The 242,232-nt window shown below is 46.5% G+C and overlaps 4 protein-coding genes and 3 long non-coding RNA genes across 37 annotated transcripts; 3 read left to right on the top strand and 4 right to left on the bottom strand.

Moving 5' to 3' along the window:
* The first annotated feature begins 1,284 nt into the window (after positions 1-1,284).
* On the top strand, positions 1,285-164,130 carry LOC144322134 (uncharacterized). Of its 21 annotated transcripts, none has more exons than XR_013387704.1 (17): positions 63,509-63,671; positions 79,387-79,554; positions 95,326-95,478; positions 120,714-120,914; positions 127,951-129,018; positions 138,942-139,259; positions 140,225-140,380; positions 140,870-141,239; positions 143,661-143,751; positions 144,018-144,119; positions 148,970-149,012; positions 149,726-151,103; positions 151,225-151,780; positions 152,471-152,571; positions 152,704-159,204; positions 162,053-162,493; positions 163,260-164,130. XR_013387704.1 is itself a non-coding variant. In XM_077911749.1 (3 exons), exons 1-3 carry the CDS (start codon positions 159,869-159,871, stop codon positions 163,560-163,562), a joined length of 756 nt encoding a protein of 251 aa, XP_077767875.1. In that variant the 5' UTR covers positions 159,491-159,868; the 3' UTR covers positions 163,563-164,114. The 21 variants fall into 21 exon arrangements, 2 of the variants coding, with proteins under 2 accessions (XP_077767875.1, XP_077767873.1); XR_013387707.1 differs by having other exon boundaries at positions 151,225-151,386; positions 163,260-164,129; XR_013387706.1 differs by having other exon boundaries at positions 63,511-63,671; positions 149,726-149,892; positions 151,003-151,103; positions 151,225-152,571; positions 163,260-164,129.
* Positions 5,523-18,705, bottom strand: CXCL14 (C-X-C motif chemokine ligand 14). Of its 2 annotated transcripts, none has more exons than XM_077911746.1 (4): positions 18,451-18,705; positions 18,179-18,284; positions 14,338-14,451; positions 5,523-6,375 (listed from the first exon to the last, which is right to left on the bottom strand). In XM_077911746.1, exons 1-4 carry the CDS (start codon positions 18,512-18,514, stop codon positions 6,255-6,257), a joined length of 405 nt encoding a protein of 134 aa, XP_077767872.1. In that variant the 5' UTR covers positions 18,515-18,705; the 3' UTR covers positions 5,523-6,254. The 2 variants fall into 2 exon arrangements, with proteins under 2 accessions (XP_077767872.1, XP_077767871.1); XM_077911745.1 differs by lacking the exon at positions 5,523-6,375 and adding an exon at positions 10,578-11,774 and having other exon boundaries at positions 18,451-18,644.
* LOC144321618 (uncharacterized) lies at positions 61,758-62,650 on the top strand. The gene is made up of 2 exons (XR_013387218.1): positions 61,758-61,882; positions 62,396-62,650. It is a non-coding gene; the product is annotated as an uncharacterized LOC144321618 (long non-coding RNA).
* LOC144322135 (uncharacterized) lies at positions 158,691-160,366 on the bottom strand. Its single transcript, XR_013387716.1, has 2 exons — positions 159,264-160,366; positions 158,691-159,067 (listed from the first exon to the last, which is right to left on the bottom strand). It is a non-coding gene; the product is annotated as an uncharacterized LOC144322135 (long non-coding RNA).
* A 3,322-nt stretch (positions 164,131-167,452) lies between the features above and the next one.
* Positions 167,453-214,712, top strand: SLC25A48 (solute carrier family 25 member 48). Of its 10 annotated transcripts, XM_077911755.1 has the most exons (9): positions 173,351-173,577; positions 176,016-176,188; positions 177,969-178,012; positions 183,086-183,157; positions 185,304-185,562; positions 201,186-201,443; positions 203,849-203,982; positions 211,256-211,385; positions 212,330-214,712. In XM_077911755.1, the coding sequence occupies exons 2-8, from the start codon at positions 176,155-176,157 to the stop codon at positions 211,376-211,378; spliced, it is 924 nt and encodes a 307-aa protein (XP_077767881.1). In that variant the 5' UTR covers positions 173,351-173,577; positions 176,016-176,154; the 3' UTR covers positions 211,379-211,385; positions 212,330-214,712. The 10 variants fall into 10 exon arrangements, with proteins under 10 accessions (XP_077767883.1, XP_077767877.1, XP_077767878.1 ...); XM_077911757.1 differs by lacking the exons at positions 173,351-173,577; positions 176,016-176,188; positions 212,330-214,712 and adding exons at positions 167,453-167,554; positions 206,989-207,049 and having other exon boundaries at positions 211,256-211,369; XM_077911751.1 differs by lacking the exons at positions 173,351-173,577; positions 176,016-176,188 and adding an exon at positions 167,455-167,554.
* LOC144322138 (uncharacterized) lies at positions 193,566-197,071 on the bottom strand. Its single transcript, XR_013387717.1, has 3 exons — positions 196,872-197,071; positions 195,195-195,367; positions 193,566-194,089 (listed from the first exon to the last, which is right to left on the bottom strand). It is a non-coding gene; the product is annotated as an uncharacterized LOC144322138 (long non-coding RNA).
* On the bottom strand, positions 214,455-226,408 carry IL9 (interleukin 9). Its single transcript, XM_077913158.1, has 6 exons — positions 226,220-226,408; positions 226,067-226,102; positions 225,949-225,981; positions 224,669-224,797; positions 223,362-223,463; positions 214,455-214,670 (listed from the first exon to the last, which is right to left on the bottom strand). The coding sequence occupies exons 1-6, from the start codon at positions 226,331-226,333 to the stop codon at positions 214,455-214,457; spliced, it is 630 nt and encodes a 209-aa protein (XP_077769284.1). The 5' UTR covers positions 226,334-226,408.
* Between the last annotated feature and the right edge of the window lie 15,824 nt (positions 226,409-242,232).

Consider the following 242,232-nt stretch of genomic DNA (forward strand, 5'->3'; position numbering starts at 1 on the left):
CCTTTTCTTTCTCTCTTTCTTTCTTTCTTTCTTTCTTTCTTTCTTTCTTTCTTTCTATTTTTAGAGAGTGAGAGAGCAGGTGAGTGGGGGAGGGTCAGGGGGTAGAGAGAGAGAATCTTTTTTTTGTTGTTGTTGTTGTTGTTGTTGAGAGAGAGAATCCTAAGTAGGCTCCATGCTCAGACGTGGGGCTCAATCTCAAGATCATGATATCATGACCTGAGCCAAAATCAAGAGTCTGATGCCTAACTGACTGGGCCACCCAGGTGCACCTGAATAGATATTTCTGCAGTTGGTGTATGAATAGGTTGCCTGGTTATGCATGTGTAATAACATTCAATTGTATCCTAACCTTTTGAGTTTGTTTATTGATTTATTTATGCCTGTTGTAAATAATGCTGCAGTGAACATCTCCATGTGAGCATTATTTTCCTTGATTGGAATTCTTTTCTTGGGATGGACTCCTAGAAATGGTTTTGCTGGCCGAAAGGGTTTATCCAGCAGTTCCTGAGGATATTTCTGTATTGCCACGCAGGCTGCAAAGAGAGCTTTGACAGTAAAAAATACTCAGTAAAAGTTCTATTATACTCAGCAACCACTTCTTTTTGACACTTTGGTGGAGATCTTCCCCGCTCACCTTGCATTTTAATCTATTAGCGATCCATGGCTTTAAGATTTATTATGTCATGTAATTATTTCATTCGAATTTAATGAGCTGGCATTAGTAGTTTTGCTTTCAAAAGCCTTATTATGAAGTTAACGTAAGCATCATTTGTTTTGTGCAACTGGGCTTAATTCTTTTTTTTCTCTTTTACTTTTATTGATGTGTAATGTCTCTTGATGACAAGTGACAGAGACCTGACTCTTGCTTCAGGAAAACAGAACGAGTTGGCTCCCGTGTGGGAGGAGAGAGTGGTTGCAAGTTCAGGCAGAGTTTGATCCAGGGGCTAACCATGTAGCTTGTAGTCCCGGCACTGCATTTCTCTGCTCTGGTTCCTTCTGTGTCTGTCTGCTTTGTGCTCGGGCAGGTTTTCTTTGAACGACGCCAAACATGACCCGCGGCGCCCTGAGGCCGCATCCTCATAGCTCCTGACGCGAGAAGTGAGAAGCCTCTTTCTCCGGCTTCTCCTGGTACATCTCGTCAAGTCCCTGATTGGCTTTCTTGGGTCAGGTGTCCGCGTCTTGGCCAATCAGCGTGCTGCGGGTGGGCGACGCTGGGCTCTGATTGGTCACCCTGGATCGGGGGGCCGACGCTGCTGCGGTGGGTCACGTGCTCGCGGACGTCGTGGTCCACAGCGCCCCCAGGCTTCACCCGCTGAGGAAGGGGCCTCCAGAGGGAAAAGAGAGAGACAGGCCGGGAGGTGTTACCGCGGACGCGGTGGGTTAGGCCTGCAAGCTGCGAAGTCACCACCAGATGGCGCGCCCGCCCTTTCTCCTTCACGTGAGCGCCGGGTCTTCCCTGGGTCTTTTCTTCCCGCCTGTTAACCCACGACGGGGACTTTAGGGGCGCTCCTGCCTGATGGTTCCCAGAAGCATTAAGACCTCGCAGCCCGGAGTCAGAGGAGCAGGTCACGGTGGGGCGTGGGTGCCACGAGGGGGGCGTGCATGGAAACGCGGCGCTGCGTGGACGGAACTGGTTCCGCGCACGGACGGTGCTGTTCCCTCACGGTCTTAAGCGTCTTCCCCTCGGCCGGATTCCTCGGTCTGAAAGCTCTGTGAGTTCGGTCCGGACCCCGTTTCTTGAAAAAGGAGTGTCTGAGTGTGGTCAGGAATGTTTGAGGAAAATCCAAGCCAGAGGCTTCTCGAACCTTCTCTGTGCCACCCCTGAGGGGGCCCGTGCTGAGGAGGGCGCTGAGGGGCGGGAGGGGGGCACCTGGGAGAGTCCCCCTCCCCCACACACACACCGCAGTGGGCTCAGGTGGACGGTGGTGTGGGAGGGATACAAACGCCACCCTTCGGGGTCAGTTTCCAACGACGTGGGTGAATGGGTGTCACGGTGTTCGCGCCCGCACGATCCTGACGGCTGGGGACACGGCACCTTCTGGTCATGAGTGGACGAAGGGGGCGGTCCTCATGTTCCATAGGGTAGAATAAGTGCTCCAAAAAACTTGAACTTCAGGGCTCGGCTACGTGACCCCTTTCCTTGCTGTCCTTTTAGTCATAAAACATGTGCTCTGCGCCAGGCACTCGCCCAGTGGGGGCTGGGAATTCAGAGATGAAACCTGTTCACGATGATCAGAGATCCCACAGCTCAGGTGGAGGGACAGACATGTCTAGGAAAAGATGCCACTCAGTGTGGAAAATAGTGGGGCTCTGACAAGGCCTGGGTCAAAACCCTGACTGGGCTCTTCGGTACCTGGATGACCTTCTACAAGTGACTGACTCTTTCTTCATCAGGCTCAGTTGTGTTTTGTTTTTAAAGATTTTATTTATTCATGAGAGACACACACAGAGAAGCAGAGACACAGGCAGAGGGAGAACCAGGCTCCATGCAGGGAGCTCCACGTGGGACTCAATCCCGGATCCCAGGATCACACCCTGAGACAAAGGCAGATAGATGCTCAACCGCTGAGCCACCCAGGCATCCCTCAGTTTTGTTTTATAGAACAGGGATGATAGTAGAGATGTCAGTGCCTAGTTCATAGAGTGGATGTGAACATTTAATGAGAACACGTGTGAGGCACTTTGCCCCGAGCTTCACACAGGGAGATGTGTAAGTCTTATTGATCGCCTTACCTTGGATGGGATTTGCAAGTGTCTCAAGGCTGAGAGACAGAATTAATACAACTAGGTGACAGGATGTGAACTCCAAAGATTCCCGAAAGGTTTAGAGTTTTAGGGAAGAAATCAGCGAGACTAAATATAATTGGGATAGATGTACGGTGGCGAGCTTAGGTTTAAAAGATCAGTTGGTCAAACACTAGATTGGAGTGGGAGTGTGTGGGGCACAAAACTCTGCTCTTGCATGATGACACCTTGGGGAGTGGTTAAATGCCTGCCTAATGGATGTGATGAGGTGGCTAAGAACTGTAGCTTGGACTTAGGAGGCATTATTAAAAGCACAATGTACCAGATAAAGGAAAGGAGCTGCAGCCGTGCCAGGAGGTGGTTTGGGCAGGGCGACCTGGATGGCAAATGGCCTGGAAGCCATCACCTGGAATAGCTTAGAGGATGCACAGGTTTAGCCCGGAGAGGGTCAGGCACGTCACAGCATGGGTCTGCCTTCTGCAAATGTTAAGGTTTGGCACCTGAAAAAGGTATCATGCTACCACTGTTTTGCTCCAAAGATAAAACTCAGGAAGCATCCTTTAGTATCCTGGTTCAAGAAAGGATTGTACAACCTTTTAGCACTGTTCCAACCACAGAGTGAGCTGCTTTATCAGTTGTGGGGTCCTGGTAGCAGAAGCACTCAGGCAGCTGCTGGATGCATCATCTGGGATGGTCTAAGGCAGGGATTACCCACATAGAATATAAGGAATCATAAGGATGCCTTTCGGGAATCCCAGAATCTCCTGAAATCATTTGTAAAATTGTGCATTTTTTTCAGGGAGAAGGAGGCATAGCATTAATTAATGTTTCTGGGGCAGGAGGTGGGGGGCAGCATTGAAAAGCAGTTTAAAAATACATAACATAATAATAAAATAATAAAAATAAAATAATAAAAGAAATTTAGCTACTGCGTGCAAGGTGGGACTAGATTTTAAGGTGTTTTCCCCCCCAGATGTAAGTCTTTGCTGAATTGTTAAATATATTCTTGTATCATGAAATTATTGTTATTTATTATTAGCTGTCAACTTACTGTATGCCTATTATTACCAAAGAGAGTTCTACATATTTACTTGAATTATTTCATCTGTTTTAAGAAAATTCTTTGAGATTAAGCATTATTATTATTCCTATTTTATAAGTGATGAACTGAGGTGTGGAAATTCACACCAAGTTCCAACTTCTTTTCTTTTTTTTTTTTTTTTCCAACTTCTTTTCTTGGTAGATATGTGCCCCCACATCTGACCTTTTTATGCCAAGTAAATGTCATGTTATGTTGGAAATTTTAAAGGTAGGATGGTAGTAACCGTGTATTGGCTTTTTACTTTCTGTGTTGAGACATCTCATTTAATGCTCACTATAGCCCTATAAAGTTGGGCTTGGGGAGGAATTAAGTCACTTGCTCATGGTCACTCAGCTTTTAAGGAGAGGAGCCAGGATTTGAATGGGCCCATCTGGCTCACAGCCTGCATTCTCAGCTCTGCAGACACTTTGGGCTGGGACACAGAGTGGGGGTTCAGGCCCCTTCTGTGTATTTATCCCGCAAGGGACTGTTTGAATAGATGGGGGAGAGGTACAGAAAACCCCCTAAGGATCTGTGGCGGGCATGGGAGGCAGAGCAGCAGCTGGACATACCCTGAAGCCTCAGGAGCGGGATGCCACCCCAAGGGCTAAATGTGGAGAGGACAGCTGAGTCAGTGAGCCTGAAGGACTCACGTGCCCCTCCCCCTCAGCTGCCATAGCTCCAGGTGGCTCAGCAAAGTGAGGTTCAGCATACCCTGTGTCTTGGGGCTGTGCCCTCTCTCTCACCGCAGCTCCTTCCAGGCTCAGAGAAGGAAGCAGGTCAGCAGCCTCATGGCAGGAAAGCACTCCAGAGGGCAGTTGGAGGGGAGATGTGTTCTGAACTGATGTGGTGGGAGGGACTGCACCTTCAGGTCTGCAGGGTTTCCTCAATCTTCCTGATGGGCTTCAGCCCTCCCCAGGATCCCTGAATCAGAAGGATCGGAATAAGATGTCCAAGGCCTATATCCCATTACCTACTCCTCTGGAGTAGCTAATCCCCCACTTAGTGTATGCCAACCAAATTGTCAAGGAGTGATTTTCCTCAGTCCTCTGGGAAGTACAGCTGCTTGGCTGATTTGCCTCTCTGAAACCAGAATCTGATCCTCCCAATTGTCTGGGAGTCTCATGTGAATAGACACAGAGAGGAGGATAGGGGTTTTGATTTGTGTCTTCATTGAACAGATGGGTCTCCAGAGTACTGTGTGCCTGCTTCCCACTGAACAGTCTGTGGACACAGGCTCCAATTTTTATTTAGCACAGAAAGCAGGCCAGGGTGGAACAGGAGGAAATGGGAGATTGTCCAGGAAGATCCTATAGGGTGCTCTTTAGGGTTAAAGAGGCACCATTACTTCCAAAGGGCCCACACTTGCTTAGGAGTAGGTTTCTCAAGGGGTAAACTGACTAAACATTTCTCAGATAACCACATAATTCCCTACCCTACGTGCTCTCCTGCCAAGCCCTGTAAGTAGAGCAATCACAATTTATCAGTCACACCAGTCTCTCTTTTAAGAGAGAGAAAGGAAACACTCTTCATAATTACACTGGGACAGCCATTATACACTGGGCTTGTCCCAGGAAAACTGGGATATATGGTCACCCTACCTGGAAGTGTCCAAAGATTTAACACTGCCCAAGACCATCTATAAAATGGGACTATTAACAGAATTTGTTGAGAAAGCAGTCAATAAATATTATGATGGTGTTTACAGTTTTTAAATTTATTTATGATAGTCATACAGAGAGAGAGAGGCAGAGACATAGGCAGAGGGAGAAGCAGGCTCCATGCACCGGGAGCCTGACGTGGGATTCGATCCCAGGTCTCCAGGATCGCGCCCTGGGCCAAAGGCAGGCGCCAAACCGCTGTGCCACCCAGGGATCCCTACAGTTTTTATTAAACTTTGTTGCCCCTCAAAGTGTGGGGAATCAGAAGGGTTGATATCTTAGCAGCTATCAAGGAATTGATTGTTATTCTTTCTCTCATCAGTCTCTCGGTTTATAATTTTTTTTGACTGTACTAATGGAAGTACTTAACTCCAATCTGTCTTTGCAGACCATTATTTCAAGAGGACAAAAGCCTTTGTAATTTAGAAATGATTCTTGTTTGAGGGCTGCCTTTAACAAAACAATGGGCTGAAAGAAAGAGCCTGTTGCTTCACCTTCCCTTTTGCTCTGGGGAATAACTTTGAATATGAGATGAGAGTCTCATTTGCATCCAATTAGACATGCCTACTACTCATCCCACAATGTCAGCTCTCATTATGAAGTGGGGCTGATTTTTTCAAATCCAGCTTTGAATTAATTTTTTAAAACCCAAAATGGTTTCACCTTGTTTCTAGCTTAAGACGTTGTGTTGAATTGGATGCTGCCACAGTCCTCTTGCTTCTTCAAGATGTTTGGTGGTTGTGGGAGAAGTCTCTGGCTGCTGCTTCTCAAGCAGAATTTGTGTGTACCACACGTGGGTGCGAGTAGCGATTGCACAGTTGTTGGGCTCGCTTCGGTGGGTCAGCGGGGGAAGCCCCGAAGGAACACTTGGGGGTTGCAGTCTTCTGCCTCCAAAAGACAAATGAGGTACACTCAAGACAACCCTGGCCAAGGCTGGCTCTCTGTGTGGCCCGTGTTAACTGGATGATTAATCTCTATTCAGTGAACAGGAGTTAAGCCCCTGGTGAGGGCACAGCAGAGTCTCCTGTGGGCCAGGGTCAACAGCAACTGTGAAACAGCATCTCTGCCACACACAGCTGAGTTTGAATCCTGTGTCTGCCGCCTAGTAGCTTCGTGAATGTGGGCAGTGTATTCACCTCACTGAGCCCCGGTTTTCTTATCCATAAAGTGCAGCTGACGACAGAACCCCCTGCTATGGTTGTTAGCAGGATTCAGTGGGATAAGGTGCGTTAGGTCGTCAGCATGGGGTCTGGCTCACAGGCCACTCTGACTGGACCAGTTCACTGCTGTCACTGTTCTCACGCAGCCTCAGGCAACTTGGGGAGAGCCCTGGGCTGGGCGCACTCACTCTTTGCTGCCCTCTGGTGGCACATGTCAGAGTGGTCTGGCTGGGAGGAGGCTGGGAGAGGTTACCTTAAAAGTAAGAAAATTTGGGTTTTATTGCTTTCTCGATGACCCCTGAGAATATCTATTCAACTTTTCAAAAAGAGGAGGAGAGGAAAGTACCCTGAGATTCCTAAAAACAGGATGATGTCTTCCTTTATAGAAAGTTGCTCAGGAAAGCTGTGGTCAGCTTCCTTGCCCATGAGGTTGGGGAGGCTAGCCCCAGCCAGATGGCAGGCAAAGATAAAGGAGAGGAAGAGACATGCATGAAACGGGGGGTAGAGGTTGGAGCTATGGCTGGTTTCCCTGGACGTTTGTTCATCTAGGGCATGGCTGGTCTTCCGGATGCCCCTCTGAATTCCCTGAGCCTTCCCCACTTTTCCAGCAGTGGTGCTCCCTGTCTTTGCAGGTCTGTCTCATTGCCAGTGGACGCAGGAACCACAGGCCACATGAGAGCAAGGATGGTATCAGCACTTCCTATTGTTGCCTGACAACAACTTGCTATTTGCCATGAGTCCTCTCCAAGCTGAGAAAGGTCTTGGTCAGGGGTTGCTTCCTCCGAGCCTAGGTGAGGTACCTCTTTGGAGTGGCCCTGGAGCCTGCAGCACAGCTCCCTAGCATCGTGTGCTTAGACCGGTGGCCAATTACTGCTGAGTCTGTATCTCCCTCGTAGACTGGGAGTTTCTGGAGACATCATTCCTAGCAATTGGCACAGTATGCTACACATAGCGAAAGCTTCCTGATAAGACAGTGGCTGGGCAGATGAACAGTGGACTCTGCCCTTGAGGACAAGACAGTACTACACCAAGCCTTTGTTCCCCATGGTGCTCCATGCTTGGCACAGGCCTCTGTACGTAGTGATGGCTCAGTAAGTGGGTGCAGAGAGTGTGTTCTCAGGTGCTTCTTGGCACTAAGGTTAATTCACAGTGTTTGAGTACCTCACAAATACTGTCATAGGTTTTGGCAGATTTTTACAAACAAGTGTAAGAGATTGTCCCTGGCTTCTAAGAGCATAATCTTGTTAGATGTCTTAGTCAAAATAAAACTATTACATTGTAGTACCAGTTAAATAACTCAAGGCTGAGATGTGAGGTCCGGGTGGGTGTTAGAGTTGCTACCCGAGGTAGAGGGCTGGCTTCATAGTCTTGAGGCATGTGAGTTGCACAGACCCCTGTACTGAGGTTTGATGCTTTGCTCTTGCCATTTTGACATGGTTAGTTTTTGAATGAGGGCCCTGCATCTTTATTTTGCCCCAGGCCTTGTAGTTATGTAGCTGGTCCTGGGCCAAGATCCAAGCTGACCGGGCTCAGTGATAGAGGGTTTGGCTGGGCAGAGAAGATGAGCAGCAGAGCTAGGCCAGAGCTCTTCTAGGACATGGCCATCCGGGCATCAAGCCTGCATCAAGCCTGGTGCAGTGCTGTGGTCCTCTCAGGACGTGCCTTTTGGAATAGTGGGGCAGGGAAGGGTCAGAGGTGTGGCATTTGCATCCTAAAGCATACCCATCTGTGAGGAAGTGGTGACTCTGAAGATGAAGCCTACATGGGGGCTTGGGCTGCCTGTGTGCCCCTGCATGCCTCCCCAGACAGGCCTGGGACAGCCACTTGGAAAGATGGCCTGGCCTTGCTTTGCTGCAGTAGAATTACTGTCCCTTCTGGATTGTGGCGGATATACCCCTCATCCGGCTGCTGGGAAGCCCCGAGGAGAAAAATGACGAGCAGCAGCTCTGTAAGTGGGAAAGAGGGTATCTTCCCTGTAGCTGAGCATGGTTTCTGGCGCCAGAGGGTCCTCGTTTGGTGTTTAGTGAATTGTTGGGGCTAAGAGCCTATCCTTAGTGGTCCACCTAATACTTGCCTATTGGAGGACAGGGCCTAAGTCATACAGGAAGCATAGCCCAGTCTTCGTTCTCCAGGGATACACAGTCTCTGTAGGAGATGAAACATTTACACACACTCTCTCCTCCTTCTGCTCCCTGACAGACGGGGTCGAGAAGTCCACTTCTCCCCCTACTGACTGTGTCTCCTAAATGAATTTCTTAACTTGTCTGGGCACCTGCAGTACAGCATGGTTGGTAGGGTGGAGGTTGAGCATGCAGGGCAAGTGCCCAGGTCAGTGCCTGGCACACTGTAAGGGGGCGTTGTTACTGTTCCTAAGAATCCCTTCTGTGCCTTGGGAGGTCAGAGAACCCTGGGGGGACACATGGGCAAGCAGGGCTGGAGAGGAGGTGCTGGTCCTGGAACCACAGATGAGAATGAGAGAGCAAGGGGAGGACATGTGTGTGGTGAGCTTAGAATGAGCAGAAGGTGAAGGCTGAAACTCAGGGAGCAACACAGAGAACCCAGTGCCCCATGGCCCCATGCTCTCATGCCTTAGAGTTGTCAGGCTGGAGGTGTGTGTATGGGGGTCCTTCAGCCGACCTCCTTATAGTGACCCTCCCTTGTGAGGTCCCATGGTGTGCTGATCTGGGGCCAGGTAGGGTTCAGGGCTCCCAGGGAGAGAGGCCTGGCCTCTGGTCTCCCCCGCCTTGGTATGTGCCCTCCTACTGGGGCCCTCCTGCTCTGTTCTGTCGTTTAGTGTCTAGGCTTCCGTATCCAGTCTTCCTTCTTTCTCCATAATGAAGGGAAAGGTGGGACCAAGCCCCGGCATTCACAGTGGCCCTGGCCCACTCTGTCCTGCTCCTCTCAGCAGAAAGGCTGGCAGGCTCTGCTACTGGAGCAGTGTGATGAGTGACCTTGGGCAACTTTCTTAACCTCTCTGGTCCTCAGTTTCCTCAGGAATAAATTTGGTATAACTTGGCATTGCTAGGAGAGGAGGCCATGATGTAAAGGGTCTATTGCAGCATTCTGCTGAGGACATCCTAGGGCAGGGTACTTGCTATGTGTCCCTGTAAGTGTTGGCAGAGGCAACAGAGGTAAGTGCACATCAGGAAACCATCCTCAGAAGTGAAGTGCATGTGGGCACCTGACTTCTGGTCCCTGGTGTAGTGCATAAGAAGTGTGGACAGGTAGAGGCTGTCCCTTTAGTCAGTCCTGTGGAGTGTGGGGGACACAGGTGGGCACATAGAGGCCTATTTTAAGGCCTGGCTGACTTGAATACAGTGGGCTGTGGGGCTGTGGGTGGTTTGCGCAAAGTACGGAGTGGCCTGGTCTTGTGAATACTAAGGGTACTGACATTTACCAAGTGTTCATCATGCCCTATTATCCTGAGTGCCTTATGTGTATTGCCTCCTGCAGTCCCCAGAAGTGCATGAGGTATGTGTTCATCACCCTCATCTTGCAGAAGCTGAAAGAGAGCCTCAGTATTTCTGTGACTGTAACTCCCTGACAGCCTGGCTCCAGAGCCCCTCAGCCCCACAGCGGGTACTTTCCACCTCTCCCTGAACCCCACTGGTATCATGGCTGCCCTGGACTGTATAGATCTTGCCTGGTCCCCCATCTACTATCTTCCCTAAATGGGGACCCTAGTGTAACCCTTTAGTTCCATATGTATGGACCTGGTTATTCTGATGAACCAGCCCTGGGACTTTAAGACCTCGCGTTCTGGCTGTAGGACTGTAATGGCATTCCACAAAGGTGACGATATTAACAGGTATTTGGGAAACACCAGTTTTCCTTCCTTTCCACTGCATTGGTCCCTGTTTATTTACAATGCGGTAAACATTTGATTGTTATTCTGGCCTCACTGAATAGAAAAAAGTCAGTAGTCTAGAATTTGGTACATTTCAAATATATTTTATTACTTTTCTTTTTGTCTTAGAAAGAATATGAAACCTGCATGCAACGCTAATGGTTTCTGACATGTGCGTAGCATATGACACAGCAGTACAACGAGGCATATACTGAAGGGGCAGTGTGTGGAGGGGGCTTTCTTCAGAGTATATTTACAAAGGAAAGGGCATGTGGTCATCTCAGCTTTCAAAGAGGACTGCGCTATTTAACATTGAATTACACGGGGGAATCGCAGATAGAATGCTTCTTCTGTACTGCCTATTCTGTTGCAAGGAGAGAAAGAGACATGCTTTGAAGGTTCTCCATCATCAATAGAAGGTGTGTCTGTAGCTGTGGGATTGTGCATGTATCGGTTTTCTTGTATTTCTTGTATTAGGTTTTCTTGTAAGGTTTTGCTAACAGTGTTGGGAACTTCACGTGCTTCCAGAGCATTAAATACTGAAGCAGTGAACCTTTCACAAGAAGAAGACCCAACCCCTTCCTTAAGGACCTTATGCTTTGCCATCCCAGAATCTTGGAAATGTTTCCTAGAGTATGCAAAAATAAACCAGGAGATGGGGGTGGGAATGAAGCACATTTCTCTGGCAGCCAACCTCAGGTTCCTCAAAGAACAGATGCCGAGAGATTGGCTTCTGCTTGCCCCATGACAGGGGCCACTGTGGAGTCCCCCTGAGGCTGTGACCAACCATGAGCCCAGGAGAGCCCGTGGCAGCTGTGCTGAGGCGCCAGGACCTCTGAGCGGAAGCTTCCTGCATTAGCAACGGAGCAATGCTGCTATGAAATGTTTCAACCAAGCTCTGTGTTCCTCCCAGGCGCTTATAAAGCTCAGATGTAGTGATGTCTGGACAAATACAAAAAAAGCCTTTTTTTTTTTTTTTTTTTTTTTTTTTTTTACAAAGGAAAGGCATGAGTTTCCCCCTTTTCGGTAAAAAGCAGTGTGTGATAAAGTCTGGAGCACAAGAGAGAAGGGTCTCACATCTGGAAGCCTTCCTTCCACACACAGCTATAAAATGTAAAAACTGACCCTTGGTAAAAAGTGCTTTGTAACAATATATAATTTGTGTCTTATGCCTGTGAGAAAGAAAAGGTTTGTTTTTTTATCTGCAGAGTCCTTTGCTTGTCTCCCAGCTGGTGTGAAGTTTTCCCATGTGGGATATTTCACCCTACTCTTCGTAGACCCTAGGAAGAGAAAATACCCGTGTAAGTGGCTCAGGATATGATGCAGGTGATCCACAGGACAGTGGCTAAACTGCTTCATCCTTGTCTTTAGGAGTGCCCCTTCCAGGAACGCCAGAGCTTGGGAGAAGCAGGGGTGGGAGTGGGGAACGTCTCAGAGGAGGTCATCGCATGGACCACAAAGCTTACCCAAATCTGGCTTTGTACATTCTCAACAGCTTCCACCTCTGCAACCCTCAAAGCCCTATGGAGCAGACCCTCTCTATATGTGAGAAAACTGAGGCACAAGGGACTTCAGATTTGCCCAATGAACACTGAATGTCAGTGGTGGTAATGAGGTCTGTCTCTAGCACAAGCAGGGATGCAACAGGGGAGGATAGGCACTCCCTCCTTCAATTTAGGATGGTATCTTTCTGTCTATTTTGCCCAGAGAATGCATGTCCTCCAGAAAAATGCTAGTTCTAGAAGCTCCTGACCAAAGATGAAGGATGGTAGTAGTTAGGCTGGCCTGGGGCTATCTCGTAGGCCTGTGGCTCAAGGTCACCTCCTCTAGTGGTTGTGGGGCCTGTGTGCATGCCCAAGCTGACCTTTCCCCCTCATCTTCCAGGCTGTCTCTCTTTAGTTAACTTAAATCCCTTCTCTTCTGCCCCATGGCTGTTCCAAAGCCATGCTTCATGCTCAGACAGCCAACTGATTCCTCTGCCTCATTCCTGATTTGAGTAAGACCACCTAATTGTGCTCTGATGCTGCTGCTGCTTCCCATGGCAGCTGGAAGCTCACAGCTCTGAGATATGGAGCTGCTAGTCTGGCTTCAAGGCCTGGGCTGCCTGGCTGGCTTCTCCTCCCTCTACGCTATGTTTATGATTCTCTTGCTGTCTCTACAAAGAGGATTTCCAGATAGTTCATTTCTTTCCATTGTACATTCATGGAGACATTTTCAACCTCTTATAGGGGGCATGGAGGGGGAGGGCAAGGGATTGCCCCCTTCCTCTCCCAGGATGGCTCAGCTTCCCTGGAAAGAAGGCAAGCTCATTTTAAAATGAAGTGATGGGAGGCCTGGTAACAGAGATGCTCTCATCATTGGAATTTGCAGAAATAAAAAGAGGAGAGTTCATTGTCCCAGGCCTGCCTCCACTTTATCAGAGCTATGGCCCAGGTGGAGAGCTGGGGGACAAAGTATGCAAAATGCCTGAGTGCCAGCAGTCTGGTGGAGATGTTCTCAACCGCTTCCATGGACTGGCCCTGAAGTTAGCCTCATTCCACTTTGATGACGCAGGGCCTGGAGACTGACAGTGGATAGGGCAGGTCCTGCTTTTGTCACATGAGCCACCTGTGCTGACCAGAAAGAGGGCTTCATTCCCATCAGATTTATAGAAAATAATCTCTCGCTCTCAACAGTTTCTATTTCAAGCAGCTGCAGACGAGGCAGTTTTGGAGGCAGGACAAAAGGCGCAGGTACTGGGGTTGGACCCAAGTGTCAGCTGTGGGAGAGCTGGTCATGGGCTGAGCTTAGAGTGGAAGAACTGCATGGGACCATGGGAGGGTGGTTCAGGCACCTGCTCTGTACAGGGTGAAGGTGACCCTGGGAGGCCTGGCTTCCTGCCCTGTGCTCCCTGGGAAGTCACTTCCCACCTCCACTTAGCCTTGGTTCCCCCCTCTGCAGGATGAGGTGCTGGCACCAGCACCTGAGGAAGTCCCCTCTGCGTGTGTACATGCACGCAGTTCCCCAGACATGCTATGTAGGTACAGGTGTAGACAGGCCCTGAGTGTATGAGGAGTAGCTGTGTTCTGGGACAGGTTCACCTGCATGCCATATGAGGAAACCAGAAACTCACCAGACACAGGACCCCAGGAGATTAGAAATGGAAAGTCACCTTCTTATTATGGGGACACAGAACCCAGAGAAGACAGGGATCTGGTTCACAGCTCTGGTCATCTCATCACTACTGCCCTCCCAGATTAAGCATGGCTCTGATTTTATTTATTTATTTATTTAGTATGTATGTATGTATGTATTTTTATGGCTCTGATTTTAAAGGGTCAAGCCCAAGGTCCCTCCCTGCATCTGCATAGGAAGGAGTCTATCAGCTTTGTCATGAGCACCTGGAGGGGAGGGAGTATTGTTGGCAGGGCACTGTTCTCACCATCTTGTGTTGTACCCAGTGTTACAGTTAACTAATACCATTACTTGCCATGTTTTACTTACACAGGAATCACAGAGAGCCATACCAGGTGCTTGCTCATTCATTTGACAGAGGGAAACTGGGGATCTGAGAATTTAAGTTACTTTAAAAAGAAGAGGAATTAAGACTACAACTTAAAAAGTTAACATGGTGCAAACTTTAGTTCACAAAGGGATACATTTTTGATGCTTAGAATTGTCCAAGAGAGCAATAGCCTTTGTGAAATTGTGAATGGGGTTCTGCAAGCCGGGTTAGGTATCTGCTTGCTATGGCTACTGTGGGGGTGTTCACCTATCAGATAGGGGTTCAATGAGCTAGATGGGAGTCTAGGATCTGGAGCTGGTGGGAAGGTGGGAAGGAAGGTGTGAGGAGGTGGGGCATACCTGCGCTTCTCGTTCCAGGCGTTGTACCACTTGATGAACCGCTTGGTGCTCTGCAGCTTGGGGTGTAGGCAGTGCTCCTGACCCCGGTACCTGGACACGCTCTTGGTGGTGATGCTGAAATGAAGCAGCATGAGGTGGAGGATTGAGAAACTTGAATGACAGGCTTGGTGTGGCCTGTGGGTGGTCCTGGTCTGTTCCAATCAGGACATGGAAAGACTGTGGCCTCCTCCTTCCTTTCAAGGGAGTGTGTCCATGTCCTCACTGCCTGGCTGGCTCTTTGGAATTTTCTGGGTGTCCCCTTAATCTCTGATTTCACATTAGGGGCTAACCCTGTATGGAGTTATTGGCTTTCACTTTTCCCCTGGTACCTTAGAGTCTGGGATACTCTCCCTACCCTTGTCCCTACCCCCATGAGGCTACTGTTAACAGGGAGAACAAAGCTCAGGGGATTCTTCCAGCTGCTCTGAGAGGTGGAGAGGGCTAATGACAGCAAGGTGCACATGCTGAGACCTCTTTCCTTGGATGCAAGGAGCTCAAGACAGGACAGACATGCTTTGCGCATGTGGTGGTCTCTGACCTTTCAAACCCCAGTTCCACTTTATCTTCTGAAGACTGTCCCATGGTTAGGCATTGTGGATCTTGAAGTTAAGTCTTGCTGGCCTTGAAACCCATTTTTATTCCTGAGCATGAAGTCCCAGTTTGTCTCAGCCTCCAGCAAGAAAATAAGGCCTCCCTTCAGGCCTCTTGTCAGCCAGTGTCCCAATCCAGTGGAGGCCTTAGCCATGTGGCAGAGAAGCAGGTGGCATTCACTGTATAGAGTATAAGGCCTGGGTGTGAATCCCAGACCTGTCTGTGGACCTTGGTTAATCTCTCTTAATGATTTTGCCCATTTGTAAAATGGGTCTAATAATAGGACCTACCTCTTAGGGTTATTGGGTGATTAGAGGATTTAATCTATGCAGAATGCTTAGCACCTGGTAGATGCACAGTGAAGAGTGTCACTGTAATGACAATACTGTCATTAGTATTTGTCATGGAAGATGGGGTGGCTGAGGAGAAAGAGAAGCCTTAGTGTAAGAGCTACAACCTGGCCGGGGGTGCAGGACTGCTGCTCAAAACTGCTAGGCCCCTCTCAGCCAGGGCTGGGTCAAGGCAGCAGGATTTAGGAGGAAGCTTCTGGATGGGGGAGGAAGGGTGGTGTTTTAGAATGAGAGACCACCTAGGGGACCTGAAAAACTGGAAGGTGAGAGGGGGCCCCTCCATGAGAGGTCATAGCACAAGCAAGGGATGATGGTGGACTAGGCGCTGGGGAATGAGCTGAGGGCCAAAGAGGGGTAGCTGGAGGCTAGGATGGGAAGAGCAAGAAGGGAAGGAGAGAGGTTAGCTAGGGCCCTGTAGGTTCCTAAAGATAAAGTGTCACAGGGCACATGAGCCATATTCTAGATGGGAGTAGGGCCTCTATGAACTGAGTCTACCAGTTGACAGGGAAGAAAAAAATCAAATCTTGCCACCAGTATGGAGATAGGAAATTTGGGGGCAACTTGTTCTCTTCCTTCTCTGTGCTCTAAATTTCAAGGCCCCCACCACAGCCTCAGCTTCCTAGAGCAGGAGTAGTTCTGCTAATGCCTATGGACTGGGCTCTGCCTTCAGTGGTCCTCCCTGAGACCAGTTGCTCCCGTGGTCCTGTCCCTTCTTCTCAGTCTCAAGCATGGGCCAGGCTTCAGGGGGGAGTGTGCTCAAACTCCTTCCTGTGGTACCTGGTTGCTCTGTGGGAATTTACCCCTCTGCTCTCTCTGCCTACACTGCCGGTTTTGCACATGGAATGGAAGGATTTGGTGAAGCCTGATGAAAATCCATTCCTCAGTTAGATCACTGTATAGGCTGAGGATCCACAGTCCTGAAGGGAGGGACAACACGGGAGGACACTCAACCGGCCCACCACAGTCCTCACATGCTTGTCACAAAACTAGGACTGTGAAAATTGGTTATAGGGTGAAGACATTAGGGTTTCTGTTCCCAGCAATTACTCAGAAATTCTGGGTCCTGCGTCCCCTCTCCTCAGCGGTTCTGGGTGCCGAGGGTTTTGGCAAGAGCTCAGTGGACACAGGATACAAATTGCCCTTTATAAAATTTGGAGTCTTCTGGTGCAAGAACTCCCACTTGCAAAGCAGACTGCCCTCCCCACCCCACCCCACCCCCAGCCTCATCAGAGATTTCTGGGTGACTCAGGGTGAGCTGGAAAACTTGCTTTTGTTCAGCTTTTGTGGCTGAAAACCTGCTTTGGCAAAAAGTGCTGGCCCCTTGTCTAGAGACTCTTAGCTTGAGACAGGAGAGGACGTTTAGACTTTCAGGGATGGGGGACCTGGGTGTGGATGAACGTTTAGGAGATGCTTACTGTGTTTGGACCTCCAGAGGCCCCTGCAAGTTTTCACAGGGCTGCGTAACTCTTGCACCTGCCCACTGCTGTCAGTTTCTTCTCAATTCTGACAAGTTTAGCCAGGAAAAAGTAAGCTTGTTTATTGAGGGTTCTGTCTTTTGAGATGGCTCTGCATCCCATACCCTGCTTCTCTTTCCCTGCAAGGTCTTGGCACCTCGTCTTGGGGTGGTTTTCAGCACTTAGAGGAGTGCAGACTTAATTTGCGGTGCCCCTGCCATCTTCAGCCCCCACGCTGGGAACCAAGGGGTCTTGTAGCTCCTCCCTCAGCTTGTGGGAACTCTGGCCCTCACCAAAAAGGAGTTTCCAGCAGGTCTTCTGGGCTTGAGTTTGCAAGGCAGGGGGGCAAGGACAGGAGGTTAATTTAGGTGCCTGGGCAGGAAGACAGTGGGGTTCAGCTCAAGCCTCATGGCTTTGCAAATTCCCTTAACTTCATCCTGACTCTGTAGCCCCCAGGTGGCAGTGGGGGGTGGGAACTGCCTTTGCATGCACTCTTGTGGAGGCCTTTGGGCCAGCCGGTCCAGCAGACAGAAAGTACTTGCCCAGACTGAGAATAAAGTGTGTCCTGTTGCTGGGGGAGGGGAAGAGGGGCCAATGGTCCATGGCAGATATTTGGTAGCTGCTTTGCCAAGGGCTTCTTTCCTGGCCAAGTGCGTATTGATGGGGAAACAGTGGTGCTGGACTCAAGTGGTTAATTGGGAAGGCAGAGGAGCAAGGAAACTCAGTGTTCTCTCACTCTGCCCCAGTTTTTAAAATATTCCTCGCATCCCCACCAAGCAGGGCTCCAGCTGCATGGCACGTTAACCCCAGCAGAACACTTTGCACAGCACTGCTCGGCTCAAGGACCCACAAACCAGTGGTGGAAGATGGAGGATCAGTCTCAAAATGAAATCTCTAGGAGCCAAAAATGGGCCCTCTGTGGTCCCCTGATCCAAAAAAGGCTCTGAAAGGAGGGTCTGAGGACTTAGACATTTGTTCTAATTCTCTCTCCAATAACAGGAAGGCAGCACGTGTGCCTCCCGGTTTGGGTACAGATTCTAGTTCTGGGTGTGTTTTGAGTGCCTTCGGTTTGGAAGTTCTAAAGTTGGCACAACGGAAGCCATTTACCCCTTGACCACCCCAGAAAGGTGGGCAGTGCAAGCAGCTAGGCTGCCCATTTGAATCTTAGCAAGGGTGAACCCCAAGAGGCTGTTTCCAGAGCACGGGACAGTGACCCTCCTTCCAAACTCTTTCAGACTGTCGCGCCAGCGTCCCAAGGACTCGCTGGGCAATTACAAAGGCTGGTCCAAGGCCTTGCCAGAGGCACAGAGGAATGTTTGTTAGCCCGCCCGATCCAGCCCCATGCTGCGCCCCAGCACCGGGTTAAGAGCAGCGCGCACACGCTCACGGTGAGGAGCCAGAACTCACATAACCATCTTCTCCTCGCAGTGCGGGTACTTTGGCTTCATTTCCAGCTTCTTCACGTCGCTGTAGCGAATCTTGGGCCCCTTTCGGGAGCACTTGCACTTGGATCCTGCGAGAGAGAGCGCAGGGTGCCGTTCAACTGCGGGCGGGGTCTCCTGTCCCCGACCTCACCCAGACCCTCCAGGGTCCCAGGAAGCCCAGCCGTTGGCGCCTGGGTGCCCCGGGACCGGACGGCACGGCACGGCACGGCAACGAGGGACCTCCCGGGCACTCACCGTCCACGCGTGCGGCGCAGAGCGCCAGGAGCAGCAGGAGCAGCGCGGCTGGCAGGAGCCTCATGCTGGCCGGAGGGGCGCGGCGCGGAGCAGGGACTGGGGAGGGCGCCGGCCGCTCGGCTCGGCTCGGCTCGGCTCTGTGTGCCCGGAGCGCGCCTCCCGGCTCCGCTCGCTCCCGCTGCGCCGTCGGTGGTGCCGGGGCTGCCGCGCCGCGCTCTGCGCTCCGCTCCGCGCTCTCCGCAGCCTCCCTCCGCCCGCCGGGCCTCTTTTAAATCCGCGCCTGCCCTCGCCGCGGCGAGCTCATTAATATGCAGAACCACTCGGTGACTCACTGAGATTTCTCAACGAGGTGGGGGGAGGAGACCTTCCCCGCCCCGGGACCGTGGTCGCAGCGGCGCTCGGCCGGAGCCACGCGCGCACACGCAAGCTCACACCCGCTGCCCTCTCACTTCCACACACACTTGCACACCCAGACTCCAGCCCGCGCACACCGCTGGTGCCCGGGCTGAACCCGAACACTTGGGAGGCTGCTTAAGGGCACTGCTTTTCGTCTTCGCGTGGTTCCTTCTGGCCAGACGGGCTTGCTGTCCCGAGCCGCGGAGGGACCCAGGCCCGTGGCCCAGATCTCCTGAGAACAGAAAGGGTTTTGGAGCAGGTGCCAGGTGTGGTTGCCAGCAGGCCTGACTCGGAGGGCGTGAGTTGCCCTTGCTGGGCCAGCGGCCTTGGTGGCCGCAGCACAAGGCCAGGTCTGCAGGGAGGTTGCCTCTGCTGTATGGCAGCAAAGCTATTGCCTGTGGTCCCCGGGGCTGCCTCAAAAGGTGTGTGAGGGAGATTTGGTCACTCTGAGAGGAAGGCTTCTTAAAGTGGTTTGTGGCTGTGGGAGCTGTCTGCTGAATGGGGAGAACAGCCAGGGGTTCCTCGCTGTCATACCGTTCTCTAAAGCCTCTGCCCAGTAGGGAAAGGTGGCAATGGTAACCATCTGGACAAAGTCCGTATTCCACACATATGCCAAGCTCTGTGGTATAGTGGTGTGGGCCAAGGCATGGCAATAGAAATTCCTGCTCCATTACTACTCTGAGCCTTCATTTTGTTTTCTGTAAGGCAGGAGTGTCACAGTGCCCGCCCGTCATAGGGCGGCTGTGAGAACTATATGTAAGATCAGACATGTAAAGTGTTCAGCAGGCTGCCTGACCCATAATTGGTGCCCAGGAAATATTACTCATTGGTATCGTTATAGTATGTATTTTGATATATATTATTTTGATTTTTATAAATCGTCTTTCAAGTTGGTGTTTATTTATTTATTTATTTATTTATTATTTATGATAGTCACACAGAGAAAGAGAGAGAGAGAGAGAGGCGGAGACACAGGCAGAGGGAGAATCAGGCTCCATGCACCGGGAGCCCGACGTGGGATTCGATCCCGGGTCTCCAGGATCGCGCCCTGGGCCAAAGGCAGGCGCTAAACCACTGCACCACCCAGGGATCCCCCAAGTTGGTGTTTTAATTCTTTATTTGATGATCGTGGAAACAGACTCAGAAGAAATAACTTGCTTGAGATCATGTGGCCAGGAAGCCGGTGGTTAGGCCAGGAGGGGCCCTGGTGTCTATGGGTGCAGAACTGGGGCTCCAGTCTCTGGGCTGTCCTGCCTCCCTCAGGCACTTGGTGAGGTGCTTCCTTCTTAGACCCAGCGACAGGGGATGGTGTGTCTCGGGCTCCAAGGGTCCCTGGGCTTGGCTCCCAGGCCAGAGCTGAAGCCAGGGCAGAAGCTGCCAGGTTATTCTAGCTAGCAAAGCTCTGTGCTGTCAGCCTGATAACTCTCTGGGGGTACAGATACCCAGAGAGGGTCCTGGGTGGATGGGGAGGGCAGGCTGCTAGGGGCAGAGTAGGAAAATGTGTATTGTCTCTTCCTAGTTTGAGACCTTGGCTGCCTTGAGAGGGTGCTTGGCCACGAAGAGCCTGTAGAACTTGATCTGGCTTCAGGCCATTTCCTGAGTCCTATGCATGTAGTCGTATCAATATGTAAACTAATGTCAACAGCTGGACATTTGGGTTTATGCAGATGAGTGCAATGAAGTGATTTTTGACATTAACATTAATTACAAAACTTTTTAATCTTTTGAAGTTTTTTTCTTAGTACAAAACCAAAACATTTGTTACAGAACTATCAGAAAACATAAGCAGAAGAAAACATAAAAAAACACACCTCCATCCACTCAGAGGTCTACACCAAGATGCTAACAGTGTTATCTTTTTAAACCCTTTTGTCTTTGCTTGCATGCATTTGCACAAATGTGACCAGTGTGTGTGTGTCCTGTTTAATAACCCACTTGTTTTACCTATCATTGTATCATCAGCATTCTCCCATGTGACTGGTTTTGCTTCTCCAGTCTCTCTTTTAATAGTGTTATATGAGGGGTGCCTGGGTGGCTCAGTTGGTTAAGCGTCTGCCTTCAGCTTAGGTCATGATCCTGGGATCCTGGGATCGAGCCCCGTGTTGAGCTCTCTGCTTTGTGGGAGCCTGCTTCTCCTTCTGCCCCTCTTCTCCTGCTTGTGTGCTCTCTCTCTCTGTCAAATAAACAAATAAAATATTTTTTTAAAAATAGCATCATATGAGGTCATAGAGCATTGTGCCTGAGAGCTTGGTGTCTCTATGTCAGACTGCCTGGATGTGAATCCTACTACTAGCTGTGTGATCTGGGGCAAATGACTTAACTGTTTTTGATACTGATTTTCTAATCTGTGAGATGGCAATAATAATGATAGCTACAGCTTAGGGTGAATTAAATGAGGTGGTACCTTTAAAGCTTTTAATATGGTCCTGTCACAGAGTAAGTGCTCAATAAGTTCTGTGTATTGTTCATATTTTGGATGCAGCATATTTCATTGTACAGATGTGACATAATTACTTTTAAGTAATTACTCTCTGCTAGACATGTCAATTGTTTTCCACCATATTATCTCAGAAGCAATGCTGCGAGGCAGATATTCTTGTAACTTAATTTTGGGGTAGCCCTTTAAAAATTGATCATGTCTCAGAATCACTGGGCCATGGGTCATGCCTATTTTAAGGCTTTTAATACAAGTTGCTCTTCAAAAACTAAAATGCATTTTATTCTGCAAAAAATTTCTTACCTTACAAAGCTTTCTCAGAGCATATGGAATAGATTTTTTTTTTTTAATTAACAGTGCTGATTAGTTAAGTGGGATCTAAGAGCATCAGGGATCACAGGCACTGAGCTTTTGTAGGAAAAAGTGGTTGGCCCTAAAAATATGGGCCAATTTCCCAACTTCCAGGGCCAGACCAGAAGTCATACAGTCCAAAGTATCATCCCTAGTTGTATTCTTTAGTCTATGTATGCTCATCTTTGAAACCGAAATATAGCAATGTGTGTTTTTTTTTTAAAGATTTATTTATTTGAGAGAACAAGAGAGCATACACACGATGCATGCTGTGGGGAAGGGGAGAGGGAGAGTCTTAAGCAGACTCTGCACTGAGTATGGGGCCCAATGCAGGGCTGGATCTCAAGACCCTGAGATCATGTTGTGAGCTAAAACCAAGAGTCAGATGCTTAGCCAAATGTGCCAGTGGGACGCTTGGGTGGTTTAGTGGTTGAGCGTCTGCCTTCAACTCAGGGCGTGATCCCAGAGACCGGAGATGGAGTCCCACATCAGGCTCCCTGCATGAAGCCTGCTTCTCTCTCTGCTTGTGTCTCTGCTTCTCTCTCTCTGTGTCTCTCATGAATAAATAAATAAAATCTTAAAAACAAAAAAACAAAAAAACAAATGTGTCACCCAGGTGCCCCCAAATACAACCGTGTGTTTTTGTAAGCAGAGCTCACTCCTATTTGTGTGAGCTCTTCCAGGGTCACTGGTATAGAAGAGGATGAGGGCTTCCTGCTGCCAGCCTGTCTGTGGATGATGCTGCTCAACTGGGAGAGAGAGGATGTCTTGACCTTTGACTTGCCTTTAGGGTGTAGATTCTCTACTGAGCTCATGTTGGGGGGGAGGGGTCTTTGGGCAGGTGGATGAGGCAGGGTGAGGTGGATATAAGTAAGGGAGTTTTGTGCACAGCAGCACTGCCTAATTGAAGGGGATCCCTGGGGTGCAGTGAAAGACCAAACACATGATCCTGCTCTCTGGAGCACAGTCTCTCTGTCTCTCTCTCTCTCTCTCACTCTGTATGTGTGTGTGTGTGTGTGTGTGTAGGTACCTAAAGGTATTTATGGTCATGCTGGCTTCTGTGGAAGGGGTACAAGCAAGTTGTGGGGGGTACAAAGATGGAAGGAAATAGAAGCAGAAAATCGCTCCTTGAGGGAGTGGAAAAATTGGCAGAGATGCTACAAATTTGCATATTCATTCTGTTTACAGTGATTGAGCACCCATTGTGTGCCAGACTCTGTGCAAGGTGCTGGGGATATAAGGTGAACAGAGGAGGGGTGTACCTGTTCCCAAGGAGTCTAGTGGGGGAAGACAGACATTACTCAGACAACCAGAGATGCACATCAAATTACTACAGAGCTAGATGTATTGAAGGGAAGCTGATGCTGTGGGGCTCACCAGGGGATCCGACCAGGTAGGGAGGTGGGGGTGGCTTCCCACAAGGAAATACCCACTGGATTGCAGTGTGAAGGATGAGAAGGAGTTAACCAGGTGACAGTGAGAGGAGAGCACTCCTACCCCCTTATAGTCTTTGCTCTTCACATGGTGATCTCCTGGGGGTAAACCCCTGCTCAGTGCCTACTGGCTTCTGATCTCACCCAGAGGCAAAGCCGGTCCCCTGGTGACCAGCATCCACCTCTCTCCCCATGGGCATGCTCCATCAGAGTGCCTTGTCTTCTTCCTCAGATATGCAGAGCCTGACCCTATCTTGGGATCTTTGTCCTTGCTGGCCCCTCTGCCCAAACTGCTGCTGCCCACGTGTTGGCAGGTGGCCCTCTTCTTCCGTGTAGTCAGTCCCATTGTCACCCTCCTCCTCCCTGTGCCTGCAGTCACTCTCTGTGCCCTTAACCTATCCTATTTTACTTTTTACATTGTATGTGCAATGACCTCACACTGTACAATGTGCATGTTTCTTTGGGAGTATATTGTGGGTCATCTTCTGATCTGCTGGTTCTGTGAAGGTAGGGTCTGTGTCTTTCTTGCTCATCCTCAGTGCCAATTGCAGTGATTTACCACATTTTTGATAAATAAAAGTGTGTTTCAGGCAAAAGACCAGGTGTCTTTGATAGAGCAGTGCTGAAACCAGTCTATGTAGACTACAAGATTAGGTGAGAGAGGGAAAGGGCATGTGAGAAAGAGAAGGGAATAGGGGAGGGGAGAGAGGGGGAGAGAGAGAGAGAGAGACAGAGAGAGTGTGTTGGGGGTGGGTGAATGTGGCCACTGGCAAGACCATGTTCCCAGGAAAGCCAGTTCTTCCCAGTGCATTTGTTTCAGAAAAGTGTTTGCTAGGAGGAGGAGGAGAAGGTGAATGAGTAGGAGTGTGGTTTTCAAGGAAACCCTGCAGGTATCTGGCTACCACCTCATAGGTCTGCTGAGCCGGTGGATCTTGACTGGTCAAGGCTGGTTTCCTGCCCAGGGAGCCAAGAAACAGCACTTCCCCATGGTGGAGGTCTGTGTGCCTTTCTCTGTCACCCACAATCTGTGGGACCCTGGGCAGCCAATGGCCTCCTCTTTGCTGGCTTTCCTTCAGCACAGTTCTGCATACTGACCCTCTCCCCAGGACCTTACTCTGGAGGAGAGAAGGATGTAGGCTGAGGTTTCCTCAGGACAATGTTGGGTTTCATTCTTTATTCTTAGAATGTTTAGGGAGCCTGAGCAATTAAGCCTAGAAGAAGTAGTGCAAGGGGGTAGCCAAACAGTGTCTAATTAGGCTTCAGGCAGCCTTGAGGAGTAGAGTGGCTCTGCCACTCAGGAGGGTAACTGAGGATGCTTGTGTGTTCCCCCAAACATGCAACAGGATGCTTGCAGTAAAGATAACAGACTCACTGTTAGTATTTATCTTGCCACTTATTTATTCAACACCACCTCACTGCAGACAAGCATCTTTACTATATCAAGAACCCAAGCAAAGATATTTTCAAAGGAGGCCCTAACAAACAAATGAGCAAAGGACATCGAAGGGCAATTCAGGGGGAAAACAGAAAGAAAAGCAATTATTAACCAACTCATGAAAGAATGTGCGTCTTCATTAGCAATCAAGGAAACCCACATTAATGCTGTAGTATCATGGCATCTTGGTTTGGATCTTACCTGATGATGAATATTTATTTTAAAGAGTAATATCTGAAGCGGACAATGGGAAAGGGCAGAAACATCACTTAGGTATCACTGGTGGACTTATAAATTGGTACAAGATTTGGGGAAGTTATATTTATAGTATCTATCCAGACTGTTTGAAATAAGCTGCTTCACCCTATTAATACACTTCAGATCTATTTAAACAGTTGATAAGGGAGAAATCCCATGTGCAAATAAGGAGTTAACTAAATGTCCAACAATGGGATGTTGGTTAAGTAAACAGTGAAGGCCCTGAATGAAATATTATACTGGTATGAAGACTCCTGATTACAGAATCTGTGGAATTTCATGGAGGAAATACTTATGCAGTGAGGAGAGACAACACAAGGTCGTGTAAACACCATGATTGCAAGTATGTAAGACAGCAACCGCTATATAAAGCATGGCAAAGTAAGAGATACAAACATCATTCTCTTTGAGTAGCAGGGCTTTGGGCATTTGTAAAAGGTTTTCTCCTTGCTTTCTGGTTTATTAGGATGTTCTTATTATAAAAGGAACTCAAGACCATTCAGTTGAAACAGTGAGGCCTGGGTCACCTTAATCCCACTTTCTTTGTAGGGTGGTAGACACTCCTATCCTGCAGTTGGCACCACAGAAGCAGCACAGAGAGTTCTTGGTGCTGAAGGTGAGCCCTCTGATGAGGACCTGGACCTTGTCATCATAGCTGTCTATACTTTCCGCAGCACAGCTCATGTAGGCCCTACCTGCCTAGCGTTGCTCTGCCTCCTTCTGCTGCCAGTCCTGGTTCACACTCACAGCAGGGTCCTGGCCTCTGTCCCTCACTGGCCTGTACTGCAGGGGTGTCCCCACCTTCTCCAGCCACACTCTCTATTTTTCAGTTCCTTGAAAACTGCCAGCTCAAGTTCCTTTGATGGCTACCTGTTCATCTGAAGGCTTCTCCCCTGCCCCTTGGCCAGGCTGGTTGCTACTTTACCTTCTTACTCTGCAAAGATATCATTTAACAGGGAGGCCTTCTGTGATCATGCACATCTGCCCCTTTCCCTTCCTCTTCCTCTTTCTGTCTCAGTCTGTGTGGTCTATAGACCCATTTTCTCTTTAGTACCACTCATACCTGCAAAGACTCCTTCAAGATCTTCCCCATCAGTCCAGGAGCTTCAGAGGATGTTCTTGTTGACTCCAGTGTCCTGGCAGGAACCCAGGGCCTAGCATACAGCAAGTGCTTAATGAGTGAATGAATGAATGAATGAGTGATGAATGAATTAATATGGATCACAGTTTACCTACCATACAGTCTAGTGAGTTAGAGTCAGACTTCTTGGTTTAGAATCGTTGTCTATCATAGGCTGCCTCTCTGTGCCTCTGCTTCCTCATCTGTAAAAAGAAGATAGTAAAAATAACAGTAGGGCTATGGTGGGGATTAAATAAGCTAATACAGGACAAGCATGCCCACAACGCAATGTCTTATCACATAGCAAGTGCTCCACAGATGTCTGTTCTTGTTTTATTTTACTATTATTTTTAAAATCTCCTCAGCTACCCACCCCCTTATCTCTGGGTTTGCTTGACTAATTCCTTTTGCTTTGTATTTGTGAAAGACTTATATAACACTTACTTTGTGTCAAGGATTGTTCTGAGTGCTATACAAATATTTATTTATTCAGTCATCATAAACACCTAGGATGGGTGACCCCCATCTGTAAAATGGCACAAGGACAAAGATAAGGTAAGTAACTCGCCCAACATAACTAGCTGGTGGCAGAGCTGATCTTTACCTCCAAGCAGTGTGGCTACAGAACTGTGCTCAGAACAGCCATATGCCAGCCCCCCAGGAGGAAAGAGCAGGGCAACATAGCCTATCTTTTTGCCCAGGTCTCCCCACTGCTTCCCTTGCCCGGTGCTGCTGGCATGTGATCTTCAGCTCCTGCCCCTGGAGGGTGTCCCAGAGCTCCCATTCAGTTAGGGTTGCCAGATTTGGCACACACAAATACACGATGCCCAGGCAATGTGTGGGGACACACACTAAAATTTTATTCTTTGTTTGTGTGGAATTTATATGTGGAGTGTAAGAAACAAGACAGAGGAGCCTTAGGGAAAGGGAGGGAAAAATAAAATAAGACAAAATCAGACAGGGGGACAAACCATAAGAGCCTCTTAGCCATAGGAAACAAATGGAGAGTTGCTGGAGGGGAGGGTAGTGGGAGGATGGGTGACAGGCATTAAGGAGGGCAAGGGATGTAACCAGCCACTGAGTGTTCTATGCAAGTGATGAATCACTGACCTCTACCTCTGAAACTAATAATACACTATATGTTAATTAATTGAATTTAAATAAAAAACAAAGTTAAAAAAATAATAAAAGTTAACTGAAGTTCCTGTATTTTAAATGGCCACCCTACATTTAGCATCAGAGGCTGTAATGTGGTTTCTGCCAGCCTCCTTCAAATGGTGGTCTCAGACACAGACATGGGAGCCCCCTCAGATCTGCCTTGTGCAGGGCTGGGGAGGAGAAGGATAGGCACACTTGTGAGCTCTGGGCATTAGGCTCCTGCGGGGGAGGAGGAGGCAGTCTGAAAAGGCAGGCATCAAGCAGGACATTCCTGGTGGAGGCAACAGCTTAAGTAAGTGCTCAGGAAAGGGGGAGGTCTGGGGGGAACTAGTCAGTAGACCACTGTGAAGGTAGGGCAGGGATCTGGTGGGGGTAGGGGGGTGGGGTTGGCCGGGAAGGCTGGATCTGTGAATGAGGGCCATACTGCCCATGGCCTTGGGCTTCACCACCTAAGTGATAAGGACCCCTTGAGGCCCAAAAGTGTTAGGATCCAGTGATCAGGTTTTACTTGTTGGGAAGACCCTTCTGGGTGTTGGTGAAGGAGGAGTGACAAAGAGGGAGTTGGGAGGCAAGAGAAGCATTGGCCAAGGGCAGGGAATAAACACTTTGTCTTCTTATTCCCCAAATTCTTTGTCTTCTCCTGAAAAAATGTAATGGAGAGATGGAAAATGAAAGATGGTTCAGTCCCCTTTGTTAAGGAGAGGTAGGCATTTGCAGTGCTGGTATTTCTTTCTACCAAGCTTTCTATCAAAGAGTCTCTAGCACCCAGAGAAAGGAGCACAGCAGAAGGAGGAAATGATTGGGTTTGGAGTGGGGATGTTTCTAATTTGCTTCTAAATCAGTGTCTCAGCCATGTGTAAGACGACCAGGTCAAAGGCATTGCTCAGAGGATTTACCTGCCAGGTGAACATTAGCCTTAATTAATCTTGTATGAAGAAAACTTTTCAACCAACTGTTTGAGATACATTGTACGTTTCTGTCTTAGCAACTAGTCATTGCTTCTGAACACGACCAGGTTCCTAACGGTGAATGATTTAGGGCTGTAAAAGAATTGTCATAAACAGCTCCCTGGAGCCAAGAGCACAGCCTAGATTTTAAGCACATAATGGAATCATATCAAAAGCAAGGAGGGGCAGCAGGACCCATAAATCCTTGAAGTGCAGAATCTGTCCATTGTGAAACTTGTGAGGAAGGGAAACCAGATGTGGATGCTGGAGAGGAGCAGGCGGGAGGGGGCAGGCAGGAGAGGGGGTATGCAGGGGGGGCAGACAGGAGCGGAGGGAGGGGTGAGGGGCCGGTGGGAGGGAGGGTGTGCAGGTAGGAGGGCCAGGTGGAGGGAAGGTGGGGGGTAGGTGGGAGGAAGGATGTGCAGATGGGGGCAGGCAGGAGGGAGGGTGAGCTGTTGTGGGGGCAGACAGGAGGGAAGGGGTTAAAAGGAAGCAGGTGAGGGACAGGCAGTAGTGGGGGGCAGGCAGGGAGAGGGGATGGAGGGAGGAGGTGGGCTAGAGGGCGAGGTGGTTCAGGCCACGGAAAGAGGGCAGGCTTGCCCCTGTTGGTGGCTGGGAGGTTCAGCTTCAGAGGGGAGAGGCCTAGACTGAAGAGTTACCTTTCTTGTTGCTGCTTCTTCAGCTGTACTAACAAAAGTATTTATAAGCTTTCCCTGAATTTTTGTCTTTGAAGACAACATTTGAAGTAGTTCTTTAATAGTATATTTGAAATACCACGAAAAGACTAACTTTGTTTATCCTGTGGAGGAAAAGAGTAACACATGTGGAAATCCCCTTGGATTGGGGTGAAAAGTATGTTTGCCTAAGTGGCCCTCCTTGGCTTAAGATGGAAGATTCATTTTATTCTGATGTGCGTAGTCCTTTGAAAACATCAAGGTGAACCCTTGCTGAGCACCGCATCTTTGCCAGGGAGCACAGGCTGCAAAGATGCGGGCAGCTTTGTGATGTGTCTGTGGTAGAGGGGACCAAAGGCCAGCAGTCTGGGAAGATTTCTTTAAATGGGTTCCAGACATGAATTCCGGGATTTCAGAGAGTGGCTACTGGCAGCCCCTCCAACGAGGGGGCCAGGGGAGGTCTTGTGGAGCAGGTAGGCTTGAAGCGAACCTTGAAGGATGAGAAGTATTCCCTCAGGTAGAAAAGGGGGAGGGAAGGGAGAGCTATAGGTACTGAAGAGCAGAAAGCCTGTGGTGAGTCAGGGAGTCGCTGGTTCCATGAAGAGGTAGATGGGGGCTGTGTGGAAGTCTGCATGGGACAGCAGGACTGGCTCTTGGCAGGGTGGATGGTTCCATGGTAAATTTTCTTCTTTTCAGTTGCTCCTGTACTATTTTAGGATAAGAAAGCTGTATTATATTGTTGTGGGGGGAGGTGGTTGCATATATATATTTTTTTTAAAAAGAAATGAGTGTTGCAATGGCATCAAACAGACCTAAGCAAATTGAATTTTCCAGTAAGTTGATTACAACTTCTCGACTTTCGCAAAATTACAGTTATACTGTATGATCCGTGTATACTTGTCTTTCTTTGGTACACATTATTTTATGACTCCTCTCGTTGCTCCATTTAATCCCTATGTTAAATGGTCTAGGGAGGCTTAAAAGGACCCTGGGGTAAAATACAGACTTTCTGATATATGAACAAATTTCCAGCTTATGGTTTGATTTTGGGTTCTCCAGAAGTTTCTCTAGTTCATACCTGTTGGAGGTTGGAGAGCCCTTTGGGCTGGCTCCCCCATTTCACTCAGCCACATGCTCCTATAGTACCAGAAAAAGTGAGCTCGTGTTACTGTGCCCACGTTCCTGGCAGGCCACTGGGGTGACAAATGCCATACAGCAGGACAGGAATTTATGGTAGAGCTTTGGGATGACCTCTTCCATCTGCCAGGCAATGGGTTTGGTCTGTTAGGGGCCCCAGGTCAATCCTCTAAAAGTCAATATGCTGAAGGACCAAGGTACTGAAATGTTAGTTTATCAAAATTTGGTTTCTGTTCACTACTAGTGACATTTGTTTGTTTTTTTAATTAAGATTTTATTCATTTGAGAGAGAGAGAGTAGAGAAGGAGAGGGAGAGGCAGAGTCCCTGTTGAGCAGAGAGCTTGACGCAAGGCTGGATCCTAGAATCCTGAGATCATGGGCTGAGCTGAAGGCAGACACTTAACCAACTGAACCACCCAGGTCCCCATGGGCATTTGGTTCTTGCCCAAATATGTTTAGTGAGACCTGAGAGGGACTGCATTTTTTTTGGGAGTGCCTGGAGAGGAGGGATTTAAGGGTGTTCTCACCCAGGGCTTGTATGTACCCATTCCATATCCACAAGCAAGATAAAGTGCGTTTAAGGAAAGGCTATCCCTGAGATTCAAGGCCCCTAACACAGAAGAGCTGCATGAACCTGACTTTCATTGAGCTGGACCTCTCACCCTCCTTTCTTCCCTCACATCTGCAGTAGGGCCAGCCTGGAAGTCTGCCATTGGAGACCAGTGAAGAGCTGGAGGAGGGGCCTTTCCTGCTCTGTTCCATCCCTGCCTATGGCCTGGGCCCCTGCCAGCCTAGTGGGTGTAGGAACTGTTCTCTGTCCCTGAATGCCTTTGCTCTGTGTCTGGGTCTGTAAAACTGCTGGGAGCCCCCAAGAATGTACCACACTCCCCTTACAAAGTCACCCTTTATTTGTAGAATTTTTTTTTTTTTTTTTTTTTTTTAATGAAGGCACCTGGTTCCCTTAAGCTCAGGGCTTCTCGGAGGGCCCAGGGTCTGAGCTAGTGGAGGGGAACACAGCCCCTGCCGTGGGACTGTAAAGCTTGAGCACTTCCAGGGCTGCTGCTGGCCCACCCCACCCCCACCCCAGCACCTGCGCTGGGGCCCCCACACTCTTCCATCCTGTGAAGGAGGGTGGGAAGCTTTGCAGGAAAGACATTAGCCTGGTTTGGGGGGGAACTCTGCAGATTCAGACATTCTCTGGCCCTCAGGTTGGGGCAGCCAGCAGAGGGCATTTGTTGCAGGCCTGCTATGTGCTAGTTCTTGTGTACTGGTTCTTCACAGATACTGTCTCTTCACATTATCACCCAAGCCCAATATGCTGCCCACTCCCCATTGTCAAAATGAATGAAGTCACCCAGCTTTTGGGCAGACCTGGGCAATGAGCTTACATCTCAATTCCAAGGCCCTGGCCCCCTCCACAGGTTTTATCCTGCACCCCTCCCCCAACTCGAGGAGGGGAGCCTCCACAATGTCTGGGAGACAAGGACTGCCTTGTCTTCAGAGTTGTTCCCTGCCTATAAGGTACCTGTAATTTTGCTGTTAGACTGTACTTTTCTGGACAAAGGCATGGCCTCACCTGGCAATGATATAAGTGCAGAGCATTGGAGACTCATACACTGCCCTGCATCCATTTTTGTGCCTACTGTAAGGCAAGTATTCTGATCCCCCTTTGGGGGATAGAGAAACTGAGGCCCAGAGCAGAGACAGGACTGCTTCTGCTCAGGAGTGGGGTTGTTCTCAGATGTTTGCCTGATGCCTAGCATACTACCTGGCATGTCAGTATTCTTGAGGTGGTCCTTCTGTGGAATGGCAGGTGACTAAGGCCCACATGCCTGTCGTAGCTGCCTCCCTCGGCCTGCCTCTTATTTCAGTGGCAGCTGTGTTGGGCAGTTCCAACTCACCTGTCCCTGCCCTGTCTCAAGTGTTCCACACATCCTATTGCTTTCTTCCCCAGAGCCTTCTCCAAGCCTATATAGGAGCTCTTGTTGCCTTTATACCACGACATCCTAGAAACATGGAGGAGTAAGTGGCCACTTAATGCCTCTGAGGGCAAATCCCAGCCAATGGGAAGTGGGAGCTGGTGGACCAATACTTGGTTCTGCCTTTCAAGGGGATAGTTCTGCGGGGCATTGCCTACATTTTCAGAGACCCTGGCAGAATGGAGCCCCTATTACCTGTATTTGTGACCTTGATAGCACACCTTACAGTGACTTTTCTCCTCCTGTCTCACTCCTGCTCCCTTTTTCTTGCTTCCTGGGACTATTTCTAAAGAAGCCACTCACACTCATATCCCCATGTCAGGCTCTGTGATGGTTAAACCTAAACCAAGATGCTTCCCCACCCCTGGTCAACCCTGCCCTACTTTTTAGGGCCAGGGGAATCTTCTGGGATGAGGGACTTACAAAATGTAGAGTGCCTGGAAACCACCCAGGCCTGCTTGTGTTACAGCAGAAACTAAGGCCCAGCCCTTTAGACCTGTGGTGGGGTCTCATTAAGGGTTATGTAGCTAAGCCTAGGCGACCAGGAACAGACATTGTCTGTGGCTCTAGGAATACTCTTTCACTCCTAAATACCTTTGACTTTGTCCTGTCCTGGTATGTAGTAAGTAAGTCTCATCAAATCCATGCTGAGGCATGGTGACTCCAGAATGGATCTGTCATGGATGTCCACACCACATCCTAGACAGGGGTGTGTTAGGGGCTCAGCCAGAAAGGCCAGAGGAATGAGACATGGGAAGAAACGGACATGGAAGTGGAACTTGAGAAACAGTAATGGGAAAGGGATGGGCCGTGGAGAGGGAAGCTGCAGGGTGTGATATGCTGTGAGAGGAAGAGAAAGGCAAGCAGGGAATGATGGAGTGAGTGAGCGTGTATGAGGGTGAGCATATGTGAGTGAGCGTATGCAAGTGTTTATGGGTGTGCCTTGAGTGTGTGAGCATATATGAGTGTGAGAGAGTGTGTGGATTGTAAGTGTGTACAAGTGAGAGGATCTTTGTGTATGAGAGTGAGTGCATGAGTGTATGTGGGTTGTGAGTGTGTATGAGTGTGAGTATCTGGGTTGTTGTGACTGTATGTGAGTGAGTGTGTGAGGATTTGAGTGTATGTGTGTGAGAGAGACAACACATAATGTGCCCTGAAATGGTCTAGCCATGGGCCTGGGAAGCAGGAAGGTAGAATGAGGGCACTGGGAGTTTGGGGAGGAGTTGGTTCCCACACAGGTACTGGAGAGTTAAGGGTAGATGTTTTGGGTTTCTAGAAATTCTGAAAGTACCAAAACCGCCAGTACCTGTAGCAGAATACTCCGAGAGAGCACAGTGGGGTTAGGGTGGGAGGGAGAGACCTGGTGTAAACATTCTCCTCCTGAAAGAGATAGAGGCAATGGACCATCACTTGGTCCATTGCCCAAGGTCCTGAAACTCCAGGACCAGCCAGGGACCATCCCCCCACAGAACTTAGTAGGTCTCCAGGTGAGTGCTCAGCTCCAAGGGCTCAGAGTGCTGCCAACTAGGCTCTCAACTCTGCTCTACAGGAAGAGACACTTCACCCAGTTCTGATGGTCTCTTTTTCTTCCTCCTCTTATCCTCTAGTTCCCTCTTTTTCTGGTCACAGCTGATGTAGTTCTCACTGTCCTCCATTCCTGGGGCAGAAGCCAGGATGTCTCCATCTTGGAATACACAGGGTCAAGCACACAGTGGGCCCTTAGTGAGAGCCTTGTCAACCAGTGAGCCTGATTGCTTTGTTCCTGTGGTGGAACATCAGCTGGCTTCCTGTGCTGTGACTAAGTATCAACCTCCATCACAACCTATGTGTGCTAACCTCAAGTCAACACACAACAGGTATGTATGTTATTTCTAATCCCATCCAGAACAGAAAATGAAAAGGGGCTTTGATGGGTCTAGGGAAGCATTTGTACTTAATTAAGCAGCATCTGCAATTTCTGGCACAATAGACAAAGTTCCAAGGGTTTCTTCCAAGAAACAGATGGAGGATAGCATCTTGAGGGACTTACTGATGAGCTAAAGTCATCACAATGGCCCATTTCTGTGGGAATATGGCACCCAGGGCTTTGATAGGTAGTCCTCACTCCAAATATTCTGTCCCTGTTTTATATATTGGTCTGATCTTGTACCCAGATTTTGGGGCTGAGAGATGTTATACACATGACTTTGAAGTCTGATCATAGCTGCAGTGACTCAGGCCCCACTTTCAAACAGTCTCTGGTGAGACAAATGGAGTCCTCCATCTTTAGGCAGTGCCATTCTGGTGGATCCTCTCATTCCCTCACTCAGGTCCACCCTGTATAGTCCCTGTCACCTCTTTCATTTGGAGATGATTGGATGGGCAGGGCTGGGTATTGCCTATATCTTCTGGGCTCTATTTCCATTCTATGCCATCTGGAGTTGTGTGACATGGAAACCCTGCTCAACCACATGGATCCTGGAGATCAGAATCACTAGCAGTTCTACACTGAATGGGAAGGCTACCACTGGATGGACAGTGCTGACCAGAAACATGGAGCTACCAGTGGATGGACACTATTGACCAGGGACACAGATACCACTGATTAGGGACCTAGAGATACCAATAGATAGACATGGTTGACCATGGATTCCAATGGTTGAATGCTTCTGGTGGTCAGGAGCATCTTCCCATCAGGGTCACCCATCTAGGGAGCTCCCTCCTAGAAAATTAGGAAAGCTGTTGTGCTCTTCACCTTGAAAATTTCAGTTTTGTTGGGTAGTCATGACATTTGTGGGCCTGTTATATGTTGGCAGCAGAGGAGAGGGTAGAAAGGACAGGGTCTTTAGACTGAGACAGACTGGGGCATATATCCTGCTTCTACCTCTTTTTAGCTACATGACCTCTCTTAGCCTCTGTTTCCTCATCTATAAATTTGGCATAATGACAATTATATCTAGCTCCTAGTGCTGTGGTGAGGACTACATGAAATACTGGTAAAGTACATAACAATGATTGGCACAGAGTACACTCTGCATAAATGTTAGCTTTCATCATTCATTTATTCTTTCATTCAACACAGTCGCATCTATTTACATGGGCTGTTCAACATAAGGCCCAGACAGGCAAAATCACTAAGCACAAGGACTGAATGATCACTTACATGAATGATCCTCTGAACATCAGTCACCTCCAACCTTGATCCCCCAAGAGTGAACATTGTCAGGCGCTGGACACTGTTTCCTGGGCAACCCCCACCTGTCACTCAGCCAAGCCCTTACCCTCACCAGACCTGCCTCCCTTAGGAGATCTGATGTGCTCATTGCAGGTTAGGGCTGAAAAAGCAAACTGCAACAATTCTTGAATTATTATTTATAGCCATATGGTTACCCAATTTTATCTATTTTTGTGTGTAGAGACATTTTGTATAAAAAAAAATCTTAAAAGGTTCTCTGAACATTCTGTATACTTGATTTCCATGATTGGAGCCCTAGGGGTATTTTCCAAGAATATTTTATGTAAAAGAGACAAGTGATAACTGTTTATACTCAGCCGGTAACCATAGAGATGAAACTTCACCAGATCAAAGTATGAAGGTAATTAACTCTCTGCAAATTATAGTTGTTAGACTTATGCACAGAGACACATGACTTCACTGATGGGCTAAGCAGCCAAGGAAAAATCTCTCAGGGGAAGAAAAGGATTAGCAAGAGCTCATCTGCAAAGCTGTGTCCTTTGTCCCTGTCCAGAGGGAAAGCATATGACGAGCCTTAGTTTTGGCCTAACAGGTCAGCCTCTGTAGCCCTCAAAATCAAATACTTTGATTCTCTTTCCCTCACTTCACTATCCAAGTGGTCTCTTTTTTGGCCCTACTAGGCCAGACTTTGCAGATGTGGGGAATGAAATGACCCAACAAGCTAACTTGTGAAATTGCTGGGGAGTGAGTGGTTGTCAGGATTTTCTTGCTGGTGTCAGTTGCTAAGCAAGCAGAGCTTTATGCCCCACTTTTAATCAGGTTGACCCACCAGAGTGTCCTCCCTTATCCCGCCATCATTTTTAAAGAGTGCCCATCCAGTGAGCTTCCCCTTCTCTCTCCTGCTGTTCTGCCCCTCCCCCAGCATAATGGAGGCTGGAAAAGACATGTTCACAGGGCAGCTTCTGGGAGGTAGTGTAACAGTCTGCTCCCCTATAATCCCTGTAGTGTAGGGGTTGGAGATGCACATGGCAGTGGGCTGAAATCTGGCTCTGGCCCTTACTAGCTGTGTGACCTATTGTGAATTGCTTATATCTCTATGACTCAGTCCTCTTTTGAAAAAAAAGCTAATAGTAGGTCTGTCATGAGAGGCTAATGCATGTCAAAGCCCAGCACACTGCCTTGTGTAACCTATCAGGGCTGACCTGGAGCAAGGGGAGATTGAATATAGGGAATGAGGTCCTGCAACTCTATTGGGAGGACTGGAAGAGCAGGTCACTGATGAGCCCCTAGAAGGATTCCCAGGATAGTTCAGAACTGATCTTCCAGGGTGGGGCTGCCTGCCTCTGCACTGCCCCTGACACTGGAGTTCAGAGCTCAGGACTTATGCTTGCTGCTGGGATCCAGGTACCAGGAAGCCACTGCTGCTTCAGGTGTCACCACACTCAGCTCTTAGTACCTGGGAAGCTGCAGAAGGAACCCTGGAACCTGCCTCCAAGAAACCCCACATCTCCAGGACGCTGCTTGCCACTAGTAATAGCTGAAGGACATGGGAGGATGGCCTTCACCTTACTTCTGCTTTCCAGATCTGGTGTGAGTGTATCTGTCTGATGGAATCTAGTTCACATCCTAGACCTTAGCCACAGGAGTCTGAGAAATGTGTTTAGCTTTCCAACCTCCCAGCTAGGAGAATGGAATGGAGGTTGAGAGAACCAATCCCCAGAATCCAGTACAAAGTGCTCATTAGTATTAATGCAAGTGCTCAAAATATTTGATATTATTATTATTACTGTTGATATCATTATCATTATTTTCCTGGCCTTCTTAGGCAGCCTGGATTGGTGCCTAATAAACAGTGCTAAGGTTCACCTTCCTCTTTTGGGGCCTCCCTTACAGAGAGGTTTTCTGTGACGTAGCGTCTCATTTCATGGTGTCATCACGCCATCTTCCGCCATATTTGTCTATGCCAAGAACTTGGACCACTCTGGCTTATTCTTCCCCCTCACTGCTGACCTTCTTGCCCCAACCAGCCACCAAGCCTTGTAAGGCACCTACGTGTCATACATGTCCCTTCACCCATTGCCACAGTCCTTTGCCAAGTCTTCATCACAGTCTCTGAGCTGGACAATGTGACTGCCTTCTCTGTGGCCTCCTGGATTCCAGACTTGCCTTCCAGGCCATTGTCTGCCTGACAGCCTTGCACAGCTTTCTTAAACATAAATCTTTCCACCCTCTCACCTATTTTGAGCTTCTGAGTGGCTCCTGGCCTTCCAGGTGGCCATGCTCAGGGCCTGGCCCTGGGACATCTAATCTTAGGGCCTCCTGGATTCCTTTGCCCCTACCACACTTGGCTCAGCCTTCCAGCCCCTGTGGCTGTGCAAATACACCATGTACTCTCACTTATGCAAGCTTCTGTACTCTTTGTTCCCTTGTCTGGAATGCTTTTCCTGCCTCTGCCCCTGGGATTTCTGGATCACCCCTCAGGACTCTCTCAAGGCTGCCTCCTAGTGACATCCTCTCTGGTATTCAATATGTGTTCCCCATTCCTTCCCCTCTGCAGAGCTCCTCTGCTCTTTTAACATCAAACATATTAGGTCCTCCACCATGAAAGAGGGTTGATCAGTTACAAGACAAGAACTTTCTCATCTATTTTTTGTTCTTTTTAAAGATTTTATTTATTCATGAGAGAGAAAGAGAGAGAGAGAAAGAGAGGCAGAGACACAGGCAGAGGGAGAAGCAGGCTCCATGTAGGGAGCCCGACGTGGGACCCAACCCCAGGACTCCAGGATGGCACCCTGGGCTGAAGGCAGGCGCTAAACCACTGAGCCAACCAGGGATCTCCAAGAACTTTCTCATCTTCATCTACCATCATCATCTCCCCAGTCTTTCACTGACTCAAGGTCAATTAAGAAACCTCTTCCCTGACCTTTGCTCCATCTGGGTGGCTTCTCCAGTCATCTTTTGAGCAGTTCAGCAATGGCCTCAGGCACCATTCTCCCTGGGCTCTGGTAGGGCTGCCAGTCATGTACCTCTAGGTGAAGTCAAAGTCAAGGTCTGTCCTCTGGGGATGTACAGCCTGCGTAGGGGGGAGGACAAGTCCCAGTGACAATAAGAGATAAAGCGGCAAATTCAGTGCCAAAGGAAAAGACTGGGAGGTGCCACAGGGCCCACTGTAGGTGGGTGAGTGGGGAAGGCATGTGGAATAGGGGACTTAGTGGGCCCTCCACAGAGCTGGTCCTTCTCAGTGGGGGATGCCCACTGTGTTCTTCCTGCTGGCTAGTGACCTGCACTGAGTGTGGTCCCACCCTTCTGAACACTTCTACCTCCTGGTCTAGCCTTTTCTCAGTGATTGTCTTGTCAGCAGTATTTGAGCTTTCCTGAGTTTTTTGTTGTGTTTTTTTTTTTTTTTTGAAGATTTATTTATTTGAGAGAGAGAGCATGTGCAAGTATGGGGAGGGGGAGAGAGAGTAGGGTGAGAGGGAGAGAAAATCCCAAGCAGCCTCCATGCCTCATACAGAGCCTGACACAGCTCTCAATCTCATGATCCTGAGATCATGACCTGAGTTGAAACTAAGTGTCAGACACTTAACCGACTGAGCCGGCCATGTGCTTCTGGTTTCCCTGAGTTATTAATGAAAGAGCTGTTCCTTTGACATGCAGACCTCAAAGACAAGTAAGTGTTCATTCCAGTGTTGCTTTCGCTTTGGTGGGAGGAGAGACGGCACTAGGTTGGGAGAAGATGGAGAAATAGATGGAAGGAGAGTTGTGTCTTCTTTGGTTTCCTGATGAGTGAGCAGGAACTAAGCATGTTTGAGGGAAGGAGACAGAGGGAAAGGGAGATTGGGAGACTGGCAAGAGGCAGGGCGGATGGAAGAGACCCATACCCCCCAGCAGTGGGGAGAGAGGGACCCAGAGCCCAGGGGTAGAACTAGCCTTGAGCTAGGAAGGGCCACAGAGATTGGGGGCAAGATGGCCCTGAGGAGGCCACGGTACCATGTGGCGCCTTCCCTGGTGGCAGACATGAGGGGCACACCTGTCTGTAAGTTTCTGTCCTCACTTTTAATACTTTCCCTTAGCACTTGTCACATACTATTTGCTTTGTTCATCTTTTTAGTTGTTTGATTCCCCCCAGTTGGCTGTAAGCTGCTAGGATAAGGATTTGTATCTGTGGTGTTCACTGCTATAGCACCAATGCCTATAGTAAGCCACACACATTTGGGATATTGAATCAGTAACTGCTGAATGAAATATGGGATTCTTTATGATGCGAGGATGAATCTGCAGCTGGGAAGAAGGGGGTAGTGATGTGAGGAGGTCTGAGAGAATGAAAAGAGCTACTGTATGGAGTTTTGACATAGAGGACTGTGTCAGGATCACAGGCACCTCATGTGAGGCTGTGGAGACTCAGCAGCGGGGCTCTGTGGTAGAGTCCAGCTCAGGGGTGGCTCCAGGGTCAGGGCTTCCCAGGAAGATGAAGTGTCCTGAAGGCTGGGGGCCTGGAGGCTGTGGTCAATAGGTGGGGTGTCTGAGTTGGTCATCTGGAAGATGGAGTGAGTCTGGGGGATGACAGGGTGCAGGGTATGACTCTGGATGTGAGTACCTAGGCTAGGGTGTGGGCAAGGTCCACTGGCAACAAGGAGGTCAAGCACTGACGGCATTCCCCAGAGCCTGAGGTCACCCGGATGGGCTAGGGGGAGGACAGTTGGCCCACGCACAGGTCTGCAGTGAGTGAGGGGGTGTGAAGGAAGTGGATGGTAGATGACCACTGCAGGGAGAGGAGGACCAGACCACAAAGCTTCAGATAGGAGCTTCGGGTGCTGGCAGAGGAGTGTGAGCTGGAAGCAGCTCCAGGGAGTGAGGACAGCTTGGAGCCACTTGCCAATGCAAAAGGAAGGAGTAGCTTCCCTACGAGTGCCATGGAGCAGCAGTGCCCTCAAGGCAAAGCTATCTTCTCATGAGGCCTTGGGCAGAGAGAAGGAGAAGATGTGGTGGAGATGTTATAACCATTACTATTAATTTAGCTCCTAGAGCCATGGTTCCAAAGGGACGGTGAACTTGGGAAGATCCTTCTTGGACAGTGATGGCCAGGAGGGCTTCCACCTGGACGATCATGCTTACTTCTCATTTTGGGGACCATTATGATTATATGTCTGTACACATCCTTCCTGGGCTACCTGACTGAAGGGACTCCTAGACCTGATGGTTAGTAAGGGTGTCCCCCTTCTGGTGGGGAGTTTCTGGGGATTTGCTATAATTAAGCCACTTATTGCTCTCCTTTCTTCTTCTTCACCATGCACAGATAGGGTTGCTATTGTGCTGGGTCCGGGTCGCAGGTACCTTTGCCATTTATCACCCCTGAAGGTCCAGAGCAGCTGGAGGCAGGTTAGGCTGCTGGGGAAACTGAGGCTGGGAAGACACAGTCAATATTGCTGGTATTAATTGTGCTCTTGCCATTCTAGTTGTAAAGAGCACAGACCAGCCCGATAAGTTGCTTGTCATCCCTTCCTCCTGGCATTCATACTCTCATTAATTTTACCCAGATAATATTCCTTCTTGCCACTTTTGGGCTAACTCTGTGCAAGGAGCTAGAAGTCAGTAGGCACAGCCTCAGTTCTGGCTTCCAGCATTCACAGACTTGCCCAGGATGGGGCTGCCTCTCCAGGCAACTTTGGGGAAGTCCGTACATGGCAGTGACTTTGGGAAGAGGAGTCTGTTCCTGTTTGTCCATGCCATAGCATATCGAAGAAGGAATCCATTTGTATTTCTACATACTCCTCTTGGGACTCAATATAACAGTCAGCACTTGTGCTGTATTAGAGTTGTCAAGGCTACATCTGTTGACCTCATTATATTATAGCTTCTCATGCTAGGAACTGTATCTTTGGGTGTGGTCTTTGGTTGATTAAAAGCAGGCTAAAATAATAAGGTAGATGAGGCATTTCAGGGCCTTTATGCTCTGGTGCCTGGTTGTTGATGGCCAGGACATTCCAAGTGGAACAGCTTGGGGAATTGAGTAACGTGGCTTCCTACTCTATATGGGCACGGTTGCCCTTGCCTTCACTGCTATCGAGTATCTAAGCCCTACAGATGTTAGTTTGTTGATTTGACAACCCTTCAGCTTAGGGACGGTGGTGCACTGGCCCTTTGAGGAGGTGCACCTGGCACCCAGCTCCAGTGGCCAGATGGGAAGGCACACCTCTTCTCTTCTCAAAGTTCTGCACAAAGTCATGTCCATAGGTCATCTCCCTGACTAACCTTCCACTCACTCCTACACCTTTGTAGCCCCTACTTCTGTGCTCCTTACCTGGAATCTTTGTCTGAGATGTCTTTTCCTGAAGGGACTGTGTGTTCAGTGTCATATCCCAGCACCAAACATGGTGCCTGGCATATAGTAGGCACTCAAGTGTCTGTTGACTGGCTGGCTGACTGGATGAATGAACAAAATACCCCTCCCCTGGCCTCACAGAGTTGGTCACAGAAGTGGGAAGTCACAAACCCAACTACAGAAGAAGAGACTGGAGAGCAAAGGGCTGGCTTGGAGGAGCAGGGAGGGAGTGGCCTGGAGAAGTTCTGACCACTGGCTAGGGCCACCCATCCTGAAGTGGCTAAGTCATTTATGGCTTTGGTTACCATGGTCTCCAGTTACAACTTTGGCCGCTTACTGTCCTTGCAGGGATCTGGTGGGGACCTCATCAGAACTCTGCTGGCTGTTTTTTGGACCTGTGAGAGGCTGTCACAGGTGAGGGCTGCCTCCTCCCACAGCCACCTCCTGCTGCTATGCTGGGGGAGTCTGGCTCTTCCTCAATCTCCACCTTCCTGGGCATGCCTAGGAAGCTTCCATGGAAGAGTTCTTCTATCCTTGAGCTGGTCATGTGTGTTTGAAGTGTTTGTCTCTACCTTGTCTACACTCTTATGAGAAAGTGTAGTTCTTCTTCCCTTCTTGACCTGAACCCAAAGGTCTACAGTGTTTGAAGAAGCTGGCCTCTCTCCCTAAGCTCTTTGCTTCCTCACAGCTCCCTCCAGTGGGCTCCCACCCCTTTGCTGCCCCTATTGGGCCCTTGCCATCTCCCACTCGATGGTGAGGGCAGTGGGCTGCCCAGCCAGACCTGCCCCGGCTTCCGCCCTCTCCTATCTATCTATCCCTCACATGGCTGCCACATGAAGACTTAGCTGGACCAAAGGGAAGCTCCATTATTGAATTCCTGGGAATGCCATGTGTGCAGGCTTTGACCTGAGTTTGAATCCAGCAGTGTGCTTGGTCAATGACCCTGGGGAGTTATGTAATGTTTCTGGGCCTTGGTTTCTTCTTTTTGTAAATCTGGGTTAACAACGTCTACTCGCCGGGTTTCTTGTGAGGAGTGACTTCAGTGTCAATCACCTTGCCCTGTGCCTGCCACTTAGCAGAGAGCAGAGGATTAGGGCTCGTCTCAGAGCACATGGCAGGCACCAATCCATAAACGGCCTCTTACTTTTTGTAGAGACTGTATACAAAGCTAGGGCTCACTGCCAACAAAGTGAGCCTCACATGGCAAGAATCATCGCTGTTGGACAGAGTGGGGTTATTGATGTCTATCTAGCTCCTTGTGTGCTAAAATGTGCAACTAAGAGGATCAGGAAGGCTCAATGAGACTAAGTGTTTCCCCCACAATTGTGTTCACTAACATGCCTTCCGTAAACCATTACAAAGGAAGGAGCCAAGCATTCCTTGATCTCAGCTACCCTGAATTCTGGATGAGCATGTTTTGACTTAGTGAGATTTTTTTTGTAGGCGTGTGGGCTTTTGCAGACCTGGGGGTGGATCCAGCTTCCAGATTCTCTCCCCATGCCCCAGTTCCAGAAGGGTATTTATATAAAAGGGTTTGGCCACTGGCATCTCTACTCTCCGGGGCTTTTGAATTATGAGTTTAGGATTCAATTTTAGCTGATACATAGATTTTTTTTTTTCTTGTTGCAAAAGATTGCTCATTCTCATCTGGGCTTTGTAGCCTTGCATGAAGTTTTCTGAGTAAAGAACCATTCCACTCAGATGGATAAGTCTTTCTGTCTCTCAGTTGGCCGGTTACACAGAATCACCCTGGCAGACAGGAGGCTACTGCTGTGGGGAGCAAACAGCTGTAGAAACTGAACCTGTGGGATCTGTGGGAATGTTCCTGGGCATACCTGTTTCCTGGGTCAGATCTGCACTGACCAAGTCAGATAGGCTCAGAGGGAAACCAGAAAAGACCTTCCAGGCCTCCAGTTCAGACCCAGATCTTGACTTGGGACTAGGTTGAGAAGTCCCCCTTTTTGCCCTTCTTGGGTATAGATTTAGCTGGTTAGCTCTGCCCCCAAGATTCCTGAGACCATGCTGTAGGCCTCTTAGGAATTGTGGATACCAGCACCCTAAGCCTCCACCTGTACTCTCCAGCCCCACAGCTGCTTTGGGATTTTCTTCTGAAGACACTTTTGGGAGGTTGAGGGTGAATGACTTCAAGCAGATGATTAGCCTAATTAAGCTTAATGCCTCCTGCAATTACCATGCTGGCTTTGAGGAGTGTCCCATTCCTCCCTTTCAGCCCGAGGGCTGAGTGGAAATACTGAAGAAGCAGGCCTGCCTCCCAGCAGGCCTGGCTCTGCCTCCAGATTGCCCCTCCCTGGAGCTGGGGAATGGGGGTACTGTCTTTGAGGGGCACATCAGCTCAGAGTCCTGGGGAGCCTTATTACTGGATGGTGACAGGCAGTTTCCTGCATAAATCACTTAGGAACCAAGGACGGCTTTCACAACAGGCATTCCAGCCCCAGGGGCAGGACCAAGCTCCTCAGAAGTGCTTTCCTTTCAAGGAGAAGGTGATTCCTTTAAAAGTAAGATGCTAATGGCCCTCTGGGGTGCTGGAAGCCTTCGCAGCTCCAGTAGTACTTTCAGAGGGTGGCCAGGTACACTGGTCAGGTCCCCTGAACTGTGAAATGGAAAAGGGAAGTGGAGGGCAACCAGGTCTCTAACCCCCCTACCCCCCACCCCCCACTCCCCACGCTACCTCAATTCTGGTTGCTTGAGGGTTCTCATGTCACAGACTCAGGCCTGGTTGGTAGTTCCCCTGCCTCTTTCCTGGGCTTCATCTTGACAGGGAAACAAATGAAATGAATATGGGGGGAAAGCAGAGAATGTGGAAAATGAGGGAAGAAGTAGTAAGAAGGGCCATTAGGGAGTCCCTACTAGATGCTAAATTCCTTGACATACATTATCTCATCTGATCCTCTTGGTGACCTGCATGGTGGATACCATTATTATGCCTGTTACACAAATGAGCCAACAAAGTTCAGAGAGGGTAAGAAACTTGCCCCAAATCCCACAGCTAGGAAATGGCAGGGCTGGGAGTTGGACCTAGCTTGCCTAACTGCAGAGTCTGTCCTTCCCATACCAGTGGATAAGTGGATATCCATGCAAATCAATAGGTAAATTAAAAACAAAAACCAAAACCAAAACAAACCAACAACAACAAAAAAAGAGCACTGCACTTTACCCAGCCCTGGGGCCAGCTTGGGCCCGGTACTTCAGGTTCCTCGAGCTGTCTCCTTAAGTCTCATCAGCATCCCATCAGGCGGTGAAAGTGCCTGACAGTGCCGGTGTTAGCGATAGAAAGTGAAGCTCAGCAAGATTAGGCAACCTGCTGGAGCATGAACAAGTGGAGAAACAGCCGGGGCGTGGGGGGCCAAGGGCCAAACAGATAATGCTCTGATAACAGGCATTTCTTTGGCTGTGTTGTCCCTCTTTGCTATACACAGCTTGTAGTCAACAGTTGAGGCAGCTGATACTCGCGATCCTTTTCCTACAATCAAAAAACTCAAAGAACCGAAAGGACCTTGGCTAGAAGGGACTTTGAGGTTTAACTGTGGCACTGCTCCAATCACAGGAGAACAGATTGGAATATTATTAAGGCATAAAAAGTTATGTTTCTAAAGGCTGCAGACACAGTGCAGCATGGTGGTAAAGGGCAGGGCTTTGGAGTTAGACAGCCGGGTGGGAACTCCAGTTCTGCTACTTGCCTGCTCTGTGATCCTTCAGGATCCCCAGCTGCAAATAAGGATAATAATAATACTCACCTCCTAGGCCTGCTGTGAGGATTAATGCTTGCTTGTGAGGCACTTAGAACAGTTTCTGGTGCAGAGTAAAGGCTATGTGGGTGTTCATGAAATATAAATAATATAATAATATAATATAAATAAATATAAACATTGAATGCCATTGGAAAATGCTTTTAAGTAATTTTAGGTGAGAACTGTGGGATGTAAAAATTATGTATGTTATGCTTCTAATTATATATATAGATATATACACATGCATACATATATGCATTTAAAGAAATGTTAATAATGATTATGCTATGAAAATTTAGATGGTTTCTATTGTCTTCTTTATATTCTGTATTCCCTCTATTTTGAACAATGAGTATGAATTACTTTATAATTAAATAAATCCTATTGAAGAATGTAAAACAAAGACTGCTCTTTCATGCCAGGATCCAGCCCTCCCATCCCTCACTCTCCTTAAAGGGTGGGTTCTAAATGATGAGAAGTGTATGCCTCTGAAAGGTTGGGGGTTCTTGATTGGAAACATCAGAGGCTTCGTATCTAGATCTGAGTGTAAAGGTCCTAATGGTTAGGAGGGTTTGGGAATTGGGCAGTTGGTCTTCTTCAGGTTAGTGTGTCTAGCGAGAAACACTAGGTGGGGCCTGCCTTCTCCAGGATCTCATCTTCCTGAAAGACCTGTCTCCTACAGAAATGCTGTATCCATGGAGATGGTAGATACTCTTGGTTGAATTTACCTTGGGTACTCGCTTTCCAGAAACATGAACATTTAACATTTAACATCTTCACTGCCATTGCCTGACTTCCTTGCCTGAAAGACATACCTTTGGAAGTGGCAATGAATTTGCACTTGAAAATTTGTCCTAAGTTTGGCGCCAATGGAAAGTCTCGGATTGAGACTCTTCTGCATGGTCTTGACTGCTCCTTGGGAATGCTGATTTTACCATAGCACCAGAAGTGAACAGAGAAAAATCTGTGTTGTGACAGAAGGTGCAAGTTTTGGGAGGTGGACACCTGGCCTGGAACAGTATTGTCAAAGAGAAGTTGGCCATTTGAAGCCAGCGTTTCACAAATTAGCATATTATTTTGGGATTTCAGATTAAGTTTAAGAAACATGTATTGAATACCTAAAATGAGCTAGGTTGTCTCCTAAGTAATGTCATTGCAGAGAGCTGTGAGAATAATTTCAGCCCTAGGGGAGAGAAAAAAATCTGGCCTTTTAGCAAGTGTAGGTTGGTTCAGCCTCACATGTTGTTAAGTTAAGGCCCAGACCTGTGTCTGGACTGAGACCTGTTGTTTGTGCTGGCTCCCACTCTACCAGCATTACATTTTTATTCCACATAAAATGCCCACGTTTTCAGTTCTGAGGGTGATTGTCTGAGCTATAGATCCATCTTGACAAATCTGGGGAATATGTTAATTTGGGTTACACTCAAAGTTAATGTGAGACCCTAGAAATGATAAGTTGCTAAGATCTGACTTTGTTATTCAATTCTTCGTTTAAAATATTTAAGGGACACCTGGGTGACTCAGTTGTTTAGGTATCTGACTCTTGGTTTTGGCTCAGGTCATGATCTCAGAGTTATGGGATTGAGCTCTGTGTTGGGCTCTGCACCCAGCATGGAGTCTGCTTGGGATTCTCTCCCTCCTCTCCTCTAGTGCTACACCCCCCCCCCCAAAATAAAATCTTTAAGGTATTTGAGAAACATTTATCTGCAGACAAACTATGTGATTTTTTTAATCCTCTAAATAGACAAATGACACCACTGCCCCATGTGCAGAGCACTTAGCACTTCAGGGTCACCAGGTGGCCACCTGTGTTCTATGGCAGGTTCTTTGCATCCTCACCATGCCTGTGACCCAGCAGCAGTGTCAGAGTGGTTTAACAGGTTAGAAGCCAAGCCTTGGAGAAGTTAAATGGCTTGGCTGAGGGTCCTATCTAATGAGTGGCAGACCCTGAACTGTAGGTCAGCTCTTTTTGACTCCCAAACACCCAGGGTTCCACTGTCTTCCCTGCTATATAGGTCATGTTCTCTCTCAGGGCAAGTGAAACTTCACTGAGGTGTATACTCAACACAGGATGGTTAAGGGAGTTCCTTGGAAGAATAACATCACCATCCAGGGTGGCTTTGTTTATGTGGTCTCTGAACAAACTTCCCCAGACATAAAGGAGAGATTTTCCAGGCCTGGAGAAGCTGCCTTAATGTGTATTTGGTTTGCTTTTATAGTTCAGAGGAACAATAAAATAGATGAAATTACCACTGTGGCTCGTGAGAGAGTGAATTAGAATTCCTTGCTGGTGAAGTCCAAAATTCTTTTCAGTTCTCCCATGTTTCCTGGTCTCCTGCCCTGACAATGTGTCCTGCCTTGACCACTCCCATACTTGGCCTAGACCCCAGGACCTCTAAGTGTCCACCGAGTCAGCTAGTCTGTTTCTCTTTTACCCTCTGGCTGCCTTCAAAGCTGCTACTTATCAGAAGCTCAGGTTCCTGTGTTCACTATTTTCAATGGTTTGGGTTAGGATGTTCTCCAATGCCTTTCCTTCCCTTGTTTTCTTGCACAATAGCGCTTGAATTATCCATGGGGAAGAAGTGAACTTCAAAGGTCAAACTTAACTGTAACCTACTTAATTACATTCTGATAAATCTGTAAATATAGCTAATCTCCCGTCAAAGGAGACCAACTCATTTCCAAGCAGGCATGCATATGTCCATGCATGTACCTGTCTGTACGTGTGCTCCCTCATCCATGGACCCAGCCATCCTTCCGTCCATCATCCACCCATTCACGGACTTTGAGTCCCTGCTCATGCCAGGTCTCATGTCAAGAGGTAGAGCATAATAGTGATGAAGACAGCCCTGATTCTCACTTCTAGGAGGAAAGACCCACCCCCTGCCACACCACAGAATGAGATATGCTATGATCGCAGAAATACAGGTTACATTACATATTCTGTTACCTTTGGAAGAGGAATATACAAGCATCTCTGAGTGTATATGTTTCCCTGCTTATATAATGAAATAAGTTAAACCCATTGGAAATTGTATTAGATCAAAAGAACAATTTCTTTAGCTCAGGATTTCTTACTGAATAGTGACTTGTTAGTTTCTAGTGGATGCTCATCTTGTGACTTCAAAAAGGGCCCTTTTCTACTTTGATCATTATGTAAGTCAGTGATAGCAGACAGTGGAGAAAGGATGTGGAATTGGTTTATTCACTGGACTGTAGTCAGGGAATTCGAGTCCAACTCCCATCTCTGTCTCTAACTTCTGTGGGATCTTGGCCATTCCTTTACTTACCATGTCTCTGTCTTTGCTTTTAATGGGGGATTATACTTGTTTTTATAAAACAAGTTCACAAAAGTACTATGTGGATGTGAAATGCTTGGGAATAGTTTTATAAATACCAGGCAGTGGAGGATGTGGAGCTGGGGGAGTCCTTTGGAAGATGAGCCAAGCTCAGAGATGTGTTCAGGGCCGTTAGAAACAGCAGACTTGTTGCCATAGTTAGGGTGAAATATGCCAGGTTTGCTTGGAACAGTCCTGGTTTGTACCTGAAATCCTGGCATAGGTATTAAGGGTACCCTTTTATTTTTATGACTATCTTGGTTTGGAAGCGAAGTCTTAAGGCTTCTTTATCCATAGAGGATGTAAACCAAGTGGAGCACTGACGTCTGTCTAAATGACAAAGTTCTGCTATTATCTTTTAGGCTCATCTAATGGTGGTGGTCAGACTCTGTCTAAGACCAACCATGAAAATCAGTGCTTGATTCAAGTCAGAAGGGAGCCAGCTGCTGTCTAGGGCAATGGCTCTTTTCTCACCAGGAGGGAGAACTCTGCAGTTGGCCTGGAATATCTGCAAATGGGCCACCTAGTGAGGCAGTTCCCAGAAAACCTGGCCCATTTGAGGAAGAGCAGATTTCCACTTGGGTGCATGTACCCCTTCTCCCCTCTCTGATCTTGGCTATGCAGCTACAGGGCACATGCTGAAGCATGCAGGTCTGTGATGACAGGAGGTGCAGCATGTGAGGGGACTGCTCCATGGTGGATAGCAAACTGATCAATGGAAGTGGGTGGGCTAGGTCAGAGGTGGAGGGTGCTCTCTTCTCCCCAGGCTGGCTACACAAGTATGAGAGGAAATTCCTGGGTTTTCCTGGTACCCCAAATCCCTGGCAGCTTTCATATGTAAAGAAGATAGTTTGTGTCCTTTCAGGCACTAGGAGTTTGAAGGATTTCGTCCCCTTATCTGTGGATATTTGTAGAGTTAGGATCCTACTTGAAAACAAGGACTGGGGATGCCTGGGTGGCTCAGTGGTTGAGTGTCTGCCTTTGGCTCAGGGCGTGATCCTGGAGTACTGGGATGGAGTCCCACATCGGGCTTCCTGCATGGAGCTTCTCCCTCTGCCTATGTCTCTGCTTCCCTCTTTTTCTCTGTGTCTCTCATGAATAAATAAATAAAATCTTTAAAAAAAAAAAAAAAAAAAACAAGGACTGGCATTTGGAAGCTGAGATTTGATCAGTACAAATTGGCATTTTCTACAGGTAGAAAAGGCATGGTTCTTGAATCACCGTGAGTTGTAATTTTGTTCTGTCACTCACCCATTCTGTGGCCTCAGACGAGTTGTACTTCCTCTCCAAACCTCTCCAAACTTCCTGTTTTCTCATCAGTAAATTGGGGTTAATTCTTATCTCCATGATCTCATACTGCCTCATCTATCCCTCACACAGGAAACAAAGGAGCTCTGTAAAGTCACAATGTTACTTTATTTTCTTACCCAGTATACACAGAGCACCTGTCATGGGCAGTGTGTGGTGGGCACCAGGAGAGTGACAGTGTTGGAGCGGTTGTAGTCTTGGCACCTCATGGAGGTGCCATTTCATGGGAAGAGACACATGGTGAACCAGTGAATGAATGGGCAAATAAAGTAGTTAAATACCCCGTTAAATGGTATGAAGAAAACATACAAGGTTCTGAGAGAAGACTATATCTGGGTGGGGCTGGAAGGTATATCTTAGATAAGGTGACCCAAGAGGGCATGTTGCTGAGGGTGACCTTTTAGGTGAGACCTCAGCCTGTGGGGAAACTGCTGTGTAAAGTTGCAGAAATCTGTTCTAGGCAGAGGGACATACAGAGAGTCCCTTTGCCCCTCCTGTACATGGTTTATAAATTACCTTTCCTTGCAAGGATTGGGGGAGGGAGTCTGAGCCAATATTGGGTTAAGAATTAACTCCATCTCCAAGATAGACGATTTGATGGAAAAAGCAAGATGCAGAACAAGGTATCTAACTTACTATCATCTGTTTAATAGGGTGTGTATTTATTCATGTATGCTTGTACATTTGCAGAAATCTCTAGAAGAGTACGCTAAAAATTGGTGGTTGTGCCTGAGATGGGAGATTGGGGGTAAAAGAGAGACTTGTATCTACTTGTACTGTTTAATTTTTGTTTTAGGCACATGCATATATTAGTTTTCAATGCAAAAACCCAGTTGTTTAAAAATATCTATGCTTACTTAAAGGAAATGTTTGTAGACCATTTGGCAATAAAAGTAAGAATGGTATATGAGGAGAGAGAGATGTGGAATCTTCCGGTGCCAGAAAAACAAGCCAGGTTTGGGACTGATGATGGGCCTGGGCCGGCTCCAGCCTGGAGGGCCCAGGAGAGGGAGGTGACCAGCCCCAGGCATCCATTCCCACAGGCTCAGACCATTCTCTGTGGATGTCACTGCATGTGGCAGGGGTGCCTGTTTCCTTTCTCTGACATTCCTACCTGAAGGGACTGTTTCTTTGAGCCTGAAAATTGCAGCCCCAACCCTCATGCATTTACTGACTCTTACTGTTATCATTCGTGTGCATATTCGGTTCTCTTTCAGGATTATGTCCCCTGAGAGTTGCTAGCATACATAGAGCTTCATACAGTGTCAGTACTTTAGTAAGCATAGAAGATATATACATAACAAGATTCAGTTGCCCCAATAGATTTTTTTTTTAATCATTCCTGCTCCATGCTCTTTCCATGGTAGGAAGACCACTGATAACAATAACTTTCATCATGTAACTTTCATCATAGGATGAAATCTTACAATCATTTTATAGAAAGCCTCTTGATTGATTGTAGAATGAGATGTTTAAGTTAATTTTCTGTTTTACTGGGATCCCTGGGTGGCGCAGCAATTTGGCACCTGCCTTTGGCCCAGGGCGCGATCCTGGAGACCCGGGATCAAATCCCACGTCGGGCTCCTGGTGCATGGAGCCTGCTTCTCCCTCTGCCTGTGTCTCTGCCTCTCTCTCTCTCTCTGTGTGTGACTATCATAAATAAATAAACATTTTTAAAAAATTAAAAAAAAATTTCTGTTTTACTGTTTGCTTTACTCCCATTTTATTATTGAAGTTCTTAAAGCATGTTTATGTTTACTTTCTTGCCTATAAAGGTAATAATGCTTCCTACTTGAAATCCACTCTGCTCTGGAGCTGAGCTGACAAACACTGAATACAGGGAGAAGTTTAATAACAGACAAAATGGCCCAAGGTTTATTTGTAATAATACTCTAACTCATAAAGAAATTGCTTTCTCAGAGCTTATTCTCATTTTATATATAGCTTTAAGAAGTAGAGTTTTCTAATTTAGACATCTTCAAAAATTTATGGTAAAGGGGAATAGTTAGAGATGCATGCCTTGACATCAGCGGAAAATGACAACTTCATAGCACAGAAAAGAAACATAAAAAGCAGAGCCCTGATTTTAAGAAACATAGCATCAGGTGAAATATTCTTATAGAGGCAAGAACCTTTGTGTGCCCCAAAACATTAAAGTAATGGATATGCAATCAGTGATTCTGAATCTTCAAGACAAATTATGCTCTGAATCTTTCATTTAAAGAAGACAAGTCAAAATAAAATAAATAAATAAAGAAGACAAGTCAATAAATTTTAGAAAGATTTTTATCAGAAATAATTAACATTTAAAAATGCTATGATGTGAAGAATGTTTAACAGGATGAAGAATATTTGTCTAAACTAAAATCCAACTTTGTAGAAAATAAGGAAACAGTAGAGACATACTCATTAAAACCAGCAATATGATAAGAATGGCCTCTCCTACCTGACATTTAATATTGCTCATTCAATAAGATATGGAACCAGAAAACAAAAGGTATAGTTATTGAAGAGAAGAAACAAAGTGATCATTATTTTAAAATTGTATAATTACCTTCCTAGAAAACTTAAGAGCATTAAGAGATGTATTATTAGCATTAATAAGAATTCAGTAAGATGTCCAGGCTGCATAGATACTTTGTATGCTGTAGTTTTCCCAAGTATTAACAATAACTAGCAGAAAAAGTTTTTAGTGCAAAATATCTTATTTTAATTTTTTAAGCATATAAAGTATCTAGGAATGAGCAAGCAATATATTGAACCTTAGTACATCACTCAGAGTAATAATTAAAGATGGATTGAATCAATGGAGAAGTATACCATGTTCATGAATTGGAAGACTTGGTACTTTGTAGGTATGTGAGACACTGCTTCATGAAGACTATGTGAAACAGCTTATAGTTAAATTGCCCTGATTCAAGCACCTGCTTTACTACTTACTGAATATGTAGTCCTAGCCAAATTACTAAATATTTCTGGGCCTAAGTTTTCTCATCTCTAAAATGGTGACAATAATAACAATTTCCTCATAAGATTGTTGTGAGTTGTTACATTGCAAGCGTGTAGAGCGGTGCCTGGTACATAGGAATGGTTCAATAAATATGAGCTATTATTTTATACTAATCCCTCTAAATTAAGTTTTCAATTTATGAGAATATCAAACAAAAATCTAAAAGATGTTAGACCCAAGTGGATATAGGAATTTCATTTATTATTCAGTATTTCACAACAATTGGTAAGGAAGAGTTATTCATTCAATAAATAAGCTGGGGCAATCACCCATTACCAAAAATGTTAACCTCTTACTCTGTATCAATGTTTTCTGAGTATGGCAGCAGCCATCAGAATTCCTCAGAGCACTCTTAAAATGCAGATTGTTTTTAGAGGGTTGGGGAGGGGCAGAGGGAGAGGGTGAGAGAAAAAAATCTCATGCAGGCTCTATGCCCAGTACGGAGCCTGACATGGGGCTTGACTGAGATCATGACCTGAACCCAAATCAAAGGTCACATGCTTAACTAATGAGCCATCCAGGCGTCCCTTAAAATGCAGATTTTTAAGCTTTACACTGAGCTTCACATTAAATGTGGGGACCACTATCATATACCACACATCAAAATACATTCCAGATAAACTACTGGGATAAATGTCAACATTGCCATCTAAAGCCAGAAGACAGGATGAAGAGATATTTACATTATCTTCCATATTTTCAATATAAGATCTTTTACAGTTCAGTAAGAAAAATAGAAATGCACAAGAGTTAAAAGGGCAAAGTACATGAATAACCAAACCATAATAGCAAAAGGGAAAAGGCCAATAAGCATATGGAAAAACGCCAAACTTCACTAACACTCAAAAAATGCACATTAAAACAACCTATCATTTTTCATATTTCAGGAGAGAGAGTACATTAAAAATTATAAGATCCAGTGATGTTTAAGGATGCAGTGAAATGGGCATTTTGATATTCAGGTGAGGGTGGGGATGCTAAAGCAGCTTTCTGAAATGCTTTGTGTGGAAAGCCTGAAAAATATCTATACCTAGGGGCCAACCTATTCATTTTCCATGAATTTATCTTGGAGGAGAATCAGAGATTCATATACAGACTTATGTATGCAGGTATCTGACATAGTATTATTTTAATAGAAAAAATTGGAAACAGCTGAAATATCCAAACAATATGGTAACAGTTAACTCAATCATGGCCCATCCATGAGACGAATACTCTGTGGTCATTAGAAGTCATTTTTTGAAGGATCCTGTCATTAAATTACTTGAGAAAATGCTTATAATGTATTAAATGAAAACATCAGGATATAGGCTATATATAGAATGATTCTTTTTTTTTAATTTAAAATAATCACAGACCTAGATAAAAGATGGGAATAAGGAAAGAAACTATGCCAACATGTTAATGGTGCTTACATCTGGGTGGTTGGATTTGAGCAATTTTTATGTTCTTTGTACTTTTCAGATTTTCCAGTTTTGTGCAGTGCACACGTATTTGTAATGAGAAAAAATGTTAGTTGAAATATAATCAAACAGGTGAGACTGGATGAGAGATTTTGAAAATGAGTTGTATCTTAAAGATGGTAATGAAACGATGGTGGTCCTGGATTTAATAGAATAAATCGATGAAGCAGGATGGATACATCAGAATCTGAATGCTTTGGAGAGGCAGCATAGCATGAGGGTAGACAGGCAGGCTGCGGGCAGAGTGTATGGGGCCCTGCAGGGTGCCACAGCTTCTCAGAGAGACTGAACTCCCTTGGAGTAACCCCCCATCCTGTCAACTACCCTCACCAGGTGCAAATGAAGTTGGCATCCTAGAGGATTCACTGCAGTATAGTTGGTGCATCCAAAGAGGCTGCTTGGGCATGTGTGTCCAGTACTCTCATTTTATTTAATTTTAAAAAAGATTTTATTTATTTTAAAAAGAGAGAGAGTGTGTGTACATGCAGGGGGAGGGACAGAGGGAGAGAGAAAGAGAGAGACTCTCAAGCAGACTCCAGACTGAGTACAAAGCCTGATGTGGGGCTCGGTCAGGACCTGAGCCAACACCAAGAGTCGGACACTTAACGAACTGAGCCACCCAGGCACTCCCCAATTCTCCTTTTGACTCTGCTACTTTGGAAGGAAAAGATCTCTGGTATAAAGAGTTTACTCTTGGGAAGCCCCGAGGTTGCCAATACAGTTCTCGGGCTGAGCTTTCTCTCCTCTTACTCCCATCTTGCATCCAGCCTAGCCTCAGGACCTTGGCTGCTTGCTGGCCTTGAACAGTGGATGGGACATTCTGGAGACAAGTGTTTCCCCACGGGCATGGTACTCAAGGCCTGAGAGAGCATAGTGACACCTGAGGGCACCAGTATGGTTGGGAAGGTCAGTCTCAGGTAGGTTTGGAGGAGCAGCATAGGTATGGAAGCCCTTTACACTGGCTGTGAACTCCTGCTATGGGAACTCAGAGAAGCTGCATGACCCTGGGTGTAACCATGTCCCTTCACTTCAGTGGTCAGCCTCAGGCTCCCTCTTTATAAGTAAGTTCCTTATCGGTAATAAGTACCTTGAGGGGCCATGTGAGCCTTAAGTAGGCAAATGTATGCAAAGCATTTCTCTCGGTGCACAATGCAGAGGTGCTCCGTAAATCACAGTCATAATGACTTTGGCCTTTCTGTGTCCCCTCAGCTAGGCAGCATGCGGTGCATGTGCCAGGTGCTGATAAAATGCCCCTGGAATCTGTGCAATAAGACTTCAGGGGCTGCAGGCTATCATTATTACTGTTGCTGCTGCAGTTGTTGCTCTGGCCTCTGCCCCTGGGCACTTTGTGAGGAGGTTCACTCCAGGCCCTCACCTACAACAGGGCCTGCAGCTCTTAGGTCTTTGTGAGAACAGGCTTCCTGCTGGGTCTCTTGTCTGCCCAGCTGCTCAGGGGATGGAAAGCAAGTGGGTGGGAGCCTGAGTGGGTGTGGTTATTCCCTGAAATGAGTACAAAGCCTGGCTTTGCCCTCTGTCTTCCGCTTTCCAGTGTTTGCAAACTCTGCTCACAGTAACCTCCTTAACTGGGCCCTTGGGAGCAGGGTCAGTGAGTCACCCCAGAAGCCTGGGAGCCGGGCACTGTAACCGCTGTGCCAGGTCCCTGATCAGGTGGAGCAGAAGTGTTGACATTTTGGTCTGCAGCGTCAAAAGACAGGCATAGCAGACAGAGGCCACCCCCAAGGTGGCCATGCTCATGACCTGAGTGGGAAACAAAAAGGTTTTAAGCAGGTTTTTGGAAATGTTAGTCATTTTGTGTTTGGTTTAGTAGATATTAGGAAAAATAAATGCATTGAATGAGAAAAGCTAAGTTGGAATAAAAGAGTCATTTTAATGTTATGAAGAAAAAGATAAAATTAATAACACAGATGGTAAATGGATGATGGCAAAAATTGTGAACATGGTGGGGATAAACTTTTGAGAAATGCTATTCCAGGGAAACTGAAATTCCATACTATCTTTTGTCAAGTGAGTAGGCCCTATTGATTCATTCATTTTTTGTGGGTTATCTTAAATGAATAGCGGCAAGGAAGAGGATCCTTTAAATTTGGCCAAACCTAAGGGAGGCTTTATCAGAAGTTACCAACTTGGTGCTTGTTTGAAGCTTGTTTGAGTCTGTAGATACATGGAAAACACAGAATGCATTTTTGGCTGCTATGGTTGGCTTAGAATTTTCTTGGCTGGATCAGATAATAGAGGAGATTTCTGTTCCTTTTATGTCTGTGGCTAACAGGTCAGATATGTGGAACAGAATTATCCACCCAAATCAGGTGGGGAAGTATGGCTGATGACACGTTCCTGAGCCCTGTCCCTGCTGAGTTCCCTGTCCATTGAGGGTGAAGAACCTGGGTAGGTGAGGGTGAGACAGGAAGTGGTGGTTGACCTGGTCCTTGAAGGGAAGATGGGGAGGAGCCTTATGGGAGGAGGAGAGTCATGGGCAAAGGTACAGAGACTGTCAACCTAAAACGACCCAGGCTATAGTCAGGAAGATTAAAGAGCCATGAGAGCCAGGTGAGGGGAGTGTGGTAGGGACAGTAGGAGATAAGGCTTATGGGGCTGTGTCAACTGGACCCAGGAGACCACAATTCCCTCCTGAGAGAGAAACTTGTTTCTAGGGCATTACCTGGGTTCTGGTTGATCAGGGTCCTTCTTACCCAGCTTAGGTGGCTGCTTACCCTAAGACTTGGTAGGACATTATGAGGCCCTCCAGAATGGGGGCCCTGACAGGTACTGCCCATCCCTTCCATCTCAACTGGGACATTCTGCTCAGGTTTAGTTCCCTGTCAGTGTGCATCTGATCCCAAGATGTCTGATGGCAGATGGGCATTTGAAGGCCTTTTGGGGTGCCCCCAGGTAGACTAGGGGAAAAGTGTCATTGAGGGGAAGGCAAGAATATGAGAGACAGATCTCTCCAGACTCCCTGTCTTTCCTGAGCTGACTGTAACAACTGCCTGGCAGGTAACCATCAAAGTCTCATGGGTCAGCCTTTACATCCTGGTGAGGGGCAGGGGCTGCCAGACTCTGAACATGTGTCTGGTTCAGTAACACTCCCCTGACCATCAAGAGGGTGGATCTTCCCTGGCCCCAACAATGGCTTTGTCTATTTGAGCTGAGCTGCCACCCCTGACCTTCGAGTTTCTAACTCCTCATCTCTTTTGGGCTTAGACACAACCTCAGGGTCCCCCAAGGTCAATGGTAGACCCTAAAAACAAGGGTAAACCTTGATGTAGAAAACTTCAAGAAAGTTGAAATGGGATGGGAATAAGACTACTTGGAATTGTAAGGCTGAACTTCAGGATCCAGGGTTTACCTGCCCTTGTCAGTCCTTCTCCATTTCTCTGATGAAAGTTTGGACAAGATGGGTGGTACTGAGTTTATTTAACATGTCAGATTCCTGAGACATATACTTGAGTATAAACAAAGCTTTTAAATCCCCAGCTGTTTCTCTGCAAAGTGGGATTTCTTCCATATTTTCCTGTAAACATTCATGAGCACATGAGCTCTGCTTAAATGTCAGAGTTGGTTCTTCTTGGCATTACTGGTCCCTGGCTTCTAGATTTTGACATGTGTTTGCAGTGAACAGTGGCTTTTCAATGTTAGAATATTGGGCCCTTAAGCCAAGCATTGCCTTATCAAGGGGAAAGCTAAGGTCAATTTTAAGAAGAACTTTGGGAAAATGCCCAGAGAGTTCCAGCATGTGCAAGAATATATGTGTGAGTATGCGTGTATGCATGTGTATGTGTGTGTGTTTCTGCAGAGCAGGCTTCCTAATTCCTAACCTCTTGTGGGTCAAACCTCTGGTGGTTCTTATCAGAATGAGTTAGAGGGTGGTGGCCAAATCATGCTGTAGAGGCATCCTAAAGCCCTGAGAGGCCAGGTCAACCATATGGTCCTGAGAGAGTTGACTTTATGGGCCCACTGGGATGGGGACTCCTTGCAAATTGGGTGAGGGAGCTGGGCAGTTCTGAGTTCCCCTGGGCCCATTACCAAGCTTGGGTGATTCCCTTTGTCTGTACTGCCCCTAATCCTGACTGGCCAGGCCAGACCTGCTTGCCAGGGCTCTTTGATCAGGGATTGATCAAGGTCCAGCCAACCTCTCTCCCTGGCTTGGTTTGTTGTCCTCTTGGAGCAGACTCAGAGAAGTAGCCCCCATTGATGGCCTGGTTTGGCATGGCCATGAAAGGAACATAGGCAGAAAGGAGAACTCAGAACCATGGCAGAGGAGGGGACAGATGCTTGTTAGGGATAAAGCAAAAGAAGAAAGCTCTTGGACCATTGCTCTCAGATCCATTTCACCCGCTGCTCCAGCTGGCATCACAGGAGCAGCCAGGTGCTCAGGTGGCATTTCCAGGCTCCCTTACCTTCTGGCTTCAGGCTGTGTTTGGCCAATGGGAGGCACCAGTGGAAGGCTGGAGGGCAAGAAAGAGGCAGAAGCCAGGGTATGTCTCTTGCTGTCTGTTTAGGGCAGTGCCTAGGGAAGTGGCTCATCTCCTCTGTGGTTACATTAGCCATAGACAGCCTGGCCCTCTGTGGTCTCAGTCTGACTGGCGGCCTTGGCTCCTGGGCTCTGGTAATGCTGTCTCTGTCTTATGACCCTCCAGCAGAGTCTAGCTATGGATGATGTTTAGATTGCCTCATTGTTCCCTGTCCTTGACCACTCTAACTTTCTTGTACTAAAACCCTCTATGAAAGTACTTCCTGTTTTTTTAACTAGTCCCTGGATGATTAAGGACTCTCTGTCCCTCTTCCTTGTTACTTACTCTTTCTTCCTTTTTCTGGCCGTCTCCATTTTGCTGAGGAGTCATCATCCAAAGAAGTGATATCATATGGGGAAGGGGAATGTCATCTGCCCCATACTTTCTTTTTGTCACTCTTGTCAGAGAGACCTGAAAAGTTATTCCTTTGCCCATGTTCTTCCTCTAACATTTATTAAGCACCTTTTTGCAGGAAGAAGACTCTATGCTGATGCTGGGGGTGGGAATTAGGGCCTGAAATGAAGAGGCAGGCCTACCTGCCAGAAGCCTGCTGCACACTGAGAATGTGGGGCTTACATACAAGAGAGGGTAACATGGAACACCACTCAAAGAGGGAAGTGCAAGGAGGTCTGGAGCATGGGAGACCTCCTATGGCACAAGGAATCAGGGAGGGCTTTCAAAAGGAGGTGGCATTTGGCTGGGTTTTGAAGGATGGGTAAGATGTATGGAGATGATTAGAGGGAGACATCCAGAGGTTAAAGGTAAAGTGTAAATCTTCTAATTCCTCTGAAGAACTGAAAAGCCCTCAATAGCCAATCTGTGCCTTAGTGAAGACTCCTCGTTCTTTCCATGGAGATACTGCAGCCACAGAGGGATTGATGCACACCCAGAGGAGCTTGAGGACAATCCCTAACATGTTTTAGACAAGTGTAGAATTTCCAAAGTGCCTCTTTAGGGTTAGGTTATCCTCTGTTGGAGAAGTCCACTTGGTATTTAGTTTGCTTTCCATATATCTGCTTGGAGAGAGAGCGCAAGGTAAATTGTTGGAGGGGAGGAGAATGAAAGAGTAGTAAAGTAAGGTTTGGGCCCCAGGGGTAACCTGGGAAGGACATCGCAATGGGTGTGGACTAGCTTAAGACAATCTGAGGGTACTAGGACCAAAGGGAGGTAAGATTGGACAGATTTAAATCAGTCATTGGTTGACAGTCCTTTGGGCTGTGAGTCTTGCATGAGACCTGTCTCAGAGGATGGATATCCCCTTACTGTTCCCAGGGATGTGGCAGAGGAGAGGTGGGTACATGTAGACAGAGAAAAACATAACCTCTCTCCCTCTTTCACTCCCTCCCACCATCCCTCTCTCCTACTTTGGAGGGTTGTCAGAGGCATCATTATGAGATAGAGGGTAGGGTCTAAAATATATCATGGATTTAATAATGGAGATTTGTGGGATTTCATCTTGCATGCCTCAGCCCCCTGAGGCCACCCCATGTCCAGATGAGCATATGTGTGAAGACAAGGATATATGTCTGCAGGCTGAGGCCAGGAGGCTGCAGCTGGTGCTAGGTTAATTTCCAAAATTAGGCTGTGGTCTGTTTTCATAAAATCCCCAATAATTATAACAACTGTTAAACTATGACTTTCCTAAGGGGGGTGGGGATATCATTATGTTTCCAGTTCTGCCTTGTGGACTATTGCACAGAAATTCAGCATTGGAGTGAACCTAAAGGGGCATTCAGTGCCAGAATCCCTGGTGTTATAGCCTCTTTAAAGGAGCCTTAGCTTAAAGAAAAAAACTTCCCTGCCTTTGGATATACAGCCAAACACCTGGGTTGGAATCCAACTGCATAAAACAGGCATAGAATGCAGGAATGCAGCACCTGTGGATAAGCTGTTGACTCAGAGGCTAGTGTGGTCTCTGAAGAGGAACTCTCCAGTGCCTCTCTCTGCTATCTGCCTCTGGGGGACAGCTGCCTATGGAGGGGATGGGGGTGATTGTCAGCTTGGTGTTATGGAAAGATCTGGGTTTTTGGAGTCAGTTGCATAGATCTGGCTTCTAATCCCAAGGGACACTGGACAGTGCAGAGTAGGGAGAGAGGAAGTAAGATCAAGAAGGAAAAGAAGCCAACAGAGGATCCAGTGAGTGGATTCAGTTACTCTGTGAGTGACTGAAGGTGCATCAGACTCAGGAACTCTGGGAGACAGTGCATAATGTGCTCAGAGTTATCACAGCCAAAGAGTGAGAGGGCTGGGGTACTGGTCCTACAACTTCCATCTATCAGGGGTTGAGGGCTGCTGTCGGTAGTGAGAGGTGTTGACTTCCTAGTACTCAGGTTTGCTCTGTACATGGGCTGAGCAGCCTCCACTGTCTGGAGAAAGCCCCCAGCACCAAGACTTTTAGGACTTTGTGGTTGGAAGCCATGCAGTTAACATGCTAATGGTGGAGGTGGTAGCTGCAAGGCACCAGCAGTGACTGTGGCAGGTACCCAGACCCCAGAGATTCATGATCTGATCATTTCATCCTCATGAACCTGCTGGGAACCTGCTGGGGTATTTATTCTTCCCCAGGACTTGAAAAAGATCATTCTCATGCCAGGAAATGAATGACTAGGGTAGAATATGGCAGGTGGTGAGAGTTTGGGGCTGGCATCCCACAGTCCCCTTTCTGCAGTGATCTTCCTGCCATTGAAGAGCTGTCTGGATCAGGTGGTGCTCTTATGTTTAGGCAGCTTTTGGACACATGGGCATGTAGCTTCCTCCCGTCTCTGCTGTAGTCCCATGAGGTCTCCAAGATTTCTTCTGTGGCTCTTTCTAATGTAAAATCTCTTCCATGGCCCTGAGAACTGAGCTTCTGACCCCATAGGAAAGTTTGGAGAATATTGTCACAGCCACGTTCCTCATCCTGGCATAATGAGACCAAGGCTCTAGTGAAGATCTCAGGGGGCCAAAGGGCCTCAGGGTGGAGCCAGTTGATGAAGTTTTAGACATTAAACATCTCTCCCCCTCCTGGGGCTGAGGGTGGAAGGGGATGGCTGAGCACCATTCTTATGCAACAATGCTTGGAGGTAGGACTGGCCCAAAGGGGGCGGTACCATCTCTGCCCTGCTGCCCTGCTTGCCCCAGAAGAAGGCCAAGATAGAAGATAGGGCTTGTGGGAGGATCCTGAACCCTTCCCTTCCTCACTGACTCTGGAGCTCAGCATGAAGCCTCTAGGTAGAAGCATGTGCGTTTTTCATTTGGAGAAATGAAAACAGTTTTGAGGCAGGATGATCAGAGGCCTGCCATGTGGACTGTAGGGTTTTCCAGGTGGAATTTGGGACATGATTTGGTTGAAAGAGTTTCCTCATGGAAATTGAGAGAGGAAAATAGACAGAAGAGTCTCAGCTCCCTTGTAGTGGGATTTCCATTCATGAGCTGACGAATTTCAGGGGAAGCGGGCTCAGGTTATGCTGTGACTTCTGTGTCCAAGGTATGGAGATGGAGCCGTGCCTTGTGCCTTTGAGATGCGTACAACCTTTCATCTCTACATGGTTCCCATCTGTTTGGCAGCTCAAGAATGGATCTGTATGACTGGCACTTAAATGGTTCTCATTTTAGAAAGATTTCAGGCTGACTTAATGCTCCAGGAGACCAAATTCAAAGGCAAAAACTCAAGGGTGACCCCCAAAATGCCTGATTTTCCAGACTAATTTGTCCTCCTTGACTTGTCTCCTCACCTCTCCTCAGATCAGCACAGCCATCAAACTCATTCTCATGTTGTGTAAAATGACAGCTGTAATCACAGATGAATGATATGGATCACTCTAGAGAGGAAAATCTGCTTGGAGGATGAGTCATTTAAAACATCTTGTGAGGTTGCTTTGAGCTTTATCTCCCATGCGAAGAACAGCCATATGATTTAAAGAGCTTCTCAATCCAATCATTAGTATTGATTTTAAATGGGCATTACTACTAATAATAATAAATATGACTTTTGAAATATCATGATCTCCTGTACCACCCATTTTTACAATTTTATAACATATCTTTTAAACAAAACTTTAAATAATTAATAGTCATAAACATGATTTTGTCATAAGGCAATTTTTCTGCCATAGGTTTGTCAGCTCTTCTTAAAAGGTAAACGTAAGAAAATCGGCCACTTTTATTAAATAAGATAGCAGAGTAACTTAACTCACAATTATAGTTCTATACTTTTAAGATTTTTTATTTATTTGAGAGAATGAGAGAGAGCATGAGTGGGGGCAGAGGGAGAGGGAGACACAGACTCCCTGCTGAGCAGGAAGCCAGATGTGGGGCTCAATCCCTGGACTCCCAGATCATCACCAGAGTGGAAGGCAGGCATTTAACCAACTGAACCACTCAGGCACCCCAGTTCTATGCATTTTTTTAATGTGTTGTCTGTCTGTCCTTCTCTTGGTTGTTAAGCAAAAACAGTAGCAAAATATTAAAGGCAAACAATGAAAATCAGAAAAAAAAATAAATGGGCATTACCTCTCATACGGTATTTTTGCTCTTTATCTAAACCACAGTCTGACTTTGAAGTCAGACCCAGGGAAGGGAGAGGTCTTTGAAATGATGCCAACCTTCTCCCTGCTATGATTTAGATGCCTTCTGCCTAGAAACAAGGGCCTACATGTTGTATTTCTTAAGATGCTCTCTACCTGTGTGGTTCTTGTCCCTCAAGGGTTATGATGAAAGACTAACCTGAGTGTGACATGTCTTGTGGTTGGATAGTCTTTTCCAGTGTCCTCTGGAGACCTGGTCCATGGGGACATCATGAGTTATCAGGGTGACCAGGTCACAGAAGGCCTCATATGTCATACTGTAATGTGTAGGCTTTTCCCTGAAGGCCATGGGGAGCTACTAAAAGGTTTCATGCAGGAAAGTGGCAAAGAAGCTTAGTGTCATAGAAGGATGGCTCAGGTTTCCGTGTGGTGGATGGATGACAGAAGAGAACCAAGGGGCATCGAGACTTCATGGGAGGCAGGTGTGTACCCAGGTGAGAGAAGACATTGTGGCTTGGACTTAAGCAGGGGTAGAGGGAGTGTAGAAGAGAGGCACATTCAAGAATATCTAGAAGATAGACTTTGAAGTCCATAGGGTGGACTGTGAGGTACAAGGAGGAAAAGTCTAGTTCCTGTCCTGGAAATAATGATGTACAAAGTCAGGGTTAACTTCGGCCTCTCATTCTTGGGAGCATGTTACCGAACACAAGGGTCTCTAAGCCACTGGGAGGGGAATCTTGTGAAAAAACAGAGAAGAGTCTGAGCAGAAAGAATAGTGGTAAGGAAATTCAAACCAATATTTTGAACTTTTTTTTAATCATCATTTCTCAGACAATGTCATTATCCTAATTTGAAAGAGAGCGATTCAATTCATTTTCTATTTGTGGTTGCCAGCTCCATGAATACTTGATGGTTTTGGATTACAAAGCTTCCAGCAGTGGCTCTCATGTGGTCAATAGAATGGAGGGCAAGGAGAGGCCTGCATTGAGGTATTGATAGGCTGTGTACCTCCTCATGTGTCTCCTGCTTCAATAGCATCTATTTTGAGCCAAGTTCTTTCTGAAGCTCTGGCAGGGTGAGAAAAATGAGCATTCTTCCTGCTTCCAGGGCTGGCTGTCAGAGTTCTGGAAATGATCTGTTGTGACAAACGGCAATGGCTTCAGGTTATGTGGGAGGATCGCAACCCTCAGATGGGTAATTATCTCTGTGGTTTAATGGTGATTGTGAGGGGTGGGGGAACTGATCCGAGTAATGGGAACATGACAGACTAGATGAAGTTAGGTTTTTTCTTTTTTGTTTTGTTTTGTTTGGGGCAGGGTTTCTTTAGGTTTCTTGTAAGACAGTGGGTTGTATTAATCAGAGACATGCCTATGAGAAAGATGAGTGGTCTGGAAGAACTTGGAGATGTGGCAAAACTTGTCACAGCCATGGGTATAGACTGGATTGTGCAGCCCTCACATTCATAATCCCCCAATGTGACTGCACTTGGAGATAGGGCTTTTAGGAGGTAATTAAGGTTAAATCAGGTCATAAGGGAGAGGTCCTATTCTTATACAGTTGGTGGCCTTAAAAGAAGAGGAAGAGTGGCAAAGAGAGTTCCCTCCATGCACACACACTGAGGAAAGGCCATGTGAGGACACAGCAAGAAGGTGGCCATCTGCAAGCCAGGAAGAGGGCTCTCACCAGAACCCAACCATGCTGCTACCCTGATCTCTAGCTTCCAACCTCCAGAACTGTGAAAAAATAAATTGCTGTTGCTTAAGCCACCCAATCTGTGGTGTTTTTTTAATGGCAGCCCAAGCAGACTGAGACAGACATGTAGATGTGAGGATGATTCAATCATAGTATTTATTTGAACAAAACGAATCAGCTCTCACGGTGCTAAGATTGGAATCGGCAATAAAAACTGATTCTCCTGGATTTAGATTTTTGTACAATGAAGTAGTGAGTATCTTGTTCAGTTTTGGAATCTGCATTAACATTGTGAGATCTAAAAAAAATTTTAAACTTAATTTAAGTCTGAAGTTGGCAAATGGCTGACATATTCCCCATATGACTTCTGAATTCTCTCAGGGAAAGTACACCCATTTCTCTCCAAGTTTGAGTTCTTTTCTGAGACCAAGTTAGAATTGGGGAAGGCCAAGTGCTTCATGCTATTTTTGTTTCTGTTCTGCGGAGGTACTTTGCCCATGACTGTCTTTTACTCAGTTCAATTTTCTCTTCAAGAACAAAGTAGGAAGGCAGGGCCAACTCTGTGACACCTGCATCATGAGGGAGTGCTGGATGTGCTTAGCCTGTGGGCTCTGCTGCCCCCTCATTAGGGATGTGGCTACCATTTCTGTTACCCTCTGGAGAGACATTGCTGGCATAGAGTCCAGTCTGCAACCCAGTGTACCTGCAAAGGCAAAGAACAAGAGAAGCAATAAAAAGAGAGAGAGAGATGGAATATCTTCTAGAGCTGATCTATGATCCAGTTATTGGTGATCCTAGCCAATGACCAATGATCATGGGACCGTGAGACTCCTGATTGAGCTAGATACCACAGAAGGACACTAAAGAAAGCGGAAGCTTGGGTTCTGCCATTAAGGAGTTCATGATCTCCTTGAAGAAACAAGACCCATAGGAAGCCAAGACAAGTCCACATAGGGATCTTCATGGGCTAACTTGCACTGGGGGAGTTTTTGAGAAGAGAAAGGAGTGATTTAGGGTTCAGTCCAGGATTGGTAGCATGCTTAATATCTGGGTCAGAGAAGGCCTTCTAGAGGAGATGGTCCTGTTTCAGTCCTCTGAAAGAGATGTAGTCTGAAAGACTCAAGGCTGAGAGTGGTTGCTCATTCAAGAGAATACTTTTTAAGTCACAACTGCAAGTCAGGCCTATGTTGTGTGTCATGGAAAGGAGAAAGCTAATGGCCACATGTGCCTGAGGGATTTCTCTGTCTGTTGGGGCTTTGAGGACCAAGAGAGCTGAAGGCAGATGAATTTCTTATTCATGGGAGGAAGCCAAGCATCCCATGCACTAAGTGCTGCCATTGCTGCAGCTTTTGTTTTGTGACAACTGCTAACTACCTTCATCTGTATCTCCTATGACTCCAGTAGCTGTCCTTCCCTCCTGGTGGCTCCATGTGACTCTGTAGCTCATGAGGATGGGATCCCTGGGGCAGACCTCAGAAAGCACACACTGTCTGCAGGAAAATGCTAGTGGCTGTGACCCTGCTCTTCAGCCTCTGCCTGTTCATGGAGTCCAGGGCTGCTCCACATCTATGGTGGAGCTTGGGAAAAACTCTCATGCTGTAAAGCAGGACATTATTCCAAGCAGGACTCTGAGCAGGCTTCCTGTCAAGTGATGAATCTGTGTAAATTGAGCTGGGATCTAGTGGTGTTAGTGTTGGGGAAGCAGACCTCTTGCTAAGTCCATAAAAGTTTAAACAGGTAAACGGGTGAGGTAACCAGGCCTGGGAACCTTGGTGATGGGGCCAACAATGATGACAAGCATCCTAAGTGTGAGGTCTCTTCAGATGGGACAAGAGATGCTTCAAATAACTTGGTGCTGGTGGAGGCCTGAAAGGTTATCTTGCCAACTATGTTTCTGTGCAGGATTTCATATATAAATATCCTCAATATCAGTCATTGGACCTTTAATCGGTGGTATGCTGATAAATGTTTAACAACTGGCTCTCTGGGGAAAATTTAAAAGTCTTGGTTTGTACTTAGTGTAAATATTCCCACCATGGCTGATTTCAAGCTATCAAGAACAACATCTTTGAACCCAAAGCTGGGAAGATACTTACAGTCAGCTTTCTCAAGGAAGTACAAGCCAGACCCTGCACATCATTGCCTTTAATGAAATACCTCTTGTGACAGGAAACTCATTACCTCTTGATGTTGCTTATTCCATTCATCTTTCCTTCTGTCTTGGGTCTTACAGATATCATCCTTTTGTGAGGCCAAAACAAATCCATCCTTAAGCAAATATTAGAAAATTATGTCAAACCCAAATCTGTTATTCTTTCATATTAACCAGTATACCCTCCCTACCCCACCAACTCTAATTTCTGGTTCCTATTTCTACAGATATTTAAGAAGCAAGCTGGATTTTAGGACTAGAGGTGAATGGTTCTAGTAAAGAATAATTGTTACTCACTGGTCTTGGATAACGACCTTCTGCTGACTTGCTGATTGTCCCCCTACAGGTTACCTCATATCTAGCACATTATGTTTCTAATTTATTTCATTCAACAAACACAATAGAGAATCTCTTTGGTGCCACGCCTTGTGCTGGGCACTGTAGGGAAGTAATGAATGAGACAGCCTCTTCTTTGAGGTGCTGAGTGTTCAATGAGAGAGAGAAACAGGTCAGTCAGTACTCTCAAGTGCTTTGTTCTGATGAGGGGCAGGAATGTGCTCTGGGGCTTTCCGGTTATAGAAAGGTCACTTTTGACTCGATGGTCAAAGAAGATGACATTAAATTTTAAGTCTCAATGGCAGTCATCTGTGAATTGCTGTAGGGCTTGTGGTTTGCTGTTTCTGGTGGAAACAGCATGTTTGCTGTTTGGTTTCCATGTTATGGAAAGGGATCAATTAGTATGGCTGACTTCTTTAGGGCAGAGAGCACTTTCCATGGGAAGCTTTGGGCAACTTCTGTCACACACATGTCTGTAGGAATCTTTCCATGTTTCAGTGACAGGAAATTTAACAGTGCCATTGTTAATCTGATCAATAGCTCAGCATGTGGAATGGAACAAACCCATAGTTCTCGTATTAGAAACATCCTCTGTAGCAACTGCACGCACAGTAGCCAATAGTCTAGATGTTGGACTCTGGTGCCAAGTTTCAACTTCCATTACCCTTGAGGTTGAGCAATACCATATTCACATACCAGGAAACATGTGGGCTGTTACTAGTCAAGCCAGACCATGTTGTACATCTCTTTTGAAGTGTGGTCTGCTTCCCATGGGATGGAGGAAGAATTTTCCAAGTTCTGTACTGCCTCAGTGTAGAGAGAAAGAGAGTGAGGAAGAGTGAGCATCCATTGGGACTAGGAGCGAAAAATAGGAAAGACAACTTTTAAGAGCCATCTCCTCTTAACAGACATAGTTACTCATGTATCTTTATTGACTGGCGATGTTTTCATGCCAAAGATCAGCCACGTGGATTTGGAGTTGATACAGGGTGAGTTGAACTGATCTCATCTCTGACCTTCAGAATTTGTAATTTATCATCAGTGTGGTCAACCCAAATAACCAAGAAGTAAACTTTCTATCACATGCTGGTTATGAGCTGGCAAAGTAACCAATACAACCCAAATGTTTGGCTTAGTTCTGCCCATATGAAACCATATCCTCCTGTTGGAGTTGAAACAGCAAAGAAAGCTATGTGAAGAAGCAAATGCTACAGGATTCCCAGGGCTCCAGATAAATTCATTCCCTCTCCCTCCCTCCCTCTCCCCCACTCTTCCCCTTTCCTTCCCTTATTGCCTTCTCCTGCCACTTTTTGAAAAGGAAAACTTACCAAGCACATGGGGACCCAAAGAAGAACTTAAGGACCTCAAGCCTCTGCAACCATTTAGGGATAGTTGGGTGAAAAATTTGGGGGGAGTTCTCTTACTCATGGTTCCTAACTCATTAATTTTTTCATGCCAAAGATCAGGGTAAGGAGTACAGCAATTTGATTTAATCCAGGAGGAGTCTCTTTTGGCAAAAGTGTTTTTTCATCACATGTTTCTCCATCAGGAGAGAAATGTGAGTGCTGACAAGTCTGGTATGCAGCAAAGCAAAGAGAATTCCTTTCACAAGCAATAGAAACTGTGATTATGAAGTGGGTGAGAGGTCTCAACTCCCTGTCCTTAGTTAAAGCAGCATCCTCAACCTCCTCTCAATTTTAGAGAAACCACTTGTAGACTGTCTACTGAATAGGTAGGTCACAATGACAGGTACTGCAAAGGATATTTTGATTGTATTTGGTGTTGTAACCAAGTACCTTGATTTCTAGTTCCAGAAAAGCCTAAATCTACATAAAGAATGAATATATTTTTCATAACTTGCTCCATTTCATCAATTTTAAGGTGCACATTTTCTGTTTTTCATATTTTAATTTTTTCATATTTTAACTTCTCTGAAATTAATGGCATGGTGTAGTTTCTGTCAGCCAGAGAGCAGTCATGACATGTCATCATCTATACATGTGAAAACTTAGTCTTAGCTGTTCATATTTTCACTTCATTGAGTTATGAAGTTTTATACATTTTGGTGCTACATATGAAGTTTCATTGACATTTAGAATGCTTTTTTTTTTAAAGATTGCATTATACTTTGGTATCAAAACAAACAAACCCAAAAGAGCAGAGGTATGTAAATTTGCTCTAAGTGAAGCAAATACCAGTCATTGGAGAAATGACCAAAATTCCATATTTCTTGCAGAATAACCAAGTACTTTATGAAAATACTTCTTAACTTTTAATGTGCAAACAAATCATGTGAGAATCTTAAGATTAGTTGCTAGATCTAGGGTGGAGCTTGAGGGTCTTCTTTTGTAACTAGTACTCAGGTGGTGTGTTATTACAGGTCCAGACCATACACTGAGTAACAAGGCTTTAACCAAAGCTATAAAGGAATTTAATTACAAATAAATGTAGCTGTGCTCATTTTGTTACTGGATTGTATACAATGGATTGTGTATCATGTGCTGAGTCATGCTACTGGAGGCATAAATACTAAATCCCTAGGAATAGGACGAAAGATATTTTTTTTAAAGATTTTATTTATTTATGCATGAGAGACATAGAGAGAGAGAGAGAGGCAGAGATACAGGCAGAGGGAGAAGCAGGTTCCATGCAGGGAGCCTGATGTGGGACTTGATCCCTGGTCTCCAGGGTCAGGCCCTGGGCTGAAGGCAGCACTAAACCGTTGAGCCACCTGGGCTCCCCATGTCAGTGAAAAATTCCCTGAATTGGATTAATATTAGATCAGAGACTCCAGAAGAAAGGGTCAGTGAACTGGAAGAGAGAACAAAAATGATTCAATCTGAAGAATAGAGAGAAGAAAGACTATGCAAACTGACAAACTTGCTTACCTATGGAATAAAAGTAAGCAGTTTAATGTAAGGGTAATTGGAGACCTATAAAGGTATGATAGAGAGAATGGGACAGAAAAATACTTTAAGAAATAATGACCAGAAATATCCTAGGTTTATTGGAAGTCATCAACTTCAGATCCAAGAAGTTCAGCATTCTCCAAGCACAATTAACTTTTTTTAAAAAAGGTTATTTACTTATTTATTTATTTGAGGGAAGGAGGGAGGGAGGGAGAGAGAGAGAGAGAGAGAGAGAGAATGAGCAGAAATTTGAAAGAAATTGAAGTCATTTATGTTTAAGATTGTGTTCTTCTGTTTGGTGTGTTCAATATCTGGTATCTAGCAAAATTATCCTTAAAAAATAAGGGTGGAATAAAGAAACTTCCGGATAAACAAAAGCTGAGAGAAAAGGTTAATATGCAGGTAAGTATAAAAGACTTTCTTTCCTTTTTTCTTTTAAAATATTTAAACTATACTTGACTAGTTAAAAGAAAAATGATAACATTTAGTTGTAAGATTTTATAATATATGTAGAAGGAAAATACATGACAAAAGTAGCCCAAAGAACGGGAAGTAAGATGATATTTTTATGGGGCTCTTATGTTTTGTAATATAGTAAAATGTTAATTTTAAGTAGACTCTAATGAGTGAAGATGCATTTCCCCCCAGCTTTCTTGAGAAATAATTGACATCACTGTTTAAGGTACTGATGATTCAGTTTACATATATGAAATGATTACCATATTTGAAATGATTCTAAATGACTGCCAGTAGATTTAATTAACATCCAACATCTCATATAGATATGATGCATATTGTAATCTCTACAGCAATCATTAAAACATAAAACAAAAGATAAAAATTTAATTAAGGATATAAAACTGAAAGCTAAAAAGATATTTGATTAGCTCAAAATAAGCCAGAAGTGGAGAAGCAGAGGCATAATAAAACAATGAGAATAAACAGAAGAGACAAATTGAAAACAAGTTGCAAAGTGGTAGGCTTACACCTATACATATAAAGAATTGTACTTCATGAACGTAGACTAAAAGGCAGAGATGATCAGACTGAATAGAAAAGCAAGACCAAACTATATGCTGTGTATAGCAGATGCATTTTAAATATAAAGGCACAGATAAATTGAAAGTAAAGGATAGAAAAGATACCATGAAAACAATAAGTAGAAGAAAGCTGGTGTGGTTCTACCAACTTTAGGCAAAATGGACTTCATGGTAAAGGAGTATTATCAGGCATGGTAGGGATGTTTCAAAAATCATAGAAATATTAATTCACAAGGGAGACATACAGTTATAAATGAATATGCTTCTTATAATCAAATTTCAAAATATTTGAGGCAAAACTGACAGAACTAAAAAGAAAAATAGAGAAATTCACAATCAGTAGGGATATGGAAGACTTGGACAGGGTCAACCAACTAAATTGACACAGAAAACTACACTCAAGAGTTGAAGAATTAACATTCTTTTCAAATGCACAAGGAATGTTGAAAAGTTAGACCATTTGCAGACCCATATAATGATTTTAAAATACTGAATTTCAAAGGACTAAAATTATAGAGTATGTTCTCTAAAAAAACATTAGAAATCAATAGTAGTAAAATATCTAGGAAACCCCCAAACAATTGAAGTATGTTCTAAGAGATAGTTTTGAACCCATTTCCAGGGTGAAACTCCTTGGGAAATTAGAGATATTTCTCTCTCTCTTTTTTTTTTTTGGAAATTTGAAATACCTAAAATGAAATTATAATGAAAACAGCATATTAAATTTTTTGGGATACAGTTAATGCAGTAGTGGAAAAATTATACCTTTAAATGTTTATAAGAAAAGTTTAAAATCATTGACAAAAACTTCCACCTCAAGAAGCTGGGAAAAGGTGAGCAATTTAAACACAAAGTAAATACAAGGAAAGACACAATAAAGGTAAGAAAAGAAATCAATGCAATAGAAAACAGTAGCATAACAACAGAAAATTAACAAAGCTCAAAGTTGGCACCATAGAAAGATTTTTAAATTTGATAAACTTCTGGAAAGATTGAATAAGAAAAAAAAGAAAAGACACAAATTACCACTATCAGGAATGAAAGAACAAGCCCACTATAAATCCTACATTTATTGAAAGGATAACAAGGGAACATAACAACTTTATGCCAAAGACAGTGTAGATACAATGTACTGGTTTCTTGCAAAACACAACTTATTAAATGAACTAAAAAAGAAATCAAAAATCTAAACAGTTTTATATCCATTAAAGAAATTAAATTCATAATAAAAAAAACCATTCTACTAACAAAACTGCTGGTCAGGTAGCTTCACAGGTGAATTCAATCAAACATTCAGCAAAGATGTAATACTGATGTAACACTATTTCAGCAAATAGGGGAGGAAATGTTCCCAACTTGTTTTATAGAGCCAACATAACTTTGATACTAAAACATGACAAAATATCATGAAAGAAGAAACTAAAGATTAATATTTTTCTGACATAGCCAAACAGAAAAAAACCTTAACAAAAATAAGGAAATTGAATCCAGAAATAAATACAAAGTAATTATATATTATGACCAATTGAGATTTATTTCAGGAATTTAAGCTTTGTTTAGCATTTAGAAATTGATTGTTGTAACTTAGTATATTAAAAGAACTAAGGACAAAAACCATATGATCATTTCAATAAATATAGCAAGAGAATTTGACAAAAATTTAACACCCATTTTTAATCAAAATTCTCAGAAAACTAGGCATAGAAAGGAACTTTTTCAACCTGATAAATAGCATCTGTGAAAAACCTATAGGTAACATCATATTCTCTCATTAAAGGCTGAATACTTTTCTCTTAAAATCAGAACAAGACAGGGATGTCCATTCTCATCACTTCTGTTCAACATCGTACTGGAGCTTCTAGCCAGTGAGATAATGCAAGAAAAAAAATGAAAGGCATAAAATTTTTTTTTAAAAAGAACTAGAACTATCTTTGTTTACAAATAACATGATATTGTATGTAGAAAACCCTTAAAAACCTATGGGGAAAAATATTAGAATTAAGAAATGATTTTTTCAACATAATGGAGCACAAGGTCCATATATAAAATCAGTTGATCAGAAGCTTACTTTGAGACATATTAAATTTGAGATGTCAAGTTGACAGTTGAATTTAAAATCTAGGATTCAAGGAAGAGGCCTGTCATGGAGATATAAATTTAGAAATGTTTTATAAGATATTTAAAACATTTGGATGAATGATAGAGGAAAAAAAGAGGGAAGCAAAGAAGTCCAAGGACTGAGGGTCCTTTGTAAGGGAACTTCCCTGAGTTTCATATGCTTGCTCTTGCTCTAAGTCCTGATTTAAGGTGTGGGGGTTCTGCTGGGTGAGAGTCAATAGAGAGCAATATTTCCTCCAAGTCACTTTCACTTGAACAATAATAGGCTCCCCATGGGTGCTGGAACTCTTGCCCACACAGTAGTTTTCCATCAGTACCAACTGACTCTTTAGTTGGTATTTGGGATGACCTCACTGAGAAGCCCTAGGACACCCAGATGCTTGTGCCCAGAGAGCATTGGTCCTTTCTGGGATGGAAGAGGGGTCAGCTGAACCATTAAGAGTATAAATCTTGTTTCCATTGATTGCCCAAGAGACACATTTCTGTGATAAACTCCAGGGCTGTTTCTTCCTTTGGCTTTTTATGCTTTGGCATCTCATCTAGTTCATGTGCAGTGTTTGGCTCTGGGGCTCTGTAGAGACAGGAATGCTCCAGTACATCACCGTCATCACCATCCTGCCAGCCTCAGAGCTCTCATGTTGATGTCTCACTTCTGTTCCACCCCCAGATCTGGGAAGATGAAAACTTTGGGCATTTCACATGGCTTCAGGCTATTGACGACTATAAATATGGAGCCAGATGGATTTACATTTTTTTTTTGAAAACAAAACATAGCTTGTCTCTGCTAAGATCTTATCTATTTAATGAGCGGAGGCAGTATAATTAAGGCCTTTCTCTAGTGCTGTGGATATGCCAAACCTACTGGAAAGTTTGCTTAGTGTTCATAAATCAAATTGATTTGGACTTTCACACACTTGGGGGTTAGTTTTGACATCCATTAATAGAGGCTGTCATCGTGGCTTTTATTTTTTCTTCTCACCAGCCAGTCACCTTTGTTTAGAGGGAAACTTCTTGATGGTGCTGCGGACTCTGGCCAGATGGCCATTTTCAAGACCAAGGCATGAGATGAAGGAAGTTGCTCTCAAGCAGGAGGTGTGAGAGGTAGCAGGACTCTCAGAGTGAGCCTTTGGCACCGATCAAGTTCTCCTGATGCAGGAGAACCCAAAAGTAGCTAGTGTTAGGCAGTCCCTGACCAGCAAGCAGGACCAAACCACTTAAGGTGACTTTCTTGGCTCTGCTGGCTATAAAAGGTCTTCAGCATGGTTCTCCAGAGTGCCTGGTAGAATTAAATATATTTGCAATTTGCATTCTAAACAAGCTGTTTGGAATAAATATACTGGCCACATTGTTTTCTTGGCTCTTATTCATTGGTTAATAATGTGTTATTTTTTTGGAAACTTTTCTTTCTCTGTTGGCTTGGAAGAGGAACCCAAGAGAAATATTGTTTTGGATTCTGTGCTAATCTTTCAAAACAACACGTGTGCAAGCATGGTTTGGCCAAACCTGGCTATATCCATAGCAAGTGGATCTGGACATAAGAAGGGCTGAGGATGGGATGAAACTCTATTGGCAAGTCCTGATGATGCAGATATAGCATCTGATGTGCACTTGCTCAAGAGTAGAGAGAAAAGAGCAGGGAGCACAGATGGCATCCACATCTTTTATGACCTCTACGATGGCATTGAGAGACTGCCTCATATACAGACTCCACTGGAGGGATCCAGGGCCATGGGAGCTAGAGGGAATGGCATATCAAGTCCTGAACCCATGACACAACAGGCAAGGAAGTGGACAGAGAGCAGTGTGGGGGTACACAGCATGAACTCATCTATCACATGAATTAGCTGTTCCATCACAGGCTTGTAACACATACTTGCTGGACGCAATGTATTGTTCTGAAGCAGGTTCTTTTTACAGCCACAGCTGCTCAATTATATTTCTGTGTTGTTTCCCGACGGGCAGTGGGGAAAAGCCAAGAACAGCTGCAGCCTCCATGAGAATGAAACCCAGTTCCTTGGTCATTTATGGCCCTGCCCCATGTGGGGCTAAACACAGAGGCCCTTGAGGATGTGACCAAGCTGAATTTCTAGCCTCTTTTACAATGACCACTTCAGAATGTCTCTCACCTGCTCCTACGTGAAGAACCTTCAAGCTAGAAGTGGGACTGGAACAATAGTGGATCCTTCCTGGCTGTGGAAGGCAGAGGGTGATACTGGAGAGAACTTTCAGGATGCTGATGGGGCAAAGGGTGCTTCTCTATAGAGGAGGGCACCTCCCATTACAACCTGCCTCCTATGGGCATCATTCTGCTGCACTGCTGATGAAGGGCTGACTTGCCTTCTGTCCCCATTTTAGCACTATGTAGGGTCGGGACAGATGTGGTCTCAGCCTTCAAAGGGTTAGCTCTCCCAAGGGAAATCCTATTCAGCCAACATTCATGGAGCATCTGCTCATTCCAGGAACCATGTTTTCTTTTTTTCTGTGGAGGTGATCTAGTTCTTGGCCTTGGAGAGCTTCCAGGCTGGTGAGCCAGTGAACTGATTTACTCACAGGTTTTCAGAGTAGCGAGCAACATTTCTGGACTAATATATGTGCCAGGTACCTTCACCTGCATAAAAATGTTTAATGCTTCCAGCAACAATGTGTTTGGCGTCATGACTAACCTCTCATTTTACAGATGAGAAGACTGAGGTTTTGAGCATTAAGTAATTTGACTAAAGCCACTCATAATAAATGGAAGAGCCCATACTCTACTAGAGCCAGAGGACTGATATCAGAGAGCCTTTAGGATAAGCAATTGATAGTACACATAAGACAGTGCTGTGGAAGGCCAAGGTGGTTGTTCTAACAAAGAGACTAAGGAAGGCTTTTCAGGGAAGACCATTCATGACACAGATTTTGGAAGACACATGGAATTTCAACAAGGGCAGATGGTGAAAAAAAAAATCCCAAGCAGAGGACCAGTCTTAGTAAAGGGTTTCACGGTGTCCCAGCTAAGCAGGGCGTGCTCAGGAGAAGTCTGATGTGGTAGGAACCTGGCATTTGTGGTAGAAGGTGGTAGAAGATGACACAGGCAGCTAAGATTCTAAGTCTCACTTTGCAAAGCAGATAATTTGAGCTGTGGGCATTAGGGACAGTGCTGTATCTGACCCAAGTGCAGATTTGGAGTTGATAGTGATATCTCATGAATGTCGGGTATACAGGTGGCTAGTCTTCCAGAGGCAGTGTCACCTGCTACTATTCTTGAAAAAGCCAGCATTTGTTCTACATAGCTGCCACAATACTGGAGGCTTTTTATTCATTATCTCTAGAATTTACCTTGCCCTGCAATGCAGATGAGGAAACTAAGGCTCAGAGAGGTTAAGTCACCTCCTCAAGGCCACCCAGCTAATGGATGATGGAACTCTGAGTCAGACTCAGGTCTGTGTGATTTGAAAGCCATGCTCTTTGCACAACACATGAGGCATTTCCCAGGAGACCAGAGGGTGAAATGAAGACCATTTTCCTGCTCATCCTCACTCCTGGGAGGCCACCTTTGCAGGTGTGAGTCAATGATGAGGCCGTCACCCAGTGCTGATTTCACCTTCGGGGAGGTGGCTTTCACCAGGGTCTTCCCTTGCCATCACTGTTAACAGAAAGGGCTGGAATACCCACAGGGGAAGATATTCCCTCACCAGAGTGCAGTTTCTGCAGGGGGAGTGTATTTGGGGGCTATGGGAATAAGTTTCCTGTCTCCTACTCTGTCACCATCCAGAAACAGGCAAAGTCTCGGCAAGGCCTCCTCTGTACTGCTCAGGTGCACTCCAGTTTTGAATGAAACCAGCTCTTGGCCAATTAAGTGATGTACGGGAGCTTCAATATAATTCCAAAGGCAAAGACTTGTGGACAGTTTTTCCTTTGGCTGTTCGCTTTTTTAGCATTGTGTTTTGAGTTTACAGATGTTAAACCACAGCTGGTTTCCTCCTTTCCATAAGGGCCCTTTGATAGCCAGTCAACTGAGTTTTCCATTGTTATTTTTCACAGGGCTAATAGCTGTTGGCAACTACTTTGTGTTATTTTGTTCACGTAATTATTCGCTGGGCCTGAAATACCCCCCAAACAACCATCAGCATCTCAGCTGTGGCCTTGCTCACTGGAGTTACCACTAGAAAGTGGTTAAAACCTTGAGGACAAAATGGGGAACTTTTCCTAATGAGGTTGATTCAACCACTAAGAGCAAAGCCTGACAGACGTTGAGCTCCAGCTCACCCTGAGTTGCTGTGACACGGCTGCCCCAAGTTCCCTGAGCAATGTCAGGTCTGCCTGTGATCATAACTCTTCTTAGAGAAGTGTTTTTGGGACAGACAGGCTGACCCTGTCTCCCTTGCTCATGATTGAAGTTGAGAGCAGAGCAGAGACCATTGAGCCCCACCTGTAAATGCTCTCTGTGGGTTTGTCTCTTCTTCAGCAGGTCTTCTTTGACCAGGAGCTGCTAAGAATTCATATTTCTAGCACTTAGTAGAGCATACATACTAAAAAGAGACAACCTAGAGACTAGGGCCTGCTCCCTGCCCTGTCTCCTACCAGCTAGTTGGGGAGAGAGCTAGAACTCCTCCCTGCCCTTCATCTCATAACTTAGTGGTTCTTGGTGTTGAAGTGTGGAGCCAAGGAGGGGTGAGAGAGTTTGAAGGGCCATCAGATACACTACTGGGCACAGTCAGACTGCAGGATGGAAGGAGGGCCTCATGCTTAGCCAGAAACTTGGGGATAGCTGCACAATTTCTGTCTGTGTGAAAAAGAGCCCTAGGAAGCATTTTGAGTCTTAAAAAAAATTCTTATAAATAGAAGGAAGAAAGAATTTTCCCTTGATAAAAAGCTTCTGAGGACTATGTTCCAAGGCTCTTGAGGAGGGAGTAGGAAGGAATTTAATTTCCCGCTGGAAGGAGTTGCATGAGGCGGGGAGGGATGGCGGCTCTCACCGTTGACACTGCAGGGGGAGGAAGGGTACTCCCAGGTGGGGCTTGGGGGGAGTTCAGAGGTCCCGGCGAGTGTTTCAGAGGCCTTATGGCAAATCACTCATTTTTACTGGGACGTGGAGTTCCATGTAGTGTGTTAATTGAAGTGTCCTTCTATATATGGGCTCGTACAGGTGGCTGCCTATACAATCTCTACTCCTCCAAGTGGTGGTGACCTCTGAGCTACCACCTGCTGCCCACCAAGCCAGGATGTCTGCAGCTCTGGCCTCAATCTCCTTGGCTGTAAATGAAGATCATAATTGCAGCCTCCATAAAGTTTTGGGAGGATTGATTGAGATAATGCATAGTCAGCTCAGTGACTGACACATGATCAGTGGTTACTTTTTTATATATAAATGTTTCATTTTGGAATAATGTTAAATTTACAGGGAAGTTGCAATAATAGTAGAGGGTTCCCATGTACAGCTTACCCTTTTATATCCTGTTGCCCCTCATCTGTAACAGCTTTCTCCATTAATATCTTGCATAATGTTGGTACATTTATCAAGAGTAAGAAACCAACTTTGATATATCGCTATTATGGACATTGCTGCTATAAACATTGGGGTGCAGGTGTTCTGCCATTTCACTGCATGTGTATCTTTGGGACAAAGCCCCAGCAGTGCAATTGCTGGGTCGTAGGGCAGTTCTATTTTTAACTCTTTGAGGAACCTCCACACAGTTTTCCAGAGTGGCTGCACCAGTTCACATTCCCACCAACAGTGCAAGAGGGTTCCCCTTTCTCCACATCCTCTCCAACATTTGTTGTTTCCGGTCTTGTTAATTTTCCCCATTCTCACTAGTGTGAGGTGGTATCTCATTGTGATTTTGATTTGGATTTCCCTGATGGCAAGTGATGTGGAGCATTTTCTCATGTGCTTGTTGGCCGTGTCTATGTCTTCCTCTGTGAAATTTCTGTTCATGTCTTTTGCCCATTTCATGATTGGATTGTTTGTTTCTTTCCACAGTTCTTTATAGCCAAACTGTGGAAGGAGCCTCGGTGCCCATCGAAAGATAAGTGGATAAAGAAGATGTGATCTATGTATACAATGGAATATTACTCAGCCATTAGAAATGACAAATACCCACCATTTGCTTTGACATGGATGGAACTGGAGGGTATTATGCTGAGTGAAGTAAGTCAATCGGAGAAGGACAAACATTATATGGTCTCATTCATTTGGGGAATATAAAAGTTAGTGAAAGGGAATAAAGGGAAAGGAGAGAAAATGAGTGAAAATATCAGTGAGGGTGACAGAACATGAGAGACACCTAACTCTGGGTAACGAACAAGGGGTAGTGGAAAGGGAGGTGGGTGGGGGGATGGGGTGACTGGGTGACAGGCACTGAGAGGTGCACTTGACAGGATGAGCACTGGGTGTTATGCTATATGTTGGCATATCGAACTCCAATAAAAAATATATACAAAAAAAAAGATATATCGCTATTAACTAAACTCAAGATTTTCTTTTGGATTTTACTAGTTTTTCTACCAATGTCCTTTTTTTGTTCCGTGATCCAATCCAGGGAACTACATTGCATTTAGACTTACTTGGATTAGGCTTCTCCCATTGGTCTGTAGGCCCCTGAGATTAGCAGCATCCTCTCTCCTCTCAAATACAGAACAGTCATGCACATGGCCAGGCACACCTGAAGTCTGGGTGTCAGTTACTTTGCTCTAAAAACATTTTGCCCCAAATCTGTGGGTTTGGGGGAGACCATTAGGGCCCAAGGTGGCAGTTCTCATCATGCCACCGAGTCTCAGCCTCCCTGCCTTATGAAGGATGGAGCCTAGGACATTTGCAAAGGGAGTCTTCTGGGCTTTAGGCACAGGGACAGGGAGTCTTTGCATTGAGCCCATGGCTGGAAAGGGGTCACCTTCTGGCTTTCCAAGCCAGCTGGGGCTTCCCAGCCAGCCTTGACCTTCTGTCCCATCCCAAGTCAGCACAGGGTCCAGTGTACTCTGCAGAATGGGCCCTGTGGTGGGATCCCCTGGGGCCAAAGCTTTCACTGAAACCGACTCCTTGGAGCATGGCCTTGGCTCTCAGAGCCCTACTGGAAGTACCATGGAGAGATTTAGAAAGAGCTTTGTTCAATTTCCTGTCAGGGCCTATGGTGGTAGAAGAAAGTGATGACCCAGAGGTCTTAGGGCCTCCATGGCATCTTCTGGCCTCAAGCTAGACCCTTCCTTTTTGTCTTTAGGCTTTTAAGAGGCTTCTGAGGGCTCTAAGAGATGTTAACCGGCTTGAGATGAACCACCCCAGCAGAGATCTCCGTTCCTGGATCTGTAGCTGCCTATTAGTACAGAACCTGGTGGAGAGTCTGACATGAAGATCCTTAGGCTTTGTCCTGCCTGGAGAGGACAGGCCCTTGTCATATTTTTTCAAGACTTGCTCTCAGGCCTGGCACTTTTCTGTGGCACCCTGCTGCAATGTGAGCAGTTTCGGGACCTGTAACATGGAGCTGTGCAGACGCCCAGACGCACTGAGTCTCAGTGCCCTCACATCAGGCAGCCAGCCTGCCCGGCGCTGGGGGATGGCTGATGACCAAGAATGTGCACTTAACACACATTCCTTCTCCAAACTCTAAGTGCTTAATATTTTGAAACCTCAAATCAGTTTGTTCTCTTAAAAACTAGAACCACATGCCTGCAGAGGCAGTGTGCTGATGGGCTCAGATTTTTCACACATGAAATGGGAACGCTGGGCTATAGAAGCAGGAGCCCTGCTCTCCAGCCCTGCATATGCCACCAAGCGCCCTATGAGCTTGGGCAGGTCCCTGCTCCTCATGGGCCTCGGTTTCTCAGAAAACAAGGACACTGGGATATTTAAGGGCCTACAGCTCTGCGGGTTTATGATTCTTGGGGAGATGGATACTCTGAAGTCGACTGGTTTATAGGAAAGTTTATTTGAAATCCGTGAGGGCCTATGATTGCTTATAAATATTTAAGATGTATTTTTTTTAGTAAGTCTAAACACAAGCAAAATGGCAAGAATGTAAACAGTCCTTAGATCCTTTCTGCTGGTGCATGTGGATGAGAACTGCAAGAAGCACAGGGGAGCCAGAAAGGGCCATGGAGAGGCAAGCTGGCCTTCCGGGGCCATTGCACAAGTGGACTTGCTCATAGCCGTCCAGAGCTGGTGCACACCAGCAGCCTGGGACACTTCCTTCTCTGCTGCTTTATGGTAACAGTTTTCGGGTCTCTCCCAGAAATAAAGGCTTGAAGTCTCCAGTCCTGCCCTCCTAGCTCTCCCCGAGGGGATCCTGCGGACTCCCAGTTGTACACTCCCAGCTTTGAATTCTGATTGGAGCCAAACAACTGGAAATAAGGACCCCAGCTAACTAATTTATGGGAAAGTGGAGCAGAGGCAGTGAGAGACAAACCCTAGCCTGTGACTAGCCTTCATTCAGGCGTGTCTGATAGTCATAGCATCTGCAGGAGCCACTAGGTTGGGGGCCTTTGTGTTTCTGGGGTGAGATTGCTTTGGGACAGAGGAGCAGTTCTCTGGCTAACAACATGAATCAGAAAGAAAGTGCTGTAAATGATGAGCATGGTGTCAATTAGCTTGGGAACCCCTCAGGAAAGGGACATGAGTCTATGGGCTTCATTTTCCCCATTGTGAATGTCTCCTGAACGTGAGGTACCAGATACTGTGCTGGCGCATGACTTGATGGAAGCTGAGTCCTGGCAGGACAGAAAGAGCAAGCGAACCACAGATGAGGAAGTGGTGACAAGTGGCAGACAGGGCACCCTGTCTGTGGGGATGACTTTACTCTGAGACTTGAAGGGTTAGGAGGAGCCAGTGTGCCCGGGGTAGTGGGCAGAGCATCCCCGGCAGACATGACAGCACAGGCTAAGGCTCTCAAGCTAGAAAGGGCTGGGCTGAACAGGGTTTGAATGAGAGAGGTGGGGGGACTCAAAGAGGCATGTGTAGGATTTGCTTGGCTGTGGTCCTGAGGGAGGGTGGCTTTTTTTTTTTAATATAAATTAATTTTTTATTGTGTTCAATTTACCAACATACAGAATAACACCCAGTGCTCATCCCGTCAAGTGTCCCCCTCAGTGCCTGTCACCCATTCACCCCCACCCCCCACCCTCCTCCCCTTCCACCACCCCTAGTTCGTTTCCCAGAATTAGGAGTCTTTATGTTCTGTCTCGAGAGGGTGGCTTTGGAACAGGATGAGAAAGCAGGGCAGGATGAAAAGAGGACTGTGTACCCATCAGTGTCTCAGGAACGGACAAGCTTTGCCCGCTGGACTAAGTGGATATGTATGCAGCTTAAATCCAGACTCTTGACTAAGAGGCTGAAAATCATGGTTCCCTGGGGACTGATTCAAACAGAGTGAATTAATGGAGACTTTTCCACCTCCACCCACTTCCCCTGCCAGTCATTGTCAGGGGCCATTCTCATCTTTTGTTCTTGCTATTACTCACATTTCCCCCAACATATGCCCATTTATATTTCCTGTAGTCCCATTGTTCTTGCTGGCCCATAATTGCTTGAGGAGAGAGTAGGCAGGACTTACTCCTGAAGTGTCCTCCTCCTGGCTCAGGGTTTCAGAGAAGGAACCAGAGTGGGAAGAGGAACTTGACCATGACACACAGCATGTGTACTTGATCCACCTCCAAGAAGTAGGGCATGCTGAGCAGGAAAGGCGTGTGTGTAGGTCAGAGGCAGGACAGGAGAGACTGCTAGTTGTGGCAGGCAGAAGTAAGGGTGCTGCCTCCTCTGTGGACTGTTGGGTCCCCACTGCTTGGACACCTCCCTCCCTGCAAAACCTCCTCGTCTTTGAGACCCAGTTCCAGTGTCGGCAACTGTGAAGCTTTGCCTGACTTCCTGGACCTTGTTGGGGCTGTAGCCTCTGTATTCATGAGTTCCTGTGTCACCATGGTTCTGTAACCCACACACTGGAGACCCTTGCTACTCAAAGTGTGGCCCATAGGTTGGCAGCTTTGGCATCACTGGAAGTTGTTGGAAATGCAGGTTGCCTGGGCCTTCCCTAAACCTTCTGAATCAGGATCTCATTTTAAGAAGATCCCAAGGTGATTCCTTTGTTCATTAGACTTTGAGAAGCAGGGCCATAGATCATCAGTAGCTGCTGCCCTACCCACTCTGCCTCATACAGGAGTGGGACTCAGCTCTCCTGGGTGGGATGGTGAGCTCCTAAGGACAGAGTCCTAGCATCCCTCTTGAAGCCAAGCTGAGAAGGATAATGGCCATCTAGGTAGAGATACATTTTGGATCTGTCTTCTTTAGAGGAGGTGAGGGGTGAACCAAACAGCAGCAAAGGAGGGGAAAAGAGAGCATTTATGAGTGGTTCATCCAAGATCTCAAGAACCTTGGAGAAGGCTGTGTATCTCTCTGGGAATGTTCATAGTCCAAGACGTTTTTCACTTAGGGAGCCCTGAACAGAGATGTTTATGAAATCAAGGCCACAGCTTGGAGACATTGCAAGATCGAGAGCAAGATGACCACTCTTCCTTAACAGAAAGTCCCAGAGATCCCAGAGGGCTCTTTGCTTCCCCATTTCTCTTTCTAAAATCCTGACTTTCAAAAGGCAAAGGTTGGGAAGACCAAAATTATGTCCATCACCAAGATATGTCAAGGGCTGCTCTTCCCTCCCCTCCTCTTCCCATCACTGTATTCCAAGCTCTCTCAGTCATGAAGATAGAGGGACTGTGCCAGCACCCAGGAGGTCAGAGCCATGGTAAGAGCAATAGAGGGTGATGCTTCCTTCACCCAAGGAGGAAGAAGCCTCCAGATGCAAAGTGACTTCTCAGGAACCAGTTGGGGTCCTAGGGAGGCTGCCATTCCTGGGATGGATGATTCCAAGGCAAATGATGACCCTGGGGGTAAGTTGTGTCATATGCTGATGGAGTGGAACAGGAAAACTCTCTCAAAGTCATTGACTGTTATTAAGCACCTCCTGTTAGCCTGGCCCCTGGCCAGGTTCTGGGGAAATGAGAGAAGATGCTTAGTTCAATATCAGAGTTACAGAAGTTGCTTTGTAAGGGTAGTTTGCTTAGATGTGAACGGAACTGAGAACACTCAGCCTGCTCCTACCCTTGGGTTGAGCTGATCATCTTATGGGGGGCGGGGCAGAAGCTCACATACTGCCTCCTATGGGCAGCCTTTGAAGAGTTATATATGCTGCTGAAGAGTTTTATATGCTCAGCTTGTACACAGAGTAATGCACTGCCGTGTGTTGGTCTGCTTCCTGCCATTCTCTCTGACCCCTTCTCCTAGCATAGCACCCCTCCACCCCATGCCATTTATCAATTTATTGCCTTTTCAGTTCCAAACTCATCCTTGCTGTCTGCTCTGTGATCACAGAAATGGGCTTTGTAAAAATTTCTCCTTTGCCAGCTGTCATGATTCTAAGTCTTGTCCGTAAAGGACACTGAGGTACACTGGAGAAAGGAGTTTCCTCTTTTTGGTTCTCATTTACCAAACTCATGCAGATGATGCTTTGTCCAGTACCCAGGTCCTGAGAGCATATAGTTTCTGCTGTGTTAGGCTTCTGTAGGGGACACCTTTCTCTTGTGCCTGCCTCCTTCAGTCACGGTGTCTTGAGCTCCTGCAATGCCCAGTGGCTAGCAGCTTCTCCCAGCATCTTATCTTCTCTGGCAGTTTCCCAGTGGAATGCCACCAGCCATGGATTTCCTTGTGAATGGCCTCTTCCAGTACTCTCTCCCATGGCTTTACAGTGAGTTCTGAACCATGGCACTTCCCTTTGGAACCTTCTCCTGACCTCTCAGAGGGCAAATTCCTGTCAAGTCCCAGTGGTGAGGCATCTTTTGGCTTTTGTGTCATCCAGTAAGCCATGGCAGTGTGTATTCTGAGCTCTGAATCCCCATCCTTGGTCAAGGAGGAGGCTCTTCCTTGGATATTATTAGGGCACTATCTCAGTTCTAGGGGTAGAGGATGCTCCTATGTTTACTATTCCTGCATTCTTTATAGTTCTCAATAACTCTTACTACCCAAGTCCCCATTAGTCTCCTTTTAATATAGTCTAATTTCCTATTAATAATTATTTATATTAATTTTTTTCCGTTTGCATTACCATGTGGTTTCTGTGCCTTGATTGGACTTGTGAAAGAACTTTGAGCAATATTCTTATCTGTCCACTATTGTGAAATGAGAGATGTCCAGAAGTAGGAATCTACATAGATTTATGGGCACTTACTAATGGTTTGGCTGGATGGTCAGGAGCATAATTGGAAGATTGGTGACAAGAAAAGTCTGGGGGAAGAGGTGTTGGATAGATCTCTCTCAGAGTGGGCACAAACTGTGAAGATATTTGTGTCCAACGTGGATGCCGTTTGGGCATCCACAATGGAGAAATTTAGTCATCAGACAAAATTACTCTGTAGACATCAGTCCACCTCTTTCCTCAGACACTCCAATGCTTGCTCAGTAGGCCTGTAACAAAGGAGCCATGGTGGCAGGCATGGAGGCTGTGCAGGAGCTTAGCAACATGGGTGCTTACACTGCTATTAGGTGCCTGGTCTGCCTACAGTAGAGACCAACACTGAGCCCTTGACACCATTCCCTGGGGTAACTAGTTAGCCACATAGTGGCAGATTGATTACATTGGACCTCTCTGTCATGAAGGAGGCAGATATTTGTCATCATTGGAAGAGACATTTTCTAGGTATGAATTTGCATTTAAGTGTGTCTGTAGCACCAACCATGATTCATGATTCACAGAATGACTTATCTACCACCATGGCATTCTCCATAGCATTGCTTCTGATCAGCAGTCCATTTCTTAGCAAAGGAAGTATAGCAGTGGGCTAATGCCCCTTCCATGGAATTATGTGGTCTTACCCCATTAATTGGACGTGACTGGGCTAATTGGAAGGTTCATTGACTTACTGAAGACTCTGTTGCAGTACCTTTCATGGGAAAACATCTTGACGGATGGGGTTCTGTCTTACAGGACATAGTATATGCTTTGAATCAAATCATAATACGGTGCTGTCTCCCCAACAGTCAGGATGCATGGGGCCAGGAATCAAGGGATATAAATGGGAGTTGCATCTCTTACTATTATGTCCAATGATCCATACACAGAATTTTCGCTTCCTGTTCAGGTATCCTTGAGCTCAAGCAGAGAGTGCTTCAAATGGGCTGAGATTCCATGGAGTAGAAAGATTAGACCCTACTGCTTTGGGCTCCTTATGCCACTGAATCCACAAAAAAGAGCTGGTCTACTGGCTGGAGTGATTGATCCTGAATACCAAGAGATAATTGGGTTGCAGCTACACAATGGGGGAAAGGAAGACTATTTTTGGAACCCAAGGGATTCTCTGGGACACCTCCTAGCTTTTCCATGCCTGGCAGCAGAGGTTAATGGAAAACTGTAGCAACTAACAAACAGGCAGGGTGACTAAGGACTCTTCAGAAATTAAGGTTTCAGTCACACCCTCAGGTAGCAAACTCAGCTAGCTGAGATCCTGACTGAGAGCATTGGGGAAGCACAGAATGGTTAGTGGAGGAAGGAAGCCATAGATCGCAATTATGACCTCAAGACCAGTTAGTCATACTCTATAGAACTCTGTTAGTTTGCATCTTTTCCCTGGTCTGTTTCATATGTGTGTGTATTTGTATACACTAACTTTCCATTTTTATTTTCTATACGAGTTGTTGGAAGTTAATTTTACGATGTAGTCTTTAGGTGACAGATCATTCAATGGGTTGCTGATGGATTTGAGGAATAAATATAGCTATGGTGCTAGATTCAGTGGCTGTTAGAACTGGGTGTCCATTCATTTCAGGATAGTGTGAGAAATTCTTCACTTGAAAGGAAGATAGCCCTATCACAGGAGTTGGAAAGAAGATAGTATTATTTCATTGTTATGTAGAAGTATGTCCAAGTGCCCTTTGGAAACTGAGTAGCCAAAGGAATGAACTATGCTAGTTTATCCAGTTTATTGCTTCTCAGCTCCAATCCACCTCCTCTTTGCTGGCTCTGTCAGAATGGAGGTGGGCATGGCCTTTGCCATGGGTTCTTCTTTGCCAGCTGGCACATTGTTACATGTGGTTCGTAGAGAATCCTGAGAAGACATGGGAGGGAAGAGAAAGAGATTTCCTCTTCCTGGTTCCAGTGTGTCTCACTTGCCAGGCTCCTTGAAGGGTACACTTTCTGTAGTGCTCAGGCCCTGCAGAGGTTGGCTTCTTGAGCTGCTAGTTCCTGTAAGTGTGTTTCAGCCAAAAGTGCCTAGCAGCCAGCATCTTCCTCTGGCACCTTTTCTGGCAGCATCTGGAATAGTGAAAATGCTGCCAGCAAGGCACCTCTATGTGAGCAGTCTTTGTGACATCCTCCTGGGTAACTCTGGGGACAGTTCTGAGGTATGCCATCTCCCTGTGCAAGCCGTACAAGCACAAAAATTAAGTAAATTGGATGGAAGACACATATAAAGTCCAACTATTATGAGTGAAATGGGATGAAGGATTTATTTTAGGGATGAAGCAGGAATGCAAGTGTGGGAGCTGATGACAAAGTCAAGGGAAAGCTATCTTCTCTGTGTCTTACGGGGGCCTGAAGTTGTTAGAGGTCATAGAACTGGCAGGTAGGAAGAAAGCTGGACAAAAAGTGGGGAGAGCAAGGACAAATGACTTGTGTGTAATGATTAATTTTATATGTCAACTTGGTGATGCTACAGTATGCGCATTAATCAGACACTCATCTACATGGTTAGCATCTACAATCACTTGACTATAAGTAAAGGAGACGACCCTTAATAATGTGGGCGGGCCTCATCCAATCAGTTGGATGGCCAGTTGAAGGCCAGGAGAGCAAAAATAGAGGTTTCCCAGAGAAGAAATTCTGCCTCAAGACTGCAGCATCCATTCCTGTCTGAGTTTTTCCAGTTCCCCCATATAGACTTGTGGGAGCTCAGCCCGCCCCACTCCTGCGCGTATTCCTAGCAGCTCTGAGCACAAAGCTTGGCCCAGAGTGGATGCTCGATAAATATTTCCTGTCTGGAAACGACAACCATCTGTCGGATTCAGTGTGAACAGAGCTCTGCCTTGGGGCAGGGGCGGAAGCTGAGGGACTGAGGAGGGCCTTTCCTGTCCTTAGATCCTATGACAGAGAGCGGGAAACTCTCCAGATTTGAGAAGAGGTTGTTGGGAGACAAAGTGGGAAAGCAATCCGAGATCTATAAAGAAAAAATTAAAATTTAGGAGCAGTGCTGGAAGAGCAGCAACTTCGGGGAGAGATTTGAAACTTCAGCTTTGCTGGAGTGCTTGCTGCAGGTGAGGATTGGGTTAGCTGTTCTGAAGGGTCAGGCGCTTTCTTCGAGATTCCCATATATGAATCCCTTGCACCCTCACAGCCACCCCCCTAGATAAGTTCTATATGATGAGCTCTTTGGCTCACAGACGGGGAAAAGGGAGGGACAAAGAGCTAAGTAGCTGGAGAAGGATTCACTTTGCCCCTCGGGTGCTGCTTCTCCAGGGACGCCCCCTCAGGCCAGGGGAAGTGGCCCCTTTGTCTGTCATGTCTGATTCCAGCACAGGCCTCCGCTTGTTTTTTTCTGGAGTTTGCCAAGAAAATCCCAAAGGCTGAGAGAGTCTCCTATCCCCTCTGGGACCCATGGTATGCTCTGCATCAGCCCTGGTGGTCTTCAGAATGGGGACAGATTGCTCTTCAAATCTTTTCACTCAGAGTTGCAGAGCTGGCTTTGTGGCCACATGTGCAATTCATAAAGTTTGCATTTTCCACGGGACTTGGTTTCCAGAGCATTTTGGCCTGAGCACTGTGAGCTTTCAAGAATTTCAGCCGAGAAATGCTGTCCACAGATTGCTCAGCTACATACATCCTTCCCACGGCTGTGAAGTTTGGCACAAGTGTTCTATTATTGCTCCGGGATTGGATTTAGAGTTTCATTTTATTAATATTCTTTTCTGCAAGGATTTAGAAGGGGGAGGGGATCTGGACCAACACTGGCTTCTCCAGGCTCATCGTTACTCCCCGCTGACACCTACCTATGTTTGGCCTCTTTCTGTCCATTGTTGACACCATTTGCGTGTTGACTCATGTCTTCTGTGTCTTGAGGGATGGCTTTTGTGGAGTCCATGGAAATATGAGTGTGATTATGTTTAGAGTCTATAAATTTGAAAACTTCCTTTAAATTTAAAACCACCATATTAACTGGACTTAAGAACTATGTTTATATGATTTTTTTTTTTTTCTAAATCAAAATACTCTTTACTTCAAGGCCAGAGCCTATTGTTACAGGCTTTGATTTTGGTCACCATGGGGCTCCTACCCTGGCCTGGGCTCTCAGGCCACACTAGCCAGTATCCTCAGGGAACATCTGCCAGTCCACAGCCTACACTGGCCACCTTGTTCAAGTACTTGAGGTCTGTAGCTGACAGTGTTGCTACTTCTGTGCCCAGTTTGGGCATCAGATTTTTGCTGAAGCTGAGAGCACTGGGTCCTGGGTCCTGACTCCCCATTTAGCTGCTATGCACCCAGGACACTGTATCTTGCCAGTCACGGGACCTGTGGCCCACCATCTTTTTCAACCCCTCTGTTATGGGCTGCGCTGTTAACTCCTCCAAAATAGATAAGTTGTAATCCAGTACCTCAGAAGGTAACCTCATTTGGAAAATGGTCATTGCAGATGTAAGTAGCTAAGGTGAGGTTATACTAGAGTAGGGCAGACCCCTAATCCTGACATCCATACAAGAAGAAAATAAGAGACATGGGGATACACCAAGTGATGACAAAGACAGAGACAGATTGGAATCCTGCAGCCAGGCATTTACCATTCCTAACCAACCACCAGAATTGAAGAAGAGGCAAAGAATGATTTCCCTACACATTTCAGAGGAAGCTTGGTCCTACTCATACCTTAATTTCAGACTTCTAGCCTCCAGAATAATGAGACAATACAACTCTGTTTTAAGATACGCAGTCCATGGCACTTTGTTATACAGCAGCCCTAGGAAAGGAATGTATCCTCTGTCTCAGAGATAGCAACTTTCCTGCCCCTCAAACACATGTCACACCCCACCCTCCAGGAGAGTCCAGCATAGTCACTCCTCAGTGGGGATTCACACTTATTTTGATGGTAGATGCCCCTTTCAGAGGATGAGTGTTGCAAAGGTGATGCTGAGACTAGCCACTTTTCTTCTGTTGACCAATCTTTTTTTTTTTCTATTACTCTTCAGTTCTAAGCAAAGCTACATCACATGAGCATGTGACCACGGCTGGTTCATTTGGAGCCAATATCCAAACACATGAGTTTTCCTTTCCATTAGCTCTTACACCATGGAGGCCAAACTGAGACCTAGGGCTTAATGGGAGACATTTCTCCTAATGCTGATGAAGGAGGGCCCCTGTGGGAAATGTCAGACTTACGAAAGTCAATGTTTGTGAAATGCAACCTCTTTCACAGCTTGATGGCACATGGCAGCCATCATAGGGCATAAGCTATAGGATAAAGAAAACCACTAGTCAGCTTCCTTGTCCTTTGAGTGTACAGAGAACAGTGCTGAGGTATGATTTCCCCTAGCCTTGGGCTCTGTGGGTGCTAAATGTGTAGCTCTGAGTTTTTGTTTTTCTCTCCTTGGTGCTCTTTCCAGAAGGTCTCAGCCTTGAATTTCTCATCCAAAACCTCTCAACTACCTTTGGCATTAGGGCTCCATGCCTGGCTGCTCTTTGTGGTCTTTAGCTATTTGGCTCTCAGGCCTTAGAGAGGGATGGCTTTCAGATCACCTTTGGCCTGTGTGGACTTAGCCCTGGGCTTTTTGTATTTTCCTGCTCCATGAACTGGGGTGAACATGGGGAGGCCACAGGCTGTGCAGTCTTAGGGCTCTGGAGAAAGAGAAATTTCTCTAGAATAGCCAGTGGGCCATACAAGTTCTGGTCAAAGAGTGAAGCCGCAAGGAAGAGAAGCAGGACTGAGCCTCAGCTCTTAGACGGTTAGTCCTCCAAGAGTTGTTTATTGAGTAGATACTATGTCCCAGGGCTCATTGGCTAGAAGAGTGATAAAGTAACCAAGTTGAAATCCCTGCTCTCCTGCTTTTATACTGAATGGATTGCAACAAGAGAATAACAGGAAGACAAGGCAGGAGGTGTTGGAAGGATTCGAAACAAAATGGGAGATGAAATGTTCTGGGTGAAGACAAGTGGGTCAGGACAGAAGCTGCACAGTGCCTAGTGCTGCTGGCATGTTTTCATGGACTACTGGCATAAAGCCACTGGGGTTCAGTTTAGGTCCCCTGTTAAGCCCAGGTGGTGGGTGTGGCAGATCTCATCGAGATCATGTCAAACAGTCTTCTGGATATCTCCAGTGAAGGGGATGGAATTAATATAATCCTTAGATGAATAGCATTGTCCAATGAGATGAGATTTGAAGAAAAGAGGACACATTTACATAGAAAGAGGAGGGTGGAAAGAAGAAGGCTGATACTGGCCTCCTGGCTGCCATTCCACAAAGGCCACGGTCCCTGGACGTGGCCAAGCTGGGCCTCTCCCTGGATCACTGGGCAATGATCACCCACAGAAAGACCTGTCTTTAGTTGCCACCCAATGTGAGAGCCATGTGGTGGCTTCCTGGGACCACGGATGCAGGTTACTGTGATGTGGTGTCTGCAACAACCTGGGTACTGTCTTCCAGCAGTGGTCAGCACTGGAAACATCCATCACAGACTGGTATGCAAAGTGACCAAGGGGGCTCTTGATCTTCATCTTACAGAGTTCCCTGCAGCCCAGCAGGCCCTACTGTGTAGTGAAGAGGAGCTACTAGCTGTAAGCCTAGTCTGGACTCTCTTAAAAGGAGTGACAACAATGCCTGCTAGCTGGCTTCTGCCACAAGCAACCAGTAGTCAGCTGGAGGGATGCATTAACCTGATGAACTAACTTCCAGGGGAAGCCCTCTCTTCACCTTAGAACTTTCTAGCCTTTTACAAAAATGCCTAATTCATGTGGTGTGAACCAACCATTGGCTTCAGTCAGGACTATGCGGTTCACAACACACATATCTCTCTCCCTCTCATTCTCTCTCTTTCTCTTTCATGTGCACGCGCGCACACACACACACACACACACACACACACGAGCTTTGGGGTTCACCATTGAGCTGTGTGTTTTTGCTCAGTTTATTGACATTACTCTGTCTGTGCTGATCTAACAACTAGATAATTCCCTTCCTAAGACATTCTGTGAAGAACATGACTTTGGTTTGGCTCTTTGTTTTTAAAAATCAACTCTAGCCAGGAAGATGCTCTTTTTGTCCTGCTGCAAGCCAGGCATGGTTTTCCCACTTTCGACTCCTCATATTTTGTTCTTTTCTATCAATACTGCTTTATGAGATTATTTCCTTCTAAATGACTAACAGGTTGTGTTTGTGGGAGGGATGCACACATGTATGTATGTTTGTGTGTGTGTGCTGTAAGCTGGCATTTTAGAACTAAGGAGACTTAAGTGTTGAAGCACAAATGGTTTTGGTAAATAGCTGCACTTAGATTTGGTCACCTCTCCTCACTCCCCCTCCCTAGGTCTTTAATTGTGCATATTTTAATCAGAACACACTTTTGGTCCATATGTGTAAAATTTAACGTTGGCTTCTTTAGCAGGGTTTTAAGCTTGGAAATTTTAGCAATGGAGAAAGCTTTTTTTTTTCTTCTTTAATTAAAACCTTTTCGAGAGTCACATGCAGTTGTAAGAAATAATACAGAGAAATCATCTGCACGCTTAACAGTTTCCCCCAGTGATAATGTATTGCAAAACCATAATAAAAGATCACAACCAGGATATTGACCATGATACAGTCAAAATACAGAACAGCTCCATCACTACAGTGAGCCCTACCTCCCACCTCCACCCAGCTGCATCCCTAGTCCCTAAAAACGACTATTCTGCTCTCTGATTCTGTAATTTTGAAAGACATGTTTTTTTACTGAGCTAGTCTTGGTGAAGTTGACTTTATTCTTCACAGTACCCTAAGGCGTCTGCCATCAGGCTAGATAGGAAGTTAGGGAAGCTGTAACCTCTGCAGTTTACAGTCAGCATAGTGCCATGGTGGCTAATAGCTCAGGCTCTACAGGCCAAATCCTGGCGATAGGAATTATTAGCCAGGTGACTGACCTAAGACAAGTTGATTAACCTTTGTATGCAAGATGGGGATGATGATAATAGAACTCAGAGGGAGTTAGTTGATCCAAGTACTAAGTACAGTGCCTCTCAAGTTTTAATGTCACACAAATCACCTGGGTCCTATTGTGCCTGAGAGTCAGCATTTTTTTTTTTTTAAATTTATGATAGTCACACAGAGAGAGAGAGAGTGGCAGAGACATAGGCAGAGGGAGAAGCAGGCTCCATGCACCGGGAGCCCGACGTGGGATTCAATCCCCGGTCTCCAGGATCACGCCCTGGGCCAAAGGCAGGCACTAAACTGCTGCGCCACCCAGGGATCCCCCAGAGAGTCAGCATTTTTAACAAGCTCCCAGGTAATGCTGATTGTTGGTGGTTCTCAGACCACACCCTATAGCCAGGACTCAGAAGAGTTCCTGATACAGAGTAAGCACTCAAGAATCACTGGCCATGTTTTTCCAGCCTTTGTGTGAAGCTGTGTGGGACAGAAGCTGGCCGAGTGAGCCTGAGCTTCAAGGTTCAGAGCCTGGATTGCCCCTATCTTTGCCAGTCTCAGGGTTGGACTGCAGCCTGAGTATGAAGCTAATGATTGGAGAGTGTGGATGCGCCCATGACCTCAAGTCCCAATCCTCGTACTCTTTCCTATGGGAAGAGACATGCATCAGGAGTCACTTTTCTCTTACTAGCTTCTCCTGCCCCCAGCAATGCAGCTTCTGCATGCTGCTCCCTTCTTCACCTGGGCAAGCAGTAGGGAATGAGAGAAGCAAGACCACCAGTACTCAGGTGGCTGTGAGCACCTCTAAGTTGCCCAAGGTTGACTTGCCCTTCATACATCAGGGAGCAATAATGAGAGTGATAGTTACATCCTGGGAGCAGCTCTGCAATGTGTCCTCCTTCAGTCTCTGTGCCCCAAGTGGCCAGGGCTACCAGTCTTGGGCTGGCAGCCTTGGGCAAAGTGATCAAGGCTGGGACTTCTGTTCGAACAAGTGCCACTCACCTTTCCTTCTGTTCCTCTACAGTCCTCTCCAGCAGTAAGTGCTGTCAACCTATTGTGTGTGTCTTCCCAGTACTGTTTCTTTGGGTGCACAAACATATTAATATAGAAACAGTAGGGATAAAGAAAAGAAAAGAAAAGAAAAGAAAAGAAAAGAAAAGAAAAAAAGAGTAGGGATGTCTGGGTAGCTTAGCGGTTTAGTGTAGCCTTTGGGCATGATCCCAGAGACCCGGAATTGAGTCCCACATTGGGCTCCCTGCGTGGAGCCTGCTTCTCCCTCTGCCTGTGTCTCTGTCTCTCTCTTTCTTTGTGTGTCTCTCATGAATAAATAAATAAAATCTTTAAAAGAAAAAAAAAAGAAACTAATGACTCATCTATACACGTTGTCTCACAACTTCACCTTGCTCTTGTCACTTTAATATAAATCCTGACCCTTATTCACATATGAACAAGCATGGAGACCTGCCTCATTCTCCCTAACATCTATGTACAACAGTATAGATAGACTATAGTGCAGTCAGATCACACTCTAGTGATGAACATTTTGTTTGTCTCTAAGTTTTTAACTTTATAAGTTGCAGTGAACATTCTCTAGGATGGGTTCCTGAGCAAAAGGTAAGAGCCTTTGTGTTTTTGATAGGTGGTACTCTCCCAAAAGGTCATACCTGCCACCATATACCTTCCACTTATAGCATATACGTCTTCACTCAACACATCCCTGCTATGGCAGGGTATTGTCCAGCCTGCCCATCATTGTCATTCTTCAAAGGGAAAGACATTGTCTTGTGCTTATTTACAGTTGCGTGTCTGGATTCATGAGGAAGGCAGAGCATCCATCCCTTCTGGTGTTTATTTCCCTTCTGCAGTTCATGAGCTCAAGTTTCCAGCAGCCCCTTGGCCAGCTCAGCTCCCCACTGAGGAGGCACCACCAAGGGCTTTGCTCAAGGAGGAGGTAAGCAGTATTTATTTGTTTAATGTAAATACTCTGTGCAGAAGCCGTTGCTATGGCCCCCAGAGGGCTTTCAGCTCATGTTGGAAGAAAGAAGAAAGCTTCTGTATGACACCAGACTCTTTCTGTTCTGGTAACTGTTAATCATCATTCTGTGTCTGCGATAGTACAGCTCCAGCCAGCCCGCTTATGTCCAACAAGAGGCGTTCATGGACCCGCATGGTCCTGAGGCAGTGTGATACAGCCACTGGGAAGAGCCCTGGGCTGGGGGCCAACAGATCCTAGTTGAAATCCCAGCTCTCCCTGTGGAGGGCACAGGTTTCATTCCGCCAGCTTTCCTCATCTGTGCCAACTTGTACCTTTGGACCTGCCTCATCCTGGCCTTAGGCCTCATGGCACTGTTGCCCTCTATGGCACTGATTTTATTAGCTGTTCCTTAGTCTCTATAACCATTCTTCTCCCCTTTCCTCGAAGGGTCTTTGTCTGGGTGTCCTCCAGGTCCCTACCTATATGTTCACTTCCTCCCAGGAACACCCACTGAGGTAGCTTCAGTGTATCCCCACTCAGCTAACTTTCAAAGCACTTTCTGATCTCTGCACCTAGAAATCAGGGTTTTTCAACCTCAACATTCTTTATGTTTTGAGATAGATAATTCTTTGTGGTGGGGGAACTCTCCTGTGTATAGTAGAATGTTTAGCAGCATCCCTGGCCTCTTCCCATAGCATCACCTCCCCAGTCATAACAATGAAAAATGTCTTCAGACACTGCCTAATGCCTCATGTTACCCTGGAAGACAAAATTTCCCTGTGTTGAGGACCACTAATCAAGAGCCATATGGTTTCATCTGCGTGGAAAGCCTTCTCCCATATCTCCCTGCCCCTAATTTGTAATTTGGTGATACATTTGAAAAAGCAAATTATAGAAAAGTATGCACTGTGATTGTTATATATGCAAGTGAATAAGGACTGGAATAGAATATGCAAAGATGAACATAGTTATGTAAGCTATGTTTCCTTGGGCTACTCTTGTGGGGGGGTTAAAAATGTGGCTACTTTTTATAGAACTAACCAGCGTTTAGGTATCTCTCACTTCCGCTTGTTACTGTAGGATTCTGGCATCAGAAATTCCTGGGAATGAATAATCTCCCATAGCTCCCCAAAAGAATCCCTTGACAGATAAGTTGCCTCTCCCATGGAATCCCCCCAGCCTCAGACACCTGTCAGGCTAGGAGATGCTCATACACAAAGCACTTGCCCTGCTGGAGAAAAATGAGGTCCTCGACCAGGCACACTCAGTGACGACACTGTCTCTGTATTCTCTATAAAGCTGTGGATATGTAATTTTAATGAAACTGCTCTTTGCTGCTTAGATAGGTGTTTATGGAAGGCTTGGCTGGGACTCAATCCAAGGGACAGACACTATGACAGACTCCTCATTCTTACCACCTTGGCTTTGGTATTGATCCGAAGTGTTATGCTTGATGTACTCTCAAAAGGGTCTTGGTGGCCTGCCCCACAGCTCTCTAGGCATGCCCAAATGTGTCTGAATCCTGGTGGTGGGCAAGCACCAATCTGGAATGGATACTCCACTGCAGTGGGGAAGTGGGATTATGAATGACTTGTTTTGATACAAGTCTCATTATTATGTTTTTAAAACTCTGGTTATTATATTTATAAAAAATATCTGATCTACCCTCAAGTCCTGCCTCTAAGACTTCTGGGCTTCCATCCACTTGATCTTTCCTCTCCGAATGTGACGGAATATTGGCTCTCATGCTTTTTTATAGTCCTGCAATTTAACCCTTGCACAGGACGCTCAGTGGGCTCTGCTCAGTAGTATAGTTATTTGGATACTTTTCTCTTCCTCTCTACTGTGTGTACTCCTTGAAGACATAAAATGCCTTAAACCCACTGTGAGTGCCATCACTGTTTGGTGAAACTCCAGCTATATGCCTGGGCTCCATGAGTACTTGATGTTCATGACGGGCCATGACCTGGTGAGAGAGGCGGACTGCAGGTTAACACAAGGTCCTTCCATGCAACAGCCAGGACATGGAGATTGTAGACCTGCTTTGCCACCATTTCACTGGGGACCACAGCCAGCTCTCATAACTCCCCTATCTTAGTGTCTCATCCATAAAACAGAGGAAACAGCCCCTACACCTGGGATGGGGCGAGACTCTATTTAAGTGAACTGAACCACTGAGAGGAAACTTCTCCACTTATTCAAGGGCTATTTTCAGTAATCTGTGCATTTTAGACCAGGAAATAGTGGTGTGGTTTTTCAGTAAAATACCCCAGTGATCACCTGTCTTTAGATATCTTTCACATAAAGAGCTTATGTTCAGGAAGAACTCAGCAGGTTGGAAGAGAGGATTGAAATCCAATTCCAATTACTCCTGGCCTAGATCCCTCTGTTCCTCAGATGTTTTCCTGTGGTTGTGGGGAACGTCTAAAGCAGGGACCAGCTTACAGCCATGACTGAAATCTGGGGCCCTTAGTCTAGGACACGAGGGCTTTAGCAAATTCTGATTTCTCATAGAAGCCTGTTGTTGAAGAGATCAGAAAGGACAGTTCTTGGGGGCAAAACCTTCCTCCTTTAGGAGCCCAGCTGCGAGTTTTGAGTGACCTGGGGATTGTAAGTCCTGCTTATCAGGAGAAGGAAAGCTGTCTTCTCTGAGTCCCACTTTGCTGATTTTGGAGGAGTAAGGGCACAGAGGGTATTGACGCCAGTGCAGGGAGGAAGGAGTTTGGGTGGGAAGTGTGGCTGTAACAATGCCTTGCTCATCCACAATTACTGGAATGAATTTACCATGAATGGGTTTCCCAGAAAACAGTATCAGCCCTGTGAGCAGATTTTGAAAAAGTATAATCGTCTGGGAAGGAAATGTTTCTAATGGGTGTCACACCTTGTCTGGCTTCTTAAAGGGAGTATGTGAAAAGGCATTTTGCTTCTGCTGTATTTCGGCCCATGCCTTGCACCAGAGCTTTAGCTAATCTCATGCATTCTGAAACATGTCCCGTGCTTTTCTGTGTGAGCCTCAGCACTCTTGGCAGCCATCTGTATGCTGTGCATCTTCAACTCTGTTTTCCTAAAAGCATTCTGCATGGCGTCTGGCACACATGGTGAGTGCCAAATAAATGTCTTTGAATGAAGACTCAGTCATAAAAACCCCTGCTGTTTGCAAGTTGTGTCCAGTCAGCAGAGCGCTGACATAGACTCTTTAGAAACGTCTTCCCGGGGCATCCATGAGGGGAGTCTTTGTTGTTTCACTTACTCGCCAACATTCATTACCTCTTCCTCTGTCCCAACACGATGCCAGCATCAGAGGCATACAGACAAATCAGATCTGGTTCCTTCCCTCAAGGAGTTCCTAATCTAAAGTTAATATAAAGAAAATGAACTCAATTCAGTATGGCAAGTGTACTACTGAGGTGTGTCCTGCATGACATGGAGCGTAGAGGCATTCTAAATTTCTTTCATATTTTCCACCATTTTGCTCTCTTCTCTCTCTTCTTCTCACTGCTACTTCTTGATATACTGGGTACCCCTCTTTCATGCCATCCTCTTTCCCTCTTCTAACCTGCTTTTTCTCATCTGCTCTTGTCTAGGAAATTGGTTGAATTTGTATCCTTTCTTTACAGTACTGGGTTTCCACTCTACCTAGCTGCACAGTACAGGCGCCTGGGAATCCATTCCACCCCCATACTGCATCCCATGCTCAGAGATCTGATCTAATTGATCAGAGTAGGTGCCAGACTCCCAGATGATTCCTCCATGCATCCAAGGTTTAGAGCTGGTTTACAGACAGTTAGAGGCTTGGGGATGGCCCTAGTCTCACTTGTGGAATTAAGTGCATGTGCTTTGTGACAGCTCTTTCCCAAGTACAGAATTGATTTTTAAATCTCTGGAGGTTGAATACACTACCTTGGCCTCTCTGCAGTTGTAGAGTCCAATAGTAGAGTGGCCCAAGGCCAAGAAATGGCTCCATCTACTCTCCAAGATATTGAAGCACCTCATAAGCAGTCATGATATGGTTGAGGTAGTTCCTAATCAAGTGTTTAAAATCTCAGCTAACCAATGTTGGTGCTAACAAGGGGCCAGAGATTTGATCATAATTGCCAGATCATCAAAACTCAGGAAGGAGTCTCTAAACTAAGACCTGTGCCTTGAGAATGGAATATAAGCTATTTATATACCCAGAAGAGTTCAATGTAACCTAACATCCATAAAATGTATCTAAGAGGGCAAAGTTACCAAAGTTAGTGACGATCTGTCACCTCCAATTTTTTGAGATTTTCTCTCACAAATCAGCCTAGTCAGGCTCTGGCTACATCCAGCTGTCAGTGATGGATGTCATTAGAGCAGCCCCTCTGGTGCTATTTGGCATGTTCATATCAGATTATTTCAGTCAAATAGCCAACATTTAATGAGCACCTACTATGGGCTTGGCATAGAGGAGCATGGACACGGATCAACACAGGTGCTGTCTTTGAGGCACACCTCATGTGAGACGTGCTCTAACTATTCTAATGTATGAAGAGTGAAATCATAACCCATGAGATAACTCACAGCTGCCTCCTCCGGCTGTGGGCTCACACAGCACACATGAGCTGAAGACATCAACAAACAGGAAGTGCTTTAGGGTTCTGTTCTCTAAGCCTGAAAAAACACAGTGTAATTAGCATGCTTTCATCTAAGAACAGGTAATGCAAAGAATAGGCAAAGCAACTTATTTATTGATTTTATTTTTTGAGAGTGAGAGAGAGATAGAGAGAGAGGGCACATACATGAGAGTGAGGGCAGGGCAGAGGGAGAGAAAATCTCCAGCAGACTCCCAGTTGAGTGCAGAGCCCAATGCAGGCTGGGCTCCGTCTCACAACCCTGAGATCATCACCTGAGCCAAAACCCAAGAGTGGGATACTTAACCAACTGAGCTACTCAAACACCTCTAGGCAAAGCACTTTAATGTAACAAGTATGTAATTGAGTGTCACCTGTGAAGGGGAAGGCAGAGAGGAAATACTCACGGTCTGTGACCTTCAGAAAGTCACAGCTCAATTACAAAGGGAAGACAAGTGCTTGTGTTATTCTAAAAAAAAAAAAAAAAAAAAAAAAAAAGAAGAAGAAATAATACTGGCAGCTACCCTGTGGTGAGCACTCAGTATGTACAAGGCACAGGACTCAGTTCTTGTCATGCCCACATATCACACCCACACATTGTCAGTGTGCTTTACCTTTGAGAATACTGAGGCCATGGGAGGTCACCTTCTGTGCCTAGGATGACACAATATAAGGAACCTTTCTGCCCAGCTTATCTTGTCCAGCCTAAGAAGAGAGACATGAAGATTCCCTGGGGTTAGAGTAGGAGAGGACACACTAGATTGGCACTGGATTGGGTTCTCCCCGAAGCAGACCCGGGACAAGGTTGGAGCACAAGTAGTTTATTGGGAGTAGTGCTGGTAGAAGTAATGATGTGAGGCGGAGAAGGGAAGGGAAGGACACCAAGTCAAGGTACATAATCCAGGAGTTCCTTCTGTGGGCAACTGAATGTCAGTTGCACAGGGGCATGCAGTAAGATGATGCATGCCACACCTCAGAGTTATGCTGAGTGGTGAAGAAGCTGGAGATATTTGTCACCATGCCACCACCCATCATTATTTGAGGGCTGTTTCCAGGAGCATTAACTCTCCAGTAGTAAAGAGCTGACATTCTCATGGGCAATCTAGGTGAGTGCATGGCTCTATGCCTGTCTCTGGCTGTGGCCTCCGGAGGCCCAGGGTTGAAGGATGATAATGCAAGTCCTCACCCACACATCTACTGGGGTGGCACCATGTTTTCTTGAGCTTGAAGACCCACATCCCTAGCTCCTCTTCAGAATTAGAAGTCTCTGGGCTCCTTCGGGGCAAGTTCAAGCCCAGCAGAGAGAAACTTCTTACCCATAAATGAGTATGAGTACTTTACAAACCTTCTTTCGATGACCAGAATGATGTCCCAGCAATTCAGAGATCAATGATCAGGAGTTGAATTAGTAAGCTGGTGTAGAAGCCCTTGGAGGCAAGTATTCTAAGCCATACTGGATTTCAAGGCAGTGAACCTGGATTTGAGTGTCAGCTTGGTGCTATTAGCCAGGCCAGTCTCTCTAGGTTCTTGCTGACTGGCTAGCCTGCAGCACCTCGTCTCACCCAGTGCAGATCTGGTATGTCCTCTGGGGAATGCAGGGCAAATGACTCGTTGTGGACCCTCTTCTCTGCTCATGAATAGAGCTGCTGCCAGGAGGCCTCCCAGAGCTGGATCCCAGGCACTGCACTGCAGTCTTGTCCAGGGACAGACACAGAGTGGTGGAAAGAGGCATGGGTTTGGGAGCCAGGGGTGGGGACAGAGCCCTGCTCTGCAGTTTACCAGCTGTGTTGCTCAAGACAAAGCATTTTGTCGTGTTGAGCCTCAGTTCCCTCATTTATAGAATGGAGACAAAACTACTCACTTTTCAGGGCTGTTGTGAGAATGAAGTCAGCAAGTGCACACATGCTGGTTTGCACAGTGTGCAGTACATAGCAAGAACTCTGTAAATGTTAGCTACTTGTTATCATCACTTTGCCCCAGTAGGGATCTCCCTCGGTGCGGGCAGGAGGGAGCACTCCAGCGCTTTGTGAGCCGCCTGGAAGAAGTCCTGGTGTCATGGGAGCAGATGCTCTTTGCCTGTCTCCGGCTGTAATTGTCAGGCTTTGTTCTCTTCCACAATTAGACATATCGGGTTCAAAAGAGACATTGTTTCACACTAATGAATAGATTAATAGCCTCCCTCCCCAGATGTAGGGGACTTTATCAGCCTCTTGAAATGTTGATGATGTCTCAGAGAGTTTTAGGGAGCCACTCCTAAATAAATCATTCATCCCTGCCGTACCTGAGCCCCACCCTTGGCTGGGGGTGCCTATGGCTGTGGGACATGAACTGCCTGGGGATCAGTCAGGGGCCACATGCAGTGGGTGCCCATGGACTGGCCTCTAATCAGCTGTATGGTGAAAAATGAAGAATCTGACTCTAATAATAGAGGACAGGATAAGGGCTGAAGGATTTGGAGAAAGTTATGTATTTCAAGCCTGGGTTCAAGTTTGCAACCCAGAGATGTGCTTAGCAGGCCTTGCATTAGACCAGAGGGTGCTGGGCAAGCCCAGCTCAGGAGTTGGGAGGCTGGTGGTCCCCAAGGAGCTGGTGGACACTGTGCCCTTGTCTTCCCTCTCTGGGAGACCTGCTTGCCAACATGGTGCCTTTGGCTGAGTCACTTGGCTAGGTGTCAGCCTCTAGGCCTGAGCATTCTTCATTCCACTTCCCGCTCTGATGTGTTATGTAGACCACTCAAGTCAATGTGCTATGTGTGAAGAGCTCCTCCTTTGTCTTTCTAAGGAAACCTAACCAATGGTCTGTTTCCTTTATCCCTGAATGCATATTCCTGCTGTCTTGGGTTAGGGGAGGGCAGACCCATCAGCTGGCAGATAATCCCTACTCCTATCTTGGGGGGAAGCCCTGGCCTGTCAGCATTTGATGAGATGTGACACTTTCTCACTTTCCCTGCAGATCAGCAGCCTGGGGAGGAAGCAGGACTTATTTAGGAGAAAGGTATTTCCAAAAAATTAAAAATATCAGAGCCTTTTAACAAACAGAACCAGATTTCAGATTTATTCCTCTGCTTTCACCATAGATTCGATCTATCCTGAAATGAGCGATTTTTAAAAAAATTATCTATCAGATCACACAACAGAAGGCATTAGACTTTTCCCCCCCCTCTCTCTAGAGTTAACATTTTAATTTTAGAGACAGATTTAAAAGAAAAACACTGACACCAAGGTATCTAGCATTTCATGAGAAAATGGTGAGATTTTCAAAATGGGGAAGTTTACCAGGCTGGCCCCCTTCCCCCCCACCCCATCCCCCACCTCGCCCCTGGTTTGGCCAATTTGTAGGAACTGACCTTCTCAGAAGGATTGGAAGTCTAAGCAAAGCCAACTACTAGTTTCCAAATTGATTTTCTAACCAAAATTGGAATGGTTCTCAAATGCTCCTGGGATTTGGGGCTATTAATATTGAAGAACAATGAGAAGGAAAAAGTGAGTGTGTAAGAGGTGATTTATGACCAAAAGGAAGTTACAAGCTCAGAAACTTGTATGCAACCCAATCACAGAGCCCTCTGGAGAAGTTCCAGAGAAGAGATGGAGAATGTAAAGGGAGAGCGTTTCCGAGGGATATTAAAGCTTATAAAAGAGGTAATGTGGGCTTTGGGCCCAAAATGAGCCAGCGAGGAGCTGACCATGTTGAACTGCTCACAGCCACAGCAGGTTTTGTGCAGCTGTCATCAGTGCCTGAGACCCCCTCCCACCGCCCCCCTCCGCCCGCCCGAGTCTTTCTTTGTATTTATTTCTTACCATTAGTTCGTCACCAAGCAGGTTAAATGGCAGGAAGAGAGTCTCCCAGCCAGAGTGTTGGGACTTTGACCATTGCTATTCAAACCTGTGGGCTCATCTCAGGTGTCAGGTTCTTAGGTGTCAAGGCTGAGGCTCAGCTGCTAAGCGTTAAGACCAGGCCAGAGTGGAGGTGCACAGGGCAGGACGGTTGGGCAGTCACAGCCTGGCCAGGTGTTCTGGGAATGGACACTTAACCCCAGCCTTTTTTTTACCCCTCCCATAGCTCTTACAAAAGTTATTATTATTTATAGTTTTACTGAGGTAGAATTGATACAAAACAAATTGCACATATTTAAAGTGTACAAATTATACACTTTCCATATATACATATATGCATATAGACATGTACATATACATGCCTTTACATGAAGGACTAAAGGAATCAGCTAATCCATGGGGTACTTTGCCTATGAGCAGGGCATTCTCATGGGGGTGCACACCAATCACATCCTTTGGGGGGATTTGGGACATTTCCTCCAAGAGGAAGAAAGGGTGCTGAGATGGGCTTCTAGCTATCACCACTCCTTGAAGGACAAGAGGTGAGACTGTTTGCAGACAACCCAACTGCCTCAAATAGCCAGGTAAGGGACTTTTTATAAAAATGAACAGTAGGTGAACTAGTGCAGCCACTCTGGAAAACTGTGTGGAGATTCCTCAAAGAGTTAAAAATAGATCTGCACTATGACCCAGCAATTGTACTGCTGGGGATTTACCCCAAATATACAGATGCATTGAAACGCCAGAACACCTGCACCCCGATGTTTATAGCAGCAATGTCCACAATAGCCAAACTGTGGAAGGAGCCTCGGTGCCCATTGAAAGATGAATGGATAAAGAAGATGTGGTCTATGTATACAATGGAATATTACTCAGCCATTAGAAACGACAAATACCCACCATTTGCTTCAACGTGGATGGAACTGGAGAGTATTATGCTGAGTGAAATAAGTCAATCAGAGAAGGACAGTCATTATATGATCTCATTTGGGGAATATAAAAGTTAGTGAAAGGGAATAAAGGGAAAGGAGAGAAAATGAGTGAAAATATCAGTGAGGGTGACAAAACATTAGAGACACCTAACTCTGGGAAACGAACAAGGGGTGGTGGAAAGGGAGGTGGGCGGGGGGTTGGGGTGACTGGGTGATGGGCACTGAGGGGGGCACTTGGCAGGATGAGCACTCGGTGTTATGCTATATGTTGGCAAATTGAACTCTGATAAAATTTTTTTTTTAAATGAACAGTAGGAAATAATCCAAAGGGGGCAAAAATGATACCCTCACACAGTTTTTTATTTTATAGATTTAAAACTATTATACCACCAGGATTTCATCAGGGAGGTATAGCATATCTGGACTGTTATGATTATAACTAATCATCACTAACCAATCTGCTTCTTAGAAGTCATGCTGTGGGGAACCCTGGGTGGCTCAGCGGTTTAGTGCCTGCCTTCCACCCAGGGCCTGATGCTGGAGGCCCAGGATCAAGTCCCACATCGGGCTCCCTGCATGGAGCCTGCTTCTCCCTCTGCCTGTGTCTTTGCCTCTCTTGCTCTGTGTGTCTCTCATGAATAAGTAGATAAAAATCTAAAAAAAAAAAAAAAAGAAAAGAAGAAGAAGAAGAAGAAGAAAAAGAAGAAGAAGAAGAAGAAAAGAAGAAGAAGAAGTCATGCTGTGGCTAAATGGGAGAGGGAAGAAGGGATTCTCAGCACTGGAGGACTATGGCTGTTTCTAAGACCCGAAGTCCCTCTGGGGAAGCCTCTGCAGGGTCGGCCAGAATGACTTTCCACTGTTAACACTACTTCTGCTTCCAGCATTGATCACAGCCCTCCACTGCCCAGATGATGCCTCCAGATAATGCACATTGCTGCCAACAGAATGTAAATGGAGAAAATACCGTGGGTTTAATCAGCGTTGGCCAAGGAATGGGGGTAGGGCAGGAGTGCAGAAAGGTCTGGGAATGAGGAGAGATCTAGTACATGGAGAAGAGTCAGGCCTCATAAAGGCATTTTATGGTGTGGCTAGGACCAGAATTGTTGGCATCAGATATTTACTAGTCTCCCAGGATCTGCAAGAGCTGAGAAGTGCCTCCACTCCCAGTCTCCTTCTGCCAACTGGCATTCTTGCTGACTTAGCAGTTGCTGAGAAATTTTCCTCTGATCTCCCTTAAAATGTTTCAGTTTTATATTCATAAATGGGATGAGGAAGAAACTTCTAAAAGCAAGGGCTTGGCTCACTGTGGAGGCAGAAGTTCTCTTTGGAGGAAGCATCTGGAAAAGCACACCACCAAATATGTGTTGAAGAGCTGGGTGGTCAGCAGCACCAAGGCGGGGCAAGGCCAGGCATTCAGATGTCTTCCCAGAAATGGGCCTGGTGGGAAGGTCAGCTCCATCATCATCAAAGTGCTCATGACCAGAGACACACACTACCCTGTACTTTCCAGTCCTCTGAACGGTAATACAGGTTAGCACCAAAGGCCCAAGTTCCCTTGGTGATGCCTGCACTTTGTAAGCAGCCCTGACAATTGCCCAAGGAGAGATGCCCTACCAGAAACATTTCTCCTTCCCAGCCCGGCTTGGATTTAGGATGTCTTTGTGGGGTTTGAAATGGAAAAGGAGTAATGTCCTCCCTGCAGTATCAGCAGGCCAGGGAGTAACTCAGACTCTCTTGTTTCAGGCTGGTGGAGACTTCCTGCTGAATGCTGGCAATTACCTAATGATTGGAAGAGTCTGGTTAGGTTTTCTTAAACCTCTTCTGCTTTCACTTTAAGGCATTGTTACTTCCTTTATTTTGTCAATAGGTAACATATGCTCATGATACAAATTTCAAAAAAACTAAAAGGGTCTTCTTCCCTCTTAGCCCGGCCCCAACCACTGGGTCCCCTCCCCATATTGCACATTCTTGCATATGCTTCTAGAAGTATTTTTTGAACAGTTAGGCAAGCATGTAAATGGATAATCTTTCTACCCCTACTCCCATTCCTCCTCCCCCCGCCCCGGCCCCTAGGTGGTAGCCGTAACAGTTGGTTCTATGGAAATAGACTCTAAGGTAGAGATTGGCAGGCAAGAGCAAACACCTGTGAGGAAGAGTGGGAAGCAGGGTTGACCAGAGGAAGAAATTCTAAGTGCAATGCTATCATAACAGGGGCTCAGCCCCGCAGGGACCTCTGGAGCCAGAATGGCCCTCTGAGTTGTCCCAGTTTGGGGTATGAGGGGGCAGGCCTTTGATCAGTCATTGCAAATAGGCATAATCTTTTGTTAGGCTTCTCTCTTCAGCACTGGGCAATCCCCTGGAGAGGAACTTGGGGTCCCTCCAACACTCCCAGCAGCTGTCAAATCTGGATGGGCCCACCCCAGCACCCACTTTACCAGCATATTATGCACATTGCTCTTACATGACTTTTTTCTACCTTATAGTAGATTTTGATTGTTTTACATCAGTACATAAATAGCTTCTATACTCCATTTTTTATGGCTGAAGAGTGTCCATTGTGTGGGTATAGCATAATTTAAGTTCTCCTTTGATGGACATTTTAGTGTATTAGCGTTCTTTCAGAAGTACATCCACTTCTGTATGGATTTGTCTTTTCACGCATGTGCAAGTATATCCTATAGACAAATTGCATGATCCAAGAATATGCACATTTTATTTTGGAAGATACTATCCAATGCCATCCACTGAGGCTATATCAGTTTACACTCCCATCAGCAATCTATGAGCTTGTCTGTTTCCCCTACTGTTGCCAATACTATGTTATTAAACTATTTTTCCCAGTCTGAAGGGTTGAAAATAGTTTGTCGTGGTAGTTTCAGTTTGCATTTCTCTTTTTATGAATGAATATGTCTTTTTGTTAAGTTTAAATGCAATTTGCATCACCTTTTCTGCAAACATTTTAATTACAGCCTTTATTTGATTTTTCCTTAGTTGGCCATTTTCTTATTGATTGGTAGAAACTCTTTCATAGGATGAAAATCAGAACTTTGTGATATAAATTGACAAGTTCACCCTTTAACCTAGGTAGACACAGAAACTGTTGTATATTTATGGACCTTTTGAGAAGGCAGTGAGACCTGCAGTTTCTCTGGAACTTTTCTACCTAGGCTTGGTTTCGTGTGATCTACCTATTTCTCATCTTTCTGTCTCTCAGGTGACTGTCCCGGGAGCTATAACACCCTGAATTTGGGTAGAGCTTCTTGTGGAGCGTACTCTTCATTTTCAGAGGCACTGGAATTGGACAGACCTGGGTTTAAGTCTTCTCTTTGTCATTTAACAACTATGTCATCTTGTTATTAGCTTCTCTGAGGTATAATTCCTTATATGTACGATGGGGGAAATAATAGAGATCTCAGGGCACCTGGGTGACTCAGTTGGTTAAGCATCTGCTTTCAGCTCAGGTCATGATCCCGGGGTCCTAGGATCGAGCCCCACATCTGGCTCCCTGCTCAGAGGGGAGTCTGCTTCTCCCTCCCTCTGCCACTCCTGCTGCTGCTCCCCCTGCTTGTGCTCTCTCTCTCAAAGAAATAAAATCTTAACAAAAATAATAGAGATCTCTGTGGGTTGCTGAGAGGATTAAATGCACTAATGTCTAAACTACTCGATATGTCCCTCTTTTACCCCTCCACCCTCCCCTCTCCCTGGCACTCTCCCTCTTGCTGCTCCCACTCCAGCCACACTGAGCCTCCTTCACTTCCTTGGAGACCCATGCTCAGGCTAATGCCCACTTACCCTGTAAAGTCTCAGAGTAGTCTCCTCAGAGAAAGAAACAGCCTTCTCTGGCTCTCTTGTATGAGTCTGTTGCTCCTTCCAGGGTCAGCCCTGGCATGCTGTATTACAGCACATTTTAGGCTTCTCCTTTCCTTCCACGAGTGTCTCTCATTAGACCGAGAGTACTGTGAGGGCAGGACCACTGGATCTCTCCCCTGGACTCACGTTTACCCAGGAGGCATGCAGTAAAGGTGTGCTGGAGGACAGATGGATAGTTAGGATAGTTAGATGGACAGCTGAATGGAAGAATGGATGGATAGATGGGTGGATGGGTGAAGTGTGTGGGTGGGTAGGTGGGTGGATAGATGAGCTGCTTGGGGGTCACACGTGAAACTCTGGGAGGGGCTTCATTTATTTCTGAAGGCTCTGACTTAGAAAGAAAATGCTTTCTACAAAGCAGTAGAAACCTGACAAGAACAACTTCTCAGCAGAACCCATGCCATGTTAACTTTTTCTTAAATGTGCTAAGAAAGCATGACTGACTGGCTTGGCTCACCTGGGCTCTCCATACCTGTGAGGCTGAGTCTCAGTGTCCTTATGCTGTCAGTAGCAAGCCCTCAGGGAATTTAGGAAGAAAGCCGACATTAAAGAATCTCACTTACTCTTCAGAAAGTTTACCTGCAGACTAAGTGAAAAGGTGAGCACTTTACCACCTATTTGAAAATCATTAGGTGTGTTTTTCTATAAAAGTCATAATCTATCAAAAGATTAATCCTCAGATTTCATGGTTGCACTTAGAATTGCGATGTTTATACATGGAAAATGCTTCATTCACTGCCAAGTTGAGTAACATGGTGTTCAGATGAGTGAGATTTCTATGAAACTGAGGCTGGGTATTTAAGTCCTCATTTTATCTTTCCACTACGGTTACTTCGAAGCATTTTTGAAATCTTTCTTTTGCAATTTCCTTCAAATCAACTTCGGACAAGTCTTATTTTTTTCTGTTACTGTTTTTACAACAATATGTTCCCTTCCCTGCTTAGCAAATAGAGCATCTCAGACACAAGTCACCATTTCACAAAAACTCAGGCTTGTCTTTGTAAATAGGCATTATTTTCCTGAGTTCTTATATTTAGGAATGTTTTCTGGGGCCCCTGCAGTAAGCAAGGCTGTTTGGCTCTGCAGGAAGTGGCCTCTAACTGCCATGCCCGCTACCAAAAGTTCTTCTCCACTTTGTTACCTTTCCCTTCTTGTGTCTGCCATTGTCCTGAGTGCGTCTCTTGTGGTGCAGGGGCTTCCTGAGAGCTACTCACTTCTCTGTGGCTTTTTGATACACCCTTTGTGGGCATAGCTGAGAGGTTGACCTTACCGGGGGCCTGGTCTCTAGATCATTAGAGACGTCCCTACAGGAGATTATGCCTGAGCAACCAGTGTTCTAGCGATTAGTTAGGGTTGCAGGGATGTCTGTGAAGGTACCTATCATGGAACAGTATGTTGCAACTTGAAAAAAAAAAAAAAAACCTACACCCCAAAAATAAATACCAATGGAAAGAAATTGCTCAAGAACTGATTCCATGAGGGAAGGTGGAGATTGTTATCCAGGGAATATTGATTCTGACATTCAGATTTATTGTAAACGTGCCAAAAGCAAAGGCTGAAGTACCAGCACTCTGCATGAGGAGCAAACACTCGTCCCCTGCAACAGGACTCGTGAAAGTTGTCTGCCTCTGTGGGCCGTGTGAGTTCACTGAGAAGCAATGGTCTCTGTCACTTGTGTAGCAAAACGAGCAGTAAGTGGTACTGTGAATGGATATGCTCACCACCTGCCACCCCTACCTCAGCCTGACTGAGCCCTCAGTGGGGGTGGACGTCAACAGGAGTCAAATTGGCCAATATTAACCAGTCCCGCTCTATTTCGGGTCCTCTTAAACAACAAAGTTTGAAGACGTAGCCGCTGTCCTCAGGGAGTCTATGTCTTCTTGGGGACTTGGGACTGTGGATTGGGGAAGGAGCGAGGAGCCACTGGAGAAAGAGCCCTGGTTCGGGCCAACCAGGCATTTGGTTCAAACTAGGGTGACTTAGTTTGCCTGGGACTGAGGGGTTTTCCAGGATGAGAGACGTTAGTGATAAATCCAGGTAAGACCTGGACAAACCAGGATGACTTGCTCACCCAAAAGTTGCTAAATCTCCTTGGTGCCTCAGTGTTCTTACCTACAAAATGGAGGCAGTAATATCAAACCCTTAAAGTTGATGTAAGAGAGGGCAAAAGGTGATTAGATTTGTAAAGCATGTGGCATGTGGGATCTTCAGTGTATGAATGCCGTAAGACATCATAAAGGGTCAAGATTCACATGGAGCTGTGGAACCATTCAGGAAAGGACGCAGCCAGCATGAGCCAAAGTGAACTGGGGAATACTCTGTGGAGGGAATTTGCTCCAGAAAGCTTTGCTTTAAAGAGCAGTGACACTTGGTCCCAAATTATGCAAGGAGATTTGATTGTCTTGGAATAAAATGAGTGGCTCTAGAAATAACTTCTTCCTGCTTCAAGCCACTTAAGTTCTGCAGGATTTAGCTACTGCTCTGCTGTGATTCTCAGTTGCCTCTATCCCCCACCCCAACCTGTCCACTCTTTTCCTTGGGATTTGCTTCTGCTGTGCCATAGGCCGAGTCCCCCTTCTCTAAAACACCTGCTCATTAATTGGCCACCCGCCCCCTCCCCATGAGAGGTGTCTAGTGAGCCAGGATTAGGGAAACTTAAGCTCAGAGAGGTTAAGTGACTTGCCAAGAATCACCCAGCAGATCAATTTTGAATCCAGAAACAGGAACCAGATGTCTGCACCTTACTCTGTGCTTACTTTGGAAGGTGGAGTGTGGGGCCCGGGAGGCCCCAATAGAAAGACGGATCTCCTCTGGGAGAGACCAGGAGACCAAGAATTCCAAAGCTGTCCTGTAATTTATAGCCAGGAGTTTCCCCTAAATGTGTTAGGGGAAGGCATTTTTATAAAAAATTAGCTTTGAAGATACCCCCTGAGTTGGGAAGTTTGCATATGAAGGAAATTTCTGACTGTCGTTAGGAAAAGATGCCACAATGAGTGAATTTAATGAATTAAAGATTTGGCACAAGCTGTATCAAGTATCAAGTAATGAGCTTTCCGTTTCCAGTCACACATTCAGTATTTCTCAGTTCAGCCAAAATTGGCAAGAGTCAAGCTGGTTATTACAGCAAAACCTGGAAAAGGCAATTAAGCACTCCCAGGGTTAAAAGGTTAACTCCAGTGGAAACACGAATCATAAATTTTACTCACAGATATGCCTGTTACTCGGAGCCCTGTATGTGGGGAAGGCTCCTCACCCAGGGCCAGGCCATCAAAGGCCAGGATGGCAGCTGGTGCTGGCCTATCCTGGGAAACCGTGGTCTGGTACTCTGTCCCATGGCAGGCAGAGCTAGTGGGTGGTGGGAGCAAGCTAGGGATTCCAGGGAGGCTCCATGGTTCTCCAGTCGCTTCCCTGGAAGTGGAAGGCACTGTTCAAGGCATCTGGCATGTGCTCCTTGGACATTTAGGAATAGGCTAAATGAGCAACCATCCTGGACACTGATGGGCAACCTGGGATGCAGGGCTTGGGTCAGCTCTAAAACTAGAAAAAGCCCAGGTAAACTTGGTGACCAGTGTGGTCACCCTATAAAGGATCCTGATATTTTGGGGAGTCCTTATTTCCTGTCTAGCAATTTCTGCAGAATGTTTAAAACCAAAGGTGTTGGATGTGGCCTTGGTGCTTCCATGTCTAGAGCTGTTCTACTGCCTAGGGGAGCATGAGGATTGGGTGAAAGTAGGTAGCTGAGTGCCAGGCAGTGGGCAGGAGCCCAGACAGGGTCCCTGTCTGGAAGTGCCACCCATTTATCATCTGCCCCTTGCTCTATGTGGCTGCTTTAGGGGGCTCTTCCACTTTATTTGCAGCAGCCCAGAAGGCTCAGAGAAGTCCTGAGTCCTACCCAAGGGGGCTACGAGGATTATGTTGTTCAAGCTCAAATATCTTCAGAAAAGAGACGGACAATAGCTCATATTAGTTCTTTATCTGAAAGTGGGCCCCATTTCAAGAGCCAGCTAGGAGGGCCAAATGTGCTGCCCTGAGAATGGCTTTATCTTGTTTGCTGATTAAACCTGTTTTGAATAATCATTCATGCAGGTGAAGAAATAGATAATCTGGGATGGTTTTGTTGAGGCTTTTTAGTGTTACAGAATTCTACCTCACTTGATCCTTTCAGAGGGTTATTTGCTATTAAAAAGTGCCCCAGAGGAGGAGCCATGGGCAAAGAACAACTGCCACCACCCCTGAGAGCTGAGACGAGCTGGCCCTGTCTACGTGTGTGCATTTCTTTGGAAAAAGTTACATAGCTGAGTATCTCACTCCCAATTTATATGCACTGCAGTCATCTGTGGAGATGCTGTCTTTGCTAATAATCTAGCAATTAAAATGGAATGTGACTGCTCGTTAAGCCTGCCACTCAACTAGAGATGTATATTTGTTTTCAAGTGAAGCTGGGTTTGAGCAGCCTGTCTCCAGCTGAAGCTGAGGACTGAAGATTTGGAGTAGAAAGTGCCTCTATACCTTTGAATTTATTATTTTTTTTAATGGACCTTATTAGCCACTAAGATCGAATCAAAAGCTCAAACTGAGTAATTAATCTCAAAGTTCAAAAGTGTTTGTCTTTGCAGTGTGTTTTCAACATGGTTTTCCTCATTCGATTTGTGAGCAGACTTTTAATAACTTGTTGAGACTTTATTAATGTTAAACTGTCTTTACATTTTATTTAATTAAAACTCCTACCACTTAGCTTGGTCTATTAGCAGGGATCTGAAGCTGCTTAGTCTTCTGTGGAGGATCCCTGCCCAAGAAAGTTCTGGGTTAGAAACCTGCTTTAGTGCCCATATGATTAGGGAATTTTGAATTGAGGAAAGGACTGGGTCAGGCCTGGGTAGTGCTGGGGAGTTCTCTTTGGTATGGCCTGCACTGGGAGCCCCACAGGGACCTGAGCAGGTTGGAATTTGGGAACTGGTTCTGCCAAGCCACACAGCAGCCTTCCAGGTGGGCAGCTACACAGAGGAAGATAGAGTTGGATGCCAATTCTCCAGCTGATGTCTCCAGACTTGTCAGCCTGTGACAGGATTGACAAATAAAGGCACATATGCCTACAGTCTTCTCCCACCATCAGGGCAGACATCACTAATCTATCACTTCATTCTTTCCTCATGAACCAATGCATGATATGAAGTCTTGTTAACACCTTTCTCAAAGCAGCCACTGCCAGTTGAATAGAGTGGAGATTCAGATGAAGCACAGCCGCCACCATCCTCATTTCAGGGCCTGCTGTCCAAGCACCTGCCATATGAGGCAGGCCAGGTCTGAGAGGAGAGGAAAGGAAGAAGGGCTGTTACAGTACAGTGCCATTCACAGCCTGAATAAGAACCCTATGATCCCCTTTCCTGCACCCTGGGTCCTGCTCTGACTTGCAGTGTGTGGAGTGCATATGAGAAGACGACCTTCCCAGGTCCAGAGAAGCCTGCTGGACCTTCTGTCCTGCAGCCTTCCAGGTCCAGAAGGATGGAATATTCTGGAGAAAGAGCCATTTCCTTATCAAATGCTTTTAGAGGACATGCTTGAAAGGCAATGAGGAGAGCGTGGGTGGTGAACTCCAGGTCACTGCTCACCTTTGCAGCCCTAGTAGGGGTCTGTTCACACACAGGAAACCAGGCAGCCACGACAGTGGGCAGGACCACAGCAGGCCTGTATGGAGACAGGGACAGACTGTGAAGGAGGCTCTTGGCTCCTGGATGAAATGCGCCGGTCCCCTGGGTGGCCTGGTGTGCTGCATTTACTATTTTTATTGAGCCACCGGCTGCACGGATGTGTCCCGCCCACACAGGCTTCCCGAGGCCCAGCCCTGGCCATGGGCTCCATGGAGAGAGAGCTGCAGATGGTCAAACACTCTGAGCAGTCTGCACTTTGAGGAATATAAAGATGAAGCCAGTCTCCCTCTAAGCATGACACTGCTTAGATATTTAGGGATGGAAACTCTTCTGGGAAATGGCTGAATTCTAAAATCAGAATTCTATCAGCTCCCATCTGCCTGCTTTGACGTTCACTCTCCAGAAGTTCACTGTCTGCCTGGCAGCCAGAATGAGCTGACCTCTCAAGCCCCATCACCTCTTGCTCTCCTCATGCCCTTCAGCTTCTCCAGCTTCTCCATTCGCAATTTCCTGCTCCTCCAAAGCACAGGCCTGCCTGGGCCCTGGAGCAGTTGTACTAGCTGGTCCCTCTGCCTGGACCACTCTTTTCCAGTTCTTGCTGGCTGCTTCCTATTACCTGTGGATCAACTCAGTGGTTCCTTCCACAGTGGGGCCTTCTCTGAGCACCCAATCCAAAGCTGTCACCTTTCTCTTCAGGAGTCATTCTCTTCACAGAGTTCATCACTCTCAGAAATTGTCCTGTTTACTGTTTTTTCTTGCTTCTTGTCAGTCTCCCCTTAGGAGAATATAAGATCTCTGAGAGTAAGACCTAGCACCCAGCACAGACTATGTGCTCAGTAAGTGTTTGACAATGAACTTAACTTGCTAAGTCTCCTAGGACTATAGGATTGTTTTTTTGTTTTTTTTTTTCCTTTGTTTTTACAGCTGGTTTTTGCAGGATGGTGAGCTAGGATGGAAGCAGCCCAACCCTCCTGGAGCTGGTATGCCAAAACGATGCACACATAGGCCTGGGCGACCCCTTTCCCTTCAGCCTCTGCTCACTGACAAAGAGCTGCCTTCCACCCACAGGGGCCTCTCTCTGGCTGGCCTCCTACCTCAGGGCAGCTGTACAGGCACCTTCCTCCTGCCTCCTGTCCTGGAGGCAGCTGTTTTCCTCTTGGAGCCTGGTTTAGGACAGACACTCTTGGGAGTCTCCTCTGATGCTGGCCACATGTTTTTGTTCCTGCCACAACCTTCCCAGGACATAGGCTTTTGGGCTCAGAAGTAGATAAATTCCCAGCAGCAATGGGATGTGAGGGAGGTTGATTTTTGTTGTTTGGAAAGAGAGAAAACACTAAAGTCTCACCAAGAGCAGGATCTCTGCCTCTTCCTAGCCCGAACAGCCTATCATAACCCAAGAAGAAACATTTTCGTTTTCTAGCCTGCCTTGACAAAGCAAGTCCAGGGAAGAGATGTGTGGATCAGAGTCCCAGGGCATGCTTCAAATATGATCTCTCTGAGCCTCAGTTTCTTCACCAGAAAAGGCAATAACATCTATACCCATGGGCAGTTTTGAAGAGTAGAACGCAAGCCATGCATGGAAAGTGCCCAGCATGAGCTCAATGAGGAGATACCCAGGAATGCCAGGAAGTATTCAGGGACCACAGAACAGCAAGACCACTAGGTAGGGACCAGACTGACTTGGCTCAGAGGGGATGAGCCAAAGTGGGGTGAAGCAGAGCCCTCCTCCCTGAGGATGCGGTGGGGCCAGGAGTCATGCCAAACTTCGTGGTACTTGCGAGGAGGTAGAGGAGGTCTGAGTGAGAAGGATCTGAGTTTCACCCTTTTTGGATCCTTTGTGCCAAATTCTGTACCAGGCATACAGTAAGTGTGAATGAGGAGAGAGATTTGTTTGGCCGTGAATTCCAGGACACTGATGCTCAGTGAAGAATGAGTAAGTGAATAAATGAATGAGTGAATCAAGAGTTGTGGTCTCCCTGGCCCCTGTCCTGTCCCCACCCTGCCCATCCACCTGCATGCAAATTCAAATATGTGCCAAGGAACTAAGGGAGGTTCTGGAGTAGCACCAGGAGCAGATTTTTACACAGGAAGAGGCTGGTCTGGGAGGCTCTGTTCCCAGTGCAATACCCCGTGGGGCTGTGGCTCCCTGCACACCTGTGGGAGGTCTCTGGGTATGCTCAGGGCTAGCCTGGGCCTTCAATGCTGGAGATCAGCTGCAGCCAACCCTTCTCACCCCCTGCCATTCATTGTGCTTGGAGATGGGAAGCCTGTCCCAGTTCATGGTGACCTCCCCTCTGAACCAGTGCCAGGGAAACAAAGGTGCCCTGAAAGGGCAGGGAGATGGGGCTGGGTGGGACGCATGACCTGGTGATGAGGCACCAATTAGAGTCTCATATCTTAGAGTTTACCTCAAGGAGAAAAGAAAGATAATAGAAGGATAATTGGAAGCTTTATTTATTTATTTATTGAAAGGAAAAAGAAGTAGAATGCCTAAGTATGTAAAAAGTGCTATTTAAATTTCTTGTCTGTAGCGTATACTCAAACCTATAATTATGGCTTTGAAAAAAAAGGGTAATTATGAAAATTTCTAGGCTCATTAAAAACACACAATTGACATTCAAAATTATTTGAGTTAGAAATGATGCTGGAATGAATCTCTTGTAAGAGAATCAGAGGCAAAGAACTTTGTTTTTTAAAAACTCCAAGTTCTGGATTAACCTACAGTGTCACAGGCCACCTCATGTGATGCTTCCCTCCCAGTGAAGGAAATGATGCAGACATTGCCCCCTCTGGAGGACCAGCTCGAGTTGGCCTCCAAGATTTAGGCTTGTTGGTCTTGGTGGGTGGTGATTTTCAGGGGCTCCCCATAAACAGTGCACCAAGAGACCTGCAGTCTCTGTTTTGTCCTGCGCCGGCCCGCTCAGGCAACCAAGGAGCAATCAGAAACCACTGATCCATTAATTTCCTTGGGATAGGATATGACTCTAGAGTCAGACTGCCCAGACTCAAATCCCTATGCCATCACTCATGAGCTGTGTGACTTTAGCACATCTCTTCCTTTCTCTGGAGAAGTTGGACCAGTGGAGTGTGGGCAGCTGGAAAGCTTCCCTTGCCAGAGCCTGGACCTACTCTTCTGTGAGTCCTAGCAGTCCTATTCATCTTTGAAAGTACAGAGAAAGAGAGCAAAGCAATGTAACACAGTTTATATTAGTTTTAGCCGGTTCATATTAACCAGTGCGATGATAAGAAGAGCCAGGCCCAACATAATAAGAGGGTAGACAAGATGTATGATGGGTTGCTGGCAGAGCCAGCAAGGCACTTAGTTTGTGGCAGGGTCTCCAGGACAAACAGAACACCCCAGTGGCCTTCTCCCAGGGCCCAAGAGAGGGACATCCTTAGTGTATCCTTGAGATAAGAACACATCTCACAGGCCCTAGCTGCCAGGTGAGCTTATAGATCAGGCTTTCAAAGGCTGGCTGCAAGGTTGCTAAGATCACAACCTTTGCCTCTCCTCCTTGCCACATCTCCTCATGCCTCTCACCCTGGTTCCCGTATCACTAGACCTCTAGACCTACTGTCTTAACTGTCCAGGCTGTCCCTGGGCCAGGTGGAAGGCTCTGATGTCTGCTGCAAGCAGGCCTTTCCACCTTTAGGATGGGCTGCATCCAGCCACAAGGAGCTGCCTAAAGTCATGTCATCTTCCAACTTGTCAGTGCAAGGATGCCTCTGATGGTTGGCTGGGCCTCCATGGGGCAGGGCTCACCTGCATCCTGAGTGTCATCTCCTGGTGATCATCCTAGGGCCATCCTCTGGGACCTGCTATGGTTCCCAGGGCCATTTTAAGGTCATGCTATGGTTGTCTGAGTTAGTAATTGGAAGTAATTGGGGAAGTCAACATAGCTTTTTCTTTGGCTGGTAGTTCTTATACCAACCATTTGTGGCCTGTGGTCAGTCAGCCATGACACTAACAAAGGCCCTTTCTTTGAACTGATATTACCTCTTCAGCCTGAGGCTTAGGTAAAGTCTGATCTTTTCAAAAATCTCAGTGTTTCCTTAGTATTTATGGCTCTAATAAACTACTATAATTTTAAAAAATCATAATTTGAGTTGGATCATAATCTAAATGTAAAACCTAGAATCAAAAAGCTTCCAGAGGGATCCCTGGGTGGCGCAGCGGTTTGGCGCCTGCCTTTGGCCCAGGGCGCGATCCTGGAGACCCGGGATCGAATCCCACGTCGGGCTCCCGGTGCATGGAGCCTGCTTCTCCCTCTGCCTGTGTCTCTGCCTCTCTCTCTCTCTCACTGTGTGCCTATCATAAATAAATAAAAAAAAATTAAAAAAAAAAAAAAAAAAGAGTTTAAAAAGCTTCCAGAAAAAAAACATAGGATTTCTTCACAGCTTTGGGGTAAGCAAAAATTTCTTAGACGGGATACAAAAAGCATAAACCATGAATAGAAATAATAATGAATTGCTTGTCAAATGTGATAAAAAAAAAAAAGATGCTTTTTATCCTCTGAAGACTCCATTAAGAAAATGACTGGGCAAGCCACAGAAGGAAAGTATATGAAATGCATATATCTGATGAAGGAACTGTATTCAGAATATATAAATAACTTCAACAGAACAAAACAAAATGACAAGCCAACTTAAAAAATGAGAATGGAGATTGCCCAAAAGAAGATACACGTATGGCCAATAAACACATGAAAAGTTGCTCAACGTCATTAGTCTTCAGGGAAATGCAAATTAAAACCACAGTGAGGTATGCTTTCTTGTCCAATAGTGTGGCTGAAGTGAAAAGGACGCCTAATAGCAGGTGCTGGTGAGGATACTGAACACCTGGACCTCTCATACATTCCTGATGAGAAGGCAAAGCAGCACGAGCATTTGGAAATGGGTTAGCAGTTTCTTACAAATGTGTATATTCTGTGACCCAGTGATTCCATTCACGATTATTTACCCAAGAGAAATGAAAGCATATGTTCACACAGAGATTTGTACAAGAGTGTCTACAACAGACTTATTTATAATAGCTCCATACTCTAAAACAAACCAAATGTTCATCAACAGGAGAATAGGCCTTTTTCTTTTAAAGTGATATACTCATACAATTGAATACTATGCACCAACAAAAAAATAACAAACTGCAAATACCTGCAACACCATGGATGAACCTAAAAAACATTATACTGAGCAAAAAAGAAAGCCAGACAGAAGAATGGGACCGGGGAATATATTTATGAGGCCATTTGTGTGAAGTTCTAGAATGAGCAAGCTCATCTATGATCAGGGAAATCAGAAATGGTTGCCTCTGGAAGCAGGGAGGCAGAGATTGACCAGAAAGGCCTGTGAGGGAACTGGGGTGCTTGGAAATGTTGAAATATCTATGTCTTGAGATGATGATTACACAGGTGCATACAGGTGCCAAAACTCTTCAGATGGGACATTTAAGTTTTTTTTTTTAAAGACTCACGCATTTTTTTAAAAGACTTTATTTATTTATTCATGAGAGACACAGAGAGAGAGAGGCAGAGACACAGGCAAAGGGAGAAACAGGCTCCGTGCAGGAAGCCCGATGTGGGACTCGATCCAGGGTCTCCAGGATCACACCCCAGGCTGAAGGCGGCACTAAACCGCGGGGCCATCGGGGCTGCCCTGGACATTTAAGTTCTATGCATTGTTTCATATAATATTTCATATGTTTTATGCTTTAATTAGAAAAATAATATCAACAGCCAGCATTTACTGAACACACTCTGTGCAGCTCTGTGACCAACCACCTATCAGTGGCCTCAGCAATACTCACAACCACCCTCTTGGAGGGGTAGGACACATCATGACCACTTTTTAATCTGAGGGGTTGTGGGGCCCTTTAAGGGGGGGGGGGAGACAGGACCTAAATTCTGCAGCTCGAGGCCTTACACACTCTAATTGTATCTCTGGTTCTTATCTTGTTATTTCCATTTCCCATTAGCATTTATCAGGTGGCCTTGCAGGTACTTAGCAAAATGGTATTGGACTGGCAGTGGGAATTCCAGGCATTGTCCACTATTAGATGAGTGTGTGCTGTACATCAGGCAGGCACTGTGCTGGGGCTAAGGAGAAGCAGTGAACAAGAGGGGTGCTACCCCAAGAACCCATAATCCGAAGAGGTCCTTGCAGGCAGACATCTGGTCTCTCTGGTGTTTGCTGCCCCTGTGTTGCTCCCTGGTGGTCTCTAAGCCTTCTTGGGTTTCATTTTCTGATATCTTCCAAGGCTCCAGCCTGGTTCCAGAGGGGGCATGGCTTAGGAGTGTATACTTTGATGGTGAGGGTGCCCTTTTATCTCCACAGGTGCTGGTTCCAGAAGCAAGTCAAGGCACAGGCCCCTTGTCAAGGAGAGAATTCTGAAGTCCCCCTGGGCTCTGAGTGCACATCTGGACCTCTGCATGCACTTTCCATCTCCCAGGCTCTGTAGGATGCTCCTGCCAGCAGCAACACAGTGGATGCTGCTTGTGCATGTGCTGAGACCCAGGGGCCAGCTTCTAAAGACAGGTTTGGTGCAGGTTGAGACATCATGGCCCCCCATAAATCACAGGGCCTTAAGGAGTTTGCTTTCCTGCATTTGAATCATAAGATGCAGCTCTTTTGGGCCCTGTCCCACCTGCAGATCTAGTGATGGGCATCCTCCCTATCATCTGAACAGTCTCTTAGAGACCTTCAGGGCTCCATATTCCCAGCCCCCAGCCCTAGCCCCAACCCCAGCTGCAGTATGCAGAGTCATGCCCACCTACCTCTGAGTTTGGGCCACTGGGCATCTCATTAAGATAAAGGAACAGACCCTTGTTGCCTGCCCTGGCCCACTCAGCCTAGGCTGTGCATCATTTTGCTTTCCCTGTACATCTCTGGTTCCTGGCAAAGACCTCAGTGGCATGGCTGAGGATAGCTTTGGCTGAGATTCAATACCTTCGTATCTTAGAAGACTTCTTCCTAATAATTACCTTTGCCCTGTTCTTACCTGCCTTAGGATCAGAGTAAGCCAGACTGTCTGATAGGGGCATTGGATGACCTGCTAGGAGCAGTATTTTGAGGGGCATTGGTCCCTATCACCACCACCACCACACATACATACATACATCTTGAGCACTCACTTGCATATTACAAAGCTCTTTACTATGCATTTTGCCATTCAATCCTCATGTCACACTATAAGAGATACCTGCAAGAGACTGTTATTCTCACATTTAGAGGAGGAAACAGATTCCAAAACTTTTGATGGCTTGACTGACCCATGTCTCATGATGATGTCTAAGTTGACAGACAGTGGGACAGATAGGCAGCCCTGAGTCCATGTTCCCTGAGCAGAGCCTCATATGGTTCAGATCTGGGCATCCCTCATGCTATTTTTTACTGTGTCCAGATAGGCTATAGGGAGTGTTTCCTCAGATGCTCTGAGGAAAAGGCCTAACGAGATCAAGACAGAAGTTGGGTATTGCCAACTCATCCTCCCACCCAGAAACCAGGGGGATTGGTTTCTTTCAAAAAACTCATCTGACCCTGTTACTTTGCTGCTTAAAGCTCCATTGTGTACTGGGCACTGGGCTCCATGCTTTATGTATTTATCTCTTTGATCTTCACAACAGGCCTATGAGATGATTAGATGAGAAGAATGAGTCTGGAGGTGCCACAATTACTGACTTGCTTCGATTGCTGGTTGGAATTTAATGCTAGATCTGGCTTCAGAGCCTGTGTGCTGAGCCACAGGCTTCCGGCTTTAAAATTTTTTTCTCTCTAGCCCATCTATAGTGGGTCAGTATCCCCCCCCCCCGCCCAAGAGATATGCCCCAATCCTAACCCATGGTTGCTGTGAATGTGATCTTATTTGGAAATAGGGTCTTTGTAGAGGCAACCAAGGTAAGATGAGTCAAACTGGGTAGCTTGGGCCCTAAATCCCATGACTAAATCTTCATAAAAAGGCATGTGAAGACACAGAGACATGCAGGGAGAACACCATGTGATGATGGAGACAGAGATTGGAGTGATTTGTCTATAACCCAAGGAATGCCAAGGGTTGCTGGCAACCACCAGTAGCTAGGAAGACACAAGAAAGGATTCTTTCCCTAGAATCTTTGGAGGGACTGTGGCCCTGCCAATACCTTGATTTTGAACTTCTAGCCTCCTGAACTGAGAGAAAACAAACTTTTTTTGTCTTAAGCCACCCAATTATGCAGCCCTAGGAAAACAAGATACTTACTATCTTACTCTTGCAATGGGGAGAGTCTGGGCCACTCTGGGTGCTGTATTCTCCTTCTGGAAATTTCCAGTGCCCGTTCACATATGAAAGGTTCTGAGAAGTCCCAAACCCAGGAAATGTATTCAACATTTCTTAATCAAGTATTTCCCAAACAAATGACCTCGGGATCACTTTCTCATAAAACACCTTTTGGCATGGTGTGAAGCCAAGGCTCCAAGGAGCACACTTGGAGAAATGCTGTTAATCACCAAACAGGCATCCTCGCTGGATAACCCAGGACTGGAAACAGCCACATGCATGGCCCTTTTCAGGAAATCGCCTTCTCGGGTGAACTACCTGAGGATTTCCATCCTCCTCTCATCAGCACTGGGGAGAGAAAAAAGACATCAAGAAACTAATTATTGTAGAAAGGGCTATGAAAATGCCATTCACAGCAGTAAGCAAGATGGCAATATTTAATATCAGACAGGGACCCACAGGCAAAAAATAGCAGAGGCAGATGTGCAGGCTTGTGCTGTTTCATCTGAAGTGTGATAAGACACCAAGTCTGAAATCTGGAGCAGCTCTGTGGGAACCATACATGAGCTTTTGCAGAAGAATTTCCCCAAAGGCAAACCTAGAAACTTCAATCACTACTCAGGGATGCTTTGGCATGCCTCTGCCTCTGAGCCAAGAATGTTTCAGAGATAACCACACAAGGCAGCCCAGCCACCCCCTCCCCTGTGGTTCCCAAATGGTGAGGAGCAGCAGTTTCTCACCCTCTGCAGCTGCAGATACCAAGGCTGGGGGACAGATGAGCCACACACTTGCTTACTCTGTGAGAAGCTGTTTCCACCCCCAGGCCCACTGTGTTTTAACAAGGTGAGCATTTTTAAAGCAGGGTCAGGTAATGTACCTGACATTCTGCTGCCCACAGTCTTTCACACCACCCATCCCTGCCTGGCTAACTTCTCAGAAGAAAAGTCCCTTCCTCCAGAAAGCCATCCCTGACTCTCCGGCCACCTGTGTCCCCTTGCTTCACTCTCCCTAAGCACCCTGGAGGTCCTGCTTTGAGGCACTGACACCACACTATGACACACTCAGTTTCTGTCTCTGCCAGACCGTAGGGCTCTATGTGGACAGAATGGTCACATTCACCACTGTGTCCCCAGCACCTGGCCCACTGTCTGGCCCAAGTGGGTGCCCAGAACCTAGCTGAATGACCGTCTCTGCTTTTCCTGTGTGCCTCCTCAATCCCACTGCCAAGGCCATGAGCATCCTTTCTCCATGTGCCACCTCTCTAGACTAGGCAGGAAATGGCTGCACCATCACCAGTGCCTGAGAGCGCCCATCTGGTGATCAGCATGGAATGCCAGACTCAGCATTTTGGCAGTTACGGCAGGCTCGCGCTCCTGGCAAGATTCCCATCCTGAAATGTGGCAAATACCTGTATCAGTTTGTAGCGTTCAGTTAATGTTATAGTTGTCCTGTCCAAAAGGACGTGGCTCAAGTCCTGAAGAAGGCAGTGGTCCCAGTGGTGGGCTTGTTTATGGCTTTGGGCTGGGAGGTTCAGGAGGGAGAGCAGCCTCTGCTGAAGAGACAGTGGTCCAACAGTGGGTGGGTGGGGGTGGGGATCGCTGTGCTGGGGGGGCAGGGGATTGCTGCAGAACTCATCCTCTGAATGTGTATGTTGGTGGCAAATCAGGTGGGAGAGAAATGTTGTTTCCCACTCAGCTTCACAGTGACATCAGAGCCCCAGCTCCAAGCCTGCCCTTAATTAGAGCTGGTGGGTTCTGAGTTAGCTATTTAGAGGACAGACAACTTCTTTTTTTTTTTTTTTTAAGATTTTATTTATTTATTTATTTGGCAGAGAGCAAGTACAAGCAGGGGGAGCAGCAGAGGGAGAGGGAGAAGAGGGGCTCAATGTGGGGCTCAATCCCAGGACCCCAGGATCATGACCTGAGTGGAAGACAGACACCTAACTGACTGAGCTACCCAGGCATCCTGAGGACAGGCAACTTCTAACTCATCTTCCTTCAGGCTTCAGGCTTTCCAAAGATCCTTATGCAAGAGCAACACAGATTCTTTTGTCAAATATTGAGTAGGATGTGGGCAATATCTTCATTTTAAAAAGAGAAAACAGACCCAGAGATGTGTAGTTATTTGGCTAACTTGAGACTCAGGACTTCTGGTTTCAGGTCAGTACTATTTGGTCATTTACTTTAAGGGACACATATAAGGGTCACGGTGGATCAAAATTAGCTACTTTTCATTTCTCTGTTTATTTACTAAGTTCTGGGAGGTATATGAAGAGCTTTATGTATGTTATGTCATGTAATCCCTTAATGAACCCTTTTAGGCAGGTATTACTATTAGTCTCATTTTATAGATAAGGAAACTGAGGGACAGAGATGTGGCTAATAAATGGCAGACTCAGGATTCAAATAAGTACTGTACGATGCCAAAGCTATGATCGTAACTGAGTTTTCTGGAAACTTCCACATACCTAAGTTGTTCCCTGGTGTCAGGCAGACTGCAGTGTGAGGTTTGGGTTGATGATGCAAACCCAGTACTGTTCCTGACTGCCACTCAGGTGTTGGGGCCTAGGAGGATGACTGAGCGTAGGCTTTGATGTGGGTGGGCATGGCCAGGGTGGCTGAAGAGGAATTGGCGGGGGAGGGTGCGACAGGAACACTCTTGTCTGAGGGAACTTGACCTGGGTCTGGGAGGGACTAGCCAGTGTCTTGTGGGCTCTGACTGCCCCAGCCAGGCTCTGGAATCCCTTCCTGTTGATAAGGCCACAGTCCTCCCTGCAGGTCTGTGATCAGAAACCTCCCCCCCGCCTTGCAGAGCCCCCATATTCAGGTTAGGACCTGCATTTTCTGGATTTGACTCAGAGAGCAGCAGCCCCCAATAGCAGAGAGCAGGAGGCAGGGTGAGTCACTGCCTTTCTGAGGGTCACCACATTGCTGCTGTTGCTCACTTCAGGCTGGCTCTACCATCTACTCACAGAGGCCTTGGCCGTGTTCCGTAGCTTCTGAGAGCTTTGGTTTCTTCATCCATAAAGTGGGAATGTTAATGTTTATCTCGTGAGTCATTGTGAGGAATCAGGTAATATATGCAAGGCAGTCAGCACACGGTAAATATTCCACATCTGTTAGCTTTGAAGATAGAACAATGATGATGATGATGATGATGATGGTGATGATGATGATGGCAACAATGACAAAGCATGGGCTGTGTACCCAGCAGATCCCAGCCCATGCTAGGCCATGTACTCGCATTATTATTATTAGTGCTTAAAACAGGACACGGCAGGGATCCCTGGGTGGTGCAGCGGTTTAGCGCCTGCCTTTGGCCCAGGGCGCGATCCTGGAGACCCGGGATCGAATCCCACATCAGGCTACCGGTGCATGGAGCCTGCTTCTCCCTCTGCCTTTGTCTCTGGCGCTCTCTCTCTCTCTCTCTCTCAGTCTTTCATGAATAAATAAATAAATAAATAAATAAATAAATAAATAAAATCTTAAAAAAAAAAAACAAAACAGGACACGGCAAAACTGCCTAGATGTAAAGGCATGCTGGGGTCATCCTTCTAGTTTGTATGTGGGCTCTGGTGCCTACACACTGTGTGAGTTTGAGTAAGCTACTTGGCTCCTCTGAGTGCATCCTCCTGCTGCTTGTCTACAGTAGAAGGGCTGAGTCTTCATCCCCAGGAGATGGGGCTAGGCCTTCCCAGGGCACTGGGATGGCAGCAGCTCCTGAGGTAAGCTGGCTCCTCAGCCAAGTCTCAGGTCCCAGCTGCACCAAGGGGCAGCTGGCCTGTCTGGAGCACAGACGGGTGTGTGTGGCCACTGCATCCCACCTTTGTTCTCAGGAGTCACTCACCCTGTAACCACTTTCTTTGAACTCAGCCTTTACTTCCTGGCTGCCCATCAGTCCAGCCCTTTATTTTCAAAAAGGTCAAAAAAACAAACAAACAAACAAACAAAAAAAAGGTCCTCGTGTCTGTGAGAAAGTGCTCTGCCTCTGAAGCCAGAACTCCCCCACCCCCCACCCAGTACACCTGGCACCTGAGTAAATAGGGCCTTTCTGCTGGCTGCTTCCCCAGGGCAGGGCCTGGCCCTCTGCTGGGCAGTCAGGAGAGTGGTGTGTGTCACAGACCTCCTGGGCTTGGGAATTGGGGACTGCAGTGGACCAAGAGCAGGACCTCTGTCCTCAGACAAACCACCATGGCTCGGCTACACACTAGTGTGTGAGGTTGAACGAGGCACTCATGTTCTCCTAGCCTCAGTTTGCCCACCTGTGAGTCTGGTTAACAATATTACCCACCTCAAAGGATTAGTGGGAATATAAGATGCACTTAGCAAAAGGCCAGGCACATAACAAATATGCAGTATTGATCAGCCATTATCAGTGCATTGCTCTTCTTTTGGAGAGGCTTCTTATTGGAAGGAGTTGGACAAGTGTACAGACTATCTCAGGATACAAGACCAGTGCTCCAGGAGAAGCAAGTGCTGGAGGGAGCAGGAGCACTGGAGGAGGGGCACTGAACATCCAGAAGGTGCCATTACAATGAGACTTGGAGGAGGAGGAGCTCCTAGGAGGATGAAAGCTGTAAGGGGCTCAGTCCCTTCCCTAAAGCTGCTGATGTGTGACCATGTCTCACCTCCCCGTATAGGGCAGGCAGGCATGACAAGTGTCACGAAGGAGCTGAGGGGACATTATAGTGCAGGGGGTGGGCAAGGGCAGCAGCCTCTTTTGGTTTCAAAGATCAGGAGAGGTTTCATGGGAGAAGTAGAAAGTGTGATGGATTCTGAAGCAGCTACAGCTTATGATATGATCCCCTGGTCACCCCCCTGGCTCCCTCTGTCTCTTCTCACTGCAAACCAGAGTGTTGGTGGCATTACTCTATTTCTCCCACAAGGCCTTCGAGGACTTATGTAGTATCCCCCGTCCATCTGACCCATCCCTTAACTGCAGTGCCTGCCCTTCTCTCCTGCTTGCTGCACTTTAGCCATTGTGGTCTCCTTATGGTTTTCCAAGCATTTCCAAGCATTTCCATTTCTCCTTATGGTTTTCCAAGCATACATATTGGAAGTATTTCCAATACTCCCAAGCATGCCCTGCCTCAGGGTCTTTGCACTTGCTGTTCCCACTGCTGGAGTAATTTCTTGAGAAGCCCTCATGGTTCACTGCTTCCCTTCACTCTACTTCAGTGTCATCTTTTCAGAGAGGCCTCCCTAACCCCCATAGCTAAAGCAGCCTCTCTTTCCTAACATCCTGGTTTCTTGTCTGAAAGCTCATATCAGTCTGAAATGGCCTCAGGTATTTTTCATATTTATTGTCTGTCTCCCCCAGGTAGTGTGTGAGCTCATGAAGGCAGGCACCATGTCTATGTCCGTTGTGTTGATTGCTGGGTGCTGGTGACTGGCATGGAACAGGCTTCCTGGCAAGAGGATGACAAATACATTGAGTGACGGTGGATGGATGCAGTCAGTTGAGGCCTCTTTGCCTTGAGCTGAAAATGAGGAAAGAAGATGGGCCCTGGGAGTTGGGACTCTGCAGCTGTGACATCCTTTTCCTGTTGGCTCTGTGCCACTGGGACACAAACCCTCTAGCCTCCTAGGCAGCAGGAGCTATACAAAGGAGTATAGATTATATCCAAGGATCCCTGTTTTGATTTTTAACTTTTTATTACAGAACCTCCAAACATCTGCAAAAGTCAAGAGAAGAGTATAATCCATACCCATCACACATCACCCAGCTGCAACAACAATCAACCCCTGGCCCATCTTGTTGCATGTATTCTATGCACGCACCCCACCCTCACCCCCCACAAGGGTTATTCTGAGGCAAATCCATGGGTTCTCCTTTTGTGTAGAGAGCTTAGAAATACTTCCTGGCAAGTATTTTCCTTGTCTCCCTCACGCAGGAATCCTGAGTCCTCCTGCTATCTCTCCCTGGTCAGAATTAGCTCTCCTCAGGGATCTGCTAAATCTAGTCCCATAGAGGTGTCAGTGACTGAGATTTGCTTAGTCCTGAGGGTGCTTTCATCTAGATTCTGCACTGTAATGGTGGGTGTCAGGCCCTGCCTTAGCCAGGCTGAGATGGCCATGCCGTCCCAGGGCAGTATGGCCACAGCTTGTTTAGAGCCTGTGGTACTGCCACTTTCGTTCTTCCAGGTTGGTGCCCTATAGAGAGTGGCTACAGGCAACAGAAGGGATGTTTGCTGTGAGCTGATCCAGACTTGAGCTGCAGCCGGGGAGAGCCCAAGTGCCTCTGGAATCATTCCTAATGACTTCTGGTGGAAAAGCACATCAGAGAGAGAGAGAGAGAGCGCACCTGCAGGCTCTGAAGGCCAGTGGGGTGGGGTAGGCAAGACTTGCCTTTGAGAACTGGGCTGGCCCTGGTAACAGCTGTGGCCAGGTGAGCCCGTGCACCAACCCCTTTCCCTTCCCATTTATTTTTTTTTCTTTTTCCTTCCCATTTAAATATGACATTTGCGTTGTTTCAAGTTGGTCAAGAGCCATTTTGTTGGAGAGTGTTTTCATTTAGGTTGCATGACTGTCCTGCCAAGGTGATTTTATTATTATAAAATATGGAAAAGTCTATTTTGAGAAGAAAATAATGCAAAACAGATTTTGCTCCGCATACTGAAAATTGTTATAAAATTGAGATCTCAACCAACAGCTCTTCATGACAGTAAAAGAAATGTCCCCGCCATGTGCTCCAAGTGCCCCAGCCCCTGGGAACCACTGAGCCTGCTGAGCTGGGGAACTCACTGACTTCTGGGGAAGGGGATGGAATCAGAGTCTGGATTCCCCAGCCATGGGCTCTGGAGCCAGTGCCTCAAACCCCACCCGAGTCCTACACCAACTCTCTGGGCAGATTTCCCAGTAAATTTTGTGGGACGCTATGAGAAGACCCCAGGTGGAGTCCAATTTTTAACCCCTAAGTCCTTGTTTACAACTTTTAGTGAGCAGAGGAATTGCCAGAGAGCTTGATACAAATCCAGAGTCCTGGCTCCCCTCCCCCAAAATCATGATTTAGCACAGAAGGGACAGTGCCCTGGAATCTGCATTTTAATGAACCAGCTAGGGTGCTTCTGAAGCAGGGGGACCCGGACCATATTTCAGAGGCACCACTATGCTGAGAGGTATAGCGAGGTGGTCAAAGGGTGGTTTAAGCAAAGGTGATGAAAACACATACTTAATATGTTTCCTGTGGGTTATGTAAACGAGAATCTCTGGAGCACGGCCCAGTGCCAGGCACATTGTAAGTGCCTGGTTTGTGCTGGCTGCTACTATTACTGCTATTTCCCACCGTTCCTCATCTGCACATCTGCTCCTTCCCTCAACACACATTGTTTCCAACAACAGTCTCAGCTGGATCTCTGCTTTTTAAAAAAGTCCTGATTTGAGGCATTTACCAATTTCTGTGGTGTAAATACTCCCACATGGCCAACTGAAATCTTCTAAGGTGATGACAATGAGCATGGAGCTTGGGAGAGATGTGCACAACTGGCCAGGCTGTGCTGCTATGAGCCAGCTCCAGCGCACCAGCAGAAAGTCCTTGTTTGCTGTGAGATCCGGAGTATGTGGTTGCCTCAGCTGGAGCTGATAAATGCAGAGGGCTGTGGGCAGAGTCCAATGTAATTGCTACCTTCTGCTGCAAGGGGCAGCTGGGTTTTGCACAGTCTTGCTATCCATGCATACTCCTAGCTAATGCAGGAAATGGGAATCCTAGCCTCAAATTACCAGCATTGGGAATCTAGAGAAGAAATTATTATCAAAGTGCAGAGATGGCTCCAACAGGCGAATATTTACCATTTGCCATGGACTGCATGAAAGGGTGCAAGGCGTCTGAAGTCACTGTTGTCTCCTTGCTGGTTCTGCTTTTATCTTGTGTGGATCACTGAGAAGGGCAGGCTTATACTGAGGAATGAGTACGGGTCTGGGAGCCAGACTGGAATCATATCCTAGGACTGCTTTATGACAATTGTGTGACCTTGACACAAGTTAGCTTGGCTTCCCTGGTGCGCAGTTTGCTCCTCTGTCAAGTGGGCATATTTATGGCTAAGTCACACAATGTGGTGAGACACAGACATAAGACACATTGTGTGCCCAGGATAGGGCCTGGCAGAGAAGGGCAGGTCAGTGGAGGGGTGCTATGTTATCGCTAATCCTGGCATGAAGGTGCTGCCCACATGATGTTTCTGATGCTGTTCTTCATCCAGAGTTATTATTCTTAGTAATTAAGAAATATTAAGTTCTTTCCTATAATTCCAGCATGAGAAAGAAGTTAGATGGAAATTTTTTTTTTTTTTTTTTTCCGCCAAGTTTGGAGGAATCTTTGGAATGCTTTGATTTAAAATGTAAGTGGCTACATGCCACTAAGAGGTTTGGTCATAAAATATGACAGGCTCAGAGATGGTGGAACAACACAATGGAAGGAGCCTGAATGCTTATGTTCCTGCTGGAGGATTGTTGGCTGACCAGGAGACCACTGTGCACTTTCTGTGGGTGAGAAATGAACCTTCTTTGCGTTAAGCCATTGAGTTTTAAGATACTGCTGTTATAGCACCTAGTATTAGCCAACCCTGACTAATACAGTCCTATTAAGCAAACACTTTGAGAAGCCTGGGGACCACTCAAAGAGGTGATCAGGTCTAGTCCAGAGCAGTGACTCTGAGACACAGGAGAGCTCCAGTGTCACTGCTGTCATTTCAGACCCGGAGCAGCAGTGAGAAGCTCCAGACAGAGGAGAGTCAACTATGAATCTCAACTTGAAAGGCATAGGGCACAAGTTCTGCATTGGAGATCCAATGACAGCTCTATGTCATGTCAAGGTCTTTTCACTGTCCTGTGTCCCCTCCTACCCTTCCCTCCAGGGAGAACCAAGGTGGCAGAGATGAGGCTTGCCTACCGTTGACAATCCTCAGCTCTGTGTGGATACTGTGTTGCCAGTCTGTGGGAGGATTGCAGCCCTCTCTCCCCAGGACCCTGCCTCTCCAGTGACTTTTGGCTTCATGTGTGGGCGTGAACAGACTGTGATTGGTTCTCAGGAAGGCTCTGTGAGCTGCTGTTTTCATGCTGTTTTGGAGGAAGGAAGGAAAACTTGAGTGCTAAGAGCCTCAAGGAGTGTCCCTAAGAAGCAGAGTCCCCACCATTTCCTTTCTCTCACCAGTCCACTAGATTTGCTTCATTCTCTCCCTTCCTGTGGGACCAGGAGCATAGAGGAGCTGCCTGGACACGAAAAACAGGCAAAGTACTTCCACTTTGCTATGGATTACACAAAACTCTTCCTAGCATGTTCAGGTCTGTCTGTTCTTTGTGCCCTCCCCTCATTGCCTGGACTGTATTCTTTGGTTGCTTGGAGTTAGTACCTCAAGACTGTCACTGTCTCTCAGGCCCCCCTCTTGTACTCTTTATTCACTGCTCAGCCCTGTTGGTTCTCTGTGTGTAGATTCCTACCTGGATCCCTCCTACCAGCTTCCATGGCTGCCACCTCCGTGGGCCTCAAGCTTTGTCATCCCCTCCTGGTGCCCCTGTCTCTAGCATCCCCTGCCAGCTCATCCCACCAGGGATCCTGCAGGCCGTTCCCCATTACCCCCATTAAACACAGCACTTCCGAGTCCTTGCAAGTCGGCTCCAAAACTTTCCACGTCTTTGTTGGCCTGACCCCTGAATAGTCGATGATTTTCGGATGGAATCAGAGGCATCCTTTGTTCCAAAGTTTTCTCATTGTTTTCTTTCCATGGGATTGTAGAAAACATCTCCCGCCAGGCACACCCTACTGTTTTTGTGAAAATTATAGGCTGCAAATAACTGCTTAAGTCAACTGCCAGACGAGGTACTCTCTTCAGAGGGAATATTCCAGCTGATGAACAAGTTTATGGGCTTTATTTTTGGAGGAAAGAGTTCATCGAGTGGAGAATAGAATTTTCCAGGTGCCCCAACTCCATTCTTATTGTAAAGCATATGTGTCTGAGTGGGTGACTCACTTGCAAGGTCAAATTTATGACCGCAGTACTTATTCCCCCTTCTCTTTCTGTTGGCTTCCTTGGGCCCTTTGTGCAGCCCTACAGTAGACACTTTGAGGAACACAGAGACGAATAAAGACACGAGAGAGAATCTGAACAAGAGGCCAGCCCCCATCCGGCTCCTCCTGAGGTCTGACAGCATTTCCTGGTGCAGGCTCCATGAGCTAATACTTTGCACGGAGGATATTTTGTAGCTTAAGTCAGGTAGTCCCCAGAATCAGTCTCAACTGAGACCCACCAAAAGACCAGGTTCATCCCCTTGAACACTTGTAGGGAGAAGAAGATGCCCCGGAAGAAGTAGCCCAAGACCTGTGCCCAAACCATGCCAACCTCTTACACCTGGGGCCCCCTGTCATTCTGCAGAGCATTCTGGACACCCCTGAAGAGCCTATGAAGTGTGCTCACTGGTCTTTTCCTTCAGACCTCACCACCCTCACTGTCCCTGCATCTCCCTCTGCCCTATGGATGCGTAGACCATTCTCAGTGGCCTCCATTCAGGAAGGCCCTGCATTGTAGAACTTGCTCAGTGTCAGGCACTCCTATCAAAACTTATCCATCTGATGTTCCCCTCCCACCAATTCATACAATTAGCTGATCTGATAAGCCAAGTTATATCTTATGCTTAATGAACTATAACCACTCAACATTAACCTAACACCTTGCTCTTTACAATGTGGTCCACAGCCCAGTAGCTTAAGAGCTTATGAAAAATACAGAGTCTCAGGCCCATCCCAGGCTACTGAATCAGAGTCAACATTTTGACAAACAAACAAAAAAACCCAAGTGCTTCTAATACACATTAAAGTCTGAAGAGCACTAACCTAATAAGCATTTTTCAGCAGATAATTACATTTAATGCAACACATTCCATGTTAATGATGCTAGTTGTTTGGCATTTCACGCTTTCACCGAACTGTTTTTCACATTTATGGCCTTGTATGGTTATTGGAGCAGCTAGTCTGGGTTCTAGAGGCCCCCAGGACCAGCAGGCTTCCTCTGACAGCCCCTGCTCATGCCTGGCATTTGGCTACAGTTTAATTAGCTGAACAAATGAATAAACGTATAGGCCCCTGAAGGAGACAGGACAGCAGACATTATTTCCATTTTGCACGTGAGGCAACTAAGGTTCAAATAGGTTGAAACTTGTTCCGGTTATTTCCTAAGTGTCAGAACTGAAATTGCATCGACCTCTCATCTCCGGGTGACCGCAGGCTGTTTTTCATGCTTCGTTGCAGGAGATATGTGTGGTCCCCCTATTGTGGTTATGGAGGTAGCTCACAAGTTCTAAAACAAAGCTCTGTGTGGAATGACCTGCTCTGGGTGGAGGCACCCTGCATGGCCCACCCAAGTCTCCATCCTGGCACACTATCATAGGCCTCTGGCCATGGGGGCGTCCCCCTTTGGCACCCCTGTGGCTGGTGGTAGGAAACTCTGCAGGGAGCTGTTCCGGGGGTTGGGAACACCTGCTGCTCACCACAGCCCACCCCCCCAGGACTGAGTGGATGGGAGGAAGGGTAGGGCAGGAGTGCTGAGGAAGCTTATTGAGAATAGTTTCCCATTGTGAAGCTTGTTAACTTGGAGCCATTTACTTGGGAGCCTCTTCCCCAGGGGTGCTGGATTCTGGCCATCTACCCAAGGGCAGAGAGGTGCTTATTCACAGAAATGCTCACTGGACCTGTGATGACACCAGAGGCAGGGTAAGTAATCAGGGGAACAGGGGGATCTGAGTGTGGAAGCCCAGACCATAGGAATGTACCAAGCAGACCACTGGAAAGGACAGAAGCAGATGAGGCCTTTGCTGTTCCACACATTCATCCAGGCTCTATCCTGGGCTTTGCAAAAAGCTACCTGGGCCAAGAAGGAGACGGAGGGGCAGATGTCTCTCTCTGCCATTTTCAGTTGGCAGGCCCATCACTTCGTGCTTTGTTGCAGTTGATCAGCTTGTCAGCAGACTGGAAGTCTGCCCACTATCTCCAGCCTGCAGTGGAGGCCAAGCCCAGTGGGGTTGGGCATCCCCTGCACGGTTTGGTTTAGGTGCCCTGGCTACAAAAAAACACATTGGGCAGAGGTGATACCACTAGTGATGGCTGGTGCTATGTGCATTTCCCACACCAGGCATGTTTCTAGATCAGCATTCAATTCTTTGCTCCTCACTCGAGGCTAGGCAATATGATTATTCCCATTGTATGGATGAATCAAAATGAACACAAAATGACCATGTCACACACTGTTGATGGCAAGAACCCTTTTAACTGTCACTTGGGTTTCATGTGTTAGGGGAAGGCAGGCGGCTTGAATGATGGACTCTGCACAGTGCAGTGGGTGGATCTGTGCAAAGGTGATATGTAAACCACACAGTGCCCTGGGCTCAGGCCTGGTGTGGTGGGGAGCTGTGACAATGAGGGGCAGGCTAAGGAGTCTGAGCTTCACCTTGTGGACAAAGGGAGTCACTGAAGGGAAGTTGAAATCTGATGCATGGTTCAGGAAGGTAAGAGGTGGCATCCCAGGAGGGGCCCAGTTGGAGAGGCAAGAGATAGGAGGCCTGGAGGCTGCATGTGTCAGTGCAGGGCAGATAGGAGGTGAGGGCCGAGAAGATGGGCCACATCTGAAAGAAACAGCAGCCGCTAGAATGTGGCCACTGCTCCAGTGTTTACAGTGGCTCCTCTTCTAGGTTGCGGTTTCCTGTCCAGAATGGACATGGACATGCTTCTGTGTGAAGCATGTGAGTCATCGTGGCAGAGAAGAAGAGGGTCAGGGTTGTATTCAAATTCCCAAAGTTTGACCTACGTCGCCCCTATCCCAGCTGGGGTATCACAGCTCTTCCTGAGAACACAGAGAGGTGGCAGATGTGCCTTGTGGTGGCTCCATTGACTCCAATAGCCTCTTAAAACACTTTTTTGTCACCCCAGCATAGCCTGAGCCATTGTCTCTTCATGGGCTGTTATAGATGCTGTAGCTGCTGGGTGGGCTGCTGCCCAGGTGGGTGTTGGGAGGCTGAGACTGGCCAGAGGTGACTTCACCTCTCAGGACTCTCTCCAAAGCCCCAGGGAGTAGATGAAAGGTTTGGACCTAGGAGCCTTGGCATAGAAGTGCACTTGTAGGAAAAAACAAATTTCTTAAATTACTAATCCATCCATTCTGTGCTAATGCCTCCTGAAAGAAAACTTTCAAGTTGGCTAACAGCCTCTTCTCTCTGGGAACCACTTGTACCTGTAATTAGGAAGCTGTGTCTCATTAAAGCTTCAGCCTTAGATTGCAAAGCTGGAAGATCCAGCTTGACCAGAGCATTCATGGCTTTCTGGGACTAAACTCAGGTTCTTGTGCCCTTGCTATGGTGTAGTCCTGTTTCCCTGGGCCATGAGACTCCTGCTTTGTATCTGTGACCTTTTACTTGGAGCAAGTGATTCTTGTTGAGATCGACTCTTTGATTCCTAGCACTGATAACTATGCCAGTTACCCTGACACATGGTTTCCAAGAGTCACTTCCAAGGCTTTTTGGTGCATGTAGCTTGGACCCCATGTCACCTGGTGGTAGGTTTCCACCTTGGAAGAGAACGCTTACCTACAGGGAAAAGTCAGCCTCAATCTTACCCAGTCCCTAGCTCCAGGACATCCATCAGGACCTTCATCAGGGAGAGAAGCAGGACTGACTGCATCATTGAGAAAACTGGATGAGAGCTGCTCAGACCTGTCACCTTTCTACCATGTGCATGGATGGTATATTGGCAAAGACATTTGGATTTTTCACGAGCACCTTTATATGGGCCAGCGTGGGTTTGAGGAGATGAGCCTATTTCTGACCTAAGGTCCCCCAGAATCTCCTGTGCTGCCACAGAGGGGAGATAAAACTCCTCAGGAGGACTATTCTCTGATCCATTGGTTTTCTTTCTTTCTTTTTTTTTTTAAGATTTTATTTATTTATTCATGAGAGACATAGAGAGGCAGAGACACAGGAAGAGAGAGAAGTAGGCTCCATGCAAGGAGCCTGATGTGGGACTCGATCCCGGGACTTGGGGATCACGCCCTGAGCCAAAGGCAGGTGCTCAACCATTGAGCCACCCAGGCATCCCTGATCCATTGGTTTTCATTTATGCGCGAGTCTGCTACTTCCTCAAGAGTATGTGCATAGTAAGCTTCTTTCATGGTAGATGATTGGCTTTGTTTCTTCTTCAAGAGCTTCCAGGCATCTGTGAGAGGAATCCTGTCCTTGTCTGATGAGTCTTTCCTGATACTGTGATAGAAAGGCAGTTCCTGATCCTAAGTAAAAAGTTAATAAGGGACAGTTTGTGGATCTGAAACCTTAAATTACAAACATGAGATTTGGGTTGTCGAAAGCTGTGGGCTAGGAAGACCTAGCCTTTGAGAGGCCTTTGAGACCATTTAGCCCAAGCTCCTGCCAGCAAAGAATTCCCTCAATACTATAGTCTCTCAGCCTATTTAGACATTTTCCAACCATGAAATTTCAGTACCACAGAAGTACCATATATCTGTTTATGTCCTATAGCCGTTTGGCAGGCCACAGCCACCATAACAGTTTCCCAAGAACCAAGTTTTGTCCTGTTAGGTGTATATCACTCTCATTGAGAAAGCTCGCTTTATGCCACATCCCTGAGGAATAGCTAGCGAGCTTCTGCTTGGATGTCATCCTTGTACTAGGGAACTCACTATCTGCCTCCTTCTCGGGGTAGCCTTGGAATAGTATTTAGCAAGAAAGGAACAGACTATTGATAGGCATACGACTTGAATGAATCTCCAGATAATTATGCCACTTGAAAAAAGCCAATCCCAAAAGGTTACATGCTGTACGATTCTATTTAGGTAACATTTTGAAATAATGAAATGTCAGAAATGGAGAAGAGTTGCCAGAGATGTGGGGCTGAAGGGAAGTGGGTGTGGTTATAAAAGTGTATCAAGAGGGGCGCTCGGGTGACTCATTCAATTCAGTGTCTGCCTTCAGCTCAGGTCATGATCTGGAGTCCTGGGATGGAGCACCATGTCAGGCTCCCTGCTCAGTGGGGAGTCTGCTTCTCCCTCTCCCTCTCTCTCTGCCCCTCCCCCTGCTTGTGTTCTTCTCTCTCTGTCAAATAAGTAAAATCTTTAAAAAGGGGGTGGGGCGTCAAGAGAGATCTGGTGGCTTTGGAACATTTATCTTGATTGTGGTGGTGGACACATAAATCCTCACACGTGATAAAACTGCATTGAATTAAATTCACAGCTGAGTTCAAGTAAAATGAGGGATGTCTGAAGAGGCTCAGCAAATTACATCACTGTCAGTGTCCTGATATCGAACTATTGCTTCACAGAGTGTTACCATTGAGGGAAGAAGCTGGGCAAAGGGCACACAGGACCTCTCTATAATGCTTAAAACCACATGTGAATCTAACAATGTCATATTTTGAGATAATTGTAATTTTTTAAGTTAGCTCATCTAAAAAATAGCTAACTTAAAAAATTTAAAAATAGCTAACTTTGAAAATAGAAATGTAAACAAATTAAAGAGCCTGTGTTTTCACTTTATAGGTCTGGGATTTATTACGCCCTTTGAGATTTTCTTGGGACCCATTGTCTCTTCATCAGTTTCAGTCAAACTGACTTAAAAGACAGATAAATGAGCCCACTGTGTAGCAGAGGCAGCAAGTATAGGCATATCCCAGTGTCCTAGGGGGTGGGCTGGGGGCACGGGGTGCCGAGCAGGCATGCAGGAAAGACAGGAGGAATGCAGACCTGGCTGCTGTCCCTCCCTGTGGAGCCCCAAGGGGGAAGGATGGGGAGAGGCAGTGGAGGACAGGAAAGGATGCTCCCCACATTCCCCCCAGGGATGCCCCTTCAAAGCAGCAGCAGGGGTTGGAAAGGAAGCTGCTCAGGCTGCTGCATGAAGATGGATGGGAGAACATGAAGAAGCTTCTGTGAGGGGAATGCCTGGACCTGCTCAGGAATGTGGCAGGGGTGTGGGAGGGGTGGGGAGCAGGGCTGGGGAGTAAAGAGGGAGAGCACAGTCAGTGGCTTCCACGCTGGGCCTGGCCCAAGGCTGGAGGCATCACCTCTCTCACTGAGGAGGGCTGAGAAGAGGCTCTGTGGGTTCTCATTTTAGCAGCTGAGCTCCTTCATATGGGATGGGGGCACTTCCCTCCCTCCGCCCCCCCCCCCACCCTGACCCTCCCTGACCTGGAGTTGGGTCACATGATGCAGACCTATCCCCAGGGCCTTACAGACAGGCCTCATTTCTTGGGTCCCAGTGGGTTGAAGTGGTCGGCTGCCTGGGCCCAGGGAAAGGATCTACATGGCTTGTTCCCCGTTCTGTTTCCAGGGCTGGGCTACCAGGCTTTGAAAGTGAGCCTGAAAGTTTCTGTTGGCCTGGAAGTGCTGGCTGGGTCTGGCCCTTCGTGAGAGGAGGATATGGGTTGAGTGATGAAGGCCACATGCAGAGCTTACACAGCTACCCCTGGCCTCGACATGGGCTTCTGGTCTCCTACTACATGCCAGGCCCACTGAGAGGAGGGTACTTGCCCGAGATCCCACAGCTGCCATGTTCACACTCAACTCAGTGCTGTCTGACTCCCCTGCTGAGCTCCACACAAGATGACTGCCATCTGCTCACGTGTCACACAGGGCCTTTCACACACCAGTATGTACCTCTAAGAGGCAAGGAAGGTGGGGATATGATCTCCTTGAGAGATGGGTGCTTGGATCCCATGTCCAGAGACACCCAAAGCTGGCAGCAAGTCAACCCCCCCTGACACCCACTTCTGCATCCTTTGTGTAAACTGCACAACCCCTCCTATGACCTGGGAGCCTTCTGTGGCTGAGAATACATTGATGGAAGAGTAAAGTGGCTCTTCATGAGAATCAGTGGTCCATGTGAGCCCAATATTTGCTGTTGCTGGGACTAAATGACAGTGGGTTCCTCAGAAAGGTTTGATGCCCCCAGACAGTTCCAGAAGCCTCAAAGAGCATGCTCAGCCTAGCCCCCACACAATCCTGGAAGATCCTGGTCACCTGATTGTCTCCCACAATTCATGGCACAGAGATGCCAGGATCGAAAAAAGAGGAAAACATTCCAAGCCTAGAAGCTGCTGGACTCACACTAACCAAATAGTGAAGCAGGGTGGTATAGGGAAGGGAGACTATTTTGGCAGGTGGATGTGGTGGAAGCCTCTGGTTGGTGTCACAAAGCCTTGGTTCTGGCCCTCCCCCTGGCACTGACCCGCTGCATTATCCTGGCATTCTTGACATATGCACATGAAGATGCTGCTCAGAGGAAGGGGTGTTCTGAGGAGCTGGGATCAGAGTGGAGCCAGGCTAGGGGGCTCTGCACCAGCATCCCCATTTTAACCAATATCATTCCATGTCCATGTGATTGCACATTGGGGACCACCTAAAGTTGCTCATCGAAAAGATTCCACAGCTGAAGCTGGTTGCAAGGCCCCAGATAGATGGTCTGAGCAAATCTCTGATCTCCAGAAACCAAGTGTAGGAGGCGAGAGGGAGGCAGTCGGGGGATAGTTCCTGCAGGAGGGGGAGATTCCTAACAGGGTGTGGGCCAGAGAGAGGGAGAGAAGGATGCCAACAAGAACGATGTGTCCTCCGCAGGCCGCTGACAGCCTTGCTCACTGACAGGGATGACGCCAAAGCTCTGGGAACATTAACCTGGATGTAGCCCAAGGGAGATGCGGTTGTGATGCCCTGGAATTGCTCTTCAATTATTATTAGATGTGCTGTGGTGACAACATGCTGCTGAAAACCAGAGTGAGTAGCAGAGAGGCCATTCAGCCCAGGTATTTGGGGCTTCTGTAAGCTGAGAGGGGGTTCAGTCCCCAAGGCTCTGGACCCTATGCTCATGGGAAATGGCGCCTTGTTGTTTTGCCTTTGCGGTCAACAATTTCAGAAGCCCAGGGCAGAGCAAAAGTTTATAGTCAAATATCTTCTTCTGAGTCTGTGTGCAAACTGTTGATTGAACAGCCAGAGATCAGGATTTCGATGTTCTCTTCTACCTTTCTTAACATTGCTCCTTCCTGTTTGCCCTTCATGAAACCAGCACTGGGTCTGGCTATCTGGCTCTGTCTGCTGGTCCATCCACCAGAAGTTCTGTGCTTCTGTCCCCAAGCTTCTCATGCCATTAGCCACAGCTGGTACCTTCTGGGTGGTTGTGTAAACCTGCTGTCTGAGGAACCTGGAGTGGATGTGTGAGTGCAGAGGGAGTTTTGCCTACAATTTCTCTTTCCTTCCTCTTTGCAGGCCCTTGGCTGCCCCTCCATGTTTTTTCCTTACTGCAAAGAGGAACAGGATGTAGGTTTCAATCACACCCAGTCACTTGCAGGGATGCGTGGCTTTGAGTTTGAGTAAGTTATTTGTGTCTTTGAAGACTCAGTTTCCTCACCTGGAGAGATGCAGCATTACTGTTGATGGAGTCTGCCTGGGAGAGGCCAAAGGAAGGGAGAGCCTTACCCAATCCCAGCTGAGCTGAGGGACAGCCTGGCTGGGCTCCAGATGGGAAGATGGGAGAGCAAGGCTCCCATTCCAGGACATCATCCTCTAAGACCCCGTGATCATCAGGACAACGGTGGAGGCCATTGCTATTATCTCCAATAGGAGCGATTATTTACAGGTACTACATGTCTTCACCTTGGCTGCGCCTGAGAGCCAGAGCACAGGTCCCCAAGAGGCCGCTTTGCTCACTCCACAGCATCTGTTCTTCAGGGAGGCTTACCTGGCTAGATGTCCTCTGGCTCATGAAGTAGCTGGGCCCAGTGAACTTTACCTGAGGCCTCGGGGCTTTCTTTCATTCACAAGGCTACTTGCAAACACGTTTTCATCTCTTGCTTCCCTTGCCCTTAAACTCTATGAACTCTGTGCTGCAAACCTTAGTAACAAAGCCTGACAATGTTTTTCTCTTTGGCTTGTTAATTTGCTATTCTTTGAGCTACTGTAAGTCTGCAAAAATCCCACTTCAACAGGCCATGTTGGCTGGAGCCATTTTGAACGGTAGCAAATGGGGTAGCAAATAGTACCAGAGAGGGAGAATGAATGAAGGAGGCATCAATGCCAGGGAACCCCGTGTACATACACTCCATGAGATCCTCCCTCACTCCTTTTACTTAAAAAATGGCAGAGACCGTATTGTAACCACCAGAGCAGAAATGTTGCTTTAATCACTCCCGATCCTTGACTCAGGCAAATCAACTCTTGTTGATCGTTGCTTCTCTAGCCTGCCTGTAAGCAGACATGCTTCTAGGCAGCTGTTATTGCAACACAATTCTGTATTTTGTCTTTCCCCTTATTTCCTAACTCTTGCTTCCCATTGCCACACAGTCATTATAGGTATCAGTTTTAATGGCTCACTCACTTGTGGCTTCTGGAATTTACTGACCATCCCCCTGAATGACCATCACATCACGTTAGCTGGGAAATAAGCATGGAGGTCACTTGTGCAACCTCTCAGTGTTACTAACTCTAGAAGTATCTGGCAGGAAAAAAGGCTTTCTTGGGGCAGCACATGACTATCCCAGGATGGGAGCTCTTCTCCATGCTTCATGTGTAAATAAATGCCTTAGTTTTTGAAGGAGACTTGGGCCCAGACTCCTTGCACACATACTTTTGTCTCTCAACAGTACAATCAGAGATCATTCCTACTGCTGCTTTTCTTCAGTGTGAATTAATCTCCTTCGATTTCTCCATCATCATCATCCTCACCATCTTACTCAGGACTGCCATTTATTGAGTGCTTACCCTGTGCCAGGCACTGTAGTCTTGTATCATGGCTTTATTCAGTCCCATCGGGTGGTACTGCTGTTGTCATACTCAGTTACACATAGGGAAACTGAGGCCTGGGATGCTGAGTAGCTGTTGGAACTCTAATAGCTCTCAAGGGTTGCCTGCCTCCAGGTGGGGAAGATCTTTATACCCTCTAACTCCTCATGGAAGGACCTTTGGCAAAGTTTGATCTAAAGTCTCTGGGATGGCCCCTGGGCCTAAGGAGGTTTACTGCCTTAGTCCCAACAGGCTGCTTTAACAAAATACCACAGACTGAGTTGAGTGGCTTACAAATGACAGAAATTTATTGCTCACACTTCTTAAGGTTGGGAAGTCCGTGGTCAAGGTATTGGCAGAGTTGGTGTCTGGTCAGGATCTGCTTTGCTGTATCCTCTCAAGGTAGAAGGGGCAAGGGAGCTCTCTGGGGTCTCTTTTATGATACTAATCCCCGTTCATGAGGGCTCTACTCATTTAATCTAGTCACCTCCCAAAAGCTCCACTTCCTATTACCATCACCTTAGGGATTAGGTTTCAGCATGGGAGCTGGGAGGAGCAGCACAGGAGTTGCAAATATTCAGTCCAAAACATTTACCACAATGGCTCTTTCTCTCCATGGGAGAAAGGAGGCCTCCCTCAACCCCACAAGAATCCTGGGCAGGATGGAGCATGCCTGGCCAAGGTGGCAGCTGCGAGGTCATATGTCCTTTCCAGAGACTCCAGGGATGGGATGGGTCTCTCCCAAGGAGAGTGACTGGCACAGGCAGGCTAGCATCTGGGTATTCTGACTTGTGAGCAGAGCCCTGTGCTTCTGACTTAGAAGTAATTTCAACAGACTGCACCTGAAGCTAAGGGAGCGGCTTTAGAATTACTCAGGTCTTCTTAGAAAATGCTGGTGCTGTCACATAGCATAGGGCAGGAGGGAAGACCAGAGAGGAGACAGTGAGCAAACCCAGCATGGTGGGCAGAGATGGAGGGCAAACAGAGTAGACTTAGAAATCTAAGAAATACAGCTTGGGGGTCCTGAGCCCGACCTAAGTCTGCCAATTCAACTTGTCAGACTTACCACAGAAGCTCCTACCAAAGGGATTTCTAAAAAGGTAGAGGCTCTTTACTCTTTTGAGCCTCCCATGGGCAGCAACCCCCCCGCCCAATGGGGCCTTTATTGAGACTACAACCTCTCCTGAGCAGAAGTGACCAAGGATTAAAGCTGCTACAGGAATGGGGGTAGTTTTGCTGATTTTTTTTGATGGGTATTTATTGGAACTTTCTGCATCAGGTAATGGGAAGAAGATGGATGAGCTTCCGATCTCTATGGGGCTATCGCTTTGGTGAGGATAATACTCTAGTAAACAGGACAGTTCCTGGAGGTAAGTGCCATGAAGCACACAAGTGGGGAGAAGGGGTAGGGATTGTGGCTGGAAGTGGGGGCAGGAAGCCAATGTGGAGGGAGCTGTCAGCGAAGGCCCTTCCCAGGAGGAGAAATGTGTGTTGAGACCCAGCAGATACCCGGGAATCTTCCCAGATCTGGGGGCAGAGCACTCAGGCAGGGGAAACAGCAAGTGCAGGTGCCCTGAGGTAGGCAGTTGAGTGAGTTGCAGGAACAGAAGACTAATGGGAAGAGTTTTATTTATAGGTTTAGCGTTGCTGCTGTTTAGAGCAAAGAGAGAGCCAGCCCACTGGGATTGTTGGCCTTCCTCAATACAGAACATCCACTTGGACTGTACTCTTTGTCTCTGTAAGTCATTACTGTTTTTCCCTCATCAACGCCTGTGTTTCCATGCTACAGGGAGCCCTGTGTGGCTGGTGTTCTCATGTAAACAGTAGCTCTTCTAAGGGCTATGCTCCCTCCAATCACTCAGTAAGCTCAATCAGATGGTTTGTTGACGTCTGATAACTATGTCCTCATTAGAGGCAATTAACATGGCATGTCTTGGACCTCCTAAAGTAATAAATCATGCTATGTTTACTTTTTGTTACTAGGCAGAGTGCTAGGGTTTGCAAAAAATAAAAAATAAAAATAAATAAATAAATAACAAAACCCCCTGCCTGTGGTTATTTAATTGGAGAAAGCTGCTCTTGTTATGGATTCTGAGTTAAACAGGCCATTAGCTCTGGGAGGGACAGCCCTGAACAAGCCACGCCTCCTCATTTGCTGCTTGCTGATGGACTCCTGATCTCACCTGGGAAGAGACAGTGTCACTGTTTTATCCTGCCCATGGGCCAGGTTGATCCAGATGTACTTTGCACTGAGGTGTGCTGCTGGGATCTGGCCCTGCCTGGACATTGGTGCCGGGCTGGCTCTGCCCAGTGGCCCAGAGCTGACTGGGGAGAGCCCCTGCCATGCTGGTTCCTTCCCTTCCCTTCCCCTGAGGGCTGCCAACAGGACAGCAGGAGGCTGTGCCCTGAGGGGCTCAGAGGAGTCTGGCAGGCTGTTGGGGACCCTCCCCCCATGGCCCTCACTCTTACCACCCTGGTGTCACTTGGATGCTGAGTGATCTGGGCTCCCTGCTGGATGCAAGGCCTTCGATGCAGCCCTGAGTAGCACAGCACACAGGCCCATGTCTGCCCATTTTCTGGGGACTGTCTCATCTCTGTCCTTTTTATTCTAATGAAACTTTTAATTTGGAGATCATTGTAGATTCACACAATTGTAAGAAATAACGCAGAGGGATGCCGCATACCCTTTACCCAGCTTCTTCCAGTGGTAACATTTTGCAAAACTGTAGTACAAGATCACAACCAGGATATTGACATTTCCAGCACCATAAGGGATTCCCCATGGTTTCCCTTTTTAGTTATGCTCATTCCCTCTTGCCTCTACCCCTCCTTAACCACCGGCAACCAGGAACCTGTTCTTCATTTCTATAATTTTGTCATTTTGAGAATGGACTAGTGAAGGAACCATGGAATTACAGAATATAATCATAAAATATCACCTTTGGTGATTGGGTTTTTACACTCGGCATAATAATTCCCTGGAGTGTTGTCCAGATTGTTGCATTGGTGATTCTTTCCTTTTTCCTGTTGAGTAGTGTTCTGAGGTACGGATATACCACTGTCTAACTTTTCACCCACTGAAGGACATCCCTATTGTTTCCAGTTTGGGGCTGCTGTGAATGTAACTGCTATATACACTCCTGTGTGGATTTGGGTGTAGGTATAAGCCTCCATTTCTCTGGGATAAATGCACAGGAGTGCCACTGCTGGCTTCTGTGGTAGTTGCAGGTTTCATTTTTGAGGCAGCAGTTTTCAGGAGTGAATGTCCTATTTGACATTGTCACCAGCAGTGTGTAAGTGATCCAGTTTCTATGTATCTTCCTCGGCATTTGGTGGTGCTATTTTTTGTTTTCGCTATTCTGACGGATGTATAGGATATCTCATTGTGATTTAAGTTACATTTCTGTGATGGCTAATAACATCTTTTCATGTGCTTATTGGTCACCTGTAGATCCTTTTTGGTGAAATGGCTTTTGTCTTTTGTCTGTGTGCTAGTTGGACTCTGCTTTTTTTACTATTTGGTTTTTTAAGTTATGTGGTGCAGATACTAGTCTTTTGTCCTACATGTAGTTTGCAACTACTTTGTGTTTCGTTCTCTTGTAGGGTCTTTTTCAGAGTAAAAGTTTTTATTTTTAATGAAGCCCAATTTATCGGTTTTTCCTTTTGTGAATTATGCTTTAGATCTTAAATCTGAGAAATCTTTTCTGGCCCTGAAGAGTTTCTCCTATTTTTTTTTTTTCTAAAAGTTTTATAGTATTACTATTTATAGTATAGTTTTATAGTATAGTGATCCATTCTGAGTTAATTTTCATATAAGGCATGGGACTTAGGTTGAGGATCTTTTTTTTTGGGGGGGGGGGAGAGATGGGGGGAAGGAGCAGAGGGAGAGAGAGAAAGAGAGAATCCTAAGCATGCTCCAGGCCCAGCATGGAGCCTGACATGAGGCTTGATCCCATGACCCTGAGATCATGATCTGAGCTGAAATCAGGAGTTGGATGCTTAACTGACTGAGCCACCCAGACACCCCTGCTGTTAAACTTTTGTCAAGTCAGGCGTATTTGTGTGGGTCTTTTTCTGGATATCTGGATATATCTCCACTGATACTACACCATCTTGATTGCTCTAGATACATAGTAAATCTTGAAATCAGGTAGAATGATTCTTTCCCTTCTATTCTTTTTCAAAAATTATTCTAGCTATTCTAGTTCCTTTGTCTTTCCATATATATATATATATATATATATATATTTCAGGATAATCTTACTTATATCTACAAAATATCTTGCTGGGATTTTGATAGGAATTTGGGGTTCTGCCTTTTTTTATGTAACTTTTCCATAGTGTGTATTTTGTACAGTATTTTTAATAGGGTGAAATAATTACGAGAACTGAGAACATCTGCACATCTACCACAAAATATATATATCTTGTATAGACAGTTTCATAACCAGCTGTCTTTTACTTAGTATATTAAGACTCTTTCCATGGGAACAAATGCATTTCTATTGTTGTGCCCAAGATTGCAAATCCGAGAAACCACCAAGGAGCCGACACCGATGCAAACACACGAGGGTTTATTACAAGCTCGAGCTTGGGTCCAAGTGTACCCAACACAGCGGAGCAGAGACTTGGACCCCGAGACTAAGAGGCGTAGCAGCTTTATAGGGGCCAGTGGCCCATGGGATACGGGATACGCAGATCAGTCCACAGGCAGGTGGCCAATTGAATTACATTTTACCCTATAGTATCCATTTGAACTGGCCTATTACTTTGGTCAGAATTGGCGTGTAGTTTTGGCGGGCACAAGGCAGAGTTACATTGTTATGAGCCGATTTCCGATTAGGGTGTGCCCAGCTGCTTGACTAGGGTGGGGCAGCGCCTTAAGCAATAAGCAGGTCATGTGGGGGTCATACAGGAGGTGGCGAGTGTAGCACAAAATGGAGTTGGTCCGGCTCTGCTTATCCAGGGGTAGGGGATTTTTGTTAAATTTCCTGGGTCCCACACTATGTTATCATTTTTAATTGTTTCATAATATTTACTTGTGTGGATACAGCATCATTTATCTGAGCAATCTCTCGTTGGCTATTTAAGGGTTTTCCTCAAAATATTTTTTTGTTTACTTTTTATTTTTAGAAACACCACCATGATAACTATCTTAAAGCCACATCTCTGTAAATATCTTCAATTATTTCCTTAGAAAAAACTTCTGTGAGTCAAATAGCTGGTATCATCTTAATTCTTCATTTTTCTCTTTGCAGATGGAGTTACAGTTCTTTGAACTGAAGCTTGTGTGTGGTTATTAGCTCAAAAAAGGATTGGGCATCAAACCACTTTCTACCTCTGGCTTGCCTATCACTTTGGCTTGGAATGCCCATGCCCATACCTAGACCAAACTCTGGTGGATGGCTATTGCAAATGGGGGATCCAAGTTCTACTTAGCTCTCTGTTCTTAACTGTCTTTTTTTTTTTTAATTTATTTTTTATTGGTGTTCAATTTACCAACATACAGAATAACCCCCAGTGCTTGAGGCTCTCCCTGTAGTTGAGAGCTCCAAGTCCTATTTCTAACCCCAGATGTAAAACAGATGGGAAGCAGCTCCTGTGCCTTACTCTTAGAAGATTTCCCCCACACCCTTATGTTTGCCTAGTGATTCTCTGAAGGCTGTTCTTCCTTTCTGGGAAAAGATACATGGGGACTCATGGGGCCCTTCCACCCCCTTTGTCATTTAAAAGCCTCTCTCCCCCACCCTGAGTAGCATGTTACTATTTCAAGAAAAATTCTTTAAGGGCTTCAAAGAGTAATAGGATAGTCTTCCTGGATGATTATTCAAATTCTTGAATACATTTAAGGGATTTACATGTTCAAAGAGAGAATGTTTTCTGTTTGATGTTGAAAAAAGATGATTTTTTTTTTTCCATCCCTGTGAATTTAAATAATTTGCTTGACTTTCTGGTAGAATAACCACAGCGTTCTTACATTCTGGATGTAGTATTTGTTAGAATCCTCCATGATTGACTGCAGGGAGATTGTGTGTGTAAATGACTTTGAAATATGTTTTTAAACCAATGGCCATCTGTAAGTTGTCAGCTTTAAAAAAAAAAAAAGGCATCTTCCTTGCATGGGGAAATTTTGTTTCTTTGAGGGAAATTGTCTTTCTCTCTCTCTCTCTCTCTCTCTCTCTCTCTCTCTCACACACACACACACACACACACACACACACACGCCCCAGAAATACCAGTTTTAAGTGATCTTTAATGATGACCTGATGGTACTTTTCAGAAGAAATGGAATCAGCCTTCCCCCTTGTGGATAACTGGGAAAGTGCCTCTTTTCCCTTCTAAAAGTTTAATGTTAAGAGTCTTGAGAGAACTATAGAGTAGATGATGTTTCTCATCTCATTTTAAGTAATTGTGAGTACATTTTATCTAAAGTTTGTGCTAAAGTCATAAAATGTCTCTGTAGTAGCTGATTGGATTTATAGTATTTTAAAACAAGACATAGAAAAAAAGTACAAGGGGTAATGTGAGACATACATATTGTTATATATAATTGAATGTTTTAAGATATACATATGTTTAACCTTTTAGAGTTTCCTGCCCCACATCCCCAGAGTACTGGCAACCACATCAGGTAAGTCATTCTTAATGTCCCTAGCTGCATCTTGTAAACTGGGAGGTTTGGGCAAGAGCTTTGGGGACTTGCAGGAGAGGTGGTGATAATGATCACTGCTGTTTGGGAAGAGATTACTGTATGTCAGGCACTATTCTTAACTTTACTCTCTAATGAATTCTCATAGGAAGCTTAGGTTGTAATTGTCCCAATTTTACAGCTGAGGAATTGGGTTATTCTCTCCAAAGTGACACTGCTAAGTGGCAGAGCTGGCATATAAAAGCCTGTGTCTGGATGCACCCAGAGGACACGAGGCAAACTCCCTTCTGGGTACTGGCATAGCACCAGAGTAGCCCTGGGAGTTGGTGAAGAAAGAGGCCTGGTTCCTGCCCCCGGGAGATCATGGCCCTTCTGTCTGTAACCTCACCTGAGGGATGCGGGCAGCAGAGGTCTGAGCACCCCACATCTCAAACACACACATCAAGCAAAGCAAAGTGAAAACTCCTCTAACCCTTGGCTGAGAGGAAGCAAGAGACTAAGTCTGAGGATGAAGAGGATCTAGAATATCTAAAGTCCACCTCATAATTTTATGGGCTAAATCATGTCCCCTGAAATTCATGTGTTGGAGCCCTAACCACCAGCACCTCCAATATTAACCCTATTTGGAGATCAGTTTTCTTTAAAGAGGTAATCAAGATAAAATGAGGTCATTTATTCTATTCTAATATAACCAGTGTGCTTCTAAGAGAAGGAGTTGAGGACACACCTATACACATACACAGAGGGAAGACGATGTGCAGACGGGGAGAAGGCCATCATCTATCTGCAGGCCAGCAAGAGAGGCCTCCAAAGAAACCAGCCCTGCTGGCACCTTCATCTCAGACTTCCAACCTCCAGAATTGTGAGAAGATAAATATCAGTGTCCTTAAGTCCCCTGGTCTGGGGTATTGTGTCACAGAGCACCTGTGGCCAACCTTGGCTGCATCTTAGAGGAAGGCGTCAGGCTTGCTCAGGTGGGAGTGGCATTCCAGTGTGAAAGCACAGTGGGGATGTACCAGGTCTGTTAGGGCAAGGTGCCCAAGGGAAACTTGCTTTGCGTAGTAGAGAGGCAACTAGATTGTAAAACACCTGGGATACCAGATCCTACAGTTTGGATTTGCTTTCCTTTTTTTTTTTTTTTTTAAAGATTTATTTATTTATTTATTTATGATAGACCTAGAGAGAGAGAGAGAGAGAGAGAGAGAGAGGCAGAGACACAGGAGGAGGGAGAAGTAGGCTCCATGCCGGGAGCCCAACGTGGGATTTGATCCCAGGACTCCAGGATTGTGCCCTGGGCCAAAGGGAGGTGCCAAACTGCTGCGCCACCCAGGGATCCCTGGATTTGCTTTCCTAAGCAAGAGGGATCTACCAAAGGTCTTTGAGCAAGGAAGTGATAGGATAATATCTGAATTTTAGGAGGAGATATCTAGCAGCAGGTTGGGTTGGTGGGGGTGTATCTGAAGGTAGGGGCCAGCTGGAAGAAGCAGCAGATGTCCAGGATCAGAGTTTTAAGGGTCAGAATGAGCATGACTGGGGGACAGGCTCAGATGTAGATCCTGAAGAAGGAATAGCAAGTGGGTGACATAGAGGTCCTGAGCAGGGGATTTCAGATGATGCTCTCTGAGAGGCAAGAGATGTCAGGACCAGAGCAGGTAGGGAGGTGAGGTTCAGAGAGAGCAGGGCACTCAGGCAAGAGCTACAAAACCCTAAGGGCTACTATTCCTGAGACTGCTATTTGTAAAAATGCATCTTTGGTTTGCCAGTGTTGGAAAACAGACAGTCCTTGTTAGTGAAAGTTTGTCCTCCTGACACCGTAAACTTCTTATCTGAATCAGAAGAGAGGGTGGGTGAGCAGCTCACCTGGTGGCCTGGCAGAAAGGGAAAATTAAACACATCCATCATCAATCCTTTTGGGAATGAATAAATGGTATAAAAGGTACTGCATGATTTTTACATCCTTAAAATGCCATAGGGGACTTGGCATGCTTCTGCCTCAGATGGTGTAGAATATCAACTTTACTGAACTTTTCCCTGGGAAACAAAAGAAGATGAGAAAATCCAGAGGCAGGGAAGGTAAAGGACACCAGGAGCTTGGGGGGGATGGGAGAGTTCTTGGGGTGGGAGCCAGGTTTCGGCTTCCTGATGGACTCCGTGTGGGTGACTCATGACCAAAGGCATCTGTTTCTCCCAACAGAGCAGCAGATCCTGGGAGCAGGCTCCAGGTGATAAATGTGTCATCGTGGCAGTAGGAGGAAAACACAAAGGGCCATTTTGACCACCTGAGGCACACATGGAGTAGATATTTTTTTTCCGACAAAGAAAACTATGTTTATAGTTAAAACAGTCTGCAGAGTGGGTGAGCTCCAGGTTTGAGTCTGACTTCTCACTCAACGTGGGGTCCCCACGTGGCCTCTGCACCCTGGGCCTTGTCCATGCTTTGTGTCCGTGGCTGCTTTTGCAAGGGCATTTGTCCCTCACATACGTTCCCTGGTGGGGTAGAGTCACTTTGCCTGTAGTCTGGGCCCTTGTGCCTCCTGCAGGTAGCCTCTTCTGACCACCTACACCTTCTCAAATCTCTGCTTTCTCTGGACTCCACCTGTGCTCATTGCAGGGGGTACATGGCCCTGCAAGTCTGGAATAGTCTAAATTTCAGACATCCTGCCAACATGGTCTTCGCTCCTGCCAGGATGGATAGGTCCCTATGAGAGACACAGATGAACTATGAGGCATACGGTTGGACCATCTAGGCAGTGAGTGTACTCCTCCTATAGAGCAGGGGCTAAAAGCACAGGCTTGAGGGCCAGAGGGACCTGGGTCAAGACCCTTACCCACACTGGCCTTGAGTGCTGCATCTCCAGGATGGGGATTCAAATCCTTGCCCCCAGGGATTGTGAGGGTTACACGTGAGAATATGTTTCAAGTGCTTCCTTGGCACAGTTGCCTGGTGCCTAGTCCTAGTTCCATATTCTGTGACTCTGGACAAGTCAGTCCCCATCTCTAGGCCCCATCATATTTACTGGTCCATACATGTGAGGATTTAGGGAGGATACAGTGAGAGCACAGAAGGCCCCTGGGGGATGAGCCCGCAGTGGGAGAGGCTCTGTTGAGCCAAAAGCTTGAACTACAGTTTGACTAAGCACTTGTATAGCAAAGTAGAAATAAATTTTCTCCAGGGCTGTCTACTAGCTAGGATAACTCAAGGCTTGCTATAGAAACCCTGGAACCCTGGTCTTGCACAGCAGCCATGAAGAGATGACTTTCTAAAAGTCACTGGGAACTTCTTGCAGTGAAGAGGAACATCAATCCCACAAAAAGGCCTGAGGGGCTGCCTTTAACTATATTTAAGGGGAAGAGCTAAGTCCAGCACAAGTTGTGAAATGAAGAAAGCACATCGTGATGCGCTTTGATGTCACATGAGTTACGGTCATCCTCATCTACAGATGCACATGGACCCAGGGGCCAACCTGGAAGGGGTGAAGTGTCATGGATGTGGCCGGGAGCTCAGGTGTTCTCACATCACCTGTGTGTTCTCATCCTATATGTAAGTAGAGATTCAGCATTTTATTGGAGGTGGGGGGGGAGAAAACTACTTAACTCTTGTCTTGGACAGAAAGACCTGAAAAAATCATGGCTTTAATGTGACAATTACATTTTTTTTCTAAATAATGTACAGTAAATTAAATATATTCGCTGTTAAAAACTGTTTACGGGGATCCCTGAGTGGCGCAGCGGTTTGGCACCTGCCTTTGGCCCAGCGTGCGGTCCTGGAGACCTGGGATCGAGTCCCACGTCGGGCTCCCGGTGCATGGAGCCTGCTTCTCCCTCTGCCTGTGTCTCTGCCTCTCTCTCGCTCTCTCTCTGTGTGACTATCATAAATAAATTTAAAAAAATTAAAAAAATTAAAATAAAAATAAAAACCGTTTACGTATATCACCTAAAATAATTTTCAATGGCAAAGTGATCAAATACTTTGGACTCTGAGCCAAGCTGCCTACATTTGAAATCCAGCTCTGCTGTTTACTACTGGCCTTTTATTACCCTCTTTAAACCTCATTTCCTTATCTTTACATAAAGGTAATAGTGGTACCTCCCTAGTGGGATTATTAAGAGGACATAATCAATGACAACTGATTAGCATGGTTCCCAGCATAACCACTGAAATAAATGTGACTATTAAAAACTGGTTATAGAGACCTCTGCTTCTAGTCATGTTAATATAGCTGGTACTAGATTTGTTCTCTTGCCGTGAACAACTAGAAAACTGGATAAAATAGGAAACCACTATTTTAAGACAGTGGAAAACAGGAAGTGCAGGACAGTGACTTAGGAGAGAAAGGAAACAAGTAATGTGAGCCCTAAAATCCTCCCTCAGCTTTCTGTAGAATTTAGAATCCAGCAGGGAAGGGACACTCATGCAGAGCCCCATAGTCTCTGGGAGTCAGGAAAGCAGAGATCTGTTCAAGGAGGATGAGTAACTAGAACTTGCATATGACTCTATTTATAAAAGTTTTGGGGAAAGGCAAAACCATAGGGACAGAAAACAGATTGGTGTTTCAGTGAGGGTGAGGAGGGTTTTCAACCAAAGGGTACTGTATGTAGTACCCTAGAGGCAGCTTGTAACAGCTCACGAGAGCCCAGTCTGCACATCTCTTCCCAGTTGCACATTTAGTGATGCCAGGGCAGGAGTATTTATACCAGGAAAATTAGCAAACAATCAAGATTTAGTCCTGATGTTTTTGAGAGCTGGCTTACCAGTATACCAAGGGGCAAAGGGGGAATATGGGGAGATAATTGAACTGTTTTCTATCTTGACTAAAGTGATGGTTACTTGATGGGATGCATTGGTTAAAATTCATAGATCTGTATACTCAAAAGGATATATTTTACTAACTAAAAAAGAAACACGCAAAAAACCTTGAAATTTAGAGATAGATTTAGTATACCTTTCTATGAAAATGTAGACATAGGTCTTAAAAAATATTTGTATTTCTTAAATGTTAAAGTATATTTTGAAAAAAAAAAAACTGGCCAACTACCCTAGCTGATTTCAAGGCATACAGTAAATTTGCAGCAGTGGTTCTCAGCTGAGAGTGATTAAACCCCAGGGACATTTGGCAATGTCTGGCAAAAGCACATTTTTTATTACAATTTGGGGGAGGGTGCTACTGGAATCTAGTGAGTAGAGGCCAGGGATGCTATTGAAGATCCTATAGTGAGCAAGACAGCTCCCACAACAAAGAGTAATCTGGCTTAAAATGTCAATAGTGCCAAGATTGAGAAACTCTGATGATCGCAATCAAAGCAGTGCAGTATCAGTCGATGGGACATAGCAGAGAGTCTGGGATATATGGGCCCATGTATATAGTACTGATTTCTTTTAAATATTTATTTATTTATTTAAGAGAAAGAGCGGGGAGAGATCCAAGTGGGAGAAGGGGCAGAAGGAGAGGGAGAGAGAATCTCAAGCAGACTCTGTGCTTAGTAGAGCCCAATCTCATAATCCTAAGATCATGACCTGAGCCAAAACCATGAGCTGGAGGCTTAACCAACTAGGCCACACAGGCGCCACCATATTGTACTAATTTTTGACCACAGTACCAAGATATTTCAATGAGAATGAGGAAAAGTCTTTTGAACCGATTAACATAGTGGATATCCAAATGGAAAAATAGACCCTGATCCCCACTTCAAATCATATCACTTAACTCCAAAAGAATCCTAGGAAGCTTAGTATAAAAGCTAAAGCTATAGAATATCTACAAGAAAACACAAAGAAATCATCACAATTTTAGGGTAGGCACATGTTTCTTAGGCTACCAAAAGCACAAATGAAAAACAAAAACAAAAACAAAAAACAAATTGGATTTCCTCAAAATGAAAAAAATTTCCTAGAAAGACATTGCTAAGAAGATGCAAAGTCAAGGCACAGCTCAGTAGAAAACATTCACAATACATATTTCTGACAAACGAGTTGCATCCAGTAGATTTAAAGAGCTCATACAACATAACAGTAAGAAGACCAAAAAAACCTTATTAAAAATGGGGAAAGGAGGTTCCAGTACTAGGATGGTAGCATAAACTCAGTCAACTCCTCCCTCTGATTAAAACTGAAAACTTTGAGCCAAATAAAAAGCCAGCTACCAGAGAACTCTAAAAAGTAAACAAAAACAGATTGTGGAGATGCCGCACTTAGACAAGTGATCCACTGTAGGAAGGGAATTTCCCAGGTTCATTTTCATTGTCTCTGTTTCTTGCAGTCTCTCCGCTTTGCCCAGAGGGTGGGCTCCCCTTGTATAGCAGCAAGGCAACAGTAGCAGAATAAGGGGCTTGGGCGGATAGAGAGTGTCGGAGGAATCCAGGAGAGAGAGCCAGGAGAGTAGTCCCTTTATTCTGCGATGGCAGCGCACACAAATCTCAGCCTCACCTCTGAGCTATGCATCAGTGGGACAGACCCAAACCAGCATAGCAAAGCTTTGAAAACCAAACTGAGCTGCAAACCATGTGCACGCCTCTTTTTAGCCTAATCACTAAATAATGTATACTCAGGGACAGAGCCAAACCAATACAGCATAGGCTTAGAGAACTGAACTTAGATTTGAATTGCTACATATAGAAGGCAAGACGGAACATGTAGTTTGAACCTAACCCAGTTGATTGCATGCTAAAACAAATGCATAGACTTCTCCAGAGGATTTTGTACAGGACCCAAAGTCTACACAATATAACATTCACAATGTCTGGGACAAATCAAAATTACCCAGTGTATAAAGAACCAGGAAAATATGGCCAGTTCTCCAGGGAAAAGACAACGCCAACCCCAAGGTGGCCCATGCATTGGAATTATCAAGACTTCAAAGAAGCTATTGTAACTACGTTCTATTAGGTCAAGAAAAACACATTTGGAATGAATAAAGGGGTAGAAGTTCTCAGCAGAGACATAAGACCTATAAAAATGAACCAGATGGAAATGTTAAGACTGAAAAATACAAAATCGGAAATTTAAAAGTTTACTGATTTCAATAGCAGCTTGGTGATGATGAGAGGGGAAGAAAAATCCTCTAAACTTTAAGATAGATCAATGGAAATGGCACACTGTGAATAACAGAGAAGAAAATTAGAAAAAATGAGCAGAGCCCCAGGAACCTATGGGAAAAGATATTTAAATTTTTAAAAATTTGTTATTTTTTAAATTCTGTAGAGAAGGTATCATGGAGATGACATGGAGCAGGAAGGGGGCAATCCTGGGGGACTAGGCACAGGCAGGTCAGGAAGGGAAGGCAGATCAAGGTCTGATCCTACATGGAAGGTCCTGGAGCCACTCCAGGGAGGGGAGAGCCCAAAGATCCCCGACCCACAGTGCCATGTGACCTCAGGTGGGGAGCTGTAGCTTGGAGAGGGGCAGATGGTTGCCCAGGGTCACAAACATTGGGAAGGGGCAAGAGCTACAGGAAGGAGAGCAAGACAGGTCAGAAAGAACTCCCAGTTCAAGAGAATCTCCAAGAACCCCCACTGCCGTTGCAGCTGGGTTCCCGTGCCCAGCCCCTACCTCATCCAAATAATGGCTGACTAGCCCCCATGTGAGTTCATGTCCCTCAGGGTGGAAACCCAGAAACAGGGCTAGGAAGCCCCTCAGAGGTGTCACTGGAGTTCCAGAAGGTGAGGAAAAACCAGCTGAGAAAAAAAAAAATTTTAAGAAAGTCTTCCACGATTTGGTGAAAGACATAAATTGACATATTCTAGAGGTTCTACAAACCCTCAAAAGGATTAGATAGATCATTGGAACTCATGCCTAGACACACTATAAATGGCTGAAAATGAAAGATAAAAATAGCTAGAAAAAATGACACACTACATATAGTGGAATAATGATTGTGGTCCATCTATACAATAAAACAGCACTTAGTCATAAGAAAGGAACAAACTGGGATGCCTGGCTGGCTCAGTGGTTGAGCATCTGCCTTTGGTTCAGGTCATGATCCCAGGATCCTGGGATCGAGTCCCACATCAGGCTCCCCACAGGGAGTCTACTTCTCCCTCTGCCTATGTCTCTGCCTCTCTCTGTCTCTCATGAATAAATAAATAAATAAAAATCTTTTAAAAAAGGAATAAACTACTGGTACATGCAAAAAACATAGAGGAATTTCACAAGTATTATGCTGCATAAAAGAAGACAAAGTATATAGTGTATGAATCTATGTATGTAAAATTATAGAAAAGAATAATCTATGGTGACAGAGAACAGATCAGTGGATGCCTGAAATGAAATAAAGAGATTACAAAATTGTATGAGGAAATTTTGGTGGCTGATGGAAATGCTTGTTTTCCTGATTGTGGTGATCGTTTCTTGAATATGTACATATGTGAAAACTGGACAAACAGCATACTTTGAAAATATGTGGTTTGTTGTACTTTAATTATAACGATAAAGTTGTTAAAATGGGCAAACGATTCCAAAACTTAACAAAGGTGTATAAATTGACAATATGCACAGGAAAAGATGCTCAACATCATTAGCCATTGATGCAAATCACAACCATAATGATATACCAGTACACACCTGCTAGAATGGCAAAAATTTAAAGTGATGGCAAGAATGAGAAGCAACTAGGTCTTTCACACTTTGCTTCTGGGAATGTAAAGTGATGCAACCTTGCTTTGGAATCAGTTTGGCAGTTTCTTAAACATAAACATACTGTACAATCATGCTCTTCAAATTGTAGGTATCTACCTAAAAGAAACAAAAACTATGCCTATGCAAAGTCTTCGACATCAATATTCATAGCATCTTTATTGATGATGGAAACAACTGGACTGTCTGTACACCGATGAGTGGGTAAACCAATCATGTTATACCATACAGTGGTATCGTGCTCATCAGTAGAAAGGCACAAACAAATTCCACCACATGGATGAATCTTAAAACCAAAATGTTGAATAAAAGAAGCCACACACAAAACCACAGATTGTGATTCCATTTATTCTAGAATGGGCAAAATGGATCTATGGTATCAAAATGCAGATAGATAACTTGTTGCTTGAGGCTGGGAGGCCTGAATGAGAGACTACCTGAAGAGAGACATTTCTGTATCTTAATTTTGGGGTTACATGGATTTTTAAGTTGTGAATGATACACATGATGTCTGTAAACTAGACCTCAATAAAGCTGATTTTTGAAAATATGAATGTATAATAGGGGCGCCTCAGTGTCCTGAGGTGCCAAGTGTCCAACTCTTGGTTTCTGCTTGGGTTGTGGTCTTGGGGTCATGGGATTGAACCCTGTGTCAGGCTCTGACCTTGAGAGTCCCTCCCCCTCATCCTGCTTGCTCACTTTCTCTCTCTTTCTCTCTTTACAATAAATAAATAATTGACTGTTTAATGAATTAGAATTATAAAACTAAAGAGCTCAAGACAATATGGTGTTGGTACCAAGAGAGACAGAGAGGGACAGAACAATAAATAAATCTGAGAAACTAACTTGAGTTTATAATAGTTAAGAATTTTGAAAGTGGTTACTCTGGTATTTCAAATCAGGTGGGTGAAGAAATAAATTTTTCATAAATGATGTTGGATCAACATACATAACTGAAAATATAAAACAGAATTAGAGCCTCCTCTATTACCACTTACAGAAATACCATGTGGATTAAAGAGTTAAGCCTATAAAACAAGAAAAGCAAGCTTTAATGGCCCAGGGTGGGGATGAGGTTGGTGTCGCTTGGGCCCAGGGAATGTGGCTGGGTCCCACTGTGCTTGGAATCCAGCACTGGGGTGCCTGAGGTCCTGGCCATACAAGCCCTCGGTGGTGTATTGGTGTGTCAAGGCTCTCCTATTCTTGCCCTAGGGCAAAAGGCCATCCCGGCACTGAGACTTGACTCCCCAGCCTGTAACATGGCACAACAGTGGTAACTGTTCATGACTTAGGGCTGGAGGGGGCACCGCATGTGGGGAACACCCAGCTTGGTAGCTGACAACAAATGCTAGTCTCTTCCCTCTGAGCAGGAGCGTCGGGCCTTGGACAGAAGCCGAGGATGATGGCTCTGTGGGGGAAAGCGGGCATTCAGCCTAAGCAAGTCTTCCACCCTCTCACCTCTTGCTCCCTGGGGAAGACTTACAGAGGAGAGGGGGCCGAAATCAAGTGTCGAGAGCAGAGACCCAAGGGGACTGAGGCACCCAGGTAAGCAGGGGGCCAGGCAGCCCTGGGCAACAGCATGGATCCTTGGGGCCCCTCCTCACCTTCCATGGGAGGTGCTGGGACCCTCTCTGAGTCTCTGGGCACAAGTCCCTGAGCCAGCTCACTGGCCTTGTCACGGAGAGCCGATCTGATTCCGGAAGATGTCTGCCTCCTCTTTGTCTCCCCCAAGTCTCTGGGGAGATCTGGATTAATCCGAATTAGAGGCAGGTGATGATCACAGGTGTTGGGCGCTTGGGCAGGAGTCTCCATGGTAACCATCTCCATCTGGCTTTCTTGCCTGGCACCAGGCCTTGTGACTTCACGGTAGAATCTTCTCTGACAGGTAGAGGGGGACTTGCCAGGGTGAAGAGCAGGGCAGGAGGAAGGGACCTGCCAAAGGCAGCTTTGTCTTTTCAGCCAGAGTTTGAAGATTAGCTTTGATCACGTCACAGCTGGGGGCTCCTGCTGGCTCCAGAATGGGTGCTGGAGGAAGTGATGAGGGCATAGCCTAAGTGGCCTTGGGCTTGTGCCACTTTGCCTAGCCTCTCTGGAGAGCAGGTGGGTGCATGCCTGGCCTCCATCAGCCCAGGACCCACAGGTGAGGTGGAGCCAGGATCCAGGTGGGGAAGACTCAGATGTGGGTGAGCTGCTGAGCCAGCACCACTGGATGGCAGGAAGGGTAAGGCCTTGGGGAACCCAGCCTCTGCAGGGACACCGCAGTCATAGTGATGGGCTTCTCTGCATAAGCTGCTCACGAGGAAGTGTCAGGAGAACCTTTGTTGTTGTGGCCAATCCCTTCACCTGCACAACCTGCCATCTGACCCACCTGTATGTCTTAGTGTCCTGGAGCAGGGAATGAATCACCACAAACTAGGTGGCTTAATATAACACAAATGTATTCTTGCACTGTTCTGAAGGCAGGTTCCTTCTTGGGGGGTCAAGGACAATGTGTTCCCTGCCTCTCGTTTCTGGTGGCTCCTGGCGATCCTTGGCTCTCGGCTTGTGGCAACACCACTTCAGTCTCTGCTCCCAGTGTCATATGATGCTCCCCCTGTGTCTGTGTCCAAATTTCCCTCATAAGGACAGCAGTCATTAGATTTAGGGCCACCCGAATCCAGTATGGCCTCTACCTCAACTTGATTGTATCTGCAAAGAGTCAATTTCTAAATAAAGTTGCATTCACAGGGACCATGGGTACTTATCTTATGGGGTACACAGTTCAGACCACAATACCACATAGGTCATGGTGAAAAGAGCACAGGCTTTGGAGTAGGGCACAGTCAGCCTCACACCCTGGCACCACATCTAGCCTGTCTTGTTTCCTGTGCCCAGCAAAGCTGGAACCAGGCTCCTGTGGACTGCCCAAAAGAGAGGACTGCAGAGGTCCCGTGGGGTGTCTGGGTAGTGGCAGAAACTTAGCACAGGTGGCCCTGAGCTGGGCACCAGGACTCGGAGAGGGGCCCTGGTCCCTGCTCTTCAGGAACTCTTGCTCTGTGGGACCCTGGGCTCTTACCCAGGGTTAGGACTTGCAGTGGGGACAACGGTGGTTAAGCTGCACACGAGGAACTAGGTCACATACATGACCACATGGCATGGGGTTGGGGAGGAACCTTAAGGCCCAGAGGCCCCAGCAAGGATCAAGAAAGCCAGAGCCAGACCATAGGCCCTTCCTGTAGGACTGAGAGTCCACAGAGTACCCCTAGGCCTCACATGTACGCATGGGCTCTGGGTCTGATCCTGACAGTCAAAGGTGGAGGATGCTGACAGGTCTCCTGGGCATCTGAGTCCCCTCTGGGCCTGGGAAGGAATTCCTCACTCCCCTCTCCAACTGCCCTGTAAGACATATCTTCCCCTTCCTGTCAACATGGAGTCTGGCAAGGACTTTGTTTCTAGCCAAACCCGGTTTAATATTCTCTTCCTCCTCCTTTCCCTCCCACCTTCTATTCCTTTATTCCTCTGTTTGGTACCTGCCATATGCCAGGGCTGTTCCAAGCTCTGAGAATACAGGAGACAGATGGGTCTTGCCTCAGTGGAATTTGTAACTAGTGAGATGAGAGACATTAATCAAGTAACCATGACAATGAATGTTTCATAGCAGAGGAGGGGGTACTCTGGATGAGGGGCATTGGGGTAGTGGGAGTCAGCAACAGAGTGATGCAGCTAAACCGGGGGAGTACAGGATGTGGCCTGGAGCCAAGGGTCGAAGTTGTCAACCAGGGAAAAGGCAAAGGAAGAAAGTCTAGGCAAGAGCATTAGCATGTGCAAAGGCCCTGTGGCAGGAGGCTGCTTGGCAAGTGAGAAGGACCAAGAGGTCTGTGTGGCTGGACAGGACAATGAAAGGAACGTGAGATGACCTGAGAGTCAGCAGATTAGCCCAGTCATTCATTGGAAAAGTATCAATTACAGGCCTGCAATGAGCCAGAAGCACCAGACAGACAAGACCACCATACCCCAGAACAGGCCGGCCACAGAGCAAGAACATTCCAGTGTGGGAGGTGTGAGGGGTGGAGGGAGGCGGGGGTTAGAAAGGCTCCTCTGAACTGAGAGGAGGAAGGCAGACCTGGGCATAGGCTCTACAGCTGGGCCAAGCTTGGCATGACCGAGGAAGGACAAGGAGACAGGTGTGTACAGAATGGAGTGAGCAGGTAGGCAGGGTACTGGTGGTGGCAGGGCCAGGTCCTCCAGGGCTCTGGGTAAGCCTCTGCTGGATTCTAATGAAGGAGACTTGCACTCAGGTTTAGGCTTTGGAGGGAAGGACCCCTCTTGCTTCCAGTATTGGCAGGAATGGAGAGGAGGCTCAGGATTGGGGAGCTGGGCTACCATGACTGGTGGGACACCCTTCTCTTCCCAGTCATCCCAGAAGAGCAGTGAGTCTGAGCCCAGGCTATCAGTCTCCCGGAGCCACCTGGAGGACGATGGCTCAGAGCCCCAGCCCCAGCACCTACAGGCCAGCCACTCAAGCGACAGCGGGCCTCTTGGTAGCCTTGGCCTCTCCCATGGGTCCCCGGTGGCCTGGGAGTACCTGCCCTTCTTCCGCACCTATGGGAAGCTCCTGGCTGTGGAGGAGCCGGCCTCACGGCCCCAGGTATGCAGGGACCGAGGTGGAGACCAGAACACGCCTGAGGACCTGGAACCACCCAGCGGGTTCTTCCCTCACTACCGCTCCAAGGAGGAGAGTTTCCCCTGCCTGGGCCTTCCTGGTGGATCCTGTCAGAGCTCCCAAGACCTACGCCTCACGAAGGAGGCACTGGTTGGCTGTTTCTGCAGGTTGACAGGCAGCTGCAGGTGCTCCGTGAGTAGGAGAGCAGCCCTGGGGCCCCTGGACCCCCTGCAGGCCTCCGCCCCAGGGCCCCACACAGTAAGCCAGGCAGGACCCCTATGGAGGTCTATGGGGGCTCCTGGAACAGTGGGTACAGAGGCTGTAGGCAGACCAGCTCGCTTAGTCCCCGTACTTGGTGGGGGTGGCCTGGGGAATGTGTTCAAGCCCCTTGAGCTGCAATTTCCTGCAGAAGAGAGGCAACGGTAGAGCTGCTCTTAGAGCCACTGTGAGGGTGATGTCCAGTACTGTGGTCACACGCCAGGCTTAGCCTCTGTTCCCAGATAGAAACATCTGCTTAGTCCTCATGTCTCACTAGGCACCCAGACAGATACTCCATGTACATCACCTCACTTGTCCCAGTGAGTGTTATTCCCATTTTATGGATGAGAAAAATGAGCCTCAGAGATGTTAAATGACTGGCCAGAGATGTCGCTAGCAAGTGCTGGGATCTGACCCCTAGCCTGTGCCCTGTCACATCACAAAGCTGGTGCCATGTCATGACTGCAAAGATGGAGCAGGCAGGATGAGTGGGTTCCAGTCCCAGATACACTCCTTCCTGCTGGGAGGTGCAGAGGGGTGAACAATACTGTTTACTGCTCCCCAATCTGCACAGGCATGCGGCCTGCCTGCTGCCCCCACCGTCCTGGAGTTGCAGACACAGGGCCAGTTCTGGATTTCCAACTGAAGCTGTGAGCCTGGCTGACCATCTTGCTGACCATCTTGTCTCCTTCCCACACAGGCTGTCCTGGCAAGCCCAGATGTTGTCCCCGGGTCCTTACATTCACCACCCTGCTGCCCCATCCTGCTGCTCTCGGCAGGGTGCTCCCGTGACAGCAGCCCGACTGTCCCCCTCTCCAGTGATGCTGCCTTCAGGAGCCAAGCCCTTTGTGCCTCGGGATTCGTGCCTTACTACAGAACCCCAGAGGAGGAGCTACACACCAGCCCTGGGCCTCCCACCTCTCCATCGGGGAGCGGGGGGGCCCACAGGGGAGCTGCCCAGGCCTGGTGCAGCCATAGTGTGAGGGAGCAGGAGCTGCTGTGAGCAGCAAGAGCCACCGAAGAATGGAGCCTAGTACTTACTTACGAGCAAGAGGTGAAGGTGGCTGGGGGTGAGGCTCCCTGAACTGGCCTGGGACCCTGTGTGTCAGTGTCTGTGACCCACACAGGTGTCAGGAGGAGCCCAAACACTGGCAGACCTTTCCAGCCTCCTCTAAGTCTCCTTGGGTAGGGGCCCCAACAAGAGGGCCCTGTGCCCTGACAGTGTGCAGCCTCACACCCTGGGGGAGTAGAGGGGAGATGCTCAGCCTGTGCCCCCATGCAGCCTCGGGAAGTGACCCTGCAGCTCCGGGTGCTCTCCTGGCCCTCCTAGCTAGAAAAACTGCCAGATGACAAATGGCAAGCAGCAGCCCCAAAACAGCTCCAGAAAGGGGATGTCTTCCTGGCCCAGCACTCAGGCCTCCCTAAGGTCCTGGTTCTGCTACAGCATGTCCCAAGGTCAGAGGGAGGGAGCAGGGTCACCCAACAACCAAGGGATACAGACCAGAGACTGACTGACTGACTAAATAAATAAATAAATAAATAAATAAATAACTTCACTACGAGGGTTGGAATTGATGCACTAATGGGGTTCTTTGGAGAAATATGGGCAGCTTCCATTTATTGAGCATTTGCTAGGTGTTGGGCCATCTTTGTAATCCTTAGGGATAGATACTTGTGTCAGCTCCATTCTCCAGATGAAGAAACAGGCTCAGAGAGGTAAATTGCTTGCCTGGGCTCACGCAGCCTGCAAACAGTGGAGCTGGGATTCATACCCAGGTCTGTCTGTCCTTGGGGCCTAAGTATATAAAACTGCTCCTCCGTGAGTCTTCAAGCCCCCCTCCTCCCATCAAGCCCCCCAGGGGGGGCCCACCTTGCCTTTCCTCCTTGCTCCCTTTCCTTCTCCAGCTCACTGAGCTTTGGAGAGGCAGACAGGGGAAAGAAACCTAACACACATCTACATGAAGACCTGCCTTCCTGACCTCTGGGGATAACGTTTCCTGGTATTCCTGCCTGACCCCACACCCCAGGCGCACCCATACCATGGTGGATGGCCCTGAGGCTAACGCCCATGGTCATGATAACAGCACATGCTCACCCACCCCACCCACTCCTGGGGCTGTGAACCGTGGCTTCTGCCCCAGTCTCTTGGTACCAATGTTCATAACCACTCTTCCCCGTGACCTTGGGTTCATGTCTCCTCCCCTCTGACCCACACAATGCCTAATAGCTGGATCCTGTTTGTTCACCCAGGAGGACACCCTCAGCTGCAGTCTTCCTGAGGATGGCAAAGTTGAAAGGACGCTTGAGAGAAATCAGTTGGCCTTGCTTCAGTTGTATTCAAGAATTTCTTTTTAAAAATGCTTTTTAAAAAAAAAAAATGCTTTTTTTTTTTTTTGTATTTCTGAGGCACTCGTATGACTTCTCTGTGGGCTGGGTTAACAGTATGGTGAAGAAATTTAGGTGTCCTTGCTGGAAGACTCCTTGATCTTATATTTGGAGGGGATGATGGGTTGGTCTTTCCCCTGTTATGCTCAATAGGCCTGGGTCTGGCCAGCTGGTATCCCTGGGTGGGCCATGTGGCTCCCTCTTCCCATGTGAGGGGGCCTCCCAAGCATCAGCAGGGCCAGGAGCCCTGTGGCCACCTGCCAGCCCTCCTGAGGGAGCTGGACAAACCTGACTGGCTCGCACACCAAAGAGAACCTCCAGATTTTCAAGACAGAGTTTTCTGGAGTGAGCAGTTTGCAAGAAGTGTGGGGCCAAAGAGGTCCTGGGTAAGGGAATGGGCTTATCTGGAAGAGCAGTGCTGGCTGCTCATTGGTCCAGCTGGCATCAGCTAGGAGTTGTTCTGACAGACATGCACAAACACAGGTCAGGATACAGGGGCCGTGGCGGTGGTAAGAGCTAATTTCTGTTGTTTACCCTGTGCCAGCCACAGGGCTGAGTACACACACTGGCTTTGAGTTGAGAATGACTTCATTTAGGTACAACTGGCACTCCCATTTCACAGATAAGAACGTCTAGGCACAGTTGATTAAATGGCCAAGTGAAGACAGAGCCAGAGAGCAGTCGAGCCAGACTCTGAATATATCCCATCTAGACGGCATGCTCTTGACCGTCATGCTTAGATCATAATAAACATTAAAATTATGCTTATGCTACTTTTATCAGATCTCTAATTCTGTGTAATAAGTTATCTCAGAGCTTAGTGACCTACAATAACAACCTACATTTATTTTCTCTCTGTTGTAAGGGTTGGGAACCTGGCAGCAACTTGGCTGGGTGGTTCTGGCTTGGGGTTTCTTGTGAAGTTGCAGTCAGAGTATTGGCCAGGGCCACAGTCATCCAAGGGCTTGATGGGAGCTGAAGGCTCTGCTTGCACATTCCCAAGGCTGGTGGTTTGGGGAAGGGCTTCTGTCCTTCACCTTGTGGGCCTCACCACAGGGCTGAGGCCTGGCCTCCCAGCATGGTGACTGGCTTCCTTCAGAGCACATGATCCCAGAAACCAAGACAGAGCTGCAATGTCTACTACGGCTTAGCTTCAAGAGCCCCACATTATCACCTTTGCTGTACTCTGTTGGTCACACAGATTAGCAGTCACTCAGCATGGAAAGGGACCTCACAAGGGCATGAATGGTAAGTACTGGGAGTCCTCTTGGACTGGCAGGCCAAGAGGCTGCCTACCTCTTGGACTGGCTACCCTAATGCTATGATACAAGGTACAGAGTTCTGGTGATTCAGGGGCTGAGAGCTTGCTCACCAAGGCTGGCACGCAGGAGGGAGAAGGTGTGGCTGTGGCAGGCAGTTACTCTGTGGTGGAGAGGCAGCCGGCTGATGTCACAGCAGACCCAGCTGCAGCAGAACTGTGCAGGCTTGGGGCAGTGGGTGGCTTCCCCTCTGGCCCTGTCCCAAGTAGGCTTGACCCTCATTTAAGGCTGGCTCTCCTGAGCCATCTCCCCTTGCCACAGCTTTTGTCACTTAGCAAATCTCTATTTTTGAGAAAATCTAATCCATATGGTTTGGGGATTTTATTCTTTTAAATTTTTCCTTCTTACCATGTCTTTGGAGTCCTTTAAAAATCTCTCCTAACAATGGGAAGTTTGCTCTTTGCCACATTCACAGGGATCCTGAAGCAGAGAAGAGTGGAATATGGGTGGGTTCAGAGCTGGGGGTTTTATCACACCCTGTGTCTTAAAGTGACATACAGCAAGTGGGAAGACCTATGCTGTCCCTGGGCATGGAAGGTACTGATGGCTAGAACTCCTGCCTGCCTGTCCCCCGGCCCCAAGTCTCCAGTCCTGGCCACCACCCTCATGCAGAGGGCAGTCGGGTGTGCATGTGCTGGTGTGGTGGTCAACTGCCCAGGCAGGTGTGGGGAGACCATAGCCCTTCTGAGTGGCTTTGACCAGCACAGGCCTCAACTTTCCTGAGACAAGGGGCGCAGATCCTTGCTGAGCCCCAAAGCTTGTTTACAAGGAGCCTAAGCCCACCTCAGTGTGGGCCAGGGAGGTTTGTTGAGGTGAGATGCAGATGGCTGCAAGACAGGTCTTCAGTCCACTTATGGGAACAGCAAGAAGCCTGAGGTCCACTGACAGTCACTTTGCTGGCCAAGGTCCTCTGCCATCAGACCCCACACATGCAGCCTCCCCTCCCACAGCAGAGAGCGTCTTTAGCATCTCCTTCCTTCCCTGGCTGGCTTTGTTCAGGCTCTTCCCTTCTGCCCACCTACCCTTCTCAACTGCCTTCATGGATCAGAACCCAGGCTCTCTTTTAAGACCAGCCCAAACGTAATCTCCTTCCTGAGGCTTCTGAGTTTGCCCTCAAGACTTTCTTCTGTCCTTTCTTTCAGGTCATCCGGAATATGGGGTTTCCTGGCCTCCCACTAGGGCCCTGAGCTGATGTTTGAAAAACGCATGATAAGGAAGACCCACCACATGACAGCGCCGGGGCAGACTTCTTCTTGCTGCCAGCATCTCAAGCCCTCTGCATCCCTGGCAGGTTGGTCCACAATAGGTGCTCGGCAGGGACTTTGGGATGTGATCTCAACTGCACTAAACTGGATCCTTCTGCCCCTCCTTCCATGCCCCTATCTTCCTACAGAAACCCATCAATCTGTGTGGTCCCCTGACCTGCGTGGCCTCCATGTGTCCTCATCACCGGCCTACTGATGTCTATCAGTTGAGAAGAAAAGACCAAGGAGGGACAGGCTTTCCTAGCTCTCAGATGTGCTCAGAACCAGCTCGGCCCATGGGGGTCTATCAGGGAGGAAAGACAGAGGGCATCCCGGGGCATCTGCTCCAGAAGCCCTAAGAATACTGAGTGTCATTGGCAAATGTTTATGCCTTCTTATTGATGGTAGAGAAAAGGAAGCACAGAAGTTAGGACATTTATGCAGGTGGCCCAGGGCAGGGATAGGGGCGCAGGGGCTTTGGAGAAAGTCACCTCCACTTTCTGAATGCTGGCCAAGAGGCAGCACCTTGGTTAAGAGCTGGGCCCTGGAGTCATATAGCAGATATGTAATCCTCCATCCACTGGCCGTGTGGCTTTGGGGAAATCGCTTAACCTCCCTGAGCCTTATTCATCTCATCTAATAAAATGGGAAATTTCTTCACAGAGTACAATGAGATGGTATAGGTGAAACATAGAGTATTGGGCCACGGCTTGGAGCCCTGGTTTAAAAAAGAGAGAGAGACCTCGGTACATTTGAGATCTTGATGGCTCTTTACCGGGGCATTCTCCCTCCAAGTAGAGTGAGCTCCGGAAAGCCTCAGGTGCGTCCTCCTCGATCCACTCAGAAGCCTTCCCTGGCACCTTCAGTCTCCTCTGAGCCTCCCGGGTCCGTGCCTCTTTCACTGTCCAAGTGTAAGCTCCGCCAGCCCAGGGCAGAGGAATCTGGGCGGGAAACGCTGGGCTGCCTAGCCGGTTTTTCTCTCCTGGGAGTCCCAAATGCTGGGCAGCAGCGCGCTCTGGTGGCACATCCTGACAAGACACCCATGGATGATGCTGTGGCCCAGAATTTCATACTTTTTGGATACTGCCTAAGACAAAAGTCATTCTGCACTCTCCAAAAGACAGAAGGGAAAACTGAGGCCTGTACTCGCCCACAGGACCCACTGAGGCAGCAGCAGCACCAGAAGCAGAGCCCAGCCTTCCCAGCCTCCCAGTGGCCGCTTTGTCCCCCTTCACAGCCTCGCACCTCTATTTCTTGACTTGGAGTCAAATCGAATCGACGCTGGACCAAATACAGCCTGAACATACTCTGAATAGACTTTCTCAAAGAGCTGTCAGTAAAGGAGGGAATGGTGCCCCAAATGAGAAGCTTGAACAGCACCTTGGAAATCACCGTATGCTCTTTCCTCTCCATCAGAGACAGGGAAGGAATCAGAGAGCTCCTGCTGTCTGTGGCCAGTACAGGATGGACGCAGCAGGTACAAATGCTCAAGGAAAAAGACAGCATGCATGTGTGTTCCCACGTCATGCATTTGTTTTCAACAATCAGGATTTCCTGCTCACCTACTCCGTGGCTGAGGCTTAGGATGCAGCAGTGGTGTATGAGTCACAAGAGCCCTATGCTCCCAGGCCTCCAGGGCATTGCACAAGGACTGACCAACATGGTAAGGGATGGAATGAGAAATAGGGATGCTTCAAGAGAGGCAAAAAGGGCTTGACCTTGGCCCAGGGGTCTGTGAAGGCCTCTATGAAGAGTATGTTTCACCTTAGGTCTAAAGGAAGTAGAAGCTTCCTCCAGAGGCAAGAGGAGGGAGCTATGAGCAGGAGTGGTTAGTGCAAAGGTCTTGAAGTGTAAAAATGTCTGGTAGCTTTGAGAGCCTGAAGGAGCCAGGCTTCTGTGATCTGCCAAGAAAGGCCCAGGGCCTCTTCTGCTCTACCTTGTATCTGGACCCCCTCTTTGGCTGCTGGCAGTCAGTAGGCCCTTCAGACTTCTGCTCCACAGCCTTCCCCATTTGAGGCATCCTGAGCAATGACTGTCCACCAGGCCTGTGCCAGACACTGCAGGTTTAGAGGAAAATAAGGCCCCTTAAACTTTAGAGGGTTGGCAGCTATGATATGGATATGCCTGAGATATTCTGGAAACACACTTGAGAGACAGCAGATCCAATGTGGAGTGGAGTGATGAGTGCTTCATGGAAGGCAGGTCAGGAGAAAGTGGCAGCTGAGTCTCAGAGGAGTCAGGTTAATCAGAGAAGCAGGGGAGAGTGCATTTGCAGTAAAGGAACACAGATGCAAAGTTGCACGTGGAAAGCAGGTGGGGCTTGGAGGACACACTGCCCAGTTGGGGCTCCAGCCTGAAGGGAGGTGGTAGGAAGTCAGAAGTAGAAAGGCAATTGGAACTCAGCCCACAGACCCTTGAGTGCCAAGCTGGGGAGTTGGAATTATGCATAAGGCCATGGGAAATCATTGGCGTGCCCTCAATAGAGGAGAGCCAGGGCATATGCAAGTTTTTGGAAGTTCATTGTGGCAGCAGCTGGAGGCTAGACAGGGAGCAGGGCAGAGAGCCTCTGTCACCATGATCCAGGCAGGCGGTGGTATAGGCCTGGGCTCAGCCACCTAGGGGGATGTTAGAAAGGGTGGCTATCAGGGCCATGGAGGGGAGAGACCCTGAGGACTTGGCTGATGAGATGAGGCCTGGGGCAGAGAGAGGAATCCAGGGTCTGGCTTGGGTGACTGGCTGTGGGGGGACATGCAAAGAGGAATACTTTGGGAGTTAAAGAGGTCATCAAGGGACGTGTCACATTAGAGATGACGTGGGGCCACCCAAGTGGAGATGTTGAGTAAAGAAAGACGTCTGGGTTCAGAAGTGAGGTCTGAGTGGGAGATGAGATGTGGGGCTTGTGAGTGGAGAGATGTGGGTGTGATTGGGACAGGGTGGCAACGAGGGCCCATAGGGAGGAAGCACCAAGGAGGGTGATCAGTCCAGCGGAGGAGGGGAGAAAGACTGAGTGGGAGGGGGCTTCCAGAAGGCAGGAGAGCAGGAGGCAGGGCCACAGCCACAGGCCATCAGGTGGGAGCACCTGGCCCAAGACTGTGCTGTTCAGGCAGCAGGTGGAGAGGGAGGGCTTGGCTGAGAGCATGGAGAAGGTGGAGCCCTGAGGCTGGAGAGACTCAGTGCAGTCAGGAGATTGGGGGCCTGAGGGTCTTCTCTGATGGCCGCTGGGCACACAACCCCCTCCCCAGTGCTCTCACAGTTGCTTCCTTGTGGGCAACTCAAACTGCCTCCTCTGTGACAGCTCCCAAGAACGGAGACTGGCACAAACTAGGTGCCCAGGAATGTCGTCATCTGAAAAGGCAAATGAGAGATGGGAAGTGGGCCCCTAATTGTCAGATGTTAGCACATTCCTATACACATACGGCAGCAGGAAATGCTTGGGAGGGTACCTCTCAGGAAGAGGGAGGAAGGGAATGGGGATTTTTCTGGCCCTAGCCACTCAGGGAGCTCATCTGTCTGTGCCTCAGTTTCAGTACTCGCCCTCTCCCCAGGCTAGAATACAAAGGTGCATGGCAGCATTATAAACACCCCAAAGCAGGGAAGCCAGGGCTAAGCCACAGGCCAGCCCCCTCCCCAGAATGAGCATCCTGCTGGGTCCCCCAGCCTAGTCCTCCAGGCCTGGCCCTTGACTGCCACTAGACCTGAGTCCTCCCTCTGCCTGTTGGGTGCTGTGCCTCGTAGGCAGACTTGTGGCACACAGTTGGGAGTGGAGCACAGGGGTTTATTCTGGAGAGGAGCCCACTCCTTCCATTCTGCTATGCTCATTAGCGGTTTAAGCAGTAGCCTCAGAGCTCAGGAGTCTGTCCCAGGGCTGCCAGGGCCACTGCCTGCCAACTCAGGACCTTCTAATTAGTGCTGACACAGGACTGAGGAATGACCATGTAGCCTGGCACCTGTGAGGTGGTCCTCCAAGATTGTGGGCCTTTCTACCTGCTGACTTGCTCAGTGATGAACTCACAAAAGGCCTGCTCTTAGGAGAGCTTTTATGTCTTTGAACTGTCCCAGCACATATCCCAGGCCTGGTATGTAGGGCATAGTTTGGGGGTCCATGCTGATGGTGAGCCCTGACTCCTCAGCAAGTTTCTTGGCCCTTAGGATCAAGGCTCAGTGGTCAGACTTTGCCTTGCTTTGGAAAAAGGAGGCCTGGGTGGTTGCTGCATTATGGCCTAGATAATATGACATGGATGTGCCAGTAGGAAAAGAGCAGGCCCAGCAGAGGCCCCTTATTTTGGATGATACCCTCACCATTTTGGGTTCCAAGGCTGGTTTCCTGCTGGAAATTAGCATCAAATCACCCTCCTTCTTGGAAGGAGGTCAGAGAACTCCATTGTACTGAAAGCACCTCACACAGCCAGGCCACGTCCTCCAGTGAGCATGGACCTGCAGCTGGATCCTGGCTACAGAACCTACAGAGAGGATATTTGAGGGCCAGAGGACTATCCCTCTGCCTTCCTGGGTGGACCAGAGTGGAGAGTGTAGGCTGAGCCTGGACTTGAGTGGAGCTGGGCCCCTGGAGAGCTGTACCTGAAAAGTAGACATGAACCTGAATCCCCAGGTGCTTGCGTGGGTGCTGAGTGGGACATGGCTGGAATGGTGGTAAGCATCACCTCCCTGGGCTGGGAGACCAAAGAGAAACCCACAGGGGATTGGAATCAGTGATGTCAGGGTTGTGTCAGGTAGAGGGTTCCACCAGAGAAACAATCAGTAGGAGACATACACGTATTAGGGAGTTGTGGAGTCTAGGCTTCCTCAGGGAAGCCTCCATTTTGCTCTTTTATTTTTATTTTCCTTTATCTTTAATCTCTACACTCAACATGGGGCTAGAACTCCCCACCCTAGATGAAGAGTCACATGCTGTTCCCACTGAGCCAGGCAGGTGTCTCTCCATTTTGCTCTTAAGGCCTTTCCATCGATTGGGTGGAACTCACTCAGATTATCAAGGATAAACTCCCATATTTTAAGTCAGCTGGTTTTAGATGTTAACTGTATCTATAAAAATACCTTCACAGCAACACCTAGATTAGTGTTTGATGGAATCTGTGGGTACTGTCGCCTGGCCACATGGACTCCTAAAACTGACCCTCAGGGGGCTGATATGCCTGCGCACAGCTGCTGTGAGAAGGAAGCGGGACTGTGCACAAAGCCCTGGGCATAGACTCTGGCCTGAAGACATCCTCATAGCTCGTATTTATTTAGAGTTCTCTTGGAGCCTACCCTTGGGCTACGCGCTTTCCACTCAAGGTGTCAGTTATTCTTGAATAGAGGAGGTTCTGCAGCCCGGGGCTAGCCAGAGAGGTGTGGAGCATGTGGCCCAGAGAGAGTCCCTAACCTCTACAGAGGTCCTGCAAAACTGTGTGTCCTGGGTATTTTATAGTGAAACCATCTCTAAGGGCTTTCAGAGAACGAAGGACTCGCGGCTGAGCTGATTATAGCTGCTCATCCGGTTAGAAGCCCCTCGGTGCTGCTTTATGTAAACCCACGGAGAGATGGTGGGGTTGGAAACCAAATTCTTCCCCGGCCCGGGGGAAGGTTCTCAGCCTCTCTTTCTACCTCCAGTAACGCATTTTGCGAAACTGCCCCTGACATCAATTGCAGCGTCTCAGAGGAAATGTGAACAAGGCAGGGCGGGCATCTTCGGGCCCGAGGTGTGGACGGGGTGAAGCGGCCGGGCGTGGGCGCGGGCGCGGGCGCGGGCGCGGGCGCGGGACAAGGGCGGGCGGAGGGAAGGCGGCGCGCGCGCGGGCCCAGGCGTCCGCGAGCGGCCGGCGGCGGCGCCTTTAAGGGCCGCTGGGGGCGTGCTAGCCGCAGCCGCGGGCGCTCCGAGAGGTGAGCTCGGAGGCTCCCCGGCGGTGCGGCTCCGACTCGGGGGACTGGGCTGCGCCGCGACCGACCTCCTCCACCTCCTCCCCCGGCACGCGGGCCGGCGGGCCATGCGCCGCGGACTTTGACTGGCCCCGGCGCGGCTCGGCCATGGGCAGCTTCCAGCTGGAAGACTTCGCGGCGGGCTGGATCGGAGGTGAGCCCAGCCCGGGATGGGAGGGAGCCCCCCGGAGGTGCGTGTGCTTGCGGTGGACGCCCGGGGCCAGGGAGAGAAAGGGAGACCCGACCGGGCCCACAGACCTTGCTGGACGGTGGGAGCTCCGCACCCCTGCACCTCCACCCCGCGCGCGCACACGGAGTGGAGGTGCAGGGGTGCGGAGCTCCCACCCCGCCGCCCCGCCGCCCTGCCGCCCTGCCGCCCCGCGGCTGCTGCTGGGGCCGAGCCCCTCCAGCCTCGCACATTCTCCCCTGACCTGCGGCTTTGCCTCCCAGAGAGGACCCGCCGAAGTGGCTCCGGTAACTATTAAACAGGCCGTGGAAGCCAGCAGCCAATGGAGCGCCCAGGCGCGCACACACCCTCCGGCCACCCGGTGTGCGCCAGAGTTTGGGGACAGGGCTGCAAGAACTTGTGGGTGAGGGTGGCGACTGCCCCGTGCACGGGATGGGGAGCCCGGCTTCGCGATCAGGCTGGCCCTGGCGGGGGGGCGGGGGGGGCGCCCAGACGGGGGGGTGCAGGGCATGCGAGCGCATTGCCAGATCGGAGGAACCCTTCTTGTTTTCGGCCTTTATCGACTGTCAGGTTTCTCCTCCTGTCACTCTTGGACCTGCTTCTCCTTGGAGCCCCTCCTGGAGCCACTATCTGCTGGGCCCTGGGAATGGGTTGGCTTGGGCAAGAGTCGCATCCGTTTCCATGCGTCTTTGATCTTCTCTTCACAGCAGGCTTCCTTCTCCATTGTTGTCTGCTACTGACCAGGTCTGGGGAGGACTGTCACTTATTGTAAAATACTCTTTTCTTTTGGCCCCGTATAAGAGAATCATCAGAAAAGGGATGTTGGCAAATGCCCCTGCCCAAAGTCAAAAGCAAAAACAAAACCAAAAACCTGAGATGCTGAGACAGAGGCTATAATTAGTGTGTTTGTACCTCACAAACACACCAGTTCTGGAAATAGAGAAGACCAGAAGATTTGTAGGAAAATGAAAATGAAACAAAAAGAGCAACAGATCAGATAGCATCCCAGGATCCCTTTCTGGTGGCTGCTCCCCTGACTCCCAACAGGTGGCTGCAGGGCCCATGCTTCTTGCTGTCATGAGCAGAGGTTGTCCTTTCCACCATAAGCAGTTCTTTTGTGCAGGCTTTCTTGAGTTGCATTGAGAGGTTCCTCTCCTAACTCTACTGTGGTGGGGTGGGGGGTGCTGTACCCAGAAGCCCACTGGCCTTATTCAGGCCCTCTTTGGACAACCCTCAGCCATTCTGACAAGCCTCAGTAGAGCCTTCCCTACTTCAGGCTGTCCCCCTTATGTAGCCAGACCAACTTCAGTAGGGCTGTCACTGGCTCAGTTTGAGGGTAAGGCTGTTCCGAATAACCCAGGTCTCTAATGACTCTGGGCCCTCCCCAAGTCACACAGTAAGCAGTGGATTGTTTTTTATTCTGCCATTGTCCTTACATTGTTATGGTAACATTTTGTTGTTTTTAGCTTGGCGGTTTTCTTGCTTCCATAAAGCGAGGATACGTGTCATCACTGAATACTTTTTTTTTTTTTTCATCACTGAATACTTAAGTCGGCAGCAGGTGGTGTTGAAGTGCCACATGTATTTTTTTTAAGATTTTATTTATTCATTTATTCATGAGAGACAGAGAGGCAGAGACATAGGCAGAGGGAGAAGCAGACTCCCTGCGGGGAGCCCAATGCAGGACTCCATCCCAGGACCCCAGGGGTCAAAACTTGAGCGAAAGGCAGACACTCAACCACTGAGCCAACCAGGCATCCCGCCACATGTATTTTTATAACAACTTCACTGAGGTTAATTTACATAAGACACACCCATTTCAAGTATAGAATTCAGTGATTTTCAGCAAATTTACCAGTGGTGCACCCATTACCATAAATTCATTTTAGCACATTTTCTTCCCCAGTAGCACACTTTATTCATGCTTATTTACGGTTAAATTCCCTCCCCTCCCTCTCCCTCTGGGAAATCCATGAATCTACTTTCTGGTTCTATAAATTAGCCTTTCCTTGGCATTTTATATAAATTGAATCACACACTATGTGGTCTCATGTCTGTTGATGTATATTTCTTTATAGCCCCAATGAGGTAGCTATAATTATTACATCCTCATGTAACAGATGAGGAAATGGGTACACAGAGACACTCATTGACTTGCCCAAGGCCATGCATCTAGCATGAGCCCTGGGATCCCAACCTGGACAGTCTGGTACCAGGGCCATCTTAACCCCTGTACTAATCTCTAGGTGTTTTCTCTCTTAATGAACTTGCATGATAAAATTTTACCATGACATCCTTTACATTTTGTTTGAAGTTTTACTGATCTGTTAGATCTTCAGGTCTGGAAACCACTGACCTGATTGTCCCATTTCTTTTCTTTTTAAGGTTTTATTTATTTATTTCAGACAGAGAGCGAGAAAGAGCCAGAGAGAAATAATGAGCTGGGCAGAGGGACAGAGGGAGAAGCAGACCCCCCAATGAGCAGGGAGCCTGTTGTGGTGCTGGATCCCAGGACCCTGGGATCATGACCTGAGCTGAAGGCAGATGCTTAACCGATTGAACCACCCAGGTGCCCCAGGTTGGCCCATTACTTACTTATCTTGCATTCCCTGCTTTCAGATGGGTGGGTTAATGAGTGACCAAGGAGATACACATCCAAGGTGAGCTCCAGGGCTGCTTCCCTGGGCTTCTCACTCACTAGGGAGAAGCATCTAGAGTCTGAGGACCAGAAGTCCTTTCTTCTTATGCTGGGATGGGTTCCAGTAGATTGAATACTCAACCTTCCCTCTGCCTACTTCTGTGGGAAGGAGGATCTGAGAGGGGTCTGGAGGTTCTAAACCAAACAATTGTCTGTTCTGGGCTTCGCTGGTTCCTCTACATCTCTACCTGTCTCATATTCCAGGACTGCCTTATCTGGTTAAATCACCCCAGCTAGCAAGGACTCTTCCTTCTTCATCAGCGTTGTAGGGAATTTGTCATAGAGGATTGGTTTCAACTGCAGAGTCGACAACTTCTGCAACAAGGACCTCTTCATCTACATGGCCTCAGGGCAGCCTTGCTTCCCATTGATGCTGTTTAGGCCTTGAGACTATGTGTGTGGTTGGACATTTTTCTGTGAGAAGAAAAGTCCAGAATATTTCTCACCGTTTCAGAGAGGCCCTCTTTACACACACACACACACACACACACACACACACACACACACACAACTAAAACTTGATAGTGACAGCATCTCTCTTTGAAGAGCCTAGAAGAAGAGCTAGGACTCTGCTCGTGCTTGACATTCATGACCTCATTTCATTCTTACAATGCAACTGTGAGGTAGATGTTAATATTACTTCTACCTACAGATGCTAAAAGTGAAGTATAGAAAAAGTGAAGTTACCTGTAGGTAACTGAAAAGTTTCTGGGTTTTCTCTTCGTACACACCCCCTTTTCTGGGAGGCAAAAATCACATAACCTAGAAATAACCATTTTCAAGCATCCAATTCAGTGGCATTTGATGCATTCACACTGTTGGGCAACTGTCTCCTCTGTCTACTTACAAATTTTCCTCGTGCCCAAAAAAGCCCCTGGATCCATCAGGCAATCACTTCCATTTCCCCTCCCCCTAAGTCCTAACAACCACTGTACACAGTGACCATGTGTTTATTTTCTTTGAAGAAATGTCTCTTCAGGTCCTTTGCTCATTAAAAAAAATTAGGGTGTAGGGCATCTGGGTGGCTCAATTGGTGGAACATCTGACTCTTGATATCAGGTCTTGATCTCAGAGTTGGGAGTTCAGCCCTGTGTGGAGCTTACTTGAAAAAAAAATCTTTTTAGTTTTAAGTATTTTTTTTAATGAATTCTGGATCCTAGACCCTTATACATATATGATTTGCAGATATTTCTCCCAATTCTTAGATTATTTTCATTTTCTCGATAGTGTCCTTTGTTGCACATAAGTGTTTAATTTGTATGACACACAATTTATTTTTTCATTCATGACTTGTGCTTTTGGCATCGTATTGAAGAATCTCTTGCCAATCTAACGTCAGGAAGATTTCCCTCTGAGTTTTAAGGTCTTTGGTCTGTTTTGAGTTCATTTTTGTATATGGCATGAAGTAGGGCTCTGACTTCACTCATGGGCATGTGGATACCCAGTTGCCCCAGCACCTTCACTGCCTTTTTGGGGTGCTGGTTCCTTGAAGCAGAGCCCAGATTTTACTTCATGGTCTCTGCCTTCCTCAGCGCCTGGGCTGGTGCCTAGCACATTACAGGGGTCCCCCCGGCAGCTGGGTATTGATGGCATGAGTGAGCTGGGTACCCGGTGAAGAGTCCAGGGGCTGAGTGACCAGGTCCTCTTCTTTGATTCACAGGTGCAGCCAGTGTCATCATCGGCCACCCTCTAGACACAGTCAAGGTACTGCAGCCGTGTTTGTCATTACTTCTTGGAAAGTGGCCTGGAGTGAGTCTGCCTCCAGGAATGTGTCTGCTCTTTCTTTTCCCAAGACAGTCTCCAGCCCAGTCTCCAGCAGATTCTATATGCCAAGCCAGGGGTGGAGTGCCAAGAGGCCTGGTTTGGAATCATCACTCTCCTCTCATGACTTGGCAGTGATTGTGTTTTTGTGAAGCCCCATTTCTGCCCCCAGGTGCTCGTGGGCTGTGTGTGGGGGGGGGGGGCAAGGAGAGGGTAAGTAATCCTATTGGTCTCTGTGGAACTAAGGATCCAGGAGGGGCTTCAGGTGCAAAGTGGCATCTGAGTCCAAGATTTAAGGTTGGGTTTCAGGTGATTAGAAAAGATGTTCCTGGCTCAGCAGCAAGAGCTAAGCAGTGAGATGGGGACACTGTTTGGGGGGCGATGCTTGGGAAAAGCCAGCGTGGCTGGTTTGGTGATGCATCAGACTTCTGAAAGCTGCTATAGATCAGAATCCAGGAAAGGTGGTCATTGCTCAATCCTGGGAGACCTTCGCTGTCAGAGTAGGACTGTGGACCTGGGGCAGCCCAGGTAGCTCAGCTGTTTAGAGCCACTTTCAGCCCAGGGCGCGATCCTGGAGATCCAGGATCGAGTTCCATGTTGGGGTCCCTGCATGGAGTCTGCTCCTCCCTCTGCCTGTGTCTCTGCCTCTCTCTCTGTCTGTCGTGAATAAATAAAATCTTAAAAAAAAAAAAAAAAGGACTGTGGACCTGGGCTGGGGATGGGAAGCCATTGTAACTCAAAGAAGTGTATAAGGTTTGAGGATTCAACAGGGCCATCGGGTGTTGGGATCATCCAGACCTCCTTGTTCTTTAGATGGAGAAATGCCCAGAAAGGGGAAAGGGCTTGCCTGAGGTCATCCCAGGAGGTAAAGCATCCAGGAGTCAGGGAATGAAGTGCTCTACAAAGGGATGTTCTTTGACTCCACCCCCATCCCTACTACCTGTCCTCAGTGGTGAGCAGGACTATAGAGCTATAGACAGGCCCTGAGAGCATGGTCACAAAGAGTGCTGTCTCACCCCTGACTTACATTCATATCTCAAGCTTTGCCTGGATTGTGCTCTGAGAGAAACCACTCAGGCTCTTCCCAGATGGCTGCTACAATCACTTTTCCCTGCCGGTGTCTTCCCTGTATGACAGTGGGTCCCTGCTGGGTCACAGCCAGGCCTGCTTTCTTCTTCTTCTTCTTCTTCTTCTTCTTCTTCTTCTTCCTTCTTCCTTCTTCCTTCTTCCTTCTTTCTTCTTTCTTCTTTCTTCTTTCTTTCTTCTTCTTCTTTTCTTCTTTTTTTTTTAAGATTTTATTTATTTATTCATCAGAGAGAGAGAGAGAGAGAGAGAGGCAGAGACACAGCAGAGGGAGAAGCAGGCTGCATGCAGGGAGCCCGATGTGGGACTTGATCCCAGGTCTCCAGGATCACACCCTGGGCCAAAGGCGGTGCTAAACTGCTGAGCCACCCAGGCTGCCCTGCTTGCTTTCTTCCTGATGGAGGTTTAGCCTATTTGTCTTAAATAGTGGGAGATACTTCCTGGCTCTTTGTGTCCCCCATATGGGCCCTGCCTTTTGCTCCGACATCAAATGCATACTGGATGCCCTCTGCGTGCAGGCAGTATGGAGGGCATCAGTAGTAGACAAAGCAAATCCAATCCCTGCTCCTGTGGGCCTTCCAGCTGCATTCCTGGCACAGGTAACCTCGGTGTCCCCCTGGTAGAGCATCCGTCCCTTACCTGCAGCTTGCTCAGGGGCTGGTGAAGCTTGTTGGAGTCTCCCCCTCTCCACACAGGCAAGTCTGGCCACGTTAAAAGGCTGGGGTGCTCTTCCTTCTCTCTAGTCTGTCACTTGAACCTCTGAGGGAACCCTTCCTGATACATCAGATCCGGTCTCTATGTAGCCTGAGAACCTTCTTACTCAGGGGGCCAGCCTGCTGATTACTCAGGAGGCCAGCCTGCTGATGCCAGGGATGTGGCCCGGGGCCATTGTTACTCCCCAGAACACGCTCGTTCCTTCCTTCCTTCTGGATGACATTTTCTTTGGCGTCCCTGTCTGAGAAAGGTCCAGGCAGGAGCTTTAGAGTCTGAATAATCTGGACCTCAGTCTCCGCCTCCTCACCTACTCTCCTGTGACCAGGGACCAGCACCTAACCTCCCCCAGCCTTGCTTTCCTCATCTGAAAAATGGGCAAAGAGCACCCCTCATGGGACTGTTGTGAAGATCCTAACCCTGTGGCCCTGAGGCTAGAGTAATGAGTGAGCCCTTCCTATCCCGATGAGCAGGCATGCTCCTATGTCATGAGTGAGTTGTGACTTGTCCAAGGTCCTAGGGCTTGCCTTCAGAAGAGCTGACCTAAAAGGACCTGGGCTGCTAACCCGGGTCAGAGACTCCTTCCCTGCTTTGTTGTCACTGGTGAGAGAGCCAGCCTCTGGCTGCTTGGTGGCTGTGAAGCTGGGATACAGATTCTCACCTGGCTTTTGGCACCAATGCAGTGTGACCAGGGTTTCCTGATTAGGACTCAGCTACCTTTAGACCAGCTAGCGAACCCTAAGAGAATAGATATGCATTGTGATTGTGGTAAGCTGCTAAATTTGTCATGATTTGTTACATAGTGATGGGACACTAAGACGGGAAGGCAGCTTTCTCCATCTGTGAAATGGGGACAGGATCCATGCCACGTAGTGTTTGTGGGATTCCATGAGATAAGTTCTGTAAGAGCCCCAGTATCTCCCCCAGGTACACAGTTGTCGCACACAAAATCCCAGCCCCTATTATAATGGAAGCCCTAGAGGCATGTGCTGTGCTGCTGGCCTCCATGACAGTCTCTCCAAGTCCCCAGCATGACTGGGAGATCATTGCTCTATTCTGTGATCTGGGATTGACTTCCTCATGTATGGTTTGCTTGAGTGACTCAGGCGCTCGAGTTTTTCAGAGGAACTTGATTCTTCTTAGGGACTCAGACTGTGGATTCAGTCCCCAGAGGCAGTCCCGTAGGTACTGGGGGCCACAGAGATTCACCCCAACACCGGCCTTAGCTGGGGGAAGAGAGGGAGGACTGTGCCCACCTCCCCTTGCCTACATTCTTGCCCTGGTTAAGCATACCCTACCCTGAGGTAGAGCTCTATGGGTCTGCTTGACCATGAAAGGCTGCTTCTCCTCTACCTGCCCCTTCCTCCGTGTCTTTGCCTCTACCAGTTAAATACTGCATTTTCCTTCAACCAGCCTGCACTTCTGACCCCAGGTCTGTTTCCTGCATGGTGCTTGTCATCATCGGACATGCATATTTGCTTGGAAGTGACCTTTTGCTGACTCTTGTTTCCATCCCCACTTGGTTCTAAGTTCCATGAGGCCAGGAAGTTTATTTCCCCTACTGCTGAATCTCCTGAGAGTGGAACAGTAGCTGTTGGGAAAATAGTCATTTAATCATACTGGTTGATGAGTCAACCATTACATGTCTTTGATTATTAAAGTATCACTTATAAAACATACGATACCATTCACGCATCATGCCTGTGAGAGTGCCACAGATTTCCCATGGCCATCTGGGTTTCTGACCCTGTTGAGATGAGTGCCTATCAATCTCTTAGTCACGAGATTAGCCAGGCTTGTTAGCTCAGGGAGGGGGATCAAGGAGGGAGAATGTTGAATTTTTTTTTATTAAGAAGATATATTCCCATATTAGTTGTGTCCTTAAAATTATTTTTATATTATGTGAGTAAAAATAATGAAAGTAACCCCTGTCTATCTTAGGAAAGTCGGATATGAAGCACAGTTCAGTGCAGAAAAACATCGCCTGTGATTTTTACCTCTGAGACTGTCACGTTTATGATGTGCTGCCAGAGTCTTTACTACTTGTCTACGCACTGAGCACAGACTGTTCGTGTGAAGTGTTGGTCTGCACACTGGGTCTTAGTCTTCATAAGACCCTGGGTTCTGGGGGACAGGGTCCGGATCACTCCTATGGTTCTCAGGGCTCCTTCTTACCAGGCTCGAGGATTCCACTGGCACTTTTATGGGCTTGCTCAGACCCTCTGTGGCTGCCCACTGTTGCCCCTGGTCACCAGAGCCAGCCTCCATTAGAGGACACTCTGTCTTCCTCTCCAGCCCCTCATTTAGCCAGTGCAAAGGGGACACATGTCAGGGCTGTGCTCAGCTTGGGGACAAGAGGGACATACAAGATGGTTCTGCCTTAGTAAGGAACCCCAAATAAATCCTAAGTAAACAGACAGATGACATCATTGCATCTCTTAAGCTCAGACCCCAAAGATAAGCAGGAGCTGGAGGAAGAGCCTTCTGGGGGAAGGAAGAGCCAGTGGAAAGTTCAGGCAGGCTGAGGGAGGGGGAAAGTGATGCCAAGGACGTGGGAATATGCCACGTGGTTGGGCCCAGAAGGCAAGGGCAAAGATGAAAGAATGTGCAGGGGCGGGAGGCAGGCTTGGGGTCTACCCAGGCCTCTTTGACACTGGTAGAGAGTGTGGGGTTCACTTCAACTCTGATGAGAAGCCATCAGTGAGCTGTAAATAGCAGTGATGCAATTCGCTGTTGTCAGAAAAGACGGTGTTACTGTTGTATAGACACAGGCCTGAAGTGAGAGGGCAGCAGGAGGCCAGTGGGCAAACCAGCCCATCATATAGATGAGAGATGAAGGGGCTCTGGACCCACAAGGGGCAGGTCACTCGGGGAATACTTAAGATGGCAGAGTGATGGGCAGCGGATGAGGCAGAGCCACAGATTCGTTTTTGTCCTCAAGAGGCAGGGATCACGTGTCCCCAAACAAGCATCACTCTTGAACAACAAATGGACTTTTGTTCTTCTCTCAGACCAAGAGGACTTCTGCTGCATTCAGTGACGCCTGAATGGGATGTGGAAGGCGCTCTGTGGGCAGAGGACAGAGCACTGGCCTGGCAGCAGAGGACAGAAACCCACCCTCCCCCTCGCTGGGCCTCAGTGCTCCTAACCCTAGCACCTCTGGGGTGGTGGGGATGTGAATCCTCTGGGCCTGGGCCCTCACACCCTTGCCTGTCTCCGCAGACTCGCCTGCAGGCCGGCGTCAACTATGGGAACACCCTCAGCTGCATCCGCACCGTGTACAGGAGGGAGAGTGTAAGTGCTCCCCTGGGGCAGGGGCAGGAGCAGTACCCCTCAGGGACCCCCACCAAAAGCCCGAAGCTGCCCGCGCCCAGGCAGCACGGCCCTAGCCCTGACACCAGCCATCAGGCGGTGGGGGGGCCCATTCGTTCTTGCCGCCTCCCCACTCCTCTCACACCACACCTCACATGCTGTGTGTTTCCTCAAGTTAACTCTGCCACCTCATGCACTGTTACTAGGGGAAAAAATTGATTCTGCGTAACCTCTCTGGAGAGATTCTGAGGAATTTAGAATCACAGAGTGGAAAATGCCTGCAGTAATGAGGTGGCCTGTCAGTTTTCACAGCCCAATGAGAGGCGGGTAAACTGTGCTCACAGGCTTCCCTTCTTCCAGGTGTGGCAGGAGCCAGGCACTTGTGATTCCAGGTGCCCTGAGCCGGCTTTACCTCAGGTTGCTTGAGACCAGGGGACGTGAGGCTTTCCCTTTTCAAAGAGGAAAACCTGACTGGCATTTTGTGGAAGATGTACCAGGTGCCTGTCTTGAACATTAGCATGTGCTTTCAGAAGGCTAAGGCACTTTTATTTTCTCAAGATTTTGTTTGTTTATTCCTGAGAGACAGAGAGAGAGAGAGGCAGAGACACAGGCAGAAGGAGAAGCAGGCTCCATGCGGGGAGCCCGATGTGGGATCCCAGGCCCTGGGGTCATGCCTTGAGCTGAAGGTGGACGCTCAACCGCTGATCCACCCAGGCGGCCCTCTGAGACACTTCTTTGGGGGCATTTAAAACACATTTTCTAATTAACGATGAAATGACCGTTTAAAGATATCATCAGATATGGCCCCACAGCAGCCCTAAGCCTTGAGGCCTTGGAAACATGGCCCCATTGTTGACCACCGTCTCCACAGGCTCCATCCTAGGAAGTGCCATTGGGCTCTGGAGCCTCATCCCCACACCCAGACTTTTTCCTCACGGGTGTGTTTTGTGTTGAGTGTTGCTTGAACTCTCTCTATGAGCTGCTTTCCAGTGGACTGCCAACCTAGCTCTAGCTGTTCGGGGTTCCCCAATTCCCTGAGAAGTGGCCGTTAAATCTCCTTTCTGGCACACACTCCCCTCGGGGCTTGCCAGCCACTGTCCGAACTCCGAGGGATTTTGTGGGGACTGTGGCCGTTCCTTGGAGACACGGCACCTCAGGGCTAAGTGATGTCCCACTTTATCTGAGGGAGCTTATTTTGGAAGAAGAACCTGAGGTGGGGTGTGTGTGTGTGTGTGTGTGTGTGTGTGTGTGTGTGTGTGAGAGAGAGAGAGAGAGAGAGAGAGAGAGAGAGATCCTGCCTCTGGCAAATAGGGTGCACACACCCAGGTCAGGATTAGCAGGTTTGTGTGTGGCTTGGAGCTTATACAGCTTCCTGGTACTTTTTCACTTTTGGCACGGGGCTGAAAGTATGTGCTGCTCTGACTCCTCCAAGGGCCTGTGGAATATTCCAGAGAAGAGTCTGTGATATCCCCCAAGAGTGCAGTGTAGAAAGGACCCTCTCTCCCAGCCTCCAGCACCTGCTCCTGTGGTCACTGCATGTGTGCAGAAGCCTCCCGGTGCTGTCTCTCTGGGGGCTCCCCTCCCCTTAGACCCCCACTACACACTTAGTGCATTGAGTTTTAATCACCTGTCCATTTGGCTGTCCCTGTCCCCAGAGTGTGCACTCAGTGAGGGCAGTGAGTATTTCTTCCTGATAGTTGTCCCCCAGGGCCTGGCAAGTGCCTTAGAGAATGCTTTTGGTTGAGTGGCACATGAGGAGGGTATGTGTCTTTCCAACCTAAGAACACTGCCATTCTGGTGGCAAATATGGGTTCCAGGCCTAGGGCACCCTGACCCAGAAAACAAAAGTGCTTACAGAAGTGGATACCCACCCCCCTCCACTCCCACCTGGCTAGGATGCCCTGCCCACGAATGGAGAGCAACCCCTCCGCCACCTGGTCGCTCCATCACATCATCCTTTTTTATTCTTGTCACTGACATAATGATTGATCTTTCCTGTGGTGTCTCTTCACCAGCCTGTGGGCTCTAAGAGGGCAGGGTCTTAGAGGGCAGCATGGTCGGGTGGCTTGGCACCTGGCCTGCAGACAGCCCCAGGCCCTCATGTCCCTGCTCCCTGGTTTTCCCCCAGGTGTTTGGCTTCTTCAAGGGCATGTCCTTTCCCCTCGCCAGCATCGCTGTCTACAACTCTGTGGTGTTTGGGGTCTTCAGTAACACGCAGAGGTTCCTCAGCCAGCACCACTGCAGGGAGCCCGAGGCCAGCCGGTCCCGTACCCTGTCTGACCTTCTCCTGGCCAGCATGGTGGCTGGCGTGGTCTCTGTCGGGCTGGGAGCGCCCGTGGACCTCATCAAGATCCGGCTGCAGATGCAAACACAGCCATTTCGGGAAGGTAAGAGTAGAGCAGGGGGCCTGGCATCTGGGCACCTCTGCCCCTTTTCTGCTTTGCCACCTGGGATGTGGTTGCTGACGTCTTTTTCATTGAGCAGTGTCTGTGTTGTCACGTAAGAGTCTGCAATTGTTATTTTTATCTATAGTAGTAGCTATCGCTTATTCTGTGCCAGGCACCTGCTTAGAGCTTTGGGCATGTTTCTTGGTCTTTATAACAATTCTGGAAGGCAGGCGCTATTAGCATTTCCATCTTACAGAGGAGGCTGAGGCTCCCAGAGGTGAAGACACTCACATAGGGCCATGCATTTAATGATGGGTGGGTGAGGACCAGCTGCATTGTTTGCAGTGTCCAGTGCAGAAGGAATATGGGGAATTCCTTGTTCAAAAACTGTAAAGGGGGGCAGCCCAGGTGGCTCAGCAGTTAGGAGCCACCTTTGGCCCAGGGTGTGATCCTGGAGACCCAGGATCGAGTCCCACGTCCCATGTCGGGTTCCCTGCATGGAGCCTGCTTCTCCCTCTGCCTGTGTCTCTGCCTCTCTCTCTCTCATGAATAAATAAATAAAACCTTAAAAAAAACTGTAAAGGGTTTTAGAAGAGCAGCCCAGAACACTAAATCAAGCACAGGGTCCTGAGGGCTCACAGGTTTCAAAGCCACACCTGTCCCTAACACCAGGGTGTGGAGCCGTGGAGCCAGGAGCCTCAGCCCTGGACTGCCAGCTGCAGGGGGTGAAGGGTCGCTCTTCTTCCCCTCCTTGACATTCTGGTTTGAGCTTCATTTCTTGGTAAGCAAGACAGCTCTCCTGTACCACACGCCAGGTCCATTACTTCCTCCCTTCTGAAAAAGGAGCTTCTAGGTCTTTCCTGTGCTTTTGACAAAGGAGGATGGAAAGAATGGGAAAGTATGTGCTGTGCAGAGTAGAAAGTGCCAGCTCTTGAGGAAAGATGAGCCAGGGGTCTTAGATTTTTTCCTTTCTTTTCTTTTTTTAAAAAAGATTTTATTTATTTATTCATGAGGGACACAGAGAGAGAGGCAGAGACACAGGCCGAAGGAGAAGCAGGTTCCCTGTGGGGAGCCCAATGTGGGACTCACCGCCGGACCCCGGGATCATGCCATAAACTGAAGGCAGATGCTCAACCACTGAGCCACCCAGGTGCCCTGACAGATTTCAGTATCTCCAGGTTTGGTTCTTGGCTTTGATTTCAATCTGTCTCCTCAGGTGAGATACTGCCCCTGCCTGGGCCACCGGTCCCTCTCTGCATAATGGAAGGGCTGGATCTGTGGTCCTTACTGACACCTCAGCTATCCGATCTGGGGTGACAGCTCTTATAGATAAGACCCCACTCCCTGGCAGCCTTCTTAGTGGTCAGCATGTGACCCCTATGCCTACAGAGGCCGGGCTCAGCTGTGTTGCTCAGCTGAAGTCCCAATAGTGTACTCAGGACCACTCCAGTCCAGCAACTCTCTTGCTCCCAGCCCAGGTGCCTTGATTCAGCCTGCACCTCTTGCCCAGCCCAAGAGGCATCCAGGACAACTGTACATCCCCTGAGCATGATTGTGACATCCCCACTGGGGTCCATGGAGAGGTTGGGAACTGGCTGCCCTTAATAGTTGGGTCATCCCTGGGGGACACTCAGTGCCCCAAGGCCCATAGTTACTGTCAGCATGTTGGCTCATCCTGAGGGTTACTGCATACCCTCATCGGGGCCACTCAGAAATACACAGGGTGAGGTGAGTCCACCTCCATCTACTTGACATACTGAGCCATGTTTTGGTGCGGTTTAGTTTAATCATAGGGTTGCATCTCACAGAAATGTCTGAAGCTTGCTGGTCTGGTCCTGTCACAGAGGCAAAAGCAAATCTGTTGAGGAATGAAGGGCATCATGAGCAGATGGAGAACCAGGAAGCATGGGCCCCAGCCTGGCCTTTGGCTCTATCCCTCCCTCAGAAAAGCCTGTGTCCATTTCAGGTGCAGAGGAAATCTTTCCGTAAGTCTTAAAACTCTTTGGGTCCAGATTGTGAAAGAATTAGCAGTGATGAGTCTCCTTTGCTCCTGGAGGAGACCTGCCTCCTTCACAGCCTGGGTACTTTGACCCTAGAAGAGGAGGCAAAGGGCTAAGCATGCATTTATATTTTGGGGGAGGTGAGACACAGCCAGCCTGGACACCAGAGGAGGTGTTTCTGGAGAAATGCCTTTCTTAGAAAAGCCCGGAATGTTTGGAGGCAAATTAATTGATTCCATCCTCTATCCTGTCTTCCTCCACCCCTGTCTTCCCTACATAGGGTGCTAGAATGGTAACTAACTTGGTGGGCTAAGGCCTGAGCTCTAAGGGATCCTGAGGTCAGGCTAGAATCTTGGAGGAAGGATAGGAGGTGGTCAAGGAATGGGCAGACCCAAGAAGGGTCCCAAAGCTGGGTATGCTGCAACAGCCAGTTTTAGGGACCTGAGCAGCTGCCATCAGCAGCTGCAAAAGCTGCCAAGCAACTCACCGTATGCCAGACATCCTGTGTGCGTCATTCACTTAACACCCACTACCACACCCTAAGGTCCGTATGGCTGCTGGCCCTGTTCATTTACCCAACATGTTGTGTATGTGCCTGCTGTATGCCAGGCACAGAGCTAGGTGCTAGGACTCAGTGGTGAACAAAAGTCTCCATCATACCCCTCCTCTCAGGCTCTGTCCAGCAGACAGGAATTGGGCCACTCCACCTGTGGTGGGGTAGGGGGGAGGGAACAGGACAGGCTGGGAGTCAGGAAGGGCATGGGGGCAGGAAGTAGGAGGATGGAGGAGTAGCTGGAGATCAGGGCTGTGTACCTGGTCTGAGGGTTACCCATGCCTGCTATCCAGGGCCGTGACAGCCTGAGTTGTTGCTCTCCCAGGCTAGGGTTCTCCAGAACTGCCCACCTGGGACGTGCATATTCTTCTGGGGCCTTGTCTCCTGGATAAGTTCTCTGAGCGCTGAGAACATGGAGACCCATAGGCTTTCCCTGGCCTTTCCACCACAGGAAGCTCTAAAAAATGTCTGAGGCAGGTGGTGTCCTGGCCCTGCTCCTGTATGTGTAGGACAGTGTCCGTGGCTTTAGTTTGTCAGTTCACTATAGTGCCAGAAGGAAACTTGTTCTGTTGAGTCAATCCCTTGCAGCAGCAGTGGAAAATGAACATGTGTTTATTACATCCTTTTCCGTGTGCCGGGAGAGTGATCTTTTGTGAACTCAGGAAAGGTTCTTAAGAAGCCAGGGAAGGTTCCTGCAGGCCAAGATTTCTCAACTCTGCAGAGTTCTAAGTCACTAGCATCTGGGCCCCAGGGGCTTAGCTAGCAGGACAAAACAAAGACAGTTCACCTGAGCAAGTACAGGGAGGGTAGAACCCAAGATCGGAGGATGTCCTCAAGCCTCTGATCTCGGTTAAGCCAGGTCACAGCAGCAGGGCCAGGACAGCCAGTATTTACTGAGCCCTTATCCTGCACCAAGCACTATGCTGAGAGCTCTGCAGGTGTTTAATCTTTCCAGAAACCCAATTCCTAGACATTAACAAAGGGGATCCCCAGGCATCAGTAGCTTCCTGCCCAGCCTGGGGTCACTCCCTAGTGGGAGGTGGAGCTGAGATGAAACCTCAGGCATTCTGACTAGGGCCCACTGATGCTGCTTCTGTTTCCTGCCCTGGGATTTTCTAGAACCTGAGACTAGGGCAGCTTTGATTAACACCTGGGCCTTTGCACACATTCCTCACAAATCCAGCTTCAAAATTGAGGGGGTAAGTGGGCTGGGGGGCACATCTCCAAACTGACATTGTTCAAGTAACAGACACAGCTCACGGATTCCCAAGAATGGGTCTGGATTCTGTGGCTTTGGGCAGCCCCTCTCTGCCTGGCCCATTGTTCCTTCACCTTCTAGGCAAGCTTCTTGGGGGAAAGTCTTTGGAGGCTGGGCAGGATCTCCACTGGGGCTGGAGCAGGGGCAGGCAGGCAGTGCATCACCAGGCAGTACTTTCTGCCAGGAATCTCTCTAGGAAGGGAGGAAGGATGCAGTTTACTTGTTCCTCAGAGACCCTCTAGGCCTGACATGGAGAGCTCAGAGACTCACTTGAACCATGGAGGTAGCATAAGTGAGCAGAGGTACCTGGAAAATGTACCCTGTTCTGTTTTTCTTGATACCCATAGCTCTCCTAACCCATGTTTCCTTTTTCCTCTTGATCGAAACATGTACACAGAACATGTTTCACTTTCCCTATCACTCTGCTATTACAAAATGAGCAAGCTGCAGCACGTGTCAGCTCCAGTGCCAGGGAGATAGTAGGGAGTAGTGGGGACTGTTGTAAGCCAAACCCACATTGTGTCCAAAGTGGGTGGCTACAACTTCATCCCAGGTCATGGTGGCCACATGGCTTAGATTGGAAATTGTCAGGCAATTTCATTAAAAACAAAACCTGCTGCAAACACAGTATCATGAAGTCCAATGTGTTGACGTGGCCTGGGATAGTGTGGAGCTAGTGCTGGCTGCAAGCTTGCAGTCTGGGCCCTGAGTCAGGCCCGCTCTGCATGGTGACTGTGCTGAGATGGGCATTTCCAGGCAGCCTCGGGCCAGGCTTGTCAAATTGTCTATGGTTTGTAGCTTTACCCCAGAAATGCTTGACCACTTCTCGGTTGGAGACAATGGGCCATGAGGGACTGTATCCGTATTCTGAACTCAGGTGCTGGAGGCCTCTGGCATCCCTCCTTTGGGACATGTGAAGGTAGCATGGAGGTCACATCGGGGTTAGAGGTCAGCTTACCTGAAGGCTTGCAATTAGAAAGCCAGTGGGATCATCCTGATTATCTGTTAGTGGTGACCTTGTGTTGAAAATGTACACAAGAGAGGACATTAAATGTGGAGGGAGAAAATGCTCATCCCCCCAGATACAGTCACTGTTAATACATTAATGTGTTTCCATTTCCTTTTCCTTTTCTCAATATATGGATTAAATATCTTAAGAGGTTATACTCGTACAGTTTCATATCCTGTTTTTAACTCAATTTGACAACATTTTCCATGTAATGAAAATGGCATTTAAAATTATTTATAATGGAGGACTAATATTTAATTAGATGTGCAATATTCCATCACTGTGCTTATGTGGACACATGTGTGGAGAGCGATGATACAGTGTGGCAAAAATTCAGTTCCTGGAGTGAGACCACCCACTTCTAGTCCTCCCTTCCCTAGAACCTGGGAGCTCTAGATATCTCCACTAATGTCACTGGACACAGCTATAGTGGCTACTTCATAACTGGGATGTAATGGGATGATGGATTGAACACGAAGAACTCAGCACCATGCCTGGCACACCAAACACCTGAAATAAATGTTAGGTGTACTATTAAACTTATGTCACCATCTTCCTGGTGATGGATGTTTATGTTGTTGATGGTTCATCCTCTTTTAAGCATGGTGATGTGGTCAGGAGATATGTCCATATGGAGTTGCTTTCATGTAGGGTTATTTCTCTAAATGTGTGGGCTCTTTGATTCATGAATGAGTCAAAAGGTCTGGCCATTCTTAAGAGTCTTGGCACATATTATGAAATTGTTATACAGAAGGGTTTTACCAAATTCAGAAGTTGCTAAAGTTGAGAGGGAAGCTCCATTTGGCACTGACTGTGGTTGCATACTAAACAGCAGTTAGCCCTCATGAAAACTGTTGCAACTTCATGGAGGTTTTCTCCTGGTGCCCCTGCCACTTGGCAGGCAGGGAGAGGCTGGCCTGAGTTCCGCTGGCTGTGACCTGGACTGTAAGGCACCGGTGAAGAAACCCTCCCTCTGGAAGTCATCATTACCCTTTGTGTGGGCATGAGCCTCCCTGGGTGCCCTGCTGGGCCTGAACTGGAATTCAGGGCTGTGATTCCAGAGGCCAGCAGTCCCTCTGCTGCCAGGGCCAAGTCACATCCTGGAGGGAGGTCTGATGGCCAGTGACACTCATTTCTCTCCAGTGTGGGAGTTTTGAGGTCTATGTTTTCATTCAGAGCCTAATTAATGTGCAAATCACAAAAGCCTTAATGCCCTAGGAGGGGAGAGTTTGGGGACTGGAGGAGGACTCAGCATTAACTCTGTGCTGACCATCCTATAATTTAACCGGGCCCAGCTGGAGGTAGAAGGCTAAGTGTGACACTTCTTGGAACTCACTCTCTGGCTCCTTCATCTGCCAGCATTTCCTGAGCTCTTTCTCTGAGCCAAGCAGAGTAGATAAATCAGAGGTAGCAGATACCCAGCCCCTGCCTTCAGGGAGCACACAGTCTAGTGGGGGAATCAGATGGGTAGAGCAGAATGAGAAGGGCCTGTGGAAAGCTCTGGAACCTCGGAGTGAACTATTTGGTTAGGGCAGACTACAATGTGGGGAGGAGATGGCACAGGGTGAGTTGTGAAGAGCTTGGATTTCTTAGCTGAGGGTAGGCTAAGATGTCATTTTGCAGGCTGTGAGGTGTCCTGGACACCAGAAGACCTGAGCAGAGCTGTGTGGCAGGAAGGTGGATCCAGCCTTCAGGAAAGGTTAAAGGGATGGGGAAAGTAAAGTGGGCGGGTTGATTTGGGAGCTGCTACCACAGACCAGAGAAGAGACAGAAGCAGGGAGCCCAGGGCCTTGGGCTTTGGGAATGGAGGGAAGTGGCAGATTGGAGGCATCTGTGATGGAGAATCAGTGGGCTAAGCAGGAGAGAGGAAAGTGTCTAAAATGACCCAGGATGTCACAGTTGGGTGACTGTGAGGGGGGAGCCACCCCCACCCACCTCAGGGAATGAAATGGCATGGGAAGTACGTGAGGCAGCCCTTGGTGGGGGGCAGCGATCCATACATGCTTTCTGTCACTTGCTGCTGTTTCGGAGACTGGCAGGAGGGCAGGCTTGAGTGAGAGCATGCTGAGTTCGGCTGAGGCTTCGTGCGTGAGGTACAGCAGCTGAAAGGAAGAGTCAGGGCAAGTGACAGAGAAGTGACAGCTGAGGCCATGAATTTGATGCAGATGCCAAGGTGAACTGAAAGGAAGAGGCTGGAGATGAAGGAAAAGATTCAGTAGAAGAACTCAGGGAGGAAGGAGCCCCAGGAACACTGGTATCTGTGTTCAGCAGTTACTGAGCCCATACCATGTGTGCTGTGCTAATGCACACCTACAATTGAATCATCACAGCAACTGTGTAAAAGAGGTGCCATCATTCTCTTTATCCTAACAGATAGGGACACTGAGGTTCAGGTTGTGTGCCGTGTCTGTGCTCCCTCATGTGTGACACACTGCAGAGAGGGTATGGCCCTGGGGCCATCCACCTCCACTGCCTCTGGAGGCACAGTCCTGAGAAACTCCTGTTACCAGAATAGGCCAAAAGGAATCAAGAGGGGAGACTTGTTGAATTTGGGTGGGGGGTGGGCGGACACTAGGGACAGAGACCTAGGGGTGAGGAAGTAAAAAGCCTTTCATTTCCAAGTGGGAGAGGAGAACAAAACAGATAATTCACAGAGAATTTTGAGGGCAAGAGGAAGGAGGTTGAGGGAGCCCTCATCATAAGGCCGGGCTCTACCGTGTTTAAAATGACCCTAACAGAATGAATGGGGTGGAGCATGGCCAGTACTTAAGGAGGAGAAGGTCCTAATTTCTGAGCATGCCTAGGTGAGATAAATAGGGCTGGAATGGTCATATCAGAGAGGGCTGCCTGAGGGGTGGACCTGGGTGGATGAGATCAAAACCACACACCAGAACACAAAGCCTATCTGAGCCCAAGGAGCTACATGGTGACAAAATGTGGTAAAACCATTTCTCCGATTTTTCTGAATTTTCAGAAATATCTGGTTGGAAAGGTCTCCAACTGTGCCTTGCAGGCCCTGACTACATCATTTCGTCTCTTTGGCCACACCATAAAGATGTGTGGCTTCCAAGAAAAACACTCTTCTCCAGGCAGGTTGGCCTTGGGGAGGAGCAGCCTTCTGATAACAGTAGAGTTTTCAAGACATTCCCATTGCAGGACAAGAATTACTGAAGCTAAGCTCCCTGAATGTTGCTCCATTTATTTCCTAAAGAAGAGAGCCTATGTGGGAGGACAGGAACCCTTGGAGCATGACAAGGGACTGAAGACAAGCTCGGACCATACAGCCTGAGCCTTCTTCTCCAGTAGACTGTGGGCTGCCAATAGGAAGTGAGGGCTGGAGCAACTGCAGCCTAAAAGTGAAGGGAGGAAATTTATGAAGAGGCCAGGCATTTAACCACATAGTCCAAGAGGAATCGTTGAATTCTGGATGGTTTGGCTGAATCATTTACAAACCATGGTCCCACATAGCTAGAAGAGATGAATGACAGTGCATACAATGCAACACACTGTTGTGAGGTTATGTGCTTGGGTAACACATCCATTTGGTCTTCAAATCAATTGATGAGATCAGGTATTGTTCTGATTTCAGGACTCCATGCTAGTAGTAGTGGTAGTTTTGGCCCTGCGTGAGCATCCCCAGTCTCCCACAGTAGGTTTGGCTGCAGGCCACAGCTGCCTGAGGTTGGCAGTTCTAGCACTTCCGGAATCTGGAGTCATATCAGGATAGGGGTAATAAAAACAGGAATGACAGTTTGCCTCAAGTAAAGCGCATTTGCCAACATTCTCACTCAATTTTCACAAAAGCCAAAAGAGATGGGCAGGCTGTTTATTCTTCTCCTTTTATAGGTGGTGGAGGAAACTGAGGGCCATTGTGGTTAAGTCTCTTGCACCAGGTCCTACAGTAAATAGCAACCGAGTAGCAAAGAAAATCCCAACTGCTTCTAATCCAGGGCTCTTTCTGCTAAACCATCTGCCTATTCTCAGAGTCTTGAGATCATAAGGAAACTACTGGACTCTTTGGAAACAGGAACTGGGCAAGAGCATCCCAGTTGGTAATATTCTGAGGAAATGAACTGAGCTGTTTGACCAGCCTGCTTAAACCCAAATTGCAGAAGTTCTACTCAGCCTGTCTGCTGGAAGATGTATATCCACATCACTGCATGCTTCCATGGCATTTTTGGAACAGCATGGTAGCTGAGACCATGATGTAGGAGTTGCTTTTAGTATCTGCAGCCTGTGGCCAAAAGGAACAGATAGGCCCAGGCTTGGGTGAGTGAATGCCAGGCATGGGAGGGAAACTTTGGGAGGCCCGAGTCCTGAGAGCTGCCTGGTTAAATGCTCAAGTATTTATTGAATGGATGTTGAGGCATATATGGGACAGGATGTCAGGCACAGGGTCCTAGTGCTCTGGGAAAAGCCACAGTGTGCTTTTCATGTCATCAGGAAACTCATTGCATGGGTTCAAACAACATGCTCAGAAGTAGCAGCATCCAGAACAGACCTTAAAATAGGGGGTAGAGCCTCTGGCATGGGCTAGTATGTGTGTGGGGGGAGGGTGTCCCATCTTTTCCTAAGAATACTTTTTAAGTATATTAAATGGGGTCCAACCCATAGAATAGCACTGTTCATTAAGTGTCTGTGGATTAAGAAACCACATACAATAAGAAGTTACTATGGATAATTATTATATTTAAGTAAATTTTTGTGTTTAAGTAGATTTTTTGTTTCCCCACAATAACACCTACACATGAGAAAAGTGATCACACATGTATGTGAGATATTTTAGGAGTCCTGTGAATCTATAATACTTACCAATTTGTGGGTCCCTTGAAATAAGTCCATGTTCCCAATTTCCATTTGAGAGTCCACTGGCCCAGAAGTATTTGAGCACAGAAAATGTGGTAACCTGCACATCACTGACTGGGGACCAGCAGGACTTCATCTATGGATAGCTTAGTTATTATAAATTTTCTGTAGAAAGTGACCTGTTGAGAAATAATGTAGTGTTTTTAATCCCACCACTGACTGCACACACAGGAGAAGTCTTGTGGCTCTTTCCCTTCCTGGCTTCTGAGAGACAAATCTAGGTTGTGCATCTGGGCTGGCTCAGCCCCTCTAAAGTGGGAGAACCCCCAAGAGGTGGCTGCATGGGTACCTGTTAGGACTGGCCAAACCTGGAAACCCCTACTCCCTGCAGAAGCACCTGCCTTCAGAGGGACCTCCTGGCCCAGGCAGGGGTCAGTAAGCACGACACCTTGCACTGGTGCAGAGCAGTGAAGTCAGACATCCACACCATGTAGTCTAAGGAATGATGCTAGGGACTGAGCTGAGGGAGGTGGGGATGATGCTAGGGACGAGGTGAGGGAGTTTGGAGGAGAGGGAATTTTTATTTTTTTTATTTTTTTTATTTTTTATTTATTTTTTTATTTATTTATTTATTTTTTTTTATTGGTGTTCAATTTACTAACATACAGAATAACACCCAGTGCCCGTCACCCATTCACTCCCACCCCCCGCCCTCCTCCCCTTCTACCACCCCTAGTTCGTTTCCCAGAGTTAGCAGTCTTTACGTTCTGTCTCCCTTTCTGATATTTCCCACACATTTCTTCTCCCTTCCCTTATATTCCCTTTCACTATTATTTATATTCCCCAAATGAATGAGAACATATAATGTTTGTCCTTCTCCGACTGACTAACTTCACTCAGCATAATACCCTCCAGTTCCATCCACGTTGAAGCAAATGGTGGGTATTTGTCATTTCTAATAGCTGAGTAATATTCCATTGTATACATAAACCACATCTTCTTTATCCATTCATCTTTCGTTGGACACCGAGGCTCCTTCCACAGTTTGGCTATAGTGGCCATTGCTGCTAGAAACATCGGGGTGCAGGTGTCCCGGCGTTTCATTGCATTTGTATCTTTGGGGTAAATCCCCAACAGTGCAATTGCTGGGTCGTAGGGCAGGTCTATTTTTAACTGTTTGAGGAACCTCCACACAGTTTTCCAGAGTGGCTGCACCAGTTCACATTTTTAGATCCGTATAGGCTCTCCTCTGCTCCTGGATGAAGATTAGGAGCTGGGTAGGGGCCAAGTTCATTGACTTTTGGCATCTTGCCTGGATAGGGGGTTTGAATTGATCCTAAGTGAATTTGGGAAAACAAACCCACAGGCATCCTGAGCATTGCAGGTTTTTAATCCATACATATCATATAATAAAAGGTAATAGGGTCTTCATTTAGAGTACAGAAAAAAAATGGTCTCAGTGGCAAAGCCTCATGATAAAAAAATGATCAAAATTTGATTCATGATTTTATCCCCATGGTAGAACAAAAAATTCTAATTAGAGAAACTAAATATAGTTTGTCCCAGAAAAAATATGCCCTATGTGAATCCCTTCACACGCATGCATATGCCTCCAAGCCAAGCCCTGAAGGTTCAAGAACAACAGGCAAAAAGCTGGTGGTTCAGAGTGAGCAGAGTACTCACCCAGCACCTCACCCCCTTCCTCGTGCACAAACATGCTGGTCCACGGATTTCAGTTGTGCCTATTTCCAAGAGCTGCTTGCCGGCAACCTCCCAAATCCATTTTTAAAGGTCAACAAAGTTTGTTTTAAACAGCTAGAGTTACCAAGAACTCTGATTCAGCGTTTTACTAAGAGGAGCGGCCAAGCCACGCCTCCCCAGGCCCTGTCTCCCAAACTCCGCCTCCTAAGCCGTGCCTCCCCTCAGGCCACTCTTCCCCAGGGTCGCGTCTCCCAAGCCCTAAGCCCTCCTCTCGGGTCACGCCCCCTAACCAGTGCCACCCCCAGGCCACGCCTCCCAAGCCCAGCCTCAGCCTCTCTTGGAGCAACTGATAGAGTTGCTGCTGTTTTCTGCTTTGTGGTCCCATATGAATCGTCCATGTCACTATTGCTACTGCAGATAGGCCCATAACAACCATCGACTAGTTGAAAGATTTGCTTCTTGTTGAGTAGCACACCACTGATGTCACAGAGCTCTTAGACCTTGAAAAGCAAGCAGGAGAGAGTAGGTAGGCTTGGAATCTTCACTGCGTCTTAGTGGGCTGTGACCAAAACAGGTTGTTTCAAGCATAAGACGTCGTTTTCTCAGTAGGGTGTGGTGCCGCAGGTGCCTGCAGTTGTCAAAACTCATCAACTGTACACCTACGAGCTACACCTTTTATTGAATGTAAATTATATCTAAATTAAAAAGGAAACTAATAAAAACAAAGATAGGAGGCCAGAGAAGGAGAAAACCAGTGGCTCCTAAGAGTCATTAGTCCTCTAATGGGAGGAGAGGAAATCCAGCCAAGAATGCATCATCTCAATGTGATCAAGAAAACAGCAAACAAATCCCAAATGAGGAAGTTTCTATTCGTAAGAAGGGAGGCAACATACTAAAAACATGTCAGTATCATTAAAAACAAAGAAAAGCTGTAGAAATGCTCCAGATTAAAGAAAGCTAGGGGCACCTGGCTAGCTCAGTCGGTGGAGTGTGCAACTCTTGATCTTGGGGGGTCCTTAGTTTGAACCCCATGTTGGGTGTAGAGCTTACTAAGAATAAAATTAAAGGTTAAGAATCATAACTAAATGCACTGCCTGATTAGACTAAAATCCTACACTAGGGAGGGGAGGGATGCCATGCAGGGTCAGTATGAGATCAAGCGATAATTTGAGTATAGACAGTACATTAGGTAAAGGTATTGTCAATATAGATTATGAAACTGATAACTACTGTTGCATGTAAGGCAGTATCCCTATTCTTAGGAAATACATATCGTAGCATTTAGGGGTAAAGGGCCATTTAGTATCTAACTCTGAAATGGTTCAGAGAAAGTATCATGTATGTATGTGTGATAAAAATATGCATATGTATACAGAAGAATTTCCTTATTGCTTACCTTGAGAAAAGGGATAAAAAAAAAGTACAAGTTTGGGTCTTGTTGACATTGTTGGTTCAAAGTTTGTCAGATGTTTTTCCAACTTTGGCACCTCCAAACAAGGAAGATTTTTATCAGATACGCTCCTATCAGTAACTCCTGAAAAGTCACATCATATCCTTAGCTGATGCATACAGCCCTTGATTCCAGGTCAGGTGATGAACACAGCCCAGGCAAAGTTTATGGATTGGGGCAGGGGCATCTGTTTAGTAAGAAGGGAGGGGCAAGAGAAAGAGTGCACACATGCCATAAAATAAATGAGGTAAAATGAGGTCAATAGGTGAATCTGGGTAAAGGATATATAAGAGTGTTCTTTGTATGATTGCTCTTTTGCCCTTTTTTGCAAATTTGAAATTATATCCAAATAAGTGCACATGTGTGTGTGCATGCTTTAACACTGGGGATGAAGGAGCTAGAAGGAGTTCTAGAGGCTTTGCAGAATTGACTTGTGTCCAGAAGGCACTGGCTACCAGTTCAGATTCGTATCCATATTCCAGGTTATGGCAGTCCCCATGACAATTACATTGGTTTAATAGCCATAAATAGATAATTCTCAGGCAATAAAAACAAGATTGCTCATGTTACAAACCTGGGGCAACATGAGTGTTTCCTTATTGCTTATCCTGAGAAGAAAAGGGGGGAAAAAGTACAGGTTTTTTTGTTGACAAGGCATGTTGGAGGTTGGGCAAGTATTTTTTTTTCAACATCTATACCTCTACACAAACAAAATATTATCAGGACACCCTCCTTCAATCAGTAACTTCTGAGAGCCACATCATACCTATAATTGATTCAGGGAAACCTTGACTCCTGGGTCAGGTCACAGTTACTTGGACATGAGCATGACCCAGGTAAAGTTTATATGGTAGGACAACTGTATCTATTCGATCTCATCCTAGAATTTCCCAGGATGATCCGGGCAGCATCCTTGTGGATTTGGGAAAGGAAGGGGTGTGCAGTGGTCTCTCAGTAGGCTTTCAAATACCACATTGTCTGATCCTGCTCTAAACTCAGAGGGTGCTTTTCCACCAGGAGTGGCCACCACTCTTGCTCCCTTCCTGGGGGGTCTGCTGTGGAAACGAATGGGACTTAGTCTCCTGCCCACACTGTAGTTGGCTGAACGCACATTGCAGTGATTACTCTCCTCCCTACACACAAAAAGAAAATATAGGACTCATTTGTTCAAACACACTTCCCAGGCAAATAAAAAGCTTTCCCTTTATCTTACCTCCTTCTGGAATGAGCGAAAGGACAGGTTGCTGTTGACTTCAAATCTTCAGTTTGGACTACGGAATCATGAAGCTGAAGATTTTCTCCTCACCTTTCATCTGATAAAGATGGAACTGTTTGGGGAACTTGGAAATTCAACTGTTCAGTAGTGAAAGTTACTGCCTCTTTGTCAGCATGTTCAAAACTAAACTGAGATGCCACATACAGGGAACTAAACCCAGGCAGCAAATAGGTGTGTGTCACAGGCAAGCTTCATTCTGTTTCTTTTCTGTTAATTCCACATTAGTTCTTCAGGAACAGAATGTTGAGAATAAGAGTCTACTTTATCTGCACTAGGACCAGGAGGCCTCTCTGGCCATGAGTTAGAGCTGAGCTAAAGGGTTCATAGATGCGGAGATGAGCATCAGAGAAGGAGCCAGGGGAGCCAGGTGGAAGGATTAAAAAGAAGAGACAGAGTCACTGCATGCTGGCTACACACACTCCTAGAAGAAGCTACAGGACGTCGTATTCCATGATCTGCCAGCAGAGACCCTGGAGGTAGACAGGGAGACAGCAGCCCCATGCCTCCGGACTTGGGCCAGTGGCATCAGGGCTGTCCTACAGCTGCTTCAGGGTGCGGCCTGGTCATGGCTGGAGTGACAGTATGTCTGGCCCTCCAGCCCATGTGTCCTGCTTCCAATTCATGCCAATTACCTACATCTCAGTAATAATCTGTTGATAACTTATTCTATCCCAACAGTGTTCCTAGTACCCTGTTGAATACTTTATAGGTATTACCTTATGTATACTCACCTGTTCTCTTCTTTTCCCTTTAAAATGTTTTTTCAGCTTTATTAAGATATAACTGACATGTAACATTGTGTAAGTTCAAGGTATACAACTCAATTATTTAATATGCAAGTGTATTGTGAAGTGGTTACCAAGGTAAGGTTAGTTAAAACATTCATCATATCCTATAGTTACTATTCATGTGTGTGTGTGTGTGTGTGTGTGTAGAACTTTTAAGATCTACTTTCTTAGCGACTTTGTATACAATAAATAGTGGCCTGTTCTCTTTTTTAAAGATAGGCAACTAAAGGCCGGAAAAAGGTGGCCTACCAAGGTTGAAAAGCTTTTAAGTAGTGGGTTTAGGATTTGGAACCAGAGCAATCTGGGTCCAGATCTCATATGCTTTTTTACCACACTGTGCACAAGCACACACAAGCCTCTCTCACGCACACACACCCACACCCACCCACACCCCATACACAGTATATTGGATTTTGCAACCTCTGCTTCAGAAAAGAGCTTGGTACAGCTTGTTCATTTTGATCCTGGGCATTCTGCAGTCACTGCTGCTTACAAACACATAGTGATGGTTGACCAGAAACCATCCAGGCAACTGGTGCCTTTTCACTCAGCAGGTATTATCTCCAGTCTGGCTGCATATCAGGCTGCACACCTCAGGTTTTCTGTTGGAACTTCAGAATCTTGATGTGACCTGCTAAGGTCATAAGTGTTAGTAAAAACTTTGGGAAAAACAGGCTGCACAAGTGGAAATTGTCAATAGGCTGGGCTGGCTCCAGGGCTGGAGATTGGTCAGTCATTTGCCTCCTGGGTCACTTGCCATCTTCTCCCCCCTGTCTTTGCAGCCAACCTTGCTTTGAAACCCCGGGCAGTGGCTCTTGGGAAGCAGCCCATCTACCAGGGGCCTGTGCATTGTATCGCAACCATCGTGCGGACCGAGGGCCTGGCAGGGATGTACCGGGGTGTTGGTGCCATGCTGCTGAGGGATGTCCCAGGCTACTGCCTCTACTTCATCCCCTATGTGTTCCTGAATGACTGGATCACACCTGAGGCCTGCACAGGCCCCAACCCCTGTGCCGTGTGGCTGGCCGGTGGCATGGCAGGTAAGGGCAACCACACTGATCCCCGTCCCCATGCTGACCCCTGTAGTGAGATGGCTGGGGAACCTATCATGCCATTCTCAGCCCAGGAAAGGGCACAATTAATCTAGTTACTCATGCAACAGTTCTTTGTTCAGCACCCTCTATGTGCCAGACCTAGCCAGACAGAGAAAAGGCTGGGGATGGGAAATGGTCTCCCTCTTTTTTGCCTCTCCTTCCCTCTGGACCTGTGGGAATGGCAGGTCCCTATGCCAGATTGTTGAACTTTCAGTTAGAAGATGTATTCTGACCATTTATTCTGTGTCAGGTATTGCTGAGGTTTGAAAAGGAAATCTGTTATTGGGGTTCACCTGTTTTGAATGTTGACACAGCAAACCTTTCTAATGTGAGAATTTCATTAACTCCATAAGGGAGGAATCAGTCTCCCCATTTTTCAGATGAGAAAGCCAAGGCTCAGAGACATTAAGTGACCAACCTCAGGACACACAGCTAGTGAAGACAGTATGGCAGGGACTTAGCAGTCAGCAAGATCCCAGTTCAAATCCACACTTATTCACTGGGTGACCATGAGTTGGTTACTTAGTCTCACTACTCAGAAATCACACAGCACCTCCACTTCATCTAGGGTCAAAATTAGTGTTCTTGCAGTGATTTTCAGTCCCCTTCTGATCCAGCTGCCTATCAGCCTTCTGCATTCCTTTTCTACTCCTACGTCTTGGCTCGCTCTGCTCCAGCCACACCAGTCTCCTTGCTGCAACCTGACCATGCCTGGCTTCTCCCCACCACGAGGTCTTTGAACTTACTATTCCTACTCCTGGATTTAGCCAGGAGTAGGAATAGTAAGTCATTTTGTAGGTCATCAGAGACCATAACAAGACCCATTTTGGTTAAGAGAAGAGTGTGGAAACCCAATTGAAATGGGATCTAGAGAGAATGGGATTAAAGAAATCAGATAGTCCAAGTATACATGACACTTCTGAGGGGTTTGGCTGTGCTGTGTTGGGGAAGAGAGGTGTGCAGCTATAGCCAGGGCAGGGTAAGGAAGGCAAAAGCGGGTTGCTTTTCAAGAAGGCTGATAACATGGCACATGTGATGCTGATGGGGAAGATCTTCTGGAGAGAAGAAAATTGTCATTCTTCTCCCCACTTTCTCCTCCCCTCCTCCTCCTCCTCCTCCTCACCTGTGCTCTAAGCTCAGCAAACACATAATGAAGCTTATGTCTTAGCCACCAAACACCTGTGTCTGCCCTCTGCCCCCATGTGTCTGAGGCCTGTGCCAGCTCCCTGTAAGTGCTCAGTAAGAGATGACAGATAAGGCCCCATCCATTCTCACTTCTGGTGAAAGCAGGTATGAGTGGCCTGGTAGGCAGACCTCATTTTGTAATAGCCTTGCCCATGGGCTGAGGAACAGGGGAGTATGCCAGGGCAGTCCCTGGACAGACTCCAGGGGAAGCAGCCTCATTATCCTGGCAGGAGGCAAGAGGGTGGGATAGGGTTCCCAGAGGACCATGGGCAGGAAGCCGAGGGGCTGGAGGCTAGGATGGGCAGAGGGTCCAAGGCAGGCTAAGGTCTCTTTTGGGAGTCCCTGGGCAGCAACTATTAAACCTTGTAAACCAGATGCCTTGGACTTTGGCATCTGTGTGTTTTTCTCTTCCTGTCTAGAATGTGCCAGTTTCAGTGTTTATACAGTAACCTGGCACTGTTTTCCTAGAGTCCCTTAAAGTCACCAAAATGCTCAAACTAGGGCACCTGAACTTCTCCAATGAGGATGACCCAGTGTTATTTTGTCCCAAGGCGTCTATTTCAGATATCTGGAAAAGTTACTAGATTTGTAAAGACCTGCCCCTACTCTTTTAGTCCTTAGCCTGGCCCTTTGTTGGCAAGCAGCCTACCTGCAAGTGTTTGCCTTAGCTTCTCTGAATTCAGAGTAGGTTCTGTCTCTGGGGGAGCTGCAAGCTTTCCACCTCAGGCTTCACTCTGTGTTCTCACCTGTGGTGCCTCAGAAAGGCACTGTAAAGAATTGGCCCACCTCTTCAGTGGGGCATGTTCCTGTTTCTTCAATAAAAGCTGCTAATAAAGGCATCTACTTATAAAGGACTGGCTGTGGGTCTGGCACTGTGCTGAATGCTCTCACGTGCATCCATTTATTTGTCCTAACAGTAACCTCATGAAGATAAGTACTATTGCTCCATTTTACAGATGGCAAACCCAAGGCCTAGAGGAGGAGACTTCTGTAAAGCCCAGAGCGAGTGGTGAGGGAAGTTCAGGGATGGCCTTCACAGGTCTTGACTGAGCTCTTGCCACTTCCCCAGCAGCTTGTTAACCTGTCAATGGTGGAAATAGGCAGGGAACCATGTCCCCTCCAGACCCCAAACAGCCAGTCCCTGATACCTGATTGTCTCTTTACAGGTGCAATTTCTTGGGGGACAGCAACTCCTATGGATGTTGTGAAAAGTCGACTCCAAGCTGACGGCGTTTATTTAAACAAATACAAAGGTGTCCTGGATTGTATCTCCCAGAGTTACCAGAAGGAAGGTCTTAAAGTAAGCCCATCAGCAGTCATGTGGGGCCAGTGTCAGTCCCTGGAAGGTGGGCTGGCCAGTCTTTGGGGGCATATGAGATTACAGAGGGGGAAGTCAGGAAACCAAAGTACCAGCGGTCACCATATACAGCACTACTTAGATCCTTGTCTTATCTAATCCATGCCCCAGGCTGGTGGAAGAGATAGGCTCAGAGAGGATGGGTAACCTCCCTGAGGTCACACAGCCATGCATGGCAGTCATATCAACATTCAGTCCCCCGGTCTATCTTCTACTGTCTGACTCCACTTGAGTTCACACCCCATCATCTCTAGTCTTGTATGAGGCATCCTCCAGCCTGGCTTTGTTTCCCTTCTCTTTCCTCCTCCCTGCATCCAAAGGGCTTGTCAAAATCCAAGCCCGTTCCTATCTCTAAACTATCCTAGGATGACAACCAAATTCCAAGTTTGGCATCCGAGATTATAAAGAAATTCATCCCTATGTTGCCCCTGATACCCTCCAGAGAAACAGTCATGCATGCTCTGCCTCCAGTGGGCCACTAGTTTTCTTGGCTTTCTCCTTTGAGTCAGCAGACTTGAGTTAAAGCCAGCCTGGTTACTCATGAGCTAGGGGAAATCCAAGCAAGTTATTTCACCTCTGGGCTTCAGTCTCTCCAAGGATAATCATCCCTACCATGAACAACAGGGATATTTGTTAGTGAAATTAAATTGGCCATATAAAAAGTGCTTGGTTTCATGCATAACACAGTATATTTAAAATAGAGCCAGGTGTCATTGGCTTTAGTATTAGTATTAGCAGTTTTACTAGTGTTAAAGTTACCACTGAACACTGGACCTTTCCTCACATGGCTGCCTCATTCCCAGCCCTCCAATCTTTACTAATTACCCACACCGGTGCATCCAGACTAATTTTCTTTCTTTTTCACCTCAATGGAATGCTGGGACTTCTCTGGAAACCTGGACTTCCACAAAGGCTCTCTTGTCTGTAGGTGACTGGCCAATCCTGGTTCACCAGGCAATCCTAGACTGCAGCTGAGAGGCACCAGAGCCTGTTCATAGGCTGCTGCAGCTTCCACTGCCAGTACTGAGGTCTTTTGGACTAGTACCTGATACACAGGCGGGCAGGACTCTTGAGTCCCTGGCAGATGGTGCTGGATCCCACAACTCCCGCAGAGGTACCCATGTTGTGGATGGATGCCCAACTCTTGTTGTTGAGGTGAAGACAAGATAGGGACATTTTGTACTGCCACGATGCCACACTGTTGTCACACACATGTATTTCCTTTTTTTTGAGATCTTTATTTCTTCATACAGATTCAAGTTACTCTCTAGTGCCATTTCATTTCACCCTCTAGGACTCCTTTGAACATTTCTTGCAGGGTAGGTCTAGTGGTAACAAACTCCCTCAGCTTTCGTTTATCTGGGAATGTCTTGATTTCTCGAGCACTCTTGAAGGATAGTTTTCCTGGATACAGTATTCTTGATTGACTCTTTTTTCTTCTTTTAGTACTTTGAATATGTTGGCCTATTACCTTCTGGTCTCTAAAGTTTCTGATAAGTAATCTATTGTTAAACTTACTGAAGATTCTTTGTAGTGTGTTCTTTCTATCTTGCTACTTTCACAAGTTTGATTACGTTTTGGTGTGGGTCTCTTTGAGTTTATTTTAGTTGGAGTTCATTAAGTTTTGTTGATGTTTATAGTCATGTCTTTCACCAAATTTAGGAAGTTATTAGTCATTATTTCTCTGCTACTATCTCTCTTCTCCTTCTGGGACTCCCACAATGCATATATTAATTTACTTAATATTTTCCCACAGATCTCTAGGCTCTTTTCAATCTTTTTTCTTTCTTTTTCTTAAACACAGTGGTTTCCATTGTCTTATTTTTAAGTTTGCTGATTCTTTTTTCTACCTGCCCAAATATACCTTTGATCTTTGTAGTAAATTTTTCATTCCAGTTGTGCTTTTCAGCTGCAGAATTTTTATTTGGTTTCTTTCTGGGTTTTCTACTTCATATTGATGTTTTCATTTTGTTCATGTATCATTTTCTGGACTTTCTCCATATCTTCCTTTAGTTCTTCAAACATCATTTAGACATTTCTAGAGTCTTTGTTAGGTAGATCTGCTACCAGGTCTTTTTCAGGTACAGTTTCTCTTTATTTATTTTTTCTTTGAAGGGACCATACTTTCTTGTTTCTTTTTATGCCTGGTTATGTTTTTATTGAAAACTAGACTTTTGAGTTTAATTATGTGGTAACTCTGGAAATCAGATTTCTCTCTTCCTGTCCCAGTGTCTTTTTTTATTGTTTTTTTATTGTTTTTATTTATTGTTTCACTTTTTAAAATTGTTTTAGCCTGTCCGTCTGCCGAAGACCAGCTGGAACTGTAAACTTAAGGTCTTTTTAGTTCCTTTCTGAGCCTTTCTCTGGGCATGCACAGTTACTTTCCAATTTTCCCCATACATGCAGTAGCTTTTGAATGTCCTAGTCTTTAATATCTATCCCCCAAAAGGGGAAAAAAAAGATAAGTGAAGGGGGAGTGGGGCACCAGCCATAGGAGGAAGGACTTGCATCAGTGAGAGGAGAGGAAACAGCAGTGGCCACCTTCCTCTTGGTACCTCTGTGATCAGAAACCCCAATCACTGATCAAAAATAAGATGTCCAATATTTGGAAGACAGGGTCCTTATTGCCCACTCTGGCTTCCAGAAGCTGTGTGTGCAGGTTGCTCCCAGCACGTGTGTGCAGCTGTCTGCCACAGGCCTGGGGGTGGAGGATGGGCAGCTGTTCCCTTGCTAAGAGCTAAAATGGACTGAAATTAACCAGATTTACTGTCCAAACCTTCTCCTGGAAGTTTTAAGCATTAAATAAACCCCCGATTTCCAAAATAGTTACACCAGACAGTTTCTACCAATGCAACTCTTATCTAGGTAAGGAAGCAGATTGCTGGCATTTCCTGTTCTGCCACCTTCCTAGAATCCTCACCTCACTTATCTTTTGTATTATTTTAACAGAAGCACAGTTTGTGATTCAACCAACAAGTACAGAGGGACACATCAGAGAGTTTCAAACAGGGTACTGTTTTATTTGAGATGTTTTTGTCTACTATTAATTAAAATACTAATGTATCATATTATTCAAATTAATGTATCAAAATATTGTATCCCAATTCCATAAAGTCTATAGAGGATAAGTACATTGCTGCTATTATTTCATCCAGAAATTACTGTGCTCTGTTAAAAACAAAGTCCTAGAAGGCAGCTGAGGTCAGATGATTGATTTCTTAATCTCAGTAGCATTGATCCATAATTTATATTCAGAGATAGGTTTTATTTATTTATTTATTTTAAACTATTTTATTTATTCATGAGAGACACACAGAGAGAGAGAGAGAGAGAGGTAGAGACACAGGCAGAGGGAGAAGTAGGCTCCATGCAGGGAGCCCGATGTGGGACTTGATCCCCAGACCCAGGATCATGCCTTGAGCAGAAGACAGATGCTTAACCACTGAACCACCCAGGCATTCCAGAGACAGATTTTAAATAGGGGTAGCAGTATTCAACTTGATTATCCCCTCATTAACTGAAAATCATTTTTTAAATTTTTTATTAGTTGGTTTTGAAAATAGATAATATATGAACATAGAAAGTTTCAAAAGGTGTTAGAAGATATACTGTCTAATTGTCCCTCCTTGGTCTTCAGTCTTCTCTCAAAAGCAGTCACTGTTAGGAGTTTCTTAATATTCCAAAAATATTCACAGACTATGCAAGCATGTATGTCGGTAGGTAGATTTAGGTATGTTTGTATATGTGTTTGCATGTAAACATAAGTAGTAACATGAAGAAAACATCCCATATAGCCCTGGACAGATGGCTTGTCTCATAGTCCTTCCCAGCAGCAGGAGAAGTAGTTTATTCTTGGGTACTAATGGATGGCTCCAGTCACAGCTGGCTGTGGTGCTGGCTCGATGGAGCATCCATTCCTGCAATTTTTACTGTGGCTTACTGAAGCAGGGTAAGCCAACCTGTCCCCACTTCACTATGGAAGAAGAACTCAGTGAGAATAAAGAATTGCGAAGAAGTAGAATAATGGTAATAGTACCCAAGTTTGACAGATCTTTGTAACTCACTTAATGATTACTACAAAAGCAGCCTTTTAAAAAAAATCTTATTTAAAAAAATCTTATTTATTTGAGAGAGAGAGAGAGAGAGAGAACAAAAGCAGTGGGAAGGAGCAGAAGGAGAAACAGACTCCCTGCTGAGCAGGAAGCCTGATACAGGGCTTGATCCCCAGACTCCAGGATCATGACCTGAGCAGACGTTTAACCGACTGAGCCACCCAGGCATCCATGCAGCCTTTTTGATAAAAGGAATTAGAAGTCTAGGACTTTGGGGGCATTCCCAAGTCAAAAAATAAGTTCCTTCTCTGCCTGCTGTGAGTCCATTCTCTGCCTGCTGTGACATTTGTCATGGGTCACTTGGGCCATCTTGCAACTTAAAGAGTTACCATCTGAGATCAGGAGGCTGGAGGAGCGACTTGGTATCATTTAGGTGCGCAGAGGTGGATGTTGTGAGGCAGTTTGTGACAGTGGATCGAGATTGGACAATTCTAAGGGGAGGTGGAAAGGAACATTTGTAGGAAGAGCAGTTTCCTGAGACAGCAAGGTTGGTTGCCTTTTGGTTCTGCCATCTAGGGACTGGAGCCCTCCCTCCCCTCTAGGAATCCCCCACTACCACTACCACCCACAGGATTCTTTCAGCTCAGAGACTGTTCCCTTTTCACAAGGAATTTGTTCCTTCCATCTATCCATTCATCCATCTACTGATTCATTTAGTAAGATTTATAAAGGGCCCTCTGGGCCAAGAAAAGCATTAGATGCTGGGGGTTCAGAGGTGTAGATGCTGGGGGTTCAGAAGTGTAGATGCTGGAGGTTCCAAGGTAAACTACACAGAGCCCTGCTGTCACTACCCTGACTGAGATTATTAATGGGTACACAGACAAATGAAGGGTGCTTAGAGACAGTGTGAGAAGTGCTGAGATGGCAGAGCCATTGAGTGCACAGAAGACAACGGGCCACAGTCCAGCTTGAGGTGACCATGGGAAGACTGCTTGAGGGTACAGCCAGGCCTGGGGAACATCCTGGCAGACAGAGCAGAAGAGACCCAGTGGTAGGAGAAAGCAGGCTCCTTGGAGGAGTGACAAGCTGTTAACCTGCCCAGAATGTCAGGTGTAAGAGGCTGCCCAGAGAAAGTGCAGGGCCTGAGTATAAGAATCTTGGCAGGCCAGGGAAGTGTGTAGACTTCCATGGGCAGTGGAGAGCCATTGAGGCTTCAGGAGGAGAGACTAGGTCTGGTGATTTTGTGTTCTGAAAGCTCAGGGTAAAAGCCAGCAGGTCTGCACTTTGCCGTCTTCAGGCTTCACAGCAGAGCAGGCCATGGCTGCTGGAGGGAGTTCATGTCTGTATGTCTGAAGTGTTTCATGGTTCCTGCAGGGCCCAGGGCTGTGGGGGAGGAGGTCCACACTCCAAGCTGAGCCCTGCTGGCTTGGCCTCAGAGCAGAGCCAGGCCCAGACTCACAGGGGAGTGTCCATGGGCACCCAGCATAGAATTTTCCTTTCAGAGCTGGAGCCACTTCCCTGCTGTTATTCAGTCACTCTGGGTAAGCCTGGGCAATTCCAGAAAGGTTAGACATGAGAGAGTAGCCCTGATGTTCCAAGTGTCCTGTGTGCCCCATCTCTGAATCACTCCAGGGCTTGCTGAGCCACTTGCTCACCTCTGGGGATCTTTGACCATCAGTTCCATTCCCGGGGAGGGTCAAGGCTTCCCCCAAATCCACAGAGGCATTCTCTCCCCTTTGCAACCAAGCTACATCTTGCAGACTGCCATCTTGCAGAAGTGCCAAGGTACAGGTGCCTCTCCCAAAAGAAGACATCCTGACATACTGGCCCACGACAGTGGCCTGTACCTACCCTGACACCACAGTGCCCAACAACCGAGAAAACTGAGGAAATGTAGAAGGGCTGGATTTCTACTTCCTTAAAAGTACCAGTTCTCTTTATTACACTTAGTAAATATACAGGAGTCAGATAAATGGGTTTATATCCATTCCTGACAGTTCTTGGGTCATTTGTGCTTGGGTAGAGTTTCCTTCAGTTTCTGAGAAGTTGTCTCTTCCCAGAAAAGACATTTAGGACAAGTCCTCCTCACCTCCCCATGTCACCCCTCATCAAAGTCCTTATCTGTTCTCATCACATTCTAGATTGTATTGTAGTTATTCCCAAATGGGACTTATCTCCCCCTAGTGGGTTTTAAACAGCAAGGACTGGAACCACATTACATTGATTGATTTCTATGCAGCACTGGGCAGCAAGATCCAGAGGAAGTGAAGCATCTTATCATAGGCCCTAGGGATGCAAGGGTTAGAAGACAAATACAGGGTTCTTGTACGAATGGCTGAGTTAAGCAGTTCATCAATACACGACACTACTACTGAGCACTCATGCTGATGACTTAAGGTTGAGTCCCACTTTGTGTAAAGATGGTTACTGATAATAACGAGGGTGATGGGATAGCCGGCAGTTCATGAGTGCTGGCTGCATGGCGAGCACGGTGCAAGAGCTTTTGAAGGCATCATCTCATTTATTCAACAGCCTGTCAGGTCAGTAGTATTGTTACCCCCATTTCATAGTTGGTAAGTTGAGTTCTAGAGACTTTGCCACTTCCCAAGTAACACAGCAATTCAATGGCAAAGCTGTGTCTCAACGTCCTGTCTACCATCATAAAAGTATGGCCTGCGTTCTTTCCCACTCTGCCACTTGGGGGACATCCTGAGAAGCACCTGTCAAGCTGCTCTGTCTGCCATTGCGAAGTGAGTGGAGTGGAGAGCTCGGACTTTCAGGTTTCAGAGGATTTTGTGCATGCGTGTGTATGTGTGTGTGTGTGTGTGTACATGTGTGTGTTAAGTATACACATAAGAAAGAGTAGCAGTTAAGAAAGTGTATATGGGTGTTCACAATCAACAGTTTGCCCACAGTATTTAGTGTTTATGTACCAGGCCTGGGAGGAAAAGCCCAAGCACAGGTGGTGTGGGTTGTGGCAGGGGCGTGGCAGGGGCATGACTCGGGCATCCTGGGTGGTTTGGGCTTGCACGGGTCCTTTGGGCTCTGTGGAGTCCTGGCTAGGACAAGTGGGCAACATCCCCAGCCCTTTCTCTGCACCTCACTGGGTGGCTCTGTAGAGGGTCTGGGTCAGTCCTCTGAGATAACGCTGCCTCCTGCCAAAGGTATTTTTCAGAGGCATCACGGTGAACGCTGTGCGTGGCTTCCCCATGAGTGCTGCCATGTTCCTTGGGTATGAGCTCTCACTGCAGGCAATCCGCGGGGACCACACGGTGACCAACCCCTGAGCACCAGGTCAGTGTGCTTCCTTCCTAGCCAGCTGCACCTCCTGGAGTTTGGCACTCTTCTTTGCAATGAATTCATTGTGACTTTCTGAAACGTCCCTGTCATTCATTTCCTATCTAATCTGTGTTATGGGGCTTCAGTGGCCACCCTTCTTATCGCCAGAAAGCCCTTCTGAAGTCCCACATGTGACTAGAGGTGAGCTAGGTGCTTAGTAACTGAGATCGACACAGAATTTACCTGTTTGTAGTGAGCTCACTGATCTGTTTTCCCATCCAGCAGGTTCAAAAGCCCTTGGAAAGGAGTAGAGGTGTATTTCACTGTACTGTACAAATTCAATGGCCCAGGCCCAGAAGTGAGGACTTAAACCAGACCATCCACCCTCTGTTACAGGGCACCATCTCCCCACCTCCCTACTGAACTCAGAGCATGAGTCCAAGAGCCCACAATGGGCTCCCAAAGGCTGTCCTCCTTTGCCCTCATTCCCACCTCCCACACCCTTTCCTTCTCTCTCTCTCTCTCTCTCTCTCTCTCTCTCTCTCATTGCAAAAGATCACTGTGGCCCAAGGGATCTAAGAAAAGAAATCTGGGCAAGTGACTCCCTTAGTCAGATGCCCTCAGTGGCTCCCCATTGCCCTTTAGGTAAAGCTTTAGTCATCAACCCTGTCATCACCAGCATCCTGAAAATAACATTCTTACTCTTGCCTCTGGATCTTTACATATGCTGTGCCCACCTGACACTCTCTTATCACTGCCCCCATTCCCTTGTCCTTGGCTTCACCAACTCTTCTTTGTCATCCAGGCTTTAGTCTAGAAGTCTCTTCCTCCAGGAAGCCTGCCCTTATACCTCAGCCAGGATGAGTTGTGCTTGCTGTAGGTTCTTCCCACAGCCCCTGCTCAGCCCCTACCACATCCCCTTGCATCATAACTGCCTGATGACTTTTTCCACTCCCCAGCCAGCATGAAAGCCCTGGGACAGCTGCAACTTTTTCTTCACTTCTCTATTGCTGGTGCCTCACACAGAGCCTGACAGAGGTGGCCACTCAGAAACATCATTGAGAAGATGGACAATCAGTTTCCAATATCCCTTCAGCTCCTTCTTTTCCTCAGTTTCTCCTTCTCTAGCTCCAAACTGGGAACCTGGAGAGCTGAGAAGACAAAATGGGACGAGTCACTGATTTTTCTAGTCAACAGGAAACCATTTTGCTTCAGCCTTGTTGACTGCAAATTCTCTCCAGAAGGATGGCCTTCATCAAAAAGGTCTAGCAAACCTCTTGCTGCCTCCCCTGGGGCAGCGGACGCCTACTAGCATGTGTTGGTGGGGCCAGGCCCTAGATCCAGGGGAAGAGCATGATGGATCAAACCCACAAGACTGAGCCCAGGACAAGCCCTAGAACGTAAATCAAATGCTTGGGCTTTTTACTAAAGCACCCACATTCACGGCTCTCCTGGCTTTTTGCCCTCTCTCATAAAAGGAAAAGAGTAGTAACACATTTTGCATACTTAAACATCTTGAGTGAAGTGCTACTGTCTTTGGGTTTTGTCCGGGGCCAGGCAGAGGAATGATCTCTTTCTTAAAGCTGTGCTTAGATATTGGCCACTTCCCACCGTGAACAGATGAAAGTGGCTTTCCAAAAAAATCCTATAATAAAAGCAGTGCCTCTTTATTATAGAAAAAGAAAATATGAATAAGCAGAAAGAACAAAAAAATACCTATTTTATGCAATATTTTTTTTACTTGTTCTTCTCGTTTAATAGGTCAGACCATTTTTTCTTATGTGATTAAATATTCAGCAGCAAGGTGGCTTTAGTGCCAAGACCTTGCCAAACCCAGAGCAGCTGGATGCTTGCTAACACTTGGTCACTTGTCACCACCCTGGTGATGGGTACTTCAGGAGGAAGGAAGAAGTTTCTAACAAGCCAAATTCTGATCGTCCTGGATTTGGCCTTTCAGAGCAGTGACCACCCCATTTGGAAGCTCCCCTTTCTGAAAATACTCTCACGGTACAAGAGGCACACATGGGTGCCGGCTTTGCCTCTGCTGGAGTAGGAGAGGAGGCTGTGGCCCTCCAGTGGAAGGGGAAGGTTCCCAGTGACTTTTCTGGGCCTCATCTTGAACAAGTTTCACCTAAAGAGTTACAACTTCCAAGGCTCTTTATCAAGTCCTAGATTTGAATTTACCAAGTAGCTCTGAGTTCATGGGCAGGTCATGCTCTAGGAAGCAATAGCATCCAGTCTTTGAAGACATGGAAACCAGTGCCTTCCTCCTAGTCTAGGCTGGGGGTGGAGTGAGACATGTTGGATATTGGAGAACTGCAGAGCCCAACAGTCCCTGAGAAGTCGCAGGAAGGTGACTATCTTGAGTCCCTGAGTATAGGTGGTGGGATGGCATGGAATTGTGTCCAGTGTCTGTGGGGAGCAGAGTCCAACCCTTGGCTTATGCAGCCTCTTTCCATCCAGCAGAGGCAGAGCTCTCTTTTATCTCCCACCAGCTCCCAGGAAGGAAGAATGCTTACTTTTCATTCATCCTCTCAGTTATTTCTCCCACAAAGCCACACCTGTGAATGACCCAAGGGCCGTGTGTAACAGTGAATGTCGCATGAGGTGGTTGTTTGGAATGTGGATAGTTTTATCTGTTCACAGGGAGATACCTGACTCAGACACCATGAGAAATATGCCCCTTGTTGGTAGAAGTGGGGTCCCAACCCTGGTCAGCAGTCAGTTCTTCAGCCTGTTGGAAGCCCATGAATCCAGCAGAGCCATCCCTACCCACAGGCCAGGATCCACTGTCCCAGAAACTTGCTGGAATAATGCAGGTCTGCTTCTTGCTGTGACATTCTTGCTCCAGACCTCATTGATCTGCTTTCAGTTCCTGGAAAATCCATTTTCAAGGAATGAAGATGCATTCTTCCTATAATACCTTTGTTGGACATTTACGAATTGCCACGGACAACCTCATGGCCCTTCACATCTGTTCTCAGGGGTGATACTCTGCCAACTGTTGCTTCACAGAAATGATTTTCTCAATGATTTGTTGACCCTTGGGTCTTGCTGACTGATAATCCCGGTTAGATGAAAGCCTTATTTTTCATCCTTTTTCCCAAGGGCCAGTGTCACCTGGCCGGATATGTTGTGCCCTGACCACAGCCTCATTTTGCTACAGGCTGTGCCGAGGTCAGCCACCTGTAGAGGCAAGTCTTGGGAGAGCCTCCCTGCCTGAGCAGCGGCACATGCCAAAAAGGCACTTGGGAGGTGGTGGCGCTGAGCGTGCTGGGCCCGGCATTCTTGCAGCTTTGTCTTCACGGGGAGAACAAAACACAATAAAATACTTTGCCCACAGTCTGGTTTCCAGAATGGTTTCATTATTCTAAATTTTCTCCCTCACTAAAATCACCACGTGGAAAGGCGACTGCTCTTCTGCTGCCCCGTGGCATGTGTCCACAACGCCACTCTCACTTCTGTGCCTGCACTGGTGCCCCAAATGAGTCATAGAGTCTTTTCCTGATGAGCTAAATCCTACTTCAGAATCTTCAGCATTGGGCCCTGGGCAGCCCCACCAGCCAGCAGAACTGGCATGCACATTAATTGCCATTTGTATTTTAGATCCCAGTGGGGGAAAATCTCCTTAGATTCATTTCCTTTGCCTTTTGAAAGTGTCTCCCTCGATTTCTCTTTTCTCTCCTGCTGCACCACAAAAACGAGTCACCCAAAGGCTCTCTTGGCTGATAAACTCCAGAATCACCACTTGGTGGCAGCAGAGGTCAACAAAACCATCCATAGATCTCGGCTTCTGGTACCTTGTGACCAGGGTCCTCAGTGGTGAGAGCATCTGAGCCTCAGGACTCTTCTCTTCCTGTTTTCTAGATCTCACTGTCTACCTCGTTGTTGTCCTTTACTTCTCTGTAGTGGAAAGAACCTCAGACTAGAGAGAATTCCACCTTGCGTTCCAGGTCTGCACTATCATCAGCTACTTTTGTGACCTTGGGAAACTTTTGTCCCCTCTGGGCCTCAGTTTTCTTATCTGTAAAATGGAGGATTTAACAGTGGGTCTCCATTATTTACCTGCTAGGGCTTTGGTAAGAATCAAATGCAAAAATGGTTTCATAAACTATAAAGTTAAAAAAAAACCACAGGAGTTGGGGAACACAGGGAGAGCATCACTTATGTGATTTTTCTAATTTCTTATTTTGACCTCCCTTCCTCTCTCTGAGTCTGAGTTGTTTGCAATGCAGGGTGCTTGCAGTAGTGTTCTTTGGACCTGTCTCTACAGGTGAAACCCCAAGAACTACAGGTGCCTGGCCTCCAGGCTTTTGGACCTCCAAATGGACCTCCAATGCACATGCTTTGGGTAGGGCATCTGTGATAAGTCCACAGCCAACATCACATTCAGTGGTGAAAGGCTAGATGCTTTCCCACTAAGGTTAAGAACAAACAAGGCAAGGAGGGCTGCTCTCACCACTTCCATTGCACATTGTATGGAGGTGCTAGCCAGGGCCCTTAGGCAATGAAATGAAATAAAATGCATCCAAATTGGAAAGAAAAATGGAACTGCTTCATGTGCAGGTGATATGATCTTATACACAGAAAATCCTAAAGAATGCATTGAAAAAATATTAGAACCAATTAACATGTTCAGCAAGATTTCGGGATACAAGATCAACAACAGAAATCAACTACATTTCTATACCCTAGCAATGAACATTCCAAAAAATGAAAGTAAGAAGGCAATTCCATTTACAATACCATTTGAAAAATAGGCATATCTTAACATGAGATGTGCTAAACTGATATGCTGAAAACTACAAAGGTTTGTTGAAAGAGACTTTTAAATATCTAAATAAATGGAAAAGTATTCTATGTCATGGGTCACAAGACTAAATAGTGTTCAAATATTGTTAAGTAAGGTGACAATATTTCCCAAATGGATGTATAGATTTAATGCAACTCCTTTCAAAATCCCAGCTGGCTTTTTCTTGGGAGGGAGTGCAGAAATTGACAAGCTAATCCTAAAATTCATATGGAAATGCAAAGGACTCAGAATTGCTGAAATGATCTTGATAAAGAAGAATAAAATTGGAAGACCCACACTTCCCTACTACAAGGCTATGTTAATCAAGACAGTGTCATGCTGGCATTAGGTTTGATATATAGATCAATGGGATACAAGTGAGAGTCCAAAAATAAACCCTTACATTTATGGTTAATTGATTTTGTCAGTGGTGCCAAGACAATTCAAAGCAGAAAGAATAGTCTTTCTAACAAGTGGTATTGGTACAACTGTACATCCACATACCAAAAGTCAGGATCTTATTACACACAGTATATGAAAATTAACTCAAGATGGGTTGTGGAGTGAGATGTAAGAAGTAAAGCTATAAAATACACAGAAGGCAATATAGGAGTAAATCTGCATGAACTTGTATTGGACAGCGGTTTCTTAGAATACCAAAAGTGCAACTGACAAAAAAAAAAAAAAAACACCTGTGACAAAATATAGACAATCGGGATTACAATTAAAAACTTTCATGCTACAAACGGATCCCATCAATAAAATGACAACCTGCAAAATGAGAAAATATTTGAGAATCTTATATCAGATAAGGGACTTCTATCGAGAATATATAAAGAACTCTTCCAAAAAAAAAAAAAAAAAAGAACTCTTCCAGTTTAACAATAAAAAGACAAGTAGCCCAATTAAAAAAAAAAATGGGCAAAGCATTTGAACAGACATTTCTGCAAAGAAGATATGCAAGTGACCAATGAGCACATGAAGAGATGCATCAGTAGTTATTAGGGAAACACAAATCAAAGCTACGATGAGATACTGCCAGAAACCCACTGGGATGGCTATAATTGAAAAGACCGAAAACATCAATTACTGATAAGAATGTGGAGAAATGATGGGAATGGAAACTGGTGCAGCCCCTTTAGAAAACAGTTTGGCAGGGCAGCCCTGGTGGTGCAGTGGTTTAGCGCCACCTGCAGCCTGGGCTGTGATCCTGGAGACGTGGGATTGAGTCCCATGTCGGGCTTCCTGCATGGAGCCTGCTTCTTCCTCTGCCTGTGTCTCTGACTCTCTGACTCTCTCTCTCTCTCTGAATAAATAAATAAATAAATAAATAAATAAATAAATAAATAAATAAAAAATAAATCTTAAAAAAAAAAAAGAAAACAGTTTGGCAGTTCCTAAAAAATTAAATAGAGTTACCATATGACCTAGGGGCATCTGGGTGGCTCAGTTAAGCATCTCTTGATTTTGGCTCAGGTCATGATCTCAGGGTGGTAAGATGGAGCCCTGCCTCGGGCTCTGCCCTGGGCAAGGAACCTGCTTAAGATTCTCTCTCTCCTTCTCCCCTTTCTCTCTTTCTCTAAAAAAATAAATACCTATGACCCGGCGGCTCTACTCCTAGGTATATACTCAAGAGAAATGACAGCATATGTCTCACAAAAACCTTCACATGAATGTTTGTAGCAGCATTATTCATTATGGCTGAAAAGTGGAATCAACCCAAATGTCTATCAACGGATGGATAAACAAAATGCAATATATCCACACAACAGAATATTATTTAGCAATAAGGAGACAAAGTATGGCTGTATGCTACAACATGAATGAAAGCATCGTACTAAGTCAAAGAAGCCAGTTACAGAAAAACACATATTGTATGATTCCATTTATAGGAAAAATCCAGAAAAGGCAAATTTATAGAGAATAGAGTAGATTATTAGTTGATTAAGGAGAATAGGGAATGGCTGCTAATGAGCACAGGGTTTCTTTTGGAGGTAAAGAAGGTGTTCTGGAATTTAGATGGTAGTGATGATCTGCATGGCTCCGTAGTGACTGACACTGAAAACCACTGACCTGTACACTTTAAGTGGGTGGCTGGTCTTTACGTTTCTGTTGAGGGCTCCCTTTGCAGAGGAAGAGAGGTCTTGGTCTAGAGTAGGTGAGGGGAGCAGGCTAGGAAGGGAATGTCAGAGTTGAACCTTTGCAATATCTTCCTGCTTCAAATTGGATGGATGGGCAGATAGACCAGTGGGGACTGATTACAGCCAGTAACCTCTGGGCTTGGCTTTGGTCAGTGTCACTGTGCCTTGGACTGGAATCTTCTGGAGACAACTCTGCCTGGGACTGGGCAGTCTGGACAAGGCAGAGGCTGTGTTGAGAGCTTCCATGCTCCTGTTGGTTAGATGTAAGATATGGCTCTAGGGCCAGTTACCTGAGTTGGAACCTTGGCTTCACTTTGAGCAGTGTGCTCGGGGCAAGTTATACTAACTTCTCTGGGCCTCAGTTGCCCCATCTATGCACTGGGATTAACAAATTTACATATCTACCTCATGAGGTTCTTGGAAAGATCCAACTGGACATTCCATAATACATGCTTAGCAGAGTGCTTGGTACACAGTGAACACTCAATGCATGTTCATTCGTTCTCCTTTCTCCAAGCTGTTTTTTAGAGAAATCTCAACTCTTCTGACATGGGTAGGAGAGTAATTACAGTGCACCTCATCACAGGCCCTGAGAACTCTGGGCTGAGCTTGCCTGCAGGGGTATATCCTGTGGGTTATGTGACTTTTTGCAGAACAACTGAGGGAAACCACCAGGCCACACTGTTGACTCATCTATGACAGTGGATTGCAGCTCATCTCTCACCCCATCTTCTCTGGCAGCCGACGGTGGCCCCAAGCTGTGTTCTGAAATCATCACCAACAACTAGCATCTGTCCTCACTGTGATCCCCACGTGGAGTGAGTACTGCTGAGGTGGCAGCTCCCAGTGCTGTGGGTGGTGAACCACACTGGAGAACATATCTGGTGCCATTCAGAAAACCCAAGGGGAGGAGATGAGAGAAGGGGCTGTGGCCAAGACCCGGGATGCTACAGAAGCCTGTGTCCCTCCCTGAGAGGCCAGCTGGCCCCAGATAAGCCCTTGGGAGAGAGTGCCCTGCTTCTGTAAGTGGGGCCAGAGCTAGGGAATTACACAATTCTGAAGTCCAAAGGTTCTGAAAGCCCAAGATTTGCTGAGACTCATTTGGCTGCAAAACCTGACTACTTTGTGTGACTGCTCATGTATTATTTTTTTTGGAGAATATTAATATACTTAATTACAGAATCCTGTCTCACATCCTGCTCTGGGTATTATGTAACATATGGCGCATGAGCAATGTGTTCACTTTTTAGAAGGCCAAATAGTTTCAATTCTGAAAGCTATCTGGTCCTCAAGTTTCGGACTAAGGGAGTATGGACCCATATAATTATGAATCTGCTTTACCTTAAACTGTAGTCCGAGGCAACACACCCTGATATACATGAAATAGGAAAAGAATAGAGTGGAGAGAACAATAGATTTGGGATGAGCAAGGGTCCTGCTCTAGGTCTCACCAGCTTGTAGGACTTTGGGAAGGTCTTTAATCATTTAGAGCCTCAATTTCCTTACTTACAAAACAGAAATAATAATCCTTAACTCTTGTGGTTATTATGGGATTAAATGAGATAATGCATGCTAAGTATATACAGAGTAAGTGCTTAGTAATCACATGCCTAATTTGAATACATTATAATGTATGTACTGGCCAGATAGAGCTTTTACCTCAGTGCTTTGTGCCCTGGGATCCTCAGACCAGTTAGAGAGCTAGGCAGGACAGTCACTGTCTTCAGGACAGTGCTGAAGACAGTTAGTGCTCGGAACTTCTGGTCTTGGGGAAGAAGTCATGTGGGAGACGCTGGGATAAACTACTATAAACAGTAATAGTGGAACACGATGTCTTGTATCCACTCTTACGGGAGATGCTCAGAACTCCTCCTTGTCAGAGCCTATGCCCCAGGCCCCCCCCCCGCCCCCACCTCTGCTCCATGATGCTTCTCACTTCTCTTGGGAAGCAAGTGGGGCAACAGGCTGTGATGACTGTCTATTTGTCTTAAGGTCCATGTTCACTACAAAATGCTTATGGCCTTTGGCATTGAGAGAGGACAAAGGCTAGGCCATTGGTCCCCTTCTGAAAGCCTCTTGACAGAAAATCCGACTTTTGCCCTTTCATATACATGTCACTGTAAATAAATCATTGAGAAATTTGTTCCTTTCCGTGCAAGCTAAGACTAAAACAATGATGATTGGCTGTCCCCATGGACTCAAAATTTCTACACTCCAGAAGATAGCCCAGGCTCCTCTGACCTAGGTGCGGCTCGCTAAAATTCCTTCTCCATCTCCCCCAGGCAGAAGGGGCTTGGCTGCAGGTGCAGCACTGAATTTGTGCCCACCCCCTCACTAAAGGGTCTGTACAACTCCAGGGGACCAGGGCTACTTAGAGTATCAGAGAATCTTACCTTTGGCTGAGGACTGCTTAAAATGCCGGTCACCTCTGGGCTGTGTGGGTGTTGCAGTTGGTTAAGCGTTCAGCTCTTGGTTTTGGCTCAGGTTGTGATCTCAGGGTTGTGAGATCGAGCTCTGTGCTGGGCTCCATATCAGGCTCTGTGTCTGGCTCCATTCCCAGCATGGAGTCTGCCTGAGAGTCCCTCTCCCTCTTCCTCTGTCCTTGCCCCCTGCCATGCTCTCTCTCTCTCTAATAAATAAATAAATCTTTTTAAAAAATACAATAAAATACAAGTCACTTCTCATATTGCTTGACATTGTAACTGATTAAAAAAAAAAAAAAAGGGATCCCTGGGTGGCGCAGCGGTTTAGCGCCTGCCTTTGGCCCAGGGCGCGATCCTGGAGACCCGGGATCGAATCCCACGTCAGGCTCCCGGTGCATGGAGCCTGCTTCTCCCTCTGCCTGTGTCTCTGCCTCTCTCTCTCTCTCTGTGACTATCATAAATAAATAAAAATTTAAAAAAAAAAAAAAAAAAAAAAAAAAAAGGCTGAGCAAAGCTCACTGAAGAACTCTTGATGCTCCGAACTTTCTGTGGTATTGGGTATCAAAAATACCCAAGGATGGTCTAGCTCAATAGAAAGGGAAAGTAATCCTAATTTTGACAGTACCTGGAAAAATACTCCCCATGGTAGATTCCTGTAAGCTCTTCCCAAGCCTCTAACCCTTCAGGTAGTAGGAGCAAGGGTGATTGTGATTGTCAGACCATCCCAACCCCAAGACCCTCACCTTAACCCTGCCTTCACCCTGCCCATCACACAGAGTGGCAGGCCATGCAGGAAGTTCCTGGCAGGCGGTCCCCCCAAGTGGCCAGGTCAGGTGAACCCCACACTTGGGGCCAGCCTGGAGTTCTGTGAAGGGACCTTGCCTTTTTTTTTTTAATAAAGATTTTATTTATTTATTAATGAGAGAGAGAGAAAGAGAGAGGCAGACACATAGACAGAGGGAGACCCCGGGATCATACCCTGAGCCAAAGGCAGACAAACACTGAGCCACCCAGGTGCCTGGGACCTCACCTTTCTGAGCACATGTAGTGGTTCTGGGAGCCATCTCTTCTCTAGGTGAGCACATTCCTGACCTACAGACCAGTTCATACTCTGTTTTTGCATCTTCAATGTCTTTTATTCCATTAGTATTTATGGAGTGCCTACTCTGGTATAGGAGTAGGACAGGCTCAGGATGGGCATCTGGGATACACCAGTGAGTTAACAAAGCTCTCTGCCTTCAGGGAGCTGGCATTTGAGTGAAGAGAGACAGACAGTAAACATGGTCAAGTAAGAAATTCTAGAGTATCTTGGAAGGTATAAGCACTGCAGAATAGAAGACAGAATCTGAGGTCCTGGGGTAAGTGGCAGGTTAAGTATTAAGGTAAGATGGTTAGTTTATTAATCAGAGTTCTCCAGAGAAATAGAACCAATAGGCTGGATAGATAGACATACAGATAGATAATAAGGAATTGGCTCATGTGATTTAAGGAGGCTGGGAAATCCCATAATCTGCTGACTGCAATGTTGAGGCCCAGGAAGCAGCTGGTGTGGCAATCATACCAGTCCAAAGGCATGAGAGCCTGGGAGCTGATGGTGTAAGTTCCAGTCCACGTGTAGAAGAATGTCCCAGCTCAAGCTGTCAGAGCAAGTTCTTCCTCGCCTTTTCATTGGATTTGCATGAGGCCTTCATTGGATTTGCATGAGGCCCAGCACAAGAGGCACAGCTTCCCAGCCTACCAATTCAAATGCTAATCTCGTCCAGAAACACCCTCACTGACACACCCAGAAGCAATGTTTGGTTAAATATCTGGGCACCCTGTGGCCTGGTCAAGGTGACATTAAATTTACCATCAGAGACAGCCACGCTCTGCCAGGCTGACTAGCTAGTTTAAGGATCCCTTCAGTATAGCCCCCATCAGGCTCTGAACCCCAGCTGGGCAACCTGCCCAGCATGCGGGGGATACTAGCTGATGGTCTCTGGGGCAAATAGGTGACTACTGATCCTAAGGTTGCTCTGCTTTGTGCTCTAACTCAGAAGGTCTGCTCCATGGGTCTTGCCCTGGCTCAGCTTCAGGTACTCTGCTCTCTTCTATGTGCAGGCGCCTACATTCCTGGGTGGGCTCCCACCTCCTAGGCTTACCACACTGCCTTCTCCCATTTCAGGTGCACAGGTGGTTTCTCAGGACCCTGAACTCCTCAGTAGTGCCCTGAGCATCCCTCCCCCAGCACCCACACATAGGGTGCATCAGGCATGCCCTGAGCCTCCCTGACAGCAATCCTGTGGCTGTGTCCATACACCCTTCCTAACTGTGCCCTCTATGTCCCTAGCCATGACTAGCGGCTCTTCCCATCTGTTCTGAATAAGGAATCTTGTTATTATAGGAGTCTGTGATCCATTCAGTCCCCCACAGAGTTTGTAACTTTCTTTTTTTCTGAGCAGCAAGGAGCAAATAAGCACCAAGAGACCAAGTTGTGTACTTTTTCTTCATCTATATTTATTACAAAATACATTATTTTAAACAAATTATTACCACTGATTTTGATTTAGCATGGTTTCACCTGATTTTTTAATGCTCCAACTTAAAGAAGAGGCTTTTTAATTCAATAAATAGCATAAATAATTCATCTTCATACTGTGACTCCCTTTTTTTTCTGGAAAATTTCCTGGAGACTCCTCAGAAACATCAGCGTGTTGCCTGTTGTGGTTTGGTTACATGGCTGTTCACAGGAGAAATACTGTGGGGAGAAGAGTTAACAAAGACAGTGACTAAGATAGTATGGACCAGGAACCACCCTACTTGCAGCCCTGCGAGAGGTGGAGTGGGGGTGCAGTGGGGTGGGGTGGGGTGGGTTGTACAGACAGCAGGGGCTTGAGACAGAGCAAATGCATGGAGAGGTCCAGGGCTAGCATGTTGTATAGCCAGTGTAGGTGGCGGACTTTGTGCTACCATCTCAGGGGTGAGACACACACATGCACACACATACACACAGATACCTATCAAATGGTCCTAAATCTCTTCACTAGAAGAGAACTTTTCTCAGGATTCTTTGAGTCCCAATGTTTTATTATCCTGTTTGGTCATCCTTCCAAGGTCATTGAGTAGCACTTTGGCTAAGAGAGTCATTGGGGTCAGATGGACCAGAGTTCCAATCTCAACTCTGCCACTTATTAAGTATCTAGCTTTGGGCAAATGGGTTAACCTCACTAAGCATTGCTTTCCTCCTCTAATAAAGTGAGAATGATAAATGATCATTGAAACACTGGTTATTGAAATGTTATTGTAAAAAAAAGGAATGTTATTGTGATGAAACAGTAAATATTAAGCATTTAGACTACATGCTGTTGATGGTAAGTAACTCAGTCAGTTAAGTAGCTGAGTGAAGAGCTCTCTGCCTTCTGTGGACACACGTGAAGATGCTAATTCTCAAAGAGTCATGCCCCCCTTTCCCTCCAGGGACAAGGGCATATGCTGAAGAAGAGAACTTGCCAGTAGGTGCTTAAGGCAAATGGCAAGCCTCCCTCTGGATCTGAGTGTTTGTACCTTCTTAGCCAATCAAAAAAAAAATCTTTTTATAGGCCACAACAAACACCCTGTTAGTGAATTGAATTTCTAGCATAACTTAGTAACCTTTGAGGCACAGCTCTGATCCTCTAGATTGAAACTTCTTATTACAATCAGGACAGATTCTTTCATTATTCAATAAAGTGGAAAGAAGTAAATGGCAACATGGGTATGAGTATTTTTTAAAACTAGAGGGAATAATGGACTAGCAGGGTGGATCTCACTTTGTGTCATTCTGAGTAAATTTCTTAGGGGACTCTTATTGACCTTGAACTACCAGTTCCAACTTTATCATCCTTCTTCATTTAGATAGAGTTGTCATTGACCTTCACATAAAAATAACTAAGTAGAGCATATCACAGATAAAAATAAATTCACCTTGCACTTGTTCTTTAGGTCTTGGACTGTTCTTTTTACTCGATTGAAAATCAGAAGGTATCTTGCTCCCACTGTGGAGTTGATCAACTGGGACAGACCCTCTTGGAAGCATGGTGTGGTGCAGTTGTCCTGGTAAATAAAAATTTATTGAAAAAAACACTCTGAGGACCACTTTGAGAAGAATCACAAAAAGAACACTTTCAGGCACTATTTTCATTTAACCAATGTAGCCTAAACTGGTATTATTTTTAGACAAGTCCCTTGTTGGTCTAGGAAATGATCTTCAGCATTTCAAGGCAAGGGCTTTTTTCAGCAGTGTCACTCCTTGGAGGTTTCCAGTATGCTCTATCCAAGGAACACAAAGCCTGTGGATGCTGGAAAACAACTAATTCTAGTCTCCTTTACACCTAATGTTCTGTTCCATGTCTTGTAAAAGTAAGTTCCAAAGTAGAGAGAAAGGAATTCCCACCAGTCTGATGGGATGTGCCAATTGGATAGAGCCAGTGTCTCAGCAGTAGCTAAAATCATAGACCATAAACTGAAGGGCTGGCCTGGGCTACAGGATGCTTGGTTCCTCCTCGGCAGGTGCCTCACACTTGTCTCATCTAGTGGATGTGCCCCGATGGGGTGTGATATATCTGACCCCTGCTAGGGTAGGAAACCAGAGAATTTCTTCCATACTTCCTCTTTGCCTGTGTGAGGAATGACCCTCTGGAAGCCCTTTGCACTTTCCTTCTACCTGAGACACGCTAACCTCCCAGCATTCAAACTGTGCCACAGCCATCCTAAATCAACTAAACAAACAAACAAACAAACAAACAAACAAACAACAACAACAACAACAAAAAAAACAGATTGGAGGGGAGGGAAGAAGGGAAAAGGTATAGCACAGGGATAGTTTATGCAAGAGGAAAAAAAGCATTAATTTTACTTACTCATTTTGCAATCCTAGAGTTTTAGGAAATCAGTAAGCAATACAATACAAGCTACATTCTTATATTCTCAGCTCCAGTTTGATTTAATTGTGCACATGGCCACTAATCCAGAAAGACATCCAAGATTCTTCTTAAAACATTGAATAGTGTGCAAACTTCTGAAGGCATAAAGCGAGGTATAGAGGATAGAATTTCAAGAGCCTGCTATTATAAGGACATATTGAGGGGTAAAAATTCAATCAAGGAACATTTTCTTACTTAAAATTGCCAAATGGAGCTATTTACTTTTACTTGAAAACTTTGAAGGAATATGATGTCAAGAGTATATTGTTTTGTTCTACTTACAGAAGGAATGGGCAGACACAAACAGTCGGTCACCTGCAAAAGAAGAATTCCAGAGTAAAGATGCCAGATGCAAACATGAAAATAAGTTTGGAAAGTTCTCAAAAGAGCATTTACTCACATTGGCGCTGCAACTGCAGCTTGAAGGGGGTTGTTTCTAAAGGATGTAGAAAGACAAGAACCCATCATGGGTGGTGAGTTTTTCATCCTTAAGTGAGTTCACCTAAATTTCCATTAGCTGCCTTCCCATCTGGTGCCCAACTCTGCAGCTTACCTGCACTTTGTCAATGAGGTACCTGACATCACTGATCCCCATAAAGCTAAAACACTCCTGGCTGGCCACAGTGCAGAGGAGCAGAACAGAGGCAAGGACTGTGGACAGGAGCATCTTGACAGGAGCTGCAAGTTGGCTTGCAGATGACTTGAATTCACACCGTATTTAAAGCTCCCTTGTAAACCTGGAAAAACCCTGACATCAAACTGATACCAGGTGCCCACTTGTTCTACGTAAGTTTGGGTCACTTGACATAAAAAAAAATACATATACATCAAACTGAGTCACTCGGCACAGACTAATATGTTACATTGTGCTAGGAAATGTCATTCCCCAGAAAAGATGCTTTTCAAATAGTTGGGTACTGAGATGCCGAAGGAAAAGTTAAAGATCTTAAAACCATATTTTTTTAAGGCAGATATTCTAGTGTGAGAGTTAGAATACTTTCCATGAAAGCTCAGATCTGTATTTTCCCCCTTTTTACTTTATTGGAAATGCTGATAAAATAGCCAGTCACAGGTATTCTAATGAATGGGCCAGGAGGGGGCGGAAGAAAGAGATACCATGCCAGGGAGCTGCACTCTCAGGCTTTCTGCACACTTCAGCGCTTGAGCTCCGTGAAGCATTGCAACCTTCATCTTACTATATTTCATTCCCAAATCTTAGCAGTGTTTTTCATGCCTGGGGCCAGATTCTCCACCTCATACAAATGCATCTTTGTGCAAATATTCCTTTAAACAGGTGTCTGAAGGAGAAAGAATGTGGCAACAGTGTCCATTAAAATTGGCCTGGAGGATTCCTTAGTGTCTTTAGGGAAATTATGTAGCACTGCACAGCATCCAGTCAAAACTCAGGGCTTGAAATGGGGTAGCAGCTAACATTTATTGAGTGCTTACTGCATACCACTCACCATTTTAAGCACTTGCTGGGAATTAAGCCATGCAGTACATACAGCCAGATACTAATATGTCATCCTCGTTTTTTATATTTTATTTTTTTAAGGATGGATGGATGGATGGATTTATTTATTTATTTATCTATTTATCTATTTATCTATCTATTTATTTATTTATTTATTTATTTATTTATTTATTTATTTATTTATTTGAGAGAGAGTGGTAACACGCCCGAGAGAGAGCAGGGGAAGGGCAGAGGGTAAGAGAATCTCCAGCAGATTCCCTGCTGGAGCCTGAAGTGGGGATCAGTCTCAGGACCCTGAGATCATGACCTGAACTCATTTTTTATTTTTAAGACACTGTCTATATCTTAGCTTCCTGGCCATTTGATGAGGCTATTCTTATCATTATGAGCCAGAAAATTGTCTCACTATAGTCCTATGAGACAGGTACTCTGATTGACTCTCATTATGTTATAGATGGGGAAGCTGAGGCACAGAGATTCAAGTAATTTGCCTAAGGCCACACAGCCAGGAAGCAATAAAATTCATTTTAAAGCCCAGAAGTCTGGCTCCCAGGTTCAGCTCATAATCTTCCCTGTGTGTTTTTTGTTTGCTTCTCCCACCAGGATATACACCCCCTATGGGTCCAGTTCCCCCTTTATATCCTCAGCACATGGGCAGGTGCCTGAGGAACAGTGAGCTTTTGCTAAATGCTTGTCGAATCAAAACATTAATGTGGAAAGCGGATTTTGAAATAGAAGGAAAACTCTGATTTTGTAAGGTTTCCAATCTGGTTTCTGGGGCATGTATCTGAAGTGTGTGTGCTTAAGAAAATTTATCTTCTACATACTAGAGATTGGAAAAGTGGGGATTCTGTTGTTTATCACTTTGAGCCATACTAACCAGTGGGACAAACTCAAGATTTTCTCACCAGTGCCGTAGGAGCGTGTTGCTAATATTGCCATTCTCGTCGTGTGTCGTTCCTTCAGAGTGGTGGCAGACTGTGGGAAAGAGAGGTATCTTGGTAGCAAGCAAAATAAGATGAAATTGGCTTTCTGCCAACTTCCCAAAATCTTTCTGTAGTTCCATACCTGTCCTCAGCACGTACTAAGGAGAAGTCACAGAGGCCTGCTAGCTGATGGCAAGACTTTTATTACAGAGTCTGGTAGCGATGCCCTTTTCTTGCTGATAGAACCCTGGTTAGTTCAGGGCAGCGATGTACCCAGCCAAACACCCACTTCGTCATTCTCTCTGCTGCACTGCCACAGGTCGCCACACAATGTGTTCTGATCAATGCAATGCCTGTAGAATTCATTTTCTTTTCTGGTAACAGGAGGCAAAAGTAACTGAGATCTGCCCTTACCCTCTTATTGCAATTTGAGGGTGGGTGTGATGGCAAGAGCTTCTGAGGCCATCTTGTAACTATGCAGGAATGGACAAGAGAATCGCAGCAATAGCAACACTAACATTTTACATAAATAGAGATAATCATAAAAGGCAAGAAAAATAAAATAATGAGAGCAAAAATAGAAGGTAACAATGAGGATACAATGGCGGTACTAAATTCTAGTTAGTTACCACTGCCTCCTGAGGACCCTGCATCTTGAAGCTCCGTAAAAATGGAAATCTCTTCTAAAAATGGAAATTGGCACATGCTAGAGAAACTTCAAAGATGTGCCAGCATCAAAATGAACCTTTCTCTCTAATATCATTGGAAGACCTAAAAGAGACTTGAAAAAGCAATCACCTACTCTTTGTGGTGAACAATACTATTTAATGCTGTGCGTGTGAGGTGTGGAAATTATTTCCCATAGCCTCAAGTGTACCACTCACACTGAGGAAAACACTACGCTGTCCCTCTTGCTGTACAGATGGATGGAGGCTGTACCCAGAAAAAGTGGGCTTGTGCAAAGCCATATGTTCAGTTACCAGTGGGGGATAGGAGAGTGTAGTGGTTAACACCAGTGACCTTGAAGTCAGACCACCTGGGTTCCAATCTTCTATCACTTTCTGCCTATATGGACTTGGGCAAGTTGCTTGGCCTCTCATCCTTTTATTTCCTAACTGTAAGATAAGGATGGGGATGGGGATAGGATTTGGGTTGTCATGTAAGCCCTACCTCAGAAGATTCTTGTAAAGGTTGAAAGAAATTCTTACTCAGAGCTTAAGTTTGATGTTTGATGGGACAATATAGCCCAGTGTAGATGTCAACCCACTATAACCCACTTAGCCAGATCCACTGTAAGGCCTACAAACCAAAAATTCTTTTTAACCTTTTAAAGGTTTGATTTAAAAATAATTAATAAAGAAAAACAGAGAAAAGCCTAAAATATTTATGGTCTGGCCCTTTACAGAGAGAGGCCTGCCCCTGGCATACTTCACACAGCACATTCCACATTTTCAGTAGATGTCCTCTATGATCTTCCCCTCTTGGGAAATGTCAAGCTAGGAGTTGGTGGTCTGAGTGTCTCTTTTCCAATTGTTCTTCCAGTTATTCAGCTCAGGCCTCTCTACAGAGGGGAGAGCAGAGGAAGCCCTGGAATCATCAGCTGCCAGCTTCTCTGAAGTGCTAGAAGCCCATTATCTTCTGCAGGTGGCTATAGAGTGAGCTTCCTTGCCCCATGAGCCAAAGGTCTTCTCTTGGCAAAGCTAGGTATCTACCATTCAAGGTATCACAAGTAGGTCCTGGTGGTTTATTGGAAGAGCCCCACATATTGAAGTCTGGAGAAAAGCAGATGAACTAACATTCCTTTCTCTCTGCGTCAAATCCTGGCCCAACCTGCTGATCTCGAGTCACCTACCCTTGTATCCATCTCCAAGTATGGTTGCAGAGAAATGCTATCAATGGACACCGGTGCTCCTTGGGCAGATTACCTAGACTTTCCAGGCATCCATGGACCACTAACAGTCACCCACACAGGAATCTGGGGTAGATTACTCAGCCTTACCTCATAGAAGGATAGAGGAATTCAATTTGGGATGCTTCCTCAAATGTGAACCATGTTTCCATTTGGAAATGTAGTCTGGTCTGGTCCAGACTATGCTCATATTCTGCTCTCCCTCTTACCTCCCACCCTACAGTCACATTGGTTGCTTTCTATTTCCAGCCTCCAGGCCTTTGTTCTTGCTAAGCTCTGCCTGGAATATTCTTCCTCAGCTCTACCATGTGTGTTCCGTTCTTATCCTTCAAGCTTCAACTCAAATGCCACTTCCTCCATGAGGCTCTTGCTGACTATAGTAGTCATGGCAATCTGCATGATCCTGTCTTGTGTCTATTCCTCCGGGTGGGCTTGAGTACCGTGAGAATGATATGATGTTGGACTCTGGTTTATTATTGTATTCCCAGGGCATGGTCTATATACTAAGTGCTCAGAAATTGCTGGTTAAGTGAATGAATAACTACTTTTGTAAAAATGTATTTAATATATATTAAATCAACAAAATACACCCTCCTGCAGGGCAGTCCCTTCAGAACTTTGGGGAACTTTTTAATTTCTTCTCCTTTCTGGTTCTCACAGTCACTACACAAAGAAAGCATGTCAGGTGTGGGAACTTAGACTCTGTAAAGGAAGAAACAGGGTGAGAGAATTGTGCGATGACTATATTCTTTACAATTCTTTTCTATCTTTTCAGCCACTCAGTTATAAAAATGAAAAGAATTAAGAATATTTAAATGCAGCTCTGGCGTTTAAAACACCATTACAACAGCAGATATTTATCTAGCAAAGTCTACAGCTTTTGAGGTTTAGGTTCTAGGATATATTGTGAGTAAGCAAATGATTTCTTACAGAGGAAATGCACCGAGCTCTGAAATTAATTACTCACCTGTTTTAAATATCAAGAAGATTGGAGAGTGGGATGCTTACCAAGATTTAGTGTAGATAGCATATTTTACAATAAATGAGAAAAGACAATACTCAGCCATTTATTTTGTTTCAAAGATAAAGTTTGACATTTTTATTTTGTGATTAAATACCCATGTGTCATGTATTATTTCTCTAGGAATAAAACAAAAAAGATTGTTTGTTCTAGGAAGCCACAGCATGAAATGACACACAAAAAGAAGACACTAAATTTCTAAGTAAAACCCATTCTGCCTTTTCCTCTAAACAACCAAGAGATAACTAGTTATGAGAATCCTAAAGCACTAATTTCTTAAATAGTTATTTCTAAGCTATTATTTCCCAACCAACTGTGAGGGGCAGGCCCCACTGGGTGCACTGTTATCCCTATAGGGGCTTCTTGCTCAGGCGGGGTGATTTCTAGGTGGGTGCTCGGCACCTCTCCTGTCACATTCCTCCTACACAAATTCTGGGTCCCATGGACCTGCAGTCTACTGCTCCGAGCTTAGCTTCCATGCGATTTCCAGAGCTCCAAGATCTGGGCTCCATTCCTTTCTTTTCCACTTCTGCTCCTCCTCACCGTCAGTGAATAATAATCCAGGTCATCCTTGTAAATGCAAGTTTTACATTTTCCTACTGACACAACCTATTATTATCTGAAACATGCCCCTGTGTTTCGTAGAGACTGTGGGGGAATCCTCCCCCCACCACCCTGCCCTTCTTGCAGTGGATAGCTTATTGGCGAACATCTAATTGAGAAAGGATGAGAATTCCTTTTAGGGTCACATTGGGGAAGGTACTAGAGTTTGCTGAACACTGACTATATGCAAAGTAGTTTGCTGAACACTGACTATATGCAAAGACTCAGCCTTCTGTAGTCTTTATTAGCCCCAGTTCACAGATGTTGAAGCTCAGGAAATTGAAGCTCAGTGAGGTGAAGAGGGTTGCCTTAACTACACACCTAGCAACCTGAACTGGATATCTGATCCCAGAGCCCGTGCTTTTGTCAGCTATGCCATATAACAATCTTTCTTTCCACTGACCCAAATATATAGACTAGATTTTAAGTCCACTTAATACAGTCAGTCTATCAACCTATGGTTTTAGGCCTGAACATAGACCCTAGATATCAGCTGTATTGGTTGGAGGATCTCAGCTCCCACATACACAAGACCAGTGAGATAATCCAGAAACATTATGCTCATGGTAGTGGAGGAAGAATAACAGAAGTAAGGCTAATGCTCATTTCCATCTCAAGCCTCTGTTTATATTACTTCTGCCGACACCTCACTGCCAAAGCAAGCCATAGAACTGATCAGTGAGCAAAGCAGGTCACCTTGCCCATGATGAGGGCACACTGAACTGTTAGTCACATGGCAAAGAACTGGCCATCGTGAGGACTGAGTAATTAGGGCCAAATGATGCGATCTGACACAACAGATTTATTAACGTTTATATCTTTATTTTATACCCACCAACTACTGAAACCTCTTATTAATTCTAATTATTTTCAGCTGATTCTCTTTGGATTTTTCTTGAGTGGATGTTTTCATTTGAAAATAATGATCCTCTTTAAACTTTTTCTTATCCAAATAGTAAATATTTGGAACTTTGTAGGCCATGTGGTCTCTGTTGCAACTATTGAACTCTTTTGTGGTAGCAGGAAAGTAGCTATAAAGATAATGTAAATCAGTGAGTATGGCTCTGTCCTAATAAAATTTTACTTAAAAGAAAAACAGGCAACAAACAAAGAAAAAATAGGCAGCCAGTCCAAGTTTGCTGATCCCTGATGCTATAATCAATTCCTTTAGACTACTGTGTCTTGTTTCTTTTTTTTTTTAAGTATCTTGTTTCTTTTTTTAATTTTTTCTTTCTTTCCTTCTTTTCTTTTTGTAGTAGCAAGCATCGCTGCCATTTTCTTCATTTTAATGGGAATGCTTTCAATGCTTTCTGTTTAAATATCATGCTTGCTATTGATTTTATATTAGGGAAGAGTTTTGAACTTCCAGTTTACTGAATTATTAGAAATGATAGCTAAATTTTATCAAATATCTTTTCAGTTCCGTCAGGGTCATGAATTTTATCTTTTTAGTAATTCATATAATTTTAATGGATTTCCAAATGTCAAGCCATCCTTACATTCCTGAAATGTAAGGTCATACTATATCGCCATTAAAAAAAAAAAAATGCAGGGCAGCCCGGGTGGCTCAGCGGTTTAGTGCTGCCTTCGGCCCAGGTTGTGATCCTGGAGACCTGGGATCGAGTCCCACGTCGGGCTCCCTGTATGGAGCCTGCTTCTCCCTCTCCCTGTGTCTCTGCCTCTGTGTGTATGTGTGTGTCTCTCATGAATAGATAAATAAAATCTTTATAAAAAAATGCAGCTGCATTCAATTTGCTATCCCATTCTTTAGGGTTTTTATCTTTATTGCCCACTGGGAGATCTTCTTAGACTCAAACACTCAAAAAAAACCACAGGCTCATCTAAGCCTTTAGACTCATAAGACCATTCTACGTTACACTTAGTCTGTATGTCCCCTGAAGAGTAGATGGAACATTACTTGCCAAGACAATAGCATTAGTTCCTCCTCTCAGTGGGAGTGGTCCTTACAGTCACCCAGGACCTATTCATTGAGCTCTCTAGATGAGATGGCTCAGATGTGAAGCACACTCTCATTTGGAGGGAATGGGCATGATCTTGGCTTAAAAGCCTTGTGCCTCAAAGTTGCCAATATCCCTTGAAAGAGCTCCATAGTTGTAGCTTCCAAGACCCCTGTATTCAGAAGCCCAAGACTGTGGTGTCCCCATGAGGAATTTTTAGATCATTTTGACTCTTGCTAGTCTAGATACATTTTGCCAATCAGGCCTAGTTGATGTTTTACCTTCCTTTGGTTTTCAGGGGAACAAAGGCTAAAAAAAATTGGTGGTAAGGCCAAATTCTCTTTCAGAAGGGGAAATGGTTAACACATTACCTATACCATCTACATTTGTAAGTGAGTTCATTCTTAATTTCCCCTTATTTGTGTTAGGGTTTTGGCCAGGGTTACCCTACCCTTCTAGTGTAAATCAGGAAGCTTTCCATCTTTTTCTTTACTCTGGAAGAGTATAAATAGTATGATAATTTTGTTGTTGTTGTTGTTCCCTACTCCTCCATGGAGAGCAAAGGATTTTTCAGTGATAAAATGGTGCCCAGGACACAGCAATAAGAACAGCAATTGGATATTTCCTAGCCTTTTTGTGGTACCCAGAAAGGGCTCCATACAGCACTGTTCAGAGTACCCATCATAACTTAAAGGGAAACTTTCACAACGTCTGAAGCTCTTGATGTCTTGCAGATGAAAGAGGAGGAAGTCCTCAAATTCCTTGCAGCAAGAACCCACTTAGGTGGCACCAACCTTGACTTCCAAATGGGACAGTCCATTTGCAAAATGAAAAGTAAGCATCTATGTCATAAATCTGAAGAGAGCCCGGGAGAAGTTTCTGCTGGCAGCTCATGCCATTGTTGCCATTGGAAACCTGGCTTATGTTGGTGTCCTATCCTCTAGGAACACTGACTGGTGGGCTATGCTGAAGTTTGCTGCTGCCACTGGAGCCACACCTGTTGCTGGCCACTTAGTCCTGGAACCTCCTGGTGCTTACTGGCCCTAGGGCTGACCACCAGCCTCTCATGGAAGCCTCTTAGCTAATCTGCCTACCATCCCTCTGTGTAACACTCTCCTGTGCTCTGTTTGCGGACACTGCCATCTCCTGCAGCGACGAGGGCACTCTCTCAGCAGGTGTGCTGGGGTGGGTGCTGGCAAGGTCAGTTCTGTGCCTGTGCAGCCCCACTGCCCAAGTGCTCTGGTGCGGGGTCATGCCCAACTTCTGCTTCTAGGAGATGGTTGACAAGGAAGAGCAGGCTGCTGCTGAAAGGGGCTGATCTGATCCGGAGAAACCTCAGGGTACACAGACTGCTCCAGCTACCAAATTTACTGCTATTCCCGCCAATCCAGCAGGCTTGTCTGGAGGGAGTGGCGGCCTCCGTGCCTACTCAGCCTGGGCCTGCAGAAAACTGCGGCCCTCCACCCCCACTGAGGACTGGACTGCTGCTTACGGGTAGGAACAACCAGCCAGGGGTCTTAGACCATTTTTCCAGATTGTTTTTTAAGTTTTTATTTATTTATTTATTTGAGAAAGAGAACAGGAGAGAGAGAGAAAGAGAGAGAGAGAGAGAGAGAACACCCATGGGAGCATGGAGGGAGGGACAGAGAGAGAGGGAGAAAGAGAGAGAGAGAGAGAAAGAGAGAGAGAATTCTGAGCAGGCTCCATGCTCAGCGCAGAGCCCCACCTAGGGCTTGGTCTCACAACCCTGAGACCATGCCCTTAAACAGAAAGCAAGGCTCCTAGGCACAACCAACTGAGCCCCCTCAGGCACCCCTGTTTTTCCAGACTCTTAAGCAGAAAATGGAAATAAAAATTGTTGAATGAATTAAGTTCTGATAAACCTGTCTGGAAAATCTGGATCTGATGGCTTTGGACATTAACTTTTTGGAATTTTCTGGTTTTTCTCATTTTAGTGCTCTTTTATCTCTTCTACTTCTTAATTTTTTATGTGCATGTTCCTAGAAAAGGATCCCAGATTTATGCTAACAGAGTAGTGAGATTGTACATTTTACCCATGTATTCTCTTTGAAAAAATTTGTAAGGAATTTGTATATTTATTATCTTCGGATATTCAAATTAGTCTCTTATTTATCAGTTCTGTGTATGGTTTTTCTTATCTTTCCAAATTAGCATTTTATGTACTTGCCTTCCTTCTTACTGGAACCCAATCTGTTGTTCAAAACCTGTATTGAGGATTTTTTTTCCATCAATTAATATTTTAATATGCGTTCCAAAAAGTATGCAACAAGCCCACTTTGCACCTTTTTTTTTAAGATTTTATTTATTTATTAATGAGAGACAGAGACAGAGACAGAGAGAGAGAGAGGCAGAGACACAGGCAGAAGGAGAAGGAGGCTCCATGCAGGAAGCTCTCGACGTGGGACTCAATCCTGGGTCCTTAGGATCACACCCTGGGCCAAAGGCGGCACTAAACCACTGAGCCATTGGGGCTGCCTGCACTTTTTTTTTTTTTTTTTTATAAAAATGAGGAAGAAAGGCGATACATACAAATTACAAAGACACATAAAATGGCCTTTACGTTTTCCACTAAGACTAAATTAATTAAAAATTCCACTGAAACTTCCACTTCTTCTGAAGTTTTTCTACCCTGGATACAGCCATCCAGCTCCTCTTTCTTCAAAATCTGACACCCACTGCCAGACCCTAAAAGCAGACTACCCTCTATCATACTTACCAGTGTCTTTCTGTCTTCTTTTTTGATTTTTTAAAAGATTTTATTTATTTATCCATGAGAGACACAGAGAGAGGGAAGCAGAGACACAGGCAGAGAGAGAAACAGGCTCCATATAGGGAGCCTGACGTGGGACTCGATCCTTGAACTCCAGGATTACGCCCCGATCATGAAAGCAGAGCTTCACCGCTGAGCCATCGATGCATCCCATTAATAAAGTTTTTCTATTAGAACAGTTTAAGATTTACAAGACAACTGTGAATGTACTATAGAGAGTTTTCATATACCCCACATCTAGTTTTCCCTCTTGTTAACTGCTTACATTTGTTACATATATACATATATTTGTTACAATTAGTGAATCAATATCGACACTTTATTTCTAACGAAAGCCCATGCCTTATTCAGATTTTCTTAGTTCTTACTTTATGTTCTTTTTCTGTTCCAAGATCCCATCCAGAACACCTCATTACATTTAGTTATTTCTAGGACCCTTGTAGCTATGACAGTTTCTCAGACTTTCTTTGTTTTTGATGACCTTGACAGTTTTGAGTACTGGCTAGGCATTTTGTAGAATGTCCCTCCATTAGGATTTGCTTGGTGTTTTTCTCATGCTTAAACTGAGGTTAGGGAGGAAGACCACAGAAATCAAGTTTCATTTTCATGACATCATATCAAAAATAATATCCATCAACATGACTTATCCCTGTCAATGTTGACCTTGATCATCTGGCAGAGACAGAGTTTGTCAGATTTCTCCACTGTAGATTTCTCTTTTCCCCTCTTTCTATACTGTACTCTTTGGAAGAAAGCCCTATAGACAGTCCACACATACAGAGTGGGGAGTTATGTTCCACTTCCTTGTGGGCTGAGTATCTGCATAAATTATTTGGGATTATTCTGCGTGGCACACCTGTCTCCCATTTATTTATCTATTCAATTATTTATTTATATCAGTATGGACTTGTGGGTATTTATTTTACATTTTGGGTTGCAATCCATTACTGTTTATTTATTTGGTTGCTCAGAGTGTTCCAGCTTTGGCCATTGGGAGCTGTTTCATTTGTCTCCTGTGCCCCTTTGACCCCATTACTGTGGCTTTTCTGTTTTTGTTTTGTGAGCATATTACTTTCTGGCATTACAGGATGTTACAGGTCCCTGTTGTCTCTTTTGTGTGCCAGTCCTGGAATCAGCCACTTCTCCAAAGGATACTGATTCCTTTTACGGGAGTATGGGATTAGAAAGCAAGACAGAAGCTAATTGCACATACCGCTACTAGGATTCTATTTTTCTTTTCAGTTTTGCAATTATATTTTTTATCTTCAAGAATTGTTATGCTTCCTTGCCATAATAGTCTGCTCTCATTTTATCAATGCAATGAAAGAATAAAAATTATTTTTAAAAAGGTATACAGAGGAGACAGGGGAGGGAGAAGATCTTTTGTCTTTTTACTCAGGGTTATTCATTCTGAATGTTCTATTTAAACCGCTGAGTATTTTTACCTATCTGGTAATATTTTGCTCTGCTGATACATATGAACCGTTGTTCAGAAAGATAATCTGAACTGTGATGGGTTCCAACGGAACCTTTGTAAGCCAGTGCAATTTCTTTCTGTCCTTAACAAAAATAGAAGACAAATTTAGATGTATATTTTTTCTTTAGCAGCTGAGATTGAGTAGTTTGTTGAGGACAGGGATAGTGAGTGCAGGCAGCAGTACCGAGAGCTACTTGGGTAGAATTTCACCTTATCTCAGGAGCCAGATCTCCTTGTCTTGGAAGTTGGCCATCAGCCAGCACAGAGCCACTCTCTGGTCTCCATCTCAAAGGAGACAGGCCTCTACATACTTTACATAGCAGCACTTTGGGACTACAGTGGATCTACTTCATGTGTACCCCCTAGCCTGGTGAACTATTGAGTTGGCCCTAAATGCAAACTATTGGCTTCTGTCTCAGTTTCTACCTCTGTATTCTGCTCCCTTGGATGGAATTATTCAAAATAACTCTCTTTTTAGTTCCTGATTCAGTCTTTCTCCCCACCATCATGACAAGCTGTGCTCCTCATCCATGGCTAGTGACAGGTTCTAGAAACCCAGCCCAAGTTAGAGAGGCCAGGCTTCTTACCACCCATTCCCAAACCTGCCATTTTACTTAGACCTCCAAGGTCATTCAGCTAGTGAGGAATTCAACACATTCTCTTTGCATTATTATTCTGCCTCAGAGGCCGACCATTAAATAGTTAAAACTCTACACTCAAATGCTATTTCCATCATCTAGATAATCCAGTTTGGTTAATAGGTAAAATGGAATAGAGAAAGAGAACAAAATTCCTACTATGGCCATAGTGATGACTCAAAGTGAGGGTCAAGGTAGGGAAGGTGGGCCCCAGGAATTCAGAACAATGGTGGGTAGATGCAGAAGGATGTGGGCATCGTGCCCACCTCAAGGGTTTATTTCACAGCCCATTTGGTGGAAAAGCAGGCTCCAGCTCTGGTTACAGGTGTGCTGTCTCCAGAGCACCTGGGACACCAGGCAGAGCTCCCAGCAGAGGCCCCACCCACAGACCCATGTACTTTGGTTTGAAAGAATGTGTTTTCCAAATTGATTTCAGAAAAAAGATAAGCAAAGCAAAGAAAGAAACATTGCTCCACTTCTCATGATGTTTCATAAGAAGCAGACCAAAGGATTCTGTGGAGTACCTCTAAAAGTTCTCAGTAATAATGGGGGATCTCCAATCACCACTGTTCATTAATTCAATCATCCCAATGGGGTTTCAGTTTGGCTCAAAGAGCACAGCATTCTCTGAATAGAGTGTCATCTTAATTAAGAATGGTGACATAATTTTATGAAGTTTTGTTACCATGGGCCCTTTTAGATAAGGTATTATTTTTTTTAATTTATTGTCTTCATTATCCTTCGAAGGAAGAGTTGAGGGTTTGTGGCAGGGTCAGGGTCAGGATTGGAGTGCCGGTTAGGATCCCATTTCAGTCTTGACCTCCGGGGAACATTTGATTCCTCTGAGTGCTCCCTTCCTCTGGAAGGGCTCGGCTGGCACCTCCACAGTAAGGATTTTCCCATGTGACCCTATTCATATTGCCATCCTCCCATGCCCTCGATTGAATTACATGTGTTACTTTCTTGATAGTAATTATGAACCCCTAAATCTTCTTTTTCATGTGTTCATTCATGTGTTCCTTGTCTCTCCTCGTTCTCACATGAAAAAAAGCTCCCAAAGTAGGGACCATTTCTGTCTGGTACAACTCTGCTTTCAGAGTCTCAAATAGTGAATGGCACATCTTGGTTGAATAAACCCTTGAATTAAAGAATCAGTGGTGAAAATTGCATGTGGTGCTATTGTAGGCATCTCATAAAAGGACTGCAAATTGCTGACCAGCAAAGCTAAGGTTTGAGTATTTTCCCAAGAGGCAGTATTGTGGCTCTACAGACATAAGTGTGGAAGAACAGACACCGGAAGCCAGTGAAGAGTTTGCTGGATGGCAAATCATGCACTCACATTATAAGTTTTCCAGTGATAAATGACATCAAACGTTGATGTCAGTGCCATCAGAGAATCTTAACAAAATTCATACTTAAGTTTTACAAACATTTCAAAAGTCCAAAAACAGTTACTATAATTTACTCTGCATAGAATAGAAAACTATTGATAGAAAGATCAATAAAACCACCTTATACGTGAGATTCAATCATCTAAGGTTACCATATAAATTAGACTGAACATTTCTTACCTAAAGAAAACTTTATTTTAATAAATAATTCATACAATATTCTATTTTGCTAATTCAGTCAGGGTGATAGTGAAATATCTCCCCCTTTGGTTTTCATAGTGTTTAAATTTCAGCTAAAGATAGCATGATATAAAAGATACCTCTCAGCTTGCATGATTATGATGCTGTGGAATCTTTTGCCTTCCATTACTCAATTTAAAACTAGGAAGGAGAAAGATTTAAAGTGGTGGATTAATTTTACAAGGCCATGAGAAACACAGTCTTTTTTTTTTTTTTTTTTAGAAACACAGTCTTTTGATGGTACTCTTATTTTCTGACTCTGAAACTTTTTTTTCCTATCATTTCTCTATATCCTGTTTGTGGTTTAAAAATTCTGATCACAAAGAATGATAACACACACTAAACAATAATTCAAACAGAATAATCTTAACATCTATTCATCATCAAGTGTTCAAGTTTCCTAAAACATGATTCACCATGTTACTAAATCCAGGAGGTAGCTACTTTCACACGGTTTGCTCCAAGGTATAGCCCTTTGTAAATGAATATTACTGATTATGACTGAATCTGTTGTAACCAGTTCACGGAACTGCTACAATCAGGGTATTGATCAAGTGTCACTATTGTTAGTTACTTCATTTGCTCCTGATATTCAGTCCTACTAAGACAGACTCATGTTCTGTGGCTCCAGCTTGAGGTTTCTTCTGTTCAATTCAGAAAAGGCAGTGGTTGCATAGTAGACTGGGTTTCACGGACATAGCATAAGATCGCTATAAGACATTATATAAGCTCTGTTGAACAAGAGGAAAACCAGTTAATTTTTGCTTGAAAAGCCTTCTACTTCTCTTTGCCTTTCCTGTTTCTCTTCCTTCTGGTCTCCCTTCCTTCCTTCTCTCCTTCCAGTACCTATTGGATTTCACCTATGCATGAAGCCCACTGTAAGGTAACTACACATGAACACATTGATGGAAGACCCTATTGTCATGCCTAGAACAAAGCAGATTGTCCTATTTGGGGGGAAAATAGAATCAAGTACATGATTTTTACCTTTGATCCTGACATAACTGAATCTTTTATTTGGACCTAACCTAGACACAAGTCAATTAGTCTAAGCTCTCTTCTTGTGTCATAGAATCCTCAATAAATGATTCTCCATCTTTTGTTCAAATGAATGAATGGATTTTGCCATGGTGCAATATGGCATGAAAAAAGATCTGTACTATCATTCAGAAAATGTTGAATAATTCACAAGACAGTATATATAAAGAATAGTGTAGTAGGAAATGCATTGGAATGGAAATAGGCCTGATTTCAAGTCCCAATATTGTCACCAGTGTCCCATGTAACCTTGAGTCAATCACTCCCTTCATATGAATCTTACTTTCCTCATTTGAAAAAATGAGAGGATTTTTTTAATCAAAAGTGACAGAAACCCAACCAAAACTAGTTCAGGCAAAAAGAAAATTTTTTGACTCAAGCATCTTCTGGCATGGCTGGATTCAGGTTATTAGGCCGTATAACAGGAACACTGTCTTTCAGCTGTTTATCTCTTTTTTGGCCTCATGTCCCCTCCAATAGATGGGCTCTGCCATGGGCCCAAGGGAGAGAGTCACTGTAACTTTAAGCTTGCATCATCCTAGGTTATTAGCTCTAGAGAAAAGGAATTTTATTTCCTATGATCTGTATACCAATCTGAGGGGAAAACTTAGATTGGGTCTGCTCTGGTCCTATGTCTATCCTTTGGACCTATTTCCATTGCTAGGGTAGTAGGTACCACTTTCTGGCTGAAGAAAGGAACTAGAAAGTCTTGGGATGGCACAAATGTACTCAGCCTTTCCAGACAGTTGGTTTCTCTAGGTCTCTACTAGGTTAGGAGATACTGAACCAGAGAGGCATTTTACCTTTAAAGCAAAATGATTGCCCATTTGCTTTGCTCATCCAACTGCCCTGTCCTAGCAGATGACAATGAGTTTGAATACTTAGTAGGAGGGTTTCTAAATTTCAAAGAGATGAAGTGCTTGCCCAAAGTGAAATGGCTAACTTATGACAAAATCTGGGCTGAAACTCACATCTGCCTTCTCTGATCCAGCATCCTCTCCATACCACCAGGCTTTTTCTTCGGTCAGTCACATAATACTGATTTACCATCTATGCCTATGGCCATGGGGCTAGTTTAGAGTCAGATGACAAGTTAGTTC

Source organism: Canis aureus, chromosome 10 (genome assembly GCF_053574225.1).
Source record: "Canis aureus isolate CA01 chromosome 10, VMU_Caureus_v.1.0, whole genome shotgun sequence".
Taxonomy (NCBI): Eukaryota; Metazoa; Chordata; class Mammalia; order Carnivora; family Canidae; genus Canis; species Canis aureus.

Bases quoted from the DNA above. Each gene is read 5' to 3' on its own strand.
- CXCL14 (XM_077911746.1), bottom strand. From the start codon at position 18,514: ATGAGGCTCCTGCCAGCCGCGCTGCTCCTGCTGCTCCTGGCGCTCTGC. The intron at 14,452-18,178 runs GTGAGTTCTGGC...GCTTCATTTCAG, and splicing joins TGCGAGGAGAAGATGGTTAT to CATCACCACCAAGAGCGTGT. The intron at 6,376-14,337 runs GTATGCCCCACC...TGTCTTTTGGAG, and splicing joins GCCTGGAACGAGAAGCGCAG to GCAGAAGACTGCAACCCCCA.
- LOC144322134 (XM_077911747.1), top strand. From the start codon at position 162,023: ATGACTGGTGGGACACCCTTCTCTTCCCAGTCATCCCAGAAGAGCAGT. The intron at 162,494-163,259 runs GTGAGTAGGAGA...CTTCCCACACAG, and splicing joins CAGGCAGCTGCAGGTGCTCC to GCTGTCCTGGCAAGCCCAGA.
- SLC25A48 (XM_077911751.1), top strand. From the start codon at position 167,455: ATGTTTGAAAAACGCATGATAAGGAAGACCCACCACATGACAGCGCCG. The intron at 183,158-185,303 runs GTAAGTGCTCCC...GTTTTCCCCCAG, and splicing joins CCGTGTACAGGAGGGAGAGT to GTGTTTGGCTTCTTCAAGGG. The intron at 203,983-211,255 runs GTAAGCCCATCA...CTCCTGCCAAAG, and splicing joins ACCAGAAGGAAGGTCTTAAA to GTATTTTTCAGAGGCATCAC.
- IL9 (XM_077913158.1), bottom strand. From the start codon at position 226,333: ATGCTCCTGTCCACAGTCCTTGCCTCTGTTCTGCTCCTCTGCACTGTG. The intron at 225,982-226,066 runs GTGAGTAAATGC...CTTCTTTTGCAG, and splicing joins GCTGCAGTTGCAGCGCCAAT to GTGACCGACTGTTTGTGTCT. The intron at 214,671-223,361 runs GTATGAAGATGA...CTCCCCGTGAAG, and splicing joins AGAAAAAAAAGGGAGTCACA to ACAAAGCTGCAAGAATGCCG.